This window comes from Podarcis tiliguerta (assembly GCF_965153285.1).
Source record: "Podarcis tiliguerta genome assembly, chromosome: 12".
NCBI lineage: Eukaryota > Metazoa > Chordata > Lepidosauria > Squamata > Lacertidae > Podarcis > Podarcis tiliguerta.
In genome coordinates, this window is record NC_139545.1 from 23,543,346 (window position 1) to 23,831,703 (window position 288,358).

The following is a 288,358-nucleotide window of genomic DNA, read 5'->3' on the forward strand; positions in this document are numbered from 1 at the left end:
CAGTGAGGACCGTTTGAAGACAGGTGGATGTAAAGTAAATGTAACATGGAGCTATGATTCAAGCAGGCCTCCTAGCCCAGAAGCCCTTTTCCTTGGTTAGAGTATGGTGCTGAGAATGCCATGGTTGAAGGTTCGATCCCCATACGGGACAGCTGCATATTCCTGCATTGCAGGGGGTTGGACTAGATGATCCTCAGGGTCCCTTCCAACTCTACAGTTCTATGGTTCTATGAAGGGCCTGATGATGATGATGATGATGAAAGTCCTGCTTGTGGGCTTCCCATAGATATATGCCTTGCCACAAGGAGCTACAGGATGCTGGTCTAAATGGGCCTCTGATCTAATCCAGCATGACTCTTTGCTACATCTTTCTGTTCCCTTACATAGGAGCCAACTCTGATGGGCTGAGGTCTCTTCATGCTCCCCCATAAAATATTTGAGGGGGCCACCCCCACAAAGTCAATGCCACAGAAGAATCAGATCCTCCAAAGTCGAGATGGGCGAAGACTACCATTCAAATGGTGTGCATACGCCACACCATGTGATCTGATTATGCGGGGGACAGGGCTTACCTGCCTGCCCCCCAAAATATTTTATTCAAGTTGGCACCGCTGTTCCCTTATGCTCATACATGTACACACATACACATCGCAAGTTGCATATATTCCATTATTTATATTTTTAAAGATGCCGGTTGTCCAGGCCTAGGAGAAGAGGCACCAGCAATAAGCTGTAAACCAGGCTTGGCTCCAACTCGATCGAGGTTCAGATTTTTCAGAAGGCAGCTTCGAGGTTTCTCCCACCCCCTTGCAACACCCTCCCCCCCAAAGCCGCCGTATCTGTGCTGCGTTCAGAAGTTGCCGTAGTAGATCCTCCGAAGTTGAGAGGGGAGAAGACACACCCCCAACTGTTGTGCAGCGCGCCCCCCCCCCTCGCCGCCGCCGCCGCTCCGGTTCCCCAGGCAGAGCCGAGGAGTCGTGTGGGTTGCCCGCCTCCGCCGAGCGTGGCCTGGGTCTCTGGCTCCCGCTGCGGAGTCAGGCGGCGACGGCAGGGGTTGCCCAGCTGTTCCAGTGCGGCAATGGTCCCTCCTCCCAGCTGCGCCTGCCTCATCTCCCCCCACCCAGCAGCCCGTCCCTCCCCTCCGCCGCTCCCGACGCTGCAGCCGCTGCCGCCACCTCCTCCTCGTCCCAACCCCCAGCCTCCCTCTCTCCCTCCCTCTCTCTCTCGCTCTCTCCCCATCTCCTCTCCTCTCTGTCCGGTTTCTCCCTTTCCCGCCGGCGGCGGCCCTGGCAGAGTAGGCACCGCAGGGCGGAGAGGGGCGAAAACCTCCATGTAACACCATGACAGGCATCGCCGCCGCCTCCTTCTTCTCCAATACCTGCCGCTTCGGGGGCTGCGGGCTGCCCTTCCCAACCCTGGCCGAGCTCATCGAGCACATCGAGGACAACCATATCGGTGGGTGAGCGAGAGGGTCGGGCTCCCCCCCCCAAACTACCCACCCCGGCAGGCGCGTGGGCGTGGGGCGGGGGAGGGGGGCGGCGGCGGCGGGCAGAGACCCCCAACCACGCTAGAACGGCGGGTGGGCGGGAGCGGCTCGGAGTGCCGAGCGGGGAAGGAGGGAGGGGCGTCGGGGGTGTGGGGTGAAGCGTCTGGGGGACTGGCGGGCGAGGCTGCCGCCGGGGATGAATGGGAGGGCAGGGGCGGCGGGCGAGGGGCGGCAGGCACGAGGGTGGGTGTGTTGTGCGGGGAGGGGCGGCGGCTGCTTGGCGAGTTGGGTGCCTGAGGTACTCGGCCGCCGGGTGGCTGGCGTGGCGCGTGCAGCCCCGGGGCTGTTGCAAAGGCGCCGGAGTTTGCCTTGGCAGCCGCGGCGCGCCGAGAGACCCGGAGGGAGGAGGAGGAGGAGGAGGACGAGTCCAGCACGCCGCCTGCTGCTTCCGCCCCGGCTCTGGCTGTCAGGGCTGTGTGGGGAGGGAGGGAGGGAGGGAGAAGCCGCCGCTGCCGCCGCCGCCGCCGGCGAGGCGGCCATTCCGCTTCCTCCTCCTCCCGCTGCAGCGGCGGCGGCTGCTGCGTCCTGTCAGCGCTGTTGCTAGGTGTGGAGGCGAGGAGGAGGATGGCGCGCGCGCGCGGGCTGCTCGCTCGCTGGCTTTCTCGCCCTGCCTCTCTGGCGGGCCAACCCCGGGCCGGCCTCGCTCACTGCACCCGAGGCGCCTCGCGGCGGAGGCGGCGCGTCACGCAGGCAGGCAGGCAGGCCGGAGGGACGGACAGGGCGTGCAGGGCCCCGGCAGCGGGGAAGGGTTGCTGGTGAAGGAGGTCAAGTGGCTGCCGCAGGGGAAGGGACGAGGTCTCCGCCGGGGGACTTGCCGGCTGGCGTGGTTGCGTCAAGGGGGCGCCGGGCGGGGAGGAGCCCCCGTCGCCCGGGCGGAGCCTCGCCCCTTTTCCCCGGCTGCTTCCACTGGGAGCCGAGCTGGGCCTCTCCGCCAAGGACCTCTCCTGGAGATCGCGCGTGGCGGCGCGGCCAGGTCAGCCTTGGGATCCGAGGCCGCCGTCACCTGTAGGATTTCGCTTCCCCTCCCTGCCTGGAGAGTCGAACAAGTGCTTTCAACAAGTCCCGCGGCAGCCGGGTCTCCCTGTGCCAAGGCTGGCTTCAGAAGGAATCAGGGAAGGACGGGACGCTGACTAGGAGGATGATAGGAGAACAAAATGCTCTTACCTTGCAAAGGGCGTTTGGGGTCTGGGCTTGCTTTCTTTCCCTTTGGTTTTGGTTTTTCCAGGCCACGTTTCACACACGGCTTAAACATGATCAGTAGGAAATCTCAGAGTGTCAGAGAGCAATCAGATGAGAGCCAAGGAGTAAATGGCAGCAGCAGGTGAATGAAACAAGAATGTGGAAGTATGATTTTCTTGCAAGAAGGCATAAGAGCCCAAACTCCTAGGGGCAGAAGTCCCTTTGGCCCCACCAATAAAATCTTTGAGGGAGTTGCCTCCCCCCAGTTGATGGGCATTGCCATTCAAATGGTGTCCATGTGCCGCATTGTGTGGTTGATTATGCGGGATGGAGCTCACCTGGTCCCCCCAATATTTCTTTCAAGTTGGCACCCCTGCAAGAAGGTTGCATTTTTTATAACCCTTGCAGAAATGTAAGCGAAAGACTCAGGTGCTCAGGCTATCGTGACTATTGCCTATAGCTAAATTGCCTGCACTGGGTGATAGTAGTTGACAGTTCATTTGAGGTGGGGTAAAAACAGACTGATCAGGATACTGCCTTTGTCCTGAAGATGCATTAATCCAGACTGAGTATGCAAACCAATTTAATTTAAAAAAAATAAAAAAGTGACACAAGTGCGATGATAAAGTGTTGGTAGTAAGAGAGCTGGAACTGTGAGCCTAAAAGCCCTTGCCTTTCTCTGTGTGCATATTTTGATTGTCTGGACTGTGGTGGTTGAGTAAAAATGTAACTAAGTGGCACATCATGCTGTTCTGTAATGGGAGAGGTGAACATGCTGTTCTGTTTTATGGCTCCTGGAAAGTCCTAACTTGGAGTGGGGCAGGGGGAGGATGAAGTGAAAAGTCTTTAGGAAGCCATTCATTCTTGATTTTTAAAAGTACAAAACCCTTTCTAAATGTGTCACTGGCATAAGCCCGCTGGAAAGAGAAGGATACAAGCCAGGAGAGGCATTGCTCTAAGCCAGAATGCAATCATGGAGAAGCACTATTGATTTCAGAAGATTTTCCTCTATAAGCAGTTGGGAATAGCATAAGTTTAAGGCCTACAGCAATGTGTAACATTCCCAACACAGCTATAGTAGTTATTACATGTTACATTTTGTTTCAGAGTTGGTGGTATTCACATGATATCAGAAACCAGCACCATTTGACACTGGTTAAGGCCTATGACCTGGCAGGGGGGCTGCTAGACACTGGTACCAGCCTACATCTCCTCCTGAAATTTCTACTGCTGCTTTTTGCCACCTCCACTGGTTTTCTTTCACTCCCTCACCCTTTTACAGTCCAGTGCATAAATGTCACACCTTTAATGCAGTGATTTGGTGCGCATTCCCGGGGCAGCATAGGAGTTGCCAATAATCTAATGTGTTATATTGATGTATTGCTATTGTGAATCTGTCTGGCTGTCTATGATCCATTGTAAGGCTATATGTTTTACTATACAATAAAATTTGACTCAAAAATGGCCAGCAAGTTGAATCAGTGCCATTCATGTGATACCCAGTGAATACTCATGCTTCCTGTATTATCAACAGAATACATTTGGGTAGGCTTATAATTATTTTCAGGCCATAGGCCCTTAAGAGAAAATCTGATTGCTTTGCTGTAGCAAAGTGAGAACTTCTTCAAAGAAACGATGTGTCCCTCCCACAAGTCAATGACCCTGAGTTGGAGAATTCATAATTCATCTAGCAATGAATTGTTGAGTTAGGAATGCAAGCATCCATCGGTTAGGGTTGCCCTTGCCAGAATATATGTTTGCTTCCCCTACCAGATTAGCAGCAAGGAGAAGCCAACTTTATTCTGACTTCAACCTCTTGCATCTCCCGCATTGCTACCATGTTTTACTTTTGAGAAGTCATCCTCTTACGCATTACAGCAGACATAGGCACACTTGGCCCTCCAGATGTTTTGGGACTACAGCTCCCATCTTCCCTAGCTAACTGGACCAGTGGTCAGGGATGATGGGAGTTGTAGTCCCAAAACATCTGGAGGGCTGAGTTTGCCTCCAATTCAGTTTGAATTGTTCTGTTTTAAATTCCACTCTATCATGGCATCCTCTCATCATGGTAGAATTCATCCACTGCTCATAATTACAACCTTAGGCTTCTCTCAGGATTAAGTCAAAGGTTATCTTTCATGATCAATCTTCTTGGGAAAACTATGGCTTCTTGTGAAAACTATGGCTTTGCTCAGTGTAACTTGGCATCATAATGTTTGGGGAGCAAACATCTGATTGCAGCATCAGGTTCTCCTCAACATATTGTAAGCTTAGATCTGGTGCATCCTTGCCTATCAGGCATGAGACTGAGAGAGAGTTCATATTAAGGCCTAACTAATGTGATGCTGTCACATCTTTTTTTATGAATCACTTCCTATGAGGCACCTGAAAGTGATTTACATGCAGGGCATCACAACTATGACGCAGAAAATTGAGCAGAACAGAAGTTGGGTGTGTGTGCCAAATTTTGGCCTTACACAGGTTGCCCACTGATAATTTGAAAGACCAAAGTCTGCCCCTGCTGCCTGTCAATGGGCAGGGAGTTCCAGGGTCTAGGAGTTGCCACATTAAAAAATTGGCTCATTGAACAAACATTATGTGGCACTTGTAAAAGTGCAGAATTCAGCGGCCAGGTTGCTCACTGGAGCAAGATGGTTTGAGCATATGACACCGATCCTGGTCCAACTGCACTGGCTACCAGTTAGTTTCCGGGCCCAATTCAAAGTGCTTGTTTTGACCCATAAAGCCTTAAACGGCTCAGGATCGCAATACGTCAAAGACCGCCTCTTTCCATATGAACCTACCCAGATTCTGAGATCATCTTCAGAGGCTCTTCTTCATGTGCTGCCTCCTCATGAGGTCTGGAAGGTGGCAACACGAGAAAGGGCCTTCTCTGCAGTGGCTCCCCATCTGTGGAATGCTCTTCCCAGAGATGTTCACCTGGTGCCTTCATTATGCACCTTTAGGTACCAAGCAAAAGCATTCCTTTTTAAACAGGCCTTTGGTTGATTTGATTGACATCCTATTCCCTTTTAAAATGTTGTTCCTTTGGGGGGGGGGCAGGTGTTACTGGGTTGCTGTTTTTATTTTGATTATATATATCTATATTGTGGTTTTATACGTTGATCTTGTTTTGTGAACCTCCCTGAGACCTCCAGGTATAGGGCAGTTTGTTTGTTTGTTTGTTTGTTTGTTTGTTTAATAAATGCCAATTTCATTGACCACTGTTGTTGAGTGAGCATATATGGGGTTAGTAAACTGGTCCCATGCTGTTAAGGGCTTTCCATAACAATGATAACAGCTTGAATTTGGCCTGACTATCACATTCTTGATGGATAAAAGTCCAAGGAGATGTTTTCAACTATGGGAAACCACCAGATCTTAACAACAACAACAACAACAACAACAACAATTTATTACTTATACCCTGCCCATCTTGCTGGGCGCTGGGTTTTCCGAGCCACTCTGGGTGGCTCCCAGCAGAATATGAAAAACATGATAAAACATCAAACATTAAAAACTTCCCTAAACAAGGCTGCCTTCAGATGTTTTCTAAAAGTCAGGTAGTTGTTTATTTCCTTGACATCTGATGGGAGGGCATTCCACAGGGCGGGCGCCACTACCGAGAAGGCCCTCTGCCTGGTTCCCTGTAACCTCACTTCTCTCAGGGAGGGAACCACCAGAAGGCCCTCAGCACTGGACCTCAAGTGTCCAGGCTGAATGATGGGGGTGGAGATGCCCCTTCAGGTGTACTGGGCCGAGGCCTTTTAGGGCTTTAAAAGTCAGCACCAACACTTTGAATTGTGCTGAGAAATGTACTGGGAGCCAATGTAGGTCTTTCAGGACCAGCATTATATGGTCTCGGCGGCCACTCTGAGTCACCAGTCTTGCTGCCGCATTCTGGATTAGTTGTAGTTTCCGGGTCACCTTCAACAGCAGCCCCACGTAGAGCGCGTTGCAGTAGTCCAAGCATAACTGAACAGAGGATTTTGAGGAGTGATACTTTAGCTGGTGTGCAGGTGCAGAAGTTGCCTAGAAGTAGAGAAGGCAGGCTAGAACTGGGCACATATTAAGTTTATTATGCATATAATTATAAATGAGCAGATGCTTTGGTTCTTGAAAGATTCTTGTCCTGTTTGCAGTGGCGTAGCGTGGGGGGTGCAGGGGGGGCTGGCCACACCGGGCGCAACATCTGGGGGGGGGCGCTCGCACTCGCAGCTCTCTGCCCCTACCTGGCTCACTCACTTTCTCTCACTGCAGTGCTGGCTGTGCGAATCCAATCCGAGAATCGCAAAAGTCCTTGTATTTCTAAAGTGCTCTCTAGAACCATTAAAAAAAATGGGGATGTTTCCTCTGGGTGAAATGGAATGCATAAAGGAAAAAGAGAGAAAGAACCAATTTCTCTGTTTTTCATCAAAATCACATGGAAAAGTTAATGTCTTCAAAAAACCGGTGCAATGTATTACAGTGGAAGAAGGATCACCACAGAAGGGAGAACTACAATACACATGGGAAGCCACATCAGGGCTTGTGTCAATTTGTCCCATATTGGCAGCGTGGTGCCTAAAAGCATCTTAAGTGATTTCAACCATTTGCTTCTTCAATTATTCATTTGCCAACTAATCAGAAAAAAAATGTAGTGCCTTTCTCTGGAGAGATTTGATGCCTACTAAGGAAATCTACAACAGAGCATAGACTACTGAAAGCAACTAAGGTCTCCCAATACAACCCAAGTCCATAAAGCCCTGGTATCGTGTTGACCTGTATTCATTGTAAGATGCGGGTAGGGGGGAAGGAACAGGGCTGAAAATAAATGCCGTACTTTAAATCCAGGATTTTATTAGATTAGGTATAAGCCAGTTATGACCCTATGTTCAGGGCGAGTTGGCTGAATTGCATTATGCCACTATAGTGATAAATTGTGGGTGGAGGAGGATTCTGCTTTGTGTAGATAGAAAATGGTTCAACAAACTGAAGCTGGTCATCGTAAGAGGGCTAGTCTTGAGGATGGTCCATGCCAAATTTGGGGTAGAAAGGATAAGAAACGGCTTGTTTTGAATGCTTGGTGAGAAATGCTGGCATGACGGCAGGTACTGTATATTTTTATTCCATAGGTTTTGCTGGGGTGGTTTTCCTGGGATGATTTCTCCATTTGTCCAACATTTTGGGGGAAACGGTTTGTTGTGTTAGGTCAAGGGAGGCAAACTAAGGCCCGGGGGCCGGATCCGGCCCAATTGCTTTCTAAATCCGGCCCACAGACAGTCCGGGAATCAGTGTGTTTTTACATGAGTAGAATGTGCTCTTTTATTTAAAATGCATCTCTGGGTTATTTGTGGGGCATAGGAATTCATTCATTCCCCCCCAATATAGTCTGGCCCCCCACATGGTCTGAGGGACAGTGGACCGGCCCCCTGCTCAAAAAGTTTGCTGACCCCTGATCTAGCAAGTGCTTTTGTTGATTTTATTTAAAATGTACTTTTGTGGCCTGTGTTAGTCATAAGGGTACTTCTGAACATGCTCAATGCACATGAGAGGTTAAGTTGTGGTTTGGACAGGTTTGGACAGAACGTTGGGTGAAGTGAGAGTGATAAAAGAGAGAGATGAATGTGTACATACGCATTTATTAATTATCGGGTCACAGCTGCAGTCCTGTTTTTAGAAGTGAGTCAGCTGAATCACATTCCACAAGTCTAATGAGAAATCGGATGGGCAGTAAGTCCTACACCTTATAGCAGGGGTCCTCAACCTTTCTGAGCCAGTGGGCACTTTTGGGATTTTGAGGAACTGCTGACATGGTGTGTGTGGGTGTGAAGCATAATAGAAAATGGTCACCACTTCTAAAAAGACGCACGACCGCCACATTGTGCAGATGTGTGTCACACTCCCCAATCAGCCCCTTCATCAGTGCAGAGGAATGGCACCTCCTCTTGCCACCGCCATGTTTGTTAACAGAGATGAGCTCGTTGCACCTCTGTATTCAGAATGGAAGATGGGTATCTGCTCCTAATGAAACATGGCCATGCTTAAGGGGACATGCTCAGTGTTGGACAGTCTGAGACAGTGGAAACTGAGCAAGAAGAGGAAACAGTCCCTTGAGCATTTTGGATTTATGAGGGGCTGTTTACTTTCACTTTTCATGAGCTAAATAGGAGGTACTGGCAAGTGAACTAGTGCTTGTGGGCACCATGTTGGCGAACCCTGGCTTGAAGTGTGGAGATGACTCATTGTGTTATTTTGAGGCAATGTTCACCCTTATATATTATTTTCACTGATTTAATTTCACATTCCACTCAAGACACTTCTTAACCCATAGTGGAGATACACACACAGACACACACAGACACACTCACACTCAATCCATAATAGTACTCTTTTAATCATGTTGTGTTGTAACTTAACCTGAAAATATTTGTGAGAGTGGTTTTGTTGTTTCTTTTTTGAAACTGCGTGAATAATACAAATATTGTTTGACGGTCTAAGCAATTAATCAGTCTTAACAAGAGGCTAGTTCAGGTGCAGAAAATCATATAGATGAATGATTCTTTTGGTATATAAAGCCCTTAGCAGGTTGGGACCAGTTTTCTAGAAATATTGCCTTACGTATATTTGCCCACTGAGATCAGCAGAACCAGAACTTCTACATGTGGCACGTGATGGTTGTTCTGCACTTGTACGAAATCAGTCCTTTTTTGCATGGTAACACCTACACATGGAGAAATCTCTATGTGGGACAAGAAGCTACAGTTAGAACTGGACATGGAACAACTGATTGGTTCAAAATTGGGAAAGGAGTACGACAAGGCTGTATATTGTCTCCCTGCTTATTTAACTTATATGCAGAATTCATCATGCGAAAGGATGGGCTGGATGAATCCCTAGCCGGAATTAAGATTGCCGGAAGAAATATCAACAATCTCAGATATGCAGATGACACAACTTTGATGGCAGAAAGTGAGGAGGAATTAAAGAACCATTTAATGAGGGTGAAAGAGGAGAGTGCAAAATATGGTCTGAAGCTCAACATCAAAAAAACCAAGATCATGGCCACTGGGCCCATCACCTCCTGGCAAATAGAAGGGGAAGAAATGGAGGCAGTGAGAGATTTTACTTTCTTGAGCTCCATGATCACTGCAGATGGTGACAGCAGTCACGAAATTAAAAGACGCCTGCTCCTTGGGAGAAAGGAGATGGCAAACCTAGACAGCATCTTAAAAAGCAGAGACATCACCTTGCCAACAAAGGTCCGCATAGTTAAAGCCATGGTTTTCCCAGTAGTGATGTATGGAAGTGAGAGCTGGACCATTAAGAAGGCTGATCGCCGAAGAATTGATGCTTTTGAATTATGGTGCTGGAGGAGAAGAAGATCAAACGTATCCATTCTTAAGGAAATTAGCCCTGAGTGCTCACTGGAAGGACAGATCCTGAAGCTGAGGCTCCAATACTTTGGCCACCTCATGAGAAGAGAAGACTCCCTGGAAAAGACCCTGATGTTGGGAAAGATTGAGGGCACAAGAAGAAGGGGACGACAGAGGACGAGATGGTTGGACAGTGTTCTCGAAGCTACAAACATGAGTCTGACCAAACTGCGGGAGGCAGTGGAAGTCAGAAGTGCCTGGCGTGCTCTGGTCCATGGGGTCACAAAGAGTCGGACACGACTAAACGACTAAACAACAACAACAGCAACACCTACTCAGTGGAACTCCCTGCCCATTGACATTGAGCTGGATTGCTTTTTGGTTGTTTTATGTAAAACACTTGGATTATATTTTTTTTTACATTAAGTGGTATGCAAATTCTGTTAAACAAATAATCCCCAAATTTTAGTTTGAATAAATACAGTTGTTGGCTGTTTCTAATAAATAGAATCGTTGCTATTTTGATTACACACAGTAGAGGGCAGTGGTATGCATGATCCACATACTCCATGTATATACTCTGATCCACATACTCTGATGCATTGATACTGTGTGCTAAATTTGCAGGACCAGGTTTCCAGTCTTTGCTAACTTAATCCTTTTGAATCTTGATCAGACCAAAACAACCACCACCAATTCCTGGAACTTGTCTCTCATCTCCATTAACATCTCTGACCTTTTGCCAACAGCTCTTTTCTGTTCTCTATTGTCAGAATGCATTGTGCTTTCCGATGAAACACGGCAATCCTTTTTTCTTCTTCTCACAATTGCCATACTAGAAATATTATTTCAGCTTTAGATAGACCTTGAGCTGTAAGCATTCTGTTTTGCAAAGGAGGTTACTTCAGCTTCAGCCCAATAAATATTTGCATGGGAGAAAGCCGTCTTGAAAACGATGGCACATGCTTCTTAATAGAAATGTGTAGGATTACACTGTTAAAAGTCCATACAGCTGTCATTACAACTATGTTATAATTAGTTTTAGTTTACCTTTTCAAGAGCCTGCGGGCAGAAAATGTGTTTGTTTAACTTAAGTTGTTTTGTAGCTCCACTTCTCCTGTGCCTGCCAGACTTTCAGGGCAGTTAATTCTGCAAGTAGCACAATAATATAAAGGTGTATTTTAAAAACATAATGTCTTTGTTCTCTTTTTCCCTTTCCCACATCTCCTCCCACCACAAATAACAAGAATACTTGTTATTTCCCTCTGCACAGAATACTTTGGAAAGCTACTGCAATTTTGCACAAGACCTTTCCAAGGGCTCACAGGTAGATGTTCCTGCTATCTTGCTTTCCGTTCCACATATTTATTTGGTCTCGTTTCTCTACCCCTGGCTTTCCCAGTAGGTATGAGGCCACTGCTTGCAATTCATACTAGAGCATTGTTAGGGTGGTGCTGTGGTCTAAACCACTGAGCCTCTTGGACTTGCTGATCAGAAGGTTGGTGGTTTGAATCCCCGCAATGGGGTGAGCTCCCGTTGCTCTGTCCCAGCTCCTGCCAACCTAGCAGTTCGAAAGCACACCAGTGTGAGTAGATAAATAGGTACCGCTGCAGCGGGAAGGTAAACAGAGTTTCCGTGTGCTCTGGTTTCCGTCATGGTGTCCCGTTGCGCCAGAAGTGGTTTAGTCTTGCTGGCCACATGACCCAGAAAGCAGTCTGTGGACAAACGCCGGCTCTCTTGGCCTGAAAGCGGAGGTGAGCACTGCACCCCATAGTCAAATTCGAGGACTTAACCATCCAGGGGTCCTTTACCTTTTACCTTTACTAGAGCATGCATGTAGCTGGGGGTGCAGGGGAGACAGATCCCCCCCCCATCAAGTAAAAAAATAAAAAATACTTAACTAACTAACCAATTGCATCACAGATAACTTGATTCTGCCCCACCAATAAAACCTGCCCCTCCCCAAATAAATCCTTGCTTTGCCTTGATGTATCTCCATTGATTCTAGCTTCTTTTTCTTTAATCCTTGCAATGTTGGGGTGAGGTTATTAGGATTTCTCAAAAGTTTATGGAATTGTACATGTGCACATGCCTGAATATTTTAGACTTTGTGTGCTTGCTTCTCCCAACCTAGAATTCTTATTGCAGAGTTGGAGAGGGCCTTGTGGCCCATCTGGTCCTACAACATCCCCAACAGATGGTCATCAAATCTTTGCTTAAAGGCATCCAGGAAGGGAGAGCTCACCTTCCCTTGCATAAATGGCTCCATTCAGTGTTTTTTTTCTAGAAAAATAGGTGTTGGTACTCACCATGAAGTTGTTAGAGTAAGTGCCACGCTTTTTAACAACAACAAAAAGAGGTGCCTGTTAAGTTGTGGGTGAACATATCAGACGACACAGCGATTCTTCAAACAGCTCTTGTTTATTCACAGGCCAGAACAGAACTGAACTGAAGGGTTCAGTCAGCCTGCTTATATAGAGCTCCAGTACAACGTAACTGTAACAATTTTCTAAAACTATTTAATCACTGAACGTCACTTTTGATCCCTTATTTGCATAACTATCTACAGTATCCCCCTGCTGGCCCAGGGTGAGAACTTCAGTACAATAACAGTGCCGGTACTATGTACCCCCTGGAAAAAAAAAAGCACTGGTTCCATCGTTGAATCACTTTTACTGCTAATAAGCTTCTCCTTGTGCTCAATGAAAGGCAAACTCATGTAAATTAAGCCTATTAGATCTAGTCCTGCCCTTTTATGCATCAAAAAGCAAATCTTTTCCTTCTGTGTGATAGCTCTTCCAGTGCTTGAAGAGTAGCATTATGCCCTCCCAGCTCCTCACTCTTCTCTTCTCCAGGCTAAGCAAACCCAGGTCCTTCAAACTTTTCTGACAGGACTTGTTTTCCTTACCCCTGACCACCTTCCATTTTGCTTCCCTGAACCTATTGCTATTTGATTTGTTTTTCGTAGAATCATAGAATTGTAGAGTTGCATCACTAGATTTCTACAGTACTTACGTGTGGTACCTGGAACTGCTCCAGAAGTGGCCTGACTAGTGTTAGAGATTTGCTGATTTAATCTCAGGGCTTTGTGGCTGCCCTATCCGTCTACGCAACACTTCATCCATCCTCCGTCTGCTGCACATAATAATACTGTTTCCTCACAACTTCTGCATTTCTACCCTGATGTTATTGGGCCTGCACAAATCAGGGGTCGTAACCTCACTCTTCCCTTTAAGTGAATCCAGTGTTAGCCCACACATTTTGGAAGACCCTAAATCCCAATACCAAGATGTGTTTCATAAATATTAGTTTATCCTTCTCCTTCCACACTGCTTGGTTTGCTCCCTGCATTTGGCTCTTATCAGCCTCTATGAGACTCCCAGATACACTTGTTTTTCACTCCAGGTCTAGCCAAAATTCTTTTCAATTGCTATTAAGAAGCAAAATAAAAATAATGAAATGTCCAGTAGCTCCTTAGAGACCAGCTAAGTTTGTTCTGGTTATAAGCTTTCGTGCGCATGCACACTTCTTCAGATACACTGAAACAGAAGTCACCAGACCCTTATATATCATAGAATCATAGAATCATAGAGTTGGAAGAGACCACAAGGGCCATCGAGTCCAACCCCCTGCCAAGCAGGAAACACCATCAGAGCACTCCTGACATATGGTTGTCAAGCCTCTGCTTAAAGACCTCCAAAGAAGGAGTCTCCACCACACTCCTTGGCAGCAAATTCCACTGTCGAACAGCTCTTACTGTCATATAGTGGGAGGCAAGGTGCTTTTTCCTGTAGGACTAATTGAAGTCATCAACAGGTTTACCATACCCATTGAGTCAATCACCCGTCTCCTACTACCTTTCTGAGAAAAACCCCACCCCATCCTCCCACTATATATAAGGGTCTGGTCTTCTGTTTCAGTGTACTGTATCTGAAGAAGGGTGCATGCACACGAAAGCTTATTCCCAGAACAAATTTAGCTGGTCTCTAAGGTGCTCCTGGACAATTTATTTATTTATTTATTTCGACTGCGTCAGACCAACACGGCTGCCTACCTGTATTAGGAAGCAGTTCTTCAGACTAGTCCCCCCGACCCTGCCTGCTTTGCATCTGTGTCTTGTAATGTTGTATAATGGGACACGGGTGGCGCTGTGGTCTAAACCACTGAGCCGCTTGGGCTTGCCGATCAGAAGGTCGGCGGTTCAAATCCTTGCGGCGAAGTGAGCTCCCATTGCTCTGTCCCAGCTTCTGTCAACCTAGCAGTTCGAAAGCATGCCAGTGCAAGTAGATAAATAGGTATAGGAAGGTAAGCGGCGTTTCTGTGTGCTCTGGTTTCCGTCATGGTGTCCTGTTGTGCCAGAAGTGGTTTACTCATGCTGGCCACATGACCTGGAAAGTTGTCTGTGGACAAACGTTGGCTCCCTCAGCCTGAAAGCGAGATGAGTGCCACAACCGCATAGTCCAGGGGTCCTTTACCTTTTTACCATTATAATGTCTGTCCTCTTCCTATAACCCTTTGCTGTTACAAAATGTGACTTCAGAGATTCAGATATATTCTTAACTCAGAGGCCTTTTGCCATAATGATGCAGGCGTGCCAATTTTTGCACATTCTTGACTATCTAAATGACATTTCCTCTGAATATCAGCTCAGAAGTCATAATATTTCCTTTTGCTGTAGAAATGTGGGCTTCCCACACTCTCTGTTTAGCCATTGTAGATGTGGTAAGAGAAGCATAGGAGCAGGAAACCACATCTGAATTGCTACATTTGGCAGGTCTCTGTGGGGCACTCTGTTGCCAGAAACATCATTGCTTCTTCCTGCTATCACTGTAATAGGTTAGAGGGATTTAAAAACAGGATTAAACTTTCTCTAGCAAGAGTTTGAATAAGTATGTTAAGATCAATGTTGAGGGTTTTCCCCCTCTCCTCTAATCTTGGGGAATTTCCATAGATTTCCTTACTAAACTGAGAAACAACCTTGTTTCATTGTTGTTGAATAATCTGTCACTTTTTAGGATTTATTGCTAATTGTTCAGATTTTAGTGGAATCACTTGTCTACCTTTTAACGGGACCAGCCTGCCAGATACTTCCTTTAATGGTTAGTTAGCTTCGCCGTCTTCGTTCCTGTTTATATTTGAATTACCGTATGTTCTAAACGTGAGTGCCATATTCTGTGAGAATGACCATTATTCTCTCCATTCATATTTTGATCTAGAGATTAATTTGAGGGCACTCAGTTCAGTGTGGTGTAGTGGTTAAGAGCAGTAGACTCGTAATCTGGGGAACCGGGTTCACGTCTCCGCTCCTCCACATGCAGCTGCTGGGTGACCTTGGGCTAGTCACACTTCTCTGAAGTCTCTCAGCCCCACTCACCTCACAGAGTGTTTGTCGTTGGGGAGGAAGGGAAAGGAGAACGTTAGCCGCTTTGAGACTCTTTTGGGTAGTGATAAAGCGGGATATCAAATCCAAACTCCTCCTCCTCTTCTTCTTCTCCTTTCTCAGTGAGGCTAAGCAGGGCTCAGCTGGATGGCAGACCTTCTAGGAGTCCCATTTAAGCCTTTCTTGGCTTTCTGAAAAAAGAGGCTAATACAACTGAAATATATATGTGAGTGCTTGAAATAATAGCTGTTTTGGAGCTCTTCTTACAGAATGCTGAAACAGCAGCTTAAAACAGACAGCCACTTGATGAGCCATAATAATTTCAGCCTTGGATAACTGAACCTTCATTGACTGATACACAATTTATTTCATTGCTGAATTGTCTGCTTTAAGTATATGGTGAAAACTCTCAGTGTAAGATTGCAAACTCAGCATGTTAAGGAGCAATTCTGATTTTGTAAACATGTAATAAAAGATATAGTAAATATAATAACATGCAATGCACGCACATGCAAATCTGTTTGAACAGCGTCATTCAGTTATTGACATTGTAATTCACCACAGGTGAAACCCAAGAGTTCCTTGAGCTTGTTGACTTCTTTCAATCTGTTTCACTTCTCCTTTGAAAACTGCCTAGTATCATATGCCTACCGCTTAAACAATAAGCAGAATGTTTTAAAAATAGAAACAGGACAGGTTTAAAATAGACTCATCTTTACAACCAGTAATATTTTTTGGGGGGTGGGGGGAGGTGGGAGTCTGATGCTTGAAACTGAACATTAAGCATGTTTAACGTATATATTTTCGTTACAGTATAAATATCTCAGAAAGCTTTTCCAATAACCCAAAGCAGCTTAATATAAGAAGTTACTTTATACAGTCAGACCATTGGCTCTAGCTCACTAACGTCTACACTAACAGCAGAGCTTGTGCAGAGTTTCAGAGAGAAATCTTTCCCAGCCATACCTGAGATGTTGTGGTTTGAACTTTTCCACTGACCTATGGCTTCCCCCGCTCCATTTATTTTGATTAAATTTTGATTAAATGGGGGAACCTTATTTAAGAATTTATATTAGCACTGAGCTGAATGTTCTCATATTGGAACGTATGACTCACATTTTGAGTGGGTGGGTGAAATGGAGGACATCCCCCAGGAAATTTTGGAAGGAGTAAGTCAACGTAAGGGGGGGTGGGAACATTTATGGTCCACCTCTGAAACTCCTCCTTGGTAGTCCATGTTTGTCTTCTCCCCAGAGCCCTTGGGTACAACAGTATGTGTTAATGGAACCTCCCTCTAGTTGACTTCAGAGGAAAAAATGTCAGCCCCCAGAAGCCCCCTGTGGAGAAATGCTATTGTGTTTAGCTGTAGTTGTTTGACCACAGGTTCTTTCTGAAAAGTGGAGAAGATGAACGATGGCTTTTCATATTTGTAGGTGGGGCCTGGCTCAGGTAAACACATTTGGATCGGTTTGGGAAGCAACAGACTCGGAATGGCTGTTGACTGTCAGTTGGGAAAGTCAGTTGATGCGGTGAGGTGTGGGGCAAAGAGTTGAAGAAACTGAGGTAAAAGTGGGCAGCTGAGGCCTGAATATGAAGTTATCCATTTCCAGTGTGTTAAGAAGGCTTCACATGTGAAAAATTAGAAGAAGGGAGCTGGTGGATGTGTTAGACTTAGAGATTTGCCTTGGGTAAAGGTCTTAACAGAAGAACCATACCAGGGATTATTTTTCATCCGGAACTTGCCGGAACTCAGTTCCGGCACCTCTCAGGTAGGCACCATTGCCATCCCAAGAGAACGAGGGAGATGTTCATGGTGAGTTCTGGCACCTCTTTTTGTAGAAAAAAAGCACTGAACCTTACACAAGCAACTTTTAAAAAACTGGCTAAACTGCACCATGAGCCAAAAAGTACAACCAAAGGAGCTCAGAGGCAGATTGTCCCCAGTAGCTGACTGGGTTGTGAGTGAATTTGGCTGGTGGTGAAACTTTAGGGAATTTGGCCTCCTGTAAAAGCTGTTTAGAGGCTGGTGTTGGCAACTGTGCCTCAAATCAGCAAATAAATTATTTGCTGAAAGAATGAGTTTTTTTGGCCATAGAGGCGAAACCTATTTAATATTGCACGTAACTTGCTGAAGAACTGTTACCTGCCTTTGGAATGATGCTTCACGTAGGTAGTTTCTTGGAAAATATTCTGTGACACAATTTCTCATCCTATAGAAATTTCATTTTCTTTCCATACTGAACCTCAGCCGTGAAGTCTGGCAGCTGCCGCTTTTCAGCGATTGGGAAGCGAAATACTTTAAACTGCCAAAATATGTGGGCAGGTGAGGTGAGCCATAATATTTAGCTTTCTGGCTCGTTTGTTTGTTTGTTTATAAAACTACTTTATAAGCTAAGGAACACAATTTAATGAAGGTTAGCTACTTTTTAAAAAATGTTTAGGGGTACTCTCATTTTGACTCAAGAAAACCACTATTTTATAGTTCAAATCGGGAAAATAAATACAGGAAATACCAGGAAACTGATCAATAACTATGCTAGATTCCAACTCCTACTTCACACATTAAATGCTCGCTTCCGTCTGAGACTCAGGAAACACCGTGACAGGAAATGAGGCTGCCATTAGGGGTAGCAACGGAACTGACGATTCACTGTGCTAGAGAAGAAAGTAAAAAAATATATCGTTTTTTAGTTTCTTATCCCATTAGATTCACAAAATGTTCATCCCTGCATTCCCCCAGACAAAAAGCACTGATTGTAGGCCATTATCATAAAATGTAATCCACCTTGAGTGTTGGGGCAGTTATTTCATCAGCCTATTTTTGTTGTTGTTGTTGTTGCTGCTGCTGTTAAACAATTGGAAATCAGAAGCTATTTCTGATCTACTGAAATAGAGATAAAACAGTATCTCTATTGATCTACCTGATCTACCTTTCTCTGGCTTCCAAACCATCACATTTTCTACCATCGGCGGGGTGGGGATAATGTTTTCTGCAATCTGAAAAAAGCAAAGCAAAGCAAAAGCAGTCCGGACAAAACACAGGAGAGAAATGATAATGCTGAGTGCTGTGTAGACCCCCAATAAAGAGTGAACGAAGGGTGACAATTCCAGAATGAACACCTAGTTTGGAAACATTTTAAACTTTGTAGGCTTAGCTTTGTATGGATGGTACAATAACTATACAAAAATTTTAAATCTTCATATCTGTATATTTAAACAGAATATAGTACAAAATTATATTCTCTTTGATTAACTAGCCAGGCTACGGGTTGAGTCACACCTACACAGTCACACTGAATCGCTGTCTCAAGGTTACTACAGTGGTACCTCGGGTTAAGTACTTAATTCGTTCCGGAGATCCGTTCTTAACCTGAAACTGTTCTTAACCTGAAGTACCACTTTAGCTAATGAGGCCTCCTGCTGCCGCCGCACCGCCAGAGCACAATTTCTGTTCTCATCCTGAAACAAAGTTCTTAACCTGAAGCACTATTTCTGGGTTAGTGGAGTCTGTAACCTTGGTTCTGAAACGCCTTGGTACTCAAACAACTTGGAACCCAAACACTGCAAACCCGGAAGTAAGTGTTCCAGTTTGCGAACTTTTTTTGGAAGCTGAACATTCTCCGTTTTGAGTGCCATGCTTCCGATTTGAGTGTTATGCTGAGGTCTGTCTTTGCTATTTATTTTGCATTTTTGGTTTCGCAGCTACTGATTGATTGATTGATTATGTGACTGCAGTACATTATTGCTTTCATTTTATGGATCAATGGTCTCGTTAGATAGTAAAATTCATGTTAAATTGCTGTTTTAGGGGTTGTTTTTAAAAATCTGGAACGGATTAATCCATTTTGCATTACTGTCTATGGGAAAGCATGCCTTGGTTTTGGAACGTTTTGGTTTTAGAACGGACTTCCGGAACGGATTAAGTTTGAGAACCAAGGTACCACTGTAGTTGGAAATGGTCCCTGAAACCTTCATGACAGCACTTCGGGCCTCAACATGTAAACTTATTTCGATTCAGTGAGGAGTTACTTGTCTTTTGTTTGTTACTTTCTTTAAAGGTGATTTGGGTGGAGCAGCATTTTACTTGGTTGAACGCTAAAAAGTTTTAGAAGGCTCATATGGCTTGATGCCTTGAATTTCATTCAGTTGCTCCTGGAGCTGTGCCCAGAGTGGGGTTGTGCACACCAGAGTTGGAATGAATTAGGGCTACACAGTCCCATTGACGTTGCACTTGCATCAGATAGCTTGGCAACACAAAGGAAGGGATTGGAGTTAAATTACGTAGACGGAACCCGTTTTGCATGCCGGTTAACCAAACAGGCATGAATATGACATGTGGAAGAGGCCTTTGAAGAGTTTTTGGAAGTTTCCTGTAGGCTAGAACAGCAGGCTGCAAAGCTTCAGGGGCCTTCCTAGGACAAACTTTGGTTACAGCTTCTGCTTAATTGCGACAGAGCTAAACCAAGAGCATGGGTTCAGATTACACACTAAGCTGCGGGGCACGGGGACTGAATCCTTCTCCCCTGCATCCCTGCAGACCAGGTTTGACAGGTGGTTTGACAAGCAGAATGTCGTATATTAGGTGTAGGAAAGATGGGCATGGATTGGACAAAATGACATTGTGAGCCAAATGGGGAGGCTCCACCACACTCCTGCACTATGCCAAGCCATGGTTTTGTTTAGCATGATTCAGAAGGAAAATGACTGGAAATGAGCTTAGCGCACACAATCTCCTTCCTGGGAGCCTGCGCACTAGAATGTTCATGCTAAGCCATGGTTTGGCTTAGTGTGCATGTACGAACAAAAGGATGTTCGCAAGGTAAACATGACTGAGGGCTACCTGGCCATTCGTCATTGGGACGTGGGTAGCACTGTGGTCTAAACCACTGAGCCTCTTGGGCTTGCTGATCAGAAGGTTGGTGGTTCGAATCCCCGCGACGGGGTGAATTCCTGTTGCTCTGTTCCAGCTCCTGCCAACCTAGCATGCCAGTGCAAGTAGATAAATAGGTACCGCTGCAGCGGGAAGGTAAAAGGCATTTCCATGCGCTCTGGTTTCTGTCACAGTGTTCTGTTGCACCAGAAGCGGTTTAATCATGCTGACCACATGACCCGGAAAAACTGCCTATGGACAAACGCCGGCTCCTCAGCCTGAAACCAGATGAGCGCCGCAACCCCATAGTTGCCTTCGGCTGGACTTAGTCGTCCAGAGATCCTTTACCTTTTTTTCCTTTCCCCCCGGTCTTGTAGGACAAATTCTAGGAAGAGCCAAGCTTTGACTTAGTGTGCTGTGCAAACTGGGACTTGAAACTAAGCTCTCGCCTTACTGACCATGAGCTGTAGCCAAAGTTTGTTCTACTCATGAGTAAGTGCATCTCTCTGAATGCTTAAAGGGGAAGAAGGCTTTCTGGTGAACTGCAGAGGTGCAGCAGGCACCTGAGCATCTCACGGATCTGTTTGTGGTGAGGCTCTCCTAGCACCCCCAAACCCCCACTAACCTTGGCTTAGCTGTGCGTAGCTGTCATGGGCTGGTCGGATGCACAGGAATGGTGGGAGGAACCACCAAGGGAAGAAGATTAAGTGCCCAGGGATTGGTGGTCAGACAATGATGAGTGGTCAGAAGGAGAAGACCAGCAAGAGGAGGTGTTGGAAGGTGGGGAGGTAACAGGGCTTAGTGAGCTGGGAGAGTCAGTGGCAGAGAGAAGTCCAGAATCAGAGGTAGAAGCTGAAGCAGAAGAGTGGGAGGCAGGGGCCACAAGGCAGAGAAGTGTCAGGCTGGTGAAGAGTCCTGGGTATCTCCCCCTCCTGCTGCGACAAGCTCCCTTTCCCCGCTTCTCACCAGTAGCAGAAGAAGAGTAGAAGAGAGGTTGGCTGCACCTCAGGCACAGTCTCTGATTGCCCAGTACATTTCCAAGCACAATTCAAAGTGTTGGTGCTGACCTTTAAAGCCCTCGGTCCAGTATACTTGAAGGAGTGTCTCCACCTCCATCGTTCTGCCCGGACACTGAGGTCCAGCGTCGAGGGCCTTCTGGCGGTTCCCTCACTATGAGAAGCCAAGTTACACGGAACCAGGCAGAGGGCCTTCTCAGTAGTGGCACCCGCCCTGTGGAACGCCCTCCCACCAGATGTCAAAGATAAAAACAACTACCAAACTTTTAGAAGACATCTGAAGGCAGCCCTGTTTAGGGAAGCTTTTAATGTTTAATAGGTTATTGTATTTTAGTGTTCTGTTGGAAGCCACCCAGAGTGGCTGGGGAAACCCAGCCAGATGGGCGGGGTATAAATAATTTATTATTATTATTATTATTATTATTATTATTATTATTATTATTATTATTATTATCATCATCATCAGGGAAAGCCCTGAAGAGGAGGAAACATGGACAGCTGTGGCAAGGCGGGAGCTTTCAGTCTTGGTAACTACAGTGGTACCTTGAGTTATAAACGCTTCAGGTTAAAAACGCTTCAGGTTACAAACTCCGCTAGCCTGGAGGAGTTACCTCGAGTTGAGAACTTTGCCCCATGATGAGAATGGAAATCGCGTGCCGATGGTGCAGCGGCAGCAAGAGGCCCCCATTAGCGAAAGCACACCTCTAGTTAAGAGCAGTTTCAGGTTAAGAATGGACCTCCGGAATGAATTAAGTTCGTAACTAGAGATAGCACTGTAATTCATAGGGCAAGGCTTACTGGGATAGCAGCTGTGCTTATTAGGCCTGACACTAAGCCAAGTCTGTGGGTATCATGTTTTGCTAATAAAGAGTTAACTCCAACTTGGAACAATGTGAATTACTGCCATCTGGCTCTTTGACAATAGCAATCGAAAAGGCCTGGGGGGAGCAAAGTGGCTGCAAGTACCTTTCTGGAAGTTGGCATATTGGCAAAAGGTATTGCTAAGCTATAGTTTGGCTTACCATGTTGTGCGAACCAGCTTGTTATTAAAAGTAGAGTAAATTCAGCACCTTATTGACAAAGTAAAACCATTTAGTTTTCTGAAGGAATCAGTTTCTTCTCTTTTTCTGCAAATATTGGTGCATTGTTTTTGTTGCAGTGTTCAAGAAAGTACATATGAGAATGACTGTACAGTTTGCATTTGCTCTTTTCTGGTAGTAGTCTTTAATACTGTAGCTCAAGACATGCAAATTATGCTAATCAGCAGATTTTCATATCAACATTGTCAACATTTACATTTAATTTACCCATAAAATTTGCATCTCAAGGGGGCTACTATAATCAGTATTTGAGGGATAGCACAGTGAAATTTACATCTGATTGACTAGAATCTTAAGTTCAGCTGTTGCTAGGAAACCAGCTGATGTTCCATATTTTGGTTTTACAATTATCTACCATCTTTTTATTTAATAGGTCGCTTGCCGGTTCCCCCTGTAAACCATGATAAATAAATATATCTTACTAGATTTATTTAGAAATATATCTTTCGAAATAAATACATCTTTCTAGATTTGTGCTTTCTCAAGGCAGATTTGAAGCAAAGAAAAAATGAAGACAACTATGTTTGTATATTAATTCTCTGGGGCTGCATTATTAAGACATACACTGATAATGAATTTGAACATAATCGTTAGAGCAACTTACTTGCATCTGCTGTTTTATCTTTAGAATTATGATTTGTTAAAAATCTAACTTTTGGCAACATAATTGCACATTCGCTGTTTAGTGACTAATGTTTGGATTATCAGTCTCCATTCAGAGGGTATATCAGCAGCTGCTTTAGCATTCAGCTGAATACTACTTTTTGCTGACTATTCAGGCCACTGGTTCTATCTTATTTTCCCCTCATCTTACATTATAATTAGATTCATAATTGCATTTGATTCATACAAATGTGAAAAGGGAATATTTTGATATTTTTAATATCTTACGATGGTCATGTGTTGATTTGAACTTTTTACAGAATTACACAGCTTGCCAGTTTTCAGAGATCATCTGGCAAAAATGCTAATTAAAGAGAGTAATGGCTCCAGTTTACAAGAGATGCAATGCGTTTTGAAGTCCATTATTCCTGTGGCTGCATATAAATGTAGCAATTTCCTCAAACTAGTTAAATTATCCTTAAAGTGCATGGTAACATTGTAAGTGAAACGTCTTCTATTCATTTCACATGTGTCACTTAAAGTGCTTTCAAGCACCACTTCTGCAGAAACAAAATTTTACATGTTTTATTTTGAGGGGGTTTTTTGATTGGCCTTGCGTGAAGCAGAATTTGCAACCACATTTCAATATTCCTGTGTTCTTGCATCACCTGTTGTCATGATCCCTGCATTTGGGTGCAGATCAACAGCGCCCTCTAGAGCATCTCTGATCAGACCTCTCTGGAAATCTGCAGCAGAGAGATATCCTGTCTTTTATTCCCCAACAAATATCTTCAAATTAATTCCTGTTTTTCAGTACCACATCTAGTATGACCTACCTAGCGCTTTTAACATGTAAGTGCAGAGTCATTAAGGAGGTGGTTCTAGCCTCTAAATAAATTTCTAACTGGCTTTCTAGATCAACGACAGATACTGTGGGCATCTCAACATTGGACAATTGGGATAGCTCAGTCAGTAGAGCATAAGACTCTCAATCTCAGGGTTGTGGGTTCGAGTCCCTCATTGAAATATTCCTGCATTGCAGGGGGTTGGACTAGATGGTCCTCGTGGTCCCTTCCAACTCTACAATTCTATAATTCTGTGGAAACAACAATCTATTGTAAAGAGGCTAGCTTAAACTGGTTTCACAGATTCCTTTAAACATGTGAGGCTTTGCCCTCTGTCTTTATTTCCTGTTGTTGTTGTTTAGTCATTTAGTTGTGTCCGACTCTTCGTGACCCCATGGACCAGAGCATGCCAGGCACTCTGTCTTCCCCTGCCTCCCACAGTTTGGTCAAACTCATCCTGGTAGCTTCGAGAACACTGTCCAACCATCTCGTCCTCTGTCATCCCCTTCTCCTTGTGCCCTCCATCTTTCCCAACATCAGGGTCTTTTCCAGGGAGTCTTCTCTTCTCATGAAGTGGCCAAAGTATTGGAGCCTCAGCTTCACGATCTGTCCTTCCAGTGAGCACTCTCATTAAGAATGAATACGTTTGATCTTCTTGCAGTCCATGGGACTCTCAAGAGTCTCCTCCAGCAACATAATTCAAAAGCATCAATTCTTCAGTGATCAGCCTTCTTAATGGTCCAGCTCTCACTTCCATACATCACTACTGGGAAAACCATAGCTTTAACTATACGGACCTTTGTTGGCAAGGTGATGTCTCTGCTTTTTAGGGTGCTGTCTAGGTTTGTCATTGCTTTTCACCCAAGAAGCAGGCGTCTTTTAATTTTGTGACTGCTGTCACCATCTGCAGTGATCATGGAGCCCAAGAAAGTAAAATCTCTCACTGCCTTTATTTCCTAGTAACATCTAATAACCTAAATGATATCGAGCATCAGAACAACTTGGCCACAATAAGGAAATTTTGCCCATGGCATGACTATTTTCCACCTTCCCATTTCGACTCTCTGGCACCCTATCTGCATAACCTAGAAATTCTAAAATATAGACGTGCTTTTACTCTCACAAGATTGAATGTATTTCCCACAACTGTACTTGAGGGATGATTCCAACGGATTCTACATGAAAAGCGCTTATGTCCCTGTGGAGATGGCAGTACTGAATCAGTGGCGCATGCCCTTCTGGCTTGCACTCTATAAATACTTGAGGAATGAGGTTATCACCCCTCTTTTATTGTCCATTCTGGGTCGCCCAACCATTGCCACAGTGTCCTTTCTCTTGGTAGATCAAGATGAGCAGGTGACAGCAAAGGTTGCAAGGATTTTAGCTGGGGCAATCAGAATAAGATCCACTATTTGACTATTGATTCAAAACCCTAAAATGTATTTTATATAATTGACTTTTTATTTTTATTCTTTGTATATCATATTTTTTTATATTGCTATGGCCGATGGCTGACGCAAATAAAGATTCATTCATTCATTCATACCATGTAATAAGGAATCTGTTTCAAATCCCCTCTCTTCCAAGGAACTCTGCACATACAGGTAACATGTAACTAGCTAATTTGGGTAGACTTTGATGGTTATACTCTGTGTAAGACTGTTGCCCTCTCTTTCCCCTCTTTTCTTCTTTTACTTGGAAATTTGGTTCCAAAATGAAGTTTTCACTAAAACTCTCCCCGTGTTCAAAGCCTTAGTAGCTGTCAGAGCCCATGTGTTCTTGGCACCCTCCACAGTATTTTGTTCAGTCCTGTGTCCTCTGAGTTTTGGAAAAGTAAATCCAAAGCTCCTTGCTTTTTAATATTTCTAAAGGTGGCTGAAGGGTCATCGTCCACTGGGCTGAGAAGCTTTCCATGCAGCTGGGCAGCCTAGAGAAGGGGGTGCACCACAACCTGCGGCCCTCCAGATGTTTCTGGACTACAACTCCCATCATCCCTGATCACTAGCTATGATGGCTGGGGCTGATGGGAGTTGTAGTCCAGAAACCCCTGGAGGGCTGAAGGTTGTGCACCCCCCTGGCCTAGAGTGTCAGAAGATCTGTTTTATTTAGTGGCAGTCTAGCATAAGAATTATGAGCATTTTGGAACCCCCTTACAAAAGGGGGTCTGCTAGTAAGAAAAGCCCCCTGCCTCCCAGATCCCTCACACCTGTAAGCAGGTGCTTGCTACCTGAAGCACATCCTCCACCCACTCCGTACTTAGTTTGATTTAGGAAGTTAGATTTAGCACAAGACATATGTGTTAAAGACAGACACGCTTCAAACCTTGTCAAACTAGGGGAGAGATGCTACATTTGTGGAGGCCGCAATAGCTGAAGTTTTTCTTAATTTTCTTCTTCATATCATACGTTAAATGGTAAAAACCAAGTAAAATTTCTGCTTGGAAAGCTACACATTTTCCCTGCCCCACCCGCCTGTTGATAACAGAAAGAGGTAGGAAAAATTGGTGGGCTACCTGATTCCCACAGTACTCCGGAGATATCTTTCCAGACAGTTAATGAGCAGTCTAAACAGTTAGTTCGTCCATTGTGTTAGCTATTCCTTCCACGGCTAGCTTAATGCAAGTCAGGACTTGGAGAGAATCTGTATGAGGCTGTTAGGAGATGCCGGTGGTGTTTGTTTAGTCTGGGAGCAAGGAGAACTCCAGTTTCTGGCTGTGTTCAGCAGCTTCAATAAAACGAATCCTCTGTTTTAATTGCAAGAGCCTTGTCCTCTTGCTGCTTTACCATTGAGTCAATACTTAATTGTTGTCCACAATTAAGTAATTCAGAGCCTCGTTTTCTTTCTTTCTATCTTTACTTGATAACAGAGCATCTTATGGCGGTGCTGTACCAAACCAGCTATAACATTAAACAATTTCTAAATTAGATTTCATGAGTTTATTTTTTGCCAGATTATAAATCAAATGCAGATTTTAAAAAAAAACAAAAACTATGGGTTTGCTTCACAATGAAGGCTTGCCTTCATCTTAAACTCCTATGTCCCCCCCCCCCCCCAATTTCAATTTTCTGAATGGGAAATTTCTATTATTTTTAATCTGATGTTTTAGAAGCTATATCCAGCTATACAGCTCAATGTTATATAGATTATGAGGTAGAGTATTTGGACACTGGCCAGAAATGAAAGTTCCCAGCACTAGTGGGTTGCCAGTTAGGAATCAGAACACAGCACAAGGAACTGAAGAATAACGCTATCTCCTCACTGGCCCAGAATGGCAAGATTTAAAACTTAAGGTAAAGGTAAAGGTACCCCTGCCCGTACGGGCCAGTCGTGTCTGACTCTAGGGTTGCACGCTCATCTCGGTCAAGAGGCCGTGAGCCGGCGCCGTCCGAAGACACTTCCGGGTCACGTGGCCAGCGTGACGAAGCTGCTCTGGTGAGCCAGCACCAGCGCAGCACACGGAAACGCCATTTACATTCCCGCTATAAAGCGGTACCTATTTATCTACTTGCACTTAGGGGTGCTTTCGAACTGCTAGGTGGGCAGGAGCTGGGACTGAACGACGGGAGCTCACCCCGCTGCGGGGATTCGAACCGCCGACCTTGCGATCAGCAAGTCCTAGGCACTGAGGTTTCACCCACAGCGCCACCCGCGTCCCTATTTAAAACTTAACTGGAATTTAAAAAATGAGCCTGTGTTGCCACACTCTGGGTTTGTAGCCTGCGACGGGACTGCAAAGGGCCCCACTAAGTGCAAAGATATCCCAATGCCTTTTTATGGAACGAAGCCAATCGGTGTGCTGGTTGCCTATGCTCAAATAAGGGAATGGAGCATTTTACTTGTTTTTACAATTGAACACAATACCTATTCTGGGAAATCTCAGCTGTCACATCTTGAAGCAAACACAATCCAATTTATAAAATCCTGGATCTACCTCATGCCTTGCACAGCGAGCCTGGATTATGGGAGAAAATGATTGTTTTGCCATCAAATGATTTAAATATAGGTTGGGGGGAGGGAAATATGCCGGCATAGGGAAGTTATTTAATAATAGCACAGGCGTCTGAGGAGTTGCCGAAAAAGAAAGATATGTGATAGTGGGAATTTGGCTCATGTATTTTTTTTGGCAGAGCTTGAGGCAAGGAACAAGATGGTGCCCACATATATAGAAGCCAACTGGACTGTGGTAGTTGAATCTAATTTCAACACTAGTTAACAGAACAGCATCCTTAACTGCAACTAAGGGCAGCAGGCTAGCTTAGGAGGAGAAGGGTCGGCTGAATGAACAGCTCTGTCCTCCAACATCTGGTCACCACTCTGACTCTCCACCACCCCTTCCCACCAGGAAATGCCTTCCAAGGTGACTGCCAGACTCACAGCAGCTCCCTGTGGATTCCTAAAAGTCTCATTTGATCAGGTGCCCTCCTGGTCAATATAGGTGAGGCATTGGAACTCCTACAGCAGAGGTGAAATCACCCAACGTCAACCTTGGATCCTAAGATAAGTTACATGTAAAGTATTTCATGGAAGGAAAGTTTTTCAATGCCAGCTTCCACCATCAGAACCTCTTCTCCCCCCCCCCATTTACAGACCACCCCACATTCTAAAGAAGGGCATCCCTGAGCTCCTAGCAAGTCTTTTTTTTGGATTTGCAGGTTGCTTCAGGGAGGAGATGGTTGGGGAATGTTTCCTGCCATAAATTTCCTTAAGTTACCTTATCTGAGAATTCAAGTCCATGTCTTTATTTATTTTTCGGCTTGAATTTCTAAGTAATAAAGGAGAGGCTATAATCAGGCACCCCCAAACTCGGCCCTCCAGGTGTTTTGGGACTACAACTCCCATCATCACTAGCTAACAGGACAGGTGGTCAGGGATGATGGGAACTGTAGTCCCAAAACATCTGGAGGGCCGAGTTTGGAGATGCCTTCTATAAGCATCAGTCGTCATTGGCATCCACACTGTGCTCATGTACAGACATAAAAGTGGCGTCTGCCTCTTTTATCTGAACCTTAGATATTCAGCGGCTTATAATATGGCCATCTGAGGACCTTGGATAAGAAGTGCTGTGAATGCTTTGGCACATGTAGCCAAAGTCACATAAAACATAGGCAAGCTAACCTATGTATTCTTTTATCTCTTTTAGTTCTGTGTCTGCGTTTCTAATTATTCATTGAAATATAATTTTTTGAAAAAGTATTCCTGGTAACCTTTCATGAGAGTTCTAGCAACATTCTCTGCATTCTAACAGGCATAGCTCAGTGGTATCAATGAAAACTTCCCTCCCCCTAATGCTAATTGCTAGATGCATGGGAATGCAGTGGGGGGGGGGGATTTTTACTGGGATCATGGTTGGGAACGGAAGAGTTAAGACTTCTGTTGCTGCAGTTCTGATGAAAATCTGGTCCCCCTACACTAGGGGTGTGTGTGTGTGTGTGTGTGTGTGTACACAAACTACCACCACCACCACCACCAGACATGAATTATGGGAAGAGAGTCCTCAAGATTCGACTGATCTGGGACAGTATTACTGTTCCACGAGGATTGCTACTGCTTGCTGTTGCCTTATGGTTTAGGGGGATAACTTTCAAAGTAGCATGAGCTCGTTCGTGCAGACTGTATTTATTGACCAAGTGCTGTGCTTTGAAACCCTGTAAGATACTGCCAATTATCACATTGAAGTAGCTTAATGTAAGAATCTGTGGCTGTAAAAAACAAAAAAAACAAACATACCTGTGCATACAAGGACTCTTTTTAACTCTGGGAAGAAAAGTCTTTTTTATATGCTCTAAGTTCGTAGGTTTGATTTCACATGATACAAAGGACAACATTATTCCTTGTCGTTCACTTGGTGGCTTTGTTTATTTTTAAAGAAAAATTTAAACATTGCCTGCAAATCTCAGTTTGATTTGGGAAAGATTAGCGGTTAAATAACTTGGGTCCATTCTCGTGTTTTATAAACTTTGTTGCGTGACTGATCCTGAAGCAGAAGGAGGATTGTCCTGTTTATGGTTATAAGCAAGTACAGTTAAACCACTGGCTAATTTGTATTTCCCTAATGCAGAGATGGCCATGTGGGTGTAGAATTGGTCTTGTCCTGCCGAGCTGTCTAGAAGCTCAACACTCCTTGACATTTGACATTATTGATAGCTTGGTTTGGGAGAGTCCATCCCTCCAAGATGAGGAACTGGTTAAACACGAGGCTGTGCCAGAGTCTTCCAAGATGCTGCCTTTGCTTATTTGTTTTTAAGATCTGTAATCCAACCTTTGTGCGTAAGTTTCAAGGCAGTCAATAAAGTCATGGCGAAGAGTCATAACACAGGCTTTGCATGCAGGTCCCAGGTTCTTGTGTGGCGCCCAAAAACATGCCCCCAAAAGTGCTGGAGGGGGGGGGGGGGAGATTGTGGTGTGGGTCATGTAACTTGCCCGGGATCACGTCTTGGAAGATGCATGTCCCAGTTTTTTTGTCTGCAGGTTCATGTGGAGAAACTCAATCCTTAAGATGCACCACTCTCAGACTGGGGCTATTAAGAATCACCTTGACTTGAGCCCAGAAACAAACTGGTGGCTCTTTCTATACTGGCACTATGGTTGTTCCCTAGCTTTGAAGTGTTGATAGGAGCAGCATAATGAAATGGATAGGTTTTGCCCTCTTTGATTTCCACCCTTTTTCTTTCTGGAAAGAAAATGGAATGCTGACATTTTTATAGTTGCTTTGTCTGCACTTCTGTTAAAAATCCAGTGTTTGAGGGATTTGTAATTTGACAGAAGCATATATGAACAGAAACTAGTTATGTTGTTTTAGGCCATTTGCGTGGGAGGAGGGAAATAAAATATTTTAAGCCTTTTTCAACATACTACTTCGTTCAGCTGGAAGAAGAAAGAGTTTTAAAAAACGGTATTTGGGTCTTCATTTGGGATAGGTTAGCCCTGTGGGTAGGAAGAAAATTGGTTGCAGTTTGAATCCTGTGTTGCTAAAATATTGTCAGTATTTCTCAGATGACTTTTTCTTGATTTACAAACTCTTGGTTTGATGTCCGTACATTAAAGCATATTGGCCAGAGTGCTTAAGCAATGCTTTCCTGGTTTTAGATGAAAACATATAGAAGAAATAGATGTTTCTCTGTTTGAATGGACACAGGAACAAAGCCAGTTTATGCAGACTGAGTATTAGCAATAGGAGCAAGTCTTGTTCTACTCATTTGTTCATCTGTGAGTTTGAAGATTCTATTGCCATGAAATCTGGAAAGCAGGAGGGACTGCTGCCTCCTCCCACCCTTAATCCTGATATACATGAGGATTGTTCAAGATGCAGATCTTCACTCGCACCTTCCCTGGCTGGCGGGAAGGCGCCATTTTGTGGTTTGCCTCATGTGTCAAAATGTCTTTGGCTGGTCCTGGACCTGTGGGCACATTTTGAATTTTGATAAAATGCTGTGGGTGCAAGTCACAAAATGGCCGCCAATATCATAATGTAAAACCAGAGCAGATTAAAAAACAAGCCAAGATACAGTGGCCATTTAAAGCCAACACAAAGAAGAGATGCACACAGCCACAATATATAAGAAAAAGTCCCATATCAGCTAGACAGACCAAACAAAAAGTTTTTTATCTACCCCTGCCCGGGTGGAAGGTCACTTAACAGGCTTCTCTTGGAAAGAAGTTATAGGAGAAGGACATATTATGAATCTCCACCAAGTGCACCTCACATATTAGTAGGACTCTGCAGGAGATCTCAGAAGTCTGAAAAGGTTCATAGGCAATATTACTGATAGCCTGGTCCCAAGTGGTTTAGGAATTTGTCAGCCATCACCAAAACTTTGAATTGTACCTGGAAATGGATGGCCAGTGAGGCTGTCATACCATAGGGGCTCCCATAACAGGCCTTAGTCAGCTGTATGGATATAGCATTCTGAAGCAACTGCAGTTTCTGAACGTTCTTCAGAGCCAACCTCATGAAGATTGTGTCACAATATTCTACACAAGTTAACTTTAAGATGTGAGTCACCATGGCCAATTCTGACCCTTCTAGGAATCATCGTGGTTTCTGCACAAGCTTCAGCTATGCAAAATTGATTAAAACCAATCAATCTTTGTGACCAATGGATCCTGGGCAACCAGGGAGCAGGCCCAAACTTAGTTTTAAAGGAAAAGTTGAATTTCTTTGCAAGACAAGCTGGATCTCTATTGCTTGATTCGCCATTCTGCTGACCAGGAACATTTGTCCGGACTGAGTTGCAGTTTATTTGCCCTCACTGTGTCCATTATCAATCCTGCCCACCAGTTCAGAGCTTGCATAGTGCCCTTTAATGTAGATAAGGCAGAGAAAGTGCTGGCCATCAACCATATATTGGTGACACTGCACCCCCAAACTCAGAATGATCTTAAATGATCTTGACTAGCACTCTTGAGACCTACTGTCAATTAATGCAGGCAGCTCTGAACTAGAACTCGTATGTTCTGCCATTTCCTTATTAGGCAGAGTAGGGTAGGAATGAAAGATTTTTCTGTCAGAAAAAGTCAAACTCAAAATTGCATGTTGAGACAATGTGGTACCTGATGCAGCCCCATAATTATTCTGGATATCAGTCAAATTGGAAGATGTTGGCTGCAGGTGCCGTCATGGGACTATTGAGAAATGCTTATGTTTAAATTGGTTGGCTTCAGCTTGGGTTCCTTTTTACGTTCCCGTACAGTACCGATGCAGCTGTGCTCAACCAAGTTCCCAGATAAGTGGCTTCATTTGTACATAATAAAAAAAATTCTAGGATGTGGTGATTTAGGCATGGTCTGGTGGTGACTGATCTTGGGCGACATTGTACTAACTTACGTCGACCATTATATACCTCTTAAGCACAACAGTGTCTAAGCAGGGTATACGTAACACACAGGGCCAGATTTAGATTTGATGAGGCCCTCAGCTACTGAAGGTAATGGGGCCCTTTATATGTCCAGCTGTCCTTTGTCAACAACAAATTGTTGCTGTTTTTTGTGTTGAACTGTATGGTAATTTGTGGACCTAATAGATGTCTAAAGCCATTTGCACATGCAGAATGTAGGTACCCGAAATATAGAAATAAGCATACCAGTGATATTTTAGGGAGCAGGCTAGCAGGTGGGGTCCATTACTTGCATCATAGGATAAGGTTACCAGACGTCCCTCTTTCCTGGGGACAGTCCCCGGATTTACAAAGCAGTCCCCTGACAAAATCCATCCCCTTCAACTGAAGTTGAAAAGTGTCCCCAGATTGGGCCCACAGTACTGAAAGGATGGCTCCTGACCTATATAAGGTCACGGAGGCTACTAACAGTGAATCCCCAAAAGAACTCCAAGATCAGGTAGGAATATAAGGGACCAGTAGTGCACTGTTTCTTTTTCTTTTTTTATTACTTTTTATTTGTGGTACACTGTTTCAAATCATGCCTTTCCCCTCTTTATTTTTATATTTTTTATATTTTATATCCAAGCAGTCTTATTGCTTGGTTGACTGTAATAAACACTGCACCTGACACACGGACTGTGGTAAGTGGAATTTCACACATAATTCGAATCTCAAGAATCTTTGATTAGAATCATAGAATAGAATCATAGAGTTGGAAGAGACCACAAGGGCCATTGAGTCCAACCCCCTGCCAAGCAGGAAACACCATCAGAGCACTCCTGACATATGGTTGTCAAGCCTCTGCTTAAATACCTCCAAAGAAGGAGACTCCACCACACTCCTTGGCAGCAAATTCCACTGTCGAACAGCTCTTACTGTCAGGAAGTTCTTCCTAATGTTTAAAAAAAAAGGGTTTTTGGCAAAAGCTTCTCTTAATTTTCCCATCTATTATCATCGTGTTCCTTTATCTTTAATTGCACTAAAGTGCTTTAGGCCACTTTGTTTTATTGCACAAATAGCCTCTCTTATAAGAGCCTGCAATTGTATAACATGTTAGCTTTGCCTCTGTTCGTTTGCATGTACTAGTTAAGGGCCCAAACTTCAGGCAAACGGCAGCAAATGCTTCTTGGGACAAACACAGAGACCTCTGGGTATGAAGTCACATCCCCATCAGGCAGAGACAGGGTTACAGTGCCTTGCTGAGGGTTTCTCTATTTGTTTAGAAGTGTACTGCTTTGGAATTTGAGCACTTGAGAACCTATCATTCCCATTGTCCCCTGACCATTGGCCATGCTGGGTTGGGCTGATGGGAATTGGAGTCCAACAGCAGCTGGAGATCCACAGGTTCCCTACCCCTGTTTCTTAGTAGATTTAGGATTGATACTTATTATAGTGTGGGTGGCGCTGTGGTGTAAACCACTGAACTTTGGGCTTGCCGATCGGAAGGTCGGCGGTTCGAATCCCCACAATGGGATGAGCTCCCATTGCTCTGACCCAGCTCCTGCCAACCTAGCAGTTCAAAAGCACATCAAAGTGCAAGTAGATAAATAGGTACCACTCCGGCGGGAAGGTAAACAGCGTTTCTGTGTGCTGCTCTGGTTCGCCAGAGTCATGCTGGCCACATGACCCAGAAAAACTGTCTGCGGACAAACGTCAGCTCCCTTGGCCAGTAAAGCAAGATGAGCGTTGCAACCCCAGAGTCAGCTGTGACTGGACTTAACTTTCAGGGGTCCTTTACCTTTAGAGCATAAAAAAGTATGTATATATTTCACAGTATATTTATCCTTTCCATAAGGTTTCTGTGTGGCGCCCCCCCCCCCCCCCGCTTTTGTTTGTTTTCTCCCTGGAAGGCTACTTAGAAATACAATTTAAAGGGGACTAGTTGGAAGTGTAGTTTAAAGGAAGTGTAAAAGCGAGTATAACTTAAGAGGAAAGTTGGCATCAGTACATCTATTAGTTAGCAGCAGATGTGCTGCTACAGAAATGCACCCCTTATGGGTTTTTCATTAAGTACGTGTGCATGATATGATGCAGCTGGCAATACAGTCTCTTGGCTCTATTTTATACAACTAAATTTTCCTCATTAGATTGAAATTTTCTTGGCCAAAATTGCCATTGGGCATCTTGCTTCATATGGCTTTTGTTTTCAGAAGTTCAAAAGTGTACGGAAATTCTAGAGTTTTGCCAGCAGAGGGCAGTGCAGGTCAGTAGACTGTCCTTATTAGTCTGGTGACATTCCTCTGCTCCAGCCTGGTTAGAATGCTGCATGTTACAAGTGGAGGGTTAAAAAATAATAATAATAAAAATCATTAGTGGAGTTGTGGTTTTTTTTAATGTCCTTTCAACTCTTTTGGTAAAGGTGGCATCTATTGGAATGTTCACTGTTTTATTTTAAATCATTAAGCTACATTGGCTTTAATTATGCTAAGAGTTTTTCACTTCATTATTGTTCTGAATTCCCCTGTAGGCAGCACATGTCTACATTTTCTCTGCCTTCTATATAAAAATATCTTACTAACTGCTGAAAAAAATGGGGTAAGCAAATCTCATTGCTATTAGAAATGTGCCCCACCCGACTGAACATTGTTATTATAGAGCATTTGCAACTGGCATGTTTTAATGCACAGTATAATGAAGAAATCATATAAAAAGCAAAAGTAGCCATGTTCCGTAAGGAATAACCACAAAAATGGGCAAGATGTGTGTTAGGATCAATCAAAAGGTCTCGAAATCATGGCAAGCTTTTGAATACTCTAGAATTCTTCATCAGGTAAGATGTTACACAAGGAAAAATAATGTTTTTAAAAGTACAGAAATTGGGCTGCAGGTTGGAGCAAAGAGATTCAGTTCAACGGTGGAGATTTGAGACTGATTAGCTCCCATATACCAGGGTAAACTTAAGGAAGCAATGGCTGCTCCTCATTTTTAAGGAAATTAATGAATGGCTTGTAACCAAGATCTGTCCCCAACCTTAAACAAAACACACAAGTTCTTGTGTATTCAATGTAAGTTTCAGTTTCACTGAAGATATCCTGGGACTCAGCTATACATCTGCAAATAAAACGTTTTAAGTGTGTTTTAGGTGCAATATACAATGTGACACTAGATGGGAATGGTCAGCCTTATGGAAAATTCAATGTATTTTTTTAAAAAAACGCTTTAAAAAATGGTTTTCAGAATGGTTTTTAATATGTGTGTAGATTCCACCTTAGAGAGATGTATTGCTTCTAATTAAATTCAATGGAATTTGAGATCTGGAGCTTGTATAGTCCTAGTAAATACTCAGTGATATATTAATTTAAAAACATTCCATCATAGGTAGGGAACCTTGAGCCCTCCAGCTGTTGCCGGCCTACAGCTCCTATCATCCCACCCCACCACTGCCACTGCCACTACTGCCAGAATGCCCCCCTCTTGTCGGTGAGAGTATCCGAAGTTGATCTTTGATCATGGCTTATTTTGAATGCCCCACCCTCATCCCGCTTGCACAGGTGGGAGAAGCAAACAACAGTTTGTTTCTCCCCCTGTTTGTTGCTCCATAACATTCCAGATCCTGTAAGCCAGGCAGCCCCAAACTTGGCCTTCCAGATGTTTTGGGACTACAATTCCCATCATCCCTGACCACTGGTCCTGTTAGCGAGGGATGATGGGAGTTGTAGCCCCAAAACATCTGGAGGGCCGAGTTTGGGGGTGCCTGCTGTAAGCTAACAGCAACAATGGCTTAAGGCTGGCCAGCAATCCTAGCTTGTCAGGGGCCAACACTTCACAGTCCCAGGTTCAGATGTCATGGGAAGCCAATCTGAATTGCATCGTTCCTGGCCTTTTCCTCCTGATGCATCAGAGGCAGTGGCGTAGCGTGGGTTGTCAGCTCTCGGGGCAAGGCAAGTAATTTGCACCCCCTAACCCGGGGCAAGGCAAGTAATTTGCGCCCTCCCCCCCCCCCCGCTGCACTGTCCCTCCCCCAGATAGTCCCTCGCTCTCTCTCCGCACCGCACGCCTGGCACCCTCCCCTCCACAGTGGGCAGCGACCCGGCGGTTCGGATCGGATTCGCACAGCCAGCACTGCAGTGAGAGAGAGTGAGTGAGCCAGGTAGGGGCAGAGAGCTGCGAGTGCGTGTGCGCCCCCCAGATGTTGCGCCCGGTGCGGCCGGGCCCCCCCCTTGCACCCCCAGCTACGCCACTGATCAGAGGAGGTGCAAAACAGGAGTAATAATAAACCATGATAAGTCAGCAACCCTCATTTATTGCGATGTGCGAACACAGCCAATGAAAACTGATGGATTGGCTCCAAAAGTTAAAAAAAGGGGGGGGGGGAGACCACACAATGTTTCCTGTGGCTATAAAATGCGAAATAGGAAAAAAGAAGCTTGAAAATATTTATGTTTTTGGTATGTATGCTTGGTGAGATGTGGGATGAGTGTGGAACAGGTTGAGGTTCGATGGCCTATTGCAGATTATAAATTCCACACAGTAAAATATATTGAGCTTTGAAATAAATTGGTGGAATTAGGATGAGAAATATGGCTTTGCCACATGCGTCTTATTTTCTCACTTTCTCAGTGTGCAGCTGGAGCCAGTTCCTGTGCTATCATTAGCTGGTATAATGGATTTTGTTCTCAATTACAGAATGCAGCACAGGCAGCAGAGGAGAATGATTAGACTCCCAACCATACCAGAATTTTATTTTCTGTGAGAACACTTCTAAATTCAAGAAAGTTTATTGTAAAAGGCTCTTTTTCACTCTCTCTTTTTTTGAGTGTGTGTATGCTGTTCTTAGTGTTAATTTGTATTGAGTTGTTGTTTTTAATAACATATGCCAAATATTAGTACAATGGTACCTCAGGTTAAGTACTTAATTCGTTCTGGAGGTGCGTACTTAACCTGAAACTGTTCTTAACCTGAAGCACCACTTTAGCTAATGGGGCCTCCTGCTGCTGCCGCGCCGCCGGAGCCCAATGTCTGTTCTCATCCTGAAGCAAAGTTCTTAACCTAAAGCACTATTTCTGGGTTAGTGGAGTCTGTAACCTGAAGCGTATGTAACCTGAGGTACCACTGTATTGCTGTTGTTATTTCTAATAAGCTGCCCTTCCTTTTTTCTTGAGAGCAGCTAACAATATAACATTAAATGCAAAAGTAGAACCATAATGTTCTATGCAACATGCCATAATAATCAACATTGCATAGCAAAAATGGTGCTACTTGTGTCATGTTCCAAACTGCTGCTGAAACAAATAGGTCTTATTCCATAGGCAGGAGAGCCTGCCTTTTGCAGTGACTGCCCTTGGCCATATTTTCCGAGGGCACTACAAGCAGGAGCCCCTCCTGCAGATTACAAAACTCAGGCTGGCAGGGGCTTGGCAAAGCACTTCTTAATGTACTTGAATCTGAAGCCGTTTAGAGCTTTGTACACCAGTACTAACTTGGGTCTCATAACTCGCTAGCAGGTAGATCACATCCTGAAAGCACTGAACTGTCTCACTGCACCACATGCTGTCTCACTGCACCACAGAACCTCCAAGTGTCCCTATTTTCCAGGGACAGTCCTGGATTTACAGAAGCCGTCCCGGTTTCTGATTCGATCCCAGAATGTCCCTCTTTTCCTTAGGCCGTCCCTATGTATGAATTTCTCTAAGTTGCCTTTAAAGCCATTCAGGTTAGCAGCCATAACTGCATCTCGCACACCTTCCAAGTCTCCCTCTTTTCCAGGGACGCCCAAGATTTAGAGAAGCCATCCCGGTTTCTGATTTGATCCCGGAATGCCCGGAATCGATCTTAGGATGTCCTTGTTTTCATCAGAGAAATGTTGGAGGGTGTGGAGTTATCCGACCCCTGAGCCGTCTGAAGGCCTGTACAGTGGTACCTTGGGTTACATACACTTCAGGTTACATACGCTTCAGGTTACACACTCTGCTAACCCAGAAATAGTGCTTCAGGTTAAGAACTTTGCTTCAGGATAAGAACAGAAATCGTGCTTCGGCGGCGCAGCAGCAGCAGGAGGCCCCATTAGCTAAAGTGGTGCTTCAGGTTAAGAACAGTTTCAGGTTAAGAACGGACCTCCAGAACAAATTAAATACTTAATCCAAGGTACCACTGTATAGGGAAGATTTTTTAATGTTTTACTATGTTATAACAATAACAATAATGTTATTATTAGTATTAGCATTATTCTTTTTCTCTTTTCATCAGAGAAATGTTGGAGGGTGTGCAGCCAGCAGCAATATGGAGTTATTTTCATTTATTCTAACACTCAGTGTACACCCTGGAAATCAACAAAGAAGAGTCCAGTTAGTTTCTTGTAAAGACGAAGTAATTTATAGCAGTATGAGTTTTCATAGACAAGAGGTTGAAAGGGTTCCTTACGCATTTTATGTTTGTGCTAGGGATGGCGACTTACCCGTTTTACAAGATGAAATCAAGACAGGGAACACATTTCAATGGGCACATGCTCGGAGACCTAAAGATGAGCTGTCAGGCTGCATTTGAGTTTTCAAAGTTGCATTTATCTTCTGACGCCCCGCTTTGCATGCATTTGGTTCGCCTCTGTGCACTGCTTACTTGCCTCTATGCAAGTCTTAGCCGGAATAATGCTTGCTACTCAGTGAAGCTTCTAAATCTTCAGATCAGATTATCCAACTGCTGAAAACGTGGAAACAATTTCCTCTTTTAATTTGTGCAGATTGGAATGCACCCCCAAAATCCAAACGGAAATAGTAAAATTTAAAAAACTTTTATTGGGATCCAGCCCCAGCCGCACCTGGCTTGGGCTAATTGCCTTCAACATGGCCATTACTCAAAGGCATAAAGTTTAGCCACCAACAGCACTTATTAATGTATAATAGGAATTTGCTTGTAAAACAGAATTATTGGAATGGTGCGATATCATAAAGATGGAGGTGCTGACATTTCAGATTGTTTTATATAGGTACGTTGAGTTATAATTTAGGAGTTGTATAGGGTTCAGGTGATTAATCTCTATTTGTTGCATTCTAAATGTCAGCTGGATGCAAATGAAATTAATGTTTGTAATAACCATTATTAAGGCATAATACTGCAAATAAAAGTTATATTTAGCTGCTTTCTTACACAAAATAAGCAAAACAAAAAGAAAAAAAACCCCTCACAACCCAGACCTGAATTGTGCAAGCAGCAGATTAATACATTGTTTCATTAAAGCAGTTCTTGTTGATTTCTTTAACGTACTCAAAGCTCAAGGCCATAAACATGCTTGGAAATTCTCTCTCTTAGTATCAATGGTGTGAGAAACTGAACACATCAATTTTGTTGGATCTCAAACTTGGAATCCGTCAATATTACTCCAGTGATTAATGGTAACAGACTTTACCTACCTCATAAATATAATGTGCGTTGATTACAAAGGCACTATTTGCACGGCTTATGTTAAGTTATGTCAGCACTTCCATTGTAAACTCCATTTTTAGGAGTTTCTAACTCGGTCATAAAAAATCACTTTGTGATGAAACTTAGACGATAGCTCTTCAAATTGGAAGCTATTTTTTTAAAAAAAACAAAACCCAACCCCCCAGATGTACTAAACAGTAAATCGAATCTCTTGAAGTTTCAGAAAATTGACATTAAAAAAATGAAAGACACACTTGTAATTCTTTCAGAAACTACTCACCTGCCTCTAAACGACATGTTTGTATTCCAGAATGCATTGAAGAACCATTTGGTTTCTGCAACATAATCAGCTCAGTTGAGCAAGTGCACTTTGTAAGCAAGCATGCAAACAAACAAACATATACAGACAGATAATTTTTTTAACTGTGAATTGCACTTGTGTTTCTGACATGGGCCAAGAACGCTCTCACATGCAGTTTGGTGGTGAGTGTGCAACTGCTGAAATATGATTGCTTAAATTTAGGCTGCATATTTTAATTGTATTGGTTTGATGTTCTATATAGTAACCTACCTGGGAGCAAGTGCCATGGAACTCAGTGCGGTTTCCCTCTCTGTATGGACACGTTTAGGATCACACTGCAGCTCTGCTGAAGGCTTATTTCTTAGTAAATACGCGTAGGATTGTGCTGTTAATTTGTTGGAAGTTGTAAAGTAAATGTATGCAAATTGGTGATTGATCAGCTTTGTGGCTCAGGTCCATCATATAAGACTTATGTATTCCATACACCTCCTGCCAACCTAGCAGTTCGAAAGCACGTCAAAGTGCAAGCAGATAAATAGGTACCACTCTGGTGGGAAGGGAAACGGCGTTTCTGTGCGCTGCTCTGGTTCACCAGAAGCGGCTTAGTCATGCTGTCCACATGACCTGGAAGCTGTACGCCGGCTCCCTTGGCCAATAAAGCGAGATGAACACCACAACCCCAGAGTCGGTCACGACTGGACCTTATGGTCGGGGGTCCCTTTACCTTTATTTCATACACATTCATATATGCAGCTATTATTATTATTAAAATAAAAACTACTCCCTCTTCTTCGCCAGAGGGTCTGGGCAACACGGTGACTTGAAAGCTCACATCATCCCTGACCCTGATCATTGGCCATGTTGGCTGGGGCTGATGGGAGATGGAATCCGGCAACACTTGGAGGGCAAAATATTGACTCCCTCTGGCACAAGCAATCACAGAATGAATGGGTCATTTCCCCATACATACACAGTTAACTGATGATGCTGAAAAATTGCGTTGATTTGGGGGTCTTGAAATTCTTGAAGGTTGCATAGATTCGCTACCCACCTTCAACCCTGTCAAAAATTAAGGAAAGCGTCTATCATGATTAACTAGTTCTGTAAATTGACCTGATGTATTTTTAACATGCAATTCCAGAAAATCTGAATTGTATGGTGATCCTAATGAGATCTAAATTTAAAATGTTTCTGATGTGTTCTTAATTGTATGTTTCCCGTAGCTTTAAATTTTTTATTGTATTGTTTTTGCAAGGTTTTTTTTTGGGCGGCCAGGGGTGGGGAGAAAGAGTGGAACAGAAATTTAAGAGAGGTTAATAAATAGATTAAATTAAACCCACTGATTTCAAAAGGTGAAGAGAGTATATTTGAGATTTCAGCTATAATTTTACTATGTTGGTGACTCTCCCAAGTGATCACCCAGACAGGGTAGCTATGGAAGTGCTGGTTCTGTTCCTAAGTAGTATCTGTAGCCTTTGAAGTAGGGTTTTTTTTTAAGTGAGGAAATCCAAAAAGTGTGTGTCGACAATGTCGTTAAAGATCAAAGTTGGAGCTCTTTTCCCGTCTCTGCCACTGTTCAAGAACTATTGCGTACTTTCCCCTCCCGCTTCCACCACAGCTCACCTGAATTCTGTAGCTCCCACTTTTCAGTCTTGCTCACTGCTTCATAGCACTGAGGTCTTAATGGAGTCTTTCATTGATCAAGATAACTGATTGTGAACATGTTACATGGAAGCAAATCCCTTTCATTTCACTCATCCATCAATCAGCTTGCTTATGCATGCTTATGATCTCGGCCTAAATATCTATTAATTATCATTCAGGTGCCCTTAACAGCAGGAAAAGCTAGCTGTATTATAAGTTAACATGGTACTTAGACATTTTATATCACGTTTTGTCTTCAAGAGTGCTAAAAACAAACCAAAGTGACTGAATATGTAGCAGAATTCCAATGCATTTTCAGCATTTTAACCATTCAGCTCTTTTGACTTTGCAGGGCATTTATCTATTTATGTTTGCAAGTGTTTGGGATGTTTAGAAGATCCTACAATGAACTCTGGCATTCTTCCATTACACAGCTTCTGATAAGGGAGTTAAGAGATGCTCATGGCTGCACTGCAGTGCTTCAAGGGGTGTCCGGCTAAGGTTTATTTTATTTTTGTTTAACGTTCAGGAGATACTGATTTGATAAAGGGAGCATAAATTCTCTTCCCTCTCCTCTCCGAAAAAAGTTTATGGGGCAATTTTTAATCAATCAGCCATCCTATATAACATGGTACCCTTCCTAGTGCCATTGCAAATGCAAACTTCTCACATTTCATGATAATTTCTGGAGGTCTGCACTTTAGAATTTTAAAGATTATATGCTTGTGAGTGTCCTTTGAAAAGAAACAAAACTTGATAAGCTTTTGAAGAGGCAATATTTCTTGATGCTTCAGCCAGCTAAAAACCAGTAAAGTAACTGTATTATAAAAGCAGACACTAAAGCTCTTGAAGTGGGGCATCCGGAGCTCACAGTTTACTTGGCTAGTTGGGTAGCTTGAAAGCTTTAATTTAAAAGTCATCTAAAAGTCCCTTTTAATTGGTTCCAAAGTCAGTAGTTGAACATTTGGTCTGATAAGAAGGCTTTTGGCTCTCCATGTGCCATAAAATCAGCAGAGAAAGACATCTGTTTAATACAACAATGATGTTGGGATTTCTGTAACTGGGGTTGTGTGCTAAACAGAATTCATTCACCCCTTAAGGCAGCAGTAACACACCATAAAGAGGCCATTCTTGTCTACTACAGCAGCGGAACTTAGATTTCTACTTTTCAGATATTTTAATAGGCAGTTGGCTAACAAAACTGGCATAGCATGATTTGTACAAGTACCGTACATGGTGTTTTAAGATACAAATATCTGTCTATATATTTAGGTATAGATACACACACACAAACATATACACAGAGAGAGATAAACACACACTCAGATACACACTGTTGGGAAAGACTGCCCAACATCCTTGAAGGCTCAGCCCTTGAAACTGGGGTTTTCCTGTAGAAAATGCCAGAGGTTGACAAAAAATAATACCCTATGTAACAGTAGTTTATTGTATTTGATCTTGAAAACTTAGAATCTTCAGCCTTGCACCTTCCTTTCTGGTTCAAGAAATATGTGGCAGCTGCATTACGGCATGAGTTGCACTTACTGAACAATACATGCCTTATAGTCGACTATGCAAAGTGGAGATAGATACATGGGTTGTAGAACATCAGAACGTCCACAGTAGCAGGATGGAGAAACTATATAGTGGAAACCATGAGTTGGATGTGCAGCCATGGCAGGACAAAGCATAATCCTGTACACACCAAGCTGACAGGTTTCTGTTAGACAGCAGTGTAGTATTGCAACCACAGAAGTTGAATACCAGCTCAAATGCATGAAATCTGGGTGCTGAAGGCCTAGAACAGGAGTGGTCGAAGTTGTGCCTCCAATGCTATTGGGTTCCCCCTGTTGAAATGGTTGCACACAAGTGACAGTGCTAAGCCACATATTGATAATAAATGGGCACCACCATTGACTGACCTCTCTGTACATAGGGCCAAAGACCTTTTTAAAAAAGCATTAAGAAAAAGATACTGAGAAGTACACTAAATAAATACTGGGTAATTATAGACCACAGGATACATACCCAACACAGAATGCAAGTTATCTTTCATTGTGTTAAGGCAGCATTGCACTAGAACTTATGTAGATACTGATAAACAAAATAATTATTTACATACACTGAATAGGAGCTCTGCAGTCATAGTTGTTCATTTCTTAAAGTTACATATAGACCTTCCAGGCTTATTAATCTGCCGTGAACATGTATTTGCATGTATTAATCCTATCTTGGTCATGCATATTTGTGATAGTGGTAGGTTTTTTTTTAACTCCTAGAATTCCTTTCCAGTCTTATTGTTTTATTCCAGAACATATTTGATATTGGATGTTCTTGAGGATGGAAGCATGATAACCAGTTCAGTAGAATTTCATTTCAGATGATAAGGATCAAAGTATGTTTATACAATTCCTTGCAGCACTGTACAATCATTGCAAGCACAGAGGCATCAACAGTGGCATAACTTATTTAGGAATTTGCTATGGAATAGCTTTGGCATCTTCGGATAAATTTACAATTTATAATTTACAATGTAAATTACATAAGAGATTTTCAGTGTGGTTAAAAACCCAGCTAATCCTATTTTCACACTCATCCTAAATGTGGTTTTTGTGGGTGTAAGTCATAATGACATTTTCATTTGAATGTACTCCCAAACGAGGTTCAGTTTATGCGGTCATCATGTGATGAGGTCACCATAGTTTGAGTGGTGCTGAAATTTTGGCATAGTGACGAGGTCTTGAAATATCTGACTGTGTTTGGGCCGTGACTCACTACAACCTGGTCAACCTAATCTTTGATGGCTTCCCAGGGAACAGTGAATTATGATCTCAGATCAGGTCAGAACTGTCACAGAACTAAGGAGACAGGTACTGCAACCTGATACACACTCCATTTAACTCAGTGAGACTCAGTAAACATGTACATGACAGGGCTGCATGTCAAAACTTGCCACATGATTTGATTGAGAATTAAGGTATTAGAATTTAGGTAAATAAAAGTGTAAGTAGATTGGAACCTTGGTACTTTGAGTTGGAAGCTTAAATGCAGGCAGTTTATTTTCCTGCCACCACCCTCTGAAAGCATTTCTGAACTTATTTTCCCATTTGATATTGAGATGTTACTATGGTTTTGGTAGGACAACTGGCATCCAGAGTATGGTTAACAGGTGTGTGTGTGTGTGTGTGTGTGTGTGTGTGTGTTTGTGTTTGTTTGATTTGTTGTTACTGTGGAGCAGCTCAGGTGCAGCTGCTTCAAAACTGCATTAATGATGTGAATAAAAAGAATCCCCTCCTGATCAGAAACTACACACAGAGAGGGGCATATACTTAAATTTTGGAGGGCATATACTTAAATGCCTTAAATTGCACCGTGTTTCATGTTTTTGTTTGTGTATGAAAAAGCTGCAGAAAGAGAACTTGGGCTACATCTGGTGCTTCTACTGATGCAGCAAGGCTATTCTCCAGGATGCCAGAAGAATCTGTGCCATGAGATTGATTACTCTGATTCCTTTGGCCTTCAAGTTCTAATTCTCGCCCCCACCCCACCCCCATAGGGCAATGTTACTCCTGCTAGATTAACCTGCTATACTTAACCTCCCAGAAGAAATGAAATACAGTTTTGCTGTCCGTGTTTTGAAAGACTTTTTCATTCCAGCTTGATTTTCTGTCACAATTTCACCTGTGATCACTTCCCTCGAAACTGCTGATAAGAACATCATGTGCCGCATTGGCTTTAGTGAAAACAGGATAAAGTATTGCCCTAAACTCACTGTTCCACACTGCAGGATAACTTTCTTTTAAGACAGCTTCCTATGTTCACCCTAGTTTCACTGAGCTAAGCAGTTACAACATATTGATGGCTTAACTATATTTATTCATGTATTACAAAATAGATCAGCAGTAAGAAATTGGGTTCCTGTTTATTTCAGGGGTACTGGTTCTTGTGAAAAGTGTTCCTTAAATACGCTGTTGCTCTTTGTGCAAGACACTAGTCATTTCCCCGAAGGTAATAATTTCTGAAATGCCAAAGGACTAGCGAACTTGCCCAACATTTCCATTTGGCACTATTTTATTCTTTGTAAAGGTATTTTTTATAGTCTGCAGCCTTAGCTCAATTAGCACTACTTGACAGATGCTAGTTCAGCGTTTTTAATCCTGCCAGCAGGACTTTCTTCAGAATTATGTTACTAATTCAAGGTGCTGTATGTATGGGCAAAAACGCACGTTTTGAGAGTTACCCTCCCTGCTAGGGATCTGCGGCAAAGAGGAGGTGCAGAGTAGAGGACTTTGGAGATGGCTCCTGATGGGCTTATCCACCGTGAAAACTTTTTATAGCCATCTTGACACAGCGCCACGTCTTTAAATAAAATATAAAGAAATCTCTGAAGGTATCTGAAATGCTTCCTGTCTATACTTTTATCTTTTTTAAGGGGAGCTGTAAAATATATTTAACCCCTAACAGTGTTATTATGTCTGCCTGCCAAATGTTCCTGGTTAAATGAAGAGTAACATAATCCAGCCATGTGAAACTGCATGGGAAAATGTTTTTGAATATTATGCATTGTGGCGATCTTTACAGTCAGGCTGTGACTGTGAATAACATTAGGAAACTCTTTTCCCGACTGGCAGAGGATTTGATGCTGCTGACCAAGCACAACAGCCGCTGCGATGATAGTGATTGATACCAGGAGGTTCCACTTGAGAGAACTTCTGCTGCCGTGCTCTGTATCTTATTTACCTCCCAGCCATGCATAACTGCAGAGGGGAATCCCATGAGATGCCCTGGACGCAATTTAAGATAATAAAAAATGGGAACGTTAAATATCATGTACGACAGGATTTATGCTTGTTTTAACAGCTTGAACCTATCGGCTTCGTGCATTTGAAGAGTTTTGGGGCTTATTAAGCTACAGCTTCATCCACTTGGAAGGACCAGGGAGCTAAAAAGAAGAGCCGTCTTTTCCATTGGTCTTAGTGGTTCGTTGCGCCAGGGCGCCGGCCTCTCAGGGGCGCCCAAATGAAAGGGGACAATGAGTCCCCTTTCCCTGCACGCCCACCAGCTGCGCCCCACCAACTATATGGCTGGCAGGCATGCAGCTTCCTTCCCAAGCTTCTGCAGGAGGAGAGCAATCCCCGCAGAGGCTTAAGATGGAAAGTGCGTACAGCTTTCCTCCCAAGCCTCTGCATCTGCTAAAGAAGGGGTCGGGGTCATTGTCCTCTTCCTGCTTCCTGGCGAAAGACGGCACACAGCCTTCCTGGGCTGCTTTCCCGGGCGCCCTGAGACTGAAGAGCATGTCCGCCACCACGCTGGGGATCGGGGCAGTGGGGGAGGCAAAGGACATTTTCCACTGCCCCCTCCCTTGTTTTGGAATTGCCGGGGGGGGGCACCGGAGGGATCTTTGCACCACGGTGCTGGATATGGCCCTGCTAAAAAGCCATATATAGAATGGCACGTTGTAGAATGCAAGGGCACATTGGCTATCTTTTTTTAATATGAGGTAGAAGTTGCACGCTGCCATTCCACACATGGAATGACTTTTGCTCAAACCGAGGTTTCTGTTAATGCAAGAGGAGGGGATGCAGTTTCCTCCAATCACCCCTTCCCACAATGGACATCCTGTTCTCCCTGAAAATCTGTGGAGTTGGGGGAATCTTCAGAACCATGAAGAAGGTAGCACTGGAAGCTTGATGCAGTGACTTTAGTGAACACCTCCACTGGATCAAAAACTGTTAGAACTGGGGCAGCAGCACTAGAATTTGCTCTGTATTAATTAGTATTATCTGAAAGTATGTACAATGGTACCTCGGGTTAAGTACTTAATTCGTTCCGGAGGTCTGTTCTTAACCTGAAACTGTTCTTAACCTGAAGCACCACTTTAGCTAATGGTGCCTCCTGCTGCTGCCATGCCGCCGGAGCACGATTTCTGTTCTCATCCTGAAGCAAAGTTCTTAACCCGAGGTAATATTTCTTGGTTAGCGGAGTCTGTAACCTGAAGCGTATGTAACCTGAGGTACCACTGTATTTGCTAATAGTTGTTAAAATTATAAATTGACGTTATATGAAGGGAAATGGCTTTATGTTGGACAACATGGAATAAAAAAAAAAAAACATTCTACAAGAGAAACAGGGTCCTCTTAGCTTCTTTAGGATTTTTCATAAAACTACTAATCCCTTGCTACTGATGGTAGGCAAATATCATTGCTGCTATAAGATAAAGGTGAGTAGTTTTTATGACAGACTCCTTCCTTGCATTTTATATGTCAATATTCCCCTACATGCACTTTAATATTTTTTAAAATTCAGCTGGTATTAGGTAGCAATGGAGGCAAAAGTGGAGAGCAGACCATCTTTAGATTTGTTAATGTTGACTGGCTCGGAAAGTTTTATAATGACATTGTAATAGGAGCAGAAATTATCAGTGTTCTACTGGTTTGAAGAATGCAATTAATGTGTGGTTCTATTAACAGGGATATCATACAAACATAGTCTATGTATTCTTACGAACTTAATAGACACATAATGTTCTTATTGTGCATTATATTTCAAATATTTAATGCATATGTCAAAAAACACAGTTCAAAATTATGCATGACAATGTTTCCTACAACTACATTGTGTGATAATTGTAAGGAAGGAAAGAACAATATTCAAGGCCTGATTTTCACAGACGATTTCAGAAAGCCATTAGCAGGGATCACAACCAGTTGCAATGGCGGCTAATTCTTGTGTGCAAGCATCCATTCCACCCCTGAACGCTTAGGCCCAGTCAAAGGCGACTATGGGGTGTGGCGCTCATCTTGCTTTCAGGCTGAGGGAGCTGGCGTTTGTTCACAGACAGCTTTCCGGGCCATGTGGCCAACATGACTAAAACACTTCTGGCACAACAGAACACCATGACAGAAGCCAGAGCGCATGGAAACACTGTTATCCTTCCTGCCACAGCGGCAACTATTTATCTACTTGCACTGGTGTGCTTTTGAACTGCTAGGTTGGCAGAAGCTGGGACAGAGCAACGGGAGCTCACCCAGTTGCGTGGATTCCAACCACCGACCTTCCGATCAGCAAACCCAAGAGGCTCAGTGGTTTAGACCACAGCGCCCCATAGCCTCTTTGCACTCTATGAATGGATGAGTGTACACAAAAATTCATGCATTTCAGTAACCCAACCCTTACTGGGCACTTTTGACCACCACCATAACTGGTAGCGATCCCCGATAATGGCTGCCTGCAATCCAGGGACCACTAGGTCTGAAACAGATGTTTGGGTAATAGGGAATCTTGTTCTGTGCTTACCACTTTCTGTGGTGAGGTGCATGCATAAGGAATAGCAGACCTGGAGCTGCAATGTGAGAGTGACTGTGGTCCTAGTATGGGAACTTTGGTTGGGAGATGAGAGAAGCACACAATCCACACTCTTCCAGCCAGTCCAGGTATCCCCAAACTCGGCCCTCCAGATGTTTTGGGATTACAACTCCCATCATCCCTAGCTAACAGGACCAGGAATCAGGGATGATGGGAATTGTAGTCCCAAAACATTTGGAGGGCCAAGTTTGGGGACGCCTGAGCCAGTCTAACCTAGCCAGCGCCATAAATTTCCTAATGGTTCCATGCATATCTAAGTAATGGGACTTTGAGTGTGATGGACTGGTTTACTATCCTAATCTTTTTAGGTGGTGCTCAGTGTGATTTCTTCCATACCTGATCTGGGGGCTTAGAAATAGGATAAGAGCAGTAATAATATCTCTGAAGCATTCAGGAGGCACTCAAAATGTCAGGAGAAAAAGATTCTCACCCTTATCACAGTTACACTAACTTAAAATAGTTAAGAAAATAAGTAAGAATTACTAAAAGACAAGTGCTGTAATACTGAAATTCAAGTATTTGTTCAGTGTACTTTTCTGTATCATCAGTAGCTACTTTTCTATAGATAGATATAGAATAGCACTGATTTCCTCAGAATTATTGGTGGCTTGTGTTAAGGAAAAGATGGAAATATTTCTTTGCATTTGCTTGCATTGAACTTTTAGCCTTGTCTCTGGAGTTCCTGGGTGGTATATGTTTTAAAATTGATATATTAATGTTGATTTTTTATTGTCACAGTTTCTATCCACGCGCCTTTCAAACCTTTCATTTGTTTGTTTCTAAACCTTCGATATCTCGTAAAACTGTCACCATTGTGGCTGAACATTAAGCACCTTCCCATTTTGCTCTGGGCTGCTGAAATAAATTTAGACCAGGTGCTCCTCTTATAATAGAACCCCTTGATGTGCTGTGATAGCGAACTGGAGAGCAGAAGCTGTCAGCCTTCAGCTGGCTTGAAGAATGCAATTAGAACAGTTTTTAATACTGTTAGGGGACCCTATTGAATCAAAGCTGTTTGACTTGCGCCATGTTGAGAATCCTAAATATGTACATAGAGCATGTCATCTGTACCTTATAAGTCCCCAAATAGGTATGTTTAAGAGTGCCAGTTCTGTCTTGTCAAGTAAAAATGTTTGATGGTAGGTGGAAGTGTCTCAAAAATTTAAGGTTCGCTGCACATAGCCCCACCCTATTTGATAATTGTTAAACTTGAGTTTAAAATATTTTTTAAAAGTCTAGTTATATAAATAGTATAAATCTGCAAAGAAATATCTATGTACTTATTCAAGATGTTTACTATACTATAGTGAAATGTCTACACCAGCATTACACATCCTCATGTGTACTGGATACACTGAAAAATAACGCCGTTTAGTCAGCTGCAGACGACACTCTGTCACTGGGTGAATCTTTGCCCTCTTGTTGGTTTCTGGGAAGCGCAGTGGGGCTTAAAAGGGATGCAGGTGGCGCTGTGGTCTAAACCACTGAGCCTCCTGGGATTGCTGATCAGAAGGTCGGCAGTTTGAATCCCTGCCACGGAGTGACCTCCCGTTGCTCTGTTCCAGCTCCTGCCAACCTGGCAGTTCGAAAGCATGCCAGTGCAAGTAGATAAATAGGTCCCACTGTGGTGGGAAGGTAAACAGTGTTTCCATGCGCTCTGGTTTCTGTCACAGTGTTCTGTTGTGCCATAAGCGGTTTAGTCATGCTGGCCACATGACCCGGAAAGCTGTCTGTGTACAAACACTGGCTCCCTCGGCCTGAAAGTGAGATGAACCCCGCAACCCCATAGTTGCCTTTGACTGGACATAACCATCCAGGGGTCTTTTACCTTTACTTCCATGTAACTAGTTCTAAAGCATTTTATCCTCTAGACTTATATTTACATTTAACTAGGCACATTTTCTTAGGGACAAGCTACATATGGCAGGCAGTTATTCAACTAACTTCTGTCATTTTTTTTTTAAAAGAAAAGGAAGCCATGGAGAGAGAGAGGTGGATTTTGAGCAGACCAACTTCAGTAATGGAGACTCATTCCCTTCCCTCAGATGTTCTGCTCTCACTTTCAGTCTCTTAGTGCTTAAACTCTGAGAAATGGGGTGGCGGACACACATGTGCATTTTGGCCCTTGCTGAACACGGTTCCTTCTGGCATATTACCATAGCATCTGAGGCAGCCGCATGTATGTCTGTCAGGAAAGTATGCTTCAGGAGACAAGGGCTACCTGTGTATTTTCCTCAATGTATCCTTGAAGCAAAAATACACCTGAATCTTTTTCATGTGTCAGGGTTTACCACAAACGCATCTCAGACTCAGCTAGGCTGGTTTAAAAAATGGGGGGTTATATGCGTTGTATATGCAATATAACACTGTGACACCAGATGGCACTGTGGAGTCCCGTCTTTCCCTACTGGATTTCCCTGTATGAGTTTACAATGCATTTAACTGAATCACTTCTTTAATGTGTCTAGATCCAGCCTTAGTCTACTTCTTAATAGCAGAAGGTGGTCCATATTGGTAGCAGGGAGATTTAGTCTACTTCGTGTTCAAGATTCTCTCCCTTGTGAGGCTCACCTGGTGTCGGCTGTGTTATCCTGTTTATAGAATCATAGAATCATAGAGTTGGAAGAGACCACAAGGGCCTATAATGTTTTTAAATGGCAACCATGTTGTGTTTTGTTGTTCAAAATGGAATTGCTGGACTGTGGAAATCATCAGGGGAAAACATTTCACACAGAACTAAGTAAGCAAAAGTTGAACAGGCCAGTGGTTGCAAAAGTAAAGGAAGATTATATGAAGGATTAATATCGGAATGGCTTATTGATTAACTAAGAAATGCAATGTGGTATTAGATGATCAGCACTTCGTGAAATTCAGAGCATGGGAGGTCACCCAAAGATATAAAATTCAGCATTTATATTTAGCTTTTTTATTGTATTGTAATTTGGAATGTTTTAATGTGGTTTTTATTGGATTATTAAATTGGAAAACTTAATAAATATTATTATAAGTAATAATTGTTGTTGATGGTTACTGTTTCAAACTGTAGGTTTTTAATTGTGAGTCACTCTGAAGCTCTTGGGCTGCATAATCCTATGAAGGTATCCTAAGAATTCAGTGGGACTTACACCCAGGGAAGTGTGCCTAGGACTGTAGTTTTACAGTTGAGAGTGGGATAAGAAAATGATTGTATCAGCCTTTAGCTCCTATTTTGCATTTGTGCATTTCAGTTTCCCGTTTTGTCTTCTGTAACATTATGCATTTGTCTCCCCCTCCCACCCCTTTGCTGAGCTTCAGTGTTCACAACCTATCCTAGCTTTCCATCATCCAGAAATTGCATGTGTTTGCCTTAAGGATTAGCTGACGTTGCTGAAGTCGGTTTTAAGAACTCTAAAATGGCTGCTGGTGCATACTGGAACACAATTGTGTGGGTTTTTTTGTGCCTGGTATAAAAATTGTATATGAAGAAATCTGAGAAACTGTTCTGTCCCAGGGAGTTTACAGTCTGGAGACAATGACATACAGTGTTGTGAGTGCCCTGAGTGTCTTCCACACTTATGCGCACAGATGTAGTGGCAGAGTTAGGTGTTAAGCACTTCAAGGCGGTTCTTTATGGCCCTGGTTCAGAGAGGTTGCTCTTTGGGGGTAGTTATGAGGCTGACAAATGGGTAGATGAGGCTGGCATCTTCTGAGTGGAAGGATGACAGGCTGTAAATTTACTTGCTGTGATTTAAAGTGCTATGAAAAAAGGACTGCAGGTGCAAGATTAAATTGTGCTGCTCATATCTGACATTTCACTTAAGCCCTTATTGTGGTGCTCTTTCACGGTAATTGCAGGAGGGGGTGGCAAAGTAACATTACTGCCTGCAAGGTCTCTTCCCAGTCAGAAGTACTGCTCTGTGATTCCGCTTCACATCGGTGCAGCAATAGAATTTTTATCCACTCAGAAGGCGACTCTGAATTATAGAAGCCCTAGGAATGTTGGGAGCTGCCTTGTATCCAGGTAGACCATTGCTCCTTCTAGCTCAGCATTGTCTACAATGACCAAAGGTGACAACTCCAGCTTACAGCACATATAAAAACATGGTAAAACGTCAAAACTTCCCAATACAGGGCTGCCTGGAATACATGTGTTTTAGCATTAAACTTTGGATCTAATGATGATGTATTTATACCCCGCCCGTCTAGCTGGGTTTCCCCAGCCACTCCAACAAAATATTAAAAACACAATAAAACATCAAACGTTAAAAACTTCCCTAAACAGGGCTGCCTTCAGATGTTTTCTAAAAGCCAGGTAGTTGTTTATTTTCTTGAAATCTGATGGGAGAGTGTTCCACAGGTCAGGCGCCACTACCGAGAAGGCCTTCTGCCTGGTTCCCTGTAACTTCTCGCAGTGAGGGAACCGCCAGAAGGCCCTCGGAGCTGGACCTCAGTGTCTGGGCTGAACAATGGGGGTGGAGATGCTCCTTCAGGTATACTGGGCCGAGGACATTTAGGGCTTTAAAGGTCAGCACCAACACTTTGAATTGTGTTCAGAAACATACTGGGAGCCCATGTAGGTCTTTCAGGATCGGTGTTATATGGTCTTGGGGGCCACTCCCAGTCACCAATCTGGCTTGATAATGTAATCTTTTTTTATTATTATTTCAGCTAATTTCCAGATAACTCTCCAGATTAGCATATTAGCTCTATCTAATCCACTGTCCTGCTTCTCAGTTGCCTATAAGCAAAGAAAAACAGCAATGGCCGTGCCACATTGTTTGCTGCCACTGACTAGTATTTAAGGCATATTACACTTTCCACAGATCTAATTGCCATTGATAAACTTAACTTCTGTGCATTTGTCCAATTCCCTTTTAAGGGCACCTAAACCAGAACTCTCTATGACTATATATCAGCCCAGGTTTATGAGAGTTCATTGAAAAACCAGCAAATGTCATAATGATGAACACTCTTGTCAATAGGATTCTGATTACAACTGTCATTCCTTGGAGATGCTCGCAGTCTCGTCTGACAGCTTTGAGCATTTCTTAACTCCTAGGAAGACATTATTGAATATAATTTTTTATAAACTATAATTACTTAGGATAATTTGCATTAGGTTACTTTCATTATATTTGTACATTTGCCACCTCATTCTATCTCCTTTCCTATACCTGTGCCAAACAAATCAGATACCTGTTACATCCTCCCCTCGCACAGCCCAGTTGTTGTTTTTTAATGAAAAGCAATTTTAGGAGGCTATGAATAGAAGCAAAATAACTATGGGAGAAAGGTGCTTAGCCATTGCTCTGCTGACTGATTCAAAATTGCTGTTCAAAATTGTTTCTTCCATCCAATTCTTCCCTCTCAGAAGCAGAGCTGCCAACAGGTAGTCCAAGGGGTACTTCTGTACTGTGTCCAGATAAGCAGGGGACCCAGACTCCCAGGTTTTTATGTATTTTATTTTAAAAGTGAGTTTCTAGTCCTTGTAGAACAAGAGCTGTGAAGCAAAATATGCATGTGTAATTCTGAAGAATTGCTTTCTGAGATAAAAGGCTTTTGGTGTTTTTATCCAATGAGTCATAGTTGTGATTGATAACTGCCACAAAGAAATTTAGATCATGTGAGTGCAAGGAAGACCCTAAATGGCTTTTAAAAGATCCAGACAGTGACTTTTGCAGACAATCAGTCCCCTTTGGTGCATTTGTCACTCTCAGTCTCTTTCTAGCTTCAGCCAGTGGAGTGGGACAGCCTTCAGTGGACAGCCTACAACATCCTTGCTCTCATGATGTTATATTTTTATTAATACAGTTTCTATTCTGCCCTTCATCAGCAAGCCATCTTAGGGCAGGCTACATGATAAAAACAAATATATAGAACACCCAGTAAATTTAAAGTAACCTTAAAAGCAACATAAAACAGCATATAAATATTTCCTCCCCACCAAAAGCTTCAAGGATTTAATGGGGCTTTAGCTGGCACTGAAAGATAAGACTGTCAAATCAGCCATACCTCAGGTGAGGAACAACAGGGTGCCACTACTGAGAAGGCCATATCTTGAGGCAAGGAGCTGTGGGCTTCACCCAGAGATGGAATCGGAAAAAAGGTGTTACTCACAGATCCCAAAAGCCCAGGTAGAACAGTACCAGGAGAATCACTCCTGCGGATAACTGGGTCCTAAGTTGTTCAGGTTTTTATGTGTTTTCACTAAAACTTTTAATTATCTTCCTGGAGAGGCTGTCCTGGAGCCAAATCTTGTGTCTTCCGGTACCTGGTAAATACGTTTTTTATTTACTCAGGCTTTTAAATATCAGTGTTGTTTGTTTGTTTGTTTGTTTGTTTGTTTAGGATCTGACAATACTGCTGACCTTTTTTAGGCAGCTCTGCTGTTTTAGTTACTATTCTGCAATCATTGTTTTAACCATAGTGTCACTGACACACTTTCCCCCACACCATGTCGATTTAATGAAAAGGGTACACCTTTCTTAAAAAATAGCTTGTTGACTTTGTAGGCTCCCAGGGAACAAGGGAAAACCATTTACACATTCAAATGAGGATTGTCACTCTGAATGATAAATGGCTAAAACTGCCAATCAATTCAAAGCAAAACAAAGTTTGCACTAACCATAACTGTGAATCCAGATAATGTTTGAGCACCCAAGCGGACAGCCAAATCATGATTTAGAGCTGCTGGTCTTCTTTCATTTTTCCATATGCTCAGCAAACCATGATTTAGAGATACATGCCTGCTTTTGTGTTCTGTCTGCTCAGCACTCCTGTTTCTACTATGCAGCTGCCTCCAGAGGCAGAGCTTCTAATGAACACATGGGTTGTCAGTTCAAGCATAACTCCATACATAGTTGGTGTAGATTCATTTCAAACCATGGTTTCTGATTCTGTTTTGTTGATTTATTGAAAACCATGGAGTGGCTGAGCAGACAACAGGTCAAATCATAGTAACATCCCCTCCAGCATTTCTGTGATGAAAATAGGGACATCCCGTTCCATAATGATAATTTTACTATTTATACCCCACACATCTTACTGGGTTACCCCAGCCACTCTGGGCAGCTTCCAAGATATATGAAAACATAATAAAACATTAAAAAACTTCTCTATACAGGATTGCCTTCAGACGGCTCAGAGGTCAGATAACTCCATACCCTCCAACATTTTCCCAGTGAAAATAGGGACATCCTAAGGAAAAGTGGGACATTCCAGGATCAAATCAGAAACTGGGATGGCTTCTCTAAATCAGGGACATCCCTGGAAAATAAGGACACTTGGAGGGTCTGTAGTCATCATTGGTTTGGTATAATATCTAAATGGAACCTGTATGACAAAAGAAAGTCTCTTTGTGTGTTTATCAGGTGAAGTGATTGAACTCTGATAATAGGTTTTATTAATATATTCCACTGAAAGAGAAACTGAAATGTATTGGCCCATTTAACAATTAATAACAATATTGTTGCTGGTGAATGACACACTGTACTTTTTCACGAACAACATCTGCTGATAGAACACCACAAACATGGAACGCACTAATTCATTTCAGATGGTTTATATGCTCATGATGTCTTCAGGGTCATAGCCCCTTTCTTCTTAAAGTGAGAAAAGAATGTGGTTTAAAAATGTGCCAAATACTGTTTTTGTTTTACCTAAAACAAAAAACAAAAGGGATGATGATCATTTTGAAGTTTTGTTGAGACAGCTAGTTAGTGAATGCAACACTACAAAAGTGAGTGTAATGTATAAATTCATTTTGTAATGTATAAATTCATTCATTTTGCCCAACCCAAAAGATGTGAAATTGAAGGCAATAACACCCACTACTCTTCCATACTTTTGCTTGCCCTGCCACTTTCCCCCTGGAAAACCAGCTGTTTTTCTGCAATTGGTTTTTCTTCAGATTGACAGTCTGTTCTGATTCAGTGGAAGCAGCAAGCTTTCCTGGTCAAAGCTGTGGGACTAGTGAAAAACTGCTCTGACCTGTACCTCAAAAGCACAGGACAAGTGGAAAACTCCCATGTTTTCTAGGCGTGTGACAAGCATAAGTGTGGACGAGCCCTTACATATCTTTAACAACCAGAACTTGCATCACTGCCTTTACTCATGAAGGCATCCTATAGTTCTTCTGTTTTTGCAAAGCACTGTAATTAGAAATTGCCTTGACGAAGGTTTTTGAATTGTTATCTTGGCAGTTGTCCTGGCTGCAATGTGGTGGTTTTAGTTGTATAAAGCTTTTGAAACTGTTTGTCTCTGTTTGTTGGATTTGTTTGTGTTTCTTTTAGGCCTATAAAATTGTACACATTGTTCTAGCCAAGCTTTGACCCAGGGTCATAACTGTTGGTTTCTGTTTTCCTTCACTGTGCAGCGAAAGGGCTTGTCACGAGACAGGTGTTTACATTCCACAGTCTGTACTGTACTGTTGGAGTTTCTCACGGGAAAGGGAGACTGGATGTGACGTACACTGGTTTCCTGTTTTTTCACTGTGTTGTTTTTCTCTCCAAGCTGTCGAGGAGAGAGGATGCTTTTCTGCTCCGGCAGAAGCAAGATGTCTTTCTGTAATATAACTGCTTTGAACTGTAAATAAAGCAACCAAGAGTATGCAGCACGTACTCCTCATCCTTCCGCTGGGCACGGAACTCTGCTTTAACCAACACGTGGTTATGGGCTCCAGAAGTCGAATCGGAGTGCCGGCAAAGGATCGGAATGCAGAGGGACAGATCGGATTGGAATCTGCTCTGCGCATAAACATGATTGATGAGGTATGTTGCTACTGCTCCGGGCAGCCTGCCAGCTTCTAGTTAATGGCTTTATGGCTGGACTTTGAACTTTTTGCCGGGAATAGGAAAATGGCTCCCAGGCTCAAGTTACTATGCTGGGGAAATCGAAAGTAACTTTTAAGTGCGCTTTTGGAATAAAGCAGGTGCAGCAGTGACGCAGCAAGATTTAAAGCAGCATATATGACGCTGAAGGCTAATGCCAGAGTCATGATGGCCCTTCAGGATGCTTGTGGGATTCCTAAGCTCAACAAGAAAAATTATGCCGACTGGGTTTTGTATGCAGAGGCAATTCTGCGGAAAGAGGGTTTGTTTGAGGTCATTACAGAAACCCCCCCAGCTCCAGTTACAGATGCATGGAAAGTTAAGGATTCCAAAGCACGGGGAACACTTACATTGATAGTATCCCCAGAAGAGCTCTGTCTATTGCGTGATAAGACCTCAGCCAGAGAAATTTGGGATTCTTTGAGAGAGGCTCACTTAAGGACAGAAGCTGGATCTACTATGTTTTACTTTAACAAGCTGCATAATATGGCTCTTGCTGAAGGTGGAGATGTGCGTTTACATCTGATGGAGATGCAAAATCTGAGACATGAGCTGCAACAGAGAGGACTCAACTTTCCAGAGGCTGTGTATTCTTTCATGATACTACAATCTTTGGGTTCAGGTTGGGAGTCTGTTGCAACCCAGATTGCTGTGCAGCCAACAGCTCAGCTAACAGTGGACTTTGTTACTGCCGTGGTGTTAAATGAAGCAGATCGCCGGGGTGCTAGCTGCATGGGCAAGGGGGAGTCTTCACAGACGTCATCCCATAGTGCAGTGGAACCACCAGATGGCGCCAAAGCTTTGAAGGCAGTGAAATGCTACTCGTGTGGACGTCTAGGCCATATGAAGAGGGAATGCAGATATCCCAGGGCCAAGACAGAGCAGCGCAGCGAAAGCTCATCGCGTGGAAAAGGCCGAGGCAAAGGCAAAGGTCCGGTGTCTAGGACAACGCAGCACAAGGCTATGGTTTCACGCTTCACTCCAAAGGTTGCAGAGGTCCAGAAGACGTCTAGATCTTTCTTCGTTGTTGATTCGGCGGCGACCCACCACATGTGCAACGATAAGAGACTTTTTGTGTCTTTTACACCGCAGGAAGGTGCGATTCACCAGGCGGATGACCACACTATTCCCAGTAAAGGCTACGGAACTGTTGTTCTTCACAGTTTGGACTTATCGATACAGAATGTCCTTTACGTGCCAGACGCCAAACATAATCTGCTCAGCGTTGGACAACTGAATGAGCGGAACATTGACGTTTCCTTCAAGAACAAGAAGTGCATCATCACAAAGAAAAATGACTATGAATTGCATGCTGAATATGTTGATCGTTTGTTTGTTTTGTATTATGATGATGTTGTGCAGGATGACACTTGTTGCATTGCAGGTTCTAACAAAAGTTTGCATGCAGGATGTATTCATGATTTTCATCGAAAATTTGGTCATTTGCATTTTGAGGCAGTATCTAAAATGCCTGCCTTGGTTGAAGGTATGACTATTAGACCCTGCAGGTACCACATGAAGTGCAAAGCATGCGCAGCAAACAAGGTGAAAATGGCTGCGAAAGGTAAGGTGTCTAGTAGGCAAGCTACGGAACCATACCAGATTATTCATGCTGATTTGGTTGGACCACTAGCGCCCTCTTTGGGTGGAAATAGGTACTTCATGGTTCTCATTGACGCATTTTCTAGATATATTTTTGTGTACAATCTCAAGCAGAAATCAGAGGCTTTTCCTAGGTTCAAGGAATTCTGTGCTTGGTTGGAAAATGTGCATGGTAAGAAGATAAAGACTCTTTTCAGTGATCGCGGGGGAGAATTCACTTCTCAGCAGTTTGAAGCTTTTCTGACTGAGAAAGGAATTCAACACGATTTGTCTAGTCCTCGCTCGCCATGGCAGAATGGACTTGCGGAACGGGCAAATCAGACATTGCTTCAAGGGTTAAAAACCTTGCTGCATGATGCCAATCTTCCAGAGAGTTATTGGGCCGAATCTCTCTCGTGTTTTGTTTACAGTTACAATCGCAGGTTATCTTCAGCGATTGGTTGTACCCCCTATGAGAAGATGTTTGGCAAGAAGCCATACATCAAACACATGAAAATTTTTGGTTCTGACATGTGGGTTCATTCACCACAAAATTCAAAGTTAGACAAGCGTGGATTGCATGGTATCTTTCTAGGTTATCAGAAAGGGTCTTACAGAATAATGATGACTGACTCTAAGACAATTAAGCTCACGAGAAGTGTTGAATACAATGCAAAGTGGGGGGAGAATGTGGGAATTTTCCAATGTTATCCTGATGACAGTGATGAGACTGAGGATAGTCAGAAGCAACCACAACAACCCACACCCACTGATGAAGGTTCTGAGTCTGAATCTGAAACTGAATCGGGTGATTCAGAGGATTTCAAGAGTGCGAAAGCCTCTATGCGACCCTCTGAAAGCTCTGATCAAGAATTGGAAGAACCATTGTTCACAATAGGTCGCTTTTCTCCTAAGAAGGAAGAGGAGAGTGTTGAAGACTTAAGGCTAATTCGTAGGTCACAGAGAGCCACAAAAGGCAAACCTCCAAAGAGATTTGCTGATGAATTTGCTACGATAGCAGTAACAGCTGTTAAAAGCTCCAAGAAGGTATTTGAACCTTCAAGTTTCCAAGAAATCCAGGGTTTGGATTCAAAGGAAGCTGAACCATGGTTAAATGCCATGAAGGCTGAGCTTGATTCCTTGGAAAGGAACAAAACATGGGAACTAGTTCCAGTAGTTCCAGGAATGAAACTGCTTGGAAGCAAATGGGTCTTCAAAGCGAAGACTGATCAAAATGGCAAGATAGTCAGACACAAAGCCAGATTGGTAGCCAGAGGTTTTGCACAAGTACCAGGTGAAGACTATCACGAGACCTACTCACCCACAGTGAGGTATGAAAGCATTAGGCTTATGCTCAAGCTAGCTGCAGAGGAAAATCTACACATTAGTCACCATGATATTAATACAGCTTTTCTGTACGGATCTCTGGATGAATCACTTTATATGCTTCCACCTGATGGCGTACAGGTAAAACAGGGATTTGTTTGTGCTCTGAAGAAATCCCTTTATGGTCTCAAACAAAGTGCACGGTGTTGGCACACAAAACTCACTGAAGTATTGTTTTCTCTAGGTTTTCAGCAAGGGAAAGCTGATCCATGTGTATTTGTCAAAGAGGAGGGGCAAAAGAAACTGTACTGTTTGTTTTATGTTGATGATTTATTATTCTTTTGGAAAGATGTCGCAATGTACAATAACGCCCTAGCTCAACTGAAAGAGCACTTTGACATGAAAGATCTTGGTGAGGTAAACAACTACCTATCTCTGGAAATAGAAAGAGATCAAGATGGTAACATTCTAGTACACCAGTCACGGAAAATTGCTGATGTGTTAAGCAAACTAAACCTGATGGATGCTAACCCTGTAGACACACCGATGACAACAGGTTATCAGGTAGATGACACTGGAGAAGCATTTTCTGACTCTACACTGTACAGAAGTGTGCTAGGCAAGCTAAACTTCATTGCCAGATGTTCAAGACCAGACATTGCTGTTAGCTGTAATTTGCTAAGCAGACAAGTCAACAATCCTAGTGTCAAGGATTGGAAAGCTCTGAAACGCATAGCGCGGTATTTGAAAGGCACTATGCATTACAGACTGAGATTTAACAATCAGAAGTCTGGTGGTCTTGAGATATTTGCAGATGCAAATTTTGGAAGTGACACTGAAGACAGGAAAAGTACGTCTGGAGTTTGCTACATGTACAATCAGGGTCTGTTTGATTGGTCATGCAAGAAGCAAACAACAGTTAGCTTAAGTACTTGTGAAGCTGAACTGAATGCACTGTCTTATTCACTTAAGGATTGTGAATGGTTGATACAATTGTGCAAAGATATGAAAATTCCTGTCAAATGTCCAATCCAGGTTTACCAGGACAACAAAGCATGTTTGGCTTTGCTGAAGTCTGAAGGTTGTAAGCAAAGCACGAAGCACTTGCAATTAAAATTGCAGCATGCTAGGGAATGTATTCAGAAGGGACTCGTAACGGTGTCCTATATGCCAGGTAATAAAATTCCTGCTGATGTATTATCCAAGATTGTGTCAAGGGATCAACACTGTACCTATGTGCAGAAGTTGGGTTTGTACTGATATTGTACGAACACGCTGCCCAGTGATGTTCACAGAAAGGGGGAGGATGTTGGTTTCTGTTTTCCTTCACTGTGCAGCGAAAGGGCTTGTCACGAGACAGGTGTTTACATTCCACAGTCTGTACTGTACTGTTGGAGTTTCTCACGGGAAAGGGAGACTGGATGTGACGTACACTGGTTTCCTGTTTTTTCACTGTGTTGTTTTTCTCTCCAAGCTGTCGAGGAGAGAGGATGCTTTTCTGCTCCGGCAGAAGCAAGATGTCTTTCTGTAATATAACTGCTTTGAACTGTAAATAAAGCAACCAAGAGTATGCAGCACGTACTCCTCATCCTTCCGCTGGGCACGGAACTCTGCTTTAACCAACAATAACTGTGTGTACTAGTGCAGTGGTTATTTTATATTATTGAAAAAAGCACACTTTTCTAGTTCATTTTAGGCTACAGCGCAGACCAACAAATGCTACTGCCTAGGGGTGCAGGAAGGGGGCGGGGGGGGGGCGTTCTGCCCCGGGTGTCACCCTGAGGGAGGGTGACAAAATGGCGGCCAGCCAAGGGCTACACTCACTGTAGAGTGGCCGAGGGCGCGTGCCGTTGTTATGGGCGCCACTCAACTGCCGTCCGTATGGGCACCGCTTGAGCACCATCCGTTCGGCACTCGAGTGGCACCGTCGAGTGGTTTGCCCCGACCCTGTGGGCGGTTCGCCCTGCCCCTCAACACCCCGCACCGGGTGCCAGAGAGCCTTCCTTAACCACTGCTACTGCCTTACAATTTGAGGCAAAGCAGTTGCATTTCACCTAAAAGCTTCCCGAGCATATAATTTCAGCGAGAATTCCTGACAGGCCTATAAGAACTGCTGCTGCAGCTACCACCCAGGAGGACTCCCCTGCTCAGTGCCTGAGGGCCCCAGTCCTGCCACTCACCACCTGGCCTAGGGCGGGGCCTGATGGGCTCTATAAAGGACTGCTGCCACTGCTGCTGCTGGGCAGAGAGGGCTCCAGTTTTGTTTTGTTTGTTTGTTTTGTTTAAATTGCTGCTATTTTTTTACTGTTATTTAAACTATGATATTAATGCTGTATTCTTAGTTTTAGATTTAGATTTATGTGGAAATTGTTTCCCATTTGGTTGTGTATTTTTTTGATGTGGTTTATTTATTGTTTATGTAATTTATGTAATTTATGTAAATTACATAAGATTTATGTAAATCTTGTTATCCTGTAAGCCGCCTTGAGTATTGTTTTTTTAACTGTGGAAAGGCGGCATACAAATAAAAAATGATGATGATGATACAGTGTTGCCCCAAAGCTATATGTTCAGGAATCGTTGGGTGAAATGCAAACTTTTTTGCTTCAGAAGCAGTTGCTTTAGGTGAAAGTGGAATTTCAGGAAGGAAATAAGCATGCTGCGCTTCTCCTTAACTCGATTTGCACGAATGATTCAGATGTTCAAGAAGGGATGTGGGGGGCAGTCTTTATCATGATATACCAAACAAGACAATAAAAGGAAACAGAACTGAGCTTGTAGAACCTTTAAGCAAATGGTTCTCTCATCCGTATCCTACAGAGGACTGCAGCACTGCCCACGGTGTGGGTGTGGGTGTGTAGAGCAAATCCCCATTTCTTTTCACAAAAGGGTGTCTTCTTTAAGCTTTAATGCCTAAAGCTTTATCCCTGTGTCTGTTTTTGCTCTGTAATGCAAATATATTTCCTAAGTGAGCATGTCCACTATCTGTTCACAAACAAAAGGCAGGAAATCTGCATCATAATAATACTTTTTCCAGCCTAACGCATGGCACAGGTCTTTTTAAGTTCTCCTTGCTTTATAAATCACCAATGTAAATCAGTCTTTCATAATATAGTAACAGCAAAATTTGGCATATGTGGGCATCTTCCGCATAGATTCTCTTTTTTATGTTATGAAAAGGCAGACCACAAGATGTCAGTATGGTATCAGCACTAACTAGCTGAATTCAAGGGTGCTTGTGGAAAAACAATGAGCTTAAGAACTGTTCTTTATTTATATTAAACTGGCTTTGGGCAGTGCTACAGCCCTTACTCTCTTTTTGCCACCTTCTTTTGTCTCTCTTTCTGCCAGACCCCTTCTCTTTCTTTCTTTCTTTCTTTCTTTCTCCCCCCACCCCCCAGGAGAGGGACAGAATGGGTCCTGAGCCCAGAAAGATTGGGCCCTAGGGCTCCAAGTTACCTATCCATTTTGTATGGTACAACTGATCCATATGCCAGAGGAATGTCTTAGCAAATAATTTTGCACAGCCTGCCATGCCACTTGCTCATTCCCTGTTTCTCCCCTTCCTGCTGTTTTTCAGTCCCCCAGTCACTGTCAACCTGGAGGAGTAAACTTAAAAAGCTCTGTTTAGCTCTTTCTAGCATTGGGGGATAAGGCTTCGATAGCATAATGACTGCAGGTGCTGCTTGCCTCCCCTAGTTTTAAAGGCATTGGGGTGTTGCCTGCATGCACCTCCTTTCAAAAGATGCATGTATTGCACTGATGTCACAGCCCAGCAATGCCCCACTTACCTCACCAGTTTTCAAGCCACACCCCTGACCTGGTCTACATATATAGTAAATTAAGTGGGCTGATTCCGTGGTGGTGTAATGGTGCTCATCATTACAGACTGCAGGTAGAGAGGGTGAATTTTTTAAATTCACCTAGAAAAATTAGCACAGCAGGGAGCAGAGATAGAACCTCTCTGTCTCTCTGAAACAATATAATTTACTTGCAGGGTTACATGTATGTGGGAGAATTCCAAAATAGATTGAGATGGTACAGTCTTCTCTTATCATCTCAGACTTCTGCCTCCTGCTGAATGTGTATACCAGCCCCTTTTCTTTTGCAGTCAAGATTGAAAGCACACAGGAGCCAGTTTAGCTGTAAGCCATACTGGGAAAACCCTGGGTCTCCCTATTGGGCACCAGCGGAGGCATCTGTATGCCTTTATCCTAAGGTTTTAGTGTGAATAGCCTCAGCTTTCTATGTAATACAAGTAATACAGGGCTGCAGCATATGCTCTAAAAGTGTATGGCATTAATTTTGCGGTAGGTGAGTAGGCAGAATTATGCAGATGGGATGAAAAGAAAGGATTTCGAATGAATCTTGATTTGTGGGTTAAACTGCAGAGCCTAGGACTTGCCAATCAGAAAGTCGGCGGTTCGAATCCCCGCGACGGGGTGAGCTCCCGTTGCTCGGTCTCTGCTCCTGCCAACCTAGCAGTTCGAAAGCACGTCAAAGTGCAAGTAGATAAATAGTTACCGCTCCAGCGGGAAGGTAAACAGTGTTTCCGTGCGCTGCTCTGGTTCTCCAGAAGTGGCTTTGTCATGCTGGCCACATGACCCGGAAACTATACGATGGCTCCCTCGGCCAATAAAGCAAGATGAGCGCCGCAACTCCAGAGTCAGTCACGACTGGACCTAGTGGTCACGGGTCCCTTTACCTTTAATCTGTAGGTCCTTAGCTAATGGGGGGAAGAGAATCAACAAGTACACACTTTTCTTGCTTAGGGGGCACTTGGTAGCCTAGAGCAGGGGTCAGCAGACTTTTTCAGTGGGTGGCCGGTCCACTGTCCCTCAGACCTTGTGGGGGCCCAGACTATATTTTTTTTTGGGGGGGGGGGATGAATGTATTCCTATGCCCCACAAATAACCCAGAGATGCATTTTAAATAAAAGCACACATTCTACTCATGTAGAAACACGCCGTCCATGGACTGGATTTAGAAGGCAATTGGGCTGGATCCAGCCCCCGGGCCTTAGTTTGCCTGCCCATGGCCTAGAGTCATAAAGAGAGCAGGCTTTCCTTTTCAGAAAAAGCTCTTTTTAGCAACTGTTTCCTGTCTTCTTACATTTAAGGCCCATTGCACTAAAACAGGAGTTTCCCAGATTCTGTCATTATTGACCTCTGTATATGACAAGCGCCTCCCAATTGACAAAACCAAAACCGTCGCTGGAGGATCATTTAAATTAAAATTGAGATGAAACATCTCCTGGGAAACCTTATGTTTCCAAATTTTAGGGAGAGCGTTGGGGGGGGGGTTCAAAGTTGCCGTTAAACTGCTAATCTGTTCATTTTTATTTTATTTTTTACTGCTGCCAACAGTTTTGCTATGGTAATATTGCACCTCAGGCAGGGTTAGTGGCCACATATTTTTATTTCCTGCAGCTTCCCTGGAAATGCAGTCATGATGCTCAGTTCTCATGCGACACGGTACATCTCATCTGAACAATGCTTGCCTTCATGCTTAGAAAGGGTCTGTGGTGCAACAGATCTGACTATGTATCTGAGGCTGTACTGTTTGGCTTTACGCCGGATATCAACACTCCAGGATGGGCAACTGCTGGGGAAAACCTCTGTGAGCTGGAATACTGCATTATGAGGGTTCTAGCTCATGTGGAAAGGTTTTGCACTTGTGTATGTTTCCATTCCTAACATGTGGACATGGAGGCAGGCTAAGAGTCTGCACAGCCTGCAGGGCAGCACCTTTTACATGTAATGTTCACATGGCTCACACATGTGAATTGAATTACCTGAATTAATTATGTCATGTGCTTGTTTGGACAACACAATGTATGTAGTTCAAGTTCCAGTGCAATCCCATGCAATTTTCAAGGAGAGAGATAGATAGATGATAGATGATAGATAGATACGATAGATAGACAGACAGACAGACATGGATAGATTTGAATCCCCACAATGGAGTGAGCTCCCATTGCTTGGTCCCTGCTCCTGCCAACCTAGCAGTTCGAAAGCATGCAGTTCAAGTAGATAAATAGGTACCACTCCAGTGGGAAGGTAAATGGTGTTTCCGTGTGCTGCTCTGGTTCGCCAGAAGCGGCTTAGTCATGCTGGCCACATGACCCTCGGCCAGTAAAGCGAGATGAGCACCGCAACCCCAGAGTCGTCCACAACTGGACCTAACGGTCAGGGGTCCCTTTACCTTTACCTTTTATGTATAATAATTTTTTATCTCATTCTCATGCAAGGCCCCCCTGTGCCTGTTTTGGAGCAAGCCTAACTTTTAATTCATTTCTTTAAAGACCTGGTGTGTTATAGTTTTTAAGAGAGTGAGCTACGAGCTAGCAGACAACAGATGAAATCTCTGCTCAATCATGGTATTAGCCTTCTTTATAGAGCTGTTAGTATGGGTGGCCAAAATCATGCATAAAATCATGCATAAAGTTCCCTGTGTTTTTCATTTTAATTAGTGGAATGTAAATAGTGTGGACTCACCTTCCTTGGAGGTTTTTAAGCAGAGGTTGGATAGACATCTGTCACGGATGCTTTAGGTCAGATTCCTGCATTGAAGGGGGTTGGACTAGATGACTCTCGGGGTCCCTTCCAACTCCATAATTCCACGATTCTTTGATTTTGTTGGTGCTCAAGATGCTTCAGGTGTCTCACAGTAAATAGGAAAGGAACAGAATTATGCTTTTATAAATGCTTATGGGGGGATTTTGGCACTCCATTTAATATGGAATGAATTGTTTCAGAAACATGGAGAGGGCACCTGATCTTGCCAGGAACAACTGATAGGAGTGGCATGTGAGAGCAAACCTTTAGAGATTCTTAAATGGATCATTTTAACCTGTATTTATTTTTTCTTTAATTTTCCCTGTAGATTAAGGGTTTGTGGGGGTTTTCATCTCAAATGTGTGTGTTTTTTTTCATAATTGTTGAGGTCTCTAGTCTGCTGACTTGATTAATTGATGTTCTACCCGCAGAAGGTAGCCATTAATTATTGCCTAGGGTTGCATCAATAATTATGTTTTCCATATAAAAATTAACACAATAAGCGGAAAATTATCATTGCATGTGATATTGGACCTGTACTTCTAGACTGAGGGTCATCAATAATAAAATAAGTGCCAGTTCTATGTCTCCAGAAGATTGCACACAATTAAATAGAAGATGTGTATCTGTGTTTTCTTAGGTGTAAAAAGTTATTTGCAAGGCGTTGGCTGTGTATGTCTAAATCACATTTGAACTCCACTTTCTCCCACAAAGAATTCTGGGTACATTAAATTGAGAATGTACATTCAAATACGATATGGCAAAAAAGAGAGAGAAAGTTGCCTTCAAGTTTGAAAGACCAATTTAGTCTATCATATACTTCCACACGTAAAGCGAAAGCAAACAAACAAGTATCTGACTCTGCTGATAAATGTTTGGGTCAGATCTTCTTCCTGCTCTGCCCTTGTTTCAACGCAGTGTTATTTATACATAAGAGATAGTGCTGAAAAGTTATGCATATTCTATCTCATTTTTCACTTTAATTGCCTACATGAAGTTTCTGAGAGAGCTTCAAAGGTCATTTTTTGTTGCATTGCTCGTATCTGAGGAGCAAGGTGGTCATGCAATTAGTTTTCTTATTTGAAATAAAAAAAATATGATACTGAAAGCTCTTAAACAGTCATAAAATCCATAATATGACTCAATAAGCTTCCTCCAGAGCAGTATAAAAATCATTGTTAAACAGGGAATATTCCTTTTTATCTTTTGTTTTGCTTGTTTGTTTTCATTATCTAATTTGATGTGTGGTTTTACAAGGGAAATATCCAGGGTTCTTATTAGTAACATTTTCCTGTTAGTTTGCTTGCATGTTGGTTTTCTGATTAGGAAATACGGGGTTAGTCATATAGTTAAAACATGTAAATAAACAAAGCAGTTTGTGTGTGCAAAAATGTCTTCATTGTTTTGATGGATGAAATTCACATTGAATCTATTTGGTTGATGAAATAAGCAATTAAAATAACTAGGTATAATCAATATGTTGTTGAGTCACCACTAATACACACACATACGCTAATAATAATAATAATAATAATAATTTTTTATTTATACCCCACTCTCCCCAGCCAAGGCCGGGCTCAGAGCGGCTTACAAGCAATAATAAAAACAAGATGAATGATTACAACTTAAAAACAAAAATAAAATGCAACATTAAAATAATGGAACATTAAAATATTAAAATGTAGCCTCATCGCAGGAGGAGAAGGAAAAGAAAAAAGAGAGGGAGGGAATCAAATTGGCTCCAAGCCAAAGGCCAGACGGAACAACTGTTTTACAGGCCCTGCGGAACGAAATCAGATCCTGCAGGGCCCTGGTCTCATGAGGCAGAGCGTTCCACCAGCCCGGAGCCAGAGTTGAAAAGGCCCTGGCTCTGGTTGAAGCCAATCTAACTTCCTTAGGGCCTGGGTCCACTAGGGTGTTGTTATTTATGGACCTTGAGGCTCTCCGTGGGGCATACCAGGAGCGGCGGTCCCGTAGGTACGAGGGTCCTAGGCCGTGAAGGGCTTTAAAGGTCAAAAGCAGCACCTTAAATCTGACCCTGTACTCCACCGGAAGCCAGTGCAGCTTGAAAAGCCCCGCGTAGAGCGAATTACAATAGTCAAGCCTGGAGATGACCGTCGCATGGATCTCTGTGGCCAGGTTGGGGCAGGAAAGGTAAGGGACAAACTGCTTGATGCAGAGAAGGTGAAAAAATGTCGCCTTAGCTGTTGCTGTAACTTGCGCCTCCATGGAAAGGGAGGCGTCAAGGATTACACCCAAACTCTTAACGGAAGGCAATGGCACTAATTGGGCCCCCGCAAGAGAAGGGAGTTGGTCCCTCATCCCCATGCCATCCCAACCTAGCCATAGGACCTAGATTGGCGTAGATTGGAAGGGGTTCGAGGATCACTGCATCTCGAAACCCTTCGCCAATAGAGATATCTAGCCCTACCGCCATTCCTCCCTATCCCTTCAATTGTGGAAATCCCAGATCCCATACTAGCCTCCCCAATAGATGGGTAACATCCCCTCAATAACAAGTCATCCTTGGGCCAGGATTCATGGGTCAAAATGGGACGGGAAAGAGGTGGAGGTCTGATAGGGTAAGTATCCCTAGAAGATAAAACCCAACCAACCGCACCCCAAGCGGGGGGGTGGGGGGGGACAGTCCCATATCTGCTCCATTCACAGAATGAGATGTTCTTGGCTCCTGTAAATGGAAGGCCAGGCAGTTCTGGATTTATGACATACATTGGTTGATGAGCATTTCCTCTTTACTGGATCTTGTGTGCTCTGATGTTACTGAATCCCCTCCTAGCAAAGTCATTGAGTGCATGCTTTCCCCTCCTAGCAAAGTCATTGAGTGCATGCTTGCCCACATTTTTGTGGTGAAAGTAGCAGGTGAATCAGAGGTGTGCAGCAAAGCCTGAAAATCTGCTGATGTGTTTGTTTGTTTCTGCCATTTATATACCACCTGATTGTACAAATAACCTCAAAGCGATTTAGAAAAATAACAAGATTATTTGTAAAAATGAGGAACACTGAATATGTAGCGGGTTATCCTCCCTGCCCCCAAGCAGATACATACATATGGTATTTTACTTGCATAGACACTTCTGAATCAGGTTGTGCAATCACTTCAATATACATCTCAGTTTAAGGTGATTAGTGAATAATTTGATTTAAATTATACTTTCTTACTTTTTTGGCCTCATAGGATCATAGGAATGATGTGTTCATGTGTACTTCCAGTTTGGGTATTTACTTTCTACACAGACAAGCCATTTAATCCCAAAGATGCGCTCATCTGGCAGCACTGTTTTCAGTATTGTTGCTTTCTACTAGATTCATCCATAAAAGACTGCAACAATCTTTGCAACCAGGTTAAACTACAGATAATCCTACTTGCGGGTCACACGTTGGAAGGCAGCAATCCAGCCACAGGTGGGTGCCAACAAGTGATGCTTGGGCAACTTTTTCCTTTGTGTGAATTCCAAAATGAACTGACCTCATTCACATCAGCGGGACTAACATGCAGGTCAGAGTGTAGCTCCTTTGGATTTCCCACTGCTCCAAATTTTGCAATACAGTTCTCAGCTCAGAAAAGTTGGGTAATGCGTTTTAAAATGCGTATATTTAAACACACACACAAAAAATGTCGAGAAGCACACATTTGAAATGTGGATTTTTTGCGGGTTTCAAAATCAAATGTGCATCTTAATGTAGAATGATACAGACTTGTTAGGGGACACATGCAAAAAGGGACATGGACCAGAAATAGACTTGTCCGTTCAACCCTAGTGTCAGCCACCCCCGCCGTGGTTTCTTATCCCCATCGTGGGACTACAGATGCCAGTAAACAGGCGTATGCATGCGCATTCCTAATTGCACACACCTATGATGTTAGTCTTCTGCATGCAGGGAGTGTTTAATAAGGGGAAGTGTTTGGAGATGCAGCCCTCCCCATAATAACCTTGTTATTATGATTATGATTAGCATTATTATTAGAGGACTTATGCATTGTTTATGTGTTTGCTGCTCTGGGCTTCTTTGTGATGGAGAATCAGATAAAAATATTATAACAACAACAACAACAGTATGCCTTTTAGGGCATGGTCTCTGGAATTTCATTTCATTTGGCTGCACAGCAAAGCCCGAAAATCTGCTGCTGTTTTTGTTTGTTTGTTTCTGCCATTTATATACCACCTGATTGTACAGATAACCTCAAAGCAATTTACAAGAAGAATGAAATAACAAGATTATTTGTAAAAACATTTTTTTTAAAGTATATTAATGTGTGTTTGTCACTCAGATATGATCGCTTCTAAATGTTCAGTGAAGTGCAAGCTGAAAAGTCCAAATAAACAAACAGTTTCAGTTCCTCTTGTTTTTAAAAAGGGAAAGGAAACTTAAAAAAACAACAACAACCTGGTGCTATGGGACACTGGCAGACTGATCCCTTGGTTGGTTTACTGCATAATCTTTATAGCTGCCTAGTACAAAGTGGTAGGTTCCTGTTCTGTTTGCCGTTGAGCATTGAAGCCTTGTTTGAGGGGTGGTGCGAAGGGGAGCACACGGAATGTAAAGTTCTTAATTGTGCAACAGGAGCCATAAAATAATGAGGCATTAGTACCACACACTAACTCAGGAAGCAAGTGGGTTAAGGTGATGCTTGGTACATGACCAACAACTGATCTGTTCAGAATAAATGACAGCTGTAGCTGTTTTACGTGCACTAGTCTGGGGTAGCTGCATTAAGGCTGTTCCTCCCCCTCTCTCGCCCACCCCACAAAGGACCAACAGAGTTGAAAAGCAGCTTCACAGCGAAGGATTTTCAAGAAACATTTGTCATCTGCAGATACATTTAAGTCCCTGTGGGTATCCCATGTGAAACTGTTTAGACTACTTTCAGTTAATTTTACTACCCAGCTAATGCTTAAGGAAAAGTTGAAAGCCTCGACTTGGCATTTTTATATGCCTGTTTTGGTCTATCTTGCTAAGCTAGCCCGTATCTGTTTGGAGAGCACTTCCAATCACTGGCCTGCTCCCTCCGTGGAGATAACTTATTGCAACGCACAGAAATCGAGATTGGGAACAGAGCTGGCTGAAGAGCATATCTGGAGGAGGAGGAAAAATTAGTGAAAGGAATTTCATGGATAAGGGAGGATGGGGAGAAAGGGTGATAGGCGTGAATGAACAACCACAGGGGAAAGAACACAGGTGGTTATGTGGGCCCGAAGAGGGGAAGCAGGCAGTAATGGGAAGAGGAGGCATGTTCTTGGCATTCTGGCCAGCCATCTGCTGGGGAGGCAGTAGAGGTGGGCAGGATGTAAGCAAGAATATCGAAAAAAGAGAAGCCAAGGAAAGCTCTTAAAGTGGCAACTGCTGGTAATTTTCCATGGAGGTCACTTGCCTTTAAATCCCCAAAGCCTTGTTATCTCTGATGAACAGGGCTAAGCAAGGTACCAATAATGTTGATCTGTGTCTAGGCACATTGGTACACTGATTATGCAAGGAGCTGAGTTTGTGCATGTTAGAGGAGCTGTGTTTTCTTTCTGTCAAAATCTGGATGCATCTGGAAATGCATCAAGCAATTTCAAGGGTTTGATAACGTTTACTAACAAAGTGGTCGTTTTACTCAAGGTTGGTTATTGGCTCCATTGCTTGAACCTTGGTTGGAAATCTCTCCTCCCACAAAGGCATGACATTAAGATAGCTGCGGATTCTACACAATCTATGAACTGGGGGGGATTCCCAAAGTAATTCCGAATAATTTTCAGTTTGAAATTTCCACTGTTATATTTATAACCTGTCCTCTTAGCAAGGTCTTTGAGGCAGGTATTAACCTTCATAAAAACAAACTTCCTGTTGGTGGTGGTGTTTTTTTAAAAAGGAAAAAAATGATATGCCCGTATGATATTTGAAATATTTTATTGAAATTTACCTGGCACAAAAGGGTATAGAGTAAATTTGTGGACAGTTATGTGCAAACATGTACAAAAGACCAGTCCAGACATAGACTGATCCATCTATTGGCTGGCATGTTTACTTCCAAATAGTTCCATTGATGAAATGGCTCTGGCTTACTATTTAGGTCACCACATTGTAATGACAAACTGGTAGGAAACCAGAGCCTCTCTGACCCATTGCCTGTCAAAAGAAAGCAATATAGGACTAATGGTCAGACTTGGTATAGTATAGCATCATACACTCAAATATTCAATTCTGCTTTGCCTTAATGTAGCAAAATGAGGAGATTAGCACACTGGTTTCGTTTTTATTGCAATATTGCCCTGTTCAGACTCTTAATTAATTAATTTTCCTCTTTGTTTCTGCTTTTCAAATAGAAATATGCCAGTGGCATGTATTTTAGTGTCTGTGCTCGCACATACAATTTTTGCTTTGAATTTCTGATTGATAGCTTCAGAAAATAATCTGTACAGACAGGACGGAGCTTGAGAAAAATCAGGACTGGAGCATTGGCAGGAAATAGGTAATTGATCTCAATAGAGCAGTCTAAATTGGTGCTTTGGGTGTGTTCTTTGGTTTTGTTTTGTTTTAAAACGAACATATAAAATGCCTCAACAAACTGAAAAAGCATTGCTAATTAAAGGGGCTTCCCCTCCTAATGTTTTCAGGTAGGCCAGAATTATCTTTGCAGCAACCTAGCTGTTGTGTTTGAAACAGAACGTGCTCCTGCAGCTAAAGAAGAATGCTACTCTTTGCTAGCGAGGCAGATGTGCAGCCCTGCCCCTTTTGTCAATGAAAACCCTGAACACTCCTTAACTGCGGTTAGATTACACAAGCTTTTATTTGTGTTTTGGTAGTGTTTCACTATTCTTCAGGACTTTGTCATCCTCCACCTTTAACATGTGTTCACAACATTCCACATACATTTCCCTTACATGATTTCAAGCAAGGGAGCAACAGTGATAGTGTGAGTGGAGAAATCTGCCATTGACCTAATACTAGGATGCTTCTGTACAGTTCAAGAAGATGTGCTACTTGTGCAGTGATTTGCAGAAGTGGGCCATAAGAAAAGTAATCCTGGCAAATCCTGGCTAGACAATGTTACTACAGTGGTACCTCGGGTTAAGAACTTAATTCGTTCTGGAGGTCCGTTCTTAACCTGAAACTTAACCTGAGGTACCACTTTAGCTAATGGGGCCTCCCCCCGCCGCCGTACGATTTCTGTTCTCATCCTGAGGTAAAGTTCTTAACCTGAGGTACTACTTCCGGGTTAGCGACGTCTGTAACCTGAAGCGTCTGTAACCTAAATCATCTGTAACCCAAGGTACCACTGTATTTGGTGAATTTGTAGCTGGTTGACTGACCAAAGCCAAAGAGTACTCGCCCTTGTTACCCTGGAGTATGTTGGAGTATCTTGTCAGCAATAGGTACATGACACACAGCTCTACTTCTCTTATACATCTGCAAGTGGGGCAGTGGATGTGCTGGATTGTTGTCTTGCCTCTGCAATGGATTGGATGAGAGCCAACAAACTGAAGCTCAATCCAGATAAGAATGAGGCACTGTTAGTGAGTGGTTCCCTAGACTGGATGGTTCTGAAACTTCAGCTGGTGTGGAATTCGGTGGCAAGGTTGTGTGGGATGTAAACACAGGAGCAGTCAATGACAACATTCCTAGAGTGTACATGTTAGAACATGGGGAGGGATGTCAGTCCAGCAAGCAGGTAAACTTCCTGGGGACGGACTTCCTCCGCATGTGACCAGAGGTGGGTGTGGCCTCACCTGTGCAGGTAAATGATAAAAGCACAGGGCAGGCAGCCATCTCTCTCTCTCTGCCATCTTCCTTTGATGAGGAAACATCTAAGGATGCCCTCTTGGCTCTCAGCCAAGAGAGGAGATAAGGACTATCTTGCTACAAGATAGATTCTAAGTGTATGTAACCTTTTTAAGCTGTCTGCCTTCTGGGATCATATTGTGAACAGAGCGTGAGTAAACTCTTTTATACTTTTATAAAGACTGTGTCGTGTCATGTATTTTAAAAGGGAACAAAAGGAGAAATTACCAGAGTAATTATTATAGAGGTTCTAGCGAACCTGTGCAGACGCTACCGTTGTGAACTTAAAGGGGAATGTCTATAAACTCTGCTGATATTTTGGGAACTTGTTAGCACAAGTTGGATTAGGATATAATCTCACAATATATCCTCTCCTGCACCCCAGAACATTCCCACAGGTTGCTCACTGGGGCAAGGTGGTCTGAACATGTGATGCCAATCCTGGCCCGACTGCACTGGCTGCCAATTAGTTTCCAGGCTCAGTTCGGGTTTTGACCTATAAAGCCTTAAACAGCTTAAGATCGCAGTACCTCAAGGAACACTTCTGCCCATACAAACAGACCCAGACCCTGCAATTATCATCTGAGATCCTACTTCATGTGCTTCCCTTTATAAAAGGTTTAGAGTGTGGCAACTAGAAAATTGGCCTTTTCTGCAGTGGATCCCCATTTGTCGAACGCTCTCCTCAGGGAGGCTCTCTTGGTGCCTTCATTACATATCATTTAGTTGCCTGGCAAAAACTTTCTCTTTAGCCAGGCTTTTGGATGATTAAACAATTGATTGCCTTATTAATGTGTTTGTAGAAATGGAGTTATTGGTTTTGGGGGCGGGTGTTGTGCATTTACTATACTCATTCTGTATTTGTATGTTGTAAACCTCCCTGTGATCTTCAGATAGGGTTGCCACATGTCCGGAATTTTCCGGACACAGCCGGAATATGACAGTCGGAAACAGTGTCTGGACACAAATCCCTGCAATGTCTGGGAAAATCCGGACGTATGGCAACCTAGCTCAACAAATTTGCCAAAAAACCTTTTGTGTCTGGGTTTACTTTTTGAAATATGGCAACCCTACTTCAGATGAAGGGCAGTATACACATTTAATTAATAATGATAACAATAACAATAATAATAACACTCCTGGACAAGTGGGGTGTGACAGGGGTCTGTCCTGGGCCTGGTATTATTCAGCATCTTTTGGCTTGTATTAAAAAATAGAGGGTGTTTTCATCAAATTTGCAGATATAAACTGGAAGGTGTACCTAATACTTCAGAAGATAAAATCAGGTTTCATGATGACTTTAACAGATTGGAGAACTAGGCCAAAATGGTTATTCTGCTTGTATCCCCACAAAACTTTTTTTAAAAAATAAATAAATATGTGGTTAAAGTGTAACAGTTGTTCATAATATTGTTAAACAATTTCCCCCACTTTAAAAATTTAGGTAAAAGATTATGCCTAGTTAAAAATGTTGGGTACGAATTTATGACACACCAGGGGGATTCTGCATTCTTAGAGCAGAATTTTATTATAACGTGTTTTAAGAGCCAGCTGTACACTAGGTTACAATAAAGAGTATTTCAGGAGCAATTCCACCATTGGTGGCCTATCCATTTGCTTCACATGCATTACACAATTAATTCACAACACTTTATGGTCCCATAATCTTGCACAACATTTAGCTGGCCAAAAAAACATGATATACTAAATGGCATTCTTTCATCTCATCCATGGAAGGCAGTTCTCAACAGATGCGATTGCACCTCAATAAAGAACCAGTTTGTTTCCTTAACTCTTGTTTTAAGTTTATTTACTTGGGTACGTGTACATTATCAGATGGCTATTTTCTCTGTTTCTATATCATGTCCTATTTGTTTTCCATTTTTGTGATTTAATCCAATTATGACGTGAACTAATAAAAAATCAATCTTTTTTTTAAAAAAATGGTATTCCAGTATGTCTGTTATTTCAGAATGAAAAAATAATCTGTCATGTACGTGATTTGAAAAACCGGGCATCAGATGCCTTTTTTATTCATATGATTTGAATCCTAATTCAATCAAACCCTCTTAATTATATATATATATATTGTTACAGATACAGACCCCCGTGTATTGGAGAAGCAAGAACTACAACAGCCAACTTATGTTGCTCTCAGTTACATTAATAGGTAAGCTGCTTTTATATATAAATATGAGCCTATGTGGCTTTGAATAAAGAGTGCTTTTCTACAGCATCTAATCAGTTAAAGGCTATGGATCTGTTGCAGTGAATTTCTAATGCAATCACAAGGGAATGCGGAGAATATTGCACACTTCTGGAAACATTCACTATTATAGAGTTAAACTTGTAGATATTAACAGTGATCTTTAGGCATTCCCTGCTCCTTTCTGGAATGGCTATTTGATGGACGTCGTTCCCACTTAGAGAACTGTTGATGTTACTTCTGCTTAAATAAGCGCAGTTTAGAAATATTTTCAGGAGCATTTGTACCCATTGCAGATATTTTGGTGAGCTTGAGATGAACTGTAAAAATACTACTAATGGTTTTACGGCTGCTCAACTTCTCAGAGTGTTATACTTGAAGCTCGTCCAAACTTTGAACTAAATATGGTGGTGGTGTTTGTTTTTATATTGCTTTTAAGCAAAAGATAAATTAAAAGAACAATATGTTCCCAACCACCACCATTCAAAAGATTCCCGAAACAGTTGCATCATAGGAACAAAGAGCCCCGCTGATTCAGACTGAGCGCCAATGTAGTCAAGAATCTTGCTTTGCAACTGTGGATAGTCAGATGCCACCAGGAAACCTACAAACAAAGCATGAAGCAGGAGTGGTTAAGCAGTGGCTCTGCTGATGTTGCTGAATTTCAGCTCCCATCAGCACCAGCCAGTATAGTTTGTGTCCAGTGACTAATTCCTGCCCAGCACAAGATGCTTTCTGAGCAGTGCCAACCATCTTTGGGAATGTGCTTGCATGGGAAATGTAGTGTATAGATTCAGGCAATCACAGATAGACTTGGCAACAGTTTCTTCTGCTGCTAAAGTCACTTTTCCAGTGACTATGGATGCGAGAAATGCCTCCTGTTCTATACATTATTGCCCACTGCATGCAATTCCATGAACATGCATTGCTACTTGATTTCTTTTGAAGGGCCCTAAGGATGCAATCATATATACACTTTATCTTGGAGCAAGTCACATTCAGCTTCAATGAGACTTCCTTCTGGCTAAACATGCGTACAATTGCATTCTAAATTAGGTTTCCTGTCATATTGACAAGAGTACTTTGTAATTGGGAATTCCAGTTTTTAAATGTTTGTTTCATTGCATATTGTTAGTAGTTTTCATCTTGCCATCTTTCCTGCTATAAAATCCAATATGTTCCCACTTTTCTCAAAGAAAGAATGGTATCTTGTGTTCTCTTTACTTAATGCACTGTTATTGCTTACAGTTCAGGGAAGGGCTTCCAGTAGCTGCTGGAGTGAATATTTGTGACAAAGCACAGAAACAGCTGGTTCAAAGTAACACGTCACTTGGCAGATAATATTATTTTTTTTGTCTGATCTTATTTTTTTATATGTTGGCAGTGACCAACTGGAATCATGTGTTTTTATTCTTGTAGTCATATATTTACACCCTTCCCTCAGACATGGTTTAGAGAAAGAACAAGACAAACTTCAGATGGTAATTCAAACAATGTGCACAGAAATGAATTTATTTATGAACAAGGGAATGAATGGCTTGTGGTTGTTTTTGTAAAAGGAATAATACTGTTGGGATATTTTTTTGAAGGGGAGGCAAGTTGCAAGAACCAGATAATTCATTCAAAATGTTAATACGTTCGACTTGATAAGATGCAAAGATTAATTTTTATCTCTATAAAATGAAAAATCTGTGAATATACTTTTAAGATGGAAAGCATACCAAATGTGTTCTAAACCTAAGATTTAGTTCTTTTTCTGAGATGGCAAACTGAGCATTATGACCTGAGATTGCAGGTGATGGTTTGCATTATAGCATACTCATCCATTTGAAGATATTTAAAAATCCATGAACATAGAAAGCTAGCATGTCAAGGAGAAGACTAGGCTAGAACTGACAACTAAGTTTCTATGGGGATTTTTTGGTGGTGGTGGTAGGGAGTCCCTGCATGAACTCAGAAGTGGGAGAGTCAAAACACAGGCTTACCATCTCAATGAGAACTAGTCTTAACAAGTGTGACCTACAACAAAACGTAGCATGGGGTGCTCCTGTTCATGGAGCCAGCCAGCCATGCCCCTTTTTAGCTCCACCCACAACAGTCAGTCAGCACTGTGTGGCAAGTGAACATGCTCAGTCCTCATTGGTCTATTTTGGGGGGTTTGTCCCCTTAGTTCCCGCCGAAATGGTGGTGTTTCTTTTCTTTGGTACTTCTTGCAAACTTCAGGGTTCCCTAAGCCTACTGATACCTCCTTTTCGTGCAGGTATAGTGCTGTTTTGGCTGTATAAGGATCCATACTTGAGAAATGAGTTTGTCCTAGCAGTTCGAAAGCAAGTCAAAGTGCAAGTAGATAAATAGGTACCGCTCCGGCAGGAAGGTAAACGGCGTTTCTGTGCACTGCTCTGGTTCACCAGAAGCGGTTTAGTCATGCCGGCCACATGACCCGAAAGCTGTACGCCGGCTCCCTCAGCCAATAAAGTGAGATGAGCGCGGCAACCCCAGAGTTATCCGTGACTGGACCTAATGGTCAGGGGTCCCTTTACCTTTACCTTTATGCCTGTATGGGATTGATCCGTAATTTCTCCTTGAGAAAGTACAGTGTCATTCTGAGGACTGATCATTTTGCATGTGACATTAAACACACACACACTTTTTAGTCTTTTGTGTGATACTCATTCAATACGTAAATGTTGTCTAATGTGTAAACATGTGTTTAATATGTGGTCCCGAGGTATAAAGCCACATAATACAGCAACCTTGCTTAAAACTAAGCAGGTCTGGATCTAGTCAGTATCTTGAAGGGAGACAGTCTGGGAGTCTTCTGTACACAGCCTTGAGTTCCATGATGGAAGAAAGGTGAGAGACACATGTAATTGGCTGGCTGTAATGATTCCAAGCCATCTGCGTTGTGTTTTCACATTATAAGCCTACTGAAGCCTTATTTAGACTGCAGTCCTAAATAGACGGAGAGATTGAAGGCAGTTCCGCTCCCATACCCAGCACCCTCACAGCAAGGTGGAAAGGAAGGCAGACGAACACTTTTGCATTCCTGCACCCATTTGCTAGTTTAACCCCCCCCCCCATTTTTTTATGTTTTCCCATGCAATGTGATGGGAGAGATTTAGACACACTCCTGAGAGTGATTAAATTTCTCCCTGCTTTAGGGGCACTTTGAAGCATTGGAACGGTGTTTAATTCTTGGAAGCAAACTTACTCCCTGGACTTTCCCTATTCTGCCCCCTCCCCTAAATCCTTCTTTTTGGCCCACCAATATTGACGCTAACATTGATATCTAACATTGGCTGATCCAGCCCATCAGTGGCTTTAGCAGCAGCAGAAAATGGGGGTACAATATAGGGTCTCCTGCTCAGAGACTGGATATCGGATAGAGATATCCCATCTATCCCATGTCCCCTGGGGGTGCCCTCCTAGTGGCCATAGGATTGCACTCTTACATGAGTAAATGACATTAAGGCATGCTCGCTTTAACTAACATCTGTATATACACATAGGCCTGGATTTCAGTAGATACAAAAGTGCAAAATGCCTTTTCAAATGCTGCTTTTTTGATTTCCCCATCAATAACAGAAAACTTTGCAGTGGAAATGATTTCCAGTTTCATGTCTGGCCTTTTGCAAACTCAGCTGTTTTAGATAACCAGGGTAAGGTTTAAATAACCAAAGGCCTGTTGCCTATACCGAACATGTACATTGTTAGACGTCCGCCCAATTCTGTTTAAAATGTAAACTTATGATTAAAAGCTCTGCAGTATGAATGGAACTGATTGTCTTTGGCACACAGGTAATAAAATGTTTGGATTTGTTGGTTCCATGAACTTGCTGTGTATCAGGGGAAAGGGTATTTATAGTCCTGAGCATATGGTACATATAAATGGGACTAAAATTAGGCCGTATAAACTTCAAAAATAATAATCTGAGTAAATATCAGAGTGCATTTGTGGCCTTTCTCCATTTTTCATGTATTGCACTCCTTCATTTTTACCAGTATAGAAGGGGTGTTAGTGGACCCCTTAAATTGTTATCCATTCTCCGTGTGTGTGTGTTTACAATTTTTGTGGGATTTGTGGGTTTAAAGTCTCATTGACTGTGATACTTTAGTCCAGATGGTTTTGGCTTTATATAATTTACTTCTTGAATGTGTGGTCTTCTAGTTGGGAAAGCCCTGGTGTGGTACGTGGGGTGAAAGTTGCGTTGCCAACAAATCTTTGTTACAATTTGGGTGGCAAATGTGAGTATGGTGCTTTGCTAATGTTTCACATTACTGGCAAAGCAGAGAGGATCTACACGCTTGGTGTAGGTCCTGAGCAGCAATAATGATTACCAAATGATGTTAAATGTTAAGGAAATGTGATATTTACTCTTCCTTTAAAAAGTCAAGTCTCCATATTGCAAAACCCATCACTCCAGAAACATAACGCATATTCATACTTGATACTAATAGCTCCTGCCAAAATGAAGGAAATCCTCAGTTACTGGTGGTTCATTCTGTCTTGGAAGGTATTGTAGACCCCTCTGCTGTTTGTGTTAGCGGCAAATGGACAGCAGGCTTCTGGAAGATTAAAGTTCTGACAGGAGACGAGAGGCCATCTTGTGTTGACATCTGACATAGTTTGGAAGAGATCATGGTTGCTTATACTTATAGGTTATGCTACCAGTACAAGCTGCACAGTCTCAGAATATTATTCACCAAACTGATGGGTTGATGCTCAGTTTCTATCAAACAGGTTTAAAGCACAACATGGATTTGCAGGAAGGGTTACGGTGGTCTCTCTCCCCCCTGCCCCCCAATGTTTGGATACTAATGGAAATGTAAAACTCATTTGGGTTGCTCCTGCTGACCCCCACTCTTCGCACATTCAAAGGTTCCATTTGAAAAGACCCTATGCACACACAGACGTGTGTTCTGATACCCTTGACCCTATACACGTGTACATGTGTTCACTTTTGGGCTCCTTGCAAATGAATTCAGGGAGAAAAGCAGCAGCTTAATGGTAGAACAAAGGCTTTACATGCAAAAGATTTATTGTTCAGCCTCCCTATCTCAAGGTATAGCTGGGAAAGACCCCTGTCTGAAACTCTGGACAGCTTGGGCAGTCATTGGGTCTGACTCAGTATTGTGATAGAAATTCAGAGGTGTTTTCTGGCTTCCCATAAGAATAGACACAGCTTTTTATAAATATATAAAATTACTACACTGGTACCTCGGGTTAAGTACTTAATTCATTCCGGAGGTCTGTACTTAACCTGAAACTGTTATTAACCTGAAGCACCACTTTAGCTAATGGGGCCTTCCTGCTGCCGCTGTGCCGCCGGAGCCCGATTTCTTTTGTTATCCTGAAGCAAAGTTCTTAACCTGAAGCCCTATTTCTAGGTTAGCAGAGTGTGTAACCTGAAGCGTATGTAACCCGAGGTACCACTGTATTTATACATTTGTGTGTGTGTGTGTGTGTTTTTAAACTACAGTTGAGGCCCATAGCTGTTAGGCTGCTGAATGGAAAATAATATAGTGCAACTGACTTTCAGGGTTGGTGTGTTGTGCGACAAGCACACAGAGTGCAATGAGATAGAGTGTTTGTGGTGGGGGGGAGGAAGGCTCAGTTAATTTCATTGTACACAGGTTGTACATTGATAATAAAGGTATTATTATTATCTAACTACAGTCTCCCATAAATTGTCAAGCAAGCTTTATGCTTGTAGTGGAGAAAATACAGACCTCTAGACTGTACAATGGCTGCAGTCTGTTGCACATTTGCCCATGCTTAACCCTCAGTGGGGTTTGTGACAACAACTGTGTGCTGTATTTGCAATTAGTCTATGTGAGGGGAAATCCGATTGTTTGAAGAATACAATCAGAAATTATTAGTATCACAATGAAGAAGAGAAGAAGAAGAGTTTGGATTTGATATCCCGCTTTATCACAACCCGAAGGAGTCTCAAAGCAGCTAACATTCTCCTTTCCCTTCCTCCCCCACAACAAACACTCTGTGAGGTGAGTGGGGCTGAGAGACTTCAGAGAAGTGTGACTGGCCCAAGGTCACCCAGCAGCTGCATGTGGAGGAGGAATGGAGACGCGAACCTGGTTCCCCAGATTACGAATCTACCGCTCTTAACCACTACACCACACTGACTCTCAATGTTCCTGAAAGTCTCATTAATAACAATTTGGACAGTTACATAAGAATTGACAGTATTTGGTGATTCCTGTCCAAATCTATTTGACTTTGAATATATGGCTATGGGTATTACTTGCAATTAATTGCTTAGGATAAAGGCAACTTTGCACACCATGACTAAAGAAGAGCCATGCTATGTAATTCTCAGTTCCAAAATCTTTTCCGTTTGTGTCTCAAGCGGTTGGAATTCATCACTCTTACTGTGTTACAAGTCTGTTGGGACTTTTAAAACTGCTTATTCAGATTTTACTGTTTTGGACCTACAAGAGCTTGTTGCATTAACTTGTAGCTTGGAAAGGAATGAAAGAATTTTACAGTATTTTTAAAATAACTGCCTAGTAAATTATTGCAATAAAAGATCAAATTTTCTCAGTATCATCTTTTCAAAGAAAAGGGTGGCATCCAGCTACGTTTTACTCAGAGAAGACCCATTTAAATGATTGGAGATGACTGAGTTAGGTGCATTAATTTCAGTGTGTGTCTACTTTAAGTAAAACTTGATTGAATACCACCGAAAATCATCAGGTTGGTATGCAGGAGGACATGAAAATCAGGTTTCAGTTGAGCTTAAATGGAAGAATAGCTATATGTGCTTGTTTCTGTTCTTTGAAAAAACTTAGATCCATTCCCAACAAATCTGAGGGTCAGCAAATAACCCCAAATTCCCTAAAACACTGTCGCTATTCTTTTGCTTAACTGGTTAGCAGTGGAGATTTGATTTACAGCGAAAAGAGTGTTGGGGAAACCCAGCCAGATGGATGGGGTTAAAATAATTTATTATTATTATTATTATTATTATTATTATTATTATTAGGAAAGGATGTGTCCCCCACCCTCTTATTTCCACTGCCCTTATGTGCTATTATGTAGCGTGCCAGGAGGAAAGCTTTGATGTGGTTTTCTGAAGTACTTCTATAGTGACAGAATAACCCCTGGGGAGATTACACACCCACCACACTGGGGCAGCCTTCTTCCTTTGTGTTCCCACCCCTGCTAGCCAGTAAATGAATGCTATTTTAGCGTTGGGGACCGTTGAAGAGGGTTTGTTGGGATGGAACGACAGGTGTATGTATGTGAAGGAATTCTTCTCCGGCTCAGATTAAGAATCTGAGAATTTGTAAAGCTTGCCTCTCTTTTGAGGGGTTTTTTCAAGCCCAGTTTGGGAGAAGTTTGCTGGCATCTGTTATGAATATATGGAGCTGCCAACTCTTCCGCCCATGCAGAACCCTTTACATAAACAGACAGGAAAGCAAGCAGCTTTCCCAATAGCTGCGTTTTGGGTATGTCTTTGTCGGTTTCGTTGCTGTTTTTATTCCCTGAGGGAACATAAGAAGAGTCCAAGTGGATCACGCCAAAGGCCTGTTCTCAGTGGTCAACCAGATGCCTATGAGAAGCTTGCAAGCTTCTAAGTGCGACAGTACTCTCCCCACTTGTGAAGGTCTGCTTGGTTGATTGTGGAGAGCCAAGAAAAACATGGAAATAAACATGAACCATGGTCAACATGGCTTGCATACTGTGAATCCAGATCACTAACTCCATCACTTCATGGAGACTCTAGATTTTACCATTCTACTGCTCTGCCCCATGTTGTGGTGGCTCTTGTTTTTCTTTTTTATATTATCTCTAGATGCACAACCCCACCTTTTAAAAATTATATGTAGGATCCCTTGCCACATGCACCTTTGCTATTTCAAATTCATCCTTTTCTTATCCCTTTTATATATCACTGCTGCAGTGCTGGCATTTAGTTACAAATAACTTTTCCCCCATTCCACTTTTACCAATACATACAGTGACTGGGTTTAGACATGGAACAAACAGATCAGGAGACATATTTAAAAGTAAAATGAATGCATGTTAATTTATTAAAGCTTAATAATATAACAGGAGTTTTTTCAGTAAAATGCAAAATAATGCCATGTGCAATATTTGTTTTAAGATTGGTACTGTTACTTTACAATAAAGTAATACACTTGGCTTATCTAAACCAATAGCCAGTTGTTCTTAAGCTCTCCTCCCACAGTTAACTCACTGTATGCAGAACTTGAATAATCCTGAAGTGTTCACCCCGGTTGATTTACAGGCTTCACTGAGGTCTGCACCCAAAACATTGTTGTTTTTCTAAGAGAATAATCACGAACTGACAATCTGATCTCGGCTCCCCTGGAGGACTGCTGCTGGAGTCTTTTTTCCTCCCTGCAAACCTTCTCAGCTTCACCCTCTGGTCATTTCAGCTCTTAATGCCCTGGCTTCTTCTTGAACAGCTGCCTGCTGTCATAAGGATCGCTCAGCCCTTCTCTGGCTTGTGACTGCTTCTTCAGCTCTTACCCACACCCTTTTCTGCATCTCGTTCTCAGTCCCTCTATGACCATCTCCCTCCAAACGCTGTCCCTGCCCTTTTATTCTCTTCAGCCAGAACTCTCTAACCAATCACAAGGTGTGTCCCCCCCCCCGAAAATTAGACATCCCATTGGACCAATGAGCTTATAAAGGACCAATGAGCTTATAAAGGAATGTCCGCTAAAGGACCTATCACTGCTTGACCTTTGGGATTCTACTGATTCATATAAAAGCTGAGTTCTACAGCCAACTGTTGTGATGGGAAACCTGACAAGATAATAGGCCTCTCTTTAGTAACTGTACCAGCACAGTTATTTCTTGGAAAACTGCCAACTGAAATAATCCCTTTGCCCTGTACCTTCCTGGATTCAGCTGGGGCTAAACTGCCAATCTTTTTCTTCTTATTCATTTAACCATTTACAAACCAAGATGTTTTTCATACTTGAACAGCATCTTTACATTTAAACTTCTCTCGTAATGTTACAGTTACGGTACTTCATAGATACCCATTAGGGGTTGGTGAAACTGCTACTAGTCAAATGTTCTTCCCATCTTCTCCCTCTTTCTCCAAGTTCCTCTGTGGTGATGTCTCTGTTGTCCACATTTAGTGTAAGGTTAATAAGACAATATTCAGATTTCCCATATAAGGAGTTGAATGTATAGTGTGTAGTTATTTTCACCTTCAATATTGAGGGTTGTTTTGCTGTTTTTTACTTTGTTTACATTGTGGTTTTAGGTAGTATCTTTTAAACTATATTTTGTAAACTGCTCTAGGACCCTGGTTGGTTGGTTGGATGAAGGATGGTTTAAAAGCTGGATGTCAGGGAATGGACTGAGGGGGATTGGACTGAGGAGGAATGGTGGAGACCGCCCCCTCTCCCTGAACCTTCAAGAGAACAGGAAGGCAGTATTGATTTACAGCAGTGGTTTGAGGGTCACAGCTCAGAGACAGGTGAGCAGAAGAGTTGGGAGGTGTTGGGCGAAGAAAAGGGGGAGACAGAAACAGAGCAGCCAGCTGACACGTTGTCACTGGAAAGCATTCCCGACACACACCCCCTTCTCCCAGAACCTGGCGTGCTTTGAAAGTGGAAGAGCAAATGACTTAGAGACAATTAGCCCCTGGCAGCCACCGTTAGGCGAAGTGTTGTTGCGGGGGGGGGGGGAGCTCAGTTGGAGCAACGCCATTATCCGATCATCTCTGTGAATCTTGAATATACATTAGTAAGAACTTCTTGTTTCTCCCATTTCTGGCATCCAGCCGTGAGGGATCAGATTCCTTGAAGTCTGAAACTGAATGAATGAATCTCTGTCTCATAATACTGTACCCTGACTTTGATCGTGCACAGTCAGGGGCTGGGTCATGAATGTCTGACCAGCAGTACCAATAACTGGAGTAAAGTGCCTGGTGCTTACCCACAAAAGTGGCTTGTACTTTTCTTTATCTTCAATAGTCTCCCATACCCCCTGGTATCTACACTGGTCATTACATCACTTTGAGATTTGTGTAGAGCTTGTGCTGATTAGGAACGCAGGCTAGCTAGAAGGTAAACTAAGCAGTGGAAAGATGGGTGGTGAAAAATAAGTTGAGCTTGGCTCCTGGCAAGATGGAGTAATTCACATGTATGAGAACTTGGTCAATTACCTACCCTGGATGGGACTGCATACTGTCCAACATTTTCTCACCCAAATCTGGGGAGACACACACACACACACACACACACACCATACTTTTTGAGTTTGGTCAGTCAACCAGCTCCAAATATATGATAAAAGTAAAGGGTAAAGGTACCCCTGCCCATCAGGGCCAGTCGTGTCTGACTCTAGGGTTGCGCGCTCATCTCGCTCAAGAGGCCGGGAGTCGGCGCTGTCCGAAGACACTTCCGGGTCACGTGGCCAGCATGACGAAGATGCAACTGGTGAGCCAGCACCAGCGCAGCACACGGAAACACTGTTTACCTTCCCGCTAGAAAGCGGTCCCTATTCATCTACTTGCACTTAGGGGTGCTTTCGAACTGCTAGGTAGGCAGGAGCTGGGACCGAACAATGGGAGCTCACCCCGCTGTGGGGATTTGAACTGCCGACCTTTCGATCAGCAGGTCCTAGGCTCTGTGGTTTAACGCACAGTGCCACCCGTGTCCCAAAATATATGATACAAAGCCCTTAACAACTTGGGACCAGGTTACCTGCCAGGTTGTCTCACCTCATATATGCCCACTTTACCGCTTCAAGTCTGTGGAACATGCAAAAGAGAGAGAATGAAAGAGCTGGAAAAAGAGAATGAAAGAGAGAGAATGGATGTTCAAGGGGAAATGATAAGGTTTAAGTGCAACCTGAATGCAAAATTAGGCCATGTTAAACTTGTGAAACATTTGAATTCAGTATTTGCCACACTAATATGACATACTACTGTCACAAAGATCAGGCCATTACATTAGGCTCATTTATTTTAAAAGAAAAAACAACGCCATTCTGAAATGTCAGCTTTCCAGACTTACCTAGAATTTGAAACACTTCTCACCTTTATTTTATGGAACTGTTGTATTTGAGCCAAATATCTCTCTCTTACTGGTAGTCTCATGGTGAAAAGTGCGCTATATATCTGAAAGAGAGACGGCAGTTCTAAATCAGTTCTATTGTCTTGAGATAAATCCCTCTTCTCTTGCTCTCCTCCATTTATTCAATCAGTAGGTGTAGGATCTTAGTCAATGATCACAGCCCCATCCCTTGGAATTCACTCCATAGGTCAGAGGTGAGAACAGCCATATTGACTCCTTTATATGAGCAGGAAACCAACCTAACTAGGGCGGAGAGGGTGAAGTGGCTGCTGAGTAGTACCCACAATTTTACAACTTTATTAATAGAGTTGTTCTCCATTAATAAAGTTGTTCTTCTCTGACAGCTAGGAAGATTAGGGCAAAGAAATCAGATTAATTAGCAATTAATTGTAAAGCGGACTTGGATATCTAACGTACACAATCCATACATGACTCCCTTCTATTTTATCTGTCCTTGTGGTTTTACTGTATATTTAGTGTCTGTCGATGTCATGGCTTCTGACTAGCAGTGGCGCCCGGTGCACTGCACACACCCCCATCCCTGCCTTCCTTTGCTACTGCCAACACATCACCCCCCCCTCGATCTACTCCCCCCCCCCCCCGGCTTCAAATCCAGGATTGTAATAAGGCTCTCCAGTGAGGGCTCTGTGATGACGTTCTTATGTGTTTATCATAGAGAGTGATATGTGGCCTTTGCTTCCTTCCAACTTGCTGGTTCAAAAAAGTGTCATTGATGCACACTCTCACGTGCATGAGCATGGCGTCTACAAACACCCATCTCTATTTAATTGTTACCTACTCTTTGTTTGGTAGGACAAAGCTCTTAATAGTTGCTGGTTTTATGTACATGAAAACTACTCTCATTAAGCTGAATGATGAGTTGGCAGGGGTAGTAATACTTATGCTTAAATTCTATTCAGATAGCTGCAATCGTAAATGTATATATATATTTTTCTACCAAGAAAATAGTGCTATTCTATCTCTGTGTCCTATATTCAGAGGTTGTTCTTCAGCTTATTAAATACAGGTGGGATATGGACTTTGTTACTCAAACCAAGAGGTCCAGCAGAGACTAGAGATTAAAGGAACTACCACTGACTCTGGGTTGTTGAGCTCCCAGTGATTGCAACTGCAGTCCATTATTGTCTTGTTGCTGAAGTTCTGTTGCTGGCTTGCTTCATCATTTTGTCAGTTCACTAATAAGGAGGTCACCACAGGTACAGAATCCTGGATTTATGTGTGGCAGATGATAAAGCATTATGGGAAATCTGCCTCTAAGAAGAGGCTGTTGATGCGTGTTGCAACTGGCACCCATTCTATGGCTCCATAATTGACAAGAAATGCTATTATTAAGCAGGTCTGTTCAGATAATTAGCATTCAGGGTTGCATTTTTAATCAGACTTGAGTCAGATAATTTATCACAGAAGTAGCAAGCTGTCAGGGTCATACAATAAATACTCATTAAAGATGAATAAAGATTAAGTGCAGCCTGAAACAAAATTAAGCAAAGTAGTACTTAGGAATCGTTTCACTTCAATATTTGCTGATAATAATTTGATGTGATATTGGCAAAAAGATCAGGTCTCTGTGTTGAGCTCATTTGTGGACGAGGTGATAATATTGTGCTGAGGTGTCTGTTCAGCATCTATCTGAGGCTGAAACACTCATAATTGATTGCAAAAAAAGAATATTAATTTTGAAAAGCTGATTTAGTATGACTGCTCCAGCAGTAACTGGAGTCCTTCTGTAATAAGTTGACACATTAAAGAGAGAAGTGTTCCGTCTTGAAAGCAGAACTAATTTGTTAGCATTAGCAAGCTTCTGCACTTTGAATTCAGTGCAACTCTCTTATCTTCAATAGGTTCACACATGAACAGTTTGTGGCACTTTCAAATGGCTTCCAGTTAATTAAAAAGACACAGCATTCAAATATGTCCTGACAATAACACAGTACTAAGGGGTTTTGTTTTTGTTTTTTTTAGAAGCATCTAGAGGCTAAGAATATTGTAGGTGTAACAACACGACCTCAAATACAAATATAGGCTGTAAACTGTTGGTAAGGTCTCCTGTGTGAACCCCCTTTACTTCAGTGGGACTTGTGAAGAAAACTTTCCATTTGGATTATGCCTACAGTCGTACCAATAGAAAGGAATAACACGAAAGCCCCTAAAATATTCCATGAAGAGGAGAGTATTCTTATTATGGGAATTAAGTTTTAAAAGCTGCTCTATGGAATGTTGGAATAACTCTCATAATTGTTTAGGGGGGTTGATCCTAAATGCTTTTGTCATTTGTAGAGCAGCCTCCCTGATTTGGTACTTCCACCCAGTGTGTAGGTGGCAGAGCCAGCAGGGGCCATGTTGATGTGCCCGGGGCCAGAGAGTCCATCTTCATGCAATTGGGAATTGTATGAGCACCCAAAGAAGACTATAGTGTACTCACATGCTGAGGATATTTTATAGCAAACTAAAGTAAAATACTTTGGGACGCGGGTGGCGCTGTGGGTTAAACTACAGAGCCTAGGACTTGCCGATCAGAAGGTTGGCGGTTCGAATCCCCGCGACAGGATGAGCTCCCATTGCTCAGTCCCTGCTCCTGCCAACCTAGCAGTTTGAAAGCACCTCAAAGTGCAAGTAGATAAATAGGTACTGCTCCGGTGGGAAGGTAAACGGCATTTCCGTGCACTGCTCTGGTTCGCCAGAAGCAGCTTAGTCATGCTGGCCACATGACCCGGAAGCTGTACGCCTGCTCCCTCGGCCAATAAAGCGAGATGAGTGCTGCAACCCCAGAGTTGGCCACAACTGGACCTAATGGTCAGGGGTCCCTTTACCTTTTTAAAGTAAAATAAAAAGGGTACAATCCTGTTCTCTTTACTTAGAGATAAGCCTGATTGAACTTCCCCCCCCCCCCAAACCTGATGTAATGTAGAGCCTGAACCAGGGGTAGACAACCTAAGGCCCAATCGCCATCTCAATCCAGCCCGTGGACGGTCCGGGAATCAGCGTGTTTTTACATGAGTAGAATGTGTCCTTTTATTTAAAATGCATCTATGGGTTATTTGTGGGGCACAGGAATTCATTCATTTTTTCCTCAAAATACAGTCCGGCCCACCACATGGTCTGAGGGATGGTGGACCGGCCCACGGCTGAAAAAGGTTGCTGACCCCTGGCCTAAACAGTGAATCGGGAAGATCCCAGTTCTCTCTCCTGCCATGATCTTACTGTTAGCTTTAGGCAAACAACTCACTGAACTTCTGTTTCCCCATTTGCAGTAGGGGTGGCAACACTATTGACCTCCTTCCAGGGGCAGAGGAAGGGGTGTGTGGTGGGGATGGTCCGCCCTGGATGTCACCACTGAGGGGGTTGACAAAATGCCGGGTGGCACTCACTGAGGAGCCTGCAGCGTGCCTGAGCCATGCGTCTTGCGCTGCTCCAAACGGTCCGCCCACCGCTTCCCCCTCAGCTGTAGAGCGGCTGAGTGGGAGGAGGCAGGCAGACTCCTCAGAGGCCCCCGCAGAGTGTCCTGCCCCGGCTCGCCCCAGGCGTCTGATCTGTTTGCTCCACCACTGCTTCCTTCATAGGATTGTTCTTAGGATTACAACCAAAAAAAGTATGTGACACACTTTGAGTACTTGCTAGCACTATGCAAATGTTCAGTATCATCATCATCTTTATCACCATTCTTACTAACCAAACATGCGGATGATTGAAGTTCATGTCTAATTTTGCAGTTCGCGTATCTGTCAGATTCTGAGATTTTTTTTTACTTCTCATTTGAAAGGATTATTGCCTTTCATTAACTGTGCCCTTTCTTGTGCTTCATTCAGATGGTGGGCTATCCAAGTTTACATGTTGTGTAAGATAGAAGGCTTTATCACACTGAAGAATGATCTTCAGGTCTAATGCTTACTTCTTAAACATGGATAGTTAAGCTGTCATAACAGTTTGCATTGGTGTAAACTGTATTAATGTGCATCTTGAAATAATTAGGGTTGCCATACGTCTGGAATTTCCCGGATATATCCAGAACACTGCATTCAGCAGCAGCGTCCAGGCAGAAATTGGCTAAATATCTGGGGAAATCCATACATATGGCAGCCTATGTTGATTGATTTCCCATAAATATAGCTCAAAAACAACTTTGAACAAAAGTTCAAAGTTCAAAAGAACAAAAAAAAAAAGCCCAACAAATTTGCAACACCCCCTCCCCCCAAAAGCAGCTCAACAACTGTGCCAAAAGGAAGCTCGGTGGCTTTTCTGTCTGGATTTTCACTATTTGAAATATGGCAACCCTAGAAAAATTGAAATTGTAAAGCAAAAGCCACCTGACAGGTGCTTCTACATCTCTAAAGATGAGTTTAAAATGATCAGAGAGATGGATATTCATAATAAAACGAGTGTCTGTTTTGTGAAATTTTGGGTGGAATAAAGAATGAATTCACTTTATTTATTCTTGGAAAAACTCATACATTCACCAAGGACTATATCAAACTGTTTCCCTGCACTGACAGAAATATCTTTGATCCAGAGTGAATTGAAATGAGGAGGAGGTGGTTTTTGCAAATTCCCCTTTCTCCTGAATCCTCTTACTATGTTGCAGAGCAGGTGTGTCCCTCAATCCTCTGGGTCAAATAACTTTCTATCAGATGAAGGAACACAACTGGATGCACCCTTTATTGTATTGTTTTGTAAATGTCATTCTACTGAGAGGAAAATAGTTAATCTTAGTCTATCTCTAGTATTAGTTCTCATTAAGTGCTAGTGACACATTTCCCCCCCTAAACCAATTTTTGACAATATTTTCCTTGTATGATCTTTTACATTTCCTTCCCACGATGCATGCTAATGCCAGAATTACTGCTGGCACACTTGTGTTTGGGAATTATCCTGTAATTCTGGGAAGGATACTTATTTTAAAAAGGAGTGCAACAACACTCAAACTTTGGTTGTGCCAGCTGGGTGAGAAACAGCAACAGGCAGCAAAAGCCTATTTTCCATTCCCAACAAGCCTTGTCACATAACTTCTTCTTTTTTAGTGAGCTGTCTGAAATGCTTCCAGCAATACAGTGGTTTTAGTAACTATCATTAAAAATAATATATCACCCATTTCTTTGCACTGGGACATACAGACCATCCACAGTTTCTTATCACGGTTGTTTTGTTCTTTAATAAAGTTCAGGTCTGGAAAGTAAACAAAAGGTTAAAATGTTCTTAAGAAATTTGCCTAATACACACCCATTAGACACTAATAATGGAATGTTAGAAAGAAATAGGAATTACCCTCTGCACCTTCAGTTCCAAACACAGATACAAAGGGATAAATTTGCATCAAGCAGTCTGCTTTCTAATCTCAAACAGAAGTGTAAATCAGATGTTAAACCATCAACCACCTAAAAGAACAAGTATATTTAAGCTTCTGTGTGGTGATTTGAAATACCGGATTTCAAAAATATTGTGCTGGCAAATCGCAACGTGTCTCCTTTTGGTGGGGGGGGAACCAATACACTGGTTTTAACATCTAATTTCCTGTCCTTATCTTCTTTTTGCCAGCTCACAGTAAGAAGCATTGGAGGAAAGTCTCCTTTTCTTTCCTGACTTAAATATTCCCAGGGAGGTTTTCCCCCCACTACAACTGGCTAGCCCATTATGTCCTTAAGTCTGCCAAGCTTGCCAAAACTCAGCAGGTAGCCCACATGGTATGCATTTCTGTGTGAGAAAGCTTGTCCTGATGTGGACAAGATGTGTTTTTAAATTAAAAAAAAACCCTGCAACTGGCCCAAAAGTGCTTAAAAAAATCATCTCCTCTAAAATCTGGACAGATACAAAGAATGGTGCTGATCAAACATTTTTGTAGGCTGATTGTATCAGTTATAATGATGCATATAGCCCAGAGAAGAGAAATGTGGTTTCCTAAATTGATTTCTACATGACACATTCCTATTTAGTGGACTTTTAAAAAAAAAATAAAAAAAATCCTGTAGTATGAATAGAACTGTTTTTCTCCTGCAAGTCTGCATATGTTGGAATTTCATGCCGAACCTGCTGAGTGACACACAATTATGAGGATTCAGTTATATTTTAAAGGAAATTTCTAGCCTTCAGAGTCAGACTCGTGGAAAATTGGCTTGGAAACCTTCAGACAGTACCTGCACGTCAGGCCCTCGAGTCAGGTTTATTTATTACGATTGTTTATTTGAAGAATTTTTTACCTCACTTCTCAGCCGAAAAGGCTCCCAGAGTGGCTTACCTAAGGCAACAAAAACAAGACAGACTGCCTGCAGGCTTACAGTTTAAGACACGACATAAAAGCAAAAATGGAGGCGGAGGAGGGAGAAGTCAAGAAAACCGAGGTGCAGTTCTTACAGTTACATGGTAGTTCCTATAATGACTAGCTGGTATTCAAAGTGTTTGGGGATTGGTGTAGCCCTGATGCCCGACTCTGATGGAATGGCTGCTGCCAGGTGACGTAGAGGAAGAGAGGAGCCTGATGTAGTTAGCTTGTCTGCAGAAGCGCCAGCTTCTCCAGAGGAATGAGGAGCCCTGACATTGCAAGGAGACAGGGGGCAGAGCTGAACGCCCTCTCAAAATTGAGGGGCCCCAGCTTCCTCAAAAAATATGTTCAGGGTGCCAAGACTGCCTCAGACCCTAGCAGTCGGCACCTATGCTTCTCTGCATATTTATTTGCTGGTTGTAAGGCAGTTAAAAGGGACGTGGGTGGTGCTGTGGGTTAAACCACAGAGCCTAGGACTTGCCGATCAGAAGGTCAGCGGTTCGAATCCCCGCGACGGGGTGAGCTCCCATTGCTCGGTCCCTGCTCCTGCCAACCTAGCAGTTCAAAAGCACGTCAAAGTGCAAGCAGATAAATAGGTACCGCTCTGGCAGGAAGGTAAATGGCATTTCTGTGCGCTGCTCTGGTTTGCCAGAAGCGGCTTAGTCATGCTGGCCACATGGCCCAGAAGCTGTACGCCGGCTGCCTCAGCCAGTAAAGTGAGATGAGCGCCGCAACCCCAGAGTTGGCCGTGACTAGACCTAATGGTCAGGGGTCCCTTTACCTTTAAGGCAGCTAAAGCCTGAGGGACTAGGCAAGCTTAAAGACCAGCAAGGAGGGAAGACCTAATGACCTTGTGTTGACCAGTATTGCTCAACCTTGGGTCGCAGGTGTTACTGGACTACAACTTCCACCATACACTTAGTCAATGCTCAGGGATGAAGGTGGTTGCAGCCTGGCAATATCTGAAGACCCAAAGTCGAAGAACAGTGGTCTAGACTGAGGGAAGGCAGCAGGTCTGGGAGATTTATGTCAGTTGGTGGTGCTATAGTGGTCACCTGACTCCCCACAACAAGAGGCTTATGTGCATATGCCAGCTGGAACTGTTGGCCATTCCCTTATGTAGCCAGCAGCCTTGGTGGTTCAGGGTACAGAGAGCCTTGTCTATATAGTTCCTGATTCAAGCCCAGGGCTGCTCCCACTAGAGCTATAAAGTTCTTAGGCAGGAATCTCTAGGTCCTGCCTGCCAATCATGCTCTCCCAGTGTTACCACTTAATTTAGCATTATGTCTCTCATTAGCATCTCACCATTTTACCAAACCCCCATTGTTCTGCAAAACACAAATTCTTAGGGTGGTATTCAATGCTAGTCTTATGCAGGGTAGACCCATTGACGTTAATAGTCAAGACTAACCTAGGTTAAATTAATTTCAGTGTTTCTACTCTAGGTAGGACTTAGTTGAATACAACCCTTTGCCATTTTCTTGTTTGGTTCTGTATGGACAAGCCAGAATGAGACAAGAGTGAAGTGTTGGGTTCATACACTTCCCTGTTCTCCTCCTTCCACGCAGCTATGAGGAGGTTCTTCACCAGAGCTTATTTTTGCATTTACTGAATCCTGCTTAGCATTATGCCCACACCAGGAATCCTGGTTTAAAACAAACTGATAAGTTTTGACAGGTCAGCTTCAAGCCATTGATTATGAGACTGGCTTATTAAATTAATGGTTTAGCATTATGTGTGAACACAGCCATTGTTTGTTTTAACTATTTATATCTCACCTTTTATGGCATAGGATTAGATGCAGACTAAGCTAGGGCTTATCTACACTTACCTTTTGCCTCACTCTTTCCAGGCACAGGTCCACGCTTAAAAGCTCTGTGTCGGAACAGTTTTTTGTTTTTCTTTTGCCATGAGTTTTCCTGGTGAAAACCCTGCTTTTTAATGCTCAGTCAGAGCATATGTCAATTCGGGTTCTCTGCAGATTGACGTTTGCTCTGACTGACCTTCAGAGAGTGGGGTTTTCATGGGGAGCAAAAAAGGGGTGCTTGAATACGAAGTTTTAAAGCATGCACCATGCCTGGAAAGAGCAGAGGAAAAATAGGTGTGGAACTGAGGTACCAGTGAAATCAATAGTGAAAAGTTAATCATCACTTAGGTCCTATTGAAATTAATAGGTCTTAAGTACAAGAAAGCTAGGCGGCAATTCTCTGCTCATTTACCTGGGAGTAAGTCCTATTAAGAGGGATGCGGGTGGCGCTGTGGGTTAAACCACAGAGCCTAGGACTTGCCGATCAGAAGGTGGACGGTTCAAATTCCCACGACTGGGTGAGCTCCCATTGCTCAGTCCCTGCTCCTGTCAACCTAACAGTTTGAAAGCACGTCAAAGTGCAACTAGATAAATAGTTACCACTCTGGCGAGAAGGTAAACAGCGTTTCTGTGCGCTGCTCTGGTTTGCCAGAAGTGGCTTAGTCATGCTGGCCACATGACCCAGAAGCTGTACACCTGCTCCCTCGGCCAATAAAGCGAGATGAGCGCTGCAACCCCAGAGTCGGTCACGACCGAACCTAATGGTCAGGGGTCCCTTTACCTTTAAGTTCTATTAAACTCACTGCAATTTACTTTGATCAGTGATTTTCTTGAAAATTAATTCCTGTGCAAATTGCTCTGCATATGGTAGTTTGCATCAGAAAATTTTCAGATTTTTTGCCCAGAATATCTTCTCTGGGCATAACACAAATTCAATATTATATTTCGTATGTTTTCAAACTTACTTACATTATATTATTATAATTATCTGATCAAAGGGCTAACTTTGTACTGGATTCTGTGAGCTGTATTGACTAGATGGTCTCATATTTTTGGTTTATGCTTTTTCTGCCCCTAAAGTTTGACAACTTGGTTGCCTGTACCATTTGGCAAATTGTTCACACTTTAGCTGGTATCATGGTGCTAAGGACTTTCCCATTTTTCTTCATAAGTGTCAATTTTGAAGTTTCATTTTATCCTATTATAGGTGAACAAGGCTCATAATTTATGTGTCATACTGACAGGCTACAAATAATAAAGCCTCTTGGACGAAAAAGTAAGAAAATTATTGAGCGTGTTAATAGCAATCTTCAAGAGATTACTTCTCATAAATTTTGTATCAGAGCACCCTCATTTTTAAGAAAGCATAGAAGTCTCTGATTATACATCTGACCTTGATATTGTTTGTGGCATTGACTTCCAGGCTTAGTCTGGTAAAAACAGAAAGCTTGTATTGTAGGCAATACAAGTTTAAATGACAATATATGTGTGTGTTTGTGTGTAATTATTATTACTAAACAGGAGAGGCAAGGTGAGTCCGACCCTAACGAAAACATGGCAGAAAGGACTCTTGTAAACGAAACAGGAGTACTTTCAGAAACAATCCAAATTGTATATTTTGGGACTTGTGATTTATGTAAGGTCAGACCATATATTTAAAATGCATTCAACACACACTTTTAAAGCACATGTTTTCCCTCAAAGAATCCTGGGAATTGTAGTTTGTTAAGGATACTGAGAATTGTAACTCTGTGAAGGTGAAAGGACCTTTCTCGGGATTCTCTGGGCAGAGTCACATGCTTTATGGGGTGTATTGCCCAAGTATTGTTTAAATGGAAGTTTTCTCGGTGCAGTCCACAGTCCAGCATTAAAGCACATGCTTTAATTGGAAACAGGAGAGCACTAAGGAATATTTGGACCAAAGTCATTATTTCATACCGGCCCTTACGGATCCAGTCCAGAAATAATCTAGGTTTATTGGATTTTTTTATCACTTGAATATTTTACTGGATGATATCCAACTTACCCCACCTCACTAGGTCCAGGATTCTCATGCTAGCATTGTTCATGGGTATCACTGGTCTCTGCCAAAGCACAAGGCTTTAGCCTGGGCACAGCTGTATCATTGGCCCCTGGAGACTTTCACTTCTGTGTTGAGAGAGGCCATAACTGGACCTTGCTAGACGTGGGCCCAGTGGCATAGCGTGGGTTGTCAGCACCCGGGGCAAGGCAAGTAATTTGCGCCCCCCCCGCTGCACTGTCCCTCCCCCAGATAGTCCCTCGCTCTCTCTCTGTACCGCACCGCACGCCTGGCACCCTCCCCTCCACAGTGGGCGGCGACCCGGCGGCACGGATCGGATTCGCACAGCCAGCACTGCAGTGAGAGAGAGTGAGTGAGCCAGGTAGGGGCAGAGAGCTGCGAGTGCGAGCGCCCCGCCCCCCAGATGTTGCACCCGGTGTGGCCGGCTCCCCCTGCACCCCCCACGCTACACCACTGCGTGGGCCAGGGCTTGGCACACCGGCATGGGTTTCTTCATCTCTTTATCCTAACTCCACGAAAACGTGAGAGTGCAAACATATTCAAGGAAATTATTAAAAAGTTGCACAGAAATCGTATTGCATTGGTTCTACCATACTGAGGTTGAGCGACACATTACGATTTCCCTGTTTCTGTCAGTAGGGGACACACACCAATGCTAGCATTAAACAATTCTCAAAATTCAGATTAGATATTTAAAAAGTTCTCATGCTTGGCTGGTTGGGGGAAAGCTGGCTTATAGCATGGCTTTTTAGAAACCTTGCTATGTCCTAAATGTTAGTAAACGGGAAAATATACATTTTTGTAATATATGCAAATGACCTACAACTCCCTGCATCCCCTTTTGGGAAAGCTGGATCTTGGGTTAAACAACAGCATGCATAGAAAAGAAGGTTAGAGCAGCCATTTCTTAGTTAACACCGTGAATACAGTATTCAACAGCTCCACCCGACTCCTGCGCCTGGTCTTCCTGCTTGTTCTGAGCCCGGCTGTGAACTATTTTCATTTCAAAGAGTTTTATTCGTTGTATTTTGTTCATTCATTCATGCGCCATCTGTGGTTTTCGCACTTCACTTTCATGTATATTTGGAAGGATTTGGTAGAATGATTGTGATCAGCTAACATTTGATAGCCTGTTGTCATCCAGTTGATTTAGCTTTTAGGTCTGTTTCTTCCATTAGCTTTTGTCTTCCCATCGTTGCCAAGAGCTTTGCAGAATAGTTTTCATCCTTCCTTTATCTGCCATATTAGCTACTCAACAGGACTGGTTTTAAATTTTATGCTTTTTTCGTTTTGTGGCCATGTTGCCGCTATTAAATCATGTTACACTGGTGTTAATTTTCCATTCCATAGCTGGATATATGCAAATTTAATTTTGTTCTTAATCCTTGTCACCTGTTTTCTCTCAACACTCTTGAGTAGAACAGTGAGCAGTATGCATTGTTTGAATTTTCCTGCTGCCCTGTAGTCTGAATTTCTGTATCAGATGAAGCATATGAGAAACAGAAGGTCCAGGGAGGTAAACGTTGCCAGGACATTCAGATTCTGTATTTACTTTTGTATTGTGACGAATACTGGGCTCTGTACAGTGACAGGCGACTTCAGTGGATCTGAATATTTAGGTTATCTTATTGCTTGGATATGCTTGTTCTCTGTTTCTCTCTCTTTCTGTCACCACAGTTTTATAGCTATGCTCCAAAGGGTACCATCCATTGTTTCTAATTTCTGATAATCTTTGTAAAGATTTGATATACACCAACGATATCAAAATATTTTATATGGTTTCACTTCATTTTAATTCTGTTCATCCTGCTTGAAGCTAAGTTCTTTATTAAGCAGAGTTCTGTTCATATGTAGGAATCTTAGAGCTTTGCTGTAACAGTTTTTTAGAAGGGATCTGGAAAGAGTTGGGCAGTTTTAGATAATGCTTTCAGGGAAAAGGTGACGCTCTAGACCTGGTGCACAATAGATTTATCACAAGTAGGGCTGTGTAAAATACATTGGCCTACATATACGGAGACATTTACTGGAAACTCGTAAATTTAAATTGCTTTTGCTCTATAAGAATTTAGAGGATTTGCACATTTTCATTGCTAGATCACTACCTTCAATGAATGGCAGAGGGAAATCTTTACAGTAAAATATGTCACAATATATTTTGAAATGCGAATTTACAAATACGTTTGATATCATATATCTGACAGAAGGATAAATATCACGATCTAAATTGTTTATGCTTCCATTACAAGTTAAGGCCCTGTGGCATTTTAGTGAGACTGTGGGCAGGAAATCAAAAATATAACTGTGTGTTATATCAAAGCACAAGGTCTCTTTTTAAATAAATGAGACTCAAAAACTTATTCATGCAGTTGTAAGAAAATGTTTTCTTTCTTGAATGTTTTGTAAATTCTGCAATATTTCTTTTAATAGAACAAAGTATTTCCTTATTCTGATCCAACATTCTCTGGCTTGGCTATCTGCGACCTACCTTACACGTGCTGACAACATCACAAGATCAGTTTGTACTTTTTTCCCAGAATGGCATATTTTCTCTGCATCAAAAATATAGATGCACCCAAAACATAGTTGTTTTTATTGATAAAAAAATCCTACAACGGTTGAGGGGTTGTGCTATTTCACAAGGGTGCGTGCTATTTTATCCTTTGTTGCCATAATAGACTTTGAAAAGAGTATTCTACATTGTTTGGAGGGCAAAATAGTTTTGAATGAGCAAAGCAATAATACTGACCTCCAGAGGGCTCTGTTATACCATGTTATGCATGGAAGGGGGAAGGGAATTCTTGGACAAAGCTCCCAACAGTCTGGGCTTAGTCTGGTAAACAGACTAGGAATTGTGGGCAAAGTCCTTTTCCTCAGGCTTTGCATCAAGCATGAGATCAGATGACTCAGTCCGGACTCATTATTTTAATAGCCTACAGCTAGTTCACATAGCAGCGGGGGTCCGCAAAAAAAGGCCAGTTAATTGTTGAAACTCAAACTGGTACATTGTAACTGAGATTAGAGCATTCAGATATATGTATTAATAAAGTTTGTTTGCACAAGCAAGCAGAAAGTATAAAAATGCTGATATTGTAATAGCGAGTAAATAAAACATAGCTTCGCACACATTAAGACCCAATTAAAAAGCATGATTTCATTTGAGAAACGCAAACTGTAAAGGTGACTTATATTTGCCAACTTTACTGCAGCTGTGCTTTACATTAGGAAATTAATTAAAATGGCAATTTATGCATTTTTCCCCACTTACAAGAAGGCCTTCCTAAATTGCGCTGCATATTTTCCCCTTGTATCACTATATATTATGGTACGGTTGTACAGCACAGTGTATTTTACACTCCCATTTCCTGACCTTTTTTTCCACTTGAAATAAATTTAAAAACAACAGCCCCTGATTTACACGATAGTGATGATGAAGCAGATCAAGCAACGCTCAAGAAACTTCCTGCGGTCTGACTCAGACAGAGGGTATTCTTCTTCAAATGGCAGTCCTTTCCTATCACAGCAGATCGTTACAGGTCTTCCCGTAATTCCAGAGGAAGTGGGAAGCAACAGGATTAATTGATTTCTTCAAAGATACACACCCCCCCAACTATGTTTTCACCTTTTGCTGTGACTCCTATTTATCATTTCATCTCTATTATGTTTACATTTAAAAGAACTTTGTTGCACTAGCTTGTAAATTATCCAACTTTAGTTGTGCTTGGGTAAGTTGAGCTTGGGAAAGAATTGTCCAAAGTAAGACAGCGAGTCTACAGAAGGGGTTGGGCATGAAACCATAGGAACTGAAGGGTGCTCTGACAAACATACCTCAATTTATTTGATCCATGGTTATGACGCTAGCAGGACAGATTGCTCTTGTAATACTCATTTTTAAAAAGCCTTATAATAACAGTTGCCACCTTCATAGCATACATTTAAAGCACCAGGTTACCACTTCCCCACCCCCCAAAAATGGATTCTGTTCGACTTCTGAGGTACGACTGTATTGTGAAATGTGGGGGGAAATGCATTTTCCAGCCCCACCACCAACAGTCAACATTATGTGGAAACCGAGCATGCTGCCTATTCTTTGCTCCATTTGGTGGATTTCCTTCTTTAGTTGCCCACACACACACCATGGTGAGGTGTGGGGGTTTTTTTGTACTACTTGCAAACTTTATGGTTCCCGAAGCCTGCCGATACCTCCATTCCATGCATTTATAATGTATACCCTCCAACGTTCCTCATGAAAATAAGAACATTTCTCACTCCAACTCACCCTTCTCAACCCCCCCACCCCCGAGCGTCTCCTATCAGATGAAGGGCAAGTGCCACCAATGCAACACTAATGTGACACAGCACATACACCCGCCACATTCCTGAGAAAACCCTTTAATCCTGATCTTATTTTATTTTATTCATTGGTAGATTTGCACACAAAAAACCACACACCAATAAATAGTTAGAATAGGGGCAAGATTAGATGCGGCTGCACAAATGGTTTTTTTTAAACAAATCAAGACTAATTGCATTCCGCTCTGCTCCGCTCCCCCTTTCTTCCCATCTAGGGCAACCCTGCTCTTTGCCTGACCGTCAGAGCCAGTATGTGACATGGGGCTGGGCCTCAGCAGTGGCAGCCTCACCTGCTGTCCTGCAGCCACTATGAGCTACCCAAGGAAGGAGTTGGGTAGCAATGGCCATGGAGCAGCCATGGAGAGGCAATGGGATGCTCCCTTGCCGCTGCTTGAGACAAGTGCCAGCTGCTACTCAAGATTGGCAGCGGCACCACTGGCAGGGAAAATAGGGACATTCCAGGATCAAATCAGAAGCCGGGATGGCTTTCATAACTGGGACTGTCCCTAGAAAACCGGGACACTTGAAGGGTATGTATAGCATTACTTTGGCTACCTAAGGACCCATGATTTGAGAAATGAGTTTCCCATTAGTGTGTGAGATTGATCAGTGTTTTTCTCCTTTGGAAGTACCATGTTATTAAGAAGACTGATCATTTTGCCTGTAACACTAAGCACAGAACTGAAGCTGTTGTGTGTGGTATTCGTTTCATATGTAACTGTTGTTTAATGTGTAAACGGGGGTCTCAGAACTGTTCTCAGAACCCTTAACAAACGATAGTTACCAGAATTCTTTGGGGGAAGCCATGACTGTTTAGAGTGGTATCATGATGTGTTAAATGTATGGTGGCCTTAATGTCAAATCATTGTTCTAAATCTAGAAGAAATCAAGGCCAAGCAATTCTGTATTCGAAAATGCTCTGCTGCTGCTTTTTTTAGAAGAATGACAGGCATCTTATCTAAGAAGCCTATGGTTAAAAATAATTTGCTGAGTGGCAGATGAATTATGAAGCTGACACGCAGAGTGTGAAGACTGACAACGTGAAAGAAATTAGGCAGTGTCTTGAAAAATAGTATGCATTTTGGTTAATTGGATTTCCTGTATATCCTCTTGATATATTTATATCTCCTGGTTCAATCTACACATATTTATGACTCCTTCTGTGCCAGGTAAATTTAATGCCTCATAAAATGCCTGCGTTTTTTTTTTTAAAAAAGTTGTACATTAATAGTTATCGGTTTTACAGTGCTGCAAACTTACCATCTTAGCACAGTGTATGATTTGCTTTGAAAATGAACACAAAAATGAAGTAGCTTTGATAACCAGTCATGATTTTGGGGTTCAGCTACAACGTAAGGATATACAGATATGCAGGACTCGTGCATGCCATCTCAGTATGAATAACAGAGGCCATTTTGAAAAAATGCAGTTTAGACTTCATCTCATAACATGCCAAAACATGAATTCTGTGGGTTCATCTCCTGCTAAGCTGGGCCTGTTGGTCATGCTCATCCATTTCAATGGGTTTACTTTGAGTGAGACTAACACTGGAATGGATACAACCCTATGTTTGGATTAGCAATAAACTTCCTGTTATGTTCCTATAGTGGGAACAAAGACTCATGGTGCAGTCCCAAGAACACTTACTTGAAAGTAGATCCCACCGAATAAAGTAGAATTTACTTTTGAGTAAATAAGCACAGTGTCAGGCTGCTAGTGTAATTTTTTATTGATATGTGTTGTGGAAATCACAAGAAGCAGCAGTATATTGTAGCAGCCTTCCGTTTTCAAGGTGGCTTACTAAGTTATTTTCTGCTTTGAGGAAGTACTCTTCATGTCACCAAAGACAGAGTTTCCTGGGTATTTCGTTAAGCCCTGGGATTGTGCTGTCTTTGTCCTTCCTAAGCAGACTTCAGACGTCTATTCTTCTTCAGTTTCCTGCTCTGTGCTGAGTCAGGCTCTCAAGTTGACCCACCAGCCTGCTCCTTTCAGCCTCTATCTCACACATCTTGAGGGGTCAGCGTAACTTTTCTTGTTCTTGCAAGGATTACGCCCAGACGTTCCACTTGCTAAGACAAGGTTCTGCCCTTCCAACAGTTTCCATTCTTCGATTTTGAAATTTCCTCTCAATTAAATTAAACTTTTATGTATTTTTTTTTTTTTAAGTTTGGCAGAGAAATCCAACTCCGTTTTCTGCTGGGCTGGAGGTTGCAGTGGATGGAAGTGTCTCTCTCGTGAGCTCTGTCAACCTCTGTCACCCTCCTGCCTGCTGCTGCCTGCAGAGTGATGCCTGCGTCACTCTCCTAGAACAGAGCTTCCCATTTTGCCAGCCAAACATGTGGCGCTTTCTAGGTGTGGGTGAGGCTTTTGCGGTGGCATGAGGCCTAATGTGGTCGTGATCACAGCACCAGCTGCCATCGCCCTAGTGCTCTATAAAGCCTTGTAGGCCTAGTGGAGGAAAGACTGGATTGCCCCTGAAATCTTTTCCCTCATGAGCTTTGCACTCTTAAGCTTCCTTCATGTCACTGAATAGGAGCGGTGCAGTCTGGAATAAATTAAGCAATTAATGGTGTGCTTCAAAATATGTTTTAAATACAGCATAAATGCATTTAATTAAAGAGATATTGCTCTGTCCAGCCCAATAATGTGCAATACATCTCTTAAAGATTTTTACTATTATTATTACTGTACAATACACTAAGGCATCTGAACCATGTTACAAAGAGGATGTGGAATGAAATATAAGCGTCCATAAAGCTATTTCCTATTATTAAGCAGTAACACATCAAGTATGTATTGTTAGCAGCAAGTGACAACTGGATTGTTAATTAATGATCCAAAGCAAAAGCAAGGCTGATGAATGCCCTAACAAGCTAGCTGTTAACTGCTGTGAAGGTGAATTCTGGGATAATAATTGCTACATTAAAATGTACTCAGTGGTTTATTGCACCATTTTTATTCAGCCTTTTGAAAAATTAGTCTGGGCAAGCTAATAACTGCACCACCAACCCCTCCCTGCAGCAGCCAGAATATAAGACATTTCTTCTAGTTGATGCAGCGGTCCATATGAAATGGGTTGTTGTCAGTAATTAATGACAAGTTTGGTAATTAACTGCTGAAAGGTAGACAGAAGGTAGTTAGCATTGTAAGAGGACATGCTTGAAAGGGTTATCCCCACTTGGAAAAAGCTTCATCTGGAGAGGTAACTGCAGGAGGAAAACAGAGCACAAAAGAATGGCTGGCTCCTTAATATCTGGAGTAATTTGTTTTCCTGGCAATTGATTAACTTTTGGCTTTAATGGATGGCTTGATGGTTACATTATCTAGTTTGTGTAATCTATCAGCATTATTTTTTGAAAAAAATTGTGTTTTGCGTCTAGAACATTTAGTTTCGCCTAGTTACTTAATGGCTGCCCATACTTTGGGACGCTGCACTGTTATACATTAAATTGCCCTGTAACGTATCCTGTAGAGAAAATGTCATTCAGAAAGGAATTGTTGAGGTCTGCTTTGGTTGTTGAAAAACTTGATAGCAAATGAGTGTAGTGATCACAATCTGTTGGTGTATTATTATAGCACGATGGAAAATGAGAAGATTCATGTTTTCCCATAGAAGTCAAATGGAAACCGTGGTGTCTTGTGGGAGTAAAGTGAAGCTATGAGATGCTACTTGAGATGGAGAAAAGCCAGGCCTCTGACCTTGCCACGAAATATAGCAAGGGTGGGGAACCGTATTCAGCCCAAGACCCACATTCCCATCTGGGCAAGCTTCTGAGGACCACATGCTTGTGGTGGTAGGTGGGGCAAGAGGCAAAAGTGGGGGAAGCAATGATGCAAATGTTGCCTCTGTACAAGAGATTAGTGTCTACACACACTCCTATCTTCTATCCAGGCATCCAAGAGGCATTATCAGTTCAATAACATATCCCAACCAGCCAGAAACCCTGAAGGAGGGTATGCAGTAGGGCTGGTGAGAGGTGTGGCCTGTGGAGGGAGGGTGTGGTGAAGAGACTCCCAAGAGGCCTTGACTAATAATAATAATAATAATAATAATGCCCTGCCCATCTGCCTGGATTTCCCCAGCCTCTCTGGGTGGCTTACAGTACATATAAAAATATAGTAAAATGTCAAACATTAAAAACTTCCCTATACAGGGCTGCTTTCAGGTGTCTTCTAAAAGTCAGATGGTTGTTTATTTCCTTGACATCTGGTGGGAGGGCATTCCACAGGGAGAGGGCCACTACCGAGAAGGCCCTCTGCTGGTTCCCTGTAACCTCACTTCTCACAGGGAGGGAACCTCCAGAAGACCCTTGGAGGAGGACTTCAGTGTTTGGGCTGAGTGATGGGACTCCTCAGGCCCCTGCACTTGAGGTTCCCGAGCCCTGATACATAGGGATCCATCCCTCATCCTTCAAAGTCCCACCTTCTCCACTGTCATTCTTGGCTTCTTGCGTGATGCCCTCCCTCACAGAACATCCGTTTCGGAGCCCCGTTCGCATCCCGAATGGAACGCAAGATGTGACAGCGCCTCTGCGCGTGCGTGGGTTGCGTTTTGCCGCTACCACGCATGCACGTGACGTCATTTTGAGCATCTGCTCATGCGCGAGCGGCAAAACCCGGAAGTAGCGCACTGTTACTTCCGGGTTGCCACAGAGCGCAACTTGAACACGCTCAACCCAAAGTGCATTCAACTCGAGGTATGACTCTGTGTGTGTGTGTGTCTACACATATATATATATATATATATATATATATATATATAGTGATGAGGAGCTACCTCAGTACCATCAGAAACTTAAGTGGAGAAGTAATGTATCGGTAATGCCCATTTTTTACTTTCCTCTTTAGTAAGTGCAGCTTTACTGTAAGACAAATCCCCTTAATATAGCCAGGGCAATCCACAAGCAACTTAAAACAGCATGCTTGTATTTAAAATGGTATGGCTTCAATGGTTTGCATTTCACAGACAGCTATGTGGCCCCCCAGGGTATATCCAGTTCCCTTCTCTTCTCTGAGTCCTGCTGGTAGTTTTCTTTATCCATCTCCCTTCACTTCCCTGCAACTGGAACATGTTTAACTCTCACCAGGGATACAGCTGAGACAGCAATGGGAGTAGAACTGTAGAACTAACAGAACACAGGAGTTGACATCATCATTATGTCACAATGGCTTCAGGGAGCAGGTGTCTAATAGTGGGTCACAAAGCAGGAGAATAGCAGTGGTGGAATGTGAAGGGAAACTTTGTATGTCAATTCTCATTTTTTAAGAAATAAGTGTCTAGTTGACAGTTTATAAGCCTTTTTGTAAAATGCATTTATCTTCTAGTTCAGCACCCTGTCTGATGCAGTGCTGCTTTTTTAGGTGGGCCAACCCCCCCTTTAATTAACTTTGAAAATGCCACATGTATAACGTGCTAAAAACTGCCACCCACTTGTATCTGTGTGGGACCCCATAGCCTGTGCTGCACTTATGTCACAGAATCTCAGTGGTTGTTTTAAATGATTGGAGTACATATGCCATGAATCAAAAACTCTATGATGCAGAATCATAGAGTTGGAAGGGACCCCAAGGGTCATCAAGTCCCTGCAATGCAGGAACCTCAGCTAAGGCATCCATGACAGACGGCCATCCAACCTAAGCTTTACAACCTCCAAGGAAGGAGAGTCCACAACCTCCAAGGGGAGACCATTCCACGATCCAACAGCAATTACTGTCAGAAAGCTCTTCCTGATCTTTAGTCGGAATCTCAGTCCAAGTCCTGGTAACTTGTGGAAGCCACAACTTCAGAAACACAACTTGAGAAGTAGCATCAAGTGTTTGTACTGAATGTTTGTTCAGCGCTCTTGTTTCACAACGATTTTCCTCTTACCCATTGGCATCGCCATTGTTGCAGGTTTATGACTGATGCAGCCCGGCGAGAGCAGGAATCCCTGAAGAAGAAAATCCAGCCTAAACTCTCCCTGACTCTATCAAGTTCGGTGTCCCGGGGAAACGTATCTACTCCTCCACGCCACAGCAGTGGGAGCCTTACTCCGCCAGTCACGCCACCCATTACCCCCTCCTCGTCGTTTCGTAGCAGCACACCCACAGGTAAGAGGACTTGGTTTCGTAGCATTGAGTGATTGCAGTGTACCATTGAAAGATTGAGTAGTTTGGCATGCAGCCATAAAGAAGGGCATGTTGTGATTTCTGTGCATTCTATTTTCTACTGGGAAATAAATCTCATGTGTGTTACAGTCAGATTCTGTTTCGCGAACCAAAATGGGGTTCCTGACAGGTGTGACTGGGCTTCTGTTTGGTTTTTGTACCTAATTTATCTACAGTGGTACCTCAGGTTACAGACGCTTCAGGTTACAGACTCCGCTAACCCAGAAATAGTACCTCAGGTTAAGAACTTTGCTTCAGGATGAGAACAGAAATTGTGCTCCGGCAGCGCGGCAGCAGTGGGAGGCCCCATTAGCTAAAGTGTACCTCAGTTTAAGAACAATTTCAGGTTAAGAACGAACCTCCAGAACAAATTAAGTTCTTAACCTGAGGTACCGCTGTATTGTCATTTTGCTAATTGCGGTGCAACGTGAAGTAAGGGAAACGGAGCAAAATGGGTTGTGTAGAATCTGAAAAAAGGGGAATCTCATACTAAACTTGGGAAGAGATGAAAAAGTGATGTTCCTGTTGCCGTTATAGACAATTTGTGTCCCTGTAAAATCAGTGCAACTTATATATATATATAAATTATATGCCTTGCTGAAATAAAAAAAAGTGTGTATTCTGAGGGCACCTGGCTAATGTTCCAAAGTATAGGTGCTGCCATACAAAAAGATACCGTAGATTCTCTGGAATTGCAACATGCGCTTTATACGGTGCTTGTAAAAGTGCAAGTTCGTTGGGTCCTACATTTTAAATCTTTGGATGTTAAATATTTGTGTGTGTTTAAAACAATAGCGTTTCCAAATTGATTTCCATAATATTAATATGGTTTTATATTAAACATATTTCTGACGTTCTTAAGAATCTTTGCATATAACTCATTTTTAAATGAAAGAAGCTACTGAGTATGGCTGAGAAATAATGACCCCATATTTTTTGTTTAATTAAACCACTTTCTGAGTTGTATGGATTTATTTGAAACCCATAATCCCTGGACCTTTCATACTTGCAATAGATTTTTTTTTTTAATGAATTATATTCAGTAAAACTAGGTAACTAATATCGGCCTGGTATGAGTTTGTGGTCCACTCGTAAATCGTGAACCCATAGTTTAATGCTACCTTCTATGTTCTCAGTGACTCTCCTTTTTCCACAAAATGCTTTTCAATGTTTTGTTTAAAAACCTCTCCTTCTGCTTTTTTGTTTTTTTAAAAAAATGGCTCTTGGCCGCCTTTCCCCCATTTATTTTGTTTCGCAGCGTGTGCAGATCATCTGTGCTTTCCAACTCTGCATTTTAAAAACCTCTCATTGTACTTTCTGTTCTTTAAAAAAATGGCTTTTGGCCACCCTTATTCAGTTTTACAATGTGCATATATCTTTGCTTTCCAAGTCACCTTGCCTACTTGTGTGGCAGGTGTAAATGACGGGGGCCCACCCTGATAGCAGAAACAGAATAGCATGTTTGGCTAGACATATCTCAAACAACTCATCAATCATTAAACTTGAAAAGGAGATGGGGAGTCAAATTTCGGCAATTGCTCCCATTTTTTTTACTTTAAACTGTGCAGACCCCTGCAGCGCTGGTTCTGACTTACAAAGTGTTAAATGGCTTGGCTGCTGTGACTATACCATGTCCCTTTGAAAACACCTATATGATGCCATAATATGGACACATACGTTGGTACTCTCACTGGCTAGATCACATTTATTTTTAAAATTAGCATCCCATCGTTTAATTTAAACATTTCCAGGGCAGCTTACAATATTGAAAACAGCGTAAGGAATAACAACACTACAGCCTTAAAACAGCAACAAAACAACACAGGAGGTACATAGGTTTTTTTAAAAAGCCTTAAAACAGTATTTAAAAGTTAAAAGCTTGGCAAAAAAGGGGGGGGGTCTTTGTCCAGCCTAATAGCTATATTTTGCAGTTTGTGAGCAGCCTTTAAAGGCAGCCACATGTACAGTGCATTACATCTGTCTAACTGGAATGGTGCTCCATGCAGCTGATGCCACTTGAGATTCCAGCAATAGTGTGAACCAGATCCTTCATTGGGAGTGCAGCCGAATCCTGAACAGCTTAAACACTCACCTCCCTGAGCACATGAACCACCCTTCAATGATACCTCAGTTTTATCAGGATTGGGCTTCAGTTTATTGATCCTCGTCCAGTCCACTACTGATCTCAGACCTTCCTTTAGGACTCTCCTGCTAAATTCCCAGATAGTTTCACTCAGTGATTCCATAAGCATATTAAGAACCATGGAGAACATGATGGAGCCCTGTGGAACACCAGCATAAATGCCATGGGGGCAAACAGTAGACCCCCACATCTCCTCTTCAATCAACCCCCCCCCCCATAGAAGCCAAATCCTAGGGGCTGAGGTCCCTTTGCTGCCCCCCAATAAAATATTGGAGGGGGCTGCTCCCCCAGTTGATGGGCATTGCCATTCAAATGGTGTGTGTCAGGCTTCAAGGACTAGTTTCCTCCCCTCTTTTGGCAGTAAATAAGTAGAACAAAAGGACGCGGGTGGCGCTGTGGGTTAAACCACAGAGCCTAGGACTTGCTGATCAGAAGGTTGGTGGTTCAAATCCCCGCAATGGGGTGAGCTCCCGTTGTTCGGTCCCTGCTCCTGTCAACCTAGCAGTTCGAAAGCACATCAAACTGCAAGTAGATAAATAGGAACCGCTCCAGCGGGAAGGTCAACGGTGTTTCTGTGCGCTGCTCTGGTTCGCCAGAAGCGGCTTAGTTATGCTGGCCACATGACCCGGAAGCTGTATGCCGGCTTCCTTGGCCAATAAAGCGAGATGAGCGCCGCAACCCCAGAGTCGGTCACAACTGGACCTAATGGTCAGGGGTCCCTTTATCTTTATGTAAGCAGAACAAAGCAAAAACAGTCTCGTACCATTTAGAGATTTTAATGAGCACAGCAAGAGAACAAAGCAGCCATTCCTTGGACAAAGGTGCTCCCAGTTAAGGATTCCACCCACTTCCTCCCTCGTCATCCATGTCACTTCCGCGTCTTGCAACCTGGTCTCGCAACCACTTTGCTTTCTGTGCTGCCGCCTTATCAGCTTGTGGTGACCTTAGGCCGGGCGGGTGTACGCTTTCCAGTGAGAGAGAGTCTGTTAGCTCTCTTTCTCCCAGTCCTTCTTCTCCTAGCTGTTCACTACCCGGTTCTTCCCAGCTTCTGTCTTCTGGACTATGTCCCTCTGCATACCGCTGTTTCAAATCTATACTGTCCCACTGCTCCTGTGAAGATTCAGGATCCTCCACAGCACGGTCCCTGACAGTATGTGTGCACCGCATCTTGTGATCATTTATGTGGGGCTGGACTCACCTGTCCCCCTGCCCAATATTTTATTCCAAGTTGGCACCCCTGAGCCTTCCTGATAAGAGAGAAAAAGCTAGGCCCCCTATTTCCAATCCAGCAGCCTACCATGTTTATGATGGTATCAAAAGCTGACCCAGGAGTATTAGCAGGGTCACCCCCCCCACACACTGTCTTTCTCTTATTAGAGGGCATCTGTCAAGGCCAAGACCAGGTCTGAAAACAGATTGAAATGGATCCAGAAAATTAGCTGCGCCTAAAAGTGGCTCCTGCCCACCTAGCAATTCCTGCCCAGTTCCTGCCCACCTAGCAGTTCGAAAGCACCCTTAAGTGCAAGTAGATAAATAGGAACCGCTCCAGCGGGAAGGTCAACGGTGTTTCTGTGCACTGCTCTGGTTCGCCAGAAGCGGCTTAGTTATGCTGGCCACATGACCCGGAAGCTGTATGCCGGCTTCCTTGGCCAATAAAGCGAGATGAGCGCCGCAACCCCAGAGTCGGTCACAACTGGACCTAATGGTCAGGGGTCCCTTTATCTTTATGTAAGCAGAACAAAGCAAAAACAGTCTCGTACCATTTAGAGATTTTAATGAGCACAGCAAGAGAACAAAGCAGCCATTCCTTGGACAAAGGTGCTCCCAGTTAAGGATTCCACCCACTTCCCCCCTTGTCATCCATGTCACTTCCGCGTCTTGCAACCTGGTCTCGCAACCACTTTGCTTTCTGTGCTGCCGCCTTATCAGCTTGTGGTGACCTTAGGCCGGGCGGGTGTACGCTTTCCAGTGAGAGAGAGTCTGTTAGCTCTCTTTCTCCCAGTCCTTCTTCTCCTAGCTGTTCACTACCCGGTTCTTCCCAGCTTCTGTCTTCTGGACTATGTCCCTCTGCATACCGCTGTTTCAAATCTATACTGTCCCACTGCTCCTGTGAAGATTCAGGATCCTCCACAGCACGGTCCCTGACAGTATGTGTGCACCGCATCTTGTGATCATTTATGTGGGGCTGGACTCACCTGTCCCCCTGCCCAATATTTTATTCCAAGTTGGCACCCCTGAGCCTTCCTGATAAGAGAGAAAAAGCTAGGCCCCCTATTTCCAATCCAGCAGCCTACCATGTTTATGATGGTATCAAAAGCTGACCCAGGAGTATTAGCAGGGTCACCCCCCCCCCCCACACACTGTCTTTCTCTTATTAGAGGGCATCTGTCAAGGCCAAGACCAGGTCTGAAAACAGATTGAAATGGATCCAGAAAATTAGCTTCGCCTAAAAGTGGCTCCTGCCCACCTAGCAATTCCTGCCCAGTTCCTGCCCACCTAGCAGTTCAAAAGCACCCTTAAGTGCAAGTAGATAAATAGGTACCGCTTTATAGCGGGAAGGTAAACGGCGTTTCCGTGTGCTGCTTCTGGTGCCGGTTCGCCAGAGCAGCTTTGTCACGCTGGCCACGTGACCCGGAAGTGTCTTCGGACAGCGCTGGCTCCCGGCCTCTAGAGTGAGATGAGCGCACAACCCTAGAGTCTGTCAAGACTGGCCCGTACGGGCAGGGGTACCTTTACCTTTAAAAGTGGCTGGAGTTGTATTCCTACTTGAGTAGCTCGCCCAGGAAATGGACATTTGCATTTATGGAACAAACTCTTTGACACTTGTCACCGTCAAAGCATCTATATCTTTTCTAAATGTCCTTTAGAAGCGCTTTTGGTCCACCTCCTTTCGGTCTGGTTTTCCGTGCCACAATATTTAAGGGGGGGGGGGGCTTTGGTCTCCGGCTTACAATGTGGGCAGAACAGGCAATACATGCTCTTGGATCTTGTGATGGGTGTGTTGCGAAGACATTTAGCTTTGGCTAAGTTGCTGTATTTCAGCCTCAGTTTCTCATCTTGGAAGCATGGTGGCTTACCTACCGCAGAAGAACCCTATCTGTGACTTGACCTTCAAGAACCGGGTGGGCTAGAAGAGTAAAATAAATAAGGCCAGCATTTCCATTCTCTTGCTGCAAAATTATTATTTATTTTACCCTGCAAACTATTCCCAATCATTTGTGTCATAAATAAAGTTCTTAAAATAAGCATAAACATATGTCCTTCCACTCTGCCGGAGCCATAATGCTCAGGGCTTTGTTAGTGCAGTGCCTTATTGGACACGTACTGTTTTTTATATATCTAAAAAATGAGCTCCCTATGTTAATTTTCTTGAAAAAGCGGAGTTTATTTTTAATTTGGGCTAGCTCACTAAATTAGGTGCTCTCCTACAGAACAATTTGTACCAGTAATAAGAAAGTAGTAATATGAAACTTCATTAAATAGTTCTTTTATTTAATCTTCGCATACGACTGGGCTGGCTGCCACTTTTTTACAGGTGAGTTATGGAGTGTGCCAAATAGCAAAGTGTGAATTAACAAAGTGGTGTTTAGATTTGGGGGAGAAAATGTTTTGCATGTCCGTACTCTTAATTGCACTGGTAGAAGCAGCCGCTTGCCTATTATTTGGCTACCCTTAGTAAATTAAAACTGATTGCCTATATGAGTCAAAAGGAATTCTTTTGAAAATAAGCATGTGGTTAGTCAGTGTATGTGTAACATGCAGGCACCATAACCTCTCGTTTCAAATGTAAACCGCAGAACATTCCTTATAGACTAGGGACCTCTGTTGTGCTCTTCCCTGGCTCATGTAGAAAATACAGACACATCACCTAAAATGTTATAATTTCAAATATATATATATACATGCAGCGGTACTTGAATCCAGCCTAAGTTAGTTGAACTTGGGCCCTATTGAAATCAATATACAGTGGTACCTTAGTTCTCAGACTTAATCTGTTCCAGAAGTCCGTTCCAAAACCAAAGCGTTCCAAAACCAAGGCATGCTTTCCCATAGAAAGTAATGCAAAATGGATTTTCTTGAGTCAAAATGAAAGTATCCCAAACATTTTTAAGGGGAAAAAAGCACTGCCAATATCACAAGATATCAGTATATCACCCAGCCCTAACCACCACCACTAAATAGATCCATAAGCTGTGCTGATGGGGAGATTAAAAAGGGATCAGCTCCTCTGGCCAGTCATTTGCACATACACAAATGACTGGTGCTTCTTGAAGAGTACTATGGGAAGGGGCTTCAAAACCCCCTTCTCTCCCCATACAGTGGTACCTTGGTTTAAGAACAGCTTAGTTTATGAACAACTTGGATTAAGAACACTGCAAACCCAGAAGTAGGTGTTTTGGTTTGTGAACTTTGCCTTGGAATAAGAGCATGTTTCACTTCCTGTTGAGTGTGTTCCATTTGTAAATTGAGTCCCCCGCTGCTATGGGAAAGCATGCCTTGTTTAATAATGCTTTGGTTTAAGAACAGACTTCCGGAACGGATTAAGTTTGTAAACCAAGGTACCACTGTAATAGGATTTGAGCTGGACAGAAGGTGTGAAACTTGATAAATGTTCTTCACATTTCCTTCCATGCTTCAAAGTGAATGAATTCTAAGCCTCTCTCTTTGTGTGGACTTCAAATAAATTAAATACTTTTAATGGTTAGAGAGCAGCGGGGGCGGGGGGGGGCAGAATGGTTCAGAGTTAAAATAGATGTGGTTGGTCATCCTTTTGTTGTTTTCCTGACATAATCCATTTGTTAGATTTTGTTGTTATTGTAATGCCATTGATGGATCTCACCTAATTCCGTTAATATATTAAAGCACTGATGGACAACATGTGTGCTGAGCCTGGCTCTGCGTAAGCCTCCTGTGATTCTGGGATTTTAGGTTTCCTGCCACCTGGTAGGTGGGCTCCCTGCCGGCTGTGTGAAATCTAACTTTGTAGGAAGGTAGTTGGAGGAAACACTGCATCAAACAATTACAAGAACATAACCTTCCCTTCTTATCTACTCCGCCTGAGGCCGTTTTCTTATTTAATCCTGGCTTTTTATTGTTCTTTACTGTTGTTTCCCTTTCCCTCGTTCATAGTATCCTTGCTGTGCCACTGAAGTAAAATCTGGACATGATGACAAGAGTTGCTGCAATGCAGGCTTCCTTTCTCAAAGCCAAATCCTTTTTTCAGTAGCAAACCCCAGTGGCTTGGTAATTAGTTGTATGGGAATTTTCACAGTAACCTCCCCAAGGAGCAATTTCACCAAAGAGTAACCCTCTTGTCTAGACCAAGCTCATAAAGTCATCACTCGTCGTGATTTCGATTCTACAAAGCTGCAGCAGAAATATGGCCTTTCGTCTTAAGGTGCCCTTCAAGCATGTATATACCTCCATGCAGCAGAACCGCTGATGTAGCCCTTATGGAAGACGTATACATGTTGCCGGGGTGCCTAGAAAGGTGTGGTCCACTGTTGTTGTGTTTTACTTTTTCTTTCCATAAAATAGCACTGTTGCTATGTGCCATTTCCATTACAGTAGTACCTCGGGTTACATACACTTCAGGTTACATACGCTTCAGGTTGCAGACTCTGCTAACCCAGAAATAGTACCTCGGGTTAAGAACTTTGCTTCAGGATGAGAACAGAAATCGTGCTCCGGCAGCGCAGCGGCAGCGGGAGGCCCCATTAGCTAAAGTGGTGCTTCAGGTCAATAACAGTTTCAGGTTAAGAACGGACCTCCGGAAAGAGTTAAGTACTTAACCTGAGGTACCACTGTATACTGTTTGTCTAGTGTGCATTATTTACAGTTGCTGCAACAGGTAAGATTAAGAACATCAGCTGTGAATAATGTAATAACATATTAGCACAGTAGCCAAAGTTTTCTCTCTGTGTACTTTAAAGTCCACTTCAGTGTAACTCTAGTATCAAGATAAGCCTTTTAGCTCTGTATAATTTAGCAGCACGTACCAGCACAAAAGTCTGTATCAGTATCTTTTGTCTATTTCAATCCAATGCAGATTTCACCATTCTGGTTGATCTCAGTTAGTGAATTGGGATATAAGGGCTCAGGTGGTCTTTAAAGTATCCTTTAAGGTATACAAGACCTAGAACCTGGCCCAGCAGTGTATGAACAGCCAGTGTTTTGTCCATTTTAATCCAATACAGATTTCAACATCCAGCCATCGTAAATGATACTACAATGTGTTTTAGGATAAAGAAGAAAGCCAATTAATGTATTGGTGCAATGAAGTGCCTCGGTGTTTGAAAAACGCAGATCAAACAGCACTAGTTCATATTCATAAAGTATTTAAAAGGTCTCATTTTGTGATCAGTGAAAACCTGGTGGTGAGATCATTTAGTTTAGTGCATTGACTTCTTCTATAACTGTGTAGATGCTATGTTTCAGATGTGTGAAAAATGAAAGGCTGGCATTCCAGTTCTAACCATTTTTTCACTACTACTACTACTGGTTGGTTGGTTGGTTGGTTGGTTGGTTGGTAGGCATCCTTTTCTTAAAAAGCTATGTGTAGCATCTTATGCCTGCCAAGCTACAAGAAGCTCAGATGCTCCCAGTAGAAGCAATTCCCATTGATTTCATGTGCCTGGTAGTGCACATATTCTAAAAAGGATAGCTGTGCTAGCCTCTTGCCAAGGAAATAAGAAAGAGTCCAGGGACACCTAAAGACTAAGGACTGAACCCCACGAAGTCATTGCACAGGTGGAACAACTTCCACTTGCACAGTCGATTTCCTTACACTCCATGTTTCTTTGTAAGTTTATTTATACTTAGCCCTACAAACACAGCTGACATGTTGTACCAGCTCGTTCCTTTCTGATAACCATAATCTGGATAATGTAATGGCTTATCAGCATATTGGTAGTTGTCCAACTTTAGCTTGTTTGCTCTGCTATAGAAATCATAGGATTCACTTCCATGCCTGCTCATACAGGGAAAGGACTTTGGTTAGCAAGGTCTAAAACTCTTAACACAAAAAACTGCTCTTTAAAGTAACTGGGTTGTGATCCCACATGGAAATTGTTATTTTTAATGTAATTGTTATGGATATTAAAAACACATCAGCGGTGTGTGGACCAGGCTCCTAGTTCAGAAGATTGCCCTTTGTCAGTGAAGCACACAAACCATTTTAGGGGGAAGAACGCTAACAGTGATACAGAGAGGTGAACTGGCATGGGTTCCTTTGATATCAACTGGGCCAATGAACTACTGATTGGTGCCATGTTAGGATATCAAACACAATTAAATGAAAAATCAAACAAGACCACATTCTTAGCAACGCTCATCTGCCCAATGACCCAGAAAAGAAGCCCTTGAGATTCCATGTTACCAAACTGGTGCCATCTCAGGCTCCCAAATCCCTTGCATTTTTTTACAGTTTTGCATTTTAGAGCCGGTGTGGTGTAGTGGTTAAGAGCGGTAGTCTCGTAATCTGGGGAACCGGGTTCGCGTCTCCGCTCCTCCACAAGCAGCTGCTGGGTGACCTTGGGCCAGTCACACTTCTTTGAAGTCTCTCAGCCCCACTCACCTCACAGAGTGTTTGTTGTGGGGGAGGAAGGGAAAGGAGAATGTTAGCCGCTTTGAGACTCCTTCGGGTAGTGATAAAGTGGGATATCAAATCCAAACTCTTCTTCTTCTCTTCTACATAAGCATCCTATGCTGCAAGTTACACCTAGCTGGTATTTCCAAACCAATCCCCGTTTTTCTGCCCCTGATAATCACCGTCAGCCGATTTCCAAACGGCGGTTTAGCCATAAGTCTAGCAACCTGCAAGGTCAGGCTTGCAATTTGAAGCAAGATGACTTCGGTTCTTAAAATCGGGCCCCAACAATTGGGTTAGTAAAGCTCAGGTTGATCAACAAGGCCATATTTAACTCTTGCTGTAATTTAGTCAGCCCTACCTCCAAAATAAATGCAAACCATATCCCAGGCCCCACAGATGAGTGCAATGTGGACGAGACATTTTATTGCCTCTACTGTAAATGGCTGGATGGCTCTTGTACAGCCATAAAGCAGGTTTAAATCTATTGTTATAAAACAGGTCTTGAATGTATCTTTGTAACATATAAACTGTCGTTCATTTACGTAGGTGCTTTTTTATTGTCCTCCTTTATCTTAAGCATGAATCTGTTTCCTGATAACGTTCCTTTTAAAAAGAAAAAGGGTGAAAAAAAGACAATAAACTGCTAGTCCAGCATGCGCATCAGACGAGTCCTTAAGACTGCAATGCTGTCCTGGATTTGTATTTTAAACTTAAGAATGCAGACCCAAAATAGCATCTCTTATGAATGCTTTATTTGCATTTAAATACACTGTCTTTCTGCACTGTAGTTCCAATTGTCCATTCTTCCTTGAGGGCTTGCAGAAAGATCTTTGAAATAATTTGCTAGTGTTCAATTAGCACTGCAGTGACTGAGGATGGAAAATGCTCGACTTCATTTTTCCCCTTTCAGTGGTGTAGCTGCTCTTGTTGCCTGTGCCCCAGCCAGAAAATTTTATTATGTCTGAGTTAATTTGCAGGATAAACCTTTGGCGGGAGGGACCTGCTTGGGTTTATTTATTCCTTTATTTGCTCTTTTATTTTAATTATCTTTTAAAAAAAAGAAGTTGCACTGTAAAACATTGCTATTTAATTGCAGGAAGTCTATGCTGGAAGTTGCTAATAGATGGCATTTGTTTAAATGAAGCTGTAGGGACGCTGCTTGAGAATGTTTTAAAGCATTGCAAGGCTGGGTTGATAATGTTTTCCTGCATTGCGTATAAAAACCAAAGGCCCTTTACCCTTTCTGAAAGGTCTTTTTTTGTAGAAAACAAGGTAGGGGGAGGGAAATGTTTATATGAGAATGCAAAATAACTTCCTGAGACTATGAGCACACCGTGCCCTTAAAATGTCAAGAGCGCATTGTGTGTTGAAATGGTAGCAGTGTGCTTTTAGCACCTCTGCAGCACCCAGGCTGCATGTGTCGAGATCAAACCCAGTAGACAGAACATATGTCTTGTGTATGTATTGTGACTGTTTTCTTTTCTCTAGAATCAGTACTTTATATGCATGTTTTAGTGTCGCCTGTTTTTTGTTTGCTTTTTTACGATCAGTGGAAATTGTAGCAGTGTATGTAGCGTGACATGTTGAATGTTGCCTTGGCAGTAGCAAAATTACCGTCTCAGATACAATAAATGTTGCAGGTTGGATGCAATTGATGTTGGTTGGCTGCTGGAAGGCAACCACCAGCAGAATAGTGGGAAGGGAATTTGGGACAAGGAATCCACTCTGCAACCGCTGCACTTGCCCTCCAAATCTGCTCAGATATTTTGCACCAGCTTGTATTCCTGCATTTTTTTAAAAAATGGAATGAATTTATTAGGCAACCTAATCAGTCCCATCGTGGAAGAGTGTGTTTATGGAATGAGACGAGGAAGGCAGGAGTGCTGCTATGATAGAGTGGTGGAGGAAGGGGAGACCCAGCACATAACCAAGTTTTGCAGGATTGGGTATGGGGCACTGGGATCATCTACACTGTTTCAAGATCTGTGTGTCTGTGTTTGGACTAGTGATGGTCAACCTGGCTTACCTTGCAACTGACTCCGTTTTTCTGAGCTTTCTTGAAAACAGGTCTGAGATAATTTTGAGAAACTTCTCATGTGCCTTGGCAAGAAAAATACAATGCTGAGAATGCTCAGGGAACACTTAGGGCTTAAGAATGAGACCTTCAAGACATCTCCTAACTCCTGTCTCCAGAAAGCCTTCTTCATCACAGCTTCCCTCACTACTTGAAAGGGTAAATTTGCTGTGGAAGGTTGGGGGAAATGGTGTGAATAGTTGACTGGTGCTGGCAGCAGCAGCAGAAAACCCCTTAGGGAAGGCCTGAATTCAAAGAGGTTTAGAGTTCAGCTTATGATGTGACCATAGATTTCCAAACTGTGGAAAGTTTGTACTTCAAACACACCTTTCCTGAAAATTGCTTCTACTTTGGCTTAGACTGTTTAGATTTAGAATCCAATCTTAGTTTTGTTGCAGCAAATAGATTTCTCCATCAAAGTGAATAAGGATAGTATTAGACTTCTGTGGGCAGGCATTATGCAATTATCAAACATTTGTGTGCTGCTGCTTCTAATAAGCTGGCTGCCTACTGGTGATAGGGGAAACCCTTAATAGCCTACTGGGTTTAAAACCAAGGTATTCTCCACAAAGAACCTCTGCTCAACAAGTACTTTCAAAAGAATGTGTTTTCTCTACAGTCATACCTGATCTGTTTTTCTTTTTACTACTTAGTCACCATTTCGAGTCATAAAACTCACCTGCTTTAAAGACTAGATATTGCATTATTCTGGCGACCTCTAGGTCAATCTTCTGCAGCTGAGGGGCAAACTTTTTGCCCAAGTATTCATGCATTTCAATGTTCATGTGCCAACAGAAGCAGCTGTGGTGGCACAGAGTGCCCTATTACCAGCTTTGATTGGTTCTTCAGTTGAAGTCTCTGCAGGACAGGGCCAAAGTCTGGAAGATTCAGGTGGCACAGAATAAAACTGCCAGAATTATAACTGGCACAGCATAATTGGATCAAATCTCACCAGTATTAAAAGAGCTCCACTGACAGTCTTTCTGCTTCCAAGCCCAATCTGAAGTGCTAGTATTGACATTTAAAGCCCTCAATAGTTTGGGACCCAAGTACCTGAAGGAGTGTCTTCTCCCATATCATTCAAGGCTGCTCTGTGTTCTTTTCCTTGTTGGCAGTGAAGCAGATGACTGATACCCTTCCAGGAACAATTGTCTGCCACAAATTTTCCTTTTCTTTTAGATGTCAGCTGAGCCCTTGTTTATTCTCTCAAACTTTTAAAACATTCCTTGCTGTCTGCTGTTTTTCTCCACTCATTTTTTTAAAAAATGATGTGGCTCTATTGTTTTTTGATACTTTGATTTTCTAAACCACCCTGGAACCAAATATCCGCTGTAGAATTAGTGAGTTGTCTAATACCCATGTACCGCTTGTATAGAGAGAATGATGGCAAAGAAGAGTGAAATCTGTGCAACTTACATGTATATAATCTGCTTTGCCAAGCAGGTGAGCAGAAGCCACACTTTTTCGCTTTAGAGAAATGTTTGTTCTCTCGGCCTCCAGCAATGATCTTCTGAACAGTGTTTCATTCTGTAAAACTGAATATGCTTTACCACCTGATGTTTGCTTAGGTGAATATATTATCTATAATAAATAAATATGGTAGGTGTATATGGGGGAGATCAGTAAATTAGTATTACTTAGAAATTGCCATCGTAAAACAAATTTACCCCATTTTATTTCAAGTAGCAGTTACAATAGCCATATATTAGTTGTCTTAAAATAAGTACTCCCATAAAACTTTTTTTTATGAAGCTACAAGTGCCACACAAAGTATGAACCGAGTTGTGCTTTTTATGAGAGATCATTTGAGTTTGCAGGAAATTAGTTTCACGAGAAGACTGCAGTCGTAGGCATGCTTATTTGGAAGTTAAGTTCCAAAAATTCCAAAGCGAAACAGAGAAGCAAAGGCCAAAATGGAGTTAACACTCATGAAAGAAATAGCAAGAAGCTTGAATTCTCCAGTGGCAAAAGCCATCTTTGCAGAATGAAAGGAAGTAGTGTGGTCAGAACAACTGAGAAAGGAAGGTTTGCATAACTTAGTTACACAACTAGAGCGGATTTTAAATGGGGGGGTGGGCAGGATGTGAAGAACATCGAAGCAAGTTTTGATAGCAGGTGAAGGTGAGAGCTTATGACTTGTTTTCCCCCAGCAGCAGCTAACTTCCTGCTGTATGGCAAACTGCTTTTGAAGTCAGTTACAAAAACCAAGTTGTGATATGGCACAGGGCTATTCAAAGTGGAGGTGGGAGTTTGGAGAGTAGAATCTTCCGCTGCAGTACTGTAGGAGCCTAAGTAGCTCTTTGGATTGTGGCCAGTGAGCATATATTTATCTAACACCTTTCCAGAACATGTGTATTTATATCAACATATGCCCACTTCCCACAAAATGTGAGACATCTAATTTTGAAAATTAGAGGCGCGATTTTTCTTGCGTTGAAACGCCTTTGAAGTCTACTTGGATTTGGTCCCCGGTGAGCATTACCAGAAATGATTTGAGGCCATTAATACGTATGTTCCAATAGCAGCGACTCCTCATAAGGGAGGTTCTAGCCAGCAGAACTTCCAGATGTTGGCAGGGAAGGCAAACCATAATGTTGATGGGCAAGTCTCTCTTTTTTCAACCGGCCTTTTACAAGTCTGAGTCAGAGAGTGCTGGGTTTGACTTGGCAAGTAGGTGTTGACTTTTTGTTGTTGTTCATTTCCCGTTTTATTATTGCAAAAAAAAAAAAAAATAAAGAGCAGAGACCAAAAAACGTGTCTCTCGGCCAAAGTGAACTTCCCCTTTTGTATGTCACAAGCAAGCTTCCCATCAGCAGTAAGTACCAGCTGGTAGATTTAGATTTGTTTATACACCTGATGCTGCAACTGACTTCCTGTCTCTGGTGGAAAAGACTCTTCCCCCCAACCCAAAAAAGATGGAACTATTTCCTCCAAGGCAGGGAGGGCAATGGGTTCCAACAGACAGTAGGGTGTGGAAACTGGAAATTAACATAAGGACATGGCCAATGTGAATATACTAGCTATATGTAATTAACAGTATTTTTATGAAATATTGTGAACGTCACACTGTATTTGGTGAAAAGGTTGCATGTACTTGAGGAATGCTGGTTCCCTCATTTTTCAGGTGGGCCATACACACAATGAACTTTCTCTCTACTGGTTGAACACACAAATCAGTGAATGGGCACCATGAGTAATGAGTAGGCCTGTGGCTAAAACATCCCTTGTTTCCAGGCCTGTGTAAACAACAGGGAGAATTATATATCCTTGAATGTTGTTGTGTACACAAATCCTAAAGAGAGATGAATCATTTAATGGATTAATCTTCTCAAATGTTAATAGCCATTAATATTCTTAAAGCTTTGTTTGCATGTTGCTGCATGTTTGACAGGATTCCAAGTCGCATTGCGAAATACTCGAGGCAGAAAGAAGAATCTCTTAAAAGACAAAATCATGTTAGCAGTAGTATGGCCTTCGAATTTCCTCTCGTTCCTCAATCTTAAATTCATTTCTGGGAAACTATCTCCTGATAAGCTTCCCCACGCAGAGATGACTTAGAACTATGGAAACTTGAACATACAACATTGGTCCAGGGTTGGCCAACATGGTTGGTGTCTCCAGATGTTAACCACTAGCCATTCTCTTGGGGCTGATGGAAATATGTAGTCCAACCAGTTGCCCCTGCAGGAGTCTCGCTGTCTCCAAGAACTTCCTTCTTAATTGCAATTCAATCCACACAAGCAAAGTGATGCATGTGAATCAGATCGTTCTATTAAAATAAAAAGGAAAGCCCACGCATACAGGAGCTATGTGATGCATCAATGCTAATCGTCTCCCCTGTAAACCAAAATTTCAACCCAGAGTTTGTAGTGGATTTGCAGAGGGGACCAGACTGGCATTAATCAAGTTTACCATCACAGGGCTTCCCAAATTTTGGTCTCCAGTTGTTTTGGTACTACAACTCCCATCATCCCTAGCTAGCAGGATCAGTAGTCAGGGATGATGGAAATTGCAGTCCCAAAGCAGTCCCAAAGCAGCTGGAGACCCAAGTTTGGGAAATGTTAAGAGTGCATAAAAAGGTAAAGGTACCCCTGCCCGTACGGGCCAGTCTTGACAGACTCTAGGGTTGTGCGCCCATCTCACTCAAGAGGCCGGGGGCCAGCGCTGTCCGAAGACACTTCCGGGTCACGTGGCCAGCGTGACATCGCTGCTCTGGCGAGCCAGAGCCGCACACGGAAACGCCGTTTACCTTCCCGCTGGTAAGCGGTCCCTATTTATCTACTTGCACCCGGGAGTGCTTTCGAACTGCTAGGTTGGCAGGCGCTGGGACCAAACAACGGGAGCGCACCCCGCCGCAGGGATTCGAACCGCCAACCTTTCGATCGGCAAGCCCTAGGCGCTGAGGCTTTTACCCACAGCGCCACCCGCGTCCCAGTAAGAGTGCATATTTGACTCTAAATGCTGACAAGGAAAGAGAAGCGAGAATCAATCCCATAATGGAAGGGAATATGGGCTCTGAACTTGGGCTTCTGGTTTGCAGACCATGGTTTGCTAGGACCCACTGTATTATGCCTGTGTTGGACCAGATCTAGTTATCCATCTGCCATGTGTCTACTGAGAAAATATAGGTCGCAGGAGAGCTATTGACTGTTGGTTTTGCTTTGAAATGACTGAAAGGCTTGAAGCTTGAGCAAAATGCATGACTCAGCCAAGGGCAGAAACATCCTGCAATGTCAACATTAGCCCTTGCCAAGCCTGCAACAAGCCTTTTGAGAGAGGGTTTTTCTTTTCTCTCCCCCCCCCCCCGTGTTTTATGACTGCTCCTTGTTTCATGTACTTACTGTGGCTACTGAAACTCTGCCTTCTCAGTTACTCTCCTTCTCCCTTTAATGTGTGCCACACAGAGAGTCTTATTAATATTTATTGCAACTTTAAAAAATAAAATTAAAAAGCTTGCCACGTGGTCCTCCAAAGGCTGCTGCAGTTTATCTGGAACATAATGCTGTATTAGGGCAGCACACAATGCAATTTATCCTCACACCTGGGGGAGTGAGTTTCACAGCTGTAATTGCTACAGTATAATTCTTATTAATGTCGTGCTATAATTTCTATTAATTCCAGAGGGCTAGTAAATGTATTAAGACTTGTCAACATATTATTTTACACTGTTTATGATCTAGAGAATTATGCCATTCAAGTGTTTTACTGTGTAAAGGAAAAGCCTTAAAAATCTGCTTTGGTTTTTGAGGCCAGGGATGGGGGGGGGGCAGAGCACGCAATTCCATCTTGCTCCCCTCCTGTTCCCTGGTTGTCCGACAATAAAATAGCTCTGCCGATTAATATTTAGAATGAAGCTAGCTAAAGCTGTTTATGTAATATGTTAGCAGCAATTATTAAACAAATGAAGCATTCTGTGTCTTACCAAGTTCTAGCTACGATGGGAAACATTTTTTGTAATCAAAAGTACCAGTCTCCTAGCAATATAACTTAGGATGGCAATAGATGAGGCAGAGAACGGTTGGAGGATACTCATAAATATGAAACTTGCGGCTATAGTTTATTTGAACCCATTTTTTATTTTGTTCCGCTGCTCTGTCTTCTTAGGAAGTGAGTATGATGAGGAGGAAGTAGACTATGAAGATTCAGACAGCGATGAGTCCTGGACTACAGAAAGTGCCATCAGCTCTGAAGCTATCCTAAGTTCCATGTGTATGAATGGAGGAGACGAGAAACCCTTTGCTTGTCCTGTCCCTGGCTGTAAAAAGCGATATAAGGTAAGTGTGCTATTCCTGCATGGTCGAGACCCTTCCCTTTGAAAGCAGGTGTCTTATTTTTCACTGGATTTCATTCTAATCTATATACCACTAAAGCCTTAGATCAGGGTTTCCCAAACTTGGGTCTCCTGCTGCTTTTTGGACCACAACTCCCATCATACCTAGCTAGCAGGGTCAGTGGTCAGGAATGATGGGAACTGTAGTCCAAAAACAGCTGGAGACCCATGTTTGGGAAACTGCCCCAGATGTTGAAGAACAAAGCATTCACCTGAAAATGTGAGACACCTGAAAATAAAGAAAACATTGAGGAAATCGAAGGTGTCTCGCCCCTGCCCCAGAGCAGTGCTTCCCAAATAGCTAAGTACTGCGGCTCCCGTTTTTCAAAAGCCAAGCCATGGGCCCTCTCGTTTTGAAATTTTTTGATATCTCTATGGTAGCTTTTGTTATGTGCCACAGATACCCTGGCTGGGTTATACAGACCAACAGTTGGGAACCACTGCCTTAAGAGGGGGGAAATGTCTTAAGAAGTCTTTAAATCAAGGTAACTTTATCACCTGCACTCTGTTGTTCATCAAGAATCCATGAGTACTGTCTGAGCCACAGGTAGCCAAATGTGGTGGTCTCCAGCTCCCATCAGCTTCATTCAGCCAATGGGACCGCAAGATCATGGGTGGTCTTAGAGTGCACAATGTTGGCTACCTAATCTAGGTTGTGCACCATGAATGTAAGGACAAGCAGTCAGCAAGTTGTTGACTCACAAAGTGCGCTACCAGAAGAGAAAACACATGCTAATTCGTGGCTAATACTGCTTTCCGATTTGTCAACATACATAAAAGAGCTCATGTATGTTTTCATACTTTTTTATGAAGCTTTTCTTTGCCCCCTGCCCCCCCCCAAATCTTCTGCATTTATTCTACTTGTTTCTTCCATAAAGAAATTCACTTTGTGCTTGGAAATTTAAAATTTAAAGAATGCAGAAAGATAAACCACATCTTTAATTGAACATGAAAACGTGGTATAAAACAGGGGTAACAGAGGAATGCAGAAATCACTGGGCTTATGCATAAGTTCATTTTTCTGCACCCCCAGTTGAGAAAGCTGTTTCCATTTAATAAGGCTGCAATCCTATATCCACTTACCTTGAACTCATTGAGACTTATTTCTAAGTAGACATGCATAGGATTGAACTGTACTTTTATTTTGGTAGTAGAGCTTTATGGCAGCAGCCGGATGGTTAAGTGCTCTTGAAAAGTAATATAAAAATGATCTAGCAGTGCTTCAACTATTGCTTGAATGGGCTATTTGCTTTGGGTCTGTCCTTCTGTGAAGGTTGGTGTGATTTCTGCCTCTTGATGTTACCTGTAGTGTAGCTGAGCATTTCCTAGGTATATACCCCGACTGCATTTGCCACTCTGGCCTCATGAGAGAACAAATGGGCATAAAGTTTGACACACTGAAGAAGTGAACTTGTAGCAAATGTGAACATTTCATGATCTCATCTGAGATGGTGGACGAAGCTGCCCTAGTCATGCTTCCATATATTTAGATTGGTAGCTGAATTCTATTCCTTAAATGGTATATACTTATAATCTAAACTATACACTTACACTCTGAAAACCAGAGTTATTGCTTAGACCACTTAATATAGAACAGCTTAAAAGTCTATACTCCTCCTCCCTCCTCCTCCTACAGAATGTGAACGGTATAAAATATCATGCCAAGAATGGCCACAGAACACAGATACGTGTGCGGAAGCCATTCAAATGTCGTTGTGGGAAGAGTTACAAGACAGCTCAGGGTCTGCGGCACCATACAATCAATTTCCACCCACCAGTGTCTGCTGAGATTATCAGAAAGATGCAGCAATAACATGCTGGTCACATACGTGCCAAGGAATCCTCACCAGCAGTTGCTGATTTTGAAGACAGCCACCTTCTCTGGGGAAGCACTGAGCAACCCCGTAAAGAATTTAAATTGCATGCTTTACAATTTTTTCTGTAATTTTGGAATGATGTATCTTTGTAGAGTTAATGATTTTGTACATTTGCACATGTAATCATCATGCCCATATACGTTAGTTTGATATAAAGGTGCTAAAAGCTACAGGTTTTCTGAAGTATTTCCCTCCCCCCAAAAGGAGAATTAGGGTATGCTGTATATTTAGTTGCTCTGCAGTGTTAAAATAAGAATGGGGAAGGGGAGGAGGAAAGCTTGGCACTGAGAACTTCAAGATTGTAATGTGATTGAAGAAATTCGACACATCAGTTCCCATGTGCTTGCAAAACCAAAACAATTCCCCATTATCCACCTGGTTAATATGCCTTATGTAATAGAGATATCTGTGGGATAGGAAGGTTTTAGGTATTGGAATTATAAATAAGAGAATGTTTAACATATGCTAAAAATATTTTCATACTCAGATAACATACATAAAAGGTGTGCTTGCTGTATTTTATATTACCTTGCAAATTCTTTAGCTCTCTGAAATGCTGAAAATCTTTGCATTTGAACTAGTAAACCATTCATTCTAGCATTAGAATTCCTACTCCTCTCTGTAAAGGATGCTATATAATGTTAAAAGACCCATCATAATTCCAGAAGACCCAAGTTCTCCTGGTCTCGTTCTTCTTTAATATCTACTACTAGAAGACATTTGGAAATAAAGTGCAAATTTGTGAGGGAGAAATTACCTTCATCTTAGATGAAGTTCTTGAAGCACTTTGTAGTTCTCGATTGCCAACAAATTTAAATGTTTTATGTATTGCCAACTCTTGCAACCCCTGTACTAGTATGGACCAGTGGTTGCAAATAAAAAATTCTAGGATGTTTTAATGAGGTACATTATTTGTGTTAAGGGAGTTTCAAGTTCCATTTACATTGTACCTTCAGATTTTTGTATATATAATATATATTTTCTAACTAACTTACTGTGGGTTGTTGCATTCCACAAGTTTAGCATTAAAAGTTTATTTCTGAACTATGAGACATCATGAGCCTTACTGAAATGAAGTGCTTCTTGAATCAGGTACTCGATGATAGATCTGATAGATGATGGATCTATCAGAGAGATGCTTGTGTCTGGACCATACCTGAATGCTTTGTTTATTTGATGCTCTCCTGCCTTCATTATTGTCCTCTTGTGTAAGTGAAAGTTAACAGTTTAGGTAGTATGCAAAGCTAGAGGTTGTATCCACTTATGTCAAACTTGGAGTAGACCCAATGACCCCAATTCACTTTAGTCATAAGCAACTTACATCCCTCATTCCATTGCGTCTACTCCAACTATGCCAGTTGGATACAACCCTACGTTATTAAAACTGAGAGGTTGTCGCCCTCATGAGAAAAAGTTAAGTTTTAAAGGTAATCCTCTTCTGTGTACTTAAGTATTTATATATGTATATTACATGGGAAATGCAAGTCTTCATTCTTTTAGAACAAATAAGCCCCTGCCCCTCAATCTTTAATTTAAAAAGATTTTCCAGAACTTCTGAATCTCTCATAATGAGGGTCAAAAAGAATTTCAAACAAAGCCTTTTTAAAAACAAACCACCCTCAACCATATTCAGAAAAGTACATTCTATAGCCCATGTAAAGCAGCCTTCTGCAACCAGGTGCTCTGTAGATGTTTTGAACTGCACCTGCCCTCAGCCAGAGACCAATGGGTGTTGTAATCAAAATCACCCAGAGAGCACCAGGTTGGGAAAGGCTGGGGTAATGGTTGACCCAGACATAAGAATCTATTGCTTGCACTCAAAGCTCTACTACACAGCATCTAATGTGTCTTCAGTTACTTCAGTGTCATTTCGCTCTGCTCTCAGTAAATGAAGGCAGGCTAACCCTACTGAACAGATAAGCAAAATGTTGCATGTCATTCCCTTTTCCACTATTACAATCAACTTGCTATTTACCTAGTCAGTGTGACAGTATTAAAACAGGTAAAAATGGGACTATTTTGTTATACTGTGTATAGTGAATGTATTGTACTGTGTCTGTGATAATGTGCTTTAAATTATATTTTCCTATATTTTGTTGGGGACAAAGTTCATTAAGTTTGGAAGTCACAAGAGGTTTGTTTTAGAACTAAGCACCACAAAGTGCATACCATTTTCTTTCCATTAAAGCTGCTTATAATGTACATTGAACCACATTTAATAAATTGCCTCCGACCCAGGAAAAAAATTAGATGCTGCTTCATTATCTTTCATTGCTTTGATCTGTAAAGAGCATGCTGTACATTACCCAAATCATACAATAGATTTGCAGTTTAACAAGACTGAGATAGTGGTAAAACAGTAACGGCATCGGATGATACGGTTGCTGTTAAAGCTGGCGGCGCTAACTGAATCAGTCAGGTGGGCAGGCTTGCAAAAATCTCAATCAGGGCTGGTTTTTATTATAGTCATAAGGCTATGTTTGTAGTTTGTAGATTTGTAGTTTGTAGATTTCCTCCTCTTCTCTTTCTAGACTTGGCCAGTGTTTTCTAATCCAAATTCCCATCATTACTAGGAAACAAGTGGCTAGGAAACAAACCATTATTATGTGTACCTTGGTGCGAAACAACATTCTTGAGCTAGGAAAGGAAGGGGTAATGGGATCGTGCTAGTCCATGGCCTGCTCTTACTTAGCTACGCTTGAGACAGATTGGATCACTAACCAAGATAACTTACTCAGAAAGTGAAATTCTAGAAGAGACAAACACATCACAAAAATACTACACATTTTTCTCAGTAGCAATGAAGTCTTAAGTAAACAATGGCTTAATCCCAAGACATTTTCATTCCCACAGGGGATAATGGTAATTTCTCCATCTGCAACCCCCTCTGCCCCCCCCCCAAAAGCTACAATGGAGGCCATGTCAGTCACAACTGAAGGAGCTTCAGAAACACACAAGGGTGCCAAATAAAGACTCATGATCGATATTTAGTTTTTGTCTTTAATTTGACTATTGTACAACAGATGGAAAAGTGAATTTTATCCAAAAGGATCAAATTACTTACTAAAGTTTAAGCTTCAAAAATATAGTGTTTTAAATATACACACCACAAATTTAATGGGGGAAAATGTGCAAAGCAGAATGCAGAAGATTCTAGAAATCTTAGTCCCTATGAACACAACTTGCTAAAAACAATCCAGGAAAAAGGAATGGGGGTGCTACATAACACATTAAAAATCTGCTGAATACAAGTGAAGCCTAATGGTAGAGATTTTTATACAATTATTTTCTAGCAGACCTAAATGCAGAACTTTTAACAGATTACTAGTGTACTTGACATTTGCAAGAGATAATAGTTATGCAAAAGTGAATGTTGCTGTAAGGATGTTGTGCAAGCATGTCTCTCAAAGCAACTACATTTCTGACAGAGATGTAAAAAACTATATTTTTGTTGGATAAATTATGTTAAACTTCCAGAATCAACAATCATATGAAGGATACACACAAGATTACCAAGAAACCTCATTTTATTATCGTGGAATGAGAATTTTAATATCTAATCATAAGCAAATGCAAGAGCAAAATCAAATCATTCTGTACACTTGCCACTACTACAAACTCTACTTAGGAGGTTTCTGAACAAGTCTGTGCATTTCCTGTGTTCTTATGCATTTTGTCAGCCAGGGAATAAATACTGATAGATATTATAACAGTTCTGGGTGTATGCTAGATCAAAGAAGGCTAGCCCAATACTTGCTAATAGGCCAAAGCACTGTACTGAAAGTAGCCTTTAAACAACAAGTTGTGACGGCTGTGTACTCTTCTCTTACAGAATTTGCTCATTCAAGTTTTGTCTAAACTAAACTGCATTCAGATGCCTCAAACTAGTCAAAATTCAAAACATTCTGATCAAAGTGTGTTTGTACGTGTCTTTCAAAGCTCTGCTGGTCATAGTCAGGAGGGAACTGTTCGCTGCACATGGGACACACCTTCCAGTGACTCTCAACATGTTCTTCAAACTTGCTCTGATCATAGTTAGGAGGAAACATCACTTCGCATAGGGGACACTTCTTGATGTGCACAAAACTTGGGATAAAAGAGGAAAGGACAACCATTTGAGTTCTTCCATTGCCAGCATTCCCTGTGGCACCCCTAAATTGTGGAATTCTTTCCCACAGGTGTGTGAGACACCTATTATGTAGTTTACATATTGTGTTTTTAAATTGCTGTAACCTGCTGTTATCTCATGGTAAAGGGCAGGTAAGAAATCTATCATCATAACTATCATTATTAGCATAGAGAGCCTCCCCCCGCCCCAACCTTGCAACTGAATTTTGATACTTGCATGCCATCCAGCTTAACAAAGTTGTTTTCCACAGGATTAAAGCACATACCCCCAACAATTTCTAGCTTTTGTGCACTGTCTCCTTTTAAATGCCTCAGGTATATGATCTCTTTACTGCATATAAAATGGAGGAAAGCAGGGGTTGATGTGTCTTTAAAATGATTATTAAAAAACAACAACCCAAGATGTTAACATTCTGCTGTAAACAGAGCCTCCAAATCTAACCAGACAATTTAGCTTTTGTCACAAATTAAAACCAGCCCAAATAATTAGTGGGAGTGAATCATTCAAGCCTGACTCATATTTGAGAAAATACCTCCAACTCTTTCCCCTTTCCACTTTGTTTCTACAGCTAGAACAATGTGTACCAAATTGAAACTGCAGACTTTTTTTTGTTTTGTTTTAGAAATGTATCACAAAATAGTGGTGGTACAGTGGTACCTTGGTTCTCGAACAGCTTAGCTGTCGAGCAAATCAGCTCCCGAATGCCACAAACCCAGAAGTGTTCAGGTTTGCGAACATTTTTTGGAAGCCAAAAGTCCAATGTGGCTTCCGCAGCTTCCCGTTTTCAAGTTAAAAAGTTGTGATCCAGAGAACTGCTTAGGCCATGGCATGAGATATGGCCCATCCCAACGGAACCTTTCATTTCTGTCAACATGCCATGATAGTGGAATGTTGCAGGAAAGAGTAAATGATGGCTCCAACATTACTATATGCCTGACACCACTTTCACCTACAAGAAACTACCTTACCTGGAATCAAAACAAAAGCCTGTTCCACGTTCTTGTAAGCCGAGGTTTGGTGGCTCCGGAGCAGAAGGTGCGCTTGCCTCATCATCCTGAAAGTAAAACGGTTGGCTTTTTATCTCATATATATCTCATATATTATCTCATTCATATTTTCACCCCAATAAGAATAGCTGGAGCCTAGGTACAAAGCAAACCCTCTTTGAAATAAAGACACAGGGCACCATATTAAGCCAAAATTTCATTTCATATACTGCTAAATTAAAAAAAAAGTTCAAATGATAAAACATTTATCTGCAAGAAATACAAGAGGTGGGAAGAAGTCATTGATTTGGTGCCACAAGACGACTTCTTCCCAATGACTAAGTTTTTTTAGTGGGCTAGATGTGCCACTGCAGCCTATCCAACAAGTCACGTATGTAACCTTGCAGTCAGTCCCAACTACTACTGAATCATCCTATCTGGCTGGCTCCTCTCATCATCACTGTCAGTTGTGCTCGTTTCACGAGCACCAACAGCACATAAACAGCTGCAGTTGGCACTAGTAAGATCACTACACCAAGGCATGCCCTAGAGCTTCTAGCAGAGAAAGCTTTTAAGAACTCTACAAAATGTATTCCTGTGCTCAAGTAATTTCAAATTTCAGCAAATCAACATGAATATATAAGTCCTCAAGCAATACCACATTTGAAAGAGGATTTGAGGTGTTTTCTTTATTTTTGCCTGTTTTGCAAAACCAATTACGTGAGTGTCTTGACATTTCGAAACATTTGTGATATAACTAACAAGAATTATTTTTTCAGATCAACTAATAAGATACAAAGGCTCGTTAATATTTTTCCTTTTTGCTCCAACCCAGGCTTCCTCAACCTCAGCCCTCCAGATGTTTTTCGCCTACAACTTCCATGATCCCTAGCTAGCAAGACCAGTGGTCAGGGATGATGGGAATTGTAGTCTCAAAACATCTGGAGGGCCAAGGTTGAGGAAGCCTGCTCCAACCTGTTACAGGTGTTTATTACCCATATAAAAATGTTATGGCAGCAGCTAACAAATTAGCAAAGTATACTATCCCAGATATATTTTTAGAGATAGTCCACAGAATGCTATTCCAGATGTACTTTTATCATTCACATAAACTCAATATTGGCAATTTGGTGCATGCACTTAGCCACTATTCAGAAGACACTGACAGGGAGATTTGAGCATACATTCACAGGCTGTACATCTGATTAACACGTTATTTACACTATTTTTTAAAAAAGTGAAGGGATTGCAGGCATTTTATGTATATGCATATCCCCAACACTGTTCGGTCTTACATGTGATAAGAGGACTCCATGCATACCTGCTACCCTATTGTAGCAGATACATTAGGACTGGAATTAACTGTGTAAGTTCAAGCACACAGCACATACATAAGCAGATTCTGATTTAGGAATAGATGTCAACACCAGCATACAGAAGGGAATACAAGATTGCACATTTTTTGTGCAGGATACCTGCATGCATTCCACTGATGCTTCCACTTAAAAAGGAAGCAACCAGGCAGTTTATCTGATCTCTTGATAGCTCATTATGCTAGATGTTCTACATCTAATAAGATAAATTTCCTGCCACAAACTGCTTAGTTTGCTTACTTCTAAAGGGGTATTTTGATATTAATCTGCTCCACTCTATAGGTGCCTGCCAAGCATTTGTAGGTAGTTAGCAAGTGCAAGGTAGTTAGCATCCTATTTCTTCTGTTTGAACATCCTTGCTGGGAACAATTAAGTGATCTTCACTTGACAAGCAGGAAAAGTAGGATGATAAGATGTTAAAACTTCTATTTGATGTAAGACAAGAAAAATCTTCTGTGAACAGGCACACACTTGCCCAAAGTTGGTTCCCATTTGAGCATATTAGGATCCTTCTACCTCATTACCAAATCTAAGCTGTGTCAGCAAATGAGCACAAGACTTTAGCTCTGTTCCTCTTGGGTTTGCGAGAGGGCAAAGCACATAGATTAGAAAGAACACTCTGCTAATTAAACTGCAGTGGATGACTAAAGAGGAGAAGGGCTTGTCATCTGTAATGTCTGTGCCAAGAACGATCATATTAAATATGCAAAATGTGAAGTAAAGGTAAGGAAGAGCACTAAGCTCACATCCAAGACCTTAAATAGGCCGCAAAAGTTCTGACAGTTTTCTTAATTATTCACAGTAATGGACTCAGGGGGCAAAAGGCAGGAGGAAGAGATACATTTTTCTCCATTATAGGTACTGAGCACCAGGGCTAAAATCATGCCTGTCTGAACACGGATCAGTTTCTGCAAAGGTTAATAGCAATTAAATGTGGCAAACTAGACTAAGTGAGAAGTAGGTCGTGATACCACTATGCTTGCAAAGAGCATAGGACTTTGTAAAGAAATGTTTCTTATTCAAGTGTTTCTTAAAGTTAAAGGGAGCAAAAAACTGTGCCGAGCACTTAACAGCATTGTTTACCGTAGTTTATTGTATCTCATGACCTAAATATTTTACATTTATTAAATATTACATGGGCAAGGGACTATAACCACAGTTTGAAGCAGGAATTCCGTAAAGAAAGTAACTTTTACATTATTGACGAGACTTCCAGTATTGGGAAATACCAATTGTCTTTTGTTAATGTACCAGGAAATGCAGAAAGGAAGCACTCTGCCAGATGCCCTACAGCCACAGGCAGGCTGCACTTCCTGTACTTTCCAGGAAGTATCTAATGGCAAGAGGGAAACCAATGTGGCTCCATACATCAGCCACTGGGAGTGCAGCTACTCAAATACTTGTTTGCCTCTTCCTTCCCCATTCCCTTTTCCTTTTTCTACTGGGTCCATCAGATTGTCAGGCTGCAGGTACAAAATGCTGTATTTTAACTATGCACAGAACTTAGAAAAGGACACGGGTGGCGCTGTGGGATAAATCACAGAGCCTAGGACTATGCCGATCAGAAGGTTGGCAGTTCGAATCCCTGTGACGGGGTGAGCTCCCGTTGCTCAGTCCCTGCTCCTGCCAACCTAGCAGTTCAAAAGCACGTCAAAGTGCAAGTAGATAAGGGAAGGTAAACGGTTTTTCCGTGCACTGCTCTGGTTCTCCAGAAGCGGCTTAGTCATGCTGGCCACATGACTCGGAAGCTGTACGCCGGCTCCCTCGGCCAATAAAGCGAGATGAGCGCCGCAACCCGAGTCGGCCACGACTGGACCTAATGGTCAGGGGTCCCTTTACCTTTACTAGCACTTAGAAAAATGTAGGTGATTTATAAGCATGTAGTAGTCGTAATATAACATCGATTTAAATGTTTGGTAATGTTAGCTTCCAAGTATTATTGTTTCAAAAACATCCCTATTGGCATTCACCTTTATGTCTGCTACTTTTCTTCCCATTTCCAACCTGAATTTCCACTGAAACCCCTTCCAATTAGGATAATTTAACATGGTTAACCTAGTGCACATGTTATAGCTACCGCTAAATGGATAAGTAACTATATGTCAATGTGTGTTTTGTCAAGTGAGCATAGCCCATAGATAATAATTAGTTACAGCAACCGTGGTGCAGAGAGGAGCAGCCAAGGTCTATAAACAGAAGTGTATGAACAGGCAGGAGTGTGTATGCATACATTTAGATGGGGTCAGTGACTAGAAGGAACTAGCTGTGACCAAAATTTGTCATTTGGTTAATCAGAAAGAAGCATCTCCTCCAGAGAAGAAATTTTCTTAGTAAGATTGTGAAGGGAAGGCTTGCACCTCAAAACTCAAGAAGAGCAAGAAGTTACTTTATTTCTCACTTACATTACTATCCTCAGGATCTTCTAAACCATCAGGCCGGCTGAGGTTGCGGGCTGGTTGGCTGCACACTACATTGTCTTCAAGTTCCCAAGCAGGTGCTCTTACAGGTGGCCTTTGGATCTCATCAGGGTAAAAAGCACCATCTGCTCCATCTGCAATCACAATCAGGCAATGAACTCCAAGTGGCAAACGGCAGAGAGTTCTTAAACACACTCAAAAATAATTTCTCAAGAGTTTAATAAGTAAAACAGACAACTTGGACAGAGTGTAGGTGAATGAATTCTCTTTTTAAAAAATAAACCTCTTCCTCATAAAACAATATTTGTTGACTGTTACCTTTAAAGACTATTGGCCAAAATTAGCTTACTGACTTCATTTGCTCGGAAGTGTACATTTCAATTCTCCAGTGAAAACAAAAGCCGGTGCGAATAGTTTCCAAACCTCTTGTTTCCTGGGCTGTATAAGGGTTTCCATACTGCAGTACTGGTAACCGAGTTGGCACAGCAGGAACCTGTCCATCATCCCCTGAAGTAAGAGCAGTATTGAGAAAATATACTGCATGCTGAGAAATCTGTCCTTCGGTGATTCTGTCAGTTTGATTTTCTGGTCTCCTTCCAGGGCTCTAAAGAGAAGTGGAAAAAATTTATGTACAGGCAAAAATAACCCATCTAAAGTCTGCAATAAAAGATGGCCTAAAAAAAATATTCAGGCTTACTTGAAGCTGCCTTTGACCACTGGGTCCAGCTAGCTCAGGGGTCTGCAACCCGCGGCTCCGGAGCCGCATGTGGCTCTTTTACACCTTTGCCCCGGCTCCGGGGCGGATACTAGCGAGGGGAGGAGGCACATTGTGCGCCCCGACACTCCCCACTGTGGCGGACGCTGTACTGGCTGTGACGTCGCATGGGGGCGGTGCGTGCGTTAGTCACACACCGTCCCGACGTCACCTTCCCGCCCGCTACATTGTAAGGGGCATGTACGCTGGTCACTGCATTGAAAGGGGGCATGTACTGTTTTGAAGGGGAGTGAAGAACACACACACAAAATGGTAACTTGTTACTTTAACGTTTATTTCTATGAGGAGGAGTAATTCTGAGGGGTCAAACAAAGAAATAATAAAAAGTGACAAAAAAGTTATTTTTATAATGACGAGTTTTGCGGCTCCCAGTTGTTTTTTTCCTTCGGAAATGGGTCCAATTGGCTCTTTTTGTCTTAAAGGTTGCAGACCCCTGAGCTAGCTATACTAGTCTATACTGACTGACTGTAGCTCTGCAGTTTCATACAGGTTATTTTCCCCATCCCTACCTGTAGATTGAACCAACACTGGGCTATGGCCCTTCTCATGACCTTTTTCATATTTCTTACACAAACTGCCATTAGTTTCATGTTATGTAGAAGATGACTTTAAACAGATTTCATAAAAGTTTGCCACTTGAGTGGCATTCATTAACATGGACAAAATAATGCTCTGTTTCAATTACAAAAAAAAATAAAATCTGAGCTAAATAAACACCAGTTACTATTATTCTTGGAAATCTGTTTGTGTAAAGCACATACATGGACTGCTAAGAATACCATTGCAAGAACACTCTCCACTGTGCTGTGCAAAACAATCAGGCTTGATACATGACCTCCAATTTACTTGAATGGCTTAGCAGCAGCTGTCATAAATGTGTACTTGAAGTGAACAAAATACACTGCAGGATTTGTGGACATTTGAATCTAAATGCTTACTCGCTCAACTCTAGGTGACGGAACAATTTCAGGACTAGACCATTGAAGGCAGTAGAGGACTGACACTAGTCATTAGCATGAACTTAGGAAGAGCAAAATGTACCACAGTATTGACACATGCAGATGCCAAATAGCTAAAGAAATTTAACTCTGCCCTAAAATAAGAGAACACACAGGCAGCTGTGTTTCTGCATGCAAATGTCACAAAAAGTATGCTGGCAGTTCTATATAGCAATGTGTGCAGCAAACTCAGCCCTCCAGATGTTTGGGACTACAATTCCCATCATCCCTGACCACTGGTCCTGTTAACTAGAGATCATGGGAGTTGTAGTCCCAAAACATCTGGAGGGCCTAGTTTGGCTATGCCTGGTGTGCAGCTTGAATATATATGCCCTTCATCCCTTCCATGCAACATTCCTGGGCACATCAGAAGAGAGAGGACTGTCAATGACAGACATTATGGGCTTGGTTACTGGTTCTATAGCAGTATTTATATTAGCTACTGAACTAGGCAGCTAGGGCCAGAGCTTACACTTCCTACACATATTGAGATGAAACACTGGACCATGGAGAAGCTCTCCTGATCTTTTTTCAACTAAAGTAAAACATTCCTGTGGGTGAAAAGCAAGCTGCAATGTCTGCTTTCTTTATCAACATCTTCTCAAAAGTGAAACAACTATTTTATGAATGGAAGCGGCAAACAGGATCCTGCACAGACAAGGTTTTCTGTCCTTTTCATTTGTTTAGAAAGCCGTCCTTATCTAAAAGATTTACTGGTTCTAAGTAGGCACCGAACAATCATAAAATGAAAGACCCAATGCCACATGAATGTTTATCTGGTTTTGTGATATCCTGGTGACTGAACATCTTCAATTCCACGAGAAGGCCTGTAAGCTCAATTTGCTTTGTTTTGCTCTGGAAAGTTGCCAACACTTAAAGCATTACAGAACTCTCCTTGTTATATGTTCTAGTGACTAAAACAACTCGACCACAAATCAGATAGCTACTATTTGGGAGCCTCCCCAGAGCCAAATTATTTTGTTTTAAGTTAATACCTTGAAACCTAGCTGAATGTAACAAACAAGAAAAATAAGGAGTAACATACATAAAGCACAGCTGCTTTATTTCCCAAGTCTAAACTTAAGAAGTTCCATATAAGATTAAAGTGACTGGAAAATTTTAAGAAATCAAACAAGGACTGCCCGCACATTTCTTAGATCCACAGATTTTAAAGTTGATAGTTCCTAGCTGTGTGTTATTGTTTATCATAACAAAAGGGTATTTGAACATTACAAAGATATCATCTTTATGGAAGTATGCAGTACAACAATTCTTTTAAGTTTTAACGAACCTAAATAAAAATGGTGTTTTGATAAAGCTAAGCAGAAGAGAATCATCTTAAACACACAGTTCCAACAATGGTGATTGTACTTAAAGGCTTTTGTTCAAGTATCTATGAATTTCCTGAAAAGACTAGATTGTTAAAAGGTTAAACAGAGTGCATTCTATTGCTTCCCAATTTATATTCCATTATACATTTGTTTACAAACTTTACCCAAGAGGAAATGCTAAACACATTTATTTCTGCTATCCTCAAACCTATAAAGTTACTTAGTCCCCATTTATACATAATACTTAGCCTTTGATTTTTCTGTAATCCCTAAATCTAGTTAACATATGGGTATGATTACTCTTTAGTTCCTTTTAGAACTAATTTGAGCTACATTTTATTTTTAATCTTTATTGTTTAAATTAATATGGAACTGTCACCACTCGTTAAACACTAAACACAGTGCATAAAGAACTGCTCAAACTTGGGCAACAGATAAATCCATCTAGGATCAGAAGAACACCATCCAAAAAACCAAACATTTCTACCTATGTATGTATTGGGGCTGTTTCTGCTCCTTATACTGTACAGTGGTACCCCGGGTTACATACGCTTCAGGTTACAGACTCCGCTAACCCAGAAATAGTGCTTCAGGTTAAGAACTTTGCTTCCTAATAAGAACAGAAATCATGCTCCAGCGGCACGGCAGCAGCAGGAGGCCCCATTAACTAAAGTGGTGCTTCAGGTTAAGAACAGTTTCAGGTTAAGAATGGACCTCCGGAACGAATTAAGTACTTAACCCGAGGTATCACTGTACTAGATAGTATAAGGAGGCAGGAACTGTTAGTGGATTGTGATCAGCCTCTGAAACCCTTATAAAAATGTAGAATATCTCTAGATAGCACATTTGGTTTCTCACATTACAGTATAGAAAACAGTCCAGAGAACTATTCTCATCTCAGCTATTTCAATGCTTTATGCATTCTTAACTTTATTTCAACTGTATTTGAATTCATTTCTTCCTTGTTTCACATAATGCAGTTTGCAACCAATTACTAATTCTGATAACTAAGGCCTTTTCTAAAAACTATTGGCTGGGAAAAGCCTGCACTGAAGCTACTCTCTCAATCTTACACCCACACACCAAAGATTAGCTGCAATTTTCAAGGGGTACATTTGAGATGGGGAAAAGGAGCACTTAAGAGCTGGCCATGGCAATGGCAAGTCTTTCCCCTCTCCCTCTTCCTTTTTTGTGGCAGGGCAGATCTTTTCCTTAAAGAGAAACACCTTTGCAAAATGTCATGCGTGGTAGCAGCAAAACATTATCAGCCCTCTGTGGAATGCTGCCACCGGCACACCATCATTCTGCAGAGAGCCATAGCATTCTGGGATAAGAGAGGCATTTTGCAAAGTTCCTGTTTTTTGTTTTCAAAAAGAACGGACATGGTGATGCTACAAGCAGCATTTTTACAAAGCTTTTTAAAAAGCGCTAATAACACCACAGTAAGTTTTATCCACCCGTGAATATTGCTAACCTCTTCTCCGCCGCCACCTCAATTTGCCATCTACGAAAGGTCTGGTGAACAGGCATGGGACATTTCAGTCCAGCCCTATGCAGGGTATGGCATACTTGTTTTTGACCTTCAGACATCTCTTGAAAAATTCATGCTGACTGCCCTATGCAGTTGTTTTTCCTGTGTAACCAATCATTTTAATATATCTTTTATACATTTTTTGTTTTCATGTTATACTTTCCCTAATATTTTGTGAAAGAATGGTACATAAACACTTCTATAAACTCTAATTGAACATTTCCCGTTGCATGTTTTTACTAACAATTCCTGGTTTCTATAGGCAGCCTTCCCACTTTTGAAGCAGCTTCATTTGCACAGCAACAGCTCCAAACCATCTCCAATGGAAGCAGTTCACCAACTTGAAACATTTAATCAGTACCTTTTCTCTGCTGAGGATTCCCAAATGGGATGTCAGCTCATTTATCTGTCTGTCCTTTTCGGCCAATTGCACCTATTTAATACAAAAGTTCAAACAAACCATGTTAGGCAATGCACAGCTATTCCTCACCTATACTTATAATGAAATTTTCTTCTGATTAAAGATTGCAGTCCGATGTTCCGTAACAGCATAAATTACACACAAATAATCATTTACATCACTATTACAGTTGTCAATAAAGTTTTGATCAGCAGCAGTGCAGACTCAAGTCCTTCATTTGGCCAACAGATTGTGGTATCAATTCCTCCATCTACTAAATCAGTTTGTTCAACTGGGTTTTCATGCACTTCCCTACTTTTTTGGATGATTCTTCTGTCACCTATCAGTTTCTAAAATCTTGTCAGGCCCTTAAGGTGAAAACGTAGCAACCTTTTAGGGGAATGGAGAGCTCTCTCTTCCTATTACTGTAAATGAGCTGGATTCTCACAATCCCTCTCCTGCTGTTTTCAACCAATCTATGTCACACACAAAATTACACAGCAGCCCTTTGAACAGTAAGAAGCTTGTAGTTCTTGCATGGAAGGCAGGATCTGACAAACCTATCTCTTCATCCCTTTATTTCAGAAGTGGGGGGTGCAGAAGACAGGGAGTAACAGTGAGATATTGCTGGATATTGCCTCTCTGTCTCTGGAGAGGAGGAATATGGGTTAAGAGAGCAGAGCAGTAATGCTGTTAATACATTTCTGTGGATGAGGAATAGGTGAGTAGATTGAACCTCACTTGCTCGCTCAATTCTGGTGAGGAAGGGTGTAACCCCCGTCTTAGAGTACTTTAGTGTTCAACTCTATCAGACAGATTTGGGGCAGTGTCTCAATTTAGGAAGTGATTCTTCATTTCCTCCCCCTTCTTCAAAATGGAGGTGCCATCTGACTCTTTACCCTTAGGTGTGGGGGCACGATTCCGTTCTTGGCAATAAAGGCACCTTGCATATGCTTAAGTACTATTAATCACCAAAAGCAGAAACTAACCCAACTTGTACACCATGTAAGAACTAGACAATTTCATTCTCCGGGTCAATTTTTCTACCGCTAGAAAGAACCATGTTGATTTGCGAGTAGAATTTTCAGGCTTCATGGTATAATGCTGAAAAGGGTAGCTGCTAACAGTACAATCACATATGCTACTATATACAATCAAACTCTATTCCAGAGTACAATACTGCACAGTTAAGAAAAAGCTAGCATATTCAGCCAATAATATTTCCAGGAGAAATAATGCGCAACAAAAATCCGAGTCAACAAAGCTCTCCATAAAGTGAATTAATTATTTTTAATTAACAGCTTTGTACAATGCATTTATTTTAAGATCCTTATGATCAGCAGCTAATCTCTGTTTATTATTGTATGTCTTTAAATGTTTAGGCACTACTGTTAAAAGAAGAGTCAGACTTACTAGATACTGGTCTTCTACTGCAGCCAGCTGTTGCTTCACACTCTCACTAATTTTCACTTGCTCCTTCCATTTCAGCTCCAACTTAGCCAGTTCATCAGCATAGACACTGCATTTCAATTTCTCGTCCTGCAGATAAAATTATTAGTCAAGATTTCACAACCCTGCAGATTTCATTGGCCCTTTCACATGCACTGCAGCTTCTTTAAATAAAAGCTGCCAGCTGGTTTCCTCATTTGTTATCCAATCATACTGGCTCCTATTTTGCTGGCCTAGATTAAGAATCAAAGCAATGAAAATGCTTCCGTGTGATTTAGTATTTTCTCTACAGTTCTTTTGAAACATAGCTGTTTATCTCTCTACAAAAGTTGTTTCATTTTGGGAGGGGGGCCGTTACAAATGCACTCCATGAAGCTTTGCTACTATCAAGAACACCTTACATTCAGAAGGCCAAAGAGAATGCACATTACACTCCAATACACAGCAGAGCCGTTTATGAACCAACTTCTAAGGGACTAGTAAAGCAAGCCGGGGTGGGAGAGAAATGTGAACATGTTACCTTTGCAGTTAGAAGAACTGATATATACAATTCCTCAATTGGTACTAGCTATTTAGACGTAATCACGGAACCCATCTATTTCAAAAGAATCCATCTCCCATTTCATGATTTCTTCTTATTCATCATTTTTCCATTTCTCCTAATTCAACAGGTATTTTATTCTATATTTTAAAGCTGCTATCTGGCTAAATACACCTTTTTGAGATAATCCATGCATGAGTCATAGCAAGCATCTTTAAAAGCAGCATTCCCTCCTATGAAGAAAAGGGGGAATGCCTCTTAAGATGGTGCCTGCCACCTGTAGTTTTCAAATGTACTTGCAAAGTATTTTACGTTTACAAGTACGCTAATTGCTCACATGGAACTGACAGTACTGTATGTCCTACCAACAAATTACTCTTGCACAAGCCATTTTACTTGGTGCTTTTTGATCATACTCTCATGTTTCTGTCCTACTGCTATTTGATAGGACTTCTGATGTTATCTTAAATACGTTTTTCTTTTATTAATATTTATGCGCCACTTTTAAAATTTAAGAGCCCAATATAAATCTTTAAAATAAAAATGAAATGAAATAATGGTGGCAGTGACTGTTTCTTGTCTTTTGCGCAGAATGGAAATTCACTGTAAGCTCAGTTCCTTTTCTTGTCTATGGGGAAAGGTATGCCCAAATCACCTCTCCAGGGGGCACCCTCTCTGGTTCTGCTTGCTTGCCACCCATCCACTTAGAATACTGTTTGGCAGCGTCTTCTTCATCACTTTAGTAGCAACCCAAAATGTACTTAACAAAGAGAGAGGCTACTGATTACTTCTGCTGCTTCTATGACTGGGCATTCAAACGCATTAACAGCTGGAGTCTCTCACTGCATTGAACCACATCTGACTGGTGGAATAGATCTCTTGGGTCTTGTAGACCATCTAACTGCACCTCAAGAGCCACCCAAAAGATCTGCCAAGGGCTTGCTATCATGAATCTTATCTGTAATCCAGATAAGTTTAATTTATAAATACATAAAATTTATTTCTCATCATGCAACCAAGGGTGCATTCTACATACATGTAGTTTGTGCTGTCCTTCTAGCAGCAAAGAAAAGTAGTGACATAGGTCAGCATAACAAAAGCAGAAACAAACATTTTCCTTGCACATCCCTCACTGTCAGCCTCTAGGACTGCCCTAAGGAACTTCAGGATGGAAGGATACATCGCAGATGAAGATGGGACGGAATGGTCTGAACTGCTGGTGACTGGTCAGATCGTGGAGATGTAGAAAACAACACAGTGGAAATGCCAACCAAAGATACAGCAGTTGTGGAAAAAATTGAATTCCATGTTCATTAGGAAAGGGACAGAGTATGGAACCGCTAATACCATAATGCCCTTATACAAAGTATGGTGCAACCATACTTTGAATATTATGTACAGTTATAGTCACTGCACCTCCAAAAAGATAATGTAGAGCTGGAGAAGGTGCAAAAACACCAACCAAAATTATCAAGAGCCTGGAGCAACTCTTTTATGGAAAATAGTTGGGACTAGATGGGCCTTTGGCTTTATCTGGCAGAGATCTTCTTATGTCCCAAAGTTCAGAGAAACAAAGTTTCTTGTACCTGACTCATGCCACAGCCATCTGTTCAACGTTTCCGAGCACAATTCTAAGTGTTGGTGCTGACTTTTAAAGTCCTAAACGGCCTTGGCCCAGTATACCTGAAGGAGCGTCTCCACCCCTATCATTCAGCCCAGACACTGAGGTCCAGCTCCGAGGGCCTTCTGGCAGTTCTCTCACTGTGAGAAGTGAGGGTACAAGGAACCAGGCAGAGGGCCTTCTCGGTAGTGGCGCCCACCCTGTGGAATGCCCTCCCATCAGATGTCAAGGAGATAAACAACTATCTGACTTTCAGAAGAAGCCTGAAGGCAGCCCTGTTTAGGGAAGTTTTTAATATTTGATGTTTTATTCTGTTTTTAATCTGTTGGGAGCCGCCCAGAGTGGCTGGGAAAACCCAGCTAGATGGGCAGGGAATGAATGAATGAATGAATGAATGGTTGTTGTTCTTCTTATTATTATAATTGGGTAGTTACAGGAAAAACAATAAAACAACTTTAGTAACTTTTTACTGTGAACTCCTTTGAGAACATTCATGGCTCTAAACAGCAGCACAGAAATTGCTCATTTTAAAATAAACAGAATGTCATGGAACCCTCCTAAGCAATGTGGGATAGGGAACTGATTTTTTTCCTCTCTAATCAACTTTCTTACATTAAACTGATTTTCAGACAATAGCCATTGTGGATAATAATAAAAAAGTTACATGTTTTTCCTGTAAAAATATTCTATTTCTCCCACAGTAGTAAACTGATTTTAAAAAGACTGAGTGTGTAAATATTACATATTCACAAATGCTACTCACTGTTTGATCAATAAGCTTATTGACTTGTTTTTGCAGTTTCTGGCATTCTTTGAATTTTTCCTTGTAGTGATCAGCAGCCATCTGCAGGCGGAGCTTTAAGTCTTCAACTTCTCTGCGTAGTTCCTTCTCTACAGTGCTGGAAGTTTCCTTTAACAACAGAATGATCATTATTAAAAGTGTGTTTATTCTTCAAAATAACTGTGATTTTTCTTAGTACTATAAGTTTTTTTTAAGTGATAAATAAGAAATTACTTCTGCTGACGTCAAATTGTCAATTTTTCTTTTTAAGAAACTATGTTGAAATGGGATAAGAGAAGCTACTTTTCTTATATGCCTTGCTATTTCTCTGGAAAGTTTAGTGCAAGTTGTATGAAGCCATTAACTGTTTCCCAGCCAGGCATTAACTGGGAACACACCTACTCAGTTTCAACTATGCTACAACAGGAGTCATTCTGGGAACGTTTACCGGACAAAGCCAATCCTTTAACCAAAAAATGTCCCAGCAGTCAATGGGCTCTCTTCCATAGCACATCATAGATGAAAACTGCAATTGACATGCATCCTGTATTAAGACTAATCAACTCAGTTGGTTCAAAAGGCTGCCTATAAACATTAACCGTTAGGATACTATTCAAATGCCATGTTCTGGCTACTTTCTGGAGAACTACTGGCGTACAGGTCAAATTAACCCTGCCAAATCAATGAATTGGGCTCATGACCTAACACTGTATCACACCACGTGCACAGACCTGTTATCTCTTATCTTAGCACTGTGTTGCTTAACACCAAGATTGGAGATAAGACCGCGCTTGCTCACCTACCGGAATGGCCAGTGGAGGGTGAGCCAAGTATAAGCAGCAATTTTTCAGACTCTCCAAATTAAAAAAATAAATTTCAAAGGCAATGCATACACCTATACCAAGGTGGGGGTAGAGAGAAAGAGAAAGAAGCAGTGGGTGGGTGAGTGTTGTGGGTGTTCGTGCAAAAGCTTTGGGCTCGATCTGGCAGCAGCAGGGAGCGCTGGATCACTTCAGCCAGCGGTGGATGGGAGCTTTGGGGCAGCCCCACAGTGAGAGCAAGAGGCTTGGCTGCATCTTGGGGTCCCCACTGGGTGCTGTCCGCCCATTCGCAGAGAGGACCTCCTTGCCAGCTCAATTTTAAAGCAAACTTTGATCTGTGGTGTTGACTTTTTTCTTAATTTTTCCAAATTATTTTTTTCTCTCTCTTTTTTTAAAAAAATATTTATTTATTTATTTATTTATTTATTTGCTTGCTTGCTTGCTTGCTTGCTTGCTTGCATCCCTAGATTTATTTTTAAAAATCTGGTAACCTTACTCTAAACTTCAAGGAGTCAGCCTAAGCAGGAGATGCTATTCAACTGCGACCTGCAGCTAGAGCAGCCATTCTGCCTGCACAAGTCTCTGCACAACAGGCAAATCCAATAGGTATCATGTGAAAGATATATTTTAACTACCTAGAGAACTTGCTATTATATTTTGTAACACTTAAGCTTGCCTGCTGATGTTCACACAAGATCAACTCCTTGTGCTAACATTTCACTGGATCTCTTCACTGCAATGCAATTACTGTGTTCTAGACTAGTACGGTACCCAAGGTTATAATTGCTTCGGGTTACAAACTCCGCTAACCCAGAAGAAGTACCTCGAGTTGCAAACTTTGCCCCAGGATGAGAACGGAAACCGCGCGCCAGCGGCAGTGGGAGGCCCCATTAGCGAAAGCACACCTCAGGTTAAGAACGGTTTCGGGTTAATGAATTAAGTTTGTAACCCGAGGTACCACTGTACTAATCCTCATTGAAAGTGAATGATAATTGGTAATTATCCAAATAATTTTGTCTTGTATTATCTGTAACAGAAAATTTATTATTAAACTGAACAGTGCAACCAATCTCTTACCTGTTCATTTTTCACCAGTGTCATTTTCTTAAGTTCACCTACAGCATCAGCAAGTTGCTTCTTCACCTTTTCATTTTCTAGTCTCGCATTATGAAGATCCGCCATAGTTTTATCGCGCACATTTACAGCATCACTGAGTTCTTTTGACATCAGCAGAGCTTCCTGCCTACTAGCTTGAATCTGATCCTCAGCTTTCCGAAGCTGTTCCTTCAAAATACTTGCCTCTTCCTAGAATAAAAAGTAGAAAACTTATATTTAAATGCAACTCAAGATTGTGTCTCAGTTATCTTCAAATGGAAGGCACACAAAACATAGTTTTGCACTACTTTTAGGGAAAGGCCATCAGTACAACTTCACACTAAGCAATATGGACAGGGTTACTGACCCATATTTATCATCAGTTCTTTACATAACATTGATTAAACCTTCCTAATAATTTCACTTGGCTTCCTTTTTTCTCCATTCCTGAACAATACAAACCGTGATACCCATATCTAGCCTGCTGGTCATATTAATATCATGATTCTGTTTCCTGCAGAAGAGCGGTATTTTGGAAATATTATAACAAAGATGTTGGTAAACAAAAGTATATGAAAGGATTACTTCTAATTATCAGCATAACATAAGCTATTTGACAAGACAGAGGTGTGCAATATCTAAAGGGAAAACATGCCACAAATGGAGAATTGCCTTTAAGTCTGAAACATGAACACTGACAACAAGTCTGACAACACTGACAACAATTTAAACAGAAAATCAACCCCTCTTTTAGAGAATGAATCCATTTACCCAATGACTACGCTGCAGATAATTTGAGTTAACTGAGGTATGCACTGCACAGAATAAAAAGCAGAATTCAATCATAAACATTAATATGTTACCAAAGTACCCCCATTACCTTGTTTGATGAAGTAAGCAAGAAAGCTCTCTTCAGCTTTTCTTTTTCAGCCATGCACAGTTGTAATCTGCCAACTTCCTCTTTATAATAGGCTATAAGGTTTTCTTTGTTTCCATCCAAATTCTTTAGAGTATGAACTTCTGATGCAAGTTTTGTGTTTTCAATTTCTGTGTTCTTCAAATGTATCTAATTATAATTACAAACCATATGTAATGTTAGAACCACCTTTCATCCTTACCAATCATGTTTAATCCAAACAGCCCCCCAAAAAGAGACAGAAGGGCAAATATTTTAATATAGTTGCTACCATGAGGATGAATTCCTATTTTTTTCATTAGCTTGATCAACTGTTTCAAGGTCTTTTTTAAAGTTATGTCTGAAACGGTATATAAAATAAAATAGTTCTGAACAGACACTTTTCAAATATATTTATTAAGCTGATACTCATGTCTTTTGTGAAAACATAAGTTTCATCAGAAGTGATGTTCCTTCCATGAGTGAACAGCTCTGTAAAGTCTATAAGCCTATTTGGAGTAAGTAGCTAGAAACTGATGCATTTTTCAGATTGTGAATAGCATGTTCAACACAGATTTGACCAGGCATCCATACAAAAGAGCTGAACTTCTCTTTTGTAGCTGAACATCTCTTTTGTAGCTATAAACTCGTTTCTCTTTTATTAACCTTTAAGCGAATGTTCTATTTTTCTTTTATGGAAGACTTATTATGAAGTTAAGTATGAACCTGGGAAACAGCAACACAGACATTCCAGTAATGCTATGCTGTAACTGCCCTGTGATCTTTGGATGAAGGCAGTATACAAATTTAATAAATAATAATAATAATAAAATCTTTGTCAGACTGGCTGTGTTGCTGGTCTATGAAAACTAACTTCATCAAACAGAATTTTTTTATATATACATATATCTACAGGACCTTTATTTTACTGTATCTTTCTACTGAAAAATGCATGAATTCTAGTTCTCAGCTATCTATCAGACAAGCAGAAAAATTACCTTGTAGAGTTCCTTTTCATCCTTCTCAGTCTTCAACTGGCATTCAAGTTGTTCCTTTTCAATGGCTACTTTCTTGAGTTTATCTTTCAGGCTATGAACAAAGTAAAACATCCTTATGTATTTGGTTCTCTTTCAATATCAGGATTAAATATCAGGATTAAATTAGATGGATACCTGTCTAACTCAGTTTCTTTTGCAATAGCTTTCTGAGTAACAGTCATGATGTCTTCTTCAAGCTGTAAAACTTTGGAAGTAGCCTCATTCTGCTTTTTCTTGAGTTCTTCGTTTTCAGTTTTAAGAGTTTCTGCAGTTTTGGAATTATCCTTGCAAAAGCAAAAGGGCATTTGTCAAAGAACATTTTGGGTATACAATTCTAAAGGAAAATAAATCCTAATATTGCTATCAGCGAGGAAATCAGAAAGAGTGTAACATCTAAGGTTCATGAGATCTGAGCAATTTGTACTAAGAAACCACATAGAACCTCCACCATGATTATATTCCAGCAGTTCAAAGGGCAGGATCCAATGCAACATTAGCACAAGTTGAGTACTGATGTTGTCGCCTAAGAATTCTGCAATGCAATGCAGAAGCTTAACTCTTCAAAATCTAACAAAAATAGCTGCTGCCCTGGAGGTTGAAAAACACATTTTGAAAGTGTAGGGAAACAAGTGGATGTAGTTGTTGCACCACACTAAGAATGAGCTTCCTGTCAGGAGAATGGCTACCATGACTGGATACCACCCATGCAACCTCTGAGCCTCCCACTCCCAAATCTGTCCTAGAGGATCCCCTCAACCCTTTGGGGGGAAATTAAGAAGTGTGTGTGTTGGTGGAGTGGGGGAGAAACTAACATTGCTTCCCACTCCATGTCGCTGATGGATGCATTACTGTCAGCTGAGTGATTTCGTTGGGTTCAACACTATATAGTGTTTAACTTAAGTCTAAACTGAGCTTCTGCAACTACCAAAGGAAAAAAAATATCCCTATCATTTTGTAACCAAAGGAACTGCAAATCAACGGGCACTGAAATGTAACTTCCATATTTGAGTAACTTTAAAAGAGTTGTACAAAATAAATATACCGTATTTTTCGCCCTATAGGAGGCACTTTTTCCCCTCCAAAAATGAAGGGGGAATCTGGGTGCGTCCTATGGGGCGAATGCAGGCTTTCGCTGAAGCTTGGAGAGCGAGAGGGGTCGGTGCGCACCGACCCCTCTCGCTCTCCAGGCTTCAGGAAGACATCAGCAGCCTAGGCAGCCCTGCGGGAGCTCCCCAGGGATGTCTAGGCTGCGGATAGCAGCCTGCTTCCCGGAGCGTCGGGCGCCCTGAAAGCAGAGCGCCCGGCGCTTCGGGAACACATCCGCACCCTAGGCAGCCCTGCGGGAGGTCCCCGCAGGGCTCCCCACGCTGCGGATAGCAGCCTGCCGCCTGGCGCGAGGGGCGCCCTGAAGGAGAGCGCCCCTCGCGCCGGGCAGACACCCGCAGCGTGAGGAGCCCTCCAGGAGTTCCCTGCAGCGCTCCCCACGCTGCGGATAGCAGCCTGCCGCCCGGCGGGTGGGGCGCCCTGAAGCAGAGCGCCCCTCGCGCCGGGCAGACACCCGCAGCGTGAGGAGCCCTCCAGGAGTTCCCCGCAGCGCTCCCCACGCTGCGGATAGCAGCCTGCCGCCCGGCGGGTGGGGCGCCCTGAAGCAGAGCGCCCCTCACGCCGGACAGACACCCGCAGCGTGAGGAGCCCTCCAGGAGTTCCCCGCAGCGCTCCCCACGCTGCGGATAGCAGCCTGCTGCCTGGCGCGAGGGGCGCTCTGCTTCAGGGCGCCCCACACGCCAGGCAGACACCCGCAGCGTGGGGAGCCCTCCAGGAGTTCCCTGCAGCGCTCCCCACGCTGCGGATAGCAGCCTGCTGCCTGGCGCGAGGGGCGCTCTGCTTCAGGGCGCCCCTCGCGCCAGGCAGACACCCGCAGCGTGGGGAGCCCTCCAGGAGTTCCCTGCAGCGCTCCCCACGCTGCGGATAGCAGCCTGCTGCCTGGCGCGAGGGGCGCTCTGCTTCAGGGCGCCCCTCGCGCCAGGCAGACACCCGCAGCGTGGGGAGCCCTCCAGGAGTTCCCTGCAGCGCTCCCCCCGCTGCGGATAGCAGCCTGCTGCCTGGCGCGAGGGGCGCTCTGCTTCAGGGCGCCCCTCGCGCCAGGCAGACACCCGCAGCGCGGGGAGCCCTCCAGGAGTTCCCTGCAGCGCTCCCCATGCTGCGGATAGCAGCCTGCTGCCTGGCGCGAGGGGCGCTCTGCTTCAGGGCGCCCCTCGCGCCAGGCAGACACCCGCAGCGTGGGGAGCCCTCCAGGAGTTCCCTGCAGCGCTCCCCACGCTGCGGATAGCAGCCTGCTGCCTGGCGCGAGGGGCGCTCTGCTTCAGGGCGCCCCTCACGCCGGGCAGACATTGGCCAGCCCCACAAGCTCGGGGGACAGCAGGGAGGCGCAGCGCCGCCACCCTGCTGTTCCTCGACCTGGTTCGGTTTCCCGGACCTGCTTTTGGGGGGGAAATAAAGGAAAAATTTTTTTCCTTTATTTCCCCCCAAAAAAACTAGGTGAGTCCTATGGGACGGAGCGTCCTATGGGACGAAAAATACGGTACATTTATTTTCACACCCTTTTAAGATTATTAATAGAAGACTAGAACAGCAAAGAAAAAGAAAAGAAAGCCATAAAACCATGATTTTTATTAACTTGCAGAAAGAGAAAAATTATGAAACCAATGAATCTGTCAGTACTCTTTATTTAGTCTATACATATGGAAACATTTTTCAAATGTTTACAGGATCAACAAAGAGACATGTTAACTGATTTACTATATACCAAAATTATACATAAGGGAGCTAAGAGTAGACACTAACATAATATTTAAGTCTAACCCAGGATCCTAGTATTAGTTTGTCACGAGAGGGAGACAAATGACTGTACAAGACTGCACTGCAGTATGAGCATTACCTGGCTTAATACAACATAACATTTGTTTGTTATATTAAACAAGCTTGTGCTGTGCAAGACAATGGAAACATTTGGGAAACTGCTCCCTCATACAACTTAAGCTAGATATTAATTTTTTTTTAAATGTGTTTCGGTCTTTTATTGAGTTAGTCCTGGGTGAAAACAGCCTGAATCAAAACTTTTTGAAAAGTTCTACCAAGTTATCAAGACACGGCAATATTAAAAGCTGTTACACCTACATACATTCTGGAAAGTATATCCATTGCTAAAAACTTTCAAATTATGTTGTGCATCCTGGACTCTGATGTCTTGTAAAAGTTTTTTTAAGTTTAAATCTGCCTTTGAAAACGTACAATTCTTTTAACCTTTTTTGAACTATAGGAGTTACCTTTTGCTGTGCTTCCAGCTGATCGCATCTTTCCTTTTCATGGTTCAGTTCTTTTTCCAGTCTTTCAACTTGATCTCTAAGCTGCAGGGTTTCCTTTTCAAGTGAAGCAGTCACCTTTAATAGTTCTTCTTTTTCTTTCATAGTTTTTTCAATTTGGAACTAAAACGACATAATCCCATCTTACATGGTAGTTCTTACCTCAGTATCACCATAAAATTACAAATTTGTAAGTACTGTATAATTTCTTTCAAGCTGCATAAATGAAGTGCACAAAACCAAAAGAACAGTTCCCATATTTACTTTAATATCTGACCACCCACCTTATCACACATTAATCATAAATGAAGGCTGAATTTTTTATGTCAGGTTAATAGTCAGCACAGATAACTATTATTATTATTATTTTAAAAAGGCAAAAGGTAAAGGACCCCTGGATGGTTAAGTCCAGTCAAAGGCAACCATGGGGTGTGGCGCTCATTGCGCTTCAGACCAAGGGAGCCAGTGTTTGTCCGCAAACAGCTTTCCAGGTTTAGCATGACTAAACCACTTCTGGCACAACGGAACACCGTGATGGAAGCCAGAGTGCACAGAAACGCCGTTTACTATTTATAGTTACAAGAAGTATCTAACTTCCGTGATTTGTAAAATTTTATTTGTTTATCTCTCAACTATAAGTAACCACCAGAACTCTAGAAACGAGCATCATGGGATTCTTTAGGATCTTAAGCCCTCTTGAGGACTTCACCACAGAATCATAAAGTTGGAAGGTACCCCCAAGGGTCTAGTCCAACCCCCTGCAATGCAGGAATCTCAACCACATTCCCATGTAAGCAATCATGCTGAAGGATACTGGCACACTCTGCCAAGCTCCACCTATCCTAATATGCCATCTCTATTCTGTTGAGAATCATCCACAAGTTTGAGCACAAAGGTCTGCAACAGAGAGCATCCCCATCCTTGCACCATGCCACAAACTGGAATGAATAATAGTGAAGTCTCTCAACCCTTTTTCCCCTCTGCTAATTGTTCCTAATGACCCTGTCACATCACAATACCTTCCTTCCTCACAGAAGCTTTGCAACCTACTTTTGAGCACTGAAGTGCTTTTTAGACTATGGATTTAAAGTGGAGTGGTTCATAGGTAACTGTGTGCGCACATACAAGTGAGCATACACACAGCTGCAGACATATCCGTTAATCTAAGATTTTCTAGTGTCTCCACAAGAATTTGCTCCCAGCTGAGAAACACCTGCGCATGTTAAGGTAGCTACTGTCAAAGTATTCATTTTTACAAAATGCCATACTGCAGTCCTAAGTTATACTTGGGAGTATACCCACTGAAATGAATGGACCTACATGATTCAGGTCCATTCATCTTAATGGGTCTATTCTGAGTATGGATACAACCCTTTAATTCTAACCTGACGGAAGTTCAGTTCTACGCTGTATAGCTAAATAAACAGTTATCACAATTTGCCAATTCAAACCTCAAGAAGTCCAGCCTTTGTGGTCACCACCAACATGTCTGAATTCCCTTCATCCTCCATCGTCAACAATTCTTCAACAGGAGATGATGTTCGAAATTGAAACGGAGTGCTGGCTCCACGGATCTCACCCTTATGTGTTACATAGCAGAACTGGTAAAATTCACCATCATCATTCGGAAGGTAGTATCCTAATGAAAAAACAGAATTTAAAGACCAAGTTCAGGGAGGCACATAGCACAGGGACAGACTCCTGTCCTTCAGAGCCAGACAAACAAACTGTATACAAGATGAGGAAGTTCCCACCCTGAATTTCAAGTTGCTTTTGTTCCTTTGAAGGGGAAAGTCCTGCTTTGTTAAGACAGTATAAGAGAGACTAAAAGACACCAACAGGAGAGCAGTGATAGGCCTTAGGACAGCAGGTAGCTGCCACTTGCCTCACTTTCCTTGGTCATGGAGGTCTTGGGTCAGCATCTTTCACATGCATGATCACCTGAGGAGATAGAGCTGCAAAGCTGCCTACATATAGACTCATTTAGCCAGATCAGTTGGGAATTAGTAACACCAAGTGATTGTTTGGGTGGTGCTGGTCAGCTGTAAGTCAAGACAGGATGTGCCCCTCCATGTTTTATGCCTTCACACTCCTCTTGTAGGTGGAACACTCAGCTGATTTAGAGGGAAGGGGGCAGTGCCTCCCACTTGACTCCAAGCTCAGGAGTATGGCTCACATGATGTTAAGACTCTTCCATCTACAGTACAGGAGATGGAAAAAGAGAACTGGTCACTCACCCACCCCACCTATATCCAAAAGGGAGAGTGCTCATGCATCCTTTGGGAACTGAATAAAGATGACACTACAATACAGGCTATACTAGGTTCAGAACCTTTGTCTGCAGCTCCCAACCTCTTCACCAGCTAGCACCCCAATAAAAGAAAGGCAACCCCCCTTTTGATAGTAATGCCTTCTGGGGAAGAAGACAGAAGACCCAGTAGATGGAATGACCAAGTGACTCATGCAAGGTCCTGGAAAATGAAACAGTTGAGTAGAGTCTCTGTAGGCGATACTCCATATTTGCCTGACTATAGGACCTGGGGATACAGCAGGTTATACATTCTGTATCATACATTGCATGCCCATTATAGATTAAGAGCAGGCACGAAAGGAACTCCAACAGATTTCTCAGAAAAGCCAGGAAATATAGATCCTATCACTTACTGAGCTCTATCCCAGATTGATAAGAGGTTAAGTCATCTTTACCACATGGTTAAATGGTGAAGAACACTGAAGGGTACTCCAATTAAACACACGGAATAGCATAGATCCACTTACCCAGAACATCTAACTATAATGTTTATGTGCCCAAAGGTTTGAATCAAAGCTGTACTAAATAAATGATAAGTCAATAGAAATGGTTTAATTTATCACAAAATATATGGATTTTTTGAAGTTCTAAAAAAGCAACAGAAAAAAACCTAAGCAGACATAGCAACCAATTTAAAATTTACCTTGAAAAGACAGCACAGAGTTAACTGTTGATCCTTCCACATAGTTGTCAGGCATAGGTGACCACAGAAATGTGTAATAATCTCGTGCAGTACTCCAACCAACCTAAAGTAAAAAGAAGCCTTATCACAATATAATTATGCGCAATTCTTTGTAAAAATTAACTTTCAGATCATCCAAGAAAAGTATTCATTTAAAAATCCAATTAACCACTGCTGTGCATATTTATATGCTTAATGTAGTTTTGTCTCAACACTGTATAATTGTCTCAACACTGCAGTTTCTCAATAATTTAGCTACTGATAATGTTCCAATATGGTCTTAGGCACAAAAAGGGGGGGCCATGAGACACACTGAACCCTCCATAAAGTGTGTTCACAGCTTTGAGACTCTTAATAAAGTAGGAATAGAGTTTCTGCACTAGCTTCAAAGCTTTCCCTTCACTTACGCAGGCTACAGACACCCTTTGGCAGCAGCTATTTTAATACCTAATCTTACCCCCTCCCCCAAATTTTTTTTGCTTGTTCTACAGTGAGGATAAACATTAAAACTCTTACCTCTAGAATAATTTCATCATAGGTTTCACTCCAATTATATCCTACCCTTGCATTCAGTTTGTTTTTTCGCCCAACCCCACCATTTCCCTTTGTTATAAAAGGATGTTTGATCAGGAAGTTGGTAAAAAAAAAAATACTTCTGCCACCTGCACCAGGATATAAACTAATTGCACTAAGCCCAGAGACATTTGTTGTTGTTGTTTAGTCGTTTAGTCGTGTCCGACTCTTCGTGACCCCATGGACCAGAGCACGCCAGGCACTCCTGTCTTCCACTGCCTCCCACAGTCTGGTCAGACTCATAATGAATACTAAAAAGTTAAAAAGTAGAAATTTATCCTACTTACATTAGTCTAAGAGTTAACAATAGTCAGACAGCCACCACACCATTAACTTTAAAACTGGCTGGCAACAGGGCCATTTTCAGGTTTCGTTGCTAGTAAATGAGTGCTTCATTTGAAAGACACTCCCTTGTGAATAGTTTGGATTCCTAAAAGTCTGCTATTTGAAGACCAACACAGATCTACCTACTACAAGTGGATCTACCAGCAAGGAGGAGACATGAGATGTTCCAGTCTGAGATTACTACTTTTCTACCCTTCACTTCCTCCAAGTAGCTCAAGTAGCAAGGTTCCCTCCCCATTTTATATTCACCACACCCCAGTAAGCTGGCCCAAACTCACCTAGGAAACTTTATGGCTTAATGGAGATATGAACCTGAGGCTCTCCAATCAGAGCCTGAAACAAGCAACTACAGAATGACAGACCACAATCATTCCTAGCAAGTAGGTCTTCTCATGAGGATAGTCTTCAGCATGTCTTGGCTTTGCCAAGCAGCAAGTAATTCTTATACCTTGCCAAGCAGCAAGTAATTCTTATACTTACAATGCCACAGTTTGAATGCTTAAACATGAAAGGGAGGGAAGAACTATGTGTGTACTTACTGTACAACCAATCAATAATCCTGCAGAGTTAATTTACATGGTTTTTAGGTACATATATGGAAACTTCTTCTACAGCACCCCACTTCAAGACTTGCTGAACCCCCACCAGGAAGACAGCAGAAAGTTGCATGTCTGCCATGGGAACCTATATTACAGTACTGACAACAGCAGGAACTAGCACAACCAAGATGCTAATTCAGACTGCATTAATTGTTCTGAGCCAGTGCATAAGCAAGCTTAGCAAACCCAGTCTAAGATTCAAATTCTGATGTGCCAAGGTTAACATGAAGCCTTCATAGGGGGTTTGGAGTTGTAAATATACATTCCTTGACCTAGCTTTCTTCCATGTTGACCCCTTGACCCTAATGGAACAAACAGGGGTTGTGCAACCTTTTTCCATATCTGTGAATCTCAGATAAGGGAATGCAAACCACCAACATCTTGTGCAACACTGACATTTGCTACAACACTGGTATGAGACTAGAGATCAGGCTGAAAGATTTTCACAAACTGCGTACTCCACAAAGGCTATGCACAAGGTAATAATTTCCAAGTTCCATTTTTTTCTTATATCTTGTAGAACACTGTTTGCATTTTCTTGCCTCATCAATTCTCAGGTACAGTAAGGCATTCCATAACTCAAAGAGGTTAACATGAAATCTTCTTTACAATACCGGCTTCTCTTAATATGTGTATGATCATTAGATTTCTTTCCAAGTATGATAATTGAACACAGCACGACTCAATTCCAAGTAAACATGCACAGGAAAATTATTTTAGTAAAGGTATAGAAAAGAGTAAAATCACAACAAAAAAGGGAAGAATGTTTAAATTGAAGAGTACAGCTAGTAGGAGATATTTGCTTTCATAAATATGTATAGCAAAAATGACTAACCCTTACTGAGTCATTATAAAGCACCTGATATTTTAAAACATATTCTATTAAAAATATAATCAAAACATTTATAAAGAACAAAAGAAGCAGTAGGTAAAATAGAACCACCGACATACTAGGTAGATTAAAATATATTAACCCAACAAACCAAATACCTACTGGAAAGAAAGAAAAATTTACAAAAGCTGAAGGCAATCAGAGATGAGCCTCTAGGTATGGCCAAAGGGAATGCCTTTCTCTGCATCCCAATCAAACACTACTCAGATGGTGGGATGAAGAGCAGAGAAAATCTCTACAAAGTGGACAGGTTCATATTCTGTGATTGAATTACAGTGGTACCTCGCAAGACGAATGCCTCGGAAGACGAAAAACTCGCAAGACGAAAGAGTTTTTCGTTTTCTGAGTTGCTTCGCAAGACGGATTTCCCTATGGGCTTGCTTCGCAAGACGAAACGTCTTGCGCCTTTTTTTTAAAACCGCCAATGCATTCCTATGGGAAACCGTCAATACACAGTGGTGCTTCGCAAGACGAAAAAATTCACAAGACGAAAAAACTCGCAGAACGTCTTGCGAGGCACCACTGTATGTAGATTAAATTGTAAGGGAGAGGGTACATGATTCCGCCTTAGCGGGAGGTGTAAGTAATTTATTGGTACCTTCCCACCGCACAAATGGTGATATGGCGTCAAAAGCAGCAGGAATTCAGCTATGATGATGTTGCCATAAACTCATTTATATTTCTAAAGCAAAACACATTCCCAACCATTTTATCCCATTTTCATGTGTCTCTTCTAATTAACAGAAGTGAAACCTTACCATATATTAAAACATGCTACAAACTTGCTTACCTTGAAAATACCAACCCAATCTTTTTGGTGAGGGCGTATATAGGGAGTCAGAGTGTAATGGCACTCAAGGTGCACATTTGGAAGGTAACTTTTTGCTACATTCTGAAAGATGACATGTGCAAAATTTGAAGTCTGCAGGGCACTGTTTGAAGATGGAACTTCTTGAAAGGATGACATAGTTGCTCTGTAAAATAATGTTAAAATTCACATTAAAACAGTAATTTGTATGAGTCCAAGTTTTAAAGGTACAGACAGCCTAAATTTCTTAACCACCCTTCATAAAAGATTGCAGGATAGCATGCAAAAGTATGAATAAAATTGAGTCAAACGTGCAAATATAAATTAAAGCCAATAGGCAAAAAATGTAAGAAAAATGTGAAACAAAAAACCACAGCACCCTAAAAATAGAACACAATCCCAAAAGTTATTTAAAATGTAAAACTTAGGAAAGGAACTTAAACAAGAAAAAGATGGCTGATTTGTTTGTGGTATTCTCCTTCCCGTTTTAAAGACTCATTTAACACATAGTACCTAACCACTGGGTTGGCAGGATGAGAGTCCATCCACTAAATTAGATTTATCCGCACGACATGCTAAGATGATCTAAACATATATTACATATCTAAAGCAGGGTCACACTCCCCTGCTTCACTCCCATGAAGGTCATCCATCGGGGCTGCCAACGCTTTCCCCCCAACCTGATGCCCTCCAGATTTTTGGACTCCAACTTCCATCATCCTGAGTACTGGCATGCCAAGTGGAACTGATGTGAATTGGAATTCAACAAGATCTAGATAATCCATTTCATCCAGAAGTGGCTGGAGCTGAACTGCCACCACCTTTCTGAAAAGAGGATATTTACAGCTGGGCAATATAGGCAACCGGTTTAAGCGTATCTGAAATTTCACAAACACGCACGCATGCATTGTGTCACACATATAAATGACTTTAAAAGGTCACAAAAAGGGGTGGGATTCGACAGGCTTATGGAATGTAATTGACCACTGCCTGTAGTCATTACAAATCGTCAGGTTTTCAAGTGAGCTTCTTAAGGCATAGACACACACCGTCTCACAAGGAAACACCACCTTCTTGATGCACTATCCCTGAGTCAACAGACTCATACTTGAGAGACTTACACCATCTATGGACCAACTTGTCTCCCCGTTTGTTTCAAGGTAAACCAAGGAACCAAACACCTCTGCAGTGCCTGAGAGGCAACGATTTCAAAATGACAGCGGAGACTAAAAAAAGAGTGTTAGTCACATCAGCTTGAAATTCCTCAAAAGCATTCAGGAATTTTATTGGATTCCATGTGTCTCCAAAAGCAGACCAACTTAATGGATCCACCATCCCTGCAGAGGAAAACTGCCAGTATCAATCTAAATCTCACCCAGAAGTGAAGTGACCGTAACAGGACTGCAGTAAACCCTATTATTTCCAGGCAAACCTCCTGTCTGGTCCAAAATATCATATTCACTGCATGCCTTCCAGAATCTGTGAGGCCAATAATACATTTAAACAGCACCATTAAGGTTCTGAAGTCCCAAAGTTGGCCTCTTTAAGATGGATATAGCATGAATACTGAAATTTCCAGTACAGCATCCTTTTTCTAACCCCATGTTTCCTTGTGTTTATCCATCAGGGATGGGGAATGTGCAGCACTCATGTCGTACTGTAATTTCCATCATTGCTGCAGGTTCCCCTGCCCTGTCAAAAATGATTTGAAGTTAAAACTAAACAGATAAAGTGCCAATTAGCAAATGGCATCCAATTATTCAGGAAGGTAAAAGCAGCCTGTAAAGAGTTCCAAAAAGCTATCTGTAAATTAGGTGAATGGACCCACAAAATGGCAAAAATGTTAAAGCAAAATAAGCATAATGCATACTGGAGCAAAAAAATGCCAAGTTCACAAAGTCTGAACAGGCAGTGACTAATTAGGAGAGAGATATTTGGGTCACAATTAATAGCTTACTGAAAACATCAGCTCTCTCTGCAGCACGGAAGAAAGAAATTCCCATGCGAGCTATTACAAGAAAAGGGGCTAAAATTAAACTGTCTATACATAAATGCAATTCATATAAATTGAATGTGCAACTTCACATTTGGTCATGCCACCTCAAGGAGATAAAAAAGGCACATGATAGCGAAAATTATCAAGTGATTTGAACAATTTTCTTAAGAGAAAAAGCTGAACTATTTTATGCTGAACTAGAAAAATACAAGATTTTTAAAATGTATGCATTGGTAAGAATAGACAAGATTTTCTGCCTCTAATATTAGTGCTCTTGTCTCTCAATAAAATTAACTGGCAGTAGATTCAGGACAGACCGAATAATAGAATTGCAGAGTTGGAAGAGATCCGGGGGTCAGCTAATCTAAGCCCCTGTAATGCAGGAATCCTGTCCACAGCTGTCCCTGGGTGGGCTCAAACCACCAACCTTCTGGCTAACAGCCAGATGCATTTCCTAACACTAGAACACTGATGTGGATTTTGGGGAAAAGGTTCAAAAGGGGGGAGGGAGAATCCTACGCAAATTTTGCACAGGGTAGTTTGCATTGCAAAATGCTCCAGTGACTTTGAGAACATTTATATTACTTGTATTTAGTAAACAAAGATAAACACTTTGAAACTACCAAACTTATCTAATATAATATTTGTAATTGGCATCCATTCGTTATTACTAACAAACTGATGAAATTGATAAAGTTTCCACAAAAGATACTGCTAGAAAATTTTCAGTTTTAGAAAATTTTCTGTGCCACATCACTGCATGATGGAATTTGCTGTCAAAGAATGTGGTCTTGGCCACTAGTCTAGGTATAGGTAAAGGACCCCTGACAGTTAAGTCCAGTCGCGTATGACTCTGGGGTTGCGGCACTCATCTCACTTTACCGGCCAAGGGAGCTGGTGTACAGCTTCCGGGTCATGTGGCCAGCATGCCTAAGCCGCTTCTGGCGAACCAGAGCAGCGCACGGAAACACTGTTTACCTTCCCACCAGAGCGGTACCTGTTTATCTACTTGCACTCTGACGTGCTTTCGAACTGCTAGGTTGGCAGGAGCTGGGACTGAGCAACGGGAGCTCAACCCGTCGCAGGGATTCAAACCACTGACCTTCCAATTGGCAAGCCCGAGGCTCAGTGTTTTTGGGGGTGGGAAACTTGGTCATTCCAATGTTGTTTAATTACTCCAAACTTTCATCAGCCTAGACCCAAAGGTAGCTTGCCAATGAATGCCTGTTGCTGGGAAGACACCTGTTTTACCTTCTAACTCTGACTGTAAGCTTCTTGGTGGCAGGTGAGTAGCCAATGTGGGAATCAGGATGAGGACTACATTTGTTCTGATCCAGGCATAGCCAAGGTGATGTCTTCCAGATACTATGGCCTGCAATTCTCATGAGCCCCAGCCAGCAAAGCCTATTTTCAGGCATTATAGGCACTGTAGTCTGCAACACCAAGAGCACCACATTGGCTACCCAGAGATTCACTCCCTCCATCTTGTTCCTCATTAAAGACAAATGCACATAATGACTTAATGCAAAGTTATCTCTTACAATACAGTTTTTATAGTGAAAACCTCATTACCAAAGCATGATTAGGAGTGAAGTGGATGCTACCCTATGCTAGCAACTGTGGGATAAAGAACATTAGACTGCATAACTTAGCCAACTGTTGTGTACAGGAATATTCACAAGGTTACTAAGGTAATGAGCACTCCTGAGTTGAGTCAATACGTAACGGGAAGCTTATTTTAAAAACAGTTTTTAATAAGACTCCTTTCTGATAGTCACAAAAACAGATTGTGTTTATCACCATGTCTAGGCAAACATCATTAGTGGGTGGTATTGTTGCCACAATCTCAGCTATGCAGAACATGAGACCACAAAAAGCATCCATAACATATCTGAATCATCATATTCACACTGAAAAAGGGAGTTTATCATGAACTAACTGGTCTACATATACAAGAGGCTGAAAAGCAACTCTTCACCATGTTTACTGGTCACTATCCTCAGACTCCACTGAGGAATGACACAAAAATTCCCATAGATTCATAAAGTTATGTATCTGCAGGAGCAAATCTATATTTGGACAGACATGCCTGCAGAGCTTTGACCAGAGACCTTCTATTTACTATGCAAAAGGCTCAAATCCACTTATGGGGGGATTTTCCCCCTTCCACTACATTAACAACAAAATCCTGTACCAGTATACTCAGAAGTCAGTCACATCAAGCACAATAGAGTATAGTCACAAGATTCAGGCATCAGGATTGAAACTTCATTGGCATCACAAGACTAGGGACCTTCTGTTAACTCACTGTTATGACTGATCAGTGATTATCCTGTTTCATTAGAATATTTAAATATGAATGAAACACCCTTTGCATTTTATGGCTTTTAGGCCTTGGTAATTAGAATTCTCTTCAGACACATGTGTAGTTCAAATGGAGATCATGTTTCATGTGCTTGATGAAAAGGGTTCTGCTCAGTGGTAGTTTATACCACAACAAATCTGTTCTTTGATGCCATAAAACTTGTTTTATGGGATCGTAGTGCAAAAAAGACAGGTAAATAGTTTTTTATGAATGTTGTTCTTAATATCAGAATTTCCTATAAAGGACATAAAGCTGAACATTTTTTAATTCTGTGTTAAAGAAAGATATGGTTTATAATTAGTTTTTGTATTTCCAGAAATACCTCCATTGTGTTTTTATCTCAGCATATTTGTAAAACTTGAGTCCCTAGCCCAAGGCAATAATCTAACCTGATTAACTCCACAATAATTTCTCTCATTCTCTTAAGAACAATCTGCAAACAAGGGTTTAATACCATGCCTTCAATAAGAAACATTTTTTGTACCTTTTGAAGAATTCTTGCAGCATCCAGCTTTAGGAAGCTTTTTGGCATACTTCAGAAGCTTGCATATTAAATTGGAAATGGTAGCTTCATCATTGTCACTTTGGTCTGGAGGGAATAGTATGCCTCAGCATTAATACTTATTTGCCATAGTATTCCACACACCATGGATTGTGACTATCTTCCTAAGAGTTACTGTTTAAAGCACTCGATGTCCTCTTTAATAGAGCAGCATCAACAGTGCAACCTACTATCGATTATCTATTCAAGAACCACCTTTTTTTGTTTCCATTACAAACAGGAACACTGAAAATGAATGTTTTTCAAGCTCATTCAAGACCAGCTTTCTAAAGGCAATAAATTACCCCAAACATTTAAGTCAATATTTATCTAAGAATTCGTATTTTTTATTTTTATTTTTTTTTAAAACCCTTCAATAGCTGCTTACTCCAAGGGTAAACAACCACTGTGATACACAGTAGCAATCCTACCTTAAAGATACAACGCCCGCACCACCTCATGCAACTCGCAGTTTAAAATCTATTCCAACAAGCAAAGGTGGCTACTCTGTCTGGAAAAGTCATCTAGAGCAGCAGTATTTCTACCTGTCATTAAACAGTAGTCAAAACTGATGTGTTAAGTACAAAAATCCCGCAGGAGTTTGCAAGCAGCTGCACGTCAAAGCTGGCAAAAGCGAAAGCTGTTCGGGACCTTAAGAGGCCGCTTGTTTACACAGATCACAATGAGCGGATCTGATGGGAGGAGCTGAACTGGAGGCAAGAGAATAGTGCTAACAAACAGAAGCAGAACGTACTGGGGTTTTATTTCCTGATAGAGATAATTGCATATTATTGCCTCCATCGCCAGGCGAATTTAACCTGACCTTTGCCCCTCTCAAAGCTATTCCACCTGCAGGCGGGATGGAACGGAATGCAAAAGCGCTTGACACGCCCTTCCCCCAACGCTCCCCCCCCCCCCAGTTGCGCAGCAACACTATTACTTCGAAACCGGGCTGCCCCCTACCTAACTCCCAAGTAGGTCCACCTGCTCAACTTCTTGCGCTGCTGCCATTTCCCCTTCTCTGCAAGCCTAACCTGGCCAAGCCGCCGCTCCTTCCCTTAAGCCCCTCGGCGCTTACGTAACACGCGCCACAGACATCAGATTAAGCAAAAGTGGAATTTCGACGCGGTTCTTGCACAAGCCCCGCATCCCGAACGAATCGCGCGGCGCCGCATTCGCCACCTTCCCTCGTCCTCTTACCCTCGTCCTATCTCAGCGTAACCTTGGAACCCGGCGCAGACACGTTCACACGACCATATCCCCGCCGTCGCGCTGCAGCCGGCGGTACACTCGCCCCCGCGGCCTACGGCCCACCGCCCGCACCGTAAGCAAGGGACCCCGCCCCCAAATCACCTCCACAAGGGCGACCGCGCGCTCCCCCACACAAACACGCAACCTCGCCTCCGCTGTAACGCGGACCAACGGACGACACCGCCCCCGCCCGCCCCCCGCGAGTGTCACTGTGACGGAGGATACCGAGAGCAGGTAACGTTACCCCCTTACGCGCAACACGGCCAGGAAAGGAGTTCGCCGCGGACGCGGGGAAGACTAGGCCCCTCACCTATCAGAGACGCTGGAGGCTTCAACAACACAGACGCACGGCCGCCATTAGTGCCTCAAGAGTCCGGCCCCCTTCGCGCGCGTCACTTCCGGCCTCCGCGCGCCCGAGCGCCTCTCGCGCTCTCCTCACACGTGACAGCCTCGAATCCTAGTGCGCACCTGCCGCGTCATCCTTTTAGTCTATCTTGCTGATAGCCAGTTCTCACAGCCCGCCGAACGTGCCGCCCAGTCTTGTCTCCTGAGCGGATTCAGGGCGACCAGTTAGCTCATACTGTATATGAGTTGTGGAACTGGAAGGGAGCCCCAAGGATCATCTAGTCCAGTGATGGCGAACCTTTTAGAGACCGAGTGCCCAAACTGCAACCCACTTATTTCTCGCAAAGTGCCAGCATGGCAATTTAACCTGAAAACTGAAGTTTTAGTTTAGAAAAAACAACTCCTACATTAACATCTTTTGTCCTAAAAGAAAAACAATAGCGGAGCTTTCAATGATACAAATAACTTGTAATTGAAAGGCAAAAGTTTGCATTATCCTTGTTTGGGAAATAATGAAAAAGGTAATTACTTTCAGACAACATGGCTGTTTTGATAATTTCCCTTCAAGAAACTCTTCTTTGGGAGATTTCAAAGTAGAAGCTGAATGGCCATCTGCCATGGATGCTGTAGGTGAGAAGAGTCAACTTGAGATCCCTGCATCATTGGGGGGTTGGACTTAGATGACCCTTTCCCCTTAGCTTACCTTCCAAGTCCCAACAATCCTGTGATTCGATGGCCAGCCCGTCAGGTTGCACTTCTAAAGCCCACTCGTGCGGGAGGGAACAAAATGCTGCCGGGCTTACTGGCAGTTCTGCACCAGTGGAATGGAGCATTCATGTTTCTGCTGCAGCCCACAGGTGGCAAACTGGCTATGCGCGCATGCACGGCTTTACTCTGCACTCACACTGCCCCTACAAACTCTGTGCTCGGGTGACAGGACGCATGCCCACATAGAGAGTTCTGAGTGCTGTTCGCCATCACTTATCTAGTCCAACCCCTGCTGCGATACAAGAATTTCAACACCGGACCAGACCCTGCAAGTGCACACCCTCCAACATTTCTCCGATGAAAATAAGGACGCCCTATTCTATAATAATAATAATAATAATAACAATTTTATTATTTATACCCAACTGGGTTGCCTAACCACTCTGGGCATCTTCCAACATATAGCAAACACATAATAAAACATTTCAACATCTGCCTTCAGGTATCTTGAAAAGGTTGTATAGTAACGTATCTCCTTGGCTTGGGGGCCGCATTAACTCCATATCTTCCAACATTTATCTGATGACAATTGGGGCATCCTAAGGAAAAGCGGGACATTCCAAATCAGAAATGGGGACGGCATCTGTAAATCCGGGGCTGTTTCTGGAAAATAAGGACGCTTGGAGGGTGTGCAAGCGTGCTTGCCATTACTGTGGGGGCTGCAATCCTGGGCCTGCAGAACCATCCTGAGGGGAATGGTTCCAGGGGCCATATCAGGCCCACAGAGTCGTGAACGAGCTCTTCAGTATACCTGAAGGAGCATCTCCAACCCCATCATTCAGCCTGGACACTGAGGTCCAGCTCCGAGGGCCTTCTGGCAGTTCCCTTACCGCGAGGTTACAGGGAACCAGGCAGAGGGCCTTCTCGGTAGTGGCGCCTGACCTGTGGAACGCCCTCCTATCAGATGTCAAGGAAATAAACAACTATCTGACTTTTAGAAAACAATTGAAAGCAGCCCTTTTTAGGGAAGTTTTTAATGTTTGATGTATTTATCGTGGTTTTAATATTCTATTGGGAGCTGCCCAGAGTTGCTGGGGAAACCCAGCCAGATGGGTGAGGTATGTTTGTTTGTTTGTTTGCTTTGTTTGTTTAGAGTCTGTCAGGCCAGTGGCAGACCTTGGGGTCTCAAATTTCAACAGCACCCTGTACTTTGAGACAACCCTGTGGGCTGTGCTACCTAACTCCAAGTAGGTCCACATGCTCAACTCCTCGTTTCCTGCACTGCAATTTCCCCTCTCTACAGGCTAACCTCACCAAGTCACTCTTCTTTCATTCAACAAGGGGGCAAAGTAGGACTTGTGAGGGATGTGGCTGCAGAGAAGGTGTAACCTGAGGAGAGTGCCAAGAGCTAAACAGAGATGCCTGAAGAGCCAGGTTTGGCCCTTGGACGTAAGGTGCCCCACCCCTCTACTATAGATACTAAGGATATTGACAGTCTTTGAGTTGCTGATACGGTGCTTGAGCCTTTTCCATAACCTTTCTTATTCTTTATTTTCACTAGCTTTTAAGAGCCAGTATGTGAAAACTTTTGTGAAAACAAATTTATTTTGCCACAGAGAGTGTTGTTTAGTTTGGGATGTGTATTTTTCTGAAGGATTTTGTTAATTACTTCTTTATGGTTCTCAGCTCTTCATCAGCAGACAGCACCTGTTGGTTTAACATCCTCAAAGCAGTGAAATGGAATTCAGAAAATGGTGAGGCAGAACAAGAGATCTGCTTGTTAACATTGGAGGAGACAGGCAGGAAAATTGACTGTGACAGCAGGCCAGGTGGAAGCGTAGGTGGATGGGAGTCATTACTCTGAATAATCATTCATTATCCTGGAACTGGTAAAACAACAGATCAGAGCCAATAACCCTAAATGTTTTGGATGTTACCTGGAACTCCCAGGGCAAGTATAACAGGACTTTAAAAAATCCAGATAACTTAAAACCAAATACTATTGTCGTGGTTTAGTTTCAGTAATGTTTTTTTCTAACTCCATTGGATAAGACAAGCCCAAAGATACAGACATGTCGCAGGGAACTTTCTGATGCAAAATAATGTGGGACACTCTTCTGTTTTTCTGTAGCTAGCAGTATAATGCAATTCCATTCCGTATGGCTGGTATTCATTACTAGTCCTACTCACTGAAGTTAATGGTTAAGAGTAACAGGTTTATTACCGTATTTTTCGCCCTATAGGACGCACTTTTCCCCCTCCAAAAATGAAGGGGAAATGTGTGTGCGTCCTATGGGGTGAATGCAGGCTTCGTACACCTCTCCGCAAGCAGCGGGAGCCCAGCGCTGGGCTCCCGCTGCTTGCGGAGAGTTGCCTGCATGCTGAAGCCTGTGCGCGCTGAGCTCAGCGCGTCTAGGCTTCGCGGACCTCTCCGCAAGCAGCGGGAGCCAGCGCTGGGCTTCCACGGCTTGCAGAGAGCTGCCTGTTTGGGGGCTCGGACTTCCCCCGCCCCAACCCCGTGCCTGGGGGGGAAAATAATTTTTTCCCCTTTATTCCCCCCCCCCCCCAAAAAAAACTAGGTGCGCCTTATGGGACGGTGCGTCCTATAGGGCAAAAAATACGGTAATTTCAATGGGTCTGCTCTGGTTAGGACTTGGGGCTCATCCAGACTCCCGATTGTCCTGTGCTTAGAAAGGATGGATCCAAGTGGTTTCCCACTTGTCCTTTACTTTCTAGTCATGGATCCAAGAGGTTTTGGCCCTTGTACCCACCACTTTCCCTGGAAAACCCACTCTTTAGCAATCTGGAGAATGTTTGCTCCGATTCAGTAGTAGAGATCAGGTGTCCAGGGGGAAAGTGACAGGACTATGAGCCCTTACCTGAATACCACCCTATGTCTGCATATTGTGAAGCAACCGGAAAAACTATGTGAATACAATTTCCGATGCTAAAAACATACAGTGAAATGATGATACTATGTAATGGTACCAATGCAGAGTGGCAGAGATCAAGTTGATTTAAATGTTTCATTAACGACGCAGCTGGACTTTTCGTTCAAAAGAGCCTGAGGCTACTATGAAATGCAAAAGGTATGTACCAGTCATTGCTTAAATGGGAGCTCATTCTAGTGCTGGCATATGATGTACACGGTACTTTATAAAATAATCAACCGGAAAATTATTACATCACTCTTCGCCTACCTTTTTCTGTTATAAATGATATTCCTGTTATACTTAATTTGGCAGTGTTTGACTCCTAGGCACTCAAACTAATCATGTCACGCATACTTTGAGAGACACGGACGGCATCCCTTTGGACTATATTAGAAATAACTTGTTGGTCGTGTTGCCCATTCAGGAGAAAATCCTGTGTGTATTTTGGATTTCTTTGCCAACCCTTAATTGGAATTGATGAACTAAAACTATTCAAGGGTTGCCAGGTTATTTAAATCGGTACTAGTGAGACTGATGAAAGTTGTGACTTTTCCCATAAGGGGATAGGTGAGAGCAGACACGTTAATTGTGTATATGAGTGTGTGCGGCAGGGTGGAAAGAGAGAAAAGAAAGGACTGGATTCTAAGGTGTGAAATTTGGCAGCTTTGCACTGTACAATGGGCATAAGAAACCACATTTTTCTGTCCATGAGCACATCTGACTTGCTGTTATTTCACAGTTGGATGACTGTATTGTTAAAGTAATGGAATGTTTTTTAATAAATGCAAATCATGAATTAAGTGCTTGAACTGGCTACAGTTGCGCTCTCTGGTGTGTAATTAATGTGTGTGTGTTGGAGACCCATGTCTGCGGGAGTGTTTCATTTATTATTTATAGCACACATTTTCCCCCTTTCTTTTTTCTTTTTTGCTTCTAGCACACCTTCTCACATACACAGAAACAGAGTCCTATACCTGCAGTGTTGACAGTGAAACCCTGCTAACAGATAAGGCTTTAGCCATTGCTACCTCAAATTGCTACCTCCTGCCAACTCAGCAGTTCAAAAGCACCTCAAAGTGCAAGTAGATAAATAGGTACCGCTCTGGTGGGAAGGTAAAACAGCGTTTCCGTGCTCTGCTCTGGTTCGCCAGAAACAGCTTAGTCATGCTGGCCACATGACCCGGAAGTTGTACACCAGCTCCCTTGGCCAATAAAGCGAGATGAGCGCCACAACCCCAGAGTCGGCCACGACTGGACCTAATGGTCAGGGGTCACTTTACCTTTACCTCAAATTGCTATCTGTTAATTCAGTGTTTAATGAGGAAATTTCCCAGTCCAGATAACTGTTGGGCTCCAGATACAACCATGTTCATGGACTCATGACTTCAGCATTTTGTAGTTGCTGTTGGTATCTGTCTGCCTTAAGAGACAGTGGAATGTACCTCTCAGAGTGAAGTCAAATTGCTGTGTTAGCGGCACTGAAGTGACCTTGGCGCACAAGTCTGGGCAGTGTGTATGAAGGTCCTGTCCAGACAATGACCCCCTTTCAGCCTCGCTGTTGATGGGGTCCAAAGGAAATCAGAGCAATACATGTGGCACCATCATGGCTGCAAGAGTTGCCAGGAGGAGGCATACAAGGCGCTACCCAACTCTCTTAAGGACTCTACTCCAGATTTATGTGAAGTTTACTCCTTAGCGGCTTGGCCCTTTATTCTCCCAAAGATATCCCGCAAGGCAGCGGAGGTTTAGGAACAGTGTTTTCCTTCTCCTAGATGAGCTACCTTCCCAGGTTGATGAGCCCCATCAGCCCCTCACTTCCCTCTACAGTACATGTAGAAACCGCCTTCTTAACCGCTGGACCCACTATTGGTCTCATCCGCTCAATCCTCCTTCACATGCAGAGGACGTCCCTAACTCACTGAGGGTTTGAGACCCATCAGCTACCCTCACCTGGTTTAACTGGCCAGTCGAAGCTGTTTCCAGGGTGTGGCTTCTGTCACATGCTGACAGCTTCTAGGAACCACAGGTGAGAGAGCTGAGTGCAGGGTGTGGAGCAATGGTGGACAAACTACTCCAGAAGGAGCACAATGTATCCCCCACCAGAGGTACTACCCATCCCCAACACCCCATAAACCCTATCTTCAGCATCACTACATAGATAATGAAATATACTCAGAGTCGCAAAGTGATTTCATGCTCTTTATGCAGCTCATAGTGGTGAGGGAGAATGTATGAAAGTCCCCTCAAAGTATCTGCTTTATATACATTATTTACACAATGGGCTGCACATGATTGGCTAATTCCGGAATTCTACTGTAAGCCAATCAGGTTGTGGATTCACTTCTATCTGGAGCATGATTAGGTGGTTCCTGCCAACCAATCATACTGCTGCATTGTTCTAGGACCAATCAGACTGCTGCACTCTGAATCCTATTGTTCTAGGACCAATCAGACTGCTGCAGTTTGGATCCTATTCAACTCAGTACATAACACCCCTCTCCTCTAAGTTCCAGTCCTGCCCGGGAGGTCGCATTCATAGTCCTCAAGGTACACCGGCGGCCTATGTGTGCGCTGCGGCCTGGAGTGTTCCCTGGTCCGGGGTTCAGGTTCTGGCTCGTGTTCCAAGGATGCTGGCTGTGATGGGGCTGTTTGGTCTGGCGAAACTGGCTCGCTCAGTCGTGGTTCTGGTTCCGGTGTCCTTTTGGCCTCACGGGTCCTCTCTGTATTTACTGATTCTGCCTCTCCTGCTGGCCCCTGCTGCTCTATGGGCCTCACTGCCCCACTGTTCCCTTGGGACTCCTCTGACCTGTCCTCCTCCTCCTGGTTTTCTCCCGGGAATCGTCGCCGCATTGCCCCCCATCTGTTAGCACCTCGTATGTCACGGGGCCAGTGACCCTGGTGACTGTGGCGGGTACCCATGCAGGGCCTGTCCCAAAATTCTTTGCGTACACTGGGTCCTGGGCCTCGAAGGTCTAGGGGTTCCTCCCTTCCCCCACCACTACCTCATCCTGAGCTCTATCGGGGTGAAGGCGGTCCAATCTGATTGCAAGGTGCCGCCCCATTAGTAGTTCAGCGGGGCTCCGGCCAGTCATTGAGCTGGGGGTGCTGTGCTGTGCTAGAAGGAATGTGGCAAGGCGGTACTCCCAATCCCCTTGCGTCATGCGGCGAAGGGTGTCCTTAGTGGTCCGCACCATGCATTCTGCTTGGCCATTGGTGGCAGGGTGGAATGGCGCCGAACGGATGTGGCGGATGGCGTTCTGCGCTGTGAAGGTTTGGAATTCTCCTGACGCGGGGATTCGAACCGCCGACCTTCTGATCGGCAAGTCCTAGGCTCTGTGGTTTAACCCACAGCGCCACCCACGTCCCTTCAGGGGTTCTTTACCTACTTCTTAAAACTGCAAACATAAGCACTTTAGAAAGTCAAGTGCTACATTTATTTTAAAATTGTGTATTTTATTTATTTCATAAAATTTATGCACCACTTGACTGTTAAAAAACAACAACAACCAACACCTTCAAAATAATTTACAAAAGATAAAACAGTAAAATTGAGAAAAAAATCACAACCATACTTTAAAACATATGCAAGTTAAAATACAAAATATTAAAATGTGTTACACGTTTGGATTTGTTTTTTTGTTTTTGTTTTTTTAAAAAACAAGTTTAAGTGGTCTGAAATGCACATTAATTTTCCAGTAGTCTGCTGGGGGCAGGCAGAGTTTGCAGATCACTGTTCTGTAGGTTGCAATCTTAGGCTCACCCAAGGCCCACCCTATATTTAGGCTCCAGGCAGCTGCAGCCAAGTTTTGGTTATTTAATTCATTATTATATTTTTAATGCCAGGAAGCAGGAACAAGCGCTTGTGGGATTTTCTGCCTTAGATGCCAAACTAGCCTGGCAGCTTTGGGTGTTATGCATCTTGACATGGTGGGAGGGGTGTGTGTTGTCCTCTTGGGAGAAAAACAAGCAAGCCTTAGTGGAACTTCAGTTAATCACAGCCTTATCAAGGGAGTCACTGTCATGTGTAGAGTTGTTGTTGTTTTGTTCTGCTATTTCATGTAGTATCTTGAAACTGCTGTGACTGCAAATGTTATGCTTACTTTCATCTCTGTCAGAGGAGTGCAGTTGACAAGGCCACAGAAGGAATGTTTCAAACTTAGAAGATGCCAATGACTGGGCACATCACAGCTCTAAACTTGTAAATTGCTCTTTCTGAAATAAGTGCCCACTGCCTTTATCGGTACTTCCTAGCTCCTGAGGTTAATAGCCAGGGGTTACCCACCCATGTTAATTCTGAGCTTAGAAATACTGCAAGTCAAAACAACATGCCATCTTTGTAGTTCCTCATTCCTTACAGAAACATGAAAAAGGAGATTACTTTTAAAGGCTCAGACCTGGGTAATTAAAAAGCCACTTCTTCTCATCTGTGATAGGAATTTTGATGTCTTAGATATATGGTAATGTTCATAACCGCACGTACATAGATCAGCACAGGAAGACCGACCTGAAGCCATTTTGATTTCTAAACTGAGCAAATGTTTCTCTGCATGGTCAAAGTGGAAACCCTCCCCGTTGTTTTTTCCTTCACAAATCCTGTCTTAAGGGTATGTCTGTGTTTGAATAGGGTGTGAGCCTGTGACCTGGCCCAGGAACTAAGTATTTATCATTACAAAAGATTGGCCAGGCTCCCCAGGCAATCCAATCAAGTAACCTGCCAGACAGGAGATAAACAAGGACAGGAGAAAAACAACATTCAAATTTCTGTTTTAAGACCGCCTTTGCTGTGATGTAGGTATGATGTATCTGAGGGGTGGTCTTGGGTTACACCCCTTCTGTGATGTATGTATGATGTTTCTGGGGGTGGTCTGGATCTACAGGGTGGCAATTTCAAAAGTCTTTATAAGGCCTTGCACGTCATTTTTCTGGGTCCCTCCTCCTCTCCTTCAGGTGGGGGGAGACCCTGTTGCAACAGATAAATAAAGATCAAGCTTACTAGCTGCTTTGCTTCTCAATATTCTCTGGTTGGCCTCTGTTATTCTCTCCTACCAATAGGGATCCTATGTAAGGACTCTATATGGGCTCTTGGATACCCCATAAGGGAAAAGGGCAATTTTTGTTTACAACAATACCATGTATTTGTGATATATACATATACACAAAGACTCATACTCCAATCAATCACAGTCGTTTTCATTCTAGCCTCTTCGTTGTGAAATATTTTCACTAAGGCAGAGGTAGGGAACCTGTGGTCCTCCAAATGTCAGCTCCCATCAGCCTCTGCGACTATGACCAATGCTCAGTTGGAGGAGTCCAAATCAAAGAATTGTAAAGTTGGAAGGGACTCTGAGGGTCATTTAGTTCAACACAGAAATCTCAGCTAAAGCATCTATGATAGATGGCCAACCAACCTCTGCTTAAAACCTACAAGGAAGGAGAGTCCACCACCTCTTGTGGGAGTCTGTTCCACTGTCGGAAAGTTCTTACTGGTGTTTAGTCAGTAACTCCTTTCTTGTAATTTGAATCCATTGGTTTGGGTCCTAGCCTATGGAGCAGAATAAACAATCTAGCTCCATCCTCCATGTAGCAACCCTTTAGATATTTGAAGATGGCTTTCATGGCTCCTCTTAGTCGCCTCTTTACCAGCTTTAACATACCCAACTCCCTCAATTGTTCCTCATAAGGCTTGGTTTCCAGACCCTTTGGTCATCTTGTCACCCTTCTCTGCACACATTCCAGTTTGTCAATATCCTTCTTAAATTGTGGGGCTCAGAACTGGACACAGTACTCCAGGTATGGTCTGACCAAGGCAGAATAGAATAGTACTATTACTTCCCTTGATAATAATAAAAAGTTATTACTTATTCTCCACCCATCCAACTGGATTGCTATACTTCTGTTGATGTAGCCTAGAATATCAGTAGCTTTTTCGCTGTTGCATCACTGTTTATTCATGTTAAGCTTAAAGTCTACTAAGACTCCTAGATCCTTTTCACATGCACTACTGGTAAGCCAGGTGTCCTTCATCTTATATTTGTGCAGCTGGTTGTTCCTGCATAAGTGCAGAACCATACCTTTGTCCCTATTGAAATTGATTTTCTTAGTTTTGGCCCACTTCTCCAATCTGTTGAGGTCATCTTGAAGCCCACAAGTTCCTCATTGCTTCCCTAAAGAGTCTCACCTGGCTTTCTGGCACCTTTTGTGACATGTTAAGAACAAGCTATTTTGGAACAAGACATGAGTATCGGCACCTCATTTGTTACAAAAAATACAAAAAAAGCAATACAGTATTGATACTTACTGAAGTATCCAATCTAGCAAAAGATTTGGTTAGTTACCTGTACTTCACTCTCTCATCTCTGCAGTCTTAATATATATTTAAAGATAGCAAATACATTGGTGGTGAGGTAGAGAAAATATGTTCCATATTGTATTTACCAAGGGTTCCCCCCACAAAAAACTGTTTAACGCTAAAACCATAAAGCTAGTATTATTGCCTTTAAGACACAATGCTCCATTGATTGAAGAATAGCTTTTAAGCCAATTAAAGTTTGGCAGCCATCCTACTACAGGCAAAGTAATGCTTGTTAACAGTTCATTTTTGTTACACAGTTTTCAGTATAATCGTGCATTTCTAAAAAGCCTATTTAATGCTTATGAGTATTTTGAAATCTCATTTTTACAGACATTTTTAGCCTTTGCTTTCATATTGAAAGGTATTTTAAATGTTATGGGCACCCATATATTTAATACAGGGGAGACAAAAATGTTATAGTGTGTAGAAATAAGCTATGCAGTTAACAAGCAGTTAATGCCTGTTTACATTTTAAATATCCTTCAGTTTCTGAAAATATACACAAATCTGTTTGAGTGTCTGTATTATTAATGGCAGCTCTATCAATACTGTGGCTCTATGGACCCCTTTGGAGCATTAAAAAAAAAAAACAGTTTAACACAGTAGTAAGCTTTCACAACTGTTGAAACAAAAAAACAGAAAGCCTGCAAAATCTTTATAATTCATTAATACCCAATATGCAATATACTAGGCTTTGTGCTAATTTCTCACACATCATCTTATTACCTGTCAATGCTGAAACAGATTATCATGGGAATTCGAAATAAAATTTAACGAATACCTGATTTGTAGTTGTAATTTGCAAACAACTACAATCAGAAACTTCATTTTCCAGGTCACAAGCACAATATCCTCAAGGAAGCCTGGCTCTGGGAGGAGATAGTTCTTCCTTTCATGGATACAGATGACACATTTCTTTCCATTGTTTGTTATGCAACTTTCTGATAATGTTTTGAATTGTATCCATCTTGTGTGAATATTCTCTGCAAGCCAATGTCCATAGTTTAAAACACTCGGTAGACTAGTGAAGCAATTTTAAAGTTGGAAATACCTACAGCCAGAGTCCCTTATCTGGTGCAGCAGTTCTCTAAACTGAACATGGCCACGTTGAGCTAGCGTTACACAAGAAAGCAGGAAAGCATCACTGACGGAATAGGTTTATTCAAACCCGAGGCTGGGAGTAAGTCCCACTGAACTCAACATGACTTAATTCCAAGCATCACCTTGCCAACAAAGGTCTGTATAGTTAAAGCTATGGTTTTCCCAGTAGTGATATATGGAAGTGAGAGCTGGACCATAAAGAAGGCTGATCGCCAAAGAATTGATGCTTTTGAATTATGGTGTTGGAGGAGACTCTTGAGAGTCCCATGGCCTGCAAGAAGATCAAACCCATCCATTCTTAAGGAAATCAGCCCTTAGTGCTCACTGGAAGGACAGATCGTGAAGCTGAGGCTCCAATACTTTGGCCACCTCATGAGAAGAGAAGACTCCCTGGAAAAGACCCTGATGTTGGGAAAGATGGAGGGCACAAGGAGAAGGGGACAACAGAGGATGAGATGGTTGGATAGTGTTCTCGAAGCTACAAACATGAGTCTGACCAAACTGCGGGAGGCAGTGGAAGACAGGAGTGCCTGGCGTGCTCTGGTCCATGGGGTCACGAAGAGTCGGACAGGACTAAACAACAACAACAATTATTAGGACAGCGCTGCAAATTCCACACCAGGCGTTACTCCCAAGTTAGCAAGTCACCCGCACTTACCTGGGAGTAAGGCTGCCATCCTACACCAACTATTGAATTCAGTGAGACTCAGCGCCTAGTTTAGGCACACACAGAAAGTGAACCCGGAGAGACCTGCAAATAAACATGCATAGGGGGTTGCAGAAGACCACAAAACGTGTAGCCCCACCTCGTGCACGTCCCGTCGATTTCCACCCCCCAAGTATGTGTTCCTCGAATTGAAATTTGCAGCTGCAAGGGGGGGGGGATCTCCCCTTTTGACTGACAGCTGTCCCAGAGCGAAGCCTCATCAGAAAGGTGGTAGGAGGCAGATCTTGCATCAAAGCAAGCAATCGCTGCCTGCAAAGAGGTGGTTCATCCGGCTAAGGGAGGGATCCAGGCCAGATCCTCCCAGCAGGGCGATCCCTGCCTCTAAGTGGGGGGGGACGGGACTGCTCTGCTGACTCTGCTTGGGTCTGGGTGGGTGTAGCCACGGCGGGTCACAGCCAGGCTCAGCTTGGCTCCGATTGGCGCTCGGCCTCCCGTGGGGCGCGGCGGTTGGCTGGCGAGGCCGCCACTCCCGCCGCCCGCCTCCTCCCGTGCTCGGCGGCCGCGAGTGAGAGGGAAGGGGAGCGGCGGGCGGAGGTGGGCGGCGCCTGGGCTGGAGGTCGCGGCGGCGCGGAGGCGGGCAGGCAGCATGGCAGCGGCTCTGGTGCTGAGAGGCTCCGCCAGTTGGTTGCGCAGGCAGAGGAGGGTCTGCGTGGGCAGCGTGGCGATGGGTAAGGAGCGCCGGGCTGCGGGGATGAGCTCGGCTGAGCTGCTGGCGGATCCTTGCAGAGGAGCAGCAGCAGCAGAAGGGCCTGGCCTCTTCCTAAGGAAGCCCCGAGGGGAGATGGGGCTACTGTTTCCCCCTCCACCCCACAGCCCCTCGCCTTGTCACCAAGTCCAGGGGTCTGACAACCCTTTGCCCAAACTTATTGGCAACTGCATAGGCAGTAAATCAGGTGCAAAGAAATGGTGCGTTAGAAATGCAGTCTTCCTTTACGATGACATCTGGGTCTTGCTTCTGCAGAGCTAGCCTGCTTTTATTTTTGCTTCCCCCCCCCCCAACCTCCTGGTCTAAAGTTTGCATAGGCTTGCAAGGTGCTGATCAGAAGGAAAGGCAAGGTTGTATGACTTGCATTTTGCGCCCTTTACAAGTATTGTACCCGCGCTGTTAAAACCCACACAAGCTGTAAAATTATATTGGGCTAATATCAGAACCTACGGTCGGCTGAAGAGAAGGCCGGCGTAATAAATACTTTAACGTGTTTACTTAAAATAACGCGCACCGTGTTTAAAACAGGCCACAAAAGTTTATGTGACGCTAGTGACCTAACATATCGAGTTAATGGTATTTATAATCTGCTCACATTTGCTTTTCACATAATACTGATTATTTTTCTCGCAGAGAACTAGGCATTTTATTAATTGCTGTGATCCTGGACAGTTTTATACATACATGTAAAACTTGGTACAGGTGTGGTTAGTGTTGTTGTACCATGTACATTATCCTTTTTGTAAAGTTAGCCATAGCCTTGTGGGTTTGCACAAGCGATATTCATGCTGCAGCACAAACCAACATCTGAATTCCATGGAGTTTGCTCTGAGATAAGTGTATAGTATCTAGGATTGCAGGTTAGTTTCTCATCTTTAAAGGAGCAAGTTTAATTGAATGCTTTTACTTGTCTGCCCTAGTTAGGTTATTAGTAACGCCAAATAATATAAAAGAAAATGTTTTAAAGCCCTCTCGTTTGCCCTTAATCAATCTCTGTGTGTATTTCTCCATTCTTTTTGATAAGGAGCTCTGTGCTCTCAAAAGGCTTGCATGCTGGCTTACTAGCAAAAGCCTGGCTTTGTATAAACCAGCTTGTTTTATTGGGTGAAACTATTGACATCCAACATACAGTGGTGCTTGTTTAACTTCCCAAATGACTTCAATTCCTAGTGTCTTTGAATAGAACAACATGTGACTGCATAATAGTGAATTTCAATAAATTAAGTTGGTTCTCAGTAGAACATGTATAGCAGTTCTGTATCATTAAAACTGTGCCCTGTGAGTGCAAAAGTCCTTAATTCAAAACACCCCTCTGTCATGAACTCGTGCACTGACTTTAGGGAAGACATTTCTCATCCCATCTCCAGATCTGTAATATGATAATACTAAAGCTGGCTTGCTTTACAGGGTTGTTTTACGGATTACCAGGAAAATATACACTGAGCGCTTTGAGCACTTCAAAATTACTGTATAAGCAATGAGTTATAATATATATGTACATATGTATGTATGCTTGCATGTATATTATATATTGTTGCCATCATGTGTCAATAAGTCACATAAGCTCCTCCACATGCAGCTGCTGGGTGACCTTGGGCTAGTCACACTTCTCTGAAGTCTCTCAGCCCCACTCACCTCACAGAGTGTTTGTTGTGGGGGAGGAAGGGAAAGGAGAATGTTAGTCGCTTTGAGACTCCTTCGGGTAGTGATAAAGCGGGATATCAAATCCAAACTCCTTCTTCTTTGGTCATGTTAGAATCGTAGAGTTGGAAGGGAACCTGAGGGTAATCTAGTCCAACTCCCTCCTGCAACGCAGGCATCTTTTGCCCCATGTGGGGCTCAAAGCCATGTCCCCGAAAGTCCCATGCTCTACCAACTGAGCTATATACTGTATTTATGCATACATAAATCCACACACTTTACACTTCACACAGTTGCTGGATTGTTCAGCTTATTATGCTTATGGCATTAAAGTTGAAATCCTAAACATGGTTGCTCATGAGCAAGCCCCAAAGAGCACAGTGGTGGTGTTTACTTTTAAGTAAACATGAATAGGATTGGTGCCACACATCATTCATTTCCTAGTGGCTTTATGACATGAAGGTAAATAGACTTCTTGTCTGTGGAAATTAACTCATTTTTTATGTTTACTGTCCTTTAGTGTTTGTAAGTCACCCTTGGCTGTTCTGTGACCAAGTCCCATGATTTCATAAATAATACTACATTTTTTAAAAAATGCGGGAGCCTTCAGTTGCTGTAGCTCAGGGATAGACAGCATGTAAGGGGTCTTAGGCTGAATCTATAGCATCCCTATATAGTGCTAGGAGAGCTGTATGAAATTGTGAAAACCTGCTGCTAGTCACTATAGACAGTGTAGGTTAATGAGACAGGATTTGCACCCGCAGGAGCCATAACAGTTGTTCTTCAGCATGACTTGTTCTTCTCTTTCCCTCTCTAAGACCTTGATATCGACCTCTCCACAAATCACTCCATGTTTGGCACTACTTGATATATTGCAGGGGTAGGGAATCGGTCGCCCTCTAGATGTTTGATTACAATTCCCATTAGTTTTAGTTAGCAAAGGATGATGGAAGATTGTCCCTCAACATCTGGAACAGAGCCTGCATCTCTGTTGTGTATTCCCCTTTGTCTGTATGGCTACTGATTTAACATGTGAAATAGAAGGTTTGGTTTCCTGCTTTTCACTGTCCCGTCCCCATATCTGGGGGGGGGGGGGGAACACTTCAGCATCTTTGTGTGACAGGACTGGAAGCCAGATTTCTTGTTTCCCATTTTATCATCGCAAACCCCCTATCGAGCAGGTAGAGAGCATGTGGTCCTCCAGATATAGTTGGACCACAGCTCCCATTAACCCTATCTATTAGCCATACTAGCTGGGACTCATGGAAGTTGGAGTCCAGTAACGTGCGAAGAGCTACAGGTCCCCTATCTGTGTGAAACGAGGTGTGAAATAGAAGCCTTGTGTATTGTTGTTAAACTGTTGTACTCCTATTTATTAAAAATATTTATAATAATACTGCTTCCGGGTAACTTTCTATGGTTAGAGAACAGTTTGTCTCGGCTTGCACATCTTCTGCTGGCTTGATAGTTGTCGGAGGTAACTGGTTAGGACTCTGATCAGGAATTCTGAAACAAGATGTTGGCGTATTAATCATGGCACCAACAATATCGTGTGGCGAGCAGCTGCATCTGTCTTCTGAGCTTAACATCTGAAGACTAATAACTCTGATGCTACTGATCTAAGAAGGAACACTTCCAATGTACTCTTGTTACTTCCCGATTTTTCAATATGAATGCTATTTTTCTTTAGATACGCTGTTGAGGTTGAGCAGTTTGGTAAATTTCACGAAAGCTTGATATTCATTCATAATGATGCCTGGTATGATTCTACTCCATTTTATTTTGCTTTAAGTCAACGTTTCTTACAATTGGCAGTCAAACTGAGAACAGATGGCATTCAAGCTCTAAGCTAGGATTGGATTCATTTAGAAAAGGAAATTATTGTTTATCCTGTTGCCTAACATTCCCTGTTCATGTATGCCTAGTAGCTTGTGCTTACGTTATGACTGCATGGTGCAATACTGAGAGGTGAGTGCCTCTAAGATTTTTTTCAGTGGGTCTTGAATACACTTTTTCCGAATTACATCTATAACCCATACCAAACTGTAGTGTTACAGGTTCTAATTCTGTTGATGGCTACTCTTGGCATTTGAGTGTCTGTCATTTACCTAATTTCCATGAATTTTCTACTAACACCAGAGGATAGCTTTCAGACTGCTGGGGAAAGGCATTAAATAACTGTGGTGTCAAAGTTCTCCATTATGCTTTTTTAAAAAATGCATCTTTAGTCCATGCAGACAAACTGCCATATGATAGTAGTTTGCACATCTCAACATCTGGTGGACAGCTGTTTGTGTCTTGAATTACAGCTGATACTAACTGGCTGGATTGGCAGTCAGGAAAGGAAAAGGGATCAGCTATGCGTGGAATCTGTACAATTTTTCCTGCCAGTCCATATTAAGGTTGAACTCATTCTCTTTGCCCTGTAACCCAAGAACAATGGGTAACCAAGTGGAATTGTTTTAGAATTACTACATTCACATGACAAAATTTAATTAGAAATGCCCCTGCAACTGAGAGTTAAAGGCAACATGCAAAGCACACCTTAAAATTTTGCATCGCTTTGTTACATGAGATTACTCAAAATGGTAACCATTACAAATTAATATTATTTATTGGGTGTTCCGAGTTTATAAAGATAAACATGTGTTAAAGAATAAGAAAAAATACTGTGTTTATTAAAGTTTTCTTAAAGATGAAAAAATGGCAAGAACAAGTTCAAGCAAGTTTAAATTCTAACGGAAATACAACATAAATAGATTTTATCGGTGCGTGGTACAGTGGCTATTATAAAACACAGGAATAGTACAGATGTCTTCAATTGCATATTAGTAGCAGATAAAAACTCTTGCCAGGGCAGAGAAGCTGGGTCAAAACATAGCGCTAATAATATATGACATAATAATTAACAGTATGAACTCAGAGATGAACAACAGCATCAAATTGCTACTGTATATGGTCACAAATAACTGTATAATCTGTTTTTGTTATGGAAATGTATTTCAAGATCGTTTACTAATGCTGAAACTCTTGGAACTGTCTTTAGTGTCTTCTAGGGCAATGGCTTCCAAAACTGCTGTTGGATTCATTGGTTTGGGTAACATGGGAAATCCAATGGCGAAAAACCTTGTAAAACATGGGTACCCTGTCATAGCATATGATGTATTTCCAGAAGCATGTAAAGAATTTCAAGACTTGGGCTCACAGGTATAGTAGTTGGTATCTTATTTTAAGAATCTTACTTCATAAGGGGTGGGGGGGCTGTGAAATTCCATTAATTCCATCTCAAGATAGGAGTTGTTATTAAAAAAAATTCCACTCTGGGTGGCTTCCAACAAGTTAAAACACAGTAAGACATCAAACATTACAAACTTCCTTATACAGGGCTGCCTTCAGATGTCTTCTGAAAACTGTAAAATTATTTATCTCCTTGACATCTGCTAGGAGGGTGTTCCACAGGGCAGGCACGACTGGCAAGAAGGCCCTCTTCTTGGTTCCCTGTCACCTCACTTCTTGTAGTGAGGGAACTGCCAGAAAACCTTCAGTGCTGGATCCCAGTGCCTGGGCTGAGTGATATGTGCTTCCTATGTGTTGGATGTGATTGTGCCCTAGTTCAGACATCATGGGCACCCATGGCTAGTTAAAACAAAATTCAGTGGTACCTGGTACTCGGTTCACAAACTTAATCCATTCTGGAAGTCCGTTCTTAAACCGAAACCATTCTTAAACCGAGGTGCACTTTCCCTAATGAGGCCTCCCGTCGCCGGTGCCCTTCCACCGTTCAGATTCCGTTCTTACACCAAGGTAGAGTTTGCAAACCGGGACACTACTTCCGGTTTTACAGAGTTCATAAACCGAATCATTCGTAAACAAGGCTGTTCTTAAACAGAGGTACCACTCTAGACTCAAGCTGTGGTTTGTGAAGTTCAGGTATAATTTCTCAGTTCAAAATAGTAATAGGTCACTCTCCACCCGATGTGCCCAAGCAAGAGAGGGATAAAGGCTTGAGTAGGGTCAAGTGGGCCCTGATCCTGACCTGCTTACCCTACGCCTCTAATTGTTGGACTACAGCCCCCATAACCTTTGGTCACTGAGGGTCACAAGCTCCCCACCTGGATGGTTAAACCCATTCTTTTTCCTTTTTTGTAACTATATGGATAAGCTATAGTTGACTAGAATGTCTTAAGATGAAATGTATGTGCCTATTTTGGGAAATGGTAATGATGATTTGGTTAACAGTGAAGTAATTAGCATCATGGAACAAATAAAGCAGGCATAGGCAAACTCGGCCTCCCAGATGTTTTGGTACTACAACTCCCATCATCCCTAGCTAACAGGACCAGTGGTCAGGGATGATGGGAGTTGTAGTCCTAAAAAACATCCGGAGGGCTGAGTTTGCCTATGCCTGAAATAAAGGGTTCTTACTGTCACTTGTACTCTGCCTGGACCCATGATGCCCTCCTTCTAACCAATCAGCTGTTACATCTTTGTGCTGTCTCTTGTTAAAATTCATAGGAGTGGGAGGATACGGCAAGATTTCACCCTTCCATTGTCGCATCTGATTCTGTGGCTTAGCTACACGGCGCTGTTTCCGTTCTACTGAAGTACTTGTAATACTTGCTTAAAAGGTTGAAACAATAAAACATGAAAGGATAACTTCTGTTTCAATAGGCAACAGAACACTGATCTTTTTCTTACACCCTCTTTCTTGAAAGGTGACAGATTCCCCAGCAGATGTAGCGGACAAAGCTGACAGGATTATTACGATGCTTCCATCTAATGCTAATGCAATAGAAGTCTACGTAGGCTCCAATGGAATTCTGAAGTGAGAATTTCCTCTTATCTTCCCTCCTCTCCCCCATTTCTAAGCCTAATAATAAAATAAAGCATTTAATGCTACATTCTGCCTAGAGTGTTATTTGCATTCATTTTCTACTTGCCTGCTGAATTAAAACGTTGCTAAGCACATAGTGTCTATCAGCTATCCATGTGTGCAAACAATTCCCTGCTGCACCTATGGCAACAAACAGCACTTGGCAATAGACTTTTACTCCTAGATATGCGTGTGTGATGGTCTGTCCCCAAACTTGAGCACTAATCTCCGTTAGTATATGAATGCAACATCTTGCTGCTCTTGCAGGACTCTGGAAAGAAATAATCGCTAGAAGTCCATTATCTTAATCCTTCATTTGTGTGTTTTTCCCTGTTGAAACTCAAAGGGGAGATTGTAAGGAATTTCTAATAACACAAGTTGATATTTTGATGACTTTGAAGAAAATTGTTCAGAGCCAGGAGTAGCCATCTTAGGCTGCTGCAGCAAAAGCATAGAATTGTCGGATTGGAAGGGACCCAAAGGGTCATCTAGTCCAACCGCCTGCAATGCAGGAATCACTGACAGATGGCCATCTGGCCTCTGTTTAAAAACCTCCGGTGAAGGAGACCATCTGGCCTCTGTTTAAAAACCTCCGGTGAAGGAGAGTCCACCATGTTCTGAGGTTGTCCATTCCACTGTCAAACAGTTCTTACCATCAAAAAGTTTTTCCTAATGGTTAGGCACAACCTCCTTTCGTGTAATTTGAATCCATTGGTTTGGGTCCCGCCCTCCGGAGCAGCAAAAAAACAAGATTGCTCCATCTTCCGTGTAATAGAATTTTAGATATTTTTATTTGTTAAATTTGTATACAGTGGTACCTCTGGTTGTGAACGGGATCTGTTCCTGAGGCCCGTTCGCAACATGCCTGCGCAGGTTGCAATTCGCCGCTTCTGCACATGCACGTGACGTCATTTTGTGCGTCTGCGCATGCACGAGCAGTGAAACCCAGAAGTAACCCTTTCCAGCACTTCCGGGTCGCCGCGGGACACAACCCGAAAAAACGTATCATGAAGCAAATGTAACCTGAGGTATGACTGTACTGCCCTATTCCTGTAGATCTCAGGGTTGTTCACAAAATATTTTAAGATGTCTATCATCTTGATTCAGGTAGGTAGCCATGTTGGTCTGACGCAGTCGAAATAAAGAAATAAATTGTCCAGTAGTACCTTAGAGACACGAAAGCTTATACGCAGAACAAGCTTAGTTGGTCTCTAAGGTGCTACTGGACTTTTTAAAAAAATTCTTTTATTTATATCACCTCTCGGTCACATCTTGTACATCAGATGCAAATGTTATCATGGCGTAAGCTTTCATATACAGTCATACCTTGGATCCTGAACACCTTGTACTCAGACGTTTTGGCTCCTAAATGCCACAAACCTGGAAGTGAGTGTTCCGGTTTGTGAACGTTCTTTGGAACCCGGATGTCTGATGGGGCTTCCATGGCTTCCGATTGGCTGCAGCCAATCCGCAGCCGTGCTTTCATTTCCGAGCATTTTGGAATTCAAACGGACTTCCGGAACGGATTCCCGTTCGACTTCCGAGGTACCACTATACTAGAGTTCATTTCATCAGATGCATGAAGCATAATCCTCAGTTGCAGGTGTAGAACACATGGTTATAAAAGAGGAGGAAAGAGTTGTAAACCGTGGACTCAGAAGTGAATGAAATGCAAAGGAAATTAAATGCAGGAAGTGTAAATGGTAAGAATTCAGTTTACACTTAACTTTAAACCATAGTTAAAACTGCCTGATTTAACACGAATGAGCAGTGTGCTGTGCGTGGTGCTCAACAGTCTCTGCTTCACTTATGCTGAATTGGCCATGTCAGGCAGGAAACGAACCATAGGCTGGCTTCCTGTTGTTTGTGAAGCTGCTCTGGTTCACATGTAGCGTGACACCAGCTGCTGGTGTTTGAGCAGCGTCAGTGTGCTGATCATTCACATTAAACCATAGTTTATAATTAAGTGAAACTTTGTGTGTACCAGGCCAGAAGATATGCAAGAGAAGCACTGGCCCTTCACAACAGCAGTGATAACAGCATTGCCAAGCTTATTATTTTGATTAACATCTGCAGTGGGAAAGAAAACCATTGTCTCTATTCAGATAGAGTTGACCATCTTGATAAATTGCAATTTAGAAGATTCACACAGGAGCATCTCTTAGAAATTCCTTTGTTCCAAGTATGGGCACCTAAGGTCAGTGGCAGAATGCCCTGGTAAATTGTGTTATTACCAATGTGAATTTATGAAATAGCATATCCGTATTGAAGATCTCATTGATACTTTTTTTTATATCTGCGATGATCTTCATTTGATTGTGCCAGCTTCTGTACTCAAGCTGTGTTGCCTCTAGGCCAGATGGTATCAGTAAAAAAATTAAGCTAATTTTGTTGACTTTTTTACAAAGCTCTCTGTCTTATTCGTCTTTTGCTTCTTCTTTTTCTTCTTCAGGAAAGTGAAGAAAGGTTCTTTGCTAATAGACTCCAGTACTATTGATCCTGCAGTTTCAAAAGATCTAGCTAAAGAAGCTGAAAAAATGGGAGCTGTTTTTATGGATGCCCCTGTTTCTGGTGGTAAGCTTCCCCCCCCCCCTAAACTTGTGTTTTCCCTGATGTTGGAGGTTAGGGAAGGCTGGCCTATATACGTACTACTCATTAGGAAAAAATAAAAAAGAACCCTGAATTTTCATATCCAAGATTCATAAAGATATGTAGGCTCATGCGGAGGGGCTCATGCTAGCCGAGTGAAACAATTGCTGTCTCTGTTGACCTGATCACCACATTACAAACTACTTTTAATAGTCCCCTCTGTTCGAAAAGAAATTTGCCATGCGGCAAGAGGAGCTGGAATTCACTGAAAACAAGTGTAAATCATCAGATGCATAGGACAAATTCTGTGGGTCCTCATACTACATATTTTGTATTTTCTCTCTCTTCAAATTCTCAAGTTGGTAATTTTCTACTTAGTATATTGGAAGCTTGTAAAGTAGAGGGTCAGCAATATGAAGCACAGAATTTGAATGTACTATTAAAAAGGATTATTTCTCTAGACTTAAAGGTAAAGGTAAAAGGGACCCCTGACCATTAGGTCCAGTCGTGACCGACTCTGGGGTTACAGTGCTCATCTTGCTTTATTGGCCAAGGGAGCCGGCGTACAGCTTCCAGGTCATGTGGCCAGCATGACTAAGCCTCTTCTGGCGAACCAGAGCAGTGCACGGAAACACCGTTTACCTTCCCGCTGGAGTGGTACCTATTTATCTACTTGCACTTTGACATGCTTTCGAACTGCTCGGTGGGCAGGAGCAGGGACTGAGCAATGGGAGCTCTCTAGACTTAGAATCCAGCAAATTCAGCAAAAGATTGATGGATTCAACAAAAATTGATGTTTTGGGTATACTGGATTCCTCAAGCTGGAGGTTTAACAATAGAAGTATCTCACTGAGGGTTGTCCAGTGATACCTCCTTTTTGGCTGAAAGTTATTGTCTGTTCATTTTGCCTTGGTGAAACCTTTGATATTTGCAGATGTCAATGTACTTTTGAAATTCTACAGTAAACAAGGTACCACTTTAACCGCTTGTCTTACACAGAAGGTCACTCCACTGACCAGGTTGGAAGGCAAATGAACCTATGAAAAGGATAGTATATGTTCGTAACCAGTGCTTTTGTACAATTTACTGGCTTTATGGCTTCACTGTCAAGCCAGCTCTTCTCCTCCACACTTTTTCTTACCCTTCAACTTGAAGAAAAGTTTTGGAACTCTTCTGTTTGTCATATTTTGGTTAGTCCTAGGAATATAGGAAGCTTCTGTATACGTAGAGGCTCAGTATTGGTCCACATAGTATTACCTACTCTGACTTGCAGCAGCTCTCCATTATTTCAGATGGGAAATTCTCATCCTAGTACCAGGAATTGAACCAGGGACCCATAGCTCTACCACTGAGCTACGGTCGCCCCTGAATAATTGTCTGACTAAATTTTTAATTTATTCTAACGGAGCAACACAACTTCCCCTGCTTTTTGTGTATCTTATAGGGTACCAAGTTTAGCCATAGATCAGGGGTCAGCAAACTTTTTCAGCAGGGGGTCGGTCCACTGTCCCTCAGACCTTTTGGGAGGCCGGGCTATATATATATTTTTTTGGGGGGGGGGATGAACGAATTCCTATGCCCCACAAATAACCCAGAGATGCATTTTAAATAAAAGCACACATTCTACTCATGTAAAAACATGCTGATTCCTGGAGCGTCTGTGGGCCGGATATAGAAGGCAATTGGGCCGGATACGGCCCCCGGGCCTTACTTTGCCTACCCATGCCACAGATGATATCAAAACCGGAAGATTACTTTCGACCGCCTGAAAATGGGACTTTTATTTTGTGGCAGTGGGGTGGGGTTACATGACCTCCCGCTTCTAGATAAACCTCTGCAAGCTAGAAAACTAAATAGCTTGTTTATGGCTTGGTGACATTTTGGTTGGTTCTAATAAAGGTATTTAGCCTAACTGGATTTTAAAAGGATAGTGGAGAAGGTATGGGTATCTGGCTGAACCTGGATTAAGGTCAGAGTATGAACAGGAGTAGAATCAATATAAGAAAATATAGGCTAGCAGCAGTGTGGCAAGCTGCCAACCCAAGTAGCTGATTACAGTAATGGTGGAGAGACAAGAAAGGTACAGGAAAAAGGCATTTATTCAGTGCAAACCTAGAAAAAAGAGAGAGAGGGCAGATAGCCATGTTGTGGCTCAATCTGTAGGAGAAAATCCAGATTCTTATATTTGCATTTCCCACAGTGTAACACTATGCAAATACACATCATTGACTTGCCCTATTCAAGAGAGAGCTATGTTTGTACGCTGGTCTCCATTATTTTGTTCTACCATCTTCCCTTGTACAAGCAGCTGACCTCTGTAGGCGACTGTAATTTGAAGTTCTCCATATTGCCTGGATAAGTTCCCCTCCAATTGCATCTCGCCTGCCTGAAGGGAAACTGGAATATGTTAAGTCATTTATTGACGCTGTAGTGACAAGTGTAAACTGAGAACGAGGAAAGTGACTCCTCTATGGCCTTGTATGCATAAGAGCTTCTTTGTACACATCATGTTACTAATGTGGCATTTGCAGCAGTTGCTTGTGTCAAACGAATGTGTCCTTTAAGGAATCTTAAGAGTGTGTGTGTGTGTATATATATATATATATATATATATGCATGCATGAGTGCATCTGTGTGCATTTTTTTTTCTCATTGGAGAAAATAACATATGTTGAATAGAGTCGTTTTTACTAACTTGTATAAATGCTTTCTAGAAGATTGAAACAGTAGGCAGCGGAGCTTGTTAAAGACTTCTTATTTTACAAGCTTTAAAGAATTCAGAATATGGCTTGACTCCTTTTTTTTTTAAATCGAAACCCTCATATAGACTTCGTTTCAGAGCCAGCATCAAGTCTGTACAGTGCTTGTCTTTTTTAAAAATACAAACATACACTCTTGCTCTTTCTATTTACTGAATCAGAACCCTACTGTTTCCACTGGTGCTGTGTCTAATTTATGACGTGACCACAAAAACTAAAATTATTTATATGTTGGCACAAAACGGCACCACTGTAGTTAAGAGTCTGTTGGCATTTCCATTATAAATCCTCCCTAGGACAAGTTTATAACTTGGCATTTTTACTTTGCTTCAGGCTCTAAACATGCTGTTTTCTGTCCAAGCACAATTGGGGGTTTTTTTTTAATATATAAAAAATCATTTAAATAAGCTTGGGCCACTTATTTATGTTTCACAACTAGTACTGCAAGCTAGAGTTTTGAGAATGGTATATGGCCCAAACTGAAGTGAAATAAAATAATAGTGGCTTTTAAAGGGACTTTACAAACTCTTTATTATTATTTACTAAATGGCACAAGTATACATGCAACAGTTTTTACGTGCATTTTTTTTTTTTTTTTTTTTTGGCATAATGCTCTACATTCCAGTCTTTTCATTGAGAGGTCTTAACAGTCAGCAGCGCACATTTAATAGGATAAATATTTAAAAACCCACAAAAATAGTCTGTGGATGTATGAACCCGTGTTTATCAGACTTATGATTCCTCCTTTTTTAAATCCCAAATTCTCCCTCCCTCCCCGTTTGAAATCAGTTTGTATTTTTCCTCTTCTGTGTCTAAATGAAGGCAGCTTCATTTAGCATTAGTGAACTGGTAGGAAAGGATAGCTCTAGAAAAGGGACCAGCTAGTAGTTTGTGTGAATTTTTCATTACAGTTACCAGTTCAGACTGCATGTGAGAGTCCAATTGGATGAGAAGCAGTTTTCTGGTCTTGCGCAGTTGCCATGGGAGTTGAATTTTTGGTACTCGCAAAGCTCTTTCACTGGAAGGGCTCACATTGTTCACATTACTCCCCAGTGTGGTGTAGTGGTTAAGAGTGGTAGACTCGTAATCTGGGGAACCGGGTTCGCGTCTCCGCTCCTCCACATGCAGCTGCTGGGTGACCTTGGGCTAGTCACACTTCTCTGAAGTCTCTCAGCCCCACTCACCTCACAGAGTGTTTGTTGTGGGGGAGGAAGGGAAAGGAGAATGTTAGCTGCTTTGGGACTCCTTAGGGTTGTGATAAAGCGGGATATCAAATCCAAACTCTTCTTCTTCTTGTTGTTGCCTGTCATCTTCCCTTGTCTTTAGTTTGCAAATCCTTGTTTCATTGGTGTGCCTGAGAAAAGGATTCTGTATGTTTAAGACAAGGTCAGCTCCAGGTGTGAGGGGACCCTGCATAGAGGCCACCTCTCAACAGGCCACCTCCTCCATCAGTGGGCCCTTGTAAGCTGGTGTAGGCAGCAGCAGTGCCAAACAGTGCTTGTTGGTTGGGTCTAGCTGCCATTTTGGTTGTTTGTGGTGCCCTTGATATTGTGTCATACTGTACTGCGGGGAAAAATTAAGCTGTGACTTGACCCAGCTACTTGATGCTGTTCAGCATGCCGGGCCAGAATAAAAATCTAAAGCAGTGGACACTTCCAGAGGGCAGAAAATTGTCTTCTACCGTGTCAGACCATTGGTCCATCAGTCTTGCTGTTGTCAATACTGATTGGCAGTGACTCCTGGCAAGCCCTACCAACAGAAACCAGACATTGAACCCGCAACCTTTTCAATCCAAAGCATGTGCTATGGCCAAGTTCTGAAGCCAGTCCTGACTTGAGATTGAGAGATGCCAGGAAATGATTCAAATTACAATAATACCTCGGGTTACAGACGCTTCAGGTTGCGTTTTTTCAGGTTATGAACCCGCCGAAACCCAGAAGTACTGGAACGGGTTATGCCTGGGTTTTGGGGGTCACGCATGTGCAGAAGTGCTAAATCGCGCTTTGCGCATGCGCAGAAGTGCCAAATTGCAACCCACGCGTGCGGAGATGCGCCGCTGCATGTTGTGAACGCTGTAGGTTGCGAACGTGCATCCCGCACGGATCACATTCGCAACCCGAGCGTCCACTGTAATTCATTGTGGAATGGAGAAGCAGAAATACTATGATGTTACTGGATGGATTTGCTGAATTTTGAAAAAAGAAAACCGGAGTGATCTCTGTGTGCATTTTTTTGGCGGGGGGGGGGGAGGAAATATGGTGATGCTGTTTACAGCTCATCGTATCAGACAATTGCTCTTCAGCCATTGGCTCCGTTTCAGTTGATTCCCTAGCTGCCCAGCTCACTGATAGAGGCACATTCTTCTCTCCCCACTCTTCCACAGCTGTTTGGGCTGGAGTTGACAACTACTGTTTCCAATGAAAACTCAGTTCTGGAAACAAATGGCATTCTTGACGTTTTATGGTGTTAACAACTTTAAATATCTTTCCCATCCGCTGATAAAAGTGGAAAGGAATACGCCCCCCCCCATTCCATTCTCATGTTGAATATATGCAGTAATAAACAACCCCCTGAAAATATAAGCGTTGTTGCGAGGAGATGAACGTTTATTAGCTTCAAGATACTTTTTTTTGGTAGAAACAGGCTAAAATATATCTCAAAATGAGAATGCAGCGTTTTATTGCTTTATGGCTTTGGCCATGGAGCAGAGCTAGAATTCCAGGCGAAAACCTACAAAGGTGAGTCAAAATATTGCATGTTTTGGTCTTAAGCCTCATGCTACTGTTTACACAGCTGGTCTTGCATTAGGTTATAGTTAGGGATTTTGCATCTCGTCCCCAGCCTTTGCCACTCATGAGTCACCGGGAACCGTTGTAGAATATAACAGAGCCTTAAAGCTCTTGGCCCCCACTAAGGGTAGGATCCAACATTCAGCCTCAGGTAAGGGCATTCCCTTGTTTCCAGTGAACAAAGTGGGGGTGGGAACAGCATTTGCAAAAGAAAGAGAGGGAGGGTGCAAAGTAGGGCGGAAAGTTGCCATATTCTGAAGAGGAAAAAAAGAATACATTTTCCGACTTCTACTTTTAACTACAGTTCACTATGATGACTCTCATTTTAAATACCCCTACTAGATATGTAGGCAATAGAAGCTGTGATATATTGCTAGTAGCAATGTTCTTAACGTTTCAAAAACAAAATAATAACACCCTCGCCTCCATTTTGTACATTACAAGCAGATTTCTCATTAGGAATTAACTCTTGCATAGCTAGCTGGAACGAGGAACAGTTGCAGGGTGTGTTTAAATACTATTTGTTCTGAAGTGCAGTGGTATCTCTGGTTACGTACTTAATTCGTTCCGGAGGTCCGTTCTTAACCTGAAACTGTTCTTAACCTGAAGCACCACTTTAGCTAATGGGGCCTCCCACTGCTGCTGTGCCGCCGCCATGCAATTTCTGTTCTCATCCTGAAGCAAAGTTCTTAACCCGAGGTACTATTTCTGGGTTAGCGGAGTCTGTAACCTGAAGCGTATGTAACCTGAAGCGTATGTAACCCGAGGTACCACTGTACTTATATCCCACAACTGATTTGATTCATTAATATGCCACTTAACTATAATCATCCTTAAGTGGTGTACAATCAGTATAACACAGAAAATATTCTTTTGATTGCTGAAATGCATGATTCAGGTGAGAGTGCTATTACAAGATGGAATAGAGGTATCTGCACTTTTAAAATCGAAGGTAGGTAACTTTTTGGTGTTGGCAATAACAGTCATTTAAGCTGAAGCATCTCAGGAAAATTGTGGACAGAATGGAGAGAACGGTAGGACTTTCCCGCTGCAGCCTCTTGCACAAAAGCCACTGTGGAGAGTAATGTAATGTCAGGTGCTATGATCTTTGAATGGGGAGGGGGGGGGGAATTGGCAAAAACTGGAGACTCCCCCCACCCTCACTTCTGTGAGCAGAAGTGCCATTTGTTCACACAAGGAGGCCCCTGGATCCTGGCCATTGTGTCACTAGGAACAACAACAGCCACATGATTAAAATGTTGATCAGAGGTAGAAAGTGGCTAGCATCCTCCCTTAGGATTGTGGCAAACTTAATAACAAATTTGTAGTGTTTTCAATCCATCATAAAGAATGGGTGGCACTTGTATCATTGGGTGTAAATGAATGACCAGAAACCATGTAATTAGCTCTTCAAATGTTTGCGACCTTGTCGTTTCTTGCAGTTACAACTGCGATCCATAATCTTCAACCATGCAGAGTCTTACCCCTAGATTTCACCAGATAGAATATCAACATTTGCTTAAAAGACCAATGTCAGAGGACATTTTCAGAGAAGTTGTTTTTAAAAACTGATTCAAACACAGCTTGCCCTAAGAGAATTCTGGGGATTTCAGCTGTGTGGTTGCTTATAGATTCCTATGAAGAGACTTGTGGTACCTTAAAGACTAACAATAAAAATATTTTTTTATTATTTCCCCAGCCACTCTGGGTGGCTCCAAACAGAATATTAAAAACACGATAAAACATCAAACATTAAAAACTTCCCTAGACAGGGCTGCCTTCAGATGCCTTCTAAAAGTCAGATACCGGTAGTTGTTTATTTCCTTGACATCTGATGGGAGGACAAAGGCATAAGCCTTTGTGGATGACAGATCAGATGCAACAGGACCTAGAAATTATATAGATTCTGGGCCCTCTTGCAGAATAAGTTTACATAAGTTACGTATACACTGTAAGATGACATGATTTCCTAGCATAATCCTGACTGGTGAGATCACATCCAACCCTTTGGAGAGCCTAGTTCCCTACCAGTGATTATTTTTAAAAATAATAATTATGTAGTGGAAAAAATATTTTTCTGAATCTACTCTTAAGTCTGCAGTTTATTCCACCCACCTCTTACATTTGAGTGAACTCATTTCCACTATCTCATTTGGTATAATAATGCATGCATTATTACCATCCTAAGCTCTCAGCAGAGAACTTGAACTAATGTAGCTCTTTATAAAAAATGGGGGAAGGACTTGCTTCACATTAAGGTTAAGGTCATTTGATTGTCTGCCAAATAGCTGGTTTAGCAAATGGCAGGAAAATTGCAATTAAGTCAACATTCATATTTCCACAGGAAGACCTGCTATATAAATCAAAATTCTTTTAAAAGCAATAAAATCACACTATAAAAACTAACATCAGCTCTCATCTTGCAAGGCTTTCCAGATTATTAGAATAATTATTTTGCTTCAGGTATTTTAAAAGGTGACAGTTGGCTAGAACTGTAAATTGCACCACAGATCAGAAGAAAAATGGCAAAAAAATCAGCATAAATGCATACTGCACTAACTGTTAACAAGCAACAATGGGGTTTTAAAGCATCAATATCTGAAGCAGAATTTATCCACACATATGGTAGGAACTTCCTGAATGCTGAGGGTTCCTGACTAAGTACACCTGTGACCTCTTTTTTTGGGGGGGAGGGGGTTAAAAGTCTATAGTGAGCCAGTCTCAGAAGGGGCTGCCAAACAGCAGTGCCTATTATTGATCCTTTGTAGTGGCGTGTAACTTCCATAATCCAATATTCTACATTTCTGCTCAGAAGGAAGGCCCACTGAGTTTACTTGGAATTAGATGTAGGACTGCAGCGTTTGTAATGTTCAAACATGTGGAACTTGTGGCTTCTGTCACACACTGGGAGAAAAAGAGTGCTTTCCCACTTCTGACTCACTGCATAGTTATTTGCTCTGGAATCCACAGAAATATGTGCAGCAGTACTATGCTTACTGGATGGGTGAGGTTATGTGGTGCCTCTCCAAACCTGACCACAGCCTTGTCTGTGGCTGTAATGAGGCACTTGGGCCAATGGTTTTGGACTAGGTAATCTGAAGGACCTTGTCCTGCATGATCCTGCCAAGGTCACTAGGAAAGGTTCTCTGAGTCCCACCCTCACCAGAATTTCAATTATTGGGTAAACAGCTTAGGGCTTTCTCTACTGCAATACCCAGATTTTGGAACTGTCTGCCCTAGGAGATCCACCTGTCTCCTTTTCTGATGACATTTCATTTCAACAATCATGTGAAGGAGCATCTCCACCCCCATTGTTCAATCGGGACACTGAGGTCCAGCTCCGAAGGCCTTTTGGCAGTTCCCTCACTGTGAGAAGTGAGGTTACAGGGAACCAGGCAGAGGGCCTTCTCAGTGGTGGCACCCACCCTGTGGAATGTCCATCAGATGTCAAGGAAACAAACAACTATCTGACTTTTAGAAGACATCTGAAGGCAGCCCTGTTTAGGGAAGTTTTTAATGTTTGTTTTTTTATCGTGTTTTTAATATTCTGTTGGGAGCCACCCAGAGTGGCTGGGGAAACCCAGCCAGATGGGTGGGGTGTGGATAATAATATATGATGATGATGAACTCATTTGAACATTTTGGACCAGGATCTGCCAGTCCCCTCTGTCCTTTCTGGTTTTATCTTATTTTGCATCGTGTTGCAATTTTAACTATGTTGATTGTAGGCCGCGTTGTTGGCCAGTGGAAAGGTAGGATACAAACTTTTAAATAAATACTAAGGCAGCTAAGAAGTGGTTGACTGATGGCTTCTCACCTGTATCAAAGGGTAGTATCCTGTTCTTTGCCAAGGAGCTCTGAGCATCATAATTGGGTTCCCATCTCTTTGTTTTATCCCTGTAACAACCCGGTGAGGTAGGCTGGTTTAAGAGAGAGGAGGAAAGAGACTCACCCATGACCACCCAATCAGCTTTATGGCCACGTGTCTCTTTGAACCCAGATCTCTCCAAAGTCCAATACTGTCTACTTCACTTCACCACAGTGGTTGAGTGTTTTTATGGGGATATGCTACTAGTACTTCAGACTGGAAATGGTAAAGCTATACTCTTCAGCATTGACACTGGCCCAAGAGAGATTATAAACCATTCTGAACAAAATTTATTTAACCTATTAAAAAGTCAACCTTAAACTGCAGTTAATTAGTTTACACTATTACCTCACTTCTGCTGAGGACTAAAATTCCCTCAGAGTAAAAGGAGCTCTATCAGGTGAGTTGACTGCTGCCCATACGGAGCTTTAAGATAATGATGAGTTTAAATTTCCTCTTAGAGCTAAGTGAGAATAAAACTGAAGGCAATAAATACTGTTGGCCAAACCCATTAAACCAAAAAGCTGGGAATTCTCCAGTTCTTGACTTAAATTGTTTGTTTATCAGCTGGCGCCTAGTCTGGAGTCAAGAGCTGGAGATTTCTATCTGTGACAGAACTTTGAAACTCTTACAGGACACTTTCATTTTAACTTAAGGTAACTTGAGTTTATAGCTTTGGCTTTAAAGATTACTAATGATTTACTCATTTCCTTACCATTTAACCAGAGTGGACTTCTTTCCCAGGAAGGGATCTGTGTTTATTTAGGGTCTTTGTCTGCGGAGGGATTAAAAGGCAGCCCACCAGCATTGTGAACTTGATGGTAATAAAGGGTCACCAAAACACGCCATAAAAACATTCTTACTATGGAATTAATTATACAGTGTAATTTTACAAAGCAGTTCAGTAACCCTTCTTTTAAGGCTTCAGCAACATTTTATTCTTCTTCTTCAGAAAGTTGGAACCGGGGGGGGGGGGGAGAAAACAGTTTTTATTTAATGTCAAGAAGCCTGATGTGTACATAAACTGATCCAGGCGTTCAACTTACAAAGACTTGAAACAACTGGGGAAATCCTAGTTTCAGTTTCTGCTATATGTGTAAATTTTAAACACTTTACTAGGTTGTGCACAGAGGATAAAAGTCTTTTTGAAGCTCTGTTAACAGATGCAGCTATAGATACCTAGTGCAGGGAAAATTCTTAAGAACGCTGCGTTGTTTCCCCCACCTCCCCAAAAACCTTTCGATCTCTTCAAAGGAATCCATTCATTTTCCGCACCACCAGGTGGCATTGCAACCAAGCATGATTTCAAAATAGTTGGCGGCTGCATTTGGAAGTATTTGGGTAGAAGAGTATCATACTTTGTTTTGTTTTTTTAAAGAAAATCTTCCATTTTCAAAACTTCTTTTTTGTTGTTGTTTTATAAAGAAAGGTAGTAGCTGCTTAGGATGACTTAGGAAGTCAGATCTTTGAGCTTCAAGAGAGGATGGTACAATATGAAGAGAATAGAAATGAATGGTTGCTGGAGTGGAAAACGAAATGATCTATCAAAGTGCTTTGCTATGAAATGATGATTCATCCTTTGTTGATATGAATCAGCTGTATACTGATTTATCTTTTAGTTCAGCCGTGAGAAAGGAATTTTGAAATTTGCTGTTTTATCTATTTGAAACTTTTCCAAAAGGAAGTCTTCAAGGCAGCTTATTCACCCATCTCTTTCAAACCCTTTCACCTAATCTAGCAAGCATTTCAGGCATGGGTAGGCAAACTAAGGCCCGGGGGCCGGATCTGGCCCAATCGCCTTCTAAATCCAACCCGCGGACGGTCCGGGAATCAACGTGTTTTTACATGAGTAGAATGTGTGCTTTTATTTAAAATGCATCTCTGGGTTATTTGTGGGGCATAGGAATTAGTTCATCCCCCCCCAAAAAAAATATAGTCCAGCCCCCCCACAAGGTCAGAGGGACAGTGGACTGCTGAAAAAGTTTGCTGACCCCTGATTTTAGGCATGCAGTGAGGGGGGGTCTGTGCACCCAGAGCAGTTGTTTCAGGTGCCCCCGGATCCTATTGCAAGCAATGAAGAAAAAGCGGATCCCGAGGAGTCTTCAACTCTGGATGTGGTTAAACTGATGTGTGCAGAAAGAGGTGCTAGTTGGACGGGACTGGATATGGATTGTGTTGAAAACAGTGCACATGCTAGACAGCCACTTTGGTCCCCATTGAAATACACAGCACATGCTTGGCAATAATTTCAGCCTGATGCAGGTGTTCCACCGCCATGTTCACAAACTACGTGATGAGGAGCCTTCATGAGTACTGGAGGCTCATTATTTCCCATAGTTGGCCTTGAACTCGTAGTGAGCAATGAAAAGTGCATTTATCACATATTTATTGAACATGGTATCTAGACATGGCTGTGTTGTGAATAATGGTTGTATGACTGCCTCTAGTTGTATGTAACAAGTTATTGCATGCAGCTATCTTTGCATCATAGCTGGAATAGATGTTTTGAGCGTTGGAAATCCATTACACCGACTGGTTCAGTTGAGAGGGAATCTTTACAATCTCTGTGATGGGTTTTCCCCTACTCCAGCCCATCCCATAGAAACCTGGATAACTAGGTTGGATACAGAAAACGTTCTCTGAAAAAAGTGCATTTCTCCCACAGAATAAGCCTTTTTTCAGATAATCCAACTCAATGTTTACTCTTCTTATATTTTCTAAAATTAAGATTATTACCCTTACAAAGTATGGTTATTTTCCCCCAACATGCATTAGGCAGAACATTAGTTCTTAGAATATACTTAGGGAATTTTTATAGAAGAAATTTAAATTATTGTTTTTTAAAAAAATGCCATCTTCTGAGAAATCAAATCTTACTAAATCAAGCTGGAAAATGGCAACTTAAAGAATTTGTTTCTCCTCGTAATAGTATTTTACCCTTTCCATGTATTATCCTTGCCTAATTCATGGAGGTGATAATTTATCAACAGCTTTATGAAGTGCCATTCATCTTACACCATTACTCTTTCTCTTCAAGTATTTAATGTGTATAATCTGTTGAGAAATGTATATGCTTTCAAAGTGAATGCCTGTGACCTCCCACCTTGTCCTCGGACCGAGTATATATCTTACGGCCTACTTGTTCAAAGAGCAGCTTGAATATTTTATATCTGGAATCCCCAAAGTGTTGAGAAAAAGAGATGTCATGTTATAATTTACATATATGGGTTTTTGAACAGACACATTTATTGGTAAACAGCAGCAGTATACGGTAATTGTGACTTTTGACCCTCCGTGTTACACTTTTAAACTTGATACAACGGTCTGTTTCTAAGCTTTGTTGTTGTGTGCGATGTTGCTACTTATTTAACATCAAAAAGCTGTGGCAGTTTGCCTTTATAGATGGTGCCTGTGCTCTGGAATTGCCTCCTGCTGTCCCTGAAACCTTGCTTGGTTTAATGTGTCAGATTTTCTCACCAGAGCCCTTAATAAGCAAGACTTTAGCTAACACACTAGTCTTTATCAAATCTGATACAGCAGAGACTGTGCTTGAGTAACTGCCCAATTCATTAACACACATAACAGCTTGGGCCTTTTTCTCGGAGCACTTAATGATGTTGTGAAGTAATGACATGCACATGCAGATTTTTACATTGCATGTAATCTTTGTGTTTTCCCACTTTTTTTTTTTTTTAAACAGACATTGCTCTAGGTCTGAAGTAAATGAGTGTTTTTATGCTAAAGATTCTCAAAGTAAACTGGTCTCATTAAAAATAATGGTCGCTGGGGGGGGGGGGGGGAATCCCGCAAGTTACAACAAATAAAGCCACTTAAATCATAACTATACAGTAGATTCTCCTCTAGTTCGGTTTGGAATGGCACCTATTACTAGCGCATGTTGCCATGGGAACCTCTGCATAGAGGTGAAAGATAAGTAGGCCTCGGTTAAAGGAAAAATTGAATAATAGCTGTCGGCTTAAATGATCTATTGACATAATGTGTATGTGTTGCAATGGAAGTCTAATAATCTATGTCTTCCGATTTTTTCTGCTCCCTGAGTCTTCCAATATGTTTAAGAATGCTTTTGTCTATATTTAGTAAATAAATTAAAATGAGGGGGGGGGGTTCTTAGAACAACGATCAGGCTGTGTTTATTTGAAATTAGCAAGTATTCTTTGTAGTGTGTGTGTGGAAATTACTTTTCAGGTTAACAGTTGTGAGAGGGCTTTAGTAGTTAGATGGGTAGCTGGTGTTCAATAGCTGATGGGATTTTTAATCTTGTCGCCCCATTTGTGGCGTTGGCGGCTTTTTCCTTTTTCAACACCAGGTGAAGATAATTTTATTTGTCTAGCCATTCATGCGTGGGATGTGCATTAGTTACTAAAATAGGTTTTATCCCCACCATTGAATTTTTACACTGATTTTTTTATGCTGCTGTTTTGCTTTGTGTCCATTTTATCCGTGAGCTTATATTGACGTTCTTACTGTTCTGTTGTATGCCGCATTGAAAGTTGGCTGTCTGAAACTGTGGGATTTATATGGGATTGTGCAGGTAGGATTCTGTCCTTATTCTTGAAAGTATCATTTCAATATTAATGATTCGATGCTATAGATACGCTGTTGTATAGACAATATTTTCCCTTTTATCTTTCAACCTATATCTGTGACAATGGGGAAACTTAAATACATCTATTAATTGGCAGGATGCTGGCTAACTGGGCTTCCTAATGAGTTTAACTCTAAAGGAGTAATAAGTTGTGTTTCATAGTATCATAGAATTGTAGAGTTGGAAATGACCACGAGGGGCATCTAGTCTAATACTGGTAATATTTTGCCCATTGTGGGGCTCAAACCCACAACCTTGAGATTAAAGAGTCTCATGCTCTACCAAATGAACTATTAACATACATATATATATTTAAATAAGATTGTTTAGTAGCATAACATATATTTGACATTTAAATTTAGTGCTTGAATTTTTTCCTCTTTTTAGTAAGTGATGCAATGCTCCACCTATTGAAAGCATCCCTATACATTGCAATAGTTGCAGGGAAACCAACAACATCTAGCATCTCTGGGCAGCCGCCAACGCATCAGCACCCTGGCAGGTCCTGCTGTTGCTGATTGTCCTGGGACATCCCCCCCCCTTTAAACAAAATTTCTTGGTCCAGCACTCTGAACACCACTGTGTGGCTGGTGCGGCTGCCAGTTTAATTTCCCACAGTATCCCTGATGTGATCAAGAGTGTTCTGGGAAGTTTAAATCTTGGACTACAGCCACGCAGCACAGGTTGGATTGCTACTGCTGCTGCCTACCACTGCTACCAGGTAATTCCACCAGCACCAACGGAGGAAGGAGGACTTACCAGAGCAGGGGTCAGCAAACTTTATCAGCAGGGGGCTGGTCCACTGTCCCTCAGACCTTGTGGGGGGCCGGACAATATATATATATATATATATATATGCAGGTTTTGGTGTCCTCGGGTGTCTTCCCGTGTAAAAGTTGGGGTGTCTAGGCGACGTTTCGACGAGGTCTCACTCGTCATCTTCAGGCTGGTGCTTTCGGCTTCTTGTTACTGGAACAGAGCAGGATCTCAGTGTTTGAGTTCCTATAAATACTGTTGAGGAGGTGTGGTGTATAGCCTCCAATGTTCTGGGCAGAGAGGAGGTTCCCAGGCTAGTGTGCCTTTTCTTCTTTTGTTCCTTAATTACTTGAGGGATATCTTGAGTGATTTCTTGAGTGATTTCCTGAATCCCACTTAGGTGGGTCATTAGGTGTGGATTAGTTGCTAAAGCCTTCGTGTCTTGAACTCTTGAACTTTGTGAAGAGTTTTTCTGAGAAGATGGCTGTACTGCACTTGGTTGTGCTCTGGCTTGGCTTCGTGTATAGGGGCGAGCTGTGGTTTTGTGGCTTGTGCCAGCCAGATCTGTGTAGGGATTGCAGGGGGGTGCAGCATCCGGAGGTGCCACTCTGGTTTGGCTACTGGATGGTGTCTGTAATTTATCTGTGGAGAGGGTCTGGGTTTGGGTCTGGTGTGGTTGATTGGTGATGGCGTTCTGTGTGCCTCTGGATCTGGTGTCAGATTTTGTGGGGAGGGCTAATTTCCAGATGTCTGGCAAGCGGGATGTGTCGTCACGCTTGTTCATGTTGTGAGGGTGTTTCTCTATCTCGATGGCTTCCATGATTATTCTCTTGTGGTGATGTTCCATGTTAAAGAGCAGTTTGGAATCTGCAAAATTAATTTCGTGTCCTGTTTCTTTCATGTGTTGGAAAAGAGAGGAAGTTTTTTCTTCTTTTTTGACGGCATTCTTGTGTTCTGCGATCCGTGCATTTATTCGTCTGTTTGTTTGTCCAATGTACGTGGCTGGGCAGACTTTGCAGGGTATTTCATAGACCCCTTGGTTTTCCAACTGAATTTTATCCTTGGGGTTTCTGAGGATATTGGCTATTTTTTGGTTGGTGCAAAAGGCTGTTTTGATATTGTGTTTATGGAGGATTTTGCTAATTTTATCTGTAGTGCCCTTGATATAAGGAAGGAGGGCTATGCCATTGTTTTCTTCTGTGTCTTGGTTTTTGGGGGGTGTTTCTTTTTGGATTAGCTTCGTAACCCTGTTTTGCTGGTATCCATTGGCAATTAACACATTTGAGAGATTCTGTAACTCAGTTGTCAAGTGGTCTTCGTCAGCCAGGCGTTTGGTTCTGGAGATGAGAGTTTTGGCTACGGAGTTTATTTGTGCAGGGTGGTGGTGTGATTGTGCATGTAAGTAGCGGTTGGTGTGTGTTTTTTTCCGGTAGATAGTGTGTCCTAGGGAGCCATCAGGTTTTTTGTAGATTAGGACGTCAAGGAAGGGAAGTTGGTTGTTGGCTTCTATTTCCATAGTGAATTGTATTTTGGGGTGTAGGCTGTTGAGATGTGTGAGGAAGCTATCCAGTTTTTCCTTCCCGTGTGGCCAAATTACAAAGGTGTCGTCAACATATCTGAGCCAAAGTTTGGGTTTGTGTTCTGACTTGTCTAAAGCATTGGTTTCAAAGTGTTCCATGTACAGGTTAGCGATGACCGGTGAGAGGGGTGATCCCATAGGTGCTCCTTCTATCTGTTTGTATCTTTGTCCATTGTGGATGAAGTACGTGTTGGTTAGGCAGTGGTTGGTCAGGTCCAAGATGTATTCGGGGGGATTGTATTTGTTTTGAATGGCTGTCAAGGCTTCATTAATGGGCACTTGTGTGAAGAGAGATACAACATCGAAGCTCACAAGTAGGTCATTGGGTTGTAGGTTTTGCTTCTTTATTGTTTCTATGAACTGGAAGGAGTTTGGAACGTGTGAAGAGATGGATTCTGCATAGGGCTGAAGTTGCTTGGCGAGAAATTTAGCGAGATTTTGTAGAAACTTTGGCTCAGATATGTTGACGACACCTTTGTAATTTGGCCACACGGGAAGGAAAAACTGGATAGCTTCCTCACACATCTCAACAGCCTACACCCCAAAATACAATTCACTATGGAAATAGAAGCCAACAACCAACTTCCCTTCCTTGACGTCCTAATCTACAAAAAACCTGATGGCTCCCTAGGACACACTATCTACCGGAAAAAAACACACACCAACCGCTACTTACATGCACAATCACACCACCACCCTGCACAAATAAACTCCGTAGCCAAAACTCTCATCTCCAGAACCAAACGCCTGGCTGACGAAGACCACTTGACAACTGAGTTACAGAATCTCTCAAATGTGTTAATTGCCAATGGATACCAGCAAAACAGGGTTACGAAGCTAATCCAAAAAGAAACACCCCCCAAAAACCAAGACACAGAAGAAAACAATGGCATAGCCCTCCTTCCTTATATCAAGGGCACTACAGATAAAATTAGCAAAATCCTCCATAAACACAATATCAAAACAGCCTTTTGCACCAACCAAAAAATAGCCAATATCCTCAGAAACCCCAAGGATAAAATTCAGTTGGAAAACCAAGGGGTCTATGAAATACCCTGCAAAGTCTGCCCAGCCACGTACATTGGACAAACAAACAGACGAATAAATGCACGGATCGCAGAACACAAGAATGCCGTCAAAAAAGAAGAAAAAACTTCCTCTCTTTTCCAACACATGAAAGAAACAGGACACGAAATTAATTTTGCAGATTCCAAACTGCTCTTTAACATGGAACATCACCACAAGAGAATAATCATGGAAGCCATCGAGATAGAGAAACACCCTCACAACATGAACAAGCGTGACGACACATCCCGCTTGCCAGACATCTGGAAATTAGCCCTCCCCACAAAATCTGACACCAGATCCAGAGGCACACAGAACGCCATCACCAATCAACCACACCAGACCCAAACCCAGACCCTCTCCACAGATAAATTACAGACACCATCCAGTAGCCAAACCAGAGTGGCACCTCCGGATGCTGCACCCCCCTGCAATCCCTACACAGATCTGGCTGGCACAAGCCACAAAACCACAGCTCGCCCCTATACACGAAGCCAAGCCAGAGCACAACCAAGTGCAGTACAGCCATCTTCTCAGAAAAACTCTTCACAAAGTTCAAGAGTTCAAGACACGAAGGCTTTAGCAACTAATCCACACCTAATGACCCACCTAAGTGGGATTCAGGAAATCACTCAAGAAATCACTCAAGATATCCCTCAAGTAATTAAGGAACAAAAGAAGAAAAGGCACACTAGCCTGGGAACCTCCTCTCTGCCCAGAACATTGGAGGCTATACACCACACCTCCTCAACAGTATTTATAGGAACTCAAACACTGAGATCCTGCTCTGTTCCAGTAACAAGAAGCCGAAAGCACCAGCCTGAAGATGACGAGTGAGACCTCGTCGAAACGTCGCCTAGACACCCCAACTTTTACACGGGAAGACACCCGAGGACACCAAAACCTGCATTCCTGTACCCGTGAAAATCTACGAAAGCAAATATATATATATATATATATATATATATATATATTGGGGGGGTAATGAACAAATTCCTATGCCCCACAGAGATGCATTTTAAATAAAAGCACACATTCTACTCATGTAAAAACACCAGGCAGGCCCCACAAATAACCCAGAGATGCATTTTAAATAAAAGGACACATTATACTCATGTAAAAACACGCTGATTCCCGGACCGTCCGTGGGCCAGATATAGAAGGCAATTGGGCCGGATCCGGGCCACAGGCCTTAATTTGCCTACCCATGTACCAGAGGGTGCGTTCTCTTCCACCCCCTCCATCCTGGAGCCCGTTCTGGCAGTGTGAATGCAAACAACCCTAAAGGCCTATATCCACTAACTTGAACCAATGGGGTTTCTCAGTAGACCTATGTGTAGGATTACATTTACTTATATTTATTTATTTTAGTTCATAGGTAGGTCGTCCCCCCAAATAGTCCAAGGTAATCAGATGAGCCCTTTTATAGTAGAGTGGTGAAACTTTTAACCCCTCCTGAAGGACTATATTCCCTTTGTCAGACGGGACTTCTAAGCCTGCGGCCTCTGCATTACCTGTTTTTCAGCCCTGTTGTTGCTCTTTTAAGAAACGCCCAAGGTGTTGTCCTATCCCTAAAGCAGAATAAGATATAAAAAGCTCCCTGGCCAAGGCGGACACTTGTTTCGGTGATTCTCATTCCCTGTTCTGGAGTATTGTTCTGGACTTTGAATCCACTCTTAATGAAAAATAAGAACAAATAGTGCGCTACATTAAAGAGTTGTCATGAAGTTAACAGCCTGTGAGTTATATAGTAGCTGTTGATGGAGTTTATGGGAAAGGTCTGACTTTGCAAACCATGCATATGACTTCCTTTCTGAAACTGATTTTCTGGTTGGTACACATGTAAAGAGGAATGAAACATACGTTTTTTTAAAAAAAGCCAGTTAACAGAAATACTGCCTGAGGGAAATGAGTTTATCTCTTTTAAAAACACTGTTTTCCTTCTAACACTGCAGCTGTGGCATGGGTCAAAGACAGGGGGCTTAAATCAGAATTTTCCAATTTTGGGTCTCTAGCTGTTGTTGGACTACAACTCCCATCTCCCCTGACCACTGGTCCTGCTAGCTAGGGATGACCCAAGTTTGGGAAACCCAAGACCCAAGTTTGGGAAACCCTGGCTTAAATAGATGACCTTCAGTTATGTTCAGTTTGTGATTCTGCTGCTTCAAGAATGTTTTAATAAATCCATGTCCTCCTCAATGTCCTTCAGAAACCATTAACTTTCATCAATTTACCAACAGAATCATATAACCAGACTTGCTCACTTCTGTTTGAAGCAGCTTTTGGCTAAGTTTAAGAATTCTTGTCTTGAGTAATAAGCTTTTTACCATTCCTGCATCTCACAAATTCTGAACTGGCATTTTAAAATTTCCTCTGTCAAACCCAAAATTTCATGGAGTCAGACAGTGATTGAATTAATCATTGTACTATCTGGTGATGCTCCTGGAAAGCCTGCATTCAGGATCAGCGGATTTCAGTAGACGGTGAGCATCTACCCATTGAAGCAGCCAGGTGCCACCTACTTCGCCTAGTCTATGCATGTCAAACATCTGTAACCCTATCCAGTGGCACCTTGGTTCTCAAACGCCTTGGTACTCAAACAACTTGGAACCCAAGCACTGCAAACCTGGAAGTAAGTGTTCCAGTTTGTGAACATTTTTCAGAAAGCTGAACATGCCCCGTTTTGAGTGTTACGCTGAGGTATGTCTGCTTTTGCTATTTATTTTGCGTTTTTGTGGCTCTTTTTTGTTTTGTTTTTGTGACTGTGTGGAACCCAGTTCAGCTACTGATTGATAGATTGATTGATTGATTGATTGAGTGACTGCAGTAAGTTGTTTATTGCTTTCATTTTATGGATCAATGAAATTGCTGTTTTAGGGGTTGTTTTTAAAACTCTGAAATGGATTAATCCATTTTGCATTACTTTCTATGGGAAAGCGCGCCTTGGTTTTGGAACGCTTTGGTTTTGAAACGGACTTCCGGAACGGATTAAGTTTGAAAACGAAGGTACCACTGTACTGATGTTCAAATGAATCTGTGTGAATCAACTGAATAGAGCTAGAGAGAGCAGAATAGTTTGTCTGTTTCACATTGTATAAAGACACTATGCCACTGACGTTGAACACCAGCATAAAAATACCACACAAGTAGAAAGGGAATCCAGTTTGAAATTACAGTAGACAAAGGGAGGCCTCAACTTCAAAAACACATTATTGGGGTTTGTCATGAACTTCCTTCTCCCCTTTTATGCTGGATCTTGAAATTTTGGCAACCCTGTGTAGGGCACAACTCAGTTCTATCAGCTGTTGCCAGTTTCCTGTGGACTGTTTGTGTTTTCCTCTTAAAGGCACTAGTTAGCCGCATATCTTTAGTACTGCTTTTTATATTTTAAAACCAGTTATTAAGCTAAGAGACACCTTCCTGAATCCATGATGGTGCCTGGCTCCTTAAGTAGCATCCAGTTCGATCGCAGGTGGAATGGGATATTACTTTGAGAAAATTTGATGTTAACAAGCCCTGGTGGTCAGTCGGATTGTGTAAATAATTTTATCAAGATTAAATACACTTATTGTTAAGTTGTGGGCGAACATAGCAGACGACACAGCGATTTCTCCAAAGCAGCTCTTTATTTGTAAGCTGGACAGAACTGAACTGCAAACAGCTCAGCCGGCCTGCTTTTATAGGCAGCCGGCTGTCGACAATGTAGCAACAACAACCCAGGGTTTCCCGCCTAAAATAACTGACGTGGACCTGAGTGAAAACTACATAGACAATACTCCTGGTGGCCAGGGCGAGAACTTCAGTACATAACACTTATTATGTAGGTGGGATAGAAAGGGGCTTCATTTCTACTGGCTTCGAGGGCTTAAATGGTTGGCCTAAATGGTCCAGGACCAGGATAGTTGAAGGACTGCCTCTCCCACACACATCTGCCTGCCTGCTTTTTTTAATCATTGGATTCCCTACTGGCTCTTGTTGCCTTCAGAGGTACATTTGAATATTCCCTGTCCGATGTCCCAGCTAGTGGTGGTACCCAGTTTGTGGGAACGCCATCCTCTTTTTTTCTTTTATTTTTGGGTTACATACTCATTTAATAACGGACGCGGGTGGCGCTGTGGGTAAAACCTCAGTGCCTAGGACTTGCTGATCGTATGGTCGGCGGTTCGAATCCCCACGGTGGGGTGAGCTCCGGTCGTTCGGTCCCAGCTCCTGCCCACCTAGCAGTTCGAAAGTACCCCTAAGTGCAAGTAGATAAATAAAAGGTAAAGGTAAAGGTACCCCTGCCCGTACGGGCCAGTCTTGACAGACTCTAGGGTTGTGCGCCCATCTCACTTAAAGAGGCCGGGGGCCAGCGCTGTCCAAAGACACTTCCGGGTCACATAGATAAATCACGTAGATAAATTATCTAGTAGATAAATAGGTACCGCTTTATAGCGGGAAGGTAAACGGCGTTTCCGTGTGCTGCGCTGGTGCTGGCTCGCACCAGAGCAGCTTCGTCACGCTGGCCATGTGACCCGGAAGTGTCTCCGGACAGCGCTGGCCCCCGGCCTCTTAAGTGAGATGGGCACACAACCCTAGAGTCTGTCAAGACTGGCCCGTACGGGCAGGGGTACCTTTACCTTTTACTCATTTAATAATTGCAGCTAAAACCATGTTCACAGCAGGTTAATTTTACATTAATTTACCCTCAATGCCACCCAGAAAATTATGGCCTACTTAAACATCAGGTGAGAAGGTAAACCTGTTTCTAGGGTATATCGCCTCAGACATGGGGACTCACATATCTGAATATTCTTCCATACCAAAAAGTCATAGAATCATAGAATTGTAAGGGACCACGAGGGTCATCTAGTCCAGCCCCAGCAGGAATATTTTGCCCAACATGGGGCTCGAACCCATGATCTTGAGATTAAGTGTTTCATGCTCTACCAACTCAGATACTCTCACTCACTTTAGTTACTGAAATTTAGACATACTAGTTTCCGTATGTTGTGTTCACCGCTATATTTTCTTCATATTATTTCCTGCGTTTGTCTTTAAAAGTTTGAGGAACGCTTTCAGTAGGCAAAGGCAAAGGTTTACAAGACTACTGGGAAGTAGTCATCTCAGATTTCCATGTTCACAAGTTACTAGTGTAGTAAATATTGCATGCTTTTATAAAGAGGTTGACTATTGCCTCATAGCTTTGGGTGGAACAGCTCATTTTGTTTCCCTAGATTAGGAACGGCGTTTTGTTAATGTTTTATCCTTTAGCGGGGACTTTTGTTCTGTGACTGATTTCCTTCTTTCTATCAAATGCTTATAAAGCAAATGAATAAAAGTGAGTATCCTTGTCTATATATTTTCAAACATAAAAGGGCTGCTGTCATTTCACGGGAGATGACTCAAGATTAGGTGGGTATTTGAAATATTCACATAACGTTTTGTTTCAATCTTTTAAAAAAGAAAAAAACTTGTTAGGCTGGTCGGTTGTGATTTCAAGTCCACATTTTTAACAATAAAATGATACTGGAGACTGTGTTGATATAAAGTCTCTGTTAAGATAAGATGTGCTGGTTTTTTTTAAAAAAAAAATTAAAAATATATATATTTTTTTAAAACATATTTCCCCCCCCCCAAAGCTTTTTCTCGTAAGTGAACCATTGTCCACTTGCAGAGAGGTTACAGTGCGGTGGACTTTGTTCTGCATTATTAATACAAGTGAACAGTTGAGCAGGAATAAATGAGGTACTTTGGGTAAGTAAAAATGTGAGCCGACTGTCAGTGTGAGATTGGTTCAAGGAGCAGTTAGCCAGCAGTAATGGGGTACACTTGAGTAATTGAATTTGCATAACAAGGCTTGCTGAAAAGATCTGACAGGCGTAGAGATTTGTCTGGCTGGAGATCTCCAGATGGATGTGACCACGCAGCAGCTGGGTGGCACGTTGCTCAGCATGGTCAGCAATGCCCAGGCTGTCAGCTGCCCCATGCAATTGCAAAGCCCTGGCAGGCCAGCTGGTGGCTTCCAACAGACTAGGTCCCTGTTAGCTGAGTTTTCACATTGCTTGTCAGCCCACTGGACCTGCAGGGACTTGCTGGCAGCAAACATAACAAGTCGCCTCTGAGAATAGTTAAAAAGCTTTAGAAATCTGCTTTGGCTATGTGGATGCTGCTTTGCTTTGCAGGCACTCAGCCTCCCAGAAATGCTTGCAGCTCTAGAACAAAGGTGATGAAAACCTTTCTGTGTTTGTGTGCTGAGTATGGGTCGTGGTTTATCGTGAACCCTATGTTATGAAATCTATTCCCCCCCCCCCTACATCTGAACCAAGGGAATTAAATTTGTTCCAAACACTGCATCGTTTCGTCTTTCTCCTTTTGATGATGATACTGAAGATTGCAGGCTGACTGGATAGGTATGTGTCAGAGCTGGCTCCGGGTCCCAGCTCACCAAGGACCAACGCTAGCCGGCAGTACAGTATCAAAGTCTTTATTGAAGAACAGTCTCCATTTACAAGTCTCAGCGTCCCAGCTCTACGTCTGGACTTTAGACCGGCGAAGCTCTGTCTGGGTCCCCGCCCCCTGTGCACCAGGTTAAGACTCTGATCTTACTCCACCTCTTCCTTCTCTCTCTCTTCCTCTGGGTCTTACTACCCCCCGGGGTCTCATTCCTCCTGGACTCTTCTGACGCAGAGCTTGACCCCTCTGACTCCTCCCCCTCTCTTCGGCGGGCTTTAGGACCTGGCTCCCTACCCGGGCTGCCCACTTTGCCGCCCTCCTGTACATTTGAACTTGGCGCGCGCGCGCGTTTAACTTTCCGGATGACCGTTTCCTCGCTCCCTGACGAGGGTGTGGTCACTCCTGCCTCACGTTCTCCCTCTGCCTGCGCGCTCCCTGATCCCGATGCCTTGGACTCCTCCCCCCTACTGCACTCTGAGGGGGACGCTGGTCCGGATTTCCAGCTGTTACTCTCTGAGTCCCCTCTGGCCCCTTCTTCCCGAGGTGTCCCCCTTGCCCTGACCATGGGGGCCCCTTTCTGTGAATCCTCCGAGTCACTGGAGAGACTCAGAGACCTCGGACTACTGTCGTCGCTGACATTTCCTTCAGACTCCTCCCCCTCGCTCTCCGTTTCCTCCCTCTCCTGTGACTCTGCTCCTGAACCCCTGACAGTATGAAATCAGAGGCTTTTTTTTTTTTAAAAAAAATGAGCACTACACTTATTAAGTTTGCCAACAGAAAGTTGATCTATATATTTATACAGAATGAACTGGTAGAATTCTGAGTTGTACCACTTCAGACTGCGTGCTAAGGGTCAAGCTTTTCTTAAAATGGAAGCCCTTACGTATAAAGTGAAAATTTATATGGGTCTTCTCTTCCCACTGAGTTGTGGCTTATTCTCTCATATATAAGACTTCAGCATAGTTAAAGAGCAGGGCTTTCCCCCCCAGACAGAACTCACCTGAACCTGTCAGAAGTATATAGCCATCTTACGTAGGAGAACACTTTTGTAGAATCTTTTATCTTTCTTATTTCAACAAAGATTGAAAGCTTATAAAGCTTATAAAGAAACATATCATCAACAGGATGCAACTGGTTTTAGAATCTGGTGTTTGCAATTTGTGCATTAAAAAAATAAATAATTTCTGTGCGCCATTCCAGTTGCAAGAAAAGGACATCCAAAATGATCAAGCGGTTGAAACAATTCCCTTATGTGGAAAGGCTACAATCCTTGAGGCTTTTTACATTAGAAAAAAGGTGTGTGAGTAGGAGGGTGCATGATAGAAATGTATGGAATTAAGCATGGTTTGGAGAATGTGGACAGACACAGGATTTCCCCCTTCTCTTGTCATGAAGTTGAATGTTGGAAGATTCAGGACAGCCAAATAAAGAACTCCACACCACCACCAAGCTATACTATGGAATTTGCCCCCTACGAAGTAGCAATGGCCACACATTTGGATGACCGTAAAAGTGCGGGTGGCGCTGTGGTCTAAACCACTGAGCCTCTTGGGCTTGCTGATCAGAAGGTTGCCAGTTCAAATCCCTGCGACGGGGTGAGCTCCCGTTGCTCTGGTCCAGCTCCTGCCAACCTAGCAGTTCGAAAGCACATCAAAGTGCAAGTAGATGAATAGGTACCACTCCAGCGGGAAGGTAAATGGCGTTTCTGTGCACTGCTCTGGTCCGCCAGAAGCAGCTTAGTCATGCTGGCCACATGACCTGGAAAAACTGCCTGCGGAGAATGCCGGCTCCCTCGGCCAGTAAAGCGAGATGAGCGCCGCAACCCCAGATGCACCCGCAACTGGACTTAATGGTCAGGGATGCCTTTACCTTTACCTTAAAAGAGGATTAGACAGATTCATGGAGGAGAAGGATATCAACTGCTACCGGCCATGATGGCTATGTGCTACCACCACTGTAGGAGACAGCATGCCTCTGAATACCTGTTGCTGAGAATCGGAGGTGTGGAGGGCACTGTTGTGCTCAGGTCCTGCTTTGTCCCAAGGGCATCTGGTTGACCACTGCAAGAACAGGAGGCCAGACTAGATGGGTCTTTGGTCTGATCCAGGAGAGCTTTTTTTATACAGTGGCACCTCAGGTTACATACGCTTCAGGTTACAGACTCCGCTAACCCAGAAATAGTACCTTGGGTTAAGAACTTTGCTTCAGGCTGGGAACAGAAATCACGTGGTGGTGGTGGTGCGGCAGCAGCAGGAGGCCCCATTAGCTAAAGTGGTGCTTCAGGTGAAGAACAGTTTCAGGTTAAGAACGGACCTCACCTCCGTAACGAATTAAGTACTTAACCCGAGGTACCACGGTATTCTTGGTTTGCACATAAATTCATATGAATTAGAGAGCATAGTGGGGAGCCTTCCCCCCCCCCCATTGGGGGCCACATGTTGACAGTGGATGAGCCTTAAGCCCTTTCCCCCTGCCACCTCATTTCCCCCCATTTTTTCTTTCCTTGTCATCCACGTAAATTTAAGTCAGTGGCCCTATGTGGGCAGCCTGTGGCTCATCCCTGTATTGGATTATCTAACAGCATATTGATAAAATAAATAAAGAATAAACATGTTTATTATGACCATGTAGCACTTAGTTACATCCAGTGCTCCCCCCCAAATGAATGTTTAGGGGTACAGTGGTACCTTGGGTTAAGTACTTAATTCGTTCCGACTTAACCTGAAACTGTTCTTAACCTGAAGCACCATTTTAGCTAATGGGGCCTGCTGCTGCTGCTGCACCGCTGGAGCATGATTTCTGTTCTCATCCTGAAGCAAAGTTCTTAACCTGAAGCGCTATTTCTGCGTTAGCGGAGTCTGTAACCTGAAGCGTATGTAACCTGAAGTGTATGTAACCCGAGGTACCACTGTACTCTCATTTTCCTACTCATATTGAAATACTGCCCCTTAATGAGGCCTTAATGAGCTTAACTTCGATTCACAAAATGTTTAGGGGTCTGCGTACCCCCAGAAAAAAAGCATTGGTTACATCAGTATTTTGGTGCGTTTATGGAGAGAGTCAGCAACTGGATAAGAAACATTTTCAAAATGTATACTTTTTAAAAACTGTTTACAAAACTGATTGCATCTTACTTCATGAGAATTTAATATTTAAAATACTTTAAGGCAAACAAAAAAAAAATAGGGACGCGGGTGGCGCTGTTGGTTAAACCACAGAGCCTAGGACTTGCCGATCAGAAGGTCGGCAGTTCGAATCCCCGCGATGGGGTGAGCTCCTGTTGCTCAGTCCCTGCTCTTGCCAACCTAGCAGTTCCAAAGCACGTCAAAGTGCAAGTAGATAAATAGGTACCGCTCTGGCGGGAAGGTAAACGGCATTTCTGTGTGCTGCTTTGGTTCGCCAGAAGCGGCTTAGTCATGCTGGCCACATGACCCGGAAGCTGTACTCCAGCTCCCTCGGCCAATAAAGCAAGATGAGTGCCGCAACCCCAGAGTTGGTCACGACTGGACCTAATGGTCAGGGGTCCCTTTACCTTTAAGGCACAAAATATGCCCTTTGATGTCACACATTGGCCCGTTTTGAAATAAGTAAGTTCTATCTGCTTAACTGTTTTGACAAGCAGCAGTCCTAACAAATCTCTACCGGTTTTTATACCTTTATTGCGGCAGTATGTATTCCTAGGAGGAACAATGTATTGCAGTCTTGTGTGTTAGCATTTGAAATATTTACATTAGCTAGTCCTAAAACCTATTCCCAGAAGGAGTGTTCAATATTCTTGATACACATAATGTTTTCACTTTTAGTTAATACTCTGGCAGTGTATTTATATTGTGAGACAAGCTAAATTATATCATCTCGGTTTTCTCATGCATTGCATTTTTCTCCAAAACTGCTTATTAGATGGTAATGTGGAAGTAGTATAATAGGTTCCATCAAAGCAAAAATTTATACCACTTTCTATAAAATTACAGGTAATAGGACTGCTGCTTGCATAAATTATTATCCCATTCCATTCATCAACTTCCAAATGGAAGTTAAGCACTTTCAACCCATTTATCTTTATGATTAACTTTTAAAATGTTTCCCAAACTACATAAACTTCCATAAATTTTACCTGTAATCCTCTTCCTCTTGGAATTATATATGCACCGGTAGTTTTTAGTTTCTTTTCTATTGCAAAATTGCTTTTAAAAATCCTGAAGATATACTGCATAAGAAAGTCAAGGAGATTCCTTCTGTTTTTATTACAACCTTACGATACTAATGCGCTTTTGGAATATATTATATAGTTTAAGATTCACAACTTGAATAATATGTTAATATATGTGCTTGCTCTCCCTCCCTCCCCCCCCCCAACACACTTTTAAACCATTTCTGTTAATTCTCCAGTAACTAGTGTTGGTTTACAGTTCCGGATTATGAAAATCCAAAATTTAGTGTAGCCTTGTTGAAGAACATAGTTCCACAATTCTCAGACCACCAGAAGCTGTACATAGGTACTCTGTTACTTTTAATCTTCATTCCAGCCTACATTTTTGTTTTAAGTCTGCTCTTCAATAATATCATTTTAAATATTTGATTGAACTTTTTTTTTTCTAAAGGCAACTGTAAACCTTTTTTCCCCCTTTTGACTCAGGTTTTTAAAGGCCCATAAAAATTGAAATTGGTGTTCTTTTCTAGCTTTCTGAAAAGATCTTAAGAATTTTTATAGGGAGCATATAAAACAATTAGAGAACTCTCAAAGTAAGTTCATGCCTACGGCATATGGTCTCCCTAAGCATATTCTTCAAAATGGTTCTCCAGTTTCTGTGATGACTTTTGGAAACTGTTGTACGTAGGAAAGAAAACTTTGTATGTTATTCATCTTCAGTGGCATAATGGAAGTATTATTATTATTATTATTATTATTATTATTATTATTATTTCATTTGATAGTACAACTCAAGCAGTTTCTGCCATACCAGATGTAGGTATGAGTGTGCTCAGGCAATTGTGCTATTTCTTGCAAAGCTGACACAGACCAAAACCGTACTATCTGGTTCGATCCATCTGGGTTCAGGCCTCGCAATGGGACTGAGTTGGTGTCAGTCACCATGATGTCTGCTTCTTCCCAAAAGACTAAGCAGAGAGTAGCATTGGGAGAGTGCTTTTTGGCCCTCTGGTGGTTACATTATGGGGTGTTTCAGGGTACTCTCTTATCCCTGATGCTATTTAATATGTATATGAAGCTATTGGGAGTGGTCATAAGGAGTTTGGGAGCAAGAGCTCTATTTCTCTGTAACATCCAAATCAGGAGAAGCCACGTAGGCCCTCGACCAATGCCTGGACTCAATGGTGTGATTGACAAGGGGAAATAAGTTGAGCCTGAAACTGGCAAGATGGAGGCATTGTGGGTTAGTGCTTCCCATTTCTAAGAAACTGGTCAATTCCCTGTCTTAGGTGGCATTACATTTCCTTCTAAGGAGCAGCTACATAGTCTGGGACTGCTTCTGGATCCAGCTTTGTCACTGGAAACCCAGGTAACATCAGTGGCTAGAACTTATTTTTCCAGTTGTGCTTGGTATGGCAGCTTTGATGGTTCGTGGACTAGGAGACCATGACCACAGTAATTCAGGGATTGGTGTCTTTGAGATTTGATTGCTGCAATGTTGGCCTTCCCTTGTACTTGACTCAGAATCTGTAGTTATGGCAGAAGATCCCAGGGTGGTTAAAATGTACATCGCCTCCCTTACATAACAAAACACTGCGTTTTGTGCCGTTCAGGGTGGGGGTGTGGAAACCAATTTCTGTATGGTTTCCATTTGCTGCCAAATGTTTAATTCACTTATTTATGTACAGCCATCTGCCTCTAAACCACTTTGTGGCATTTAAATGGCTTGGAGGCGGCCAGTCAGATGTTCTCTAAAGCATTTAGCATCTGTTTTTACACCTTTTGTATACGACGGTTTTACTAAGCTAACCAGTGCTAGCTTACTCTGTGTCTCAGTTATATATACAGTAGGGTTTACTGTATATACAGTATATATACTGTATACGGGTTACAGATGCTTCAGGTTACATACGCTTCAGGTTACAGACTCCGCTAACCCAGAAATAGTACCTCGGGTTAAGAACTTTGCTTCAGGAAGAGAACAGAAATCGTGTTCTGGCGGCGCAGAGGCAGCAGGAGGCCCCATTAGCTAAAGTGGTGCTTCAGGTTAAGAACAGTTTCAGGTTAAGAACGGACCTCCAGAACGAATTAAGTTCTTAACCCGAGGTACCACTGTATAAAAAAGGCCAAGTCACCTCAGCCTCTCTCTCATAAAAGCCTGTTCATGTGAACCAGTGTGTGTTCAGCTCCTTTCCTTCCCTGCCTCCATGCTCCAGTTAGCCACTACTCTTCCCTGCATTGAAAGCCAAGCTAGAAGTACCGTATTTTTCGCTGTATAAGACGCACCAGACCACAAGACACACCTAGTTTTTGGAGGGGGAAAACAAGGAAAAAAATATTCTGAATCCCAGAAGCCAGAACAGCAAGAGGGATCGCTGTGCAGCAAAAGCAGCGATCCCTCTTACTGTTCTGGCTTCTGGGATAGCTGCGCAGCCTGCATTCGCTCCATAAGACACACACACATTTCCCCTTACTTTTTAGGAGGGAAAAGGTGAGTCTTATAGAGCAAAAAATACGGCATGTACAAGAAATGCTTCCTTGTAGAGCAGTGCCATTGCATAGAGTGGAAGCAAATTTTGGACCTTATTTATTCAAAACCCGTTCCTAAATTATGCCTGCAAGAGGCAAGGTATTTTCCCCACCTCCTTTTGCTTCAAAGGTTGTGTGATGGAAGAACATATTTTGCCCTGTAAATTCTGTAAATTGGGTACAGAATGCAAATACAGACTTGAGAATACATAATATCGTATTGGACATAGCGTTCCTAGCACTGGTAAAAGGCACTGTCCATGATTCCTAACAAGTTTTCCTTTGGGCTATCAATGCCTGAATCCATGTTCTTACGTACAAGGGGAGCATTTTGGTCTTGTCATATATTTGCAGCTGTTTTAGTTATTCAGTGAAACCACTCTTGTGTTTGTGGCAAGTCCATATGAATATGAACTGCCAATATTTTATTAGATGGTTGTGTTAATAAAAGCAAATCTAGGAAATACCTGTTCTGCTGCAGCTAATTGAGTATTGCGATTAAAATCTTACGATGATATGAAAGTAATGGGAAGACTATTTCTTACTCCATCTTTCCCCCTGTCCTGGTTTTATTGTACCACTTTGTATTCTGTACCCAAATGAGCTATATAGCCTGGAATGTCTTTCTTTTAGGAGTCATAGAGAATAATTTTCATAGCTCTCCTTAAATATCATCTTGGTTCTTATATCCTATGAGGGAACAATTACACTTTGCTGAACAGAAGGTCTGAATTTTAGGATAGACCATAAATTTCTGCTGTGTCTGGAGACTGAAGTGTATATCAACGCAACTTCATTTACCTGACATCTAAAGATCTTTCTAGTTATCATCTACAACCACAGTCTTGTTTGTTTTAAAATTTAATTTTTAGTGTTCCTGAACTCATTGTTAATGATGCAATACCCTGTTTGTCCCCAAGTAAGCACAGAAATGCTTATTGCCCAAAAGACATACAACTCTGTTTTTGTTCTTTACTTTAACTTTTGATAGCTATGCAGCACTGCAGAGAAGTATGCACAGTCCGAGGAAACACACTTTGTGTTTAACATGTGCTCGAATATGACAAAGTAACAGTGCGTCTATTTTATGATGACATCTAATGGAAAGGAGCTTTTGAGATCTTTGGTGAGACATTAATGTACCACCACATATTTGATTCACTCAACCGTTAAAAAAACCAAAATCTTAATATTTACAACATACAGTGGTACCTCTGGTTACGAACGCTTCAGGTTACGAGCTCCGCTAACCTGGAAGTAGCTGCTCCTGGTTGCGAACTTTGCCCCAGGATGCGAACAGAAATTTCGTGCCGGACGTGCGCACGCAGCGGGAGGCCCCATTAGCAAAAGCGCGCCTCAGGATAAGAACGGTTTCAGCTTAAGGACGGACCTCCGGAATGAATTAAGTTTGTAACCAGAGGTATAGTCATTTTACAAAAGTGACATATATGTTTTTCTCCTTTCTGAGGGCAGCATTTAGTGTTCACCTTTTTTAAAATGAACAACAATTCTAAAACTACTGTTTGATCAGATACTATATATTACACCCAACATACACCTAGCATATGCTATCAGATGACTTTACAGGTTTTTAAGAAAACACTGAAACTGAAGCAGTAGATTTCCAAAAATTCCCTTTTGCATGTATTGGTTTGTTTCTGGATAGCTACTTCATTGGTTTTTAGATGTGTAAGAGACGCAGGCAAAAATTAAAGCCAAGCAACCATTAGCAGCAGTATTCGGACAGCCTGGTTGCTTTCCTTCTCTGAGGTCAGCTTCACTGAGATGAGATTAATCAGGTTGACATTTCGTGCTGGTGGGTCATGAACTGATGATAATAGCATTAAATGGTGATTCACTTGCTGTGGAAAGCACAGCTCATTATTCAGTCGGCATATTAAATCATCACCACAAACAACTGGTACTTTTACATGTCGCTTTGCTCGCATGCAAAGTGGATAAGTCTCTCTTCACATCCTATATTTAGCTCTACCCTTAAGTGTTCCCTGGTTCTAGTAGAATGTAAATATATTTGCTGATAAAGGAATGGTAGGAATGCCCTTAGTTCAAGAACCTACTTTTATCTCTGTTTTTATGATAACGTTTTACTTTTTTATTTGGATTTGGATTTTCTACATATCACTTAGATTTTTCTGTAAAGAAAAATGAAGTGCCAACTTCTCAACAATGGGGAATATAATCTGAAAATGCAAAGTGGGGTCTTGATATTTTTATTAGCTATATTTTGAAATGTAGCTTGCTGTTTTAAAATATACACCGGAATCCCTTGGCCCTTTAAAAGTGCAATCTCATATATGTATGTTTTGCAGAAGTGAATCAGTAAGGCCATTGAATTCAAAGGGGCTTACTTGCAGGAGTTGCAGGGCTGCAGTTTAAATTCTGCAAGTAAAAGAAGCTTTGTAGCAAACTACCAAAGTAGCTTAAACCACAAATCAGATACAGAACTTTTTGTGTAAAACATGACGGTGTATTTTTAGTCTCAGGTGGAATTGTGCAATTCTAACTTAGTCAATGTGCTATTTTATCTTCACTTGTATTTCTGAGTTGTACTTGACACTTTGTGTGGTTGTGATGTAGAAATCATGAACTGACCTCAGTGGTTGGCAGAAAAATAGAAATTTAACTCTTAATGTTGACGGACTCTGAGGTTAAAACCTAGGCAGCTCCATGCTGTCTGTCTGTAAAGAAAAGCAAGCTGGTAGGAGAGACTCCTATGCCACTAGAGGTCAGTCTTTGGTAATCAACCTTTAATGAACCAGAACTGTCAGGAAAGCTAATAAATTACACTGTGGACTTTTCTAATTATGAATTCCTATTTAATCATTCACTGACAAGTTAACGGAGGCAGTAGTTCTATGTACTTTGCATACACAGTTATGCTCATGTATTATTATATTTCTTGAGATGCAGGTCTTCCATCATAAGAACAGGTCATTACCAAAGACTCTCTTATCTAATCATAATTACTTATTATGGGAAATAATTAACTTTGTTACCCTCTTGATGCTACTCACAGCAAAAGAAAATTCATACTACCACCAAAAGGCATTTTGCATAAAAGGCACATTCTGATTTCTGTGTAATGGAGAACGTTCAAATAAAAAAATACAGAGGATCAGATGTGTTTGATTTCAGATACTGAGTTATACTATGCGTTAATGCTATGACTGCAATAGTAGAGAGACTACAACCAAAGTAACTAGAGAAAAGATGCTGCATGAGAATAGGTGTTCAAGGAGTATGTATAAGTAATTTAAGCTATTTAAATCAATGTTAAGGGTGAAATCCAACAGACCTTTGCCTTTGCAAATGGGATTTGCCATTCCTTCCCTCCAACCTACAGCCTTCACCCACCCCAAAAAATTTGCTGTGGAGGATTGAGGGCGTGTGGGGGCAGGACAGGAATGGGAATCTGATTGTGTCTGCTGCTGCTGCAATTTGGATCTTGCTATAAGTAAATATTTAAGTAATGTGCAACTATGTGGATTAATTGTTTCACTTTCGATTTCTTTGCAATCAGCCTTTTTAGGCGAAACCTCACAAGGCATTCTCACATGTCGGAGAACATTTTTAAAATAAGTGCAGAGTAAGGTAACTGTGTGTCCTGCTTTACAGAGTATAATTCTCAATTTGAAGAAGATGTCCGTTTGGTTTCAGTGTGGCTTAAACAGTGTGGCTTTAACACCTGTCCTGAAAGACCAAGCACAATTCAAAGTGTTGGGTGCTGACCTTTAAAGCCCTAAATGGCTTTGGCCCAGTATACCTGAAGGAACATCTCCACTTCCATCGTTCAACTGAGGTCCGGCTCTGAGGGCCTTCTGGCAGTTCCCTCGCTGTGATAAGTGAAATTACAGGGAACCAGGCAGAGGGCCTTCTTGGTAGTGGCACGCTTCCTGTGTAGGGATGCCATATTTCAAAAAGTAAAATTCTGGACACCTGCAGAGTTATTGAGCTTTTTTTGTATATGCCGGTAGCCTCCCATAGTGATTTGGGCAACCCAGTTGCCCATTACTATTATTATTATTATTATTATTATCCTCAAGAGCCATAAGAAGTGAGACTTTGGGCCTTGAAGTTGCCTGTCAGCAGCTAGTACCTGGACAGCAGACTGAGCAGGTGGACAGGTCACCTTGTCCCAAACCTTCCTACTGTGGCATTTCATCTTAAATTATAATAATAGTTTCTAAGTGTACATCTATACCATATATATTAGCATATAAGTGTGTGTCCTCTTTTGACCTCTTTGGCAAAGCATGACCTCCTTTTGTCAATGCTGGTGCAGAGCAAGTGCGAACCCTTCGCCAGCTACAAAAATAAACCCTTAACTAAATAATTGCTTTACTGTAGCTTTATTAGGTAGAATGTTTGGATTTTTCAAAAATAATAATAATAAAAAATCCATACCTTTATTTTATCAAATCAGTTCTCTAATTAGGAGTTAGATAGCAAAATAAGTTACCATTTCAATATCTTTGAACAAGTGCATTGATTACTAAAGCAACTTCTGAGTTATATTATGACCAGGCATTCTGTTCTGCATGTTAAAATGTAGGAATTAAGCATGGCATTAAAATGGTTATCATGATGGTAACTGATCAGTTTATGTGTAATCAAAGGAAAGGAACTGTTTACTGTCATTAAATGGACATCAGTTGAGATGATAGCCTAGTTTAATTTTTAAAATATAATATTCCTCATGGATAACTTTTCAGGGCTGAAAAGCAATATATAATTTTTTTAAAAAAAAAAACACCATGAGTTTTTATAAATACGCTTACAGATTTTATTGACTGCCCTTCAGTTTGGGATTGGATGCTGTTTGACTAAACAGAGAGGAACCTTCCATAATTATACTGATAGTAAAAGTTGCACAGTTTAGACAAAAGTCTCTTACTCCATTTCCCTAAACATGGGGCTGTTCTGGCCAGTTTAGGTTTTGTGAGATCTCTTAAGTAGCTGGAGTCTTAGTGTTAGGCTCAGAGTAGAAGATTCTGGGGTTTTGCCACAGACTCTTGCAAAGGACCAGTTCTCACAATTCTGTTCGCCCTGTGGTGGCTTGGTTGAGTGAAACAGGTATACCAGATCAATTGTTATGGATACAACATTGTATTTGTCAATAACCTATCAAGTTAATGACATTGATTCATAACTGCCAGGTCACCTGGCCAACTGTGAATTGATTGTTCTGTTCTGCAAATTGAAGGGTGCCATTTTGCTGTTTTCCCAAATGTGATTTGTAAAAGTACCCAAATAATATCTAAAAAGCAAAACTGTGAAGCGTTCGTGTACACAAGCTTCCTTTGCTCTGAAATCCACACCTTTTTAAAAAAAAACAACCTCACACACATTTTAAAATATAAAATACTGCATGGGTGGAAAACTGACAAATGACCAGCAATGTAGAGTATATGTGTACAAGTCATCCTATTAAGAGTCTTGATTTAATAGCCAGCCATCATTTCTGGTTGTCCTCCTAATCTTTTCCTCAAGACCCCTGATAGTACACATAGAGAGTATTTGGGGGTAGGAACCGAAGTGGTTTTCTCATTTTGTGACAAGCCTTGGAGATGCTTGGAATGTTTCCAATGCCTGGTGCAAACTGGGAGTGATTGCTCCCATCAGATCTTTGTGTTGATATGTTTTAACTTGCTCTTGGATTGTCTTTTGCGTTTATATGATTTATATTGTGGTGGATGTTGGCTACAAACAATAACAACCTGACTGATGGCTTGAGATCTCTGTGTATGCCAGAGGAATCGCAGGGTACAAGTGAGTGCTGTCTACCCTACCTGACACGTGAAGAGTCTATACTCCCTTCTGAGTTCATTGCACTGTGTAGAGAATTTACAGGTCAGGACGGATATCTCGCTTTCTGGTAATAGAAGGGTTACTAAAAAAGAAAGTTTATTGTTCCCAGTTCCATTGACCACCTATCAGCCTGATCCCCCGTCCTGTGGCCTGAGATTGCAATTGAACAAATGTGATATGTGTGCACCATTCTGGAACTTGTTGAAGGGCAGGATGTAAAATAAACACTTGCTTCCTAAAGTTTTCCTAGGTAGCCCTTTAAAAGCAGTCAATTTCCCTTGAAAAGCAGTTGGGGAGAGGGGCTACACCACTGAAAGAAATGCACATTGTGAAAGCATCAGCTTGGGGCTGTCTGGATCACTGTGCATGTTTATAAAAAAATACATTAGTCTCAATATTTGCCACCATTTTATTTGTGGGAAATAGTTTAAACAGAACCTTGGGAGATGTGTTCAGTTTTCCATGTGCCTCTGGAATCATGCCCCAATCCCAGTTTTGGTGTATATTTTAAGAGAGACTTTTGACATTGGGGATTGGACAGGATCTAAACACTAAGAGAGGCATCTCATGCTAGGCAGGCGGATTTTTCCTTTGCTATGTCATTGTAATTTACACACTTGCCTGCCACTGTAGGTTTGGCCTTTCTCGCCCTACCTGGTAACTTTTCAAGTGCTGTCATATTTCTTTGCATAGAGTGACCAGCATAGAGCATCATGCTTTATAAATTGCATCATGCTATCCTTAATCTTGCTGGATTGGTTTTTCCTGGTGCTAGAATACCTTGTCGCTTTATATTCTTTTTTCGTAATCTTTTGGTGCCTACAGCCATGCATGGTGTGTATTAACGGCTTTTAAACATCTTTGTCCCTATTGGCCAAACTTTTTTTTATTACATTTACTAGACTTGTTTTCTGTCTCCAGGATATATCTAACTTCCTCTGCAGTTTTACTGTTTGTTTTCTCCCACTCATGTCCATGGTCAAGTTCAAGCACTTTAATCCTTATAGCCACTCAGCACCTTCTTTTGAAGCATAAATCCTTTCATTATTGTTCTGTTCGGGTCAGGCAGTTTCCTTGAGTCTCCTGTATGAGCTGCCTTGAATGGCAAGTTTTACTTCTTAGTTTGTTTTTTTCTGAGCACACTGAAACAATGACTGCAAGGCAAATTCCCTGATTCTTTGAAGTGTGTCATAATTATCCCGTATTTTTTCCATAGAGTGAAAAAAGTAAATGAAACCTATGCTGAGTCACATCACTATAAAAAATAATAATAATTAGTAGGCTTCTAGCTGCAGCAGGAATGTTCCTCAACCCTAAGCAGTATACTTCGTTGTTTCTGAAGCCTGCATTTGGATTGTGTACAGCTTTGGAAAATTCTAGAACTCTCTTTCTCTGACTCTTCTTCCTCATCCCTCTGAACAAGGGATGACAGAGCATCTTGCGGCTACTACAAAAGCAACATCTTGGGAATCTTTTTCTTTTCCGCTCAGCCTTGTCAAAAGTCTATTGTTTGTGTCTCAGAATACGTGGAAATGATAACTGGATTTAGAGCAGTGGACCTCAGAATCTCTACTTCAGAGACCCAGGAATGAAACATTGACCTGTGGGCCATATGCAACTTACGTTTACATCTCCTCCCAACAACTTGGTGTCTACAAAGCATCCTTAGCACTGAGAAATGGATGGTTTGCAGCACACAGTTTGGCCCCTAACAGGCTACAGAGTGAACAACAGCCTGAGAAGCTGACAACAAAAATGTTCCGCTTCTATAGTAAATGTTTTAGTACAACTTATTTGTAATAGAGATGTATACTGCCTCTATAATGATCAAGCTCTGAATGGAAATATTTGTAAGGTGAGCTAATTTCCTGAAAGCATATGTGTGCACAAACCCTACCGTACAATTATTCTTCTGCTTATGTAATAATACTATGCAAATATTTGTGGGGGGTTTTTTGTAGGTCCCTCTGGTGACACACTCTCAGTTTGATTTGTGTCCCCACTGAGTAGGGAGATCATTATTCTAGTGACATGAGCACAAAGAGAGGGCTCTGATAATGCAATGGAAGATTATGATCTTCGAGATTAAACAAAATAAAGGAGATAAATAGGATGAGAGGCTAATCTGTTTTAATTCTGGAATGATCTTTAAAATATGCCTTTTTCAAAGAAAATAGAACTCTGTGTGTGTGTGTGTGTGTGTGTGTGTATGTATATGACTGAAAACAATAAAAGTGTCAGGAAGTTGTGCTTTAAAATATATCCCAGAGTAAAAAAAAAAAAAGGCTGGTGCAAAAATCTTTTCAGAAACTGAGCGCCTTGGTGGTGGGAAGCCTGATGTTCACAAATCCTTATTAATATACAAGTATATTTTTAAATATGCTTGCATAGCACAGTTCTTTCTACTTCCTCTCCGTATGAGTAGTTCTAAAGTCAGATCAGCTCATCTTTTACGGTATTCTGTTGCTCTTTCAGCAGAAGTTGGGCCATTGTGATATTTATCTGAATTCAAACAAGGCTAATTAAAAGAGCTGCTGACAGTTGTTGTGATCCGACTTTGACTGCAGCTTGATGGTCATTATGGGTAAATAATGAACCAGGTCTGCAAATGTAGCAGCTGCCAACTCGGGATAGAAGAACAGCTATTGCTACCAATTTAAAGATCTATCGACCGCTTTCTTTTCTCCCTACAGATCTTCTGCAGAAATCTAGTGTTTTCTGCTGCTGTGTTTTTGTCATTTTAGCTATTGTAAAACTACCCTATAGTTTCCTCCTTAATATTTAACTTAGTCCATGATTAGCTTTCAGAGTTAACTTTTCCAGTTAAAAGCTTACTTTGTTTCTTTTTAGGAATTAGATTCAGTTATAATTCCTTGCTATTTAAATGTTTTGCATATTTCAGTGCCATCTTTTAATTTGTGTGTTCAGCTAGCTCTCCTTTTCTTTGCTTAAACAGTCAGTAAGAAAGTAATTATTTTCTAAACGTTTCCCACTGATTGTTGTACACTAAGTTGCAGTAATGAGTGGCTGTTCTTTATGATGCATTCCCACAGCATTGAGACAAACCTGCTTTTTGTTTATGTTTTGTTTTGATTGCATTGCTAAGGTAAGAAATAATCTGATCTGGAGCTCTGCTTGTCAGTGCTGACTGAGAAACACAGACTTGTTCATTAAGACGCACTTCTGAATACATTGTCACTTCATCATGTTTTGCCTTGTCCCATTAGCAAGCAGAAAACCTGCAGTAAAGGAAATAAAGATAGATCGTAATCGTAGATGAATCTAACTTTCTTACAGAATCCCCCATTATAAATGTATCTCAGAAATGTGTAAAAGTCCCATTGTAGTTTCAGATATGTGCCTGTACTAAGAAAAGCCACACAACATTTATTTCAGCTGCCATTATTAAAGGCAATGCACACAGGTAAAATGTAGGAGTTTGCTTGTGCATAATGCAGCAGAACCAGAAATCTTGCTGTGAGGAAATGATCCTAACGTGCCCCTAAAAGGAAAGAATCTCCTTGAGAAATAATGGTGAAAAATGGTTCATTTCAGTGTCTCTTTGTGTTTCAGAAGAAGATTAAACTTTATTTTGTTTTCTGCAGAGCCCTCTTGCTTTCCTGTTTGTGGAAATACATGTGTGTGTGCGCACACACACACATACACTGCTGTTTTCCCTTCTAGGTGAAACCAGCAATATGTTAACAAGAGGTTATGTTATGCTACTTTATGTTAAACCAGATCACCCCTGAAACATGTGTAGAGCCATTCATCTGTGTCACCAAAACCCAAGAGAACAGCTGACATCGACTCTAAAACCGAAACAGTGATCACTTACAAATCAAACATGGCACGCTCTAAACCGATTGTGCACGGCAATCTTTCCTCTAGAAAGGGCAACTAATTGAACATGATAAAGTGTAAAGTTAATTAACACTCTTAAATTTGTTGATTACTTTTCACGGGATTATATTGTTCTGTTGAGTAGCAGCTTTCTGTCCCAGCTGTCGCCTTTTTAGCACGAATGTCTCTGGTAAACAATAGAGACACCATGACAAGTCGTAAATGGTCCCTGTGACAGCAGACCCTTGTGAGGCTACATCTGTAGAAAATGATTAAAACAATTGTATTTTAAAGACAGTTCACATCGCAGCCTGGTCCCCTCGGTCCTCTTCTTTATCTCATTTGATGGTAGACTGGTTAAAACATTTAAGTGCATTTTAGTAAATTAAGTGATTTACTGGTTTCAGTGGAATTAACCGTAAATGCTGTTTTAAGGTGCTGTTCTGCTGAAATGTATGCGTATGCTAGATTCAAGAAGATTTATACCTCTTGAACACACATTTGGTTCAGTTGTAAATGGAATAAAGTTAATGTTTGCATATCATAGTTTGCAAATACATAGGAAATAATTCAATCACTAACTTTGAACTTTAGCAACTAGCATGTTACATCTTAAGGTTTATTTGTTTTTAATATTCATTTTACAATTTGGTAAAAATATTTCTTGTGATGCAGCAGGAATTTCAAGGGGGGAAATGATCCAGGCCTTAAAGTCACATAAGAACAATTGCCAAAAACAACGAGGTGATAGTGGCAAACTACAATGGGTGCTAATCCCTTAAAATGCCTATTTGCAAACAACAACAACAAAAAACCCTCCATTTTCTTGCACTTCCAGAGGCACTGCAGGAAGAGCTTTAATTTCCTTAATAAAAAGTCACGGATGTAAAATTGGAGAGGGTTGAAACTTTGACCTCTTTTTCCTTGGTGATCTTGTTCAAACAACAAGTTATGTTCAAAACTGTAGTGATTGGTGCAATGTGTTTGTAATGAGGTATTTGCAAAGCAAGATTGTAACTGCTAGCTGTTCTCTAGGAATCAAATATAAGGTAGAGCTTTATGCATTCATAATCTCTTTCCAAGGTAGATTCAAGATAAACATAATTTGAGACATCTGCAAATTTCTCCCAAGCCAGAGTCAAAGGAAAACTTTGGGGGCTCACCAAGCTTGCTAATAAAAGAGGTGAGATTTCAAACTCTGGAATCTTTTTCTGGCTTGCAATGGAAGGATGGAGGTTGGAGGGGAGAAACCTCTCTACTTCCTTCTTCCCAGCACTGTACCTGCTGCTGCTGCTGCCGCCATTACCACCATGTTCTTTGAGTTAAAAGGAAGATGGCAAAGTATTAGGGGGTGCAGAATTCTTCCGAACCTTCAGAATAGCTTGGGAAATCTTTCTAAGCTTTTCTAGATTTAGTTATTCTTTATTCCCTTATTATTAGGTTGGAGGCAAACTGTGCTGAACTTAAGTCCCTCTCATTTCAGCAGAAACTAAGTCATGACTAACTTGGCCTACTGAGTCCCAAAAGGACACAACGTTAATGAACTTAGTCTGGATCCAATTTATTCCCCACCCTCCTCCCCCAAACTGAGAAAATTCCCTGGCTAATTCTTGAGAAGTAGCCTTGGAGAATTCTCCTGTCTCTCTAAATGAGCAGTTAAAATTACCTAATTCAGAATATGCCAGTCTTTTGTTGGGGGCAGGTCTTTTGTTAGGGGTGCAGTTATGTATTTTTTATTGTTTTTATTGATTGGGTGGGGGCAGCTGCCCTTCCCTGCCTCCTCCCCTTGGCTATGCCCATTCAACCAGGTATACCTTTTTCAACCGTGGTGCCCCTCCTTACAGAGCACCCTCTCAATGGTGCCATACTTAAGCACCAGGTTAAAGTTATCAGTCTTTTCCTGACTTCTTTTTGTCACACCTTTTTCAGATTTCATTAAGCAGTCCATGGAGGAACGTGACTATATGCCAGGTTTCCAAAGGCAGACACCAGGGCTTATCTTCTTTCCCTAACTAGGTCACTATACTTTCCCCAAGTATTTGGGCAAGAGAAAGAGTGACTGGCCAAGATTAACCAGCTGAAAATTATTGTTGGTATTCCGTTTACGCTTATCAATGATTTTCTGGAGCTATTTAGCAATCTGTTAACCTGATTAGAAAGCTTGACCTATGATGGACAGTGCTGTATTTTTGTCGGCAAATCTAGGCTTAAATTCGCTGGAGATCAGGCCAGGGGATTAGTAGCAAGGACAAAGAAAAAAGAAAAAAAGAGATGTGTGATGAAACTCTTCCAAATAGTAATTTGGAAAGGCTGCCATTGGCTGTGTGGATATAGCAATATGCCAAGGTGTGGTTGAAGAAGCTGGAGCAGCTGCTGGTGGATGGGCTGTGGTGCAGCGAGACGCCCCCGAATGTGGAGGTAATGCTGGACCTCCTAGTCGGCCTCGACACTGAGTGCAGTCGCAACATGCCACTCAAGAGGGACAGGCTTGTCTCAGACTTCCTCCAGTGGAAATGGACCTCCTGTTTATTGAGAGTGGCATGGACAAGTTCCTCATCAGTGGTGCCATTGGTGGTAGGCCCAAGAGCCTACTACCTGAGGACCCCGGTGGCATTGCGGTCTAAACCACTGAGCCTCTTGGGCTTGCTGATCACAAGGTCGGCGGTTTGAATCCCCATAACAGAGTGAGCTCCTGTTGCTCTGTCCCAGCTCCTGCCAACCTAGCAGTTTGAAAGCACACCAGTGCAAGTAGATAAATAGGTACCTCTGCAGTGGGAAGGTAAACGGCGTTTCCATGCACTCTGGTTTCCGTCACAGTATTCCATTGCGCCAGAAGTGGTTTAGTCATGCTGGTCACATGGTCCGGAAAACTGTCTGTGAATAAACACCGCCTTCCTCTTCCTCAAAAGGAGTTGAGCGCCACAACCCCATAGTTGCCTTTGACTGGACTTAACCATCCAGGGGTCCTTTACCTTTACCTTTACCTGAGGACTCCAGTCAATACAACATCCGACCAAGCTGGCTTAACAATGGGCGTTATGTGTACTTTATGTGTATTTTTATGAACTGAATAGAGACACCGAGGCTTGGAGAGTGTGTATGAACTTAACAGTGCTTAGCTTACTTTTTGTTGCCATTTTGTCGATGTTGTTAATATTGCTTTATAGATTATAAATGCCATATGGATTTGTTAATCCTACAATATGACTTTTGCTGCAATTGTGATGTTTAGCTTATTTCTCAACTGCTGTTTTCTTAATAAATTGTAATTATTTTATTGGTGGTTTGTTAATTATTTTATACGATTTATGCTGCTGTTAATATTGCTTTATAGATTATAAATGCCATATGGATTTGTTAATCCTATAATATGACTTTTGCTGCAATTGTGATGTTTAGCTTATTTCTCAACTGCTGTTTTCTTAATAAATTGTAATTATTTTATTGGTGGTTTGTTAATTATTTTATACGATTTATGCTGCATTTGTGATATTCTATTTTTTTAATGGTTTGTAAGCGGCTTTGAGGTTCCTTTGAATGAAAAGCTGCATAGAAGTACAATAAATCAAATCAGTGCCTTTGTACTTGTCGCATTGAACTCCACGGCATCACTTCTGTGTCTTCACGTTCTTGCATCATTAAGTAGCTGAGAATAGAGTGACCTGAAAAGAAGCTAAACTCCATTATGTGTTGCTGTTTTGGACTTTAGGTGTTGGAGCTGCCCGAGCAGGAAACCTTACCTTCATGGTTGGAGGAGTAGAGCAAGAGTTTGATGCTGCAAAGGAGCTGCTTACATGTATGGGCTCCAATGTGGTCTACTGTGGAGAAGTTGGAACTGGACAGGTACAGACTGAAAAAATTCCTAGACATTTCTTGCCATCTTTCCACAGACAGGCTTAGACTCTCTTTTTCCTTGTTTAGGGAAGTTTTTAATGTTTGGTGTTTTATTCTGTTTAATACAGTGGTGCCCCACAAGACGAATGCCTCGCAAGACGGAAAACCCGCTAGACGAAAGGGTTTTCCGTTTTGGAGGTGCTTCGCAAAACGAATTTGCTATGGGCTTGCTTCGCAAGACGAAAATGTCTTGCGATTCCTGGGGTTTCTTTTCCCTCCCCCTCTTTTCCCAAGCCCCTAAGCCGCTTAACAGCTGTTCGATAAGCCGCTTAACAGCTGATCGCTAAGCCGCTTAACAGCTGATCTAAACCGCTTATCAGCTGATCTAAGCCGCTAATAGCCTTTTAGCAGCTAATCCCTTAAGCCTTTAATAGCCGCTAATAGCCACTAAACCGCTAATAGCGCTAATAGTGCTAATCCGCTAATGGGCTTGCTTCGCAAGATGAAAAAAACCGCAAGACGAAGAGACTTGCGGAACGGATTCTTTTCGTCTTGCGAGGCACCACTGTATTCTGTTGGGAGCCACCCAGGGTGGCTGGGGAAACTCAGCCAGATGGGTGGGCTATAAATAAGTTGTTGTTGTTGTTGTTGTTGTTGTTGTTGTTGTTGTTGTTGTTGTTGTTGTTGTTGTTGTTATTTCAATGTGTCCTTGGTTACTAAGTTGTCATATTGCCTTTTGATCCTGTCGCGTTTGTGATTATTTTTTGGGGGGTGGTGGTAGGCTTTTATGGTTTATTTGACCTTATTCTCTATATCAGGCTTCCTCAACCTCGGCCCTCCAGATGTTTTTGGCCTACAACTCCCATGATCCCTAGCTAGCAGGACCAGTGGTCCGGGATGATGGGAATTGAAGTCTCAAAACATCTGGAGGGCCGAGGTTGAAGAAGCCTGCTCTATATCAACATTTAACTGGGAAATGGTATAGAAGACTTTAAGATAACCAATTAAGGATGAAGATGCCTGGAATGGCTCTTACATCAATTTGTATATCACAGAATAAGCAAAGGTCTAAGTCCTGGGATGCATGCATTGGATTACAGTGGAAGATAAACCAAGATAAATAACTATACAACCTTTAGAAGTTGTCCGGAGGCAGCCCCTGTATAGGAACGTTTTAAATGTTTAATGTTTTATTAAAAAAGGTAAAGGTACCCCTGCCCGTACGGGCCAGTCTTGACAGACTCTAGGGTTGTGCGCCCATCTCACTCAAGAGGCCGGGGGCCAGCGCTGTCCGCAGACACTTCCGGGTCACGTGGCCAGCGTGACATCGCTGCTCTGGCGAGCCAGCGCAGCACACGGAAACACCGTTTACCTTCCCACTAATAAGCGGTCCCTATTTATCTACTTGCACCCGGGAGTGCTTTCGAACTGCTAGGTTGGCAGGCGCTGGGACCGAACAACGGGAGCGCACCCCGCCACGGGGATTCGAACCGCCGACCTTTCGATCGGCAAGCCCTAGGCGCTGAGGCTTTTACCCACAGCGCCACCCGCGTCCCTAATGTTTTATTATGTTTTTGTGAATGCTGGAAGCCACCGAAAGTGGCTGCGGCAACCCAGTCAGATGGGTGGGGTACAAATATTCTTATTCTTGTTTATTATTCAGTTAACAAAGTGAGAAGTAAACATAAGAAGCCTACAAAGAACATATCGTGATAGATGGCACGTAAAACAGAATATGTACCTACCATCTTTTCAGTCCATTCTGTGGTGGATTTCTGCTTACACATCCAAACCTATAAGCACTTATTTGTTGCAGTTTGCTAACTCTACTTTTCTGGTTGGTTATTAGACAGTGGCATCAACAAATTGTCAGCAAGAACAAATATTTAAACAGTTCTTTTAAAAGTGCAAATGCAGATGACTGTTAAATGTCTGAGGGATACCAAATCAAATTACTGTGCCAATTTTTTTTTTTGAGCTTTTGATACCATTGCCCCTGAAAACGTGTTGCTGTCTGTTCTGGAGACTGGCTGTGGAGCAAATGCATTCATAATAGAATTTGAGTTCCTGTTGGATAGTTACCTGGATAACAGAAATTCATGGGGTGTTGAATTTCTTTTCAGGCTGCAAAAATCTGCAACAACATGCTATTAGCCATTAGTATGATTGGAACTGCTGAGGCCATGAATCTTGGAATCAGGTACGTTTGCATTTTATGATATCCTTTTTATATCGGTTTGTGTTTATGTGTTTTTCTGACTGACTCTTCTATGGGGGAAGAATGATGTTTCAGAAATGTAGATTAACAGCTGTTTGCAGCATAAGTGTAGTATTTCATTATTGCAATGCTCCCCCCCCCCAAAAAAAAGCCCCCAACCCCGACAACCTTGTTTGTTAATCTAGGCTAGGATTTCAGGAAGAAGGAACATTATTTATAAAGACCATAAAATGACATTACATTTTGATATTGTTATATATAGGAGCTCTTTTTCTTATTTTCAGACGGAACATGAAACAGATAAAGAATAATGGGTGCAACTACTTGCAAAAGACAAAGGGTTTTAAAAATTTTATTCACGCAATTATGTGATCTAGAAGTTTGCAGTTGGGTGAACTCCCCCGTATGCAGCTCTGACATTTAGCTGTCACATTTTGAAACATGCTTTGTGGCATCATGTCCTGTATCTACTAACTGCTGAGCATGCACTTACTAAGCTGGCAAGGTTTCTGGGAAGCCCCAGACATGGGAATTCCTGTCTTTCTACTTGATCCTTGACTCTGAAAACAACAATAGATATTAAATAATAGTTGCATCCTTGTGATTGTAAACAGCAGCAAACCCAAGTTCGTTCCTAACATAGCATTAGTGTTGCTTTTGTTGCTTTTTATTAAATTGGTACCTCGGGTTACAAACACCTCGGGTTACAAACATTTTGGGTGACAGACTCCGCTAACCTGGAAGTAGTACCTCGGGTTAAGAACTTTACCTCAGGATGAGAAGAGAAATCGCATGCCAGCAGCGCGGCGGCGGCAGGAGGGCCCATTAGCTAAAGTGGTGCTTCAGGTTAAGAACGGTTGCAGGTTAAGAACGGACCTCCAGAATGAATTAAATTTGTAACCAGTGTTACAGTGGTACCTCGGTTTCTGAACGTTTCGGAACTCGAACACTGCAAACCCGGAAATAAATGCTTCCATTTTCGAGCGTGCCTCGGAAGTCGAACATCTTCCGTTGAGTGTGTCAGGGAACTGCCATCGGAGCGGGAGGTGGTGAGGGGGCTCCTGGACAGTGGTGGAGAGGGTCCTAGTAGGAGGAGGGATAGCCCATCCGCTGGGGAAGGTAATCAGCGTAACACCAGTGGAGAAGGGGAGGAGATAGAGGAATCAGAGAGGTGGCTCCAGGACTCTTCGCAGGAAACCAGCGGAGAGGGGACAAGTACACCTTTGCCCACACCCACCTTGCGCAGAAAGCTTTCGCGCAGGCAACGGGGGAGGAGACTGGGCATCAAACAGCTTTTATGTTGGAAGCGGTTTAAGAAACGCCCACTAACGGATTCTGCCAGCGACTGAGGCAGCCACGGAACAGAGGCTGTCCTGTCAGAAAGGGTTCAACCATGCAAGCTAGCCATGAGTAAAGGCAACTTACGCACAAGCAATCCCTAGAACCATTACAGCGTGTTTCTCACTTTTCTGATTTGAATTTGCAGACTTCCCTTTGCGCCTTTGTTTTCGAACGTTTCGGAACTCGAACAGTTTTCCAGAAGGGATTACGTTCGAAAACCGAGGTACCACTGTATTTATAAAACTTCCTACAGTACACTGGCTGACAAGAGCAAAACGAACCTGGACCCATCCGTTGGCCAGAGAAGGAGAAACTGTAGGGAAGTTTTTTTAAAGGCTGCTGAGTTGGGAGAGGGAGGGTTGCTTTATGTTACTACAGTTGGTCACATGTCATTTTGAGGACCATTGGATTGACAGGTGGGTTATAAATTTTCTAAATATTCTTCCATATTCCGACACAGTAGCAAATAGCCACAATGCTTCCCTGTCTCAAATCTGTACCCACTTCTTTTTGATATGAAAAATGGGAAAATTGCTGCTGCTGCTGCTGCTTCCTTGTTTTTTAATATTTTGACAAGTGTAGGTCACAGTCCATTCTGGTGGCTCCTATCTATAGAGAAGTACGGATAAGAATCTTAGTAAGAATCTTGCCTTGAGATATAGGAGTCTGTTTCTCCTTGCAAAAAATCTATCTTACCACAGCATGATTGATCATGTAAAATGTCCAGAGACAGAGGTTGTTTACATTCTAGCCATTTTCTTTAGAATTAATGCCATTCATTCACTAGTTGGAGAGTTTGGATGAAGTCATTGCCATACCATTGCAATCTAGTCTTTTCCCCTGCTGTCTTCCCCTATTTTTAAAAACCTGCTTTGACTGGACAGACTGTCCAGTATGGACTGGTTAAGTACCATTGAAACATTTCTCTCATACTGGGCCTTTAATAATGTCCTGATAATTGCTGGCTACAGCAATCATTCCCATAATTAATTGTTTTCTACCTATAACTTGAACAATACCATTGTTTAGGATAGTAAAAAACAAAATTAAGAAAATTATCACAAAGGTCATGCTACAAATAAGAAACATGACTTTTCTAAATAACTAAACAGCATGACATTTGTGGCCTCAGCTATCTGGAAATAACATATATTAAGATCTTGGTCATGGGCAAGATGCATTAAGGGATTTTTATGGAGATTATAGGGTCATCTTAAGTCTCATGCGGAAACAATTATTTTGTTTTCCTTTAAAAAAATCTGCATCTAATTGATTGCAGAAGTGCCTCAGTTTTGTTAAAGGGCTGTGCTATGGGAGAAGATCAGTGTGGAAGTTTTAGAAAAGTAGGGACATCACTGGCACCATGAACTATGGGATGTGTAGACCTACAGCAGCATACACAAGCATTGATGTAAGCTGTGAGATGACGAAAGGCTTTGAGAACAAATAACTGACCCTCCATATTCCTATGCCTTAATGCAAAGGTAGGCAATTGCATGTTATCCTTGACTCCTATAATCCTTGGCCACCGTGCTGGCAAGGGTTGGTGGGAGTTGTAGTTGGACAACATCTGGAGAACACCATGTTAGGTATTCCTGCATAAATGCGTGGAATGGCCTGTGGGTTGAATTCCCCATGGAATGCCCTATCAGTTTAATTCCCCACTCCAAGAATGAGCTTCCTCCCTCTTCTGTGAAGCATATTCTCTATGACTAGGCTAGAAACCGACCGATGGGACTTTCTGTTGACTTTTCTCATTGTCTTATTTTATCTTGGCTCATTTAAAATGTGACGTCCTGAAATATATGCTACAAAACACTTTAATAAAAAACCTCACACACCATGAAAAGGAGGCTAGCAATTAGACTACAAGTAAGGTATTGCTAATTCAGCACTCAGGAAATATAATTGCTCGGTTTGCTTACTTTAGCTGAATCAAAAGTGTGGAGAACACTTCCGCCACTGAAACAATGTCCAAGCTCTGCTACATAGTCTTCCGCCTGAGCCCTGCATGGAGCTGTCCAGGGTGCCGCTGAAGCCTCACCTGGAACATGCCGGGTCCATTGCTCAAAACAGAACAATGGTTTTCCATCATCCTCCACCGCACAATTTTGTCAGTCAGCGTTTAGTGTGTACTGAGCATGCTCAGTTTTCATTGGACTTTTTTTGTTTTGTTTTGTGGGAGAGTGATTTCCAAGGGGAGAGTTGGGAGGTGTTGGGTAAGTACAATGGGTGCCCAGTTCAAGCTACAACAAGATGTTTCATTTCTCCCTTGATTTCTATAGCAAGCGCTCACTTCCATTACAGTGGTACCTCGGGTTACAGACGCTTCAGGTTACAAACGCCACTAACCCAGAAATAGTACCTCGGTTTAAGAACTTTGCTTCAGGATGAGAACAGAAATCGTGCAGCAGCAGCGGGACGCCCCATTAGCTAAAGTGGTACCTCAGGTTAAGAACAGTTTCAGGTTAAGAACGGACCTCTGGAACGAATTAAGTTCTTAACCCGAGGTACCACTGTACTTCTCAACGTGGATCAGAAAAAGGCGTATACAGACAGTGGAATGGTTCTCTATGCCCTTTTTATATCTATTTCCCCTCTCCATCCCAAGTTACTCTATTCCATTCCTCCTCTCACCAGTGTGGTGTAGTGGTTAAGAGCGATAGACTCGTAATCTGGTGAACTGGGTTCGGGTCTCCGCTCCTCCACATGTAGCTGCTGGGTGACCTTGGGCCAGTCACACTTCTCTGAAGTCTCTCAGCCTCACTCACCTCACAGAGTGTTTGTTGTGGGGGAGGAAGGGAAAGGAGAATGTTAGCCGCTTTGAGACTCCTTCGGGTAGTGATAAAGTGGGATATCAAATCCAAACTCCTCCTCCTCCTCCTCCTCCTCCTCTTCTTCTTCTTCTTCTTCTTCTTCTTCTTCTTCTTCTCTCCTTTTTATTTTTGTTTTCTCTTGCTAACCATTCAACTTCCCATGGGCCTGGGGGGATGCAGATGGCACTGTGCTCTAAACCACTGATCCTCTTGGGCTTGCCATTCAGAAGGTCGGCGGTTCAAATCCCCGTGACAGGGTGATCTCCCGTTGCTCTGTTCCAGATCCTGCCATCCTAGCAGTTCAAAAGCACACCAATGCAAGTAGATAAATAGGTACTGCTGCAGCAGGAAGGTAAACAGTGTTTCTGTGCGCTCTGGTTTCCATCACGGTGTTCCATTATGCCAGAAGTGGTTTAGTCATGCTGACCACATGACACAGAAAGCTGTCTGTGGACAAACGCCGGCTCCCTCAGCCTGAAAGCAAGATGAGACCACACCCCATAGTTGCCTTTGACTGGACTTAACCATCCAGGGGTCCTTTACTTTTACCTTTTACCTTTTCTATGGGCATTGAGCATGTTAAGCACTCCTTGGTCCATTTGCAGTGGAGAGTTCTGTCACCTTATCCCTAGATTTTCTCCTTAGAATTTGCAAACTCTGAGCTGCATAGCTGTTGCTATTTGGGATACAAAACAAGGACACTCAAAAAATTGAATTGGAACAAGGATAAGGGATGGTTTAAAGCAATTTATACGTACTTATGTTCAACGTCTATCCTGCAGTTTTGCTTCGTTCTTTTAAAAATTATTTTTATTGTGTTTAACTCTTTTTCTAGCCACGTATTCCATATCTTATAGTTTGCATACCGGTAAACATAACTCCCTCCTGTAGTGAGCCATTAGCTACCCCTTGTACCGTTTAGCCAATCCTCTTAAACTCGATTTTGCCAGCCAATTCAGTTCTCATTTCTCAAACCTTCATTGGTATATATACAAGATTCCAGTAAGGTTCAGTACAATCAAATCACTCAGCAAAATCGGCATCTAACACTTAAGTTAATGTTGTATAGCATTCACGCGTGTTGCATAAACCTGGCTACTACAGTCGTACCTTGGTTGACGAACACCTTAGCAGTTGAATGTTTTGGCTCTCAAACGCCGCAAACCTGGAAGTGAGTGTTCCAGTTTGCGAATGTTCTTTTGGAAGCTGAATGTCCGCCGTGAATGTCCGCCATGTCTTAGTTTTCGAACCATCTCGGGAGTCAAACAGACTTCCGGAACAGATTAAATTCGAGAACCAAGGTACGACTGTATCTCCATTTTATCCCTTTCCTGAGTAAAGATGAGGAAGGCTATCTTACATTTCAACTGCTTCTACCAGTTCACTAAGGAAGGTGGGTAGGCACTGGGGTGGACAGTACAGCGGCAAGATCTCTGTTCTGCTTCTGCCACCCATCACTTAAGTACCGTATTTTTTGCTCTATAAGACTCACTTTTGCCCTCCTAAAAAGTAAGGGGAGATGTGTGTGCGTCTTATGGAGCGAATGCAGGCTGCGCAGCTATCCCAGAAGCCAGAACAGCAAGAGGGATCGCTGCTTTCGCTGTGCAGCGATCCTGCTTGTTGTTCTGGCCTCTGAGATTCAGAATATTTATTTTCTTGTTTTCCTCCTCCAAAAACTAGGTGCGTCTTATGGTCTGGTGCGTCTTATAGAGCGAAAAATACGGTAATCCTCGCATCCAGCTCCCACATGGAATGACGTTTATTAATTAAACTGAGAGAGATTATTGTTGTTAAGAGATTGATTCCCTGTCAACATATTTATGATTTTGTGCTCTACATGTCGTATGTAGTGATGTGCTTCCTTATGAACAGTATACATTTAATTTAACTTTGCAGTCTTTGACCGTTTTGTTCCTATATATTGCGAGGGTTTCAGTAATGTTGAGCACATTGTTTTATATTTGTCGTTTCAGTTGCTCTCTAGGAGCTGTGTACCCTGTAAATACTTGTGGGTCCCGATCCTAAATAATAAATTCCTGTTTTGATATTGGCGAAGATAATAAGAAACACATGAGTGTGTGCAAAGCTGTATATATATAAGTAAATGTATATTAACACATGCACACACATGTACCCAAAAGGCAGGATAATGGATTCACATTTCCTCTTAATTACCATATCAAGATGCAGTTGTTTTATTGAATTGCCCTTGTCTCAGATGTTAGACTATCTTGACCTATTAAGTTGTCATGTTGTAATTGAGATAAAAGAGGAATTTGCTTTGCATCAGTGCTAATTGGTTTATCAATATCCTCTACCATTTACATTTTAAAATTGAGCATCTGTAAGATAGGGAAGCGTATCTTTAACAAGCCATAATAAAACCCATAAGGTGGTATAGTGCTGTTGTAATTGAGGATTGTAAAGCTGTATCATAGTCAGTTTTAAGTCATGGTTTGCTTAATGAAAAATCAATCACCTATGACTTCATTGTATTTAGTTCAAGTAGAAACTCACATTTTCTGTTATAAAAAATATTCAGTAGCCTGCAGTATCTGGCACCATAATGCTATGCAACCCTAATTGGTTTTTGCAGCCACTGTAGCATGCAAGTATCTCTGGGTTTTCATATTCCAGGTTAAGGTTTGTGGTGCAAATTTGGATTCTGTTTAGGTTCTGACTGCTTTGATTGATGCCAGGTTTAAGGAATTCTATGAGTCTTAGCCCACATCATTAGCAAGGCAGCATTGTCTGCAGTCTAAATTATCTGCCTCTCTTGAGCATAAGTCTGCCCCTATTGCCAGATTGCATAAAGAGAAAGCATTTCTATCTTGAAGAAAATGAAATGGTGGAAAGAGGCTTCTCGAGGCAACAACATTCCCAGTCATGGTGAGTGTGTCACTCTCGCCTATGTGTCTTTCTCCTGCCCCCAGAGCGGAGAACTAGACTAGTCCATAAGCTATGCTTCCAAGTCTATAACACAGGATAAATGGCCCTGCTTCTTACCTTTCCCTGCTATCTCCCCCGCCCTACCTACTATGTGTATACAAATCTAAGAGGATCTGAGCAGAGAAATATTGCTGGTATTTGTTACTTCCTACGTGTAGAGAAGGAGGTCATGCATATAATCAGCCTGGGGTGTGTGTGTGTTTGTGTGTGTGTGTGTGTGTGTGTGTGTGTATATATAGATAAATAGATAGAGAGTGTGTGTGTTGTTGTTTAGTCGTCTTAGTTGTGTTCAACTCTCTGTGACCCCATGAACCAGAGCATGCCTTGGAGAAACTCACTTTCTTCTCAAAGCTTCTCGTTTTTTATGTCCATGGAGTTTTCTTGTCAAAATACTGGAGTGGTTTGTCAGTTCCTTCGCCAGGTGGGTCATATTTAGTCTAAACTCTTGGCTATGACCTGTCCGTCTTGGGTGGCCCTGCACGGCATAGCTCATAGCTTCTTGGATTCATTCAAGCCCCCTCGCCATGACAAGGCAGTGATCCATGAAGGGGATTTTTATATATATATATATATATATATATATATATATATATATATATATATCTCCCCTTCATATATATATGTTCACACAATTAGTGAATTGATGCAACTGCTAATAGAACAGATCTGTGTGAGCAAAGTCTTACAGAAAGCATTGGGATTTGGTTTAAGTTTCATTTTATGCAGATATAAATGACTTTGACTTCTGGAAATGTAGGAAGATGCTTTATTGTGAGTCAGACCTTTGGTCCATCTAGGTCAGTTTTATCTGCTAAAGTGTGGTGAGCCCTTGTGGCCAACCCTCTGATGGGGAGGGGGCATGTCAGGGGCACTTAGGACCAAACCAAAAGCAGGTGGGGACATCCTATGTGCATCATGCATGCAACACACACAATACTGTGATCTGGCAAAAGAGGAGAACAATCTCTTTATTCATGGGTTGCAGTTTTGAAAATAGCTCTTTCTCAGCATGCAGCACAGGAACACTACAATCCGCCCAAGGAGACTCTTCTTTCTTGGGCAAGTCATAACATAGAAGCCGGAAGATGCGTGGGGGCTGAGGAGAGGCTGTTGGGCTGCTACAAAAAGCCATCACCTGGGTCAAATCCGGTCCACCGGCTGCCAATTCGCTGCCTCTCATCTGCAATGACTAGCAGGGGCTTTCCAGGATTGCAGGGGCTTTCTAGGAATATTTCTGAGACTTATCTAAAGATGCCAGGATTGAACTGGGTTTTGTTTTTTGTTTTTTTGCACGCAGGGCATGTTTTCTACCACTGAACATGGCTCTTTCCATTTTACAAGACGGCACACAAGTTTTCTTCCTCCAGAAAAAATTTGACCCAAATCTGTTTAGTATTCAAACAGTGTCTTTCATTCAGTTATCTTTTCTGTTCTAAAACATTTTACAAATGTGGGTGCAGCTGGATCTCATGGTTGGCCAATCTGCATGTGAAAACCATTTCCTAGCCAACAGTGGTCAAGTTATTCTAATCATAAATACTCACTGGATTTTGGGCACTGTCCTTTGGAACTATTAGCGGGTCTAATTAGTAGCTAGTCCAAGATTGTGCATGTTTCCTTCTAACCTTGGCTTCTAAACCATGGAGTCATTTCATCATCTGCTGTGCCCATTTGCATGTATATTCAGAAACGGTGGTCCACTGTCCTGTAGCAAAGCTACACAATGAAATGTAACAGTTGGTTGGGAACACTTGGCAATCCATCTTGCTCTTTAGAAGTTCTCATGCCTGTTAATGAAAGTTGATATTGCTGGGTGGGGTGGGGGGTTATTTTAAAAAATCCTGCAAAGTGTTATGAACTTTGAATGCTGGTTTCTTGCCTAAGGAACAATAAATGCAAAAATTAGGCTAGTTGCGAAGGATACTGGAATACAGCTCTGCACACCCATTGAAGGATCACTAATGTGTGCATGAGATCAGAAAATGCACAGAAGTGATGCTAGATTATGAAGGATTGGCTCCCACCCACAGTATCAGGTAATAGCACATTCATTCTCCCATTACAAAATGCATGAGTGTGTGCCTGTGTATATGAAACAGTGACTTGGGCTGGAGAACTTAAGCATCTGCCCTGCATTAATTTTTCTTCTCCTTTTACGTCTCCATTACACTCTTCGCTGTTTCTACTACTGATGGGTCAGGATAGTATGTTATACTGAAACATTATTTTCTCATTTACTATAAACCTGACTGTAGGTTGAAAGTGTTTTCAGATTCTCAGTTGTTTTTTAAAAAAGGAAACTGTACCGGATGACAGGGAACTCGGCCGTCCTCAGAACAGCATGGGAAAAATATGCACATTGAATCTTCAGCTCTGATTGACTTTTCTTCTAACTTTTGGAAATTGCCATAGTCTTAAATTTTCAGCAGTGTCCCCCTACTAGCAAAATCAAAGCAGCATAGTTCTGTGCATGTGAATAGCTGTGAGTAAGCACTTACCAACATTCTTCAAGTAGCTTAGAACCACTAAAAATGAATGTTGTCTGCTATCAATTTCTTTGGGGCTGACAAGTGTGTTTTTCGAAGTGACAGAATTGTTCTCTAATAAAATACACACCGTGTTTGCAATTTATAGAGCTTTTGCTAGGTTGGAAAAGAAAATTGTTTCAGCAAGTAGAAATCCCTCTGTAGTAAATTCTCCTCTGAAGAATACATTATCATGATGGGAACGCATTGTTATTCTGCTTATGTCACTAGAACGCTTAATTAAAGCGCAAGGCTAGGTTTGTAGGATTCTTCATTCCGAACACCGGAGAAGCAGATTATTCAAGCCGAAGACGGACTTGTGAACTGTTTTCACATCTATGTGTGCAGATCTTACTTTCCGTGGCTTCTGCTTTTAAGAGCAAAGAAGAGAGGATGAAAAGGGATATGCACTTTGGACAACATAAAGTACATAGGAATAATATATGGCAGGAAGGACTCAACAAACACAGAGGGTACAAGTAGGAAGTGCCTCCATGTCCCCTTGAGGGTGGGGTGTATGGAGTGAAGCTGCTGCTGCCCATTGGACAAGGGGAGGGAAGGCATTGCCGGGGCTGGAAGCAGGAATGGGAATGTCTCCAGAATAAAATGGTGACATTGCTTATGTGCTTTGAATCTCAGCATTTACCTGGGAGTTGCCTACACTGAATTCAGTTGGATTGACTTCTGAGTAAACATGCAGTAGGCTTGTGCTACATGAAGGCTGGCTTTCAAATCAAAAAGATTTCTCTTAAAAATAAACACCCTGAAACATTTATGAACGTTGGCATGTTGCTGTTATTCTGAACCTGGCCATTTTACAGAATGATGTGTAAAACCTGTCTTAATATCTCTGTGCAATGCAACATTTTAGATATTTCTGTCTACTTGGGTAATAACGTCATTTTTTTCCAAGTATAAAGGAAACTTGGCATTAGTGGTTACGACTCAGCCAAAATTAATCAATTTGGGTTTCTCAAATGGGTTGCATGTAGTCTGAAGAGCACTTTTAAAAGTTTTGGTTTAGATCATTATCATCCCACTGAAAGACTGGCAGCAAATTAAACTATGCTAGTAATGTTGGTCTGATTTAGACAATTGCCTCATTATTTGTGCATTGTTTATTCCTGATAGCACCCCTAAATCTAAATCTGAGAGAGCTCAACACTATCTTTCAATATTTCAGCTACTTCGGTCCCAGTTAAGTACCTTGAAGTATTGTTTCTTTTTTCCCCAGGCCAAAATGTTTTTACTATGGTAATGAGTTGTCTAACCCCTAGTTTTATCTGGGTGTGGGATTGCAGAGGAAATGAAACTTCAAATTATAAGGTAGGTTAATGAATGTGCCAAAGTTACCCTGTGGGCTGAGCAGGGATTTAAACCTCAGTATCCCCTGTCCTAGTCCCAAACTCCAACCCCAAGGTGGCCAATGTGGAGTCCAAATGTGACTGGACTCCCAACTCTCATCAGTCCCAACCCGCATGGCCCTATGAATGGTTGGAATTGTAGTCCAACATCATCTAGAGAGCATCACATTGGCTACCCCTATCCCAACCCCTAACCCACATTGGCTGTAGAGTTTCAGTTAACTCCTTCAGAAGTTATGATGTAGTGGTTAGAGTGCCTGAGCTGGGTTCAAATCTCCACTCATCCATGAAGTTCACTGGATGACCTTGGGCCGCTCATCATTTCTTAGCCTAACATACCCTCCATAGAGTTGTTGTGAGGACGAAACTAGGAGGAGGGAAACCTTGAGCTCTGCAGGAAAGGTAGAATAGAAAAGTAACACTGCATTTTTTTTACAATTTTTTGAAATGTTGTAAGTGCTTATTCAGCAACTTCCAATTTCTTTGTTCCTTTTGATGTGCCTCAAGAGGAGGTGAGATGAAGTGGTGAGAGAAGCTAGGAAAGGGTTCTCAAATGAAAGGTCTCTTCCAACCATAAACCTTTCTTTTCACTCTACCTCTATTCTACTAAGAAATCCATGCCTTGTAAGTTACAAGGCAATTCTCCATAGTCTATATCAGGCATGTCCAAGTGGTTGATCACGGGTCATCCGTGGTTAATCGGAGTCGATTGCGTAATCCAGATTGATTGCCCCCAAAAACACACGTGAAGGCTCCGCGCTCCAATGGGTAGATCACTGCCAGTTTTTCTTATAGTGGGAGTAGATCACAGTCTCATGGGAGTTGGACATGCCTGATCTATATACATTGTTGGATCAAGTAGTCCTTTAAAATGCACATGAAGAAGTTGCCACTCTCACTGCTCCTAGCTGGGATGAGATAACAAAAACTAACCTAGGAATGTGGCTGCTATTTAAACTTGCTTCAGACTATAGACCCAGTGGCGTAGCAGCAGTTGCCGGTGCCCAAGGTGCACGTGTGTGCCGGTCAGGGGCGCCAGCCCAGCCCCCACCACCAAAGCAACCCCACTCCCTCCAGAGCAAAACTCGGCTGTGCTGAGCTGCCTGCAGGGGGGAGTCTGGCCGGCCAACAAGGCCCTTGGCAGTGGTGAGGAGCGCTGGGCTGGGCTGGGGTTGTCTGCATGGAGCGCCTGGTTTGTGCCCCCTCAAAAATTGTGCACCTGGCCACACCATGCCCCCAGCACCTCCCATGCTATTGTTAGTATTTCATTCCTCCAATGCTGCAGATGAGATTGTTGTAAATCACATACCTGTCTGAGAAGAGCGTGAGAAGCTGAAGACAGTCTTATTTCTTCCGCTGTAATACACTTTCACTTTAATAATAATAATAATAATAATTTATTATTTATACCCTGCCCATCTGGCTGGGATTCCCCAGCCACTCTGGGCGGCTTCCAAGAAAATATTAAAATACTGTAATACATCAAACATTAAAAGCTTCCTTAAACAGGGCTGCCTTCAGATGTCTTCTAAAAGTCTGGTAGTTGTTGTTCTCTTTGACATCTGGTGGGAGGGCGTTCCACAGGGAGGGCTCCACTACCGAGAAGGCCCTCTGCCTGGTTCCCTGTAACTTGGCTTCTCACAATGAAGGAACCGCCAGAAGGCCCTCGGTGCTGGACCTCAGTGTCTGGGTAGAATGATGGGGGTGGAGATGCTCCTTCAGGTATACTGGACTGAGGCCATTTAGGGCTTTAAAGGTCAGCACCAACACTTTGAATTGTGCTCGGAAACGTACTGGGAGCCAGTGTAGGTCTTTCAAGACCGGTGTTATATGGTCTCGGCGGCCGCTCCCAGTCACCAGTCTAGCTGCCGCATTCTGGATTAGTTGTAGTTTCCGGGTCACCTTCAAAGGTAGCCCCACGTTTTACTTGTCCTGTTTGTTCTCTCAGAGCTGGAGAGGACAGACGCCATTATGTTTTTGTCTGTACATAGTGTGTAAATAAATAGTAGATTAGCTCTACAATGTCTCAAGCTAATTGCTGTGTTAAGCTAGAAGATTAGTGTGCATAATACCAACTGGTTTATGTCATTGAGCGCACTGGAGATGAGGGAAGAATGCCTTCTCTGGAGCTGCGCATACTTGAGGACACTCTGAGTTCCAGGGGCTTGCAGGCTCACCCCCCAGGGCGTTTTCCAACAGCTATGCCCCTGAATAGACCAAGCGTGAACCAGAAGTGGGTTACCATTGAGGTTGCAATTGCATAATAAAATCTACAAGATTTAGCTAGTCAGATAACTAAAGTTTCAAACTTACCTTTAACAAACAAAACTAGACGTGTTATGCACTTCAGTAGACCTGAACTCCCTGCTAGCTTTTGAAGACTTTTAAGTATTTCCGTGTGGATTATCTGCTGCAATTATTGACGGGATGCTGCACAAACAATGTGGTACTTTTCTCCCTCTCTCTCCTCACCCCCTGCCCAAAATGTGGAACACCTTTGCAATTGTAAATGCATGCGTGCGTTGCACATCCTCTCGCTATGTCCGGTGGCAAGTTATTATGGGGACTGACAGACTGTCATCGTTTTGATAGCTTGAGCAGTATATCTCTTGAACAGCAATAGAGCTCTTATGCAGAAAGTATCATATGTTCCAAGCCAATTTACAGGGAAACAGCAATAACATTTTATCATGGTTGAGAGCCCAGTAGCTGCTTCCTATTAAACTTGCCCTTTCAGATACCTGTCTTGGATTAATTTGTTGATTTCAAATGGAAACTCAGTCTTCTCCACTGAAGCATGACTTTCTAGGATAGACTCTTACTGAATGACAATTACTGTATATTCTACCCGCTTTCAGACCATTACAAGCTTTGGGCGCAGTGGAAGACAGAGGACTTCTTCAGTAACTGATTTTAATACGTGTCTAATTTTAGCTGTCAGTTATCTACGCACCAGTAGACGAATCTTCGGAAAGATGAAATGCAAAACACCTCTAACTTGCTCCTTTTAATGATATACTTGCTGCAAGGGATAAAAAGGGAAGGATCAGGGAAAGGAGTCGCTTGAAGAACACCACATGGTGTGTGAGAACACATCATTTTGAACATTGGGATTTCTGGGGGTTTTTTTTAGTTTTCTTTTAAAATTGAGTGGTGTGAATGCATTGGAGTTTTTTTAGAACAGGGGTAGCCAACATGGTACCTCCATATGTTGTGGACTAGAACTTCCATCATCCTTGCCATTGGCCATGCCAGCTGAGGGAGTTGTTGAGGGACCAGGACTTGTCCAGGATTGCCTTCCTCCAAATGATGCTGATGGATACATTCCATCAGTGGATGTCATGGACTGGCTGGATGCAGACGAGTGGTGGGAGGCACCAGCTGGGGCTCAGAGTGGTGGGATGACGATGAGCGGTCGGAGGTATGAAGAGGGTGGAGCAAAGACAGACAAGGCGGAGAAGTCTCTGGTTGCTTGGGATGGACTTGGGAGAGGAAGAGACTTAGAGAATGGTAGGCAGGCAGGGACCCTCAGTCTTCGCAACTGCGTCATTGAGGCAAAAACTACTGGGAAGAGGTGCTCTGCTCACTAGGACTGAGCTGTTTTGTTTCTTTGAACAAGGAGTTAACTTCACTGACACCTTGTGAGTTACTGCTGACCTACTCCTGCCTTGACAGTGGAGCTGCAACAGTTTGATTCCACATGGAAAACTACTTTTCTCTTTCCCCATTCCCCCCACCCCCCAAGTTTGCACTTCAGAATACACCTCCTTGGGTGGTTGGTAAATTTCAAATATGCAATATGCCCATTTTTATATAGCAGAGGGAAGTTCTGTTCTGAAAGTGGTATAATGTCAAAGTATCTAAATCCTGAATTTGGTAACAAGAGTTTTGAGTGAATTAAACCCTTGTTGATGAGAGCCAGTGTGGCGTAGTGGTTAAGAGTGGTAGACTCGTAATCTGGTGAACTGGGTTCGCGTCTCTGCTCCTCCACATGCAGCTGCTGGGTGACCTTGGACTAGTCACACTTCTTTGAAGTCTCTCAGCCCCACTCACCTCACAGAGTGTTTGTTGTGGGGGAGGAAGGGAAAGGAGAATGTTAGCCGCTTTGAGACTCCTTTGGGTAGTGATAAAGCGGGATATCAAATCCAAACTCTTCTTCATCTTCTTCTCATGGTACTTAATAATTTTCAGTGGAGCCTTGACTAACATTCCAGTATATGGTCCACTGACTTTTCTATAACTATGGCGGTATGGGTTACCTTAGTGAGTTGCTGGAAGTGTACCTATGTGGGGAGTGCATTGAAAATTAAACATAGGCACGAAATGTTGTCAATGAGTCTCCTGTATTAAAATGGGAAAGATGGACGAGGTACCCTTCACGTGATTGAGGATCAGTCTTTAGACTGGAGGTTAGTTTAGCGGCGCCAGGGGTGGTTTTAAGAGTAGCACAACCATTGTGGCCGCACCGGGTGCTGCCATGCCAAATACGTCAAAATAATGCTGTAGAACAGAGCACAAGAGGCGGGTGGGGAGGAATTTTAGTGTCGCACAGGTCACCGCTGAAATTTGGGAGCCCAGAGTCCACCACTGCAGGGGCTGAACGTCAGGACATCTTGCTTGTGCTGACAGAGGGTTGCTGGCTAACGGTCTGTTTCCAAGCGCGATTCAGAGGGCTGTCACTTACCTTTTAAAGCTGTACGTGGTTTTGAGATAGGAGAAGGAATTTCTGCTCCCTGTGCACTGAAGTCATCTTCAGAAACCTTTCTCTGATTAACCCCAGTATATGATGTGAGGTAAGGTGGATGGCAACTGTGAAGAGGGTCTGTTGTGGAAACTCATCTATGAAATTCTCTCCCCTGGAGGCCTCGCCTGGTGCCTTTTCAGCACCAAGGGATAGCCTTTTCTTCCTCCCAGACTTTGTACTATCTGAAGGAGCTTTTATGATTATTATTTTTTACTGCTGCTTTTATTCCACTGCTTTTGCCAATTTTAGGTGGCTGGGGTTGTCTTCTTGGGGGGGGGGGGGTTACTTCTATATATTTTTTAACATTTTGTATACCACCTCGATTATTTCTGTAAGGAAGAGTGATGTAAAATCCTAATGCAGTCAAACCTCGGTTGTCGAACGTAATCGTTCGACAACTGAGGCGTGGCTTCCAGTTGGGTGCAAGAGCTTCTAGCACTCAAGCGGAAGCTGCATCAGAAGTTTGGGTTTGAAAAACGTTTGAAAACCAGAGCATTTACTTCCGGGCTTTCGGTGTTAGGGAGCCGAAACGTTTGAAAATGGAGCTGTTCGAGAACCGAAGTTTGACTGTAATATGAGGACGACTGTTAATCAGGACCACTGTGATAAATTATTTAAAATATATAAATATTGAATTTCTAGAAGGATTTTGGAAAATTGCATCAGAGCCTGTAGATTTATAATGCAAAGAAATACATTATGTGTTGTGTGGATGAATGGGGACTGAATTGCTTTAGTACTTGAGCTTTAGTGTTTCTTAAATGGCATACTGCAGACAAGAATAGCTGATTGCTTTCACTGTTTGTTGTACCACGGAAAACGATTCTGGTTTTTTTTGCCTAGTATAGTTTTCAAACAAGAGTCCTTGATAAATGCTGTTAACAAAAGCAGTAACTCCTGAGAGGTTTTCATTTTCAGGGGGTTAATGTTATAAAAAGTTCTGTTCCTCTTTCTCTTATTAACTTAACTTCTAGTTTTAAAACTACAAAGTGTGGATGTTTTGCTTTCCTAGAACCATTGCTTTTCTTTCTCTTGTTAACAAAATCTCTGTAAGTCTCTCCTTTTTACATACCTAGCATTTATGTGAAACTAACTTTTAACAGCTTTTGTTTCTGATTATACCTGCTAGTATAACTGCTATAAAATCACACTTTGCAGCTTGACGGCAACAACCACAGGAACATACCAGATTTTATTTTTTTTAAAAAACAAAAACCAACCAGCGTGCAGTATTAAAATATTTTCCACTATGTTTTAAAGACTACCCTCCACTGCATAGTGGTTTGTTCTTTCAACTCAGTGATGGCGATAGAACAAATGATGTTTCTGCTTGGACAAGCTTTGTTTTATCAGGATCAGTAACCTTCTCAGCAATTGACCCAGAACTATAATGCATGTCTCTGAATAGATAGAGAGCATATGTCACAGTGTTGTGTAGACTTGCCTCTTGAGCAAGAGAGTGGAATAAAGATTTTATAAAAAGAAAGGTAATAATAAGGAGAAGTTCTTAGTCTTATTACTGATACAGCAGTGTGTATACCAGCCATGCTTCTAACTTGGCAGTTGATGGTTCACCTCATTTCCAAGAATATCGCTTGAATTTTAAGGATATAATATTATCTTCTAGGGAGCCTCTGGCTCTGAAGGGCCTGTTTTTTTTATTATTATTCCTACTTTCACCTCACAATTTGCATGCAAAAAGTGTATGGACGATTGATGACCTTTAATTTAAGGAAGGGTCTCCCCTCTCTTCATATCAGTGCTCCAGATCATTTTTCAAGTCTTGGAATAAAGGTAGAGAAATGACAACACGGGCCTCGCATATAAAAATAAGTCACCCATAACATGTGCATTTTGACACGAACACTTCTCTTCTTTTGACCTTTGACAGGTTAGGGCTTGACCCAAAGCTGCTGGCCAAAATCCTAAATATGAGCTCAGGCCGTTGTTGGTCAAGCGATACTTACAACCCAGTGCCAGGAGTAATGGATGGCGTCCCTTCTGCTAACAATTATCAAGGTGGCTTTGGAACGACCCTCATGGCCAAGGTACGTATATAGAAAAAAACAACAACATTAATGTGCTCATATAGAAAAGTTACTTGTCCTTCTTGCTGGACAGAATAAATGTTTTCTTTCAGTACCTTCTCCTGCTCATGACTTTTAGCAGCACATCGTATTATTGTGTAAAGATTTTCCTGCATTTCACAGAAAAAGACAAAATCAGTTCAAAGCAGCGTCCATCTAAATCATGGGTAGGCAAACTAAGGCCTGGGGGCCGGATCCGGACCGCGGATGGTCCGGGAATCAGCGTGTTTTTACATGAGTAGAATGTGTCCTTTTATTTAAAATGCATCTCTGGGTTATTTGTGGGGCCTGCCTGGTGTTTTTACATGAGTAGAATGCGTGCTTTTATTTAAAATGCATCTCTGGGTCATTTGTGGGGCATAGGAATTCGTTCATATATATTTTTCAAAATATAGTCCGCCCCTGCCCCCAAGGTCTGACACACAGTGCACCGACTCCCTGCAGTAAAAGTTTGCTAACCCCTAATCTAAATCCTAAGGGCTTGGGAAAGCTAATGTCACATGGAAAAACACATTAAACCAACCAATTAAGATGTAATGCATAAAAATGTGTGTTATAAAACATAGGCTGGTTCTTGGATGGATGAAGGAAAATAAGCTGAGCTGGACTCCTGGAGGCACTGTGGGTGAGTGGTTCCCATGTCCAAGAAACGGACCCATCGCCCACCTTGCATGGGGTTACAGTCCACCTGAAGAGACGCAGTCTCAGGGAGCTTCTGGATCCAGCTTTTTCACCAGAGGCCTAGCTGGCCTCAGTGGCTAGAAGTGCCTTCTACCAGTCATGACTGGTACCCATACCTGCACCAGCTGATGCGAAGAGAAGACGATCCTGCTTGCTCCAGACAGTAGCATAGCATGGGGAGGCCACGGGGTGGTTGCCCCAGGTGCAAAATTGTTAGGGGGCACAAAATTTCTTTCTTTATATTTTATTGATTTTTCCAGGATTTTAAACAAATTATCACCAGATTAGTACAAATTAATACAAATTTAAAAGCTGACTACTCCCCACCCCCCAGTTGTTTGTTCTTTTTTCCTCCTTCCGTTGCTGTTCCAAGTACAATAGTTTTTTTCCAACTTTCATTTGGGGTCTGTGCGCAAAATTTCAACACCCGACGTTGCCTCAATACGGTTGCATGCTTCTGTCACTGGGCTCCGTCGTAAACAGTTTCTCCATGCGAACCAGGAAGTGACCTCTCCACATGACGGAACTGCTCTTCCTTTTCTTATATCTGTGGTTGTGATCACCTGTGTGACACGGATGCCACTACTAGGCAGTTGAATGCGAATGTGTATTCTGTCCGTTTCTCTCCCACTCACCGGTGCCTCCGTGCTGGCAATCCATGCTATGCCACTGGCTCCAGGTGTGCAAGAGAGCCTTCTGCGGGGAGTTTTCATGTGCACCCAAACCCAGCGCTAAGCAGGATTCCCCCCTACCACACTCCTTCCCAGAAGAATGTTTGGTTTCTGAACACAGCTGGTTGTTCTGACAAGCCAGATTCTGTGTACAGTGGTACCTCAGGTTAAGTACTTAATTGGTTCCGGAAGTCTGTTCTTAACCTGAAGTGTTCTTAACCTGAAGCGGACTTTCCCATTGAAAGTAATGGAAAGTGGATTGATCCGTTCCAGACGATGAAAAACACCCCCTAAAACAGCAATTTAACATGAATTTTACTGTTTCACAAGACCATTGATCCATAAAATGAAGGCAATAATCAATGTACTATACTATAAAATAAATAAGACAGTATTTTAGATGGGGGGAAAAAACATTTTTCTTACGTGCACTCACTGTTTGCAGGCGGTTCAGGGTCCTCTTCCACAATCACAATCAGCTTGGCTCCTGGCATTCGTGGAGGCCTCAGAGAGCTCCTGCGGCTGGAGCCCAGTTGCGGAGCCTCTACAGGCCCCTGTGGACGTTGGGGCTTGGCTCCCGTAATTCACGGAGCCCTGCAGGCATCGTGGACGTCAGGGCTTGGCTCCCGGCATTCACAGAGCCGCTCTAGGCACCGTGGACGTTGGGGCCTGGTTCCCTGCATTTGCGGAGGCCTCGGAGAGCTCCGTAGGCCCCGCCGATGTCCGGGTTTGCCTCCAGGCAGCGGCAAGGCCTCCGAGAGCTTGAACAACTTACTTCTGGGTTACAATCGTTCGTAACCCGAGAAAACGTAAGTTGAAGCATTCGTAACCCGAGGTACCACTGTATAAGCTGTATAATAAAAACGACAATCAGATTTTAATTCTTGTTTTACTTTCTTTCTGTTTTTGCTTCTCCCAATTCTGTTTTGTTTTTCAGGATCTTGGCTTGGCCCAGGTTTCCGCTACCAACACCAAGACGCCAGTCCTTCTGGGCTCTCTAGCCCATCAAGTCTACAGGGTCATGTGTGCCAAGGGCTATTCCCAGAAAGACTTCTCGTCTGTGTTCCAGTTCCTACGTGAAGAGGAGACCTTGTGAAATCTCTTTGGACAACGGACACTGTTAACAACCAAACTGTCTTTGGAGCCTTCTTGCTGATTACTCATCAAATACATGGGTTTAATCGAAGGTCATGAATCATGATCTCACCCACCTCTAATTTGCTGGGCTACAGCAGATGCCAGGATTTATTTTGAAATATTATAAAGAGAAAGGGTTTTGGTGTGTGCTTTAGCTTTACGGTACATAACTGACTTAATTAAAGACCTGTAATCAGGTTTAAATAAAATTCAGTATCCTTGTATACAAAATGACTTTAGCCTGGTTCTAAACTGTGCAAATGTAACTGTGATTTAAGGGACTGATTCTGAGCTTCCTATCTAAGTAACAAACCATTTCATCTTTTAAAAAAAAATTATTCCCATGAAGAATTTTCCTGATATTTTTTACATCTCGCTTTGGCCTAATTATAAATGCTGGTGGAAAGTTATATTAGAAGAGGTTTGCGAGTTTATTGAGAGGCTGCTGCTTATACGGTTTTAAATGGTAGACATAGTTAAAATAACACTGTGTGTGATTAATCTTTGCTAATCTGATTTTTTATATATATATTTTTACCCTTTTCACATATTTTCGAAAGGTTCATGTCTACTAACCTCACTGTTACACATTTGCTTTAGGTATATCCTGCATTATTATAAATCTAAATAAATAAACCCCATGCCTTCGAAGGCAAATAAAAACCAAGATAGTGAATGATCACTAAATGTGTTTTTTTGTGTGTGATTACATTTGTTTTCCTGCCATAATTATAGGACTCTGGGTGTACAAATATATGTATTTGTATAAAATCTGTGTAAAACTCTATAGACGACTATATTCTTTAAAGTTTCCCTCGTTTTTCACTGCAGTCCATATGTATTAACATTGAGGACTACAGTCCAGAGCAATAAGACCTGTTAGTCTTTCTACATAATAAATGTAGCATGTGAGTATACTTTTTATTTTGCACACGAAGGAACCCTCTGAACCTATTCATGAGGAGAAGTAAATTGTTAATGAGAGCTGGCAATTTCCACCGCTTTTGGCCCGGGATGGGTAGGAGAAAAACTACCCATGCATAAGACCTAACAATCATTGTGTAATTTTGCTGTGCTCTTTAAGTATACCCATCTCTGCTTAATGGTGGGGACCAAGTAAAGATTTACTATTGGTTTCAGTAAGCTATGGGCCATTGTGTGTGTAGGAATCCCTAATACATGCTTATCCTGGATGATGCAGCACCATTGAATAGGGACAATTGTATGTAAGTATAGTGCAAGTATATTCCCATTAGTTGTTTTGAATAAGGTCAGTTTTTTTCTTTGTTTCCATCAACGCATTCACATTGCAATCCAATACATGTCTACTCAGAAAGGGGCTTTATTGAGTTCATCGGGGCTTTCTCCCAGTCTTTACATCTCAAGCCCCAAGATGTGATGTGGAGGAAAGTCCCACAGAAAGAAAATTTTGGATACAGATGTTGAAATTTTGCTGTTTAAATAAATCAAGTGTTTGGGGAAGGGGCCTTCCAACAGCTGTACCTAGGAGGACATCACAGAACACATTTCATAGTTCTCTCATTAATGGCAGGAGAGCTTTGTGGAATGATAACTGTAGCACAAACATTTGCTATTACGAAGTACTCATTCGCACATTATTTTTTACTTCTGCTTTTCTTCTCCAGCATCTCCCACTGTTGAAATCTCCTGGTTTGTTTTTTTTTTATAAAAGCAGTTTGTGGATATATGGCATGGGAGCAGCTTAAAAAGAAACACAGGAGGAAATACAGTGTGTTTCCCTAACCTACAAACTGTCCTGTTGCACAACAGCTGATAGCACTCAGAAAAATTAGAAGTGTGTGTATGTTTATGGACCATGATGTAGACTACAGTGGGAAGTCCTGAAGAAACTTTGTTGAGTTGATGGCACAGACACATAAATGGTTATCTGCTAATGGAAGTCAGGTTGGAAAATGAGTTAAGAAACCGACATGTTCAAATCACGAGTCCTGCATAAAATAGGCTTGATATATATATTTTTATTTTTAAACCTACTAACAGCTACTTAAATAGCCATCACTCAGTAAAATCTGGGTATTTCTCTGACAGTGTTGACAAATCCTAATGAAGGCACACTTTCCTTTTTAAAGAAAATATAAACACAGATTCAAATATTCCTGTGTGATTTACATAATGATTTGTGAAAATAGTTATGAGTCATTGATGGCGGCGGGGGGGGGGGGATTGGCCTCTACAATTTCTTGAGTCAATGGTATTTAATTTAATACCACAGGTTAAAATCTGCATATTTTTGCAAACAAATTTTGAATGGAACCCCTTTGTAGATAGAGATAAAGAGAAGACTGGGGCTGCTGTTCCTCATTCTCCTTAACCGTGACCTAGAGTCTTCCTTCTCCTTAGGGGTCGGAGGTAATTAGTTATGTCTGCTTGTTAAATGTTGAGGTTTGCTGAGCCAAGTTCCCAGGAAGACAAGGCTGTTAGTGTGGTAACTATATAGTCTATTAGTCACCAGGCTTTACCCTTGAGTTGGAAATAAATGAGTATACATGATCTTTCATTTTATGTGGCAGATCCCATAGCATTTGCAAAATTTATCTGATCGCACAACAGATAAAGGTCACCAACTGCTGAATCACAGCATGTTATTTAGCAGCAAATAGAAATGGTTCTACAGTACTTTTTGAGGGTAGAGCAGCCCTTTGCAGATTCCATTTTCCACTCCCCTCTGCATAGGTATGTGTGGAGGGCGGGTCACAATGGCAGCAATAGGTTCTCCTCCCTCTGTGTACCCAATTGGATATAACCTCTGCATGTAGGTGCAAATTGTCTGATCAAAACTCCCTATTTTTAAAAAAATTAGCAACACAAAGATCATGTAAATTTTTGTGTACACAAACATGTCCATACAGCCTTGAGTATGCTCAGCGGACACATGAAACTGACATGGTTGTTAGGGAGGGGAACTGAATGCAGTTGCTGGAACACTAAACCGAAACACTCACTGCGTGCTGCAACCAGTTTGTTGCACTAGTATTGTGCATTTTCATTCTTAAAAGTTGGATCAACTGGAGAACTGTTTGGGTATGATAGATTGTGGCTGTGTTCGAGGCTAAACGAACTTAAATTGAAATACACTTCTACATACAATATTCCATACAATGTATTTCATGCCATTTACCATGGAGGGTGGAATATCTGGATCAGCTATCTGAAATAATAATAATAATACAGTAATAATTTTATTATTTGTACCCCGCCCATCTGTTTTGGGTTGCTCCAGCCACTCTGGGTAGCTTCCAGACTTATTTAAATTTATTAAACCATTCTTTCCCACTTGATTGTAATAAAACCTCAAAGCAGTTTAATAAATTTACGTCCTGCTTTCACTGTAGGTCCAAAAGTCACAAGGTAGCTTATCTGCAGCATGCTATAGTTACCAATATAGATGCACACACACATACACCCCATAAAACTCTTTTTTTTTATTTTTGTCCTTGCCCACAATTCAGTGGCCATTGCTGGGAGAAGAGTAATATTTTTGTTTGTTGCAAGTGGGATGTATGGTGATGGACGTCACTTTTGCTCACCTTTGCTTTTTGTACGCTAAACCAATAGAAGGGCTAGCAACCCAAACTTGAAACTTCACAGCTCTGCAAAGAGCTTTGACTATTGACAGAGCTTGTTTAGATGTCGGAAAGACAGAAGCTACCTCCTACTAAAACAGAAGCCTGTGCGATAAAGGCCATGCCAAAATGTCTTGCCTCTCCAGAGGCCCCTGGAGGCTCTTGCTTTGGCAGCAGTGCCTGATTCTTTCGCTCTGGTTGCCAGGAGCCTGGTGCCTTGCTAACATCCCGCTTTTGTTTATGACCTAATGTAGCGCTAGGTTTCCAGCTTGGATTGAATTAAGCTTTTTAGATCTTACTGTTTTGCATATGTACACAACCGAGCTGACAAGTGTATATTTAATATGTTGCCCTGACTCTAAGAGTAATGGTGGATATTCAATCTGCTGTAAGCCCAAGCGATGGGAGGGGGCAGTGGTGTGTCTGCCAAGCCTTGTAAGAGAGACTCCAGCAAAAGAAAAAACGGGGGGGGGGGGGGAGCATGGGAACGCTTTATGCATTGCTGCAAACGCAGGATTTAATTTCTCCTTTTTATAAAGTAATTTACAAATAGATTAGGATATCATCAAGCAAAATAAATTCCACGTAATTAATGGGCATCGTGCACACATATATTTACAATCTGCTTTTAACTAACACCGTGAATTGGCGATTTTCATAACATCTTTTCAAGCTTATTAAAAACGTGCTCCACATGCACCGCAATAGTGGGGAAAGAAACCACAATATTTTCAGAACTTGCTCTCTCTTTCCTTTGTTCTTTAATGATTCCTGTAAAGCCTAGATATTTAAATGCTTGGGTGTACAAATGTACTTGGTGTGTGTTATGCGGCCCACGAGCCAAGGCGATGAGTAACTATACAACCATTTAGAAGACATCTGAAGGCAGCCCTGTATAGGGAAGATTTTTGTGTTTATTTTTTATGTTTTTATATATGTTGAAAGCTGTCCAGAGTGACTGAGGCCACACAGTCTGATGGGTGGGGTGCAAATAATAAAATTATAATTATTGTTATTATTGAATGTTGTTGTTGTTTAGTTGTTTAGTGGTGTCCGACTCTTCGTGACCCCATGGACCAGAGCACGCCAGGCACTCCTGTCTTCCACTGCCTCCCGCAGTTTGGTCAGACTCATGTTTGTAGCTTCGAGAACACTGTCCAAATTATTATTGAATAGGATGTCCCTATTTTCATTGGAGAAATATTGGAAGGTATGTGTGCCTTTTGCATGCATTGAAAGATAGAGGTGTTTCTTATTCTGTGTAAGCTTAATTTTAAGACACTGCTAGACACCAGCAGGTGGTGTTTCCAGAAGCATTTTTTAAAAAAACTCCATACCCACAGAGGCAGTGTTGGGATACTGCCAGGGAGACAAAGTCCATCATGACTCCATGTCGTCTCCGGACATCCATCGATCTCCCGTAGACACGCAGTATCAACAATTAGCGACACGAGCTCCAGAAATAACTTCCCACATTCCAGAGCCGTGCACGCTCTATCAGCAGATAACGCACAGCGAAAGATGCAGTCAGGAGAGCATTAATTTCAAGTTTATTCAGCGTTGGTCAGAACAAAGAAAAAAAACATGACTGCCTGCTTCAGAGTCTCCGGCAGAGAGAGAAACGAAAGCAAAGACACAACATAAACATCCTGTGAAACAGGAAAATACGCAGGCTGTGACACAAGCATCCTGCTCGCTTTTAAGGTGGAACAGAAATATCCTAACAGTTTTAGGGTTCAGCCGCACTAGGCGCCACACTGCAGAATGGTGTAGAATGGCGCACAAGAGACAAGGTGGCACCAGATTTTGGTGTCACACTGGGGGCTGCTAAAATTTCATAGAATGGTAGAGTTGAAAGGGACCTTGAGGATCATCTGATCCACACAAACCCTGCAATGCAGGAATAATATGCAATTGCCCCATACGGGGATTGAACCAGCATCCTTGGCATTATGAACACCACGCAATAACCAGCTGAGCTATCCAAAGTCTGCTACTGATACCCACATAGTATTCTCATATATAAAAACTAGAGCAAAGCTACCTCTGATAACAGGCACATCTTTCCCTTACATAACATAAAGCATGCACTGTCTTTACTTTATTCAAATGCTCATGTTCATTCCCATTTGTTTTGTCTTCTTTAATTGATACACCAAAAAAAAGAAAAGAAAAATACAAATAAAAACAGTGATAAACACAATATTAATTGCAAATCAATAAAGCAAAAAGTGGTCCCTATTTGAAGCTGATCTTGTGTGGTCCACTAAGGGAGAGTGGCATATGAGATACCATACCAGTTGTTAAGAGTATTAGTTATGCTACTCTAAACTGAACGGTTGGGTTTGATACTCATACACACATTTAGGCTAGCCCTCCAAATACCTTGCCTACAAGATTCTCCTTTTTGTAGCTTGCATTCATCTCTACTTATGTGGAGTGCATGTTGTTTAACTCGGCTGTGGACCAGGCTAGTACCCGAAATGCTATGCTATGATTTAAGCGACTTTTGAGGTCTACTGACTTCAGGAAGAGTTAATCTCCTTAACTGAGTCATGGAACAGGCTGTGTGGTTTTATAAAATGTATTCAGATTCTATCAAAGAACCTCTTCGTTCCAGAAGCAAGCCAGCCTAGAAGCAAATTGGCACCTGTGCTATTAATAATGCAAATTTGCAAACAAGAAAGTACCAAGTAGAAATAATGCACTCTTTGAGAAGTAATAAACTCTTTGATCTTTCTTTGAAGACGGGAGTATAGGTTTAAACTACCTATTCAGGAACAACCAGATGCCCATAAAGGCCGGTACTTTGCTTTGATAGAAAATCGCTGAGACCTGCCCAGCTGTGCTCATTTGTAAACAGATTAGTTAAGTGCTCATCAGCCCCAATTTGCATAGTATAACTGTATAGTTCACCATAGCCAGCGTCAACAAAAATTTGTTTGTGGGAAGTTTAAGAAAACCTGTTTCTATGAGCCTGAAATTGCAATGAGATAATTATGTGCACATTAAAGCAGTCATTTTAAGAGTAGAGTTGTTTGCCATCCATTTAGTTGAATGGGAAAATAGATGCCTGCTTCATAAAAATACAGGATAGTGATATAGCTATGATTTTGGCTTTCTGGTGGTCAGCCATTATGTGCCACAAACATGTTTGTTCATTTTTATATATTGATTAAATAAACTTATATCCCACTGCTCCTCCCAAAGGAGCCCAGGGTGGCAAAAAAAAGAAGAAGCAACAAAACAATAAAGACATATCAAAAAGAATTCCAATATAGATGCAGGCAGATAAATATCTCAGCTTTAAAGTCTTATTGGAAGAGAACAAACAGGTCTAGGGTTACAGATCAGCACTGTTGGGAAGGTACATTCAGTAATTCAGCTAGGACATAATCCTAAACCAAGCCATGATTTAGCAAGCAAACTTAGCAGTTGTCCTGCTACCCTGTTGTTAGGCAAACTATAGTTTCACTTATGTCAGAATCAAGGTGTGTGGTTTATCTTGCTCCAGACTGAGCTGTAGCCAAGGAGGCTTACAGCTTGTGGTTTCACTGAGGGAGATAAACTATGAGCTCAGGTTCAGATGTAATGCTACAAAAACACCATGGGAAGTAAGGCTGCCCAAATGCCATTCAACTTTCTTTAAAAAGAAAGGGACGGTGTTTCATACGGTGTTGAGCTTCAGCTCCCATGGAGAGTGGTCAGGGATTATGGGAGTTGTCATCCAACAGTATTCCTCATCCTTAATTTAACTCTCTCCACTTGCTGTTTTTTTATGTTATTCCATTTGAAATCAGGGATGTCCAACCAGTAGATCATGATCTACCGGTAGATCTCCAGCTGATCCTGACAGATCGCAGGATCCTTATCGTGTACAAAAAATTACGGGGGGGGGGGGGGAGCTAAAAAAACCTATGCAATCCTCCCCCCAAAAAACTCGACAACTCTGGGCACTTCCCTCCTAAAAGGAGCTCAACAATTCTGGGCAATCCACCCACCCCACGCACGCTCCCGTCCCCTCCAATAACAATGGTTAGTTCCCTGCCAGGTTTTTTATACGGGGGGTAGATCGCAGTCTCTTGGGAGTTGGACATGCCAGGACTATATCATATAGAGAAATGGCAATACTTTGTGGTGTGTGGTAGTCCTGTTAACTCAGAAGAAGGTGCAGGGAAACCTTCAAAATCCACAGTTGAGCAATACCTATATTAAGGTAAAGGTAAAGGTACCCCTGCCCGTACGGGCCAGTCTTGACAGACTCTAGGGTTGTGCGCCCATCTCACTCAAGAGGCCGGGGGGCCAGCGCTGTCCGGAGACACTTCTGGGTCACGTGGCCAGCGTGACATCGCTGCTCTGGCGAGCCAGAGCCGCACACGGAAACGCCGTTTACCTTCCCGCTAGTAAGCGGTCCCTATTTATCTACTTGCACCCAAGAGTGCTTTCGAACTGCTAGGTTGGCAGGCGCTGGGACCGAACAATGGGAGCGCACCCTGCCGCGCTATATATTATATATACCTATATTAGGACCCAAGAAAATAGCACAAAATCTTGAGCAAGCTTTAAGATTTTCCAGAACTCTTGATCAGGCTTAATTCTGCACAAATTGAAGGTGGTGATGGTGAGGAACACAACGTAAAATTTCAAAAATTAGGCCTTGAGATTGGATCCTTTAGATTGGAGTGAGAAACTTATCTCCTAAGGCCTGCACAGCCCAGGTAGGCGGGGCTGCACACCTGTCAGTTACTCAATATCACAATGACCTCAGGTAACATGAATGCGTGTTTGGTGCTTTCAAACTCCAACCATCAGCTAAGAGTTCAGACTTCAAAGTGCTGCATTGGGCTCCGGGCAAGCAGTGACATTCAGCTGTTTGTTGGGGCTTGAAGAGAGCTGTTCCTGGTGCTTTGCAGCCCCAACTCTTAGCTAACTGTTGGGGCTTCAAAGCACCATGGACAGCTCCTTGTAAGCACCAGCGATCAGGTGCTTGCAGGTGTGGGAATGTTGTGGGTAGCAGGAGAAGGAAATATTGATTAAATATTACCCTTCCTAACTCACGCTTGTGAGTTTATTCACACAGCAGAGTACATTGGAGTTACACAGAGTTACACAGCAAAGAAGCTATTTGCAGATTCGTTAGAATCTCTTAAGTTCTATTATTCCTGGTAAGAGCCCTTTAATTCCCTCCTAAAAGAATAAAGACACAACAGTCTTCTTTTAAAAGTAATAAGAAGTTTGCTCACATTCAGTTCACAGCTGGATCCCTGAAGGCAGGCTTTAGCTTAGAGTTACAAATAAGTAGAAGGAGTGGATTTACCCCATGTGGGTATAGTGCAGTCCAAGAGAAGAAATGGCATCAAAAGAGGAAGGTGGCTGTGTGACTGGACCTTTTGTGGGGTCTGCGTGGGGATGTTTAGGGAGGCAGGAGAGGATATATTATTTTATGTTATCCTTCCTAATTTGCGTCAGCAAGTTCTATGACTTAGCAGAGTTGTTAAACAACCCCCCTTTTAAATTACACAGCGGTTAGCTAGTTGTTGGCCAGTCTGAGCCTCACTATTTAGGATTTCTGATTTCCCTTTTTATATCCCTCCTAAAGAATAGACACGACCATCTGATTAAAGTTAACATAAAACTAGTTTACTTACAGTCATCCAGTTCACAATAAGATCCCTGAAGGCAGAACAACAGAACAACATATTTTACAGAACAACATATAACTATGTGAACTATCCCATATAGGAAATAGTCTCAAGTGACTGCTACTCAGCAGTCACTTCTCCTAACTCTTAGGAACACAAAAATGGAGAAAAAGAAGAACAGGACAACATGGAGGAATGTCTGCTCCTCTGCCCAGAAGAAGCCACACCCTCTTTGAGTCACATGCAGTGAAAGTCTGTTCAGGAAGTTTTCTCCTGAGTGGTACAAAATATCCCTTAACATGTCCACTGTAGGAATGTTGTGCTTGACTGCTATAAGTTTCACATCCCACAGTCATGCCCTCCTACCTGGTCACAAGCAAAGGAAGGATGCTCCAGATCAGGTGTAACAGGAAGTTCAACTGGCTGGACCAACATTCCCCTGCATGTCCACTCTAGGCAAACAGGTAATGTTGCATTTGACTGCTTATGTTACATCCCACAGCAGGGAGTCCAATAGGTTACTGTGCACTGGGATCTGCAGGCACCACTGATCAGTGGCCAAAGCAAGGGCTGCACTTGGAATTTAGACCCTTTCTGGAGATGGAGATTGCAGACTGAATTAATTTATGCAAGATGCTTGCAGGGATCAGATTGCACCTTGGCTTCCCATGGGCATCTTACATTTTCCGTTTAAGCCTCCCCTGTGAAAATGCCCTGAGCTAAGGTGAGAGGGAAATAGAAACCAGCAATCTGTGGCTGAGGTCACTGTATCTACTATGCAGTTGTCATGGCTAATTGAAAGGTAAACAAGTTGCTAAAAGAGTGCTGTGGTCCTCCCCTGGGGTAATAAAATCTAGCTTGGTGTAAGTCTGGCCCTACAATTAGGGGGAGATCAAGATGTCAATCGAGGTTATTATTTCACCACCTGGAATCGGGTTGGGGTGTTGTTTGGATTTTCTGCCTTGGGGTGGCAGAAAATCTTGCAAGCTGCTTTAAAGTGGGGAAATTTCTGAAGTGGAAATGGCAGGTTTGCTTATTCGTTTGTTTAGAGCAGCTCACAAGATGAAACATTACAATTTAATTTAACAATGCACAGAAATTGCAAGGAAAAACCAGGCTTTAAAAATAAAAATAAAAATAAAAATTGCCTCATAAAATAAAGGCCTGATGGAATAAAAACACATTTAGTTACCGGAGGAGGAGGAGGTGGAGCAACCTGCCCTCTATGTCTAAGTAATATTCTGGGGGCAGCTACAGAACAGGCCCTTTTCTCCCCACATTGAACCATATTTCCACTTAGATGGGACATCTCCTTCTGCTCTTACAGAGCAGACTGGATGGTATGGGATAGCCTACTACTGCATATATGGATGGCCCATTGATTTCAACTAAAGTTATAGACAGAAGGAAAGTTTGCCACTTTTTGGTACGTCTGTGTTTTTATTTTAAAACAGATGACTTTTCAGCTACTTCCGTAAGCATTTACAATTGTCTTTGCAACCTGGTGTGGTAAATTGAAAGTTAGGCCATTATTCCAGGAACTTTTGTGTTTTGAAAGTTGCAGTTAAATTTTAATTTTGTTTCCTGGTAGCAAAACTTTGATCCTACACAGGCCTACTTGGGAGCAAGCCCCATTGATTTCAGCGGTACTTACTCCCAGCTTGGGTTACATTTTACTTTCAAAGCATATAATTTTTGCATATAACAAATTATTTTAAAGGACCCACACTCAGCTCTATAGTTAGTAGTCAATGGCTTTTCAATAGCTTGCTTTCTTCATTCATTTACATTTCACAGCAGTTGAATCTCCCTGGTAGTCCTATGGTTTAGATACCAGGCTAGCAAGCTTCAAAGTGGAATTCTCAGCCTTTTGCTGTGCTGATTGACATTGCTCTCATCCTTCAGCCTCTAATCCAGATCAGAAAGGTTGACCATAGAAATTAAGGTATATTTAAAACAGGCTTCTAGCTAAATCAGTTGCTGTTTGATGAAGTGTGAAGGTTAAAAATAGGGAGGCAGAAGAAACCTCTTAAGAAGGAGGAAAAAACAAAACCCAAGTTCCTCCTCCTCTGCCCCCAACTGTGTTTGTCTAGTAATCATAGATCAGCATTTCTGTAACATAGCTGTAAAATCAGAACAGATTGCTGGTGTGCAAACAAAACCCAAACAATTTTCTTCCTCCCAGCATTTTTGAACTCTTCTATCCAGTAAAACTTTCTATAAAAAATAATAAACACCCTGAGTAGCTGTATGTAAGGCCTAACTCCACATTTGATATCTTATATAAAGGTAAAGGTAAAGGACCCCTGGACGGTTAAGGCCAATCAAAGGAGACTATGGGGTTGTGGTGCTCATCTCGCTTTCAGGCTGAGGGAGCCGGCGTTTGTCCACAGACAGCTTTCCAGTCATGTGGCCAGCATGACTGAACCACTTCTGGTGCAAGAACACTGTGAAGGAAGCCAGAGGGCATGGAAATACTGTTTACCTTCCTGCCACAGCGATACCTATTTATCTACTTGCACTGGCATGCTTTCGAACTGCTAGGTTGGCAGGAGCAGGGACAGAGCAATGGGAGCTCACCCTGTCGCACGGATTCGAACTGCCGACCTTCCGATCAGCAAGCCCAAGAGGCTCAGTGGTTTAGATCACAGCGACACCCATGTCCAGCTTATTTATACACTGACCATTATTCCAACTTTCAAGGTTCTGGTTGTCTATGAACAACCACCCCCAGATTCTCATTAGGGTGAGATGTGCTGTTTTTCTATTTATTTCTAAATGTGCACCTAGCGTGTAAATCACCATATGCAAATTTTATGCAAATCAGCACCCAAATTTTATTTATTTATTATTGGCTATATATATCCTTTTGTTTCTGAGGGGAGGCATAAGTGGTCACCCTCCCCTCTTCTGTTTCAGGATATCCTTGACCAGAAAGCCTATATTCCAGGAGGAGACCTTTGCCTTTGCATCTATGCAGTGCCTTTGAAAAATCAGACCTTTTTATTCATGGCTGTGTATTAGGTGAAAAGCGCAAAATGATTGAATTTTGGTCTTTGTTTTCATCATCTTTATAGCACAGCCAGTCAAGCCCCAGTAGGCACTATTGTTATGTGGAGAATATATCATAGAGATCTTGGCAGGAGGTTATGTCTTGTGCAATACCCAAGACAAGCACTTAATGATACCTAAAACTTTGGCTGGGAGTTAAGGGCACGTTTTACCTCACAGGAGATTTTTCGCCATGCACAGCGGCAGACATCTGAGTGACCTTATGGAAATCCAAGTTAACTTGTTTCACTCACCTGAGCGGGATAAACTGCTGGAAGCCATATGCTGCGAGTGAGCTAGGCTCTCCTGGGGAAATAAATTACAAGCAAGGTCATTGCTTGATGTAGTTTAGAAGTGACTTAATATAAATATTGGTGTTGTTTCAAATACAGCCAGCCAAGAGTTTGTCATTATGTTTCTTATTACCAGGTAATTATCTTTTCCAACTTCCATTTAAAAGAATACCTTTGGGAGAAAATGTTCCTGTGGAATGAGTTCTCACCTGTGTATCCTCTCTGGTGGTTAGATCACTACTCCAGCTTTACACCAGATGTCAACCTTTGGTGTCAGCTCATCTTTCTATCTGCCAGCAACGCAAGACCATATTCCAATGGAGGATAGAGGGGATATGTATAATATTTTCTTTAGTCTTCCTTAGAGGCCCACATCGGAAATCTGTGGTAAATAGTTCAGCATGAGATCGGACAACCAATTATCCACATTATTTTTCATCCCATCCAAGCCAGACTTGAAACATATGTGTCAGGTTTCACTGGAGCTGAAGCTGGACTTGGGGTGAACGTCAACTTGTAAATTTATGGTACACAAAACTGTTCCTTTTCCCTTTACTCCAAGGAAAGAGGACCAGTGACCTCATTACTCCAAGGTTCATACAGTCTTAATGCCCTTCAGCCCCAACCAACATGGCCAATGGTGAAGGGTGATAGGAGGCAACCCTACAAAAACTGGAGAGCCACAAATTCCCCAGACTTGCTTTACTGTAAGTTGGGGGTCCCAGTCTGGAATAAAGGGAGGAGGCTGAAACAAAAGGGGCAATCGGTGCCGGATTAAAATCCTGAGGCAGTCAAAACCTTGCCCTCCCCCAACTCTAGTGGAATAACATTGAACTAAGACAGCTTGTAATTTTCTTTCAAGATTAAATCCGTATGTCAGGGACTGGGCAGAGGAGGAGTGGTGGAGACTGCCTCCCCAGCCTGACCCTTCCAGAGAAGAAGACAGACAGTTCAGAATTACAACAGAGGTTTGAGGGAGATTGCAGCTCAGAGGAAGATGAGGTGAAAAGTTGGGAAATAATGGGAGAGGAGGAGGAGGCAGAGCGGGAGCAGCTGGCTGACAACTTTATCACTAGAAAGCATTCCAGGCCCACCATCCCTTGGAACCCTTAAAAATAGGAGAGCAAAGGACTCAGAAGCAAAAGGCTCTCAGCGCCAGCCGTAGAAGGGATGACGAATGAGGAAGTGGGAGAGGAGGGGACAGGAAAATTACTCGGAGCAACGCCATTATTCCAAGAGGCCACATTCCCAAGCTTCTCTCTGTGAATATGGAATAAAAGCAGATGGTAAGAGCTTTCCCTTGTCTTGTCCATTCCTAGCAACCTGCCGTGGGGGTTGGTTCCTCTGCTGCCTGACACAATATTATTTTGATCTGCTAAAAGGCATTGGGCCCATAGGCCGGTGCCTGCTCTGCCTATTTGGTAATCTGGCACTAGTTACAATCAGTTCCTGCTGTGAGAAATGAATGCTGGACTAGATGGGCCCCTGGCCTGATGCAGCAGGGGTCTTCTTCAGGTCTTATGTGAGCAATCCAAACCTACTGATCAAGCTGGTGAGGTGGCCACCCCCATTACCTGAGGTAATCGGTGGCTTTATTTTTATAAAATGTCTTAAAACAATTAAAAACATCTAAAGATGGTTAAAGTAAACAGTACAAAAGATTAAAACCCATCAGAATCTATGTGTTTGGATAGGCTTGCCCAAGCAAAATGTTTTCGGCAGGCGCCAAAAAGAGTCCAGGGAATGTGTCAGCCTGTTGTCAACAGCATTAGTAGTAATTTATATGCAGGGAATAAGCAGGGAATTTCAAAGTGTTGGCACTGCCACACCAAAAGATTGATTTATTACAACTGTGGAATGAACATTATGTGGCACCTGTAGCAGCGGCAGTTCTCCAGATTGAAGTGGTCAAATTGACACATATGGAATTAGGTGATCCTGCAAGTAAACTGTTCCAAAGCTGTTAAGGCCATTATATACCAATAGTTAACACCTTTAACTTGGCCAGTAACAAACAGGCAACCAGTGCAGATCTCTGAGCAGAGGTGTCATGAGATGATATTGTCTTACTCCTGTTGCAACCGTGTTGCAGCATTCTGCCCAAATGACAGTTTTCAGTTCACGTGTAACGGAAGCCCAACTCAGAACGCATTTGCGGCAGAAAAGTCACCAATCCCTGAATTAACGGTGGTGAAGCTCTCCCAGTCCAGGTACATTTGTAGCTGTCATACCAATCACAGCTGGTCAAAGGTGCTTCTAGACATGGAGACCACCTACATTTCTAGTGACAAAGCTGGATCCAGAAGCAGCCCCAGGCTCCCTAACTGCCCTTTCAGGGGCAGTGCAACCCTGCCCAGGGTGGGCAATTGAGCAATTTCCCAGACATGGCAACCACTCAGCCACTGTGCCTCCATCTTGTTGCATTTATTTTTCCTCATCCATCCCACCCGAATCCATCCCACTGAATCCAGGTTTAGGTACTGTCAGGGAACTGCCATCGGAGCTGGAGGTGGAGAGAAGGCTCCAGAGGGATGCCGGAGAGGGTCCCAGTAGGGAGAGAGGCAGCCCATCCGCTGGGGAAGGAAATCAGCGTAACACCAGTGGAGAAGGGGGGCAGATGGGGGAATCGGAGTGGTGGCTCCAGGACTCCTCGCCGGAGACCAGCGGAGAAAGTATGAGTACTCCGCTGCCCACACCCTCTTTGCGCAGAAGACTTCCGGGCAGGGAGACTAGGAGGAGACTGGGCGTCAAACAGCTTTTATGCTGGAAGAGGTTCAAGAAACGCCCACTGACGGATTCTGCCAGCGACTGAGGCAGCCACGAAACTTGAGGCTGTCCAGACAGAAAGGGTTCAACCAGGCAACCTAGCCAGGAGTAACGGCAACTTACGCATGAGCAACCCCTAGAACCATTACAGGTACCATGTGGCCTCTCCTGATTTAGATGTTATGGATAAATAGAACAGAGTGTCATCAGCATACTGACGGTAACTTGCCCCCAAGCTCCTTCTTCCAGTAATTTGAGAGAGCTACTGAATAGCATTGGGGATAAAATATTGCCCTGCAGCACCCCATAGCATAATGACCAGGGGCCATAAAATGCTCTTCCAATGCTATTTTCTGGACTTGGTCCTGTAGCTAGGACCAGATCTGCTATAGTACAGTGCCCCCAATTCCCTTATCTACAGAGCCAGTCCAGGAGAATACCAGGCTCAAAGGTATTGAGAGCTACCACAGGCACCAAGTTGTGCCTGACACTGGGGAGCAGCAGGGGGCGAACCTAACACGTGTGTGCATGATGTCACGCATGATGTGCATTGCATGTGTGATGGTTGCATCGGGAGAGGTCAAGCAGGACTCCTCCCAATGAGACATTCACCCACCAGGTTGTGCTGGTCCTCATGGTGTCTCCCAACACAGTGCGGCCCCTGGCAACATCCCACCCAGCCTTCTCTGCCCCCTCAAGATTGGGGGGCCTCAGCCCCATGGAGTTAGCATACCTGAGAGCCATAGAAAAATAAAGAAGCAAGAGCAAGGTCCCTTCTCTCTGTAAAGGGTGATCAAAGCAGACTCAGTCCTGCGGCTAGGCCTGAACCCAGATTTGAACGGATCTAAATAATGATGAAGTGCCATTACACTTACCAGCAAGACGGCTAATTAGCCATATATAAGGACACAGCAACAAACCAGCCCAAAGACTGGCTTCCTTGTTTTGGGAACTCGCATTAGAATGCATATCCAGAGCAAAAGAAAGAGGTGGTCTGAGATAATGCAGGAAACAGAATGGCCATAAATCAGAAGGCAGAAACACATTCTTGGGAAGCAGCCACCTTTTACTGTAATTGGCTGCAAGGTGCTGTAATATACAAGGTATGCTGCTGTTTAAGAGCTTCTTTCAGGGCTGTACACTGCACATGGGCAACTCAGGCAACACTTTTTTGTTTTTTGTTGTTTAATGCAAAAAGAAGAAGAAAGAACAAACTCCAAGGAAAGTTGATCTTAGGGAAAGCTCTCCCTTTCTCTCTTGAGTAAATCTCTCAAAGACAAGCAATCTCCTTCTATGTACTCAATTAATGTTCTGATTAATGTTGCCCTGTAACATTCACTGGGGTGTGTGGGGTGTTAAGGGAGGGGTAGTACCTCTGGTCGTGCACCTTTTGGGATAGCTTGTCTACCTTTGGTCCCCTCAACTCTCATCTGTAGTTCCTAGAAGCTGTCAGCATGCGACTGTGGCCACACCATGGGATTGGCTTCAACTGGCCAGCTAGATCAGGTGAGGGTAACCAATGGGTCTCAAGCCATCTGTGAGTTAGGGACTTCCCTACATGCAAAGGCAGACTCCGGCAGATTGAGTAGATGAGACCAATAGTGGGTCCAACATTCAGGAAGGCAGTTTCTGCATATAATGTAGAGGGAAGTGAAGGGCAGATGGGGCTTGTCAACCTGGGAAGGTAGGAGAAGGAAAACTCTGAGCCAAAACTTCCGCTGCCTTGTGAGATATCTTTGGGAGTAAACCCTACACAAATCCAGAGTGCAAGCCCTAGGGCACCTTGTCATAGCTGTCAACTGTCCCTTATTTGGTGGGAAAGTCCTTATCCCAGCGCTGTGTCCTGCTGCTGTCCCTTATTGATGATGTCCCTTAAATTTCCCGGGTTTCAAAGGAAGCAGCTCCTCTCCCTCCCTCCCTGCCGGCCAGGGAGGAGGGAGGCTCCAACTGTGTTGCTTGGCTGCGTTGCTCACCCAATAAGGAGTCTAAGAACGTCTGTGGGGTGGAGCTTGCATGCCTTGTGCCGATCAAATCGACCACGTTGCCTGGGGACTCGCCTTTGCTCAGCGCTTCCCAGGGGAGAGGTAACGGTGGTTTTCCTTGCTGCATCCCCTTTGCCGGGTTGCTGCGCTGTGGGAACCACCGCTTGAGGCTTCGTTTGGCTCCTGGCTGGGTTTTCTGCCTTTGGCTCGGAGGGGCTCAGAAGTTGAACATACCTGTGTTCGGAAAATCCCTTATTTTGGCTGCTGATTTTCGAGGCTGCTGGTCCCTTATTTTCAAATCTGTAAGGTGACAGCTATGCGCCTTGTACACCTCCTTCCAGCGACTCCTGCAGCCAAGCTAGCGCCAAATGTATTGCTCAGCTTTCCTTTGGACCACATTAATGAGGCTGAGAGGAAGGTCTTTGCATCTGGCTAGCCCAGAATCCCACACACACCACCCAAGCTTGTGCACTATGGATGGCCACTTTGGTGCTGCTAACACAGTAGTTTGACTTCACCCTGGAGGCATACTCAATTGTCTCTTGAGACAGATGGCTGCCAACAACAATGACTAACCAGTGATGCTAGACCATGGGGTATGCCTTTAGGCATGAGAAACTGGTGGCCTTCGGAGTCTCTCCTGGTTGGGGGATGCTGCTTGCGTCAGGATCATCACACTAGAACAATCAGTAGTGGCTACATATACATGTTAATCCTAAAGACTATTGATTCCTTTGTTTTAATCAGTCACTTTATTTTCCTGCCCCTCCTCCTTGTGAATAGCCGAATGGTCTGCTAAGCTAAGTATAACGTGTTAACCAGAAACTGACAGACTATTATGAAGCAGCTTCCATGATCAGAGGAGCAGAAGATATTTCCAGTTGCCACACCACTCTGTCACTTTACACATTACACTGCTCACATGGCTAGGACACTTGATTAATTGGGAGAAGGAAACAAGTTGTAATTGTAATGTATGGATCATCCCTCAAATTTTGAACAATTGAATGGGAGGAATGCATTTGCATAAACACAACACAACCCACTGAAGGCCCCATGCATGAAGCATCTTAACAGCCCAATGACTTTATGGTTATCAATATGCATAGCAATTAAGATAACCGATTTAGGTGGCATCGGAAAACATTTGCAGCATTAAAAAAGCCAATTTTGGATATAACCAGTAGATACTTGAGTGTTAAATATGCATGCTTTCTAACTCAATTTCCATAAACTTTATTGAGTTGATTGTAGCTTTTACTACTAGATTTTATGTTGACCAAACAACATGTTTATTATCCCACGCTAAAATATATTTTAGTTGTTGAGTAGAATACCTTGGTGATATAGTGTTGTACTTGCCAGCCTGCTGATTTGGCAAACATAGACAATACGCATGTTTATTTAGATGACTCTCTGAGTTCGGAGAAGAGCTATACCTGAGTGGTGGGGAGGGGCTGTGGCTCAATAGTAGTGCAACTGTTTGTCATGCAGAAGGTCTCAGGTTCAATCCCTGACATCTCCAGGTAAGGGATGGAGAGACGCCTGCTTGAAACCCTGGAGAACGGCTGCCAGTCAGTCTAGACCAGTGTTTTCCAAACTTGGGTCTCCAGCTCTTTTTTTGGACTACAGTTCGCATCATCCCCGACCACTGGTCTTGCTAGCTAGGGATGATGGGAGTTGTAGTCCAACGACAACTGGAGACCCAAGTTTGGGAAACACTGGTCTAGACAATACTGAACAAGGAGGAGCAATGCTTTGACTCAGTAGAAGACGGCTTCTTGTTTTCGGTGACACTTGTGCACAGGGTTGCAGCCACAGTCCACGCTGTTGGTTACATGGCAATATATTCAGTTCATACTATCTCCTTGACTTATTGGCATCATGGTTCCTTTCCACCAGCTGCCCTCAGTGCAACCAAAATTCAGGTTTGCACTGAACAGAGTCTAATCTAATTACCAGGGCAGTCCAATATATCTCTACTCAGAAGTTACCCCATTGAGATCAGTAGGACTTACTTTCAGCTAACTGCAAATAGGCTTGCAGCCTAATGCTCCCCATTGAGTGATTCCTGAGTGGAAATATGCAGCCATCGAAGCTGGTTTTTTAGGGCAAAAGGGACACTGACCTACCAACCTCAGTCAGCCCTCAGCAAGCTCTCACCTGCCCTACCATCTTACAACTAGTCTAGAGGGGGACCCTGTCTGTCAACTTCCTCCCGCTCTGTTTCAGTGTTGCTCTGCTGTAGAATTCAGCAGAGAGGAGGATAAGGACTAGAATTAGGATGAGTAACTAGAATTAGTTGGCTCTGTCTGTGATAGGCTCCACCTATCCTTGGCCCCTCTGCTTTCTGCACCGCCAATCACAAGGGGCCCCAGTAACCACCCACATATAGGATTCTGCTGTTTTTCTGATTCCCCCTGCACTCCATCTTAAGACTGTTTCAAACAGCAGACTTTGGGCCTACAGCAGTATGATCAGTTTTTCTCTGTCTCACCCCAGTGTCGTTTTGCTGGATATCAAACCTGAAGCTACTTTGTGACATTTTAGCCAGTCCTAATAAATATTTTCCCTGCCTCCACAGTGCCTTCTGGATTTTTACCGGTTGCCTAAGTTTCTTCTGCATTCAGCTGTAATTCAGTTATCATCTGAAATCTATAGTTCGCTCCACATTTTATGTTACTGATGGAACTTGAGGAATTAAGCAGGGGATAGGAACAATAAATTTGTTAATGTAATGTATCGATCCAGGTTTATGTGTTAGTCATTTGGACTTGATGCTGCAGCAACGCCTCTTATGTTTATGTCTCAGCAAGAGAAATGAAAAGAAGCTCGACTGTCGGTCAATGGGCTTTAGGAGAAGCAACAAGTATCCTGTGTCAAATAAAAGGGGGAAATGGAAACACATAACAAATAATGCTGAAACATTTTCAGCTGAAGCCATGCGATGAATGATGTAGCAGCTCAAGGGGTGCATACCAAAGGTTCAGTGCCTCGCACCTCTATGTTCACAATGACACTAAACATTTAAAGCACAATGAAACGCCTCAGAGAGCTACAATTTCCAGAGTTACCTCTGAAGTGGGATTGATTGTGAGAGCACTCTGGAAATGGTAGCTCCGGGAGGGGACGTTCAATTGTCTTTTACAATCACTAGATGGTAACCCCACTGGGTAAGGTATTCCAGTCAGGGAAAAAGGAAGGCAAACTATGTTTAGGGCACCTTTTCTAGCCCCTCCCCCTTGATTGAGCAGAGTGGATCCTGAATAGGACTGCTCAGTCATGGGTACAGCTGCCAAGCTACTCAACTGCCTCATTCCTTGAGTCAAAATGACTGAATCTGTATCCACTGCCCATATACCAGTTCATGACTAAGGGCTTCCAGATTTCATGGTCCTGCTCCTATTACCATTTGTCGATTGCCATGGGACTTTCTTGGGTTTGGGTTTGGGAAGACGCCGGTGCATGGATTTGTTTTATGTGTGTAGATTAGTGCACGTTGACCAACGCACAGTCTTCACAGTAAGGCTATATTACGATGGCATGAGCATCACGATGAACAGTAGATTCTTATCTGCTGCAGCCTTCATCCGCCTTCACAGCTGTTGTAACATACTGCTTGTTATCTTCCGCCTGTTCTGCTGTTGAGGACTTCTTGGATCATTCTTTGTCAAGCTCCTCCCCCTTGACCTTACCGCATTGGGTGACCCTACTGGGAGTATGATACTCCCGATGGCTTCGCTCACAAGGATCAGAGGAACATGCAAGCCCACTCAGCACAACAAGGTGATGATCTAGTGAGTAAGTATGGGAGGGGAATAGGAGTCTCTTAACAATTCTCAGCACTCTTCTCATACTATAATTCCCAGGATTCTATGAGAGAGGCCATGACAGTTTAAAATGGTACAAGAACATCCACACCATACATTTAAAGCATAAATCTCTCTATTCATTTTCTTCACCCTGTGCATAATTGTATACACTTCTATCTCATACTCCCTTACTCACTGTTTTTCTAAACTAAATTTCCCCAAATTATAACCTTTCCTCACAGGGATGTTGCTCAAGCTCCTTGAAGATTTTGGTTGCCCTTTTCTGTACTTTTTCCAGCTCTCAGGAAAAGAACCCATGGAGGTGCAGTGACAAGAACTGTACACGGTATTTCAAGTGTGGTAGCACCATAGATTTGTATAATGGCATTATTGGCAGTTTTATTTTAAATCCCTTTCCTAATGATCCCTACCATGCAATTTGCCATGTGATGGGTCAACATCTCCATTGAACTGTCCACCACAACTCAAGATCCTTTTCCTGATCAGTCAATGCAGACGCCATTAACATATTTGTGGTTACAATACACTTGCTTGCATTGAACTGCATTTTCAATTGTCATGCTCACTCACCCAGTTTGGAAAAATCCTCTTGGAGGTCCCTTTTTATTTGAAGGAAACTCCCTGTGTTTTAGGGAGTATCTTTCTGTTTAGGTGTATCTTTCTGTTATCACATTGTTATAATGAAAGGATTAATTGCAACTGCATTGCTCCGAAGGGGTAAAAGGATATAGCTTTGGTCCTGGGAACACAAGGCTTCAAGCTGTGCTAGATTTGATATAGATCAGGGCACAGTTGGAAGCCATAGTGGCTGGTGCTCAAGACACTGTTTACCTGACTTCCCAATATTAGAGTGCCCGCCTGTTTCTGAGAGGAGCGAGGCAGCAAGGAGGCTGGTGCAGTGCAGGTGCAGCAGCAGGAATGCTGGATTGGTTCCACCATAAAGCTCTCACCACGCTGACCTCCCCACCACCTACTGCCTCTCCCTCTGGGTAACAGGGGGTGACCCCACAACGCGGAGACGCTGGGTAAGCTGTGCATCCCCCACCGCACCCTACCATGCTGAGTATAAGCCCCCACCCCAGATTATTTGGACCCTTCACTATGAATATAATTAATCAGGAAGTTAATGAGAAAAACCCAGAGAGCAGTGGTAGTTCAATAGTAGAGCATCTGTTTTGTGTACATAAGGTCCTAGATTCAATCCCTGGCATCTCCAGATAACAGATGGGAATGTCCCCTGTCTGAAACTCTAGCCTGGGGAGCTCCAGCCAGTTAGTACTGACAACGCCAAGATAGATGGACTACTGGTCTGGCTTGCTCTAAGGTAGCTTCCTATGTCCCTATTCTCCCCCTGTAAGCCCTGCTGAAATCAGTGGGAGTTGCACAGATCAGATTGCCTCCATAGCATGGCTTTGTAGCTTGACAAACTTGGGATCTTCTGACTGATTTAAAACCTGAACTGTCTCTTGAAAATCTTTGGCACATTCCTTAATTGCTCTTTACTGCCGTTCACTTCATAAAGGCATGCCTTTGGTGATTTGATAGATAAGCGATGGGGAACCAGAGGCCCCCCCCCCAAGTTGTAGGACACTAACTCCTATTAATGAGGGTGAAAGAGGAGAGTGCAGAATATGGTCTGATGCTCAACATCAAAAAAACTAAGATCATGGCCACTAGTCCCACCACATCCTGGCAAATAGAAGGGGAAGAAATAGAGGCAGAAATTGGGCTCCATGATCACTGCAGATGGTGACAGCAGTCACAAAATTAAAAGACGCCTGCTTCTTGGGAGAAAAGCGATGACAAACCTAGACAGCATCTTAACAGCAGAGACATCACCTTGCCAACAAAAATCCATATAGTTAAAGCTATGGTTTTCCCAGCAGTGATGTATGGAAGTGAGAGCTGGACCACAAAGAAGGCTGATCGCCGAAGAATTGATACTTTTGAATTATGGTGCTGGAGGAGACTCTTGAGAGTCCCATGGACTGCAAGAAGATCATACCTATCAATTCTTAAGGAAATCAGCCCTGAGTGCTCACTGGAAGGACAGATCGTGAAGCTGAGGCTGAAGTACTTTGGCCACCTCATGAGAAGAGAAGACTCCCTGGAAAAGACCCTGATGTTGGGAAAGATGGAGGGCACAAGGAGAAGGGGATGACAGAGGACGAGATGGTTGGAAAGTGTTCTTGAAGCTACTAGCATGAGTTTGACCAAACTGCAGGAGGCAGTGGAAAACAGGAGTGCCTGGCGTGCTCTGGTCCATGGGGTCACGAAGAGTTGGACATGACTAAATGACTAAACAACAACAAAAACTCCTATTAGCCCTTCCTGGTCAGAGATCATGAGAGGTGGACTTCAATTACATCTGGAGGGCTACAGGTTCCCTTCTCCTGTGAGAGATGGTGCTGATAATGTGTAGTGACTTCAGAAGGAAAGAAGCCAAGTTCTGCAAAGAGGAAGAGGTCTAACTATGTGTTTTCTCAATGCACAAAAGCTGGAGCAAAGTGAAGGCATGTTTTATTTACAAACTGTGCCTCAGGACAGCTTATAACAAAATATGCAGCAGGTTTTTTTAATCTATGATTTCTATAAATTTGTGAAAGGAGAACTTTAGAATTTAAGCTCAGTCTAGTAGATTGCTAGCAATGGAGACAGTTTGGGAAATCTTCATTTTGAAATACAGAACCACACTTGAGCTCACTTTTTAGGTTCCTTACTCCATCCACTGAAAACTGTTGTCTCACCATTTTCCCATAGTCAGTAGGGAAGCCTGCCAGCCAAAATGGCTTTCCCATTGTTATCTAATAATTATCAATTACACAACAGCACTACAAATCACATTTCGCTGCACATTTTACCCTGCAGACAACCGAATCCAGTGTTTTCAGACTCTCCAGCACTCAGATATCATGGTGAGGTGCCATGTAAATACTTCACTAGATAAGCAAATTCATTCCACATGGCAAATCCTCTCTAGTAAGATAGTTGAATTTGGAGGAGCATCAGTGCATCAGCTCTATCTCTTAATCTCTATTTCTAAAGCCATTATTTAATCTTTCCATGCAGCAAGCAAGCAAATGATACCGTTGAGCTCATGGGAATCTTCACACAAATTGAAACTGAAGGCAAAATGTATAGACTATTTAGAAACAAACAGCTTAAGTGTCAAGTATTTGCTTCTACTTTATTCTTTCAAGGAAAGTTGATAGATCCATGGCCACAAACCAGACCTTTATTTTCTGCAGGGTGAACAATGCTACATGCAATATTGTTCTAACACATGAAGAGAACAGCGATGTCCCACCACTTCGTTCATTGACTGCATCTGTTTTTAGATAGCCTATTAGTGAAGGCTTGTGAATTAGGTCTACTACATGGCAAACTAAGGTCCTGGAATCAGCGTGTTTTTACATGAGTAGAATGTGTCCTTTTATTTAAAATGCATCTCTGAGTTATTTGTGAGGCCTGCCTGGTGTTTTTACATGCGTAGAAAGTGTGCTTTTATTTAAAATGCATCTTTGGGTTATTTGTGGGGCATAGGAATTCATTCATATGTGTGTGTTTTTCAAAATATAGTCCAGCCCCCCACATGGTCTGAGGGACAGTGGACCGGCCACCTGCTGAAAAAGTTTGCTGACCCCTGGTCTACTAGGATAACAACAACAACAACAACAACAACAACAACAACAATAATAATAATAATTTATTATTTGTACCCCGCCCATCTGGCTGGGCCTCCCCAGCCACTCTGGGCGGCTTCCATAGAAACAAAAAATACAGTAAAATATCACAGATTAAAAACTTCCCTGAACAGGGCTGCCTTAAGATGTCTTATAAATGTCAGGTAGTTATTTATCGCTTTGACACCTGATGGGAGGGCATTCCACAGGGCAGGCGCCACTACCTAGAAGGCCCTCTGCCTGGTTCTCTGTAGCTTTGCTCCTCGCAGTGAGGGAACCGCCAGAAGGCCCTCGGCGCTGGACCTCAGTGTCCGGGCAGAACGATGGGGGTGGAGATAATGCCCCAATAAAAATGGGAAGAGAATGCTGTGCACTTCATAGAACACTTTGTGCAAGGAGTGGGCAGTCCCTTCAAATGTTCTTGTTTTTTTTCATATCCTCCAAGGTTTGGAATGGGGTGGAATGCACAAGGTTTGCCCCATCACCCTCACACACCCCTTGTCAGGTGAGCTACACTGGGAAATGGTGATTTGTCAGTTCATAACTGAGCAGGCTTCTGAAGGCTATTCTTCCTTGTTCAACCCTCTGGCAACTAATCACACTAGCTCTCAGGGACGGATACCATCATGATGTGCAAGGGCATACAAACAATCCTATTGCCTTGTCCACAAGGTGACAAGGAGCATGGATGCAGCAGCTTGAGATAGCTAGTCTAAACAGTGATGCTCCAGGAGCAAAGGCTCCTTTGTCAGGGGTATCACTTGCCAGTTGTGGGCTATGGCAACCCAACCAGGGCCATGAGCTGCTTCCCTATGGACGATCCTTAAAGCTGAGAGCTTAGCAAGATAAGATGCCTTCACCCACTCTGCCTGAATGAATTGTTTCAGGAAAGGCCTGTATAAAGCAAAGGTCTGGGGCTGCCTTTTTCGATAAATGGTATGCAACAACTGCAAAGAAGGTTGAATTGTGAATTCTCTTTCTGATGAGACAGAAAAGTGATGCATCATGTTAATAAAGAGCTCCCCATACACAATAGCTTCCCCATCAATTTGAATGGAGGCAGCATGTGTGTTCATCCATTGAGAATGGGTTTTCCTAGACTGCCAAACTGTTGTCTAGTTGATTGTTTTTGTTTGCTACCTTTGAAGGTGACCCAAAAACTACAATTAATCCAGAATGCGGCAGCTAGATTGGTGACTGGGAGTGGCCATCGAGACCATATAACACTGAAAGACCTACATTGGCTCCCAGTATGTTTCCGAGCACAATTCAAAGTGTTGGTGCTGACCTTTAAAGCCCTAAACAGCCACAGCTCAGTATACCTGAAGGAGTGTCTCCACCCCCATCGTTCAGCCTGGACACTGAGGTCCAGCGCTGAGGGCCTTCTGGTGGTTCCTTCACTGCAGGAAGTGAGGTTACAGGGAACCAGGCAAAGGGCCTTCTCGGTGGTGGCGCCCGCCCTATGGAATGCCCTCCCATCAAATGTCAATGAAATAAACAACTACCTGACTTTTAGAAGATATCTGAAGGCAGCCCTGTTTAGGGATGTTTGATGTTTTATCATGTTTTTAATATTCTGTTGGGAGTCGTCCAAAGTGGCTGAGGAGGCCCAGCCAGATGAGCAGGGTATAATAAATTGTTGTTGTTGTTTGTTGCCTTTAGCCTGGGAAAGGTGAATGAATAATGAAAGGGGAAATGGCCATTGGGATGATGGCATGGGACATTGTAGCATTGGCAGTTGACTTGAAATTTGTCGTTACCACTGGATCCAAATTGTTCCAAGTTATGGTTTGTCGCTCAAGCTGGACCAGTGTAAAAAAAGCTGGCATTTCCAAACCAGACACTCATTTGCAGAGGTGGGGTTTTGGGGGCTGGTGACCGATAATGCAGGAAAATTAGCCAAGAGTGCAAAACTGAGCTTGCTTTGAGCTGGGGTCCAGGCTACTTGCCTTACTTCTCTCTCTCTCTCTCTCTCTCTCTCTCTCTCTCTCTCTCTCTCTGTGTGTGTGTGTGTGTGTGTGTGAGAGAGAGAGAGAGAGAGAGAGAGGTTAGCGTGATATACTCTCTTTCATCAATCAAGTCTGCAAAGCTAGGCAGTGCACTTCCGTTGACATCAAGGTGGCGGTGACAGTTGCCGAGTTTAATGCATTCCTCCGTAATGGAATACCATAAATCTGGATTCACTGCTGCCAAAGTGAAAGCAGCAATTCTTGTGGAAGAAACGGCAGCTTTTCCTGAATCCCCAGAGGCCAGCCTGGTGGGTAACAAATCCAATCATTTGCATTAATCCAAAAATGGCCTAATGAAATTTGCAAGAGGGACCAGACAATTACTTAACTCTCCTGAAAGGCAGCTATCTGTGTGAACTGCTTTTGCCACTGCTACTCGGCCATTTTGCAAGGTTAGCATCCCCATTCATTTCCATAGCTCCTATAGCTTACACCCACACACCCACACCCACACCCCAAGAAGCTTAGAGTCTTTCATCCTTCTTGCTAAATATGCAATCCCAGTTTGCTACATCAGAGAAGCATATTAGGTGTATAAGCTTAAAAGTCTGATACATATTAGAGAATGTCTGATTATCTAGAACAGGAGTGGCTAACCTGCATTCAGTTATGTCCAACCCTCTGGGAATGCATGCCAGCCGTGGGTGTGGCTATCACACACCCTCGCCTGCAAACAGCCCCACCCCCTTCAGCTGGTCCATGCAGGTCAACTGAGCCGGGGAGTTATTGCCACCTCTCTGCTCATCCAATGATCAATCTGATGACTAGGGAGGCAGTGATTTTCATCCTGGTCATACTGTTGGGCTCCATCCACTGTGTCTGCTTTGATTTCCCTCCCTTTTGCCACCTCCAAAATTGGCGGGGTCTTTTTAAAAAAATAAATAAATTCAAAAAATATTTTTTATTAACCGGCCAATCAAATCAAATCAAATCAAATCACATCACATAAATTCCAGATTACAAAGCTGAATTTTAAATTTTTTGTTGAGGGGACCCATATTTCAAGATCCGAAGGGGGATTCCGATCATCTTCTTGCTACTGCGTTAATATCCAAATCAGTCCAAATAAAGTTCATAATTCTATCCAGTCTTATCTTGCTGTTTCCACATCTCATCTTGTTTGTATATTTTTTCTTTTTTTCTTTATGATCTCTTCTGATAATCTCCTTAAGCAGATAAACACCAATTATATCCTGTGTGAATTTTTCCATTCATCCAATCCTCATATCAAGATGGTTTCCATATATCATCACTTTCATAAATAACATCGCTCTTTCCATCATTAATCTCAGGATCTGTCGTTCTTAAGTCCCACTGAGGAGTCTCACCCACAATATAAAAACAGCTCTTTTCCTCCTCTCAGACTCAAGTCCTCTGACAGAGCTTGCCAACATGGCGACGGTATTTTTAACTGCGTCATTCCAAAGCTCTTAAACTTTCCACGCTCTTCTTAAAACATGCTTTGGTTAGAAAATTTATCTCCACACAGTCGTAAATCCACAGCTTAAGTCATTAAAATGGCATTTCTGACTTGTGTGGGGGGGATTCTTGTTTAATCACATAGAGGAAAGAAAGGAAAGTTCCCCCCCTCCCCCATCCAGTCCCTTTGCCATACCAAGTGTTGGCATATCTTCTCATGATTGATTCTTGTTCCTCCGACTCGTCTTGTTTATCAGAGAACTCTTCAGTTAGCAGTCTTTACTCCCCCTCCTTCCTTGAAATATGTGCATTCGCTTCTTCCTAATTGTTCCTTTTGAAGTTCTTGCAGCTAGCGGCGTGGATCAGAGACAGCGTCCAGGAGCACTGAGATCCACAGGAGGGCATTCTGACTAGTGCCCCCATCCCCACAAATTTGGGGGTGGTATAGGGCACAGCAGGCAAGGGCAGCCCCCCCACAACCTTGGGGGGGGGTAGGGAGGCTATTTACTCCCATCACAGCCTCCTAATTACCTCCTGTGGGTTGGAGAGATGTTATTGTCAGCCATCTTCCGATGCGCCCCTAGTGGCCCCTCCAAAATTGGCGGGGTCTTGGGGGTACATTATACTCCCGAACTGGGTACCAGCCACCTCAGATCTACAGTCGATCTTTTAATAGCCAATGGATAGAAGACTGGCAAATGCAATGGTACTTCGGGTTACAGGCACTTCAGGCTACAGATGCTTCAGGTTATAGACTCCGCTAACCCAGAAATAGTATCTCGGGTTAAGAACTTTGCTTGAGGATGAGAACAGAAATCGTGCGGCGGTGGAGCAGTGGCGGCGGGAGGCCCCATTAGCTAAAGTGGTGCTTCAAGTTAAGAACAGACCTCCAGAACAAATTAAGTTCTTAACCTGAGGTACCATTGTAGATTTTTTGGTTTGCTTTTCCCCATCAGGTTGGACTTTGTTCTTTCAAATTCCAGCGGTGCCCTGTGCAAGGCCAAGATCTGGCACCCCTGCCTCCATCTCTCACCTTCCATTCTGCTAAGTCCACTACTTCATAGTTTAAACACCCTGCAACACCCCTAGGCTCAGCACCTAGTGTGGCAAAACCAGTTGCATTGCCCTAAATCCCCCTCTGGCCCTGTCATCCTTTATTTGTGGAAATCCTAGGTTTTCCAAGAACCAAAACTGTCAATACTGTGCTTATCTAATACCTCTTGTTTGGTCTCATTTCCTTTAAAAGAAAATTCAGAATGTGTACAGCATTTGCAACTGCACCAGGACCCTATTACATGAGTGATGTTCTTTTGCCTTTCAGTTCTATAAGTATTATCAGCAGCAAATATTCTCGAGAACCAATGGTGCAAATTGTGCTAATTCGGAATGCATGTGTGCTCATCTGCACATCAGGAGTGGGTGGGTTACATGTGTGAATGCTCCCCGCATCAAAAGCCCTTCGGTTGTGAGAAAGCTAGGATGCTAGTGTGTTAGCTTGAACGAAGCTGACTTATATTAAGATCCAGCTGTAAGAAGACTGTTCATTGCTTTCCTTTCATTGCAAACAGTAATAAGTCAAACTCAACATATGCAGAAAATCACACCTGTTTGTTCCAGGTTTGGTTCTTGTTTCACCTCTGCTCCCTCATTCACACTAGGCCCCTGTACTAACACAGGCCCAACTTTTCATGTGTTCCCTGCTGAAGGCAATGACAACTTTCACATTTTATTAAGAAAACCAAATTAGAAGTTTTATAATGGTCCTTTCATACTTTTAACGTTACCCATTTATTGCAGCATTTAACGTTCGTTGCCCAGGCCAGTCTTGTATTCCTTTTTTGCCAGGTCTTAACAACAAAACACTCCTGTTAATTGAACTGTATCACTCCTCTTTCTAATTTTCTTCTGCAGCACAAGTGTGATTTTTGTCTTTATTTACCCACCAATTAAACAGCACTTGACTCTGTAAGCACATTTACTGGGAGGCAAGCTATCAAAAATGGTAACTCGCTAGTCCCTTCCTTTCCACATGATGTATAATTCCCTTTATGCCCTTCGTAGTAAAAGTATATTTATAGCATATGTATGGCTATTCTACAGGGAAGCATCAGGCATTAAATGATCCTAGGTTTGGTGGGCTGGTTCAACACAAAGAGTTGCAGTCAGGAAAACAGGTACCTTGTTCACTGTTTTCAAAATGGTCTGAATGGAGTGTTGGGCTGAGATTTTGGGGAAACCTGGATTCAAGACTCAACATAAAACTTTGGGTGCATCATCTCAGAGGCAGATTTAAGGGAGCACAACTGGTTTGCCCACACAGTCTTGCATTTCCTTTCTCCCCTTTAGAAAAGGGGTGGGAGATGTGATATTTGACCTTAAAATATAGAATTGTGTGCTGAACCTGTTTACTAAATTTCACATCCATTTTTATCAAAGTTCAGAATACAGAATACTAAATGGGCTTATTAAACCAAAGGTCCCGGCCCACAAATGATTGCTTTCCTTTGCGTTCCTCTTAAAATCAGTCACTGTCAAGTTGATTCTCCACCCCCCCCCCCAAAAAGCTCTTAGTAGCTTGTGTTGGAGCAAACATTTGCATAAGTGTTATCTCAGTGCCCATAACTTTGCGATAATTGGTTGCCGGTGATTAAAATGATTAAGTGAATGTAATTTATATGATTAACCAATTAAACCATTCTTCAGTGACATTGGCCTAGATAGGCTCTGGGAAAGGAAGCCAGTTTCCCATCATGCACAGCAACAATATCGTGTTAAGAATATCTCTTTAAAATTTAAACACTTTCAGGAGATCTTGCCAACAAGATCTTGAAAGGTACTTTAATCACCCTGTACCACTTGCAAAGCACAGCCTCTCTTGTAAGGCGAACAAGGCACATGAATTATTAAAGCCACAATGAGAGAGAGGGAGAGGGGGAGAGAGAGAGAGAGAGCGCGCACAATAGAGCTTTGGAAGGAGGAAATCCACCTGGCTTCATCAAAGCAATGTCACTTTGCACCATTTGTGAATGTGGCCCTTCCTCCTCTGCAATGAGCAGCATTTATGGTCACCATCAGTGTGGTTCACTCCTTTATTGGGGGGGGGGATTGGGAGAAATCTGGATGACTTTGTAATGGCTTACATTAGGGCTAAATTTTCCGACTGGGAATACCTCCTGGTTTAATGGAGTTCTGGCTTCTGAAAGAACTAGGCAGGTGGGCAGGAAGTGGCAATGAAGCATCCTTTGTCAGCCTCCTGCAAGGTAAACCAAAGGGGCAATTGGCTGTGTTAGAACTCCCCACCCCCAGCTCTCTCTCTCTCTGTGACTCACTATTGTGAAAGTAAGGAACTGCTATGGCTTCCAGCACCCCCTCCCATCCCAGTGCAGCCGGGCAAACAATTTAATTCCTGCATCCCCGAGGCTAAACCCATAACCATCCACATTTATTTTAGATTCAGCTGCCTGTGACCTGCAGTTTTTATTCAATCAGGCTGTGCTGTATCATGTCTGGTGGCACAAACATATTGATCTTTCAAGAGACAGACACACTTTGGATTCACTCTGCCCTTCACTCCACCATAAACTGTACGTTGCTTTCTAAGCTTCACATCTTTCTCAGCTGGTGATTCAATGTCACCTTGATGAAGATCTTTAGGATGCAACCCAGAGGCACATTTTCCTGGGATTAGAATGGCACTTACTTTTGAGTAAGCATGCATAAGGTTGCAGTGCTTAACTCTCATTTGAGATTTTATTTGATTTATGGATTGTTACATTACATATGATTCAGTGTTTTATATACCATCTTTTCTCCAAAGAGCTCAAGGTGGTATACAGTGGTACCTTGGTTCTTGAATGTAATCCATTCCGGAAGAGCATTTGGCTTCCGAAATGTTCTAAAACCAAGGCGCGGCTTCTGATTGGCTGCAGGAGCTTCCTGTAGCCAAGCGGAAACTGCGTCGGATGTTCGGCTTCCAAAAAACATTCAGAAACCGGAACACTTACTTCTGGATTTTCGGCTTTTGGGAGCCGATTTGTTCGTCAACTAAGCCGTTCGAGAACCAAGGTTCCAGTGTACATGGTTTTCTCCTTCCATAGCTTACCCTCACAAAAACCTGTGAGGTGGAGCATAAGACTATAAGAAGACCAGGTCAATGGCCCATCTGGTCCAACATCTTGTTCTCACAATGGCCAATTAGATTGCCATGGGAGGCCCACAAGCCGAACCTGATCTCCCCACTTGTGATTTCCAGCATCTGGTATTCAGACACTTATTGTCTCCAACAGTGGAAGAAGAACATAGCTATCATGACTATGTCCTGTACCCCCGGCCTACCTGGCAGCAAGTCCCATTGAAGAAGAAGAAGAGGAGTTTGGATTTGATATCCCGCTTTATCACTACCCAAAGGAGTCTCAAAGCAGCTAACATTCTCCTTTCCCTTCCTCCTCCACAACAAACACTCTGTGAGGTGAGTGGGGCTGAGAGACTTCAGAGAAGTGTGACTAGCCCAAGGTCACCCAGCAGCTGCACGTGAAGGAGCAGAGACGCGAACCCGGTTCACCAGATTACGAGACTACCGCTCTTAACTACTACACCACACTGGCTCTCCACACCACTACTCCACACCACTACAACACAGTGACGATATAGTATGTCAATTCCAAAGTTCAACAGACCATGGGTCAGTACACAGAAGCAAAGTCCAA

At 42.5% G+C, this 288,358-nt stretch overlaps 3 protein-coding genes across 12 annotated transcripts; 2 read left to right on the forward strand and 1 right to left on the reverse strand.

Annotated features, from left to right (window-relative positions):
* The first annotated feature begins 964 nt into the window (after window positions 1-964).
* JAZF1 (JAZF zinc finger 1) lies at window positions 965-131,163 on the forward strand. Of its 2 annotated transcripts, XM_083405201.1 has the most exons (5): window positions 965-1,455; window positions 77,590-77,662; window positions 109,146-109,342; window positions 126,812-126,981; window positions 128,674-131,163. In XM_083405201.1, the coding sequence occupies exons 1-5, from the start codon at window positions 1,341-1,343 to the stop codon at window positions 128,848-128,850; spliced, it is 732 nt and encodes a 243-aa protein (XP_083261327.1). In that variant the 5' UTR covers window positions 965-1,340; the 3' UTR covers window positions 128,851-131,163. The 2 variants fall into 2 exon arrangements, with proteins under 2 accessions (XP_083261327.1, XP_083261328.1); XM_083405202.1 differs by lacking the exons at window positions 965-1,455; window positions 77,590-77,662 and adding an exon at window positions 108,509-108,613.
* A 737-nt stretch (window positions 131,164-131,900) lies between these two features.
* On the reverse strand, window positions 131,901-167,266 carry TAX1BP1 (Tax1 binding protein 1). Of its 9 annotated transcripts, none has more exons than XM_083404870.1 (17): window positions 167,130-167,262; window positions 165,512-165,616; window positions 160,649-160,832; window positions 157,411-157,513; window positions 155,908-156,095; window positions 154,421-154,579; window positions 151,230-151,378; window positions 151,056-151,146; window positions 150,043-150,228; window positions 149,145-149,372; window positions 147,229-147,375; window positions 144,268-144,393; window positions 142,816-142,887; window positions 138,243-138,423; window positions 137,805-137,953; window positions 134,012-134,097; window positions 131,901-133,000 (listed from the first exon to the last, which is right to left on the reverse strand). In XM_083404870.1, exons 2-17 carry the CDS (start codon window positions 165,532-165,534, stop codon window positions 132,799-132,801), a joined length of 2,274 nt encoding a protein of 757 aa, XP_083260996.1. In that variant the 5' UTR covers window positions 165,535-165,616; window positions 167,130-167,262; the 3' UTR covers window positions 131,901-132,798. The 9 variants fall into 9 exon arrangements, with proteins under 9 accessions (XP_083260996.1, XP_083260997.1, XP_083260998.1 ...); XM_083404871.1 differs by having other exon boundaries at window positions 167,072-167,189; XM_083404872.1 differs by having other exon boundaries at window positions 167,064-167,189.
* Window positions 167,267-179,481: 12,215 nt separating this feature from the next.
* Window positions 179,482-256,056, forward strand: HIBADH (3-hydroxyisobutyrate dehydrogenase). The gene is made up of 8 exons (XM_083405155.1): window positions 179,482-179,653; window positions 184,379-184,539; window positions 186,048-186,157; window positions 188,658-188,779; window positions 232,712-232,845; window positions 234,960-235,036; window positions 252,685-252,841; window positions 255,170-256,056. Exons 1-8 carry the CDS (start codon window positions 179,572-179,574, stop codon window positions 255,326-255,328), a joined length of 1,002 nt encoding a protein of 333 aa, XP_083261281.1. The 5' UTR covers window positions 179,482-179,571; the 3' UTR covers window positions 255,329-256,056.
* The last annotated feature ends 32,302 nt before the right edge of the window (window positions 256,057-288,358 follow it).

What these genes read in the sequence shown, in the direction of transcription:
- TAX1BP1 (XM_083404870.1), bottom strand. Translation starts at nt 165,534, where the DNA reads ATGCTGCAAGAATTCTTCAAAAG. An exon ending in CACTGGTGAAAAATGAACAG is followed by an intron (nt 147,376 to 149,144) that starts GTAAGAGATTGG and finishes CTGTTGTTAAAG; the next exon opens with GAAACTTCCAGCACTGTAGA. An exon ending in TACAGCCCAGGAAACAAGAG is followed by an intron (nt 137,954 to 138,242) that starts GTTTGGAAACTA and finishes TTGTGATTGCAG; the next exon opens with ATGGAGCAGATGGTGCTTTT.
- HIBADH (XM_083405155.1), top strand. Translation starts at nt 179,572, where the DNA reads ATGGCAGCGGCTCTGGTGCTGAGAGGCTCCGCCAGTTGGTTGCGCAGG. An exon ending in TTCAAGACTTGGGCTCACAG is followed by an intron (nt 184,540 to 186,047) that starts GTATAGTAGTTG and finishes CTTTCTTGAAAG; the next exon opens with GTGACAGATTCCCCAGCAGA. An exon ending in GAGAAGTTGGAACTGGACAG is followed by an intron (nt 232,846 to 234,959) that starts GTACAGACTGAA and finishes ATTTCTTTTCAG; the next exon opens with GCTGCAAAAATCTGCAACAA.
- JAZF1 (XM_083405201.1), top strand. Translation starts at nt 1,341, where the DNA reads ATGACAGGCATCGCCGCCGCCTCCTTCTTCTCCAATACCTGCCGCTTC. An exon ending in TCGTAGCAGCACACCCACAG is followed by an intron (nt 109,343 to 126,811) that starts GTAAGAGGACTT and finishes CTGTCTTCTTAG; the next exon opens with GAAGTGAGTATGATGAGGAG. An exon ending in GCTGTAAAAAGCGATATAAG is followed by an intron (nt 126,982 to 128,673) that starts GTAAGTGTGCTA and finishes CTCCTCCTACAG; the next exon opens with AATGTGAACGGTATAAAATA.